Source organism: Vipera berus (genome assembly GCF_964194415.1).
Source record: "Vipera berus genome assembly, chromosome: 1".
Lineage (NCBI taxonomy): Eukaryota > Metazoa > Chordata > Lepidosauria > Squamata > Viperidae > Vipera > Vipera berus.
The window spans coordinates 285,387,865-285,676,222 of record NC_138202.1 but is presented as its reverse complement, the minus strand read 5'-3'; the positions used below and the strand labels follow the sequence as shown (position 1 = coordinate 285,676,222).

The 288,358-nt window shown below is 39.8% G+C and overlaps 7 protein-coding genes across 10 annotated transcripts; 2 read left to right on the top strand and 5 right to left on the bottom strand.

Annotated features, from left to right (window-relative positions):
- Positions 1 to 72,851: 72,851 nt before the first annotated feature.
- RAB4A (RAB4A, member RAS oncogene family) lies at positions 72,852 to 86,720 on the top strand. Its single transcript, XM_081312686.1, has 8 exons — positions 72,852 to 73,125; positions 77,299 to 77,379; positions 78,623 to 78,737; positions 79,250 to 79,312; positions 80,331 to 80,485; positions 82,386 to 82,481; positions 83,507 to 83,663; positions 86,071 to 86,720. Exons 1-7 carry the CDS (start codon positions 73,095 to 73,097, stop codon positions 83,620 to 83,622), a joined length of 657 nt encoding a protein of 218 aa, XP_081168812.1. The 5' UTR covers positions 72,852 to 73,094; the 3' UTR covers positions 83,623 to 83,663; positions 86,071 to 86,720.
- Positions 86,721 to 92,987: 6,267 nt separating this feature from the next.
- CCSAP (centriole, cilia and spindle associated protein) lies at positions 92,988 to 107,545 on the bottom strand. 2 transcript variants are annotated; one of them, XM_081312685.1, is made up of 4 exons: positions 107,088 to 107,545; positions 103,248 to 103,537; positions 95,741 to 95,910; positions 92,988 to 95,497 (listed from the first exon to the last, which is right to left on the bottom strand). In XM_081312685.1, exons 1-4 carry the CDS (start codon positions 107,461 to 107,463, stop codon positions 95,434 to 95,436), a joined length of 900 nt encoding a protein of 299 aa, XP_081168811.1. In that variant the 5' UTR covers positions 107,464 to 107,545; the 3' UTR covers positions 92,988 to 95,433. The 2 variants fall into 2 exon arrangements, 1 of the variants encoding a protein (XP_081168811.1); XR_014024488.1 differs by lacking the exons at positions 92,988 to 95,497; positions 103,248 to 103,537; positions 107,088 to 107,545 and adding exons at positions 98,687 to 98,749; positions 100,953 to 101,340 and having other exon boundaries at positions 95,783 to 95,910.
- Positions 107,546 to 126,446: 18,901 nt separating this feature from the next.
- Positions 126,447 to 133,218, bottom strand: ACTA1 (actin alpha 1, skeletal muscle). The gene is made up of 7 exons (XM_081323125.1): positions 133,012 to 133,218; positions 130,745 to 130,885; positions 129,767 to 130,091; positions 128,955 to 129,116; positions 127,913 to 128,104; positions 127,618 to 127,799; positions 126,447 to 126,887 (listed from the first exon to the last, which is right to left on the bottom strand). The coding sequence occupies exons 2-7, from the start codon at positions 130,871 to 130,873 to the stop codon at positions 126,744 to 126,746; spliced, it is 1,134 nt and encodes a 377-aa protein (XP_081179251.1). The 5' UTR covers positions 130,874 to 130,885; positions 133,012 to 133,218; the 3' UTR covers positions 126,447 to 126,743.
- Positions 133,219 to 138,779: 5,561 nt separating this feature from the next.
- On the bottom strand, positions 138,780 to 172,222 carry NUP133 (nucleoporin 133). The gene is made up of 26 exons (XM_081313808.1): positions 171,971 to 172,222; positions 169,236 to 169,354; positions 167,121 to 167,224; positions 165,989 to 166,096; positions 164,651 to 164,782; positions 164,317 to 164,487; positions 162,493 to 162,648; positions 162,342 to 162,412; positions 161,426 to 161,573; positions 160,638 to 160,782; positions 159,421 to 159,578; positions 159,174 to 159,265; positions 156,573 to 156,736; positions 153,622 to 153,716; positions 153,315 to 153,539; positions 152,941 to 153,063; positions 151,937 to 152,036; positions 150,793 to 151,035; positions 149,608 to 149,741; positions 148,130 to 148,288; positions 146,780 to 146,915; positions 146,531 to 146,649; positions 143,679 to 143,759; positions 142,260 to 142,324; positions 140,413 to 140,501; positions 138,780 to 140,107 (listed from the first exon to the last, which is right to left on the bottom strand). The coding sequence occupies exons 1-26, from the start codon at positions 172,150 to 172,152 to the stop codon at positions 139,971 to 139,973; spliced, it is 3,456 nt and encodes a 1,151-aa protein (XP_081169934.1). The 5' UTR covers positions 172,153 to 172,222; the 3' UTR covers positions 138,780 to 139,970.
- Positions 172,223 to 177,003: 4,781 nt separating this feature from the next.
- Positions 177,004 to 200,681, bottom strand: ABCB10 (ATP binding cassette subfamily B member 10). 2 transcript variants are annotated; one of them, XR_014024540.1, is made up of 14 exons: positions 200,177 to 200,681; positions 192,729 to 192,929; positions 190,913 to 191,115; positions 190,539 to 190,673; positions 189,778 to 189,924; positions 186,658 to 186,793; positions 185,869 to 185,964; positions 184,159 to 184,368; positions 183,574 to 183,653; positions 183,138 to 183,318; positions 181,724 to 181,767; positions 181,009 to 181,043; positions 180,346 to 180,486; positions 179,291 to 179,418 (listed from the first exon to the last, which is right to left on the bottom strand). XR_014024540.1 is itself a non-coding variant. In XM_081313065.1 (13 exons), exons 1-13 carry the CDS (start codon positions 200,526 to 200,528, stop codon positions 179,166 to 179,168), a joined length of 2,073 nt encoding a protein of 690 aa, XP_081169191.1. In that variant the 5' UTR covers positions 200,529 to 200,681; the 3' UTR covers positions 177,004 to 179,165. The 2 variants fall into 2 exon arrangements, 1 of the variants encoding a protein (XP_081169191.1); XM_081313065.1 differs by lacking the exon at positions 180,346 to 180,486 and having other exon boundaries at positions 177,004 to 179,418.
- A 7,825-nt stretch (positions 200,682 to 208,506) lies between these two features.
- Positions 208,507 to 218,392, bottom strand: TAF5L (TATA-box binding protein associated factor 5 like). Its single transcript, XM_081314458.1, has 5 exons — positions 218,016 to 218,392; positions 216,663 to 216,807; positions 213,924 to 214,028; positions 212,338 to 213,062; positions 208,507 to 210,956 (listed from the first exon to the last, which is right to left on the bottom strand). Exons 2-5 carry the CDS (start codon positions 216,802 to 216,804, stop codon positions 210,156 to 210,158), a joined length of 1,773 nt encoding a protein of 590 aa, XP_081170584.1. The 5' UTR covers positions 216,805 to 216,807; positions 218,016 to 218,392; the 3' UTR covers positions 208,507 to 210,155.
- A 152-nt stretch (positions 218,393 to 218,544) lies between these two features.
- On the top strand, positions 218,545 to 246,906 carry URB2 (URB2 ribosome biogenesis homolog). 2 transcript variants are annotated; one of them, XM_081326260.1, is made up of 10 exons: positions 218,545 to 218,634; positions 222,498 to 222,634; positions 224,806 to 224,982; positions 226,758 to 230,139; positions 232,607 to 232,767; positions 234,081 to 234,191; positions 238,013 to 238,246; positions 240,005 to 240,095; positions 240,798 to 240,937; positions 246,311 to 246,906. In XM_081326260.1, the coding sequence occupies exons 2-10, from the start codon at positions 222,509 to 222,511 to the stop codon at positions 246,506 to 246,508; spliced, it is 4,620 nt and encodes a 1,539-aa protein (XP_081182386.1). In that variant the 5' UTR covers positions 218,545 to 218,634; positions 222,498 to 222,508; the 3' UTR covers positions 246,509 to 246,906. The 2 variants fall into 2 exon arrangements, with proteins under 2 accessions (XP_081182386.1, XP_081182385.1); XM_081326259.1 differs by having other exon boundaries at positions 218,631 to 218,848.
- Positions 246,907 to 288,358: the final 41,452 nt, after the last annotated feature.

Here is a 288,358-nt window from a genome sequence, read left to right as displayed (position 1 = left end):
CTGAGTCCTCGTCTGTCAGAACTAAACAGAAGCCATGGCCTTTGCCTCCTCTTCCGTTTCTTTTGGAGGATTCTTTTTGGTTCCAAATATCTTCCTGAAATTTACAAGCTCTCTTTCACCTAATCCATTCCATTCTTAAATTCACTTCTAGTTCTATAAAATGCAGTGGGAAAGATAAATATGACCAGAATTGAGGAAAATAACTTCTATTCAGGCATTATTATCAATAAAAATGTAATAATACTAAAAGTATGTAAGCATCATACAATATTATGCTAATATTTCCATGGATGTTATTTAATCTGTTGTTTTACTCACATTTACACAGGTGGGAGTAAGGCCCATTGGATTCATGGGGATGTTCTTTGGAGAAGAAATGTAAAAGGGCTGCTCTGTCAGAAAGCCTTTGAAATCATAATAGATACATGAATCTAAATGCTAACTCATGCATAATTTTCTTTTTATAGCTGTAAGAAATTTAGAGAATCTATTAACCTTAGCAATCGGTCAAAACCTGATTGCCCTGGAGGACTGAACAGAAAGGAGGGATTAATTCCTCCTTTGGGGGTGGGGGAAGCCCTCTTCTGTAGAACACTGGTTTGTAATCCAACTTGCAAAATTTTCTCTGATTTTGGCAGTAGAGCTCACTGATCATTACCAACAAAATATGTGTAACCATGTCATTTAATAAAAGGGAAATTGAGGAAAGATCAGATCGTTTGAAGTAATTTCACCCCACCCTTTCCCTATTTGATTTTATCTATACAGTACAAAGGAATCGTGAGCAGATGTTTACGCAGGATACACCATTGGATAAGAGGTGTTGAGATGTATGCACCGCTTACTAATCATGGATTTTTCTTTTAAACCTTTTCTTTGAAAAGCTCTAATCATAACTTTTTTCGGGTTTTTTATGTGTGTGTATGTGTGTGTGCACTTTCTTTATAAGTGAAGAAGTAACAATCCACCCTGGTAACAATCATAAGATGAGTTTGGCTAAGGAAGAGTGAAGTGGTCCAAAGTCACCCAGAACATTTCTTGGGTTAGAACCACAGGAAGTCTTCCATATGTATTGGATATGCTTAGAATCCCGCTTCAGTTCTTGGAAATGAATGCATGAAAGTTGGAAGAGGGGAGTCCTTTATCCACTCTGTCCCTTACATCTTTGACTAAGGCCACCTCCATACAGTACCATTTCTACCCCTCAACCCCTTCAAAATGTTTTGAAGATGGCTGCCAATGGCTTCACTTTTGTAGTGTCTACAGAGCCAGTTTGGTCTAGTAGTTAAGGCAGCAGGCTAAAAAGCAGGAAACTATGAGTTCTAGTCTCAGCTTAGCCATGAAAGCCACCTGGGTGACCTTGGGCTCTCTCAGCCCAATTCACCTCACAAGGTTACTGTTGTGGAGAAAATTGGAGGAGGAAGGTGAATTGAATATGTTTGTTGCCTTAAATTAGTTGTAAAAATAATAAAGGTGGAATATAAATAAATAAATCTGAAAAGCAAAAACAAGAGAGGAAAACCACGACCCATTCAGTGTTCTCCCTCCATCCGGCCAAAAGTTGTCCTGCCAATTATTGCAGGTCCTGGAGGAACAAAAATCCCCTTATCTCCCTGCAATCAGAGCAAATAAATTATAAAAAAATCTGCTAACACCTTCAGTACATTTACATTTCAGTACAATAATTAATGGGGTGAGTTCACCTGGTCACAAACCCATCATTTCTCCCGTACTGGAAATCCTATGGACAGTTATGAAAAGGTATGGAGAGAGAGAGAGAGAAAGAGGCTTTCTTGAAGAGTTGTATTTCAAATGGCTATTTGAAAGCATAAGAAGAATGGTTTGGATATCTATTCCATGAGAGTAGATGGGGAAGTGGGGAGGGGACAATCATTGAGAAATAAGAAGATCCAAATTTCTCAAAAGGCCATTTGATTAGGCTTCTAACATAGAGACAATACTGGGTAGAGCAGGCCTTTTTTCTCTGAAGCAGTAGCTATCTCTGAATTGAAAATATATCCTAGAACAAATCCCCAAATCTTTTGCAACAATTTTACAGCAGATGGTTTGCCATAACAAAGATTCTCTAAGGGGAGCCAATTTAGATTCTATTGTTCTAGCTGCCTGTTCCTCAGCTTCAGTGTGGGCTGCTTTTAATTCAGCAAGAGCTTCTTTCCCTGGCCACAAAACTTGCACAGCTCCATCCTGACCAGCTGCTCCCCTGGCTTACGTAAAATGGGAAGCCCTGGAACAAAATGACTTATAGATACCTAACACCTACAGATAGAAACATATTCTGTCTTATGTGATACATAAAAATTATACCAAGCTATTCCTCAATCACTTATTTGACTTTCTCAACTGAATAGTTTATTATAATCTATCTATCAATTTTGATTTCATTTTTCATCCATTTATGTTTATACAATTACAAACACTACTTCTATCATGACATGGTCAAAATCACTGGGAATCTACCTTCTTCATCTTACTTTAGGGGGACTAACTTACAAAATAAATGATTCTCCTTAAGGTAAAACTGGTTAAATTTGATTTGTATAAGAACATAGATAATCTCAGATACTGAAGCTGAAGCTCAAATACTTTGGCCACCTAATGAGAAAATAAAACTCGTTGGAAAAGGCCCTGATGTTGGGAAAGATTGAAGGCAAAAAGAGAAGGGAATGGCAGAGGATGAGATAGTTAGATAGTGGCATCGACGTAATGAACATTATTTTGGCAAACTCTGGGAGACAATGGAGGATGGGGGGGCTGGCATGCTACGGTCCATGGGGTCACAAAGAGTGGAGCATGACTTAGTGACTGAACAACAACAATAGATAATGTAATTCTTTTGAACTAAAATGGTTCATTGTTCTGCTGGATTAATTTATGTGCTGAATCCCTTCACATTCCAAGCTTCCTCTGAATACTCTTAATTTGAGAATATATGTCTTTCTTTCCCATCAAAGAAATCTCCAGTCTAATCTATATATGGATGAGAGATGTATGTCCTTGCCATTTACATTATACTATACCTCTATTTTAGAAAAAAATTATATATAATGAACAAGGCAATGACCCAACAGACTGCATCTTTGGAAATAAGTAGGTAATGATCTTAAATGCATTTCCCCCCCCCCCCCGCTTCAGGCTCCAGAGATAAATGGACTTTTAATTATATTGTAAGTTTTATGGAAGAGGCAATAATTGTTTTGGATATTACACAATAAAATAACACAGGAATCCACTTGGGAAGTGTCAGGATTTCATTGTAGAGCAGCTGGTTTCTGCCAATTGTCACGAGAAGGAAGTGAAGAAGATGAAAGAAACGTCCTTCCCAATTTGCTATTGCCATTCTCTTTTATTTCCATATCTCTGCATATGAAACAAATCACATATAATTTGTTATACTCTTAGTATTACTTTTCTTACAAAATGCCTGTCAAAAATGAAAATACAAAGTACAGAAGCATGTCTACATTTTTATGGCTAACATGTGTTGAAAGGATTCAAGAAAAGCAGGAGCTCATCAAACTTTACTCCTCTATAGTCTGATTTAAGAAGTAGGTTCCTGGTTATTTCCCATTCAGTAGTAATCTATGACATGAAATAAGGTATAGCAACAGCAATAGCACTTAGATTTATATACCACTCCACAATGCTTTACAGCACATTCTAAGCAGTTTACAAATGTCAGCATATTGCCCCCAACAATCTGGGTCCTCATTTTACCAACCTACAAAGGATGGAAGGCTGAGTCAACCTTGAGGTGGTCAGAATCGAACTCCTGGCAGTGGGCAAAGTCAGCCTGCAATACTGCACTCTAACCACTGCGCCACCACAGCTCCTGTATCCCAGGAAAGTTTAAAGATTTCTTCATGCAGGGAAACAAAAGAAGTTTGTGGGGGGGGGGAAAGGTCAATCTATTCTAACTTTGCAAAATCTCTTTTTTTCTGCAAGAAGTTGGAATTGATTGATTGACCTTTCCACACACACACACACACACACAAATTTCTTTTGTTTCCCTGCACATGGCGGCGGCAGATCGTGAAGGACAAACGGCACGGGGCTGGGAGTCAGGTAAGCAAAGAAGTGCAATTCCTGGGGGACCCGAGGGCATCTAGGCGGTGGTGTGGTAAGCTCTCCAGCTCCATGGGGAAGGAGCAGCCAGCATGGGTGCTGACAGCAGGATGCCCGCCCACTTCACCACCCTCCCTCCCCAAGCCTCTGGCACTCCACCTGCCGCTTTGTTTGGCCTGGCGGCCCCCACCTCACCACCCTTCCTACTGCCACCCAGCATGGCTACCCCGGAGCTACAGAGGCTGGCCTGGCATGAGAAGGGGATGCACCCTGTGCACCCGCATCGGTAATGTACCTGGTCCGCCACCATGCTCTCACTGCCGGGTTGCTTCTCCATCCCATGCACAGGTCTTGCCCCACCCCTGTGCACTCACGGCCTACTGGTACCAGCAAAAAGTAAGCCCTCCATGACAGTAAATCCTAGAGCTTTACTTTAGAGCCCAAAAGAAAGTAAGACTGGATCTTACTTTCGGGGAAACACAGTAGCAACAAATATGTCCAAAGAAAACTGAAAGAATTCCTTAGGTGAAAAAAAAAAGATTTTGGCATAATACCCAAAAAAATCAGTGGACCCAATGAATAAACTCTGCTTGCTTTAAATTATATCACTTCTTGAGATTGTCCACAAAAGTGTTCTAATACAGAATGTTTCTATTCAGAGTTCTAACGTACTAGTCATAATTTTTCAGTGATATTCTTGCATCACCAATTTTTCATTCTCTCCCCCCTCTCAAAAAAATGGGGAAAAAAGCCATGCTAGTATTTTGTGCCCGATATTATATTTTGATAAACCTTGAAGTCTCCCAAGCCTTCTGACATGTACAGGCAGTCCTCAATTTATGTTTAGCAATCATTTGAAGTTATGGCGGTGCTAAAAAAAAGTGACTTACAACAGGTCCTTAACTTATGATTGTTGCAACATCCCCATACTCACATGATGATAATTTGGGCATATGGCAACTGGCATATATTTACCATGGTTGCAGGATCCTGGGATCCCATGATTGCTGCTTGCAACTTTCTCAGCTAGCTTCCGGCAAGCGAAGGCAATGGGGGAAAATGGATCCACTTAATGACCACAGGGGAAAAAAAGATGGCAAAATTGTATGTGGTCATCTGATGACTTTCTTAAGAACTATATCGTTTAGCAACAAAGCTTTGGGTCCCAGCTGTGGTCATAAGTTGAGAATTATCTGAATATGCAATTGTGGACTAGGATGATTCCATTCCATGCATGCTGGTTAATACATAGAGTGGCTACACACACAGGACAAAGGAAACACAAATGTTGATGGTTTTGAATGTGTTTTTATGTATAAATGCAATTTTGAAAGAATGATAATTTAAATAGGTTTACAACACACCTCATGATAAAGGACAAGTCCAAATGCTTTATGTGCCTACCCAATGTGTTGTCCAGCTGTTAATGATATATAGGTATTTGAGCAACCTGCTCTCCATTTCAGAAGACCAAGTCACCCACCCACCCCATACTGTATAAGAGATTGTTCCTCTCAAATATTTCTTTAAAAAATTCATCATCATGAAAATGTTAACATTACAGTAAAGGATTTTCTTCCAAATGAATGCAAAGTCTGAAATGTGAGGGAAAGTCTTTCACAAAGAACTCGGAAGGAGCTCGTTGCTGGATTTCTCTCTCATTCTCTCTCAGGTCTTCCCATCACTATGACAAGATCTTTAAGCTAGCCCCATCCAACCAAAAGAGTCTGACAACAATAATACTGACTTTATAATACATGTTTTGAATGGTCAGATTATTTTACATGCATTTGATAGCTTCCAGATGTCAGTAGAAGACACTGCTGTTTGCACTGGTTTTTAATAGATTTGATATTCCTTGATCAAAAGTTTGGCTTCCTTTTCAAAAACCATTTTGAAGCTTTTTTTTTTAAAAAAAATGCTCTTTATCCTAAACAATTGTAAACCTTTTTCAGATTGTTTCAGATCCCTTTGATGCTTGATTTGGTTGTTTAATGTGGATTTTTGCTATGTTTTAACCCGACCTTATAAATTACAGCCGATAGGCCAACATAAACACTTTAAATAAATTATACTGACAACTTTTATTGCCACCTGGAAAGATAGTTCCCATCTTATAAGTAGCTATCAAGAAGATAACTGAGTAAGAACATTCTGAATTCTGATAATGGTAAGATCTCCCCAGCCTTTGAACAAATTTGTTGAGAATTCTGGAAATGAAGTCCAACACATGTGAAGGCTTTTGGTAAAAATAATGTGTTTCAACACACACTAATTTTCCATCCTTGCTATTATGCATTATTACAAGGATATAAAAAGCAGAGACCCCAGAGAGAAATTCATCCCTGAAATTAAAGGGAAATGCACAGATGCACCTTCATGAACTTGATTTCAATGAAGCTTGCCTTGTAGTGTAAAATTCTCTTAATGCATTGTGCCCCAAAACTTTTATTTGCTTACACCAAAGAGGAAAACATTTTAAAGCTTTTGATTTTTCCCCCTTTCACTAATACTGCATAGTGATGAATCATGCATTTCTTTTTTTTTAATTGAAAAGTTTTACAGTACATTTTATTTTCAACAAAACAAAACAAAACCCCTCCCAACCCCCTCCCCTCTTCCCAACCCTCCCCAACACCTCCCTCCCTCCCCCTCCCCCCTCCCCGACTTCCCAGAGCTAAATACAAGGTATAACAGTAAAAACAATCATAATCTACCATATGCAATCATGCATTTCTTTGTAACTGGAAAGAATATAAACACTTCAGATTTATTAGACAGACAGAGAAAGATGCAGCGGTTAAGTATTTTTTCTTGCAGTTAATCTCTTTGTGTGTGTGTGTGTGTGTGTGTGTATACATATACACATATATACATATATACATACATACATACATACATACACACATATATATATATATATATATATATATATATATATATATATATATATATATATATATATATATATATATATATATGGATCCTTGGTTTTTCGGGTTTTTCCCCGCGTAGAACTAAAGATGTAGGCGCAACGTTTCGACGGAATCCCATCCGTCATCATCAGGCTTTAGCTTCCTTCTTCTGGGAGAAGCATGTGGCTGTTTGTTCCTCTTTTTTAAACTGCCAGAGGGGGTGTGTTCTGTGGTGTGCTCTGATTGGGTAGGGGACCAAGTGTGTTCTGATTGGGTGGGAGTGTGTTTTGAATGGTGGGTGTGTTCTGATTGGGTGGGGGGGTGTTCTGAGTGGATGGGCTGGTTTCAGCTGCCAGCTCCAGACCTGAGCTGGTGAGTTGTGCTGCTTTTGTTCGGCTTCGTGTTTGTGGTGGTGCCCTGTTTTTATAGTGGGTGTCAGTTTGCTTATTGTGTGGTTTGGAGGGGTTTAAAGTGGCTGATGTTGCAGCTGTAGTTAGGTTTCTGTTTTGTGGTTGTGTGTCTTTATCGTTGTGGGTTCGGATTTGCTTTTTGAATGGTTGTGTGGTGGTGATGTCATGTGATGTTATCATGAGTTTGGGTCTGGTATCATTCTTGGTGGTTGGGCCTCGTCTGTCAATCAAGGCAGGTTTCCAAATGGCTGGTAGACGAGAGGTATCATCTCGTTTATTCATGCTGTGGGGGCGTTTTTCTATCTCAATGATCTCATATGATCTCTATGAATTGGAATGAGTTTTGTACGTGTGAGGTGATGGAATTTGCATAAGGCTGTAGTTGTTTGGCAAGAAATTTGGCTAGATTTTGTAGAGGTGAGCCTATGGAGCTGACTATGGGTCTGAGTGGGGTTCCTTCTTTGTGTATCTTGGGCAGACCATAGAGCTTAGGACATCTGGATGATTTTTCTCTGGGAATGATTGTTTTCTGGATCTCTTCACTGATGGGGGTGGCTTTTATTTTTGATTTTGTGGTTTTTTCCAGGTAGGTGGAAAAAACCACAGGTAGTTGCCAAACAACTACAGCCTTATGCAAATTCCATCACCTCACACGTACAAAACTCATTCCAATTCATAGAGATCATAAGTAAACTAAACTTACAGCCCTGTGACCTACTTGTGAGCTTCGATGTTGTATCCCTCTTCACCCAAGTGCCAATCAAAGAAGCCTTGACAGCTATCCTAAATAAATACAACCCCCCAAAACACATCCTAGATCTGACCAACCACTGCCTATCTAACACATACTTCATCTACAATGGACAAAGATACAAACAAATGGAAGGAGCACCCATGGGATCACCCCTCTCACCTGTCATCGCAAACCTCTACATGGAACACTTTGAAACCCTCGCTCTAGAAAAATCCAACCACAAACCCAAACTCTGGCTCAGATACGTAGATGACACCTTCGTAATCTGGCCACACGGCAAAGAAAAACTGGATGACTTCCTCATACACCTCAATAGCCTACACCCCAAAATACAATTCACCATGGAAACAGAAGCTAACAATCAACTTCCCTTCCTTGATGTCTTAGTCTACAAGAAATCCAACGGCTCCCTAGGACACACTATCTACCATAAAAAAACACACACAAACCGCTATCTGAACGCACTCTCACACCACCACCCAGCACAGATCAACTCCGTAGCCAAGACACTCATCTCCAGAACAAAACACCTAGCTGACGAACAACACCTAAAAACTGAACTACACACTCTCACTAATGTACTAACAGCCAATGGATTCCAAAGAAACACGATTACCAACTTAATCCGAAGAGAGACACCCACAAAAACCCAAGACAGAGAACAAGAAAATGGCAAAGCCCTCCTCCCATACTTAAAAGGGACCACAGACAGAATCAGCAAGGTCCTCCAAAAACACAACATCAAAACAGCATTCTACACAGACAGAAAAATATCCACCATCCTAAGAAACCCCAAGGACATAATTGGCTTAGAAAACCAAGGAGTATACGAAATCCCATGCACCACCTGCCCCACCACATACATCGGACAGACCAACAGAAGAATAAGTGCACGCATTGAAGAGCACAAAAACTCACTCAGAAAGGGAGAACAAACTTCATCCCTGGTCCAACACTTTGAAGCCACGGGACATGAAATTGATTTTAAAAAAACCAAAACTATCGCCAAAATTGAACATTTTAACAACAGAATAATCAGAGAAGCCATTGAGATAGAAAAACGCCCCCACAGCATGAATAAACGAGATGATACCTCTCGTCTACCAGCCATTTGGAAACCTGCCTTGATTGACAGACGAGGCCCAACCACCAAGAATGATACCAGACCCAAACTCATGATAACATCACATGACATCACCACCACACAACCATTCAAAAAGCAAATCCGAACCCACAACGATAAAGACACACAACCACAAAACAGAAACCTAACTACAGCTGCAACATCAGCCACTTTAAACCCCTCCAAACCACACAATAAGCAAACTGACACCCACTATAAAAACAGGGCACCATCACAAACACGAAGCCGAACAAAAGCAGCACAACTCACCAGCTCAGGTCTGGAGCTGGCAGCTGAGACCAGCCCATCCACTCAGAACACCCCCCCACCCAATCAGAACACACCCACCATTCAAAACACACTCCCACCCAATCAGAACACACTTGGTCCCCTACCCAATCAGAGCACACCTCCACAGAACACACCCCCTCTGGCAGTTTAAAAAAGAGGAACAAACAGCCACATGCTTCTCCCAGAAGAAGGAAGCTAAAGCCTGATGATGACGGATGGGATTCCGTCGAAACGTTGCGCCTACATCTTTAGTTCTACGCGGGGAAAAACCCGAAAAACCAAGGATCCACATACAGGCACCCGCGAAAACCTCAGAAAATATATATATATATATATATATATATATATATATATATATATATATATATATATATATATATATATATATATATATATATATATATATATATATATATATATATATATATATATATATATATATATATATATATATATATATATATATATATATATATATATATATATATATATATATATATATATATATATATATTTGTGTAAATTACTAACAAAGAATTAAAGGGAAACTGAGATGCATTTCTGACTCCTTAGTCGTCCTCAGTCAGCTCAGGAGTCATTAAATATGACATGTGGAAAACATTCTATTTCTCACATATTTTGTTCATTTGCATATTATTTATTTCATAGACAATCTGCTGCAAAATGAACAAGGTTCACATTTCATTAGAAAAATAATAATAATCATGATCCTGTCAAAGTCCTATTAAGTACTACATTTATTGACTATAAGTGCTGTGTGTAGACAGCCTTAACACAGTCTTATATTGTCATGTATACAACCTCAGCTTTTGAATTAAATCAGTTTTCTTCAGTTTGATGCCTTATAGATATGCCCTATTATTTGAGGTTCCTGTGGCCAAAAGTAGGGATGATGGGAATTGTGATCCATTCCATCTGATGGACTTCAAGTTGAGGAAGACTGGATTAGTCTTTTCATTCTCACTAAAAAGAACTTAAGACTGAAAAACTATTACTATTTAGCTAACAATAATTTCAAGGAATTAACAGAGGTTCATAATTGTTCAAAATTGCCTGTAGGTTTATTTGAAACATATTCTTCCTCCTTGCCTCTTTATTTTCATCTTTCCTGTCTCATCCACTACTGCCTTGTCCACTCTCTGTAGTTACATTATACTCTAGACTCTCTGTAGTTACATTATACTCTACTGGGGGGAGAGAAATTTGTTTTGAATAAATTATCTTTATGCTCTAAAGCAGGGGTGTCAAACTGCCGGCCCGCGGGCTGGAGCGTCATGGAGAAACCGCGCCCATCCCATTTTTGGCAATGGGAAAAAGTTCTGATACGTCGCGCGACATCATGTGACGTCGCGAGTTTGACATGCCTGCTAAAGTAATATTACAAATATTAGCAACCATTTTTGTTAATATTGGAGCAGTATATCAAAATCCCTAAACTGAAGCTGGCACAGACTGAAAAAATCCTGGTTAGTTTTGGTTAACGAGATTAGATAGATTAGATAGATAGATAGATTAGATAGATAGATAGATAGATAGATAGATAGATAGATAGATAGATAGATAGATAGATAGACAGACAGACAGACAGACAGACAGACAGACAGACAGACAGACAGACAGACAGACACAGACAGACAGATGATAGGGAGAGAGGGAGAGATAATGACACCTTATTATCAGCCAGCTTCTTGTTCTGAGTGCTGGTATGTGACTACACTCTTTCTTAAAAAAAACAACCCACTCATACATTGCTTCAGTTCATCATCCTATACTCACCCAAGCAATACCCCTTCTCATTTAACCCTCCTATGGTTTATTTAGTCAACTTGCCATTCATCTCTTTCTCCACTCTAACCTGTCTTACTTACAGACACAAACATATACAACACACACACACACACACACACACACACAAAAGCAAAAAAACATCTTCCAATCTTTTGTCCCCATAAGCAGTATTCTTCCGTCTTTTCTGTTTCTCCATTCCTACTTGGGTTGTATTGAAAAGGGTGCGCCTGTCTGCCCCTGATTATATTAGGCGGTATTACTAAACAAACCAAGAGTTTAAAATAAGGAATCGCTCAATGCTTTTGCAGAGGATTCCTTAGAGTTTTGACAGCACAGAGGAAATTGTGTGAGCAAGCAGAGGCTCTGCTCAGAAGAGCCTGTAAAATGACACCTCCTGTGCCAGTTCCTATGGAAATTGGACCACTTCACTCTGTTTTGACGTTCTGCATTTCCTGCACATTTCCCCCATTTTGGGACCATTAAGTGCTTACAGTTTTCCCATGCTGGGTAATGAACGACATTGCTTCATTTTTCCTGATTTACTCAAAAGTAGGTTGGATGACCTACTACCAAGAGCAACTTACCGGTAAGATGAATTACGCTTTTTCTGCAGACCAGATCCAGCTGCAGAGTTGATTTGGGGTCCCTGCACAGCCCTATCATTGTTCAAAAGAACTCCTCCTCCTCCTCCTCCTCCACAAGGAACTTAAAATAAGCTATTTATTGCCTTATTTATACTTGTTTTAATGTGATCAGCTGTTAAGAGGAGGACTAAAGCAGTAACAAACTCCTTGAAAACAATGGGTGTTTTAAGTTCCATGTTCTCCTGACATTGACTCTAATTGCATTAATAGCAGGAGGGCTGCCGGACCTGTCACGATGCACTAATTGCAAGCTTTGTTTCTTCTGCTTCCTCAAACGATCTGAGTTTCTCAGAAGCTGTCCGTTCAATTTACCATCTGCCGGTTTTCCCACTGCACTCAGTGGCAACAGGTGGGAGCTGATTAATGCCCCACTTTGTCTTTGCATGACTAGAAACTGGATTTGCCTTGAGCAGGGATGTTATTTTAAAAGCACAAAGCATGTGAGAAGACATTAGCTGCTTCTCTCCCACTCGCAGATCCCGGGTCAGAGGGTTTTTTTTTTAAATTACATTTATATCCCGCCCTTCTCCAAAGACTCAGGGCGGCTTACAAGCTTAGCAGTAGCCTTCATTCTATGTATATGCCTGCTTATTAGGGCTTTCACACACACCCCAAGCGGCATTATTACAAAGTCAGCTTATTGCCCCCAACAATCTGGGTCCTCATTTTACCTACCTTGGAAGGATGGAAGGCTGAGTCAACCTTGAGCCTGGTGGGATGCGAACCTGCACTAATTGCAGGCAGCTGGTGTTACTTAAGGAGGCATCAGCCCACTGCTCCACCAAGGCTCAAGCTGAAAATGAAAGCGTTCAAGTTTGTCTCAAGCTGAAAATGAAAGCGTCTTCCCCGGCAGTTGAGCTGAGATCCACACTTTCAAGCAGGGCAAAAATGTTGAGGTAATTTGGGTTGGATTCCTTCAGTCCATTCGTTGCATTTAACGGAGCTCAGCTCTGCAACCAGAAGCAAGTCCCGCCCCCCAACATATTATGTATAGAAAATTGCTTAAAATCAAAAACAGCATACAGTGTATAGTTAGCGTAAGCAAGTTACAAGCTCCCAAAGAATTTTAATTTAATTTAATTTAATAATATTTATATACCGCCCTTCTCCCTGAGGACTCAGGGCGGTTCACAGGGCAGAATAAAATACCAAATACAAACATTAAAAAGAGATTAAATGATTGCCCAAGTTAAAACAATAGGAATACAATTCTAAAAACCCCAAGATAAAATTAAGACACCAAAAATAAAACAACCCCAACCAATCCCCATCAGGCTAGGCCGGCTTGTACAAACAAAAACGTCTTGAGATCGCGACGAAAGGAGCGAAGATCGGGCGCCATCCGGAGCTCTACCGGTAGCTGATTCCACAGCTCCGGAGCGCCCACAGAGAAGGATCTCCCCCTGGGGGCCACCAATCGACATTCTCTGATCGGTGGCACCCTGAGGAGGCCCTCTCTGTGGGAACGCACAGGGCGCAGGGAGCTTGATGCCGGCAGCAGATGTTCCCTAAGGTACTCCGGCCCCATGCCATGAAGGGCTTTGAACACCATTACCAGTACCTTGAATCTCACCCGGAAGACAACTGGCAACCAATGCAGCTCACGGAGCAGAGGTGTAACGTGGGAGTATCGGGAGACTCCCAACACAACTCTCGCGGCTGCATTCTGTACCAGTTGGAGCTTCCGGGTAGTCCTCAAGGGCAGCCCCATGTAGAGAGCGTTGCAGTAGTCCAGACGAGAGGACACGAGCGCATGAGTGACCGTGCACAAATCATCCCGGCTAAGATAGGGCTGCAACTGGCGCACCAGGCGAACCTGGGCGAAGGCCCCCCTAGTCACAGCTCCTATATGATCTTCCAAGGTGAGCCGTGAATCTAGGAGGACTCCCAAGTTGCGAGCCCTATCTACGGGGGGTAATAGTTCACCCCCCATAGCCAGAGGTAGAATGTCCGAATAAACCCGGGATGAAGGTATGCAAAGCCACTCAGTCTTGTCGGGGTTGAGTTGAAGTCTGTTCCTCCCCATCCAGACCCAAACCGCCTCCAGGCAACGGGACATCACGTTGAGGGCATCACTGGGGTGGTTTGGGGTCGAAAGGAAAAGTTGGGTATCATCAGCGTACTGATGATACCCAACTCCAAAGCCACGAATGATCTCACCCAGCGGTTTCATGTAGATGTTGAACAGGAGAGGCGAGAGGACCGACCCCTGAGGAACTCCACAAATGAGAGACCTCGCGGTCGACCTCTGCCCCCCTGCCAACACCGACTGCGAACGTCCCTGGAGATAGGAGGAGAACCACTGTAAGACTGTGCCTCCCACTCCCAGTCCCCTGAGACGCCGCAGCAAGATACCATGGTCGATGGTATCGAAAGCCGCCAAGAGGTCTAATAGGACTAGAACAGAGGAATATCCCCTGTCCCGAGCCCTCCAGAGATCATTCACCAGCGCGACCAATGCCGTCTCCGTGCTGTGCCCAGGCCTGAAACCCGATTGGTACGGGTCTAGATAATCCGCTTCATCCAGGACCAGAGGGAGCTGATGCGCCACCACACTCTCAACAACCTTCGCAAGAAAGCGAAGGTTGGAGACAGGACGAAAGTTGTTCAATACAGCTGGGTCCAAGGCAGGCTTCTTGAGGAGAGGCCTCACCACCGCCTCCTGCAAGACGGCGGGGAAGCTACCCTCACTCAGAGGAGCCGATATAACTGCCTGGAACCAGCTGCGTGTCCTCTCCCGGGCTGCATAGACCAGCCAGGAAGGGCACGGGTCCAATAAACATGTGGTGGTGCTCAGCCTCCCCATGATCCTGTCCACTTCCTCCGGAGTCACAGAATCAAACTCCTCCCAGATGATATCGACAAGACCGCCCGTGTCCTGATCGTCAGACTCTGCCCAGTCAGAGTCCAGACCGGTCCGAATCCGAGCGATTTTGTCCGACAGATGTTGGTTAAACTCCTCGGCACGACCCTGCAAGGGATCCTCCCTCACCTCCTGATTTAGGAGGGAGCGAGTCACCCTAAACAGGGCGGCCGGGCGATTATCTGCGGACGCGATAAGGGTGGCGAAGTGGTTAGACCTCGCCTCCCTTATCGCAGCGAGATAAGACCTAATGTAGGCTCTTAGTCGCAATCGGTCGGATTCGGATCGGCTGGATCTCCAACCGCTCTCTAGGCCCCGTCTCCGACGCTTCATCTCCCAGAGCTCCGCAGAGAACCATGGAGCTCGACGGGATCTGCACCGGGTCAGGGGCCGCAGGGGTACAACTCGGTCAAGAGCCTCAGTGGCCATCCTTTCCCAGGCTTCCACTAAGGCATCTGCCGAGCTGTGAGCAAGGGAGGCAGGTGGGGACCCCAGCGCCGCCTGGAACCTCTGGGGATCCATTAAGCGTCTGGGGCGGTACCATTTAATTGGTTCCAAACACCCACGGCGGGGGGGTGGCAAAACGGAAGACCAGCCGTAGGAGATGATGATCGGTCCATGACAGGGGCATAATAATTGGAGAGCCCCCACCAAGATCATCTAACCACCGTCCAGACAAGAAAACTAGGTCAAGGGTGTGGCCTCCCTCATGAGTCGGTCCCGAAATTACTTGCGTCAGGTCCATGGCCGTCATGGAAGCCATGAACTCCCGAGCCAACTCAGATGATCCTCCCAGCGATGGTAGGTTGAAGTCCCCCAAAACTATAAGTTTCGGGAACTCAACCACCAGCCCAGAGAGGACATCGAGCAGCTCAGGCAGGGCTGCTGCTGCGTGACTGGGCGAAAGGTACACCAGCAGCAAGCCCAACTGCGCACCAGGGCCGCATCTCAAAAAGAGAGACTCACACCCGACTATCTGGGGAACGGTGGCCTCCCGTGGACACAAGGTCTCCCTCATAACAACAGCCACTCCCCCACCCCTACCCTGAGCCCGAGGCCGGTGCAGCACCCGGAAACCTGGTGGGCAAAGATCAACCAGAGGAATACCGCCCTCTGGGCCCAGCCAAGTTTCCGTGATGCAAGCCAGGTCCGCCTGCTCACCCTCGACCAAGTCACGGACGAGAGGAGCCTTGTTAACGACCGACCTGGCATTCAAGTACACCAGCTGGAGCTCAGGAGGCTGCACGTCCTCACTCCCGGGACCTCGGGGCGGAACCAGAGGGTCGGAGTGCCTCACCGCTTGTAAGCAGCGGAGAGGCCTTCCCTGAGATCGATACGGCCCTCTGTTCCTACACCTGCTGCCATTCCCTATCGTCGTGGGGATGGATAGTCCCACGACTGGCCCTGGAGCCCCAGAAGCGACCGACCCCCGCTCCTCCCCCCCGGGATCCGCCTCAGCACTAGCCTGAACAGAGGTTGTTGGACTGCCCCCCTCGTCCGAACAACCAAGAAAAGAACCCTCCCTCCTCCCTAACCCCCAAAAAAGAAAGTCTGTATCTGGGGAAGTCCGCATGAAAGGGAAGGGACAAGTATAATGTTTTTAACTCATTTGTTTAACTGGATTCTCTTTATCTGGTTTTGTGATCTGTAGGGAGAACAGATCACATTTTGGGTTATGTTTATGCTGAAATATTGAACATTTAAAAGCTTTCACAAACTGTACTCTTGTAGGAGAGATAAGAGAGATAACAGAGTGGTTTGCTTGCTATCTCTACTTCTAGTACCTCTCTCCCATTCCCCTGCCCCAACTGTGATCCAGGGATCAGAAGGATAAAAGTGCAAGTACTTTTGGAAGTACTTCTGGAGCTTGGCAAAAGAGGGAATCGTTGGAAGACCTGAAGGAACAGGCTGGAGACAGATTGTCCTGGACAAACTTATCTGGTTGCTAAGAGCTCACCCTGACTTGATGGCACATGTCCAGTCAATCACTTCTGGAGCTACATTTATTTCTTCAAGTGTTCCAGAACACCAAAATGGAAATGTCAATATTGTATTCACAATAAACTTAGGCGAATTAAGGGAATATTGATGTAAAATGATTGCTCACGAGTCAAGGGTCTTTCAGTCAGGTTGTGCTCTGATTATTAGCTTCTCTCTGTGTTTCTCTATGACTTGTCCTTCCCAATTATCTGAGGTGACCTTTTGACATGTGCGGTGTGCTATTTTATATAATCTACATATTGCCAATAACCTAGATTATATATAAGTATGTAATTGCAGGTGACCTTTGCAGGGCACCTTTTCAAGAATTCAGATATCTGCATGGTAATTTTACAATGTTCCAAGAGTTTCTTTATTCACCTTCTGAATCTCCCGAAATGAAGAATATAATAGAAAACATGAGGCTTCTAGCACAGAACACAGCATGCCAAAGCAGTCTGCAATATTCTCCTATGATAGCCAACCTTACAGCTGAGCAAACAATCTGGATATTATAGCTGTGAAGCAATGGAATTAGTCATAATACTGACACAGATAGTAAATGTTTTTAAATCACAGTTTCAGATAAGCAGTTGCTTCATTGGGCATATGGCCAAAACTGTACTAGAAAATGTTTGGGTTGTTCTCTTTTCAAGTCAGTGCTAGAGATTACTAAAATGTCATTTAGAAATCTGAATGTTTTGACCCAAGCTGATAACTTGATGACAGTTAAAATCCAAATAACCTGGAGGACAATCCACTATTTGAAATAAGTTGTCCCACCCTTGTATTTAAATATGTGCTGCACTTTGGTTCTCATCACACTCAACCCCCATGTATAACTTTCTGTATAGACAATGGGAAGTATTATTTCCAAAAATTAAACTGACATGTGATTTATAGCAAGGGTTCCCAATCTTGGCAACTTTAAGATGTGTGGACTTTAACTCCCAGAATTTCCTATCCAGCATGCATAGAGTTGATGTCCATGTGTTACCAAGTTTGGGTACCCCTGGTTTATGGGACAACACATTATATTTAAAATGATTTCTCACAAGTGAGCTTTAAACTAGATGTTTTATTTTCTATGTTGGTAATACATATTTAAATGCATCAGTAGTGAAAATATATGTTCTATTTTATTGTGGCTTATTTCCATTTTCTGTTCTACACTTATCAGATCCACATAAATAATTCAAAGTTAGCCTCCATAACTTTTAGCACATGTGTAAAAAAAACAGCCTGAGTTCAAAATCTATATTAGCTATGCATTTACTGGCATAATACTAGAGTACCAATTTATAGTATAAAACGTGAACATTTACTGTATGCATGTATTAAAAACAGTTACTTAGTGTTGGCCATAAGATTCAGTGTGATGTAATAGTTAAAATCTTGAACTGGGAATAAGTCAGGGGGGTCTTCAAACTTGGCCCTTTTATGACTTGTGGACTTCAACTCTCAGAATTCCTCAGCCAGGCCTGCTGGCTGAGGAATTCTGGGAGCTGAAGTCCACAAGTCATAAAAGGGCCAAGTCTGAAGACCCCTGGAATAGGTGGACCCATGTTCTATTCCCCCTTCCTGGGATGACTTTGAGCCAGTCACTCTCTCTTAGTCCAACCTGCCCCACAGGATTTTTATGGGAATCAAGTGAGAGGAGAGAGGGCTACATACACTGATGTAAGGTTTCGAATGAAAGACATAAATCAACTATAAATGAACAATAAGGTGAAGATATCGGTTTATGGTAAACATTATGGAGGGATCAGTTTGAATAATAAAGGAAACTGGGGGAGTTTTAAATAATAGTGGGATAATGTGAATTTTTCTGTATAATGAGCCAGCTAAAACTAATATGATCAAATCACATAAAAAAGTAGTATAAGGAGGGATAGATAGAGAGCTGCCATATACCAACACAAATCTTTGTTTCATCTAATTTACAATTTTGTTTCTTTAGATACAAGTTTGCCAGTGTATTCCAAGTTCTCCAAGATATCAGACCCCCCCAAAAAAGCATGGATAAAGACATATGAAAATTTTGTTTGTTCTTTCTGTGTCAACTTCCTTCTAAAGAGGTTGACATGGATGTAGGAGAAAACAAATGAATGCTGAAGAAGACAAAACTAAGCATATTCCTCTACCTGAAGCCAGGAAGAAACCAGGACCCTTCTGTATTTGCATGTGCTTTATCCTAGATTATGGCTTTTCCACATTTGTTTCATTTTTTTTAATAGGATGAGAGAAGAAAAATATACGTAAATTAAGATGGGTTAGAACCCCTGACTGCAAGCCAATATTTCACGTAGCATGTTTAAGCCAACTGAAATTAAGCCAACAATAATTTTATCAAAGGATAAGATTGTTGCTTCTAAGTTTACTCATGCTTGTTTCATTATTCTTGAAATCCAACCTTCCACACTCATCTGCCAACACAGAGGTTAACTGTACTTATTCATGTTGTGTTCTTCCCTGCACATATGTCAGTACTTTCAAGCAATGGTCCCATTAGGAAAAGTTAAGTTTGTTGTGGCAAAGTCGTTGGCTTTAAAATCACTTTGTTCTTTTATCTGCCAAAACACCAATACCGCCCCCCACTTGGCACATTAGGGTGGACAGGCTTGATTTATAACAACTTAATTGGTTCACTCAACACATGTGGGCTCTACATGGGTCACATAAGTTTACAAGAGCCCATTGGTGGTTTATGTGTACCTCATGCTAACCCAAGACTGGCTAAATAATGTCTTGTTTCCTACCTAATGACATCTGTTTATTATTTCTAAGCTGTATCTCGGCTCCTTTTGATTATTCCCAAATGGGTTCCTGCTTCCCAACTGGTAATAAATGACATTGCTATTTATTAGGCTGAACATTTCTTTCTTCCCGTCTCCCTTGTACACTTCAATGCGTTTTGGGGTGTTCTTGTTTAGCTAGCTTGTGTCTGGGGATTTATAATACACAGCCAAGAATGCTATTTACTCAAGGACTACTTTATTCAGAAACATGGAATCATGACCAGAAAACGGGAATATAGAAAGAACCAATTACACCCTTGCGCTCACTTGCAATAGCCATTCGTGGCTGAAATAGGCAACAATCAAAGAAAATATTAAAAAGATGGGCCTCTCGACATGTTTTCCTGGTGTAACATCTCCTGAGGATCCTAGAGAAGAAAGAGGAATCAATCATTAACCACCACCACCACCCCAAAAAAACACCTTTGAGACAACCATGACCTGGATGCCTGAGAATCTCCATAGACCAGACATGTCAAACACAAGGCCCGGGGGCCAGATGTGGCCCGCGAAGTGGTTTCATGTGGCCCGTGAAGCCATCCTGGAAACAGTGAGGGAACGGCCCCCACTGCCTTGGCCCCGGCCCAGAGACCCTCCTTCTGCCAGAGACCCTCAGATCTGTCCCACTCCTGCCCAGGCCCCCATAGGCACCCTTGATGTGAACGATGTAGAGCTGGCCATGCTGACCCAGTAGGCAATACGCACTCTAGTCACGCCCACCCAGTAGGCCACGCCCACCCTGGCCATACCCACCCGGCCCCCTGAGGGCAACCGCAACGCTGATGCGGCCCTCAATGAAATTGAGTTTGACACCCCTGCCATAGACAATCAGCCATTGAATGTTCCTATTGAAAGACAACGTGCAAAACTGAACTTTTGTTTCAGTTCCCAACACATATACGGCACACAAAATACAGGTGATAATTTAACACAGGACTTAGAAGGTCTTCTAGAGATTCGGCTTTCTTAAAAGCTTTTAAATATGTAGGTTTACAAACAGATCTACACACACGAATCCCCACCCTGCAAAGGCACCCCTGAAACAGTATCAGTATTCCTGAAAGGAATCATAGTCATAGAATTGCCTCTCCACCCACTTTATACCAAAGAATTAAATAAATAAATAAAAACCACATATCATTGGAATATAACATTGTCTTTTTTTGGAAAAAAATTTATTGGTTTTATAGGGTTAACAAAGAAGGTAGGGAAAGGGGGACTTGGAATAGGGTAGAGGAGAGGTTGAGGGTAGGGGCTGGGGTATATACATGTATTTGTGAAGCAAAATGGTGGTTAGGTAGTCCAAACTAGCAGATAACAAGTTGTTCAGGTTGCATCAATAAAAATTCCCTCTCTGATTCCCTTAGTTTTCACATAGTCAAAGTAATTAAGTTAACACAGTTCTAGTTATTAGCTAGTGAATTAACAAAGTTTTCAATATAGTTAGACTAATACATATCAAAATCCTGTTTTTAAGTTTTACCTAATTGCAATAAAAATACTCTAAAGTAGCCTATAATATGTAGGAAGAAAGCTTACTTTTGGGGTAACCTACAATTCCCTATTTCAGTAAAGAATAATTCTCTTGTCTACAAAATTTACGTTGTTCATTACATATCATTCTTATGATTTAACAGTAAAATCTAATTTTCATCTTAACACATCACCAATTTATTAAAAAAATTGTCTTAACCATTCAATACTTAATAAAATACTATCTTCTATTATAAAATTCTAAATTCTATTGTATAATTCAAAGTTTTATTCTAAAAGCTTAATTTTGTTTTCCTTTAAAAATCTAAAACCTAAATATAGAATCAGTTTATATATTTTTTAAGATTCCCCTTAGTCCATCAAAAGACATTTTTTAAGTTCTGTCTTTACAAATCCCCCAAAAAAGGGACAAATCTAGGGCTTTAAATCTAACTCTCACCTTCTTTTTGTGCCAATCAGGTGGTTTTTTTAAATTTTAATCCCATTTATATCCCGCCCTTCTTCGAAGACTCAGGGCGGCTTACACTCTAAGCACAAATCAATGTTTTCTCAAAAAAAGGGGGGAGAGAATTTTCAAAAAAAGTCCCAGAGCAGGCAGTTAGGGGGATAAAAAAGGAAAGGTCTCACCCAGGTCCTCCAGATTGCTTCATTGTGCTAGTTGGTGCTTTTGGCTTTCAGCAGGGAGCAGCTTAGTGATTGGCCATGTTGATGGCCGGTCTCTTCTTCTTTGGGACAAAAGGAGCTGCTCTGGATTCAAGTGGAGGGCTGCTGCCCTTCCAGGAGGGTCTCCTTGCGATGGTTGCCCCTCCAGGGTGACTTTCGACCCTTTTCAGGGTCCTCCAATGAAGAAGGATAGGACTGCAGGGAGGGAGCTCTCCCCTGAGCGTCCGAAAGCGCCGCACGCGCAAACCAGAAGCCTGAATATAACATTGTCTTATGGCTCATAAACAGCTGCAGCAGGTTGCTCCCTATTTATATTTAATGACTATTTATATTGCTAAACCTCCACATTGCCAGCTTCTAATCCTTATGGGAGGAGAAGTCATATCAGACAATAACAACCTCCCTATATTCCTATCTGGCAATCCCATGCTTACTCAGAGCATGAAACATGCAAATCCCACTCTCAGCATATATTTAAGATGTTCTGGAAAGAGACACTCATTTTGATGCAAACCTAAATAGTTTTGTGATAATAGCAGACTGTATGAATATGCTGCAAAATTCTGTATTTTCAAAAAGGAGTTATCAACATGCAACATATTTAAAAGGTATGAGTTATCTCATATTAATTTTGTTTTGGAAGATCACTGGCTTTTGCAGATATTTATGTTACTTTTGAACCACATACCAACAGAATGGTAACTAACCAGAACAAGAGAATTTTTTTTAAAAAATGCACTTAATGAATATATATGCAAAGCTAATTAACTATGATCTGAAAGTAGAAGCACTGACTTTTGCTCCTTGTTGTGGATAGATCAATGTTCCATTTCTCTGGATCATCCCCTTCTGCAGTGGAGAGGAATCTATTAGATCAGTCCATGGAGAGTCAAGATGGGTGAATCTTGCATTTCTTCCTCACCCTTCCCAGTCTCTATAGCCTAAAGTGATATTTTTGTAATGGTTGCCACATCTTTTTCAAAACTATCTTCCTACTCCTCTACCAGATAAAGAGATTCACCAAGAATACCTGAAGGGCCTTTGTGAAGAATTCCCATGGCATTTGACAAAACTGTTTGGATCTGAACAAGTAGAACTTTAGCCAAACTGCGTTAATGGAAATGACTGAGGTTTCATCTTGTGAAGTTATTTGTAATCAGCTTGAGTCCATGAGTCATGAACAACAACATTGGGAATTTCTGCAGTGTTAGCTCCACCATTCTCAACTGTATCCCTGCCCATTGTTGGTTATAGCATCCTATGAGGTGACAGGGGAAGGACCTGATCAGCAGTTAATACTTTTTTGTGTAAGGAGGTATCTCCATCTCCTGTGAACACAGTCATGGAGTACCCTCTGCTCAATGAGCCATTGGTTGTGTTAGGACGACATTCCTCCCTTTTGTCCCCAGAGGCACACTCACCACAGAAGGCAACTGTATACTATAAAACAATAGCATAGGTTTATTGAGTCAAAATTGAATATAGTTGTCATTTTAATACGTATAAAATGTTGGTTATCACCTCTAAGAGAGAGAAAGAGAGAGTGGGGGGGGGGTAAGTCAGCTCCTTCCAGGCCCTGTATATCCAGAATGCCATTTGATGGAGCCCTGGAACTGAGCATTTTCAATCCAATCCACTCTATCGCTTCCCTCCAGGATTTCGAGAAACCAATGAAGACCTGGATTTTCCATCTAGCTCAGGAGAAAGACATGTTTTGAATGCTGGGATACTCTGGCAAATAAATGGCCTGGGAAGTGGTAGAACCTCATTCTTTAGTTTCAACAAAATGTTTTAAACTCTATAGAATCAGGGGTGAGAAACTTTTCAATTTTCCTTGCAGAAAAATGTATCTGTGAAACATGTTTGTTCTGAGTCAGGAAAAGTACAAGGCCAGTTATTTCCCCTGAAGAGCACATGGTCAAATGTGTTTGATGACACACTGTTCTAAATTGTGTATGTGTTTGCTTATTCCACATGGATCACCACAAGGTTGTAAGCCAGGAGAGAAACAGTTGCGAAATGGTTAGCACAGGGAGAAAAGTAAACAAGGAGAGTTTGAAGACCAGTTCTAAAATGAATCATTCCTCTTTTCCATCCTTAAGGATGAACACTTGGCACAGCCCTTTTATGCTTAGCTGTCTTTCAAACATCCCTAGCTCTGTGGATTAAATTATAGCTCTCCTTTAATGGTCATTCCATTTTCTGAACCGATGGACTGCTTATCCCAAGAAACTGCAGATCAATTTCCATAACAAGCGAGGTAACATTATGTGTGCAATTCATTCTCACGTTCTTCCTCTTTTCTTCCCATATCTGGGTCTCCAGAAAAAGTCTGAGCAGCTTGGAATTGGGATGCATAACGCATTAACCCGGTAGCTCATATTGGGACCATTTAAATGATTTAATAAACGGAATGCCATACCGCTTGTTATTTCTTCAAACAGGAATACAAATTAATTCCCCCTGAGGAGATCAAAACCGGGAAACATTTAAATGAGACTTCCTACCCAGTGTGAAATATAAATCTTTTTATGTATTGCAGAGTGAGTGAACCAGACAAGAGGGTATTGAAATAGCTTATACAATAGAGTTGCATTTGATCAAAGCTGGTTTTCCCTTTTAATTAAGATAACAAGGTAGTGGAACTTAAGACAACTAGTACCCCACTGACTTGCTGCTCAAAGATACATCAACATTTCTCCATTAACAGAATAAAAACAAAAAGTGTAGCAAACAGCTGAAGCTCATAAATATTCTTTTCCTCGAAAATGACTGGAAGTTCGTGAAAGTAGCCACTAGTATATTCATTGGTGTCATTACTTCTCTTGAAATTATTCATTACCAGGTGCTTGGCAGTTTCACTATAGTTTATAGATTTTATCATGATCATACACCAAAGCAAGAGAAGATCACCTAGTAAAACATTGGGTATTCACTAAGAGTTATAGCTCATAGCAAGGCAGACTTTACAGACAGTATACCAAAACTGAACAATATTTAAGGACATGGAAATGTCTTTGTTGTCCAATAGGTAATATAAATAAAATAAGTATAGAATGCCTAGCAATGTAAAGAGGGAGTAGCATCCCTGTAGAATTGGCAGTATAACAAACAGGAGCTGTGCTTTCTTTTGGTTCAGCATTAAATCAAGCCAAGGACAAAGCTCTTCTGAATTTTGAAAGAGTGATCTTATCTGGATAACTGACCGATCTGTAGTATTTTAAACTGGTAGCTAACAAATACATCACAGGGACAAACTGCCAAATCCAACTGATCTTCTTTGAAACCCTTTGTTTCAATTTGCATTCCCTTGTTGATACCCATTAGAAAAGAGGACCCCACTTACACTGCACATAGCATGTATGTATGCCATGAGCTCATGGTTATTTAGAAAAAGGATCCTCCCAAGAAGAAAAATGCAGTGTTATTTAGTTCCTCGCAGATACAGAAGATGAAAGATTCTTACTTTAGAAAGAAGGTGAGAATATCCCACACACATTTCTATCAGGAACTGCTTGTATTGCCAATTGGTAGCAGAATTTTATAATGCCATACCAATCATTTGTTTCCAGTTTTTCCCAACGGGTTCTCATTCAATTTGATCAGATTTTGAAACGTAATGCAAAGAAGAGAGTTTAGGTGAAATTCCCTCTGTTGTACTTTTTATTGTGAGGTGCCCAAAGGGTGTGTGCTCTTGTCCTCTTCTCCATTTATAATAATCTCTGCATATTTCCTGGCTTTCTATGGTTTAATTACATCTCAATGTTTAATTGTATTTTATTGTTGAGTTGGGACAGTCAGGAAGACTTCAGAATGACAAAAGTTGTGCAACAAAACTGCAACATGAGTAGTGGCACCTTCTGCCCTCTCCAAGTCAACTCAAAAACCCTCCCAAGAGAATTTCTAAAAAGATCATCGCACATCTTAAGCATAAGATTTTTTTTAAAGGGATTATTTCCCAATAGGTGGAAGCAAAATATAGGCAGTTGATATAGTTCTAAAGGGACGTGGTGGCTCAGTGGGTTAGGACGCTGAGCTTGTCGATCAGAAGGTCGGCAGTTTGGTGGGTCAAATCCCGAGTGCCGCGTAACAGAGTGAGCACCTGTTACTCGTCCCAGCTTCTGCCAACCTAGCAGTTCAAAAGCACGTAAAAATGCAAGTAGAAAAATAGGGACCACTACGGTGGGAAGGTAACAGCGTTCTGTGCACCTTTGGCATCTAGTCATGCCGGCCACATGACCATGGAGACGTCCTCGGACAAGTGCTGGCTCTTCGGCTTTGAAACGGAGATGAGCGCCGGCCCCTAGAGTCGGAAACGACTAGCACGCATGTGTGGGGGAACCTTTACCTTTGCCTTTATAGTTCTAATAGTTCTTTACCACATTGTCCAGATCTAAAAGATTAATCAAGTTATACAAATATAGACCTAACCATTGCAGAACAGGTACGTTTGCTCAAACATTTTAAAAGGTTTTGGATACTTTCCTATATCAAAACCTTCCTGTGGTTTACAGCTCACAGAATGGGTTGTAGTAAATATTTTTGCCTAAAATACAGGTTTGTGCAGCACAAAGTTTTGTTTTAGGTCTGTTTAGATTTTCTTCCTAAGAGGGAACATTCAAAAGCATGATACCAGATCCAAAGTTTTATTTCCTTTTACAGTTCAGTTGCCCTGGAACTGGCATGTTTATTAGCCTTCCCATTGAAATCAATGTAAGGCAAAAGAAAAGTTTCATACACATACAAAAAAAAGGAGTGCTGCAAATTAAACGTAGCAAATCCAGTAGTGCTCAGCAGGTCATATATTTTTCATCATGAATTCCCCTCTATTCTCTCTGTGGGATTGTTCTATCCGTAACATTTCCCTCCATCCTGACCTAAGGGATAAAACAAGATTCAAAGAAATTACTGTAAAGAGTCAAAAGCTTAGACAGCCTGCATTAAAGGAGTGGGATGGGAATAATCAGTGTGAGGCGTTCAACCAGATGAGCGACAGATCTTTTCCTGACCTACAAATCTAGGCGTCTTTGTGATGCTTTTAATCCCTGCTCAAACATGCTTCATCATCTGGTAGGTTTAACACTGAATTTCTGATCTGCAAGCCTGCTTATCTTTTTATCAAGTTCCTCGGCTTTCTTAAACACCCTGCACCAATTAATGGTGCTCTTCATTGTGGTTGAAAACATACAGCCAGGAAATAAATTTTAGAAGAACCGACAAGCAAGAAAAAGTGTCTTCCAGAGACAAAGGCCCTGTGCAATTTTATGCCAAGAGACAATGTGACTTGTGTGATTTGATGCAGATTTTGTGTACTGACTGGTAAAAGCCTGAAATAATTTAAGGATCTGAACCTCCAGTGTTCTGTTACTTATTACCATTCTAGGAGCAAAACGTTCCAAGACGATATCAAACACCAGCCCTCTATTCTACTACAGAAAGCATACTGATAGGACAGAAGTTGCCAACAGTGAGTCATTCATTGCTGAATCCAGATTTCACAACAACATAATTCAGTGTTTGCAAGGGCCGGGCTGATTGCAAGCCGTTCCCTGTCACCATCATGATTCTTGGAACACATTTCATCTCTTTGGCTTTGCATACTGTACACCAAAACTACCATATGAGTGGTTCCCAATAATCACCTTACAATACTGTCTCCTAGGTATAAAGAATAAAGATATTATTTGCTACAAAGTGATTGTGTAAACTATATGAAAGAAGAAAAGTGGAAGGTTTCAGGGGCTACCACAAAGAAGAGGGAGTCAAGCAAGTCTCCAAAGAAGGCAGGACAAGGAGCAACGGATGGAAACTAACCAAAGAGAGAAGCAACCTAGAACTAAGGAGAAACTTCCTGACAGAACAATTAATCAGCAGAACAACCTGCCTCCAGAAGCTGTGAATGCTCCAACACTGGAAGTTTTTAAGAAGAGACTGGACAGCCATTTGTCTGAAATGGTATAGGTTTCCTGCTTGAGAGGGGGGTTGGACTAGAAGACCTCCAAGGTCCCTTCCAACTTTATTATCGTTGTTGTTGTTGTTGTTGTTGTTGCTGCTGCTGCTGCTGCTGCTAAGGTTATACTGCCCTCAAAAATCCAGCTGGAGAATTTCTCAGTTAAATCCGATACTTCTTTATATAGATCTTATTGATGTTTCCTACCTACCTGTCCATTCTGATTTTGTGGTTTCTCATTTTACCATTCATAAGCCAGTTGATCTCATTTTCACATCTGTTTAAGAGTCTCTTAACAAAAAAAAATCAGGAACAGTCATACATGTATACATTTATCTTAATATATGTATATAGTAATATATAGCTGATATAGATAAAGATACAGCTAATATAGATATAGATGGAGATGGAGATATATAGATATAGCTGATATAGATATATAGATGTGGAAATGGAGATGGAAATGTGAAATAGAAATAGAGACGATAGATAGACAGACAGACAGACAGACAGACAGATAGCAGACAGACAGCTAACATCTATGAAGGACAGTTCCACATTGTTATTATTTCCAATCCCACAAAACCAGGTTGGAAATGATTGCCTATCATCTTAATTTCTACCAAAATGCTGAAGACCAAGTGTGAAAAGTGTCGCTCTTTCCTTGTAGCAGGTTCTGTCACATTAAACCTCTTAATCCTGCTCTATAAAATAAAAGGTGGGAAAAGGTCCAGAATATTGAATGGGAGATGGATAACTATCTTATAAGACCTGCTAAAGCAGAAAATGTTTAGGAGAAGAAGAGGCAGCCATGTGGGCATGCAAGAGTTTCCCTCCAAGGAGAAAAAGACCCCAGAGATCCTGTCTTCAGGATCCAGCTTCAACATGACTTCTCTTACCCTGCATTTGAGCCAAAAGAATTGCTCAATAATATGGCAGTGTGGGATCACTGGGGTGTGGAGACAAACCTAGTGTGGTGCAAATACTTCATGCAAAAGTCTCTGCAGTGCAGATTGTACTGTAGCGCAGCAGCATTCACGGGGGAAATTCTCTACTTTCTCCTCCATTCACACTCCCTTTCCAATGAGGTTTGTTTGTTTGTTTGTTTTATTGTGATATGGGTATCAGCAGAAGCTTTGTTGCCATGGTAAAGAGGGGCTTCAGGCTAGGATGGGGATTTTGGAGGAAGGAAACAATTTCTGCCCCCCTGCATCTTCCTGTGCTTAGATCAAGTCCAGTTGGATTCACAGATCAGTATGTAGAGAAAGGACATGTTGAATGGTTAAAAGAGAAACTGCAGACCTTTGAATGGACCCAGAAAGTTGAAGCCAATCAATGTTTGACGGCATTCAAAAAAAAAAAGTCAGGCGGATTTTCATGAGTCAGAAGATAGATGCTTCTACTTAAGGAGGCAGTAAAAAATAAACCACGAGATGTTTGCCATTTCCCCAACAAACTAAGTAAGATCTGTGTCTACACATTCAAGAATTAAGGAGATGAGGGGACCTGAGATGCTCACTTAAAGGTTTTCTTATGTTTATTTTCCCTCTCTTCTGCAAGAACTCAAAGAATATAAATCCCAGTCCAAACAAACAACAGAATGAGAGGGGGGGAAAACATGCAATCATGTCCATTCAGAGGGCGGGGCTAAATGACAAAACACGTCTTGCACCATTGCAAAGCAGACTTCACTTCTTCTGCACAGACGTCAGTTGCATGCAAATACATGAGGAAGAGAACTTTCATTGCGTCATCACTATGACAACCTGTTGAAATCTCAATTTGCGGCAGATGTCCCAGCTTGCAATGGTCAAGAAGATTGTAGAAGCAGGTGTCATTTTCAATGTTCTCTTACATACGTACAAAAAAAAATCAAGAAGATGCAACATATTTTCACATATGGTGGACTTGTAAAAAGGTCAAGGCTTTTTGGATAAAAATTTGGTGGAATATGCAGAAGATCTTCAAGCAAAAGATAAAGTTTTGTCCGCAATTCTTTTTGTTGGGTATAATTACAGATGCTACTGTTGTGGACACTAAGTTGATGTTAAATTTAGTTACAGCAGCAAGACTTTTAATAGGTCAGTATTGGAAGAAGGAGGAACTGCCGACTATAGAAGAATGGACTTTAAAGGTTTCTGACCTGGCAGAAATGGCAAAGATTTCGGCTTATTTGAAAGATCATTCGCAAGAACGTTATATTATGGAGTGGGAAAAATGGATTGAATATATCCAGAAGAAATACGGGACTAAAAAGTTTCACTTAGCATTTGAATAAGTCTTCCTTTCTTTTTTCTTTTTTCTTTTTATATGTAATATTAATATTGCTTGTAGTTATTTTATATGAGCTAGAGAGTAATAGATTTAAGAATTTATTGTTGGTAGCATATGGATGTTTATGATTGTTCTTTGTTTTTATACCCTGTACTTAGCTCTGGGAAGTCGGGGGGGGGGAGGGGGAAAAGGGGGGGGAGGGGTAGGGAGGGATAGGTAGGGGAGGGGGAGGGGGGGATTGTTAAAGATAAAATGTATTTTAAAACTTTTCAATAAAAAAAAATCAAGTCTATACATCCTGTCTAAAAATTAGCACAACTAAGAGGATGCAAAGTTTTAGTTTGGTCTTCTCTTTATTACTGTGCTAATTATCCACTTACAGAAAGTTTATGTTTGACTGAACATAACAAGTTAGGGAAAGCAGGCAGTACTTGCTTTCTAGAATTCTCTCCAACCCCTTGTCAGCAGTGGCCATAGAAGGCATCTGTAGTCTTCTTTGGGGAAGAAAAAAAAAAGTAGACGGTTAGGTCTGAATTTCTGATTTCCCCTCATGTTGCAATGGTATGTGTTTGCGTGCATGAGGAAAACAGACTGTGTGCACTGGAAAACAGAGGGCATGCAGCAGATGCTCTGTTTGGTGTCGTATAACAAGGAGAGAAGCTGAGAGTAAAGCAATGAACAGCATTCTGAGAAAGTGCCCAACTACTATACCCATCCAGAAGGACATTTTTTTGGTGTGTGTGTGTGGGGGGAAAGGAATGAAATATTTTCTGCCCCAGATGAAATCCAACCCATTTTCAAACTTGCTCTTTCAGCTCCTCTGGTATTATCAAATTTGGTACATTCTGTTCAATTTCCAAAGAGCGGTCAGAGAGATGGGATACCGAGCCCTTTGATATAATGCCTTACCAATATTCTATTGTGTTTGAAGGATTAATGCACAAAGGTTTCCTATGAATCAAGCTCAGCTGCTAGTGGCTTCATGGACTCTTCTTTGCAATCTGGGGTGGGCGGAGGAGTATGGAATAGTATGTCTTCTTCTAGAATGTTTTTCAGCTCCTCAATCTAAGTTGCAGCTGGGAATTCCCCAAATGTCTTCCAAACAAGTAATAACCAGGCTCAGTCATGTTCAGCTTCCAAGCCCAGACAAAGTCAGCCAGCTAAAATATATTTTGCATTTGATTTTGCAACACTATTGGGAATATTACAAAAACACACACGTGTGTGTGTATGTGTGTGTGTATGTATATGTACCTATGGATGTGTGCGCGTGCATATGGGGTTTTTTTGTGTGTGTGTCTGTGTGTGTATACAACATTTGCTGCTTGAAAGATTATGATATAGCTGCTATGTATAGGGAGTAATTCATCTGAATGTTTTAACTTCTCCTTCCCTGAGTCTAGATTGTCATTATGAACTTGTATACCCATCAATGATTTAATTAGCACTGCAACACTCTTTCATTTAAGTGTTACTGTACAATATTTGAATACTTCATCAGTTTAGTTGGAAAACAATTACATAGGGCAAATTATACATAGAATGAAGGCTACTGCTAAGCTTGTAAGCCGCCCTGAGTCTTCGGAGAAGGGCGGGATATAAATGGAAATAAAATAAATAAATAAATAAATAAATAAAATAAAACTGATTTTTAAAAACAAAGAGGGTGATAAAATGGCACCAATGTGGAATTTGATTAACGTATGGCCTGAGTGGTGATAAGGTCATCCTGCTGATACATTACCGCATGCATAAAACATTCCTCTCAAAAAGACAGAAGGATATTTAGATATCCAGCAATCTGACAGTTATAAGCGAGGGCTTCCGTTCTGCCACTCACATGAGGAATTGGATTCCTGTAACGTGACAAAAGACAGAAGAACCACCTGAACATAAGAGAACCATTTGACAGTTTCATGTTTCATATCAAAGCACAAAACGTGTCCAAGTTTGAAGAAAAAATTCTAAGCCAATTTGAACAATGATTAAATTAGAAAGTGTTTTCTATTTAATCTTCCATGAATATAGAGGAGTGAGGGTGGGGGTGGGGGTTTTCCCAGAAGGAAAAAAATAGAGAAAGACAAAATGATACTGCCTGATAGATATCAACTGTGTCTACTGCATATGCCTAGAAGCTGGAGATAATTCTAAATGCCTACTTGAAGACCAAGTATGAATGATCAAGGTGTTCTTGACAGCATATGAAATAAATAAGCTGTTATTTGCAATTTTATCCTTCCGGCTAAGACGTAGTTATGGTATTATCTTTCTTACTTAATATACTCTGAGTGCTCTAAAAGCTGTGATTATTGGTGCATTTTGATGTCAGATTAAGGCCGGAGAACATATGGGAAAATTAGACTATCAATATACTAAACTCAGTTACCTCAACCAGAATGAAGAATTTAGAGCACAATTCTCCTTGTATTAAACATTTGCTATTAAAATTATCAATGGAAGTATCTTAGTGTGGATAGGATTAAATTCAAAACTTTATTCCTAAATAACCTGGTTATAGAGCTCAGCATTTCAATGAAATTACGCTTGGATTTATAGGTAACAGTTGCAGCCTATTGTATTGTAACAAGAAGCTTTTCTTAATTATATAGACAAATGCCTTGGAGTTGCATTAACAAAGTCATAAAAATCTACAAATTATTTCTATATAGAAAGGTAAAGGGAATCCTTTCTTCCAGATAAACATTCTGTGTTTATTGAAAATGAACAGAGTTTTTTCTAAATCATTTAAACTTAAAACGGGAGAATTGTCATAGATTTGTTGTAGAGCCAATAAAGGAGACACAGAGGTTTTGTTTTGCAAAACTGTCTAATCTTGAAGGTGCCAGATAAGGTCTTCTTGAATTCAAAATAGTCTTTCATTCACGTAAACATGTACAAATATAGACATACGCTCACATATGCCAATGATCACTACAGGTAGTTCTGGACTTAAAACCACAATCAGGACCAGAACGTCTGTTGCTAAGCAAGCAGTTGTCACACCCAATTTTATAACCTTTTTGCCCAGGTTGATAAGCAAATTGCTGGTTTGATAAGTGAATCATGCAGTCGTAAGTGAATCTAGCTTCCCTGGTTGACTTTGCTTGTCAGAAGCTGTCTGGGAAGTTCACAAATGGTGATCGTGTGACCATGGGATGCTGCCACCATCATAAATATACACCAGTTGCCAAAACTTTGATCACGTGACCATGGGCATGCTGCGATGGTTATAAGTACGAGGACCAGTCGTAAGTCAGTTTTTTCACTGCTATTACAACTTCAAAGGGTTGCTAAATAAATGGCTGTAAGTCAAGGACTATCTATATATCCATTAGGAAAGTTCTTTGTCCTCAATTTTCTCTCTTTCTCCAACAGAGCAAAAGAACCATCTAAATGAACAACTGTTGGGCAGAAAGAAGACATGAGCAGCTGGAAAGCTGTACAGAAGTTTTCACCTGCCTTTGTCCTTCCAGATGTGTTGGAGTGTGTGCATCTTCAAAAACTTTTTTGTTTTGTGTTGCATCTTCAAAAACTTTTTTGTTTGGTGTGCATCTTCAAAAACTTTTTTGTTTTGTTTTGTGTGCATCTTCAGAAACTTTTTTATTTTGTGAAAAGGTCAAGAAATGAACCCGTTAGGAGGAAATCCATGAAATGAGTGTTATCTCTAAACACCCACATTTTTGCTTTCTGGACATGCTTTACACAGTCTAAAAAAACCTGAGCATCACATTGAAGCAAATCCCTATCAATCTGCAGAGTTTTAATAACAATTTCCAGAATTCCCAGCTTCAAATTCTGGAACTTGTAGCCCAACACATATAAAGAAAACTGGGTTAGGAAACTTGCTGTACAGAAACAAATTAGCTAAATCTGAAGATGGCACTTGGGAAACCACCAAGTTTTTAAACATCATCTTATTATTATTATCTGAATATACGCAAGGTGGGTACCATGCAAACATCTGGTGGGATGCTGTTCTACAAGGCAGGAGAAGCAACAGAAAAGGCCTGCCTCCTGGCTCCTAGTAGATGGTATTGTTTATTTGGTGGAGTGGAGAGCAGGGCAACGCTGTAGGAATAAATAAGACAGGCAGACACTACAGATGGAACCTCAAATCCTAGGCTCAAAGAATGACATTTGCTTAGAGAACTGCCATCATGGCCTTGGAATAAAATCCAAACACCATGATGAACAAGGGTGAAAGTCACATTTGGTGAGGACAAACGAAAAGAATCCCTGATTAGTTTCACTCTGCTTTGGTACTTTGCCAATAGCAATAGCACTCAGAATACACCACTTCACAGTGCTTTATAGCCCTTAGAGGTTTACAGAGTCAGCATATTGCCCGCCCCAAAAAAATCTGGGTCCTCATTTTACCAGCCTTGGAAGGATGGAAGACTGAGTCAGGATCAAACTCCTGGCAGTCGGCAGAATGAGCCTGCAATACTGCATTCTAACCACTGTGCCACCACAGCTCAAATCCTATGGATGGTGGTGTGGCAGAATGTAATATCTGCTGGACACAGAGTTAAGCGGGGTAACCCCAACATATTGACAAACTTATGTCTTCTTAGGTGCTACATTTCCTACTGTGTACAGTATTGATAGGCATAACGTTGTAAGCATAAAGAGAACCTGGGGCACATTATCCCATTGCCTGGACCTGAGTTGTGCAATAAGAGAGTTCAATCCATCACACTCAAGATAAGGAAGACAGAGAGAAGGTTGAAGGGAATTGGCTTATCTGAAATCTTGAAAGTTAAAATCATGGGGAGTTTGAAAATGCAACACTTTCCTTAGGGGAGGGGAAGATAAAATGCAAAGATAGCACGCTAAAGTTTTGAAATCATCCAGATATGCAGGTTTGCTTCTAAATAAGAAATATAGAGAAGAAATAATTTCATGGAAGTAAATATTAATGAGAGCTGGAATGATGAGCAATCTTCTCACTATATTTTACATTTTAAACAGACAAATCTTATTGCATTCTTTGACCAACTGACAAAATTAGTGGACCAGAGGAATGCTGTAGATATAATTTACTTGGACTTCAGTAAGGCATTTGATAAAGTAGATCACAACCTACTACTTGATAAGATAGAAAAATGTGGGTTAGATAGTATCACCACCAGATGGATTCGTAGCTGGCTGACAGGCCCTGCTCAGCGTGTGGTCCTCAATGGAACCGCATCTACATGGAAGGAAGTGTGTAGTGGGGTGCCCCAGGGCTCTGTTCTGGGCCCAGTGCTCTTCAACATCTTCATCAACGATTTGGATGAGGGGATAGATGGGGAATTCATCAAATTTGCAGACAACACCTGGAATACTGCATCCTGTTTTGATCACCACAATATAAAAAAGAGGTTGAGATTGTGGAAAGAGTGCAGAGAAGAGCAATAAAGATGATTAGGGGCCTGGAGGTTGCTGAAGAACGGTTGCTGGAATTGGGTATGTCTAGTCTAGTGGAAAGTAGAAGTAGGAGAGACATGATAGCAGTGTTAAAATATTTGAGGGGCTGCCCCAAAGGAGAGGGAGTTTGACCTATTTTCCAAAGCACCAGAAGGCAAGGCAAGAAACAATGGATGAAACCTAAACAAGGAGAACTAACCTAGAACTAAGAACCTAGAACTTAGAACTAAGTTCTAACTGACAGAACTATTTTTTTTTTTATTGAAAAGTTTTAAAAATACAGTTTTCCTTTAAAAAACCCCCTTCCCCCTCCCTACCTCCCCTCCCTACCTCCCCCCTTCCCCCCCCTCCCCCCCTCCCTCCTCCCCCCCCACCTCCCCCTAACCCCCCTCCCCCCCCCGACTTCCCAGAGCTAAATACAAGGTATATATATATAAAAAGGCAATCATAAACAACCATATACTAACAACTATAAATTCTAAAATCCATCACTCTCTAACTACTGACAGAACTATTAATGAGGGGAAGAGCTTGCTTTCAGAGGTTGTGGGTGTTCCATCAATGGAGACTTTTAAGAAGAGTCTGGACAGCCATTTGTCTGAAAGGGTATAAGGTCTCCTGCTCAAGCAGGGGGTTGGACTAGATGACCTCCAAAGTCCCTTCCAACTCTGTTATTCTATGTTCCTCTATGTTCCTCTATCGTGATTGGCTGTCTGGTTTGTAAAATATATACCATAGTATAGGTATTTTTGGTACAGGAAAAATTGTTTTACAGTAAACTCTTTTCACATTTTAGTGGGTAATTCCCAAACCGTTTTGTTTCTAGCCTGAAGTTAGAAAACATTACCGTTATAATAATACAGTTGTTCTGTCCCTGCAGTTGTTCTGTCTTATTGCTTTGTCTGCTTTTAATGTTCCTTTTCTTCCCTTTGTTTTACAAAGGTCATCAATCCAGTACCTTATGAAAGAGAAGACATATGCGGGTTCACAAAACGTACAATTAGTTTGTCAAATTGCCAAAATTTCTTTATGGGAAATGCCAAGGTAGGACTACCTCTTCCGCCTATTAACAGCTCTTCATCTCTCATTTCTTCCTCTCCTTTTAAAGCAGAACTGGAGGCTATCATTTTGATTCTGCCTGTTAGCAAAGGCATTTGTTATCACCTGTCTCAAATAATTGCATGTTTTAAATGGGTTTCTACCATAAATTACAAGCCACACAGATTCGCCTGAATGGAGAGAACATTGTACTGCACATCTCGATTTACATAGCATATCATATATCATATCATATCATAGCATAGCATATCATGAACTGCAAGGCAAACTCTGTTACCATTAACACTTAGCCTTTGAGATTATAGGACCAACTATGGCCATTAAGGACCTGGAATGTCCTTTGACACAAGTAACAATTGGTTGCATTTAAATTTTGGTGGTTCTTGACTGAATAAACATTATTGCCTCTTTTTTTTTTACTACAACTTGGTTGCATGGTTTCTCACCATTATGAGTTACAGAAAGCGCACAAAAAAATCTAGGATAAGCCACAAAATAGGCTAAACATATTTTTTTAAGGAGTGAGGGAGAGGGAAATCTATATATCCCCAGTATCACACATTATGTTATTTCTTTTTAGAGTGAGCATCGCTGTGCAGAATGCAAAAAGGGAGTAAGAAACAGTACAGAGAAAAAATCAGAAGTCTTAGGCAGGAAAAAGAATGGAAATTCGAATTCAGTCTGGTTTACACCATCCATAAGAGCTCTTTACACATTTCCATTCCTACAAACAGTTTTTATTTCCACCACTTCTGTATAACCCTTCATAGTATAGATTGCCATTTGCTCTTTAAAATTCCCATCTTCTTTTTAGGTTCTCGTGAATTCCGTCAACTACGACTTTCACTGCCTTCCTTTCCTTTCAGCCCGTGCAATTCTGTATATGTTTATTATATGATTTGATTCACTTTCTGACTGTCTATAAATTCAAACATGCATGCTTCTTCTGTATGCAGTCATCCACTTTGCACTGAATTAAATTTCACTGGTCACAAATTTATTTTTACTCCATCTCTTCTTGTTATGTTACACACATTTTGTAAATAATTATTTTGCCTGCCGTCCATTGTCTTCCATGTTCCTTTAACATTCCTTCTCTATAACAAAAGAGATAGAAGTATGCTCTTATACACATCCATTTGGCTTCTTGAAACAAATATGCCTTTCTGGCCATAAACCACATACTACCTATAATCTTTCCTCCAGCATCTTCATGTCCAAGATTTTTTTTTCATCCATTTTCATCATTCTAACAAAATATGCTAATTCATTTCCTTGGTGTAATTTATACATAACTTCTCTTGTGTACACAGTTGCCTTAGTCTTTAATACAGTTATTCTCAGATCCATGCATCACATAATCTAACATCCATTACAAATAACTTGAATTCTGAGAGAACATTGTGGTATAATCTACCTACAAAAGTACATGTAGATGTACATGTACTCTAACCAACACATCTCCAACAATACCACAAGGATTTTACATAGCATATCATGAACCGCAAACCAAAGTCTTTTCCCATTAACATTTAAATTAGTGGTGAGTATTTGAAGACATGGGACCACCTCTTTTGCCCGTATATCCATAAATACAAAGAGTGCACTGGAGTTGGGTGGCTGACACATTTAAATAAATACATAAATAATAAAGATAAATAAATAAATCTGTTAAACAATGGAATCTATCACTTTCCGTCGATACATTCATACTTGTGTGCACATTATACTTTGCACACAAGTACAAAAGAGATGAAGCTTATGGTACTGCAACACTGCTTTATCGTTTTGATGAACACAGCAACATAAAGATAGGAAGGTATAGAGATGTTTACTGAATGGTTCTTGTTATGTACTGGGCTTTTGGAATATCACCACGTGCGTTGCTGGAGAACTAACTCCAGCAACTCAGACAGGACGTCTCCGGTCCTGCAATTGGTCAACTTTGGGCGGCAAACATGGGTTCAATCTGATTGGTCGCTACCAGAAGGTCTGACTATATATTGAGGCAGGGTGACTCCAATTCCTCAGTACAGTTTCTGCTTAAATAAAGAATGAGTTTCTTTGTACTCATCTGCGTGTCTTCGTTCCTGCTCATCAGAGCCCACGACATAATAGTTTTGTTTAAACTAGATTTACCTATTTTATTTTTCTTATCTTTTGGCTGTAATTTCCTTGACTTCCTAGTTCTCATGCCCCTTCTGCACACTGCATAGTGTTCCTCCATTTAACTAGACTTGCCTGTTTTATTTTCCTTTCCTCCATTTGCAAATTAACAATAACACGGGAGGGGGAAAATGTCTCAGTTCTGTTAGCAATGATTCCAGCTTTGAGCTCTGAACTTGGATTGCTCTTGCCAGGCCGTAGAGCATACAGATTGTTTTGGGAACCACTGTTTGCTTTCAGAAAACAACAACAACAACAGGAAGCTAAATTCAGTTGGCCCAAATGATCTCCTCCCACATTAAAATTCCAAAGGCCCACAGTGAGGATGCCTTATCTCCTACATCTTTCAGTACTGAACAGCTGTTTATTTCATCACATACCTTACCCCGATAGAGAAACAGATACTGATGAGTTTTCCCTGTGCTCTGGCTAGAAAAATAGCTGATTGCAATGTATAAACAGAGGCATAGAATCAGGATCATGTGAGGTATTAGTACCACTTTATAAAACCCTAGTCAGACCACACCTGGAATACTGCAGCCAATTTTGGTCACCATATCACAAAAAAGATGTTGAGAGTTTGGAAAAAATTCAGAGAAGAGCAACTAAGATGATCAAAGGCCTGGAGACTAAAACATACGAAGAACGGCTGCAGGACTTGGTTTTGGCTAATCTAAAGAAAAGAAAAATAGGGGAGACATGATAGCAGTATTCCAGTATTTGAGGAGCTGCCACAAAGAAGAGGGGGTCACGTTATTCACCAAAGCACCAGAGGGCAGGACAAGAAACAATGGTTGGAAACTGATCAAAGAGAGAAGAAATCTTGAATTAAGGAGAAACTTCCTGACAGTGAGGACAATTAACCAGTGAAACAGCTTCCCTCCAGAAATTGTGGGCTCTCCATCACTGGAGATTTTTAAGAAGAGGCTAGAGAGTCACTTTTCTGAGATGGTATAGGTTCTTCTGCTTGAGTAGGTGGCTGGACTAGAAGACCTCCAAGGTCCCTTCCAGTTCTATTCTATTCTATCTGAAAACCCACACTGCTGAATTCACAAAAGAAGGGTAAGTGGATTTTTTAAAAAAGGTGTCTGGTATTAGGATTCATTATTAGGTGAATTCAGTTTATGACCACAATTAAGCGCAAATTGAGTCGCTTTTCCAGTTCTGTTGTAACTTTGAATAGTCATTAAGCAAACTGTCAATAGTTTTAACATTCTGTAAAAACTAGGAAACCAACCAAGACATTAAGTACGATATTATACTACCATACTAAATTAAAGTGCCTCTAAACAAAAGGGAAACAAGCCAGATAGGCTAATGTTTCAGTCAGCTAGTCTAAGCCAGGAAGAAATCTTAAGGAATATTCCCTAGATATTTCCAGCAAAATAATATATTTTTCTATTAATTTTTCTCTCAACATTATTAACATGATTAAGTTAAAATAGCATTCAAAAGCAAAACAACTTATTATAGTATTATGCTGAAACAAGCTGATTGCTTTTACCTGTAGTGGGTGAGAGAAGAAATAAGTCCCTTCCTCTCACAGGAATAACCCATTTTGATCGGCAAGGAATATTTTAAATTTAGAGCTAGGACAGGGGTCGGCAACCTGAAAAAGCAAAAGAGCCACTGGGAACCGGTTCCATCACACATAAAAAAGTGGGAGCCGCGCGCATACATCCACGCACGCGCATGCGCATAAAACAAAATGTTCTGCGCATGCGCAAAACATTTTGTTTTTTGCGCATGCGGGTGCGTGGATACACGTGCGCGGTTCCACTTTTTTTATGTGGACGCACCTGCATGCCAGCAGCGACAAGTCTCCGTGGTGACGGGCGCTGGGTTGCGGTGCCGCCTTCAGCCCGGCGCCGCCGGAGCCACCCCAGGGACCTCCAAACTGCCGCCCGAACACCCGTTTGGAGACCTGCTGGTGCCGGTTTAGAAAGCTGCCGCAAGCCGCGGCAGCTTTCTAAACCGGCACCAGCAGGTCTCCAAACCGCACCTCGGCCCGAACACCAGCAGGTCTCCAAACGGGTGTTCGGGCGGAGAACACCCGTTTGGAGACCTGCTGGTGTTCGGGCTGAGGTGCAGTTTGGAGACCTGCTGGTGCCGGTTTAGAAAGCTGCCGCGGCAGCTTTCCAAACTGGCACCAGCAGGTCTCCAAATGGGTACCGCTGCTGCCCGTTCCGAGAGGTGCGCGCGCAGCTCTCCAAACCTTTGGAGTGGTGCGCATGCACCTCCTCCCGTTCAGAGTGGTGCGCGCGCACCTCCGCCCGTTTGGAGAGGTGCGCGCGCACCGGGCAACTGGGAGCCGCATGAGACGGCTCAAAGAGCCACATGCAGCTCCGGAGCCGCGGGTTGCTGACCCGTGGGCTAGGATAACTCTGTATTTTAAAAAACGGGATGCTTAACTATGCAGCAAACTTATAAGGTTACTCAGCTTCTCCCTTTTGCCATTTTATTGTTGGAATTGTATAATATCGGGTATTTCATGATATATGAAATACACTTACTAAGCCTTTTTTGAACAACTGAGTGGTCTACCCAATTAGCAATATAAGTTGTATTAGCACTCTGCATATTAGAGATCATTAGTGCAGCTGCTGCTGCTAAGAGGAGTCGGGTGAGAACAATTTGGCAAGAAAGTGGTGGTTAACCATTATTTTATTCTTACACACATGGATTTTCTGCCCCAGAGATTCATTATCTATCCCAGTAATAGCAATAGCAATAGCACTTAGATTTATATACCACTTCACAGTGCTTTACTGCCCTCTCTGAGCAGTTTACAGATGTTAAAGATGTATGTTGTTGCCCCCCAACAATCTGGGTCCTCATTTTACCGACCTCAGAAGGATGGAAGGCTGAGTCAACTTTGAGCCAGTGAGGATCGACCCGCTAAACTGCAGGCAGCCAGCAGAAGTAGCCTGCAGTACTGCATTCTAACCACTGCGCCACCACAGCTCATAAGTGAAACTGTTACATACTTCCGGGATCACCTTACTTTTTTACATTCTGTCACATTCCTGTTCAAAGCCTTATCACGGTGACAGAAGACCATAAAAGAAAAAAGAGACATATCTGTCATCTTCCTTGGAGGGGGGGCAGTGGAGAAAATAATCCAGAAACCACAACAATATTCTCTCTCTCTAGTCTGCAATAAACAATGGAAGAAGCTCGCTCTCCCTCGTATAACCCATGGGATGAAAGGATTTGCATAATATTTATTATTATTTACTGCCATTATAAGCCACTCATTTCCCCTTAAAAACTTTCCAGGCCATGCCAATTTAGGTCAAATAGCAGAATTGTTGTGTCCTGCCATTTCCTGAGGCCTTGGTCACCTACTATAAGAAACTTGCACATGTCTATTCTAAGCTACGGGTTGTTTAAATGAAGTTTATGGCATAATTCTAATTTTCTGGGTTGACATAAAGCATCATCTAGAAATCCTGGGTTCCATTTCCAAAGTTTAGTTAACACACTGAACCAGAGTGAAACAAATTAGACTATAGCTAAGCAAGATAACTAAACCCTTTGTTGTGTATATAGCTTCAGTCTGACCTTTTAGAATTATTTGGTTTAAACTGAACAGTGGGAATGTTAAGGCTTCAGGAAATATCATGCTGGGGTGTCAAACTTCTCGGATTCCAATCAATCTCCCACCTAGGAGAAAGTCCTAAGGCAAAAGACCACTCCTAATTATAACAACAGATCTGAAGTCCTTCCCAATCATATCAATTCTCTAGCAAAGAGAAAAACTTACTGGACCAGATTACACACTCCCTGAATGTTTCATTTTATATTATGTCAAAATAAGGTTAAGATTAAAGATCTGCTTCATTTAAAAAAAATGACAAGAGTTATCTCATAGGTCCTCATTTGATTTTCACTTCAGATCACATCCAAATGTTTTGTTTCTTTTTTGGTGGGGGAGGAGTTGTGCTGTGTGACTGATTATAAAACTGGATAGATCTATAATTTGCCCAAAATTATCATTGTTAGCCTACTGTTGAAAAATAAACAAGGCCTCCTGTTGTGTCTTTAAGAATTTGTTGCTGCAAGTTACATAGGTAAATCTGCTTCATGAAAAGCTTGATGCCAATAAGGAAAAGAAAGCTGTGTGGTATAAACAAATTTTGTTGAAAAAGATATGTATATATCTTTCACTCCAACTTCAGACAAGAAACAGGAGATATTCTTGATCACTTTTGGAAGTAGAAATGTTAAACAATTGCTGATGAAATCTAATGAACAACCACTTCTTAGAGTGAGCAATACCAGTAGTATTCATATTTAAATGAAAGATGTAGAGATGTATATATAAATATTCTTGGATTGCTACTTGTTTGGCTTCTTAAATTTCTTTAAATTGCTTGAACTATTTTCAATTTTTTAATTTTAAGCGATTTGAGATCTGCAAATATAGAACTCAAAAGCTACTCAACATTATTGCATGGAGGATCAGGACATTTTCATAAATAAAAGATGTGTTGCAACAACAACACTACAATTCCACAATTATATTGGCACCAAAAGCCTTGGTGGAGCAGTGGGCTAATGCCTCCTTAAGTAACACCAGCTGCCTGCAATTAGTGCAGGTTCGCATCCCACCAGGCTCAAGGTTGACTCAGCCTTCCATCCTTCCAAGGTAGGTAAAATGAGGACCCAGATTGTTGGGGGCAATTAAGCTGACTTTGTAATAATGCCGCTTGGGGTGTGTGTGAAAGCCCTAATAAGCAGGCATATACATAGAATGAAGGCTACTGCTAAGCTTGTAAGCCGCTCTGAGTCTTCGGAGAAGAGCGGGATATACCGTAAATGGAATTAAAAGAAAAAGAAAATAAATAAAAAGAAAAAGTTAAACCTGAGAGTAGTGAAGATATGGTCTGATGGTCTACAAAGGAGTGCTTGAGAGAAATGGAATAATATGAAACATTTTGCTATTCCTTGTTCAGTCCTCCAGGAAAATCCTGATTTTTTTTGTTTGAAGGCTCTTCAGACTGATTAATGATACAAAATCATCAGAAGGAACAGTAGATTGTTTAACATGCCCATCAACACGAAAATAAGACAGCAATCTAAGCTCATACACCCTCCTCATGCAAATTTTCCTCTTTGGTGAAAAGTATTATGTTGTATTTAAATTACACTTCTCATTTCTCAATGTGTCTCCAGTCATGTACATTAGCATATGTAAATTTGTCCTCTTTCTTAGTGACACATTTTCTATGTGTTGGTGATACAAAAACAGCCCCTTTCCTACTTTGTCCTACAAGAACAAGAATTTACTTGAATGTTGAGGTCAGAATTCAATTCAGAAAGGAAGCTAAGCATAACAGTGATTTTCATACACTGACTAGTGAAAACTTCACTAGGAATCCTTTAAAAAAGAGTTTTCCATTCATCAAACTATTTGGTACAAAAGTCCCTGAAGATGATGCAAAAATGGATGTGTCAAATGCTCTGATCTGTGACAGGTAACAGCTCAAACTACTAGATCATTATACTTTCCCCTTTATGACACACCATCTTCTGGATCTAGCTAACAAAGAAAGAACCTCAGTGTTAATGACATACCTGAAGGCCCTTTACAAACCTTGATGACAGGTCCTAGTTCTTCATTCACCTGTATGGTGCTCAGAGTTAAATCACAGAACATCTCATTGTCCTCCTGCAAAAACTATATACAGTTGAGGAAACTACAGTATGGACAGAGCCTGAATGAATACTATATCTCGGCTGTAAACTTCAGAGAAACATTATTTGGCAGCAAGTGGATACAGAAAACGTCTTGCTCTTATTTAACCACTATCCAGAAGTTTGCAACCCAGAAAGGGTAACCCAGAAATTGTTGCGTTCTGTGTCCAGGAATCTTGAATGCCTTCAGTTTCGTTTGCTTTAGAATTCATCAGATCTGAAAGTAAATTTCCTACACATTATTCATTTAGTGCAATTTTCTCTGCTCTGTTTTATCCTTTCAATATTTGATTTTTTTAAAAAAAAAAACACTTATGAGCACGGCTGCTTACCAGTCCAGCATCTCTAAATGCATATATATATATTATCTTGTTTGACTTTTAAAAGGACCACAAATCATGTTTGTTATTCTTGCACAAAAACTTCTAGGAAGGGTTCCCAAAACAAATACCCTCCAAATGTATCGTCTCATCACATTTAGATACTGTGACATTCGTGAATAATAGAAGTTATAGTCCAGCAGCAAATGGGCAATTGCTGAACAGAAGGATTCGCCTAAGTTTAGATATATTTCTTACCTATCAATACAGCCTAACCTCTAGCTTACTCATCAATTCTTATTTTTTATTTCTTTCTGTTGGCTGACCATGGGCCATCTTCCCTCCCCAATATGACTCAATGTTGCCTAAGATCATACAGCAGGAGGTAAGGTCATGACACATCCAACCCAACCAGTGGGAGTCCTTTGATTAAAAAACTTGTTTTCAAGTTCATGGGCTGTGTAAGCCAAGTCTGACTTAGGAAAATGCTTTTTCTGGACACTTTTCCAGAGTTTCATCTAACAGAAGATGTATAGGTTTGATTTGAGAGAAGACATAATTACATTGTTCCTGAACTTGCAAGAAAAATATATTCTGGTACAAAGGAGGTTAAGGTGTATTTGATTACCTTAAAGCTGAGATCAGAGAACAAGTGTCCACCTACTAGTTGTCCAGACAGTCTCTGCAATCACTATCTCAGTTGTTGTTGTTGTTGTTATTGTTTCTACTCCTAGAATCAACATCGGAAGGAGCCATATAATGATTTATTGATGTATTCCCTTTTGTGACCTTGTTTTATATTTATATTTGTATTAATTGGTTCTTGTACACTGTTGGTTTTACTGTAACTGCTGGTTTTATTGTATGCCACCCAGAATGTGTGAGATAGGCAGCCATTTAAATTTGATAATAAATAAATACATGATATGCTTTGAATTTTTATCAGAAAAGTACTTAAAATGGTGAATACTTAAAAAAAACCCCTACCCAGCATCTAAATTATTAAAATCATAGGATGAAATTGAATTAACCACTAATTGCCTTGAGGGTTTTTATACAATTTTGTACACATTTTCTAAATGCCAAGAGTGCTAAATGCAACTCCCAAAGAAAAGACCTACCCAACTTGGGAGCATGCCACAAGGATGAGCCCCTGACACTGGGGGCATCATCCAAAGGGCTTCCCTTTCAGATTTTATTAACCAAAATTTATAATGTGAAAGGCATCCTCAACTAATCTGGCCCCGAGATTTTTGGGAATTTAAAGGTAAATAACATTATAGATAGAACCTGCTTAATGTGAGAGGGTTAATTACTGTCCTGTTAAATGGCTGCTTGAAGTTGCAATGGTGCTGAAGCTTAACTTTATGACTGGTCCTCATACTTACAACCATTGCAATGTCCCTCTGGTCACATGATTGAGATTTGGGCCCTTGGCAACCAATAGGTGCTTTTTGATCGTCACGGCAACCCATGGTCTCATTATCACCATTTGCAGACTTTACTGCCAGCTTCCAACAAGCAATGAAATCACAGATCATCATCTTGCTTAATGACTATGAGTGACTCCCTTAATGTCCATGCAGAAAAGTCCATCATAGTCTTCACTTAATCTCATTGCACTTATGTCAGAAGCACTGAGGTGTTTTTGGGTTGAAAGGATCAGCCAGTGACATCACCATTGCCCAGGGGACACCCACTTGGGGGCTCCTTTCATGTCCCCAATAGGAGCTGGAGCCAAGGACCAAAGCTTATCCTCAGATCTCGAACACGGGCATGCTAACCTCCAACCCAATGTTCCTTGCTTCACTTAATGATAGCAGGTGATAGCATGGTGAAAATGAGATACGTCTGCCACAGTCATATGATGTCTCATTGCTTAGCAACAGAGTTACAACTTGCAATTATGATCATTGAGCAAGGATTAACTATACGTCTACACTAGTACCTAGTGCAGAACTGGTTAACTAATAAATTTGTTTTGGAACAGGCATCAAGTGATCTCTGTATTTGCATTAGCCATATTGTGTTTCCAAAGTTTTCAGAGTGCCCCACATAAAATATATTACAATAGCCAAAAGCAGGAAGCAACCAGTTCAACTGAACTGGCTCAAAAAAGAGTCACAGCTGGCACACTAGCTGTAATTGTGCAAATATGGCCCTTGCCACAGCTGCCGCTTGCATACAATGACAGCTGAGGTTCAATGAACATATTCAGATCACATATCAGATCCTTCAGGGGAAGTGCAGTTCTCCCCAAACAAGCTACATCACAGTCTCCAGATCTATGTAGGCCACTGAGTGCAATGCTCAGCATACTCCTGCAATCCAGATTAAAGAATGCCTCATGAATAACTGTCCAAGATCTGCTTGGATTCATTCAACAAAAGAAGCTGTCCACATCTTTAAAGCTTTCTTTTGGTGTTGCGTGCAAGCATAAGTGAGCCTGCATGTCAATGAGTCCTTCCCTGGGAGACACTGACAAAAGTATTATATAACAGTTTTGTCAATAATATGGCAAAATAAACTTGTAATCCCCAGATCACTCTCTAGGGGAGAGCACAGATGCCAAAAAGATTAAAGTAGGTCATCTTTGGCTTGCCTCATCATGGCAAACACACAAACAATTAAAACCCTCCAAAACATCTTAAATAAACCAAAAGACCCAAACACCAAAGAAGAAAAATGAGAGTCATCTACAACATACAATGTAAGGAGTATAATAGCCACTATGTACAACAGACAGAATACATCCTCTGCAGCAGCCTGCACCCAGCTAATAGGGATTAACACCAGAAAAATAATCAAGCAGAAAGCAATACTCTAATCAAGAAACTACCAAGGAGAAAATCACCCTCCCACCAACACTGGCAGGACAGGCTACAGTACATAAACAGGAAGCAAACCCCACAGTTGAATCACACTGATGCTACCTAGTCAAGTAATAAAACATCTGCAAACAATTATTCAACTTCACAGAGAACCAAGGACTCCACAATTCAATCCTGAGCTACATATATTGTATTCTCTTCTATTAGTAATATATTTAATCTCTTATAAGAAAGAGTAAAGGCTTTCTTATAAGCATCAACTTGGTGTCCACAACAGTAGTATCTGTAATTATGCCCAATAAGAACAATTGCGGACAAAACTTTATCCTTTGCTTGTATATCTTCTGCATATTCCACCAGATTTTAATCCAAAAAGCTTTAACCTTTTTACAGGTCCACCATATATGAAAATACGTTGCATCTTCGCCACCACATCTCCAACATTTAGGTTGATAGTTCGGATACATACTTGCAAGCTTTTTAGGATCTAAATGCCACCTATAGAACATTTTATAAAAGTTCTCTCTTAAATTTTGAGCTTGCGTAAATTTTACGTTCCTCACCCAGATCTTTTCCCAAGTGTCCATTGTGATAACTTCTTGAATATTCTGAGCCCACTTTATCATACAATCTTTAACAAGTTCTGTTTCTGAGTCAATTTCTATCAATTATTCAATTTCACAGAGAACCAAGGTCTCCACAATTCAATCCTGAGCTACATATATTGTATTCTCTTCTATTAGTAATATATTTAATCTCTTATAAGAAAGAGTAAAGGCTTTCCAAAATGCCTCCATTCATGTCAGGCACAAAATCGGTCATGGTAAACAAAGACTGTAATTTAATCGAGAAGTAAACTTGGGAAATCAGAGTTCTCAGAAAATTACAAATGGTTTTCCAGGAAAACATTCTATTTCAGGATTGAGAGAGAGAAAAAAACTACGTGTAATTAAGGGATTAAAATGTACAAAATATTTTAAATTCCACCAGGACAGATCTTAAATAGGAAAACCAATAGGTAAAATACAAAAGTTCCTGCCATTTTTAGCATTAAACAAATTACTGGCAATATTGGCAGAATAAATTAAAGGTAGTTGAAAACACGAGACTATCTGACAACTTATGATTTACAAGTCTGTCTTTTATTAATTGATTTATTTCCTTAACTGTTTCAATTTTGAAAGATTATGCTTCAATCTTTGAAATTTGCAACCAGCAGAAAAATACTTTGCTGGATCCAATAGGTTTTATTCCTTATCAAGTAAATATGCTAATAAACATACTTCCAAAGAAGTAAATCCATCTGAAATTGGTGTGATTAATACCTGAATAAACCTCCTGGAGGGATAGCGATTAGATAGTGATTTTAAAAAAAAAAAATCAGTAGATTTTTGTGATCCTGTAAAAGGCTAATACATTTATTAACACATAGTCATAAATCACATGATTTGACTGTAAAGTTAGCTCATTACCCAGGATGACAATGCAGTTCTTCAGTTGAAGGTAAAAAGTACTTTGGAACAAATATGCCCCAAATGCATGTTCCTCTATGATTGCATCACAGATGCCAAACAATTCCAGAAAAAGGCAATTTTTTAGGGAAAAAAAACCTCACTGAATTGCAGACAGTGCTTTACCACATGCACTTTACCTTCAAATCCAAAGCACTGCATAGCCCTATTATTCCAAAAGACCATATCATTTACCTAAGGGCATCTAGCACTGGTCCTTTCAGTTACTGGCAAAGGTTCCTAAGAAGGAAAAAAACAACAAATGCCAGCCTGAGAGCTTTGAAACATTCTGAGTGAATATTGTCAGTTCTTGGAGCCAGCTGCCTCTTTTCACCACCAAGGCCATCTGTCCAAGTGGCAATATGAAGCCCAATTGAGCATCCAAATCCCGCCTATAAAATAAGATCAGATGTTTTGCCTCACATCTTTCAGTGAGCGTTCTAATAGATGCTGGCATTGTTTATCCATGCAGACATCATATAATTGGAAGGGAGCAAAATATCACTCCAGAATGATGCTAAACAGGGACATGCAGATCAGTACAAATCTGGTCTCTTTTATTCCGTGTTGGAAAGGAACCTTTCCAGTCTATGGAAGTTTTAAAATTATTTCTGTTTTAAATGAGATTCTTTTAAAGCCAACATCTGTTTAGGATTATGCGTAGTCCCTAATAAAATTGAGCTTTATTAAAAAAAAAAAGAGAGAGAGAGAGAGAAAAGAGAAGCACTGAATAAGCAATATACCGTAAATGTGGGAGAAGCCAGACAAATTTCCTGGCAGTTAGAACAATTAATCAGTGGATTGATTGATTGATTGATTGATTAATTAATTAATATTAATTCATTAATATACAAGACTTTGTTGTTTGGACCTTAAGACTGGTTGGTTGAATAAGATTGATATATGGGGATAATGGTACCTGCAAAAGATTATTTAGAGGGGGGAGATAAAATGGATTTTGCCTACCTAACTAAAAGTGGTAGGAAACCATACCCGAGGTTCTTTTCTGAAGCTCCCAACCTGGAACAACAGAGACCTACAGGAGTAATACTTCAAGATAAGGCAAATATCTTCCAGAAGGAAATGCTTACTTTGTTGCAATTAATTCAAATGACAATTGTTTCAAACCATGATGAGATAAAAATAATTTAGATGACATAAATGACATAAAGTTTTTTAACCTAAGCTCACAAGTAAAAAAAAGCTCTCAGAAAACGATGACAAAGAATGAGCAAATAAATCAGTCACTGGAACACAAATTAGAGGAAAGTGACCTAAAGATGGAGACTACAAACAAAGGGAATTACAGCTCAGCACAAGCAAAGAAAAATCTGCAAGATTCTGTTATAAAAATGGAAATGGAAAAGGCATTTTATCTTTCAAGACTTCAAAATAAACCACAGGATAAGAAAGAAAATCTGATAAAATGGATTATAGAGACGACAGGAGAACTACTAGAGTTTTGGAAACAAAAAATGAAAAGAGAAACTGAGAGAGAAGGAAAGTGTAAGCTTTTTTACAAATATAAATGGGTGAAACTCCTCCTCAAAAGTACCTCACCTATTCTGTCTCCCTCATTCCTAATAACATTCATAAAAACACAGGAAGAACTCCCTGGAAAGCTGAACACACAGATTCAGAAAGTTATTTGGCAAAAGAAGAAGGCTAGAGTTAGATTTAAGAGATTAGATGACTTGACTTACCAGACAGAATACTATATGACTAAACACTTGTATGAATATGGCTGAAAGAATAGATAAATTTTGAATAGAAATGGGTTCTGTGGTAAGAGGGAAGTGATTTATAAGTAGTATAGTATTTTTTTATGATATGAGAAATATAAAAATACTGGAATGGCTTATGTGGGTGAAATGTCTGAACATTTAAATGTAATTAATTTTGAGAAAAATATAATTGACAAGAATGTTTTTAATATTAAGGGGAAACTAAGCTTAAATAAGAACTTCAAAAACAGGACCTATAGTGATTTAATTAAATGACTTTTCGCAAATACAACTGAAACATAAGCTGATTAGAAAAGATGTTACATACTGATGTTAATGTTATTTGTATAAACACTAGAAAAAGTTTATATTCAACTTTGTATGTATTGAAAGTACTAAAAATTGTATTCAATTAATGTTGGCAAAAGGAAAATACTATTGGAAGAAGAGAAGATCAAAGATCATTAACTAGTCTGTTAATTATGGAATCATAGAAATTAACTATTATTGATTGTTGTGAAATATATGAACCCAGACAACACATTGTTTACCAAGCACTAAATATTGTTACTGTTATATATATACAATTAATCAGTGGAACCACTTGCCTCCAGAAGTTGTGAATGCTCCAACACTGGAGGTTTTTAAGAAAAGATTGGACAGCCATTTATCTGAAATGGTAGGGTTTCCTACCTAAGCAAGGGATTGGACTACATGACCTCGAAGGTCCCTTCCAACTCTGTTATTCTATTTTATTCTATTCTATTCTATTCTATTCTATTCTATTCTATTCTATTCTATTCTATTCTATTCTATTCTATTATTCTATTCTATTCTATTCTATTATTCTATTCTATTCTATTCTATTCTATTCTATTATTCTATTCTATTCTATTCTATTCTATTCTATTCTATTATTCTATTCTATTATTCTATTCTATTCTATTCTATTCTATTCTATTCTATTCTATTCTATTCTATTCTATTATTCTATTCTATTCTATTCTATTCTATTCTATTCTATTATTCTATTCTATTCTATTCTATTCTATTCTATTCTATTCTATTCTATTCTATTATTCTATTCTATTCTATTCTATTCTTCTATTCTATTCTATTCTATTCTATTCTATTCTATTATTCTATTCTATTCTATTCTATTCTATTCTATTCTATTCTATTCTATTCTATTCTACTCTATTCTATATGGGGAGAGCATCCGATGGAAGAACAAAAAGAGCAGGGGGCTTTTCCTCATATCTAAATTAAAAATAATACATATATGGTTAGAGAAAATGACAAAAAACACATAGATTTTAATCCAGAATTATTTTTGTTAGGTATAATTGCAGGAAATTAAGAGAAAGAATGTGTATATACATGTATTAATGGCAGCAAGAATTGTATTTGCTCAACTTTGGAAAGATGAAGAATTACCAGCGGAGGAAGAGATAATCAGGAAAAGTTTGGACTGCAGAAATGGACAGACTTACATTGAAAATGAGAAAGAAAATGAGAAAGAAGATTCAGAATACTTTAGAACATGGGATACATTTTATCAATGGCTAGAAAAATGAGGTAGAGAGAAAGGAGTTTAACATGTATTAGTAAGCTAAATATTGCAGTGGCGTAGCGTGGGTTGTCAGCACCCGGGGCAAGGCAAGTAATTTGCGCCCCCTAACCCGTGGATTTTAGCACTCGAGTCTGCCGCAAGGAGCCCCGCATCCTGGGCGTCCGCCGCACCCCCCACCCACGCCTCCCCCGGGAAAAGGGGGAAGGTCCGGAATCCCCTCCCTCACGTGCGGCAGAAGCGCCGGGACCCAAGGCCGTGCCAGGAGGCGGGCGGCGCAGCGGAGGATATACAGAACATTCAAATAGAAGGAAAATATGTGCATCAATAAGACAAAACCAGATTTACATATATTATTCCCCTCCACTTGAATATTCATAAATATATTGGAGCAATATTACTTTCCTTCCCTTACGAAGTAGGCCCAAAATTTATGAAGTTCTACTTCTATTTACAACCAATTTGACCTTAATCTACTTGGTAGATAGAGAGGCAAAGTAGTTAACAGGTGAACCAACAGCAAAGTTAAAATGTCAAAGCACTTTGTTAATAATCTATATTCTATTTTACTTCTATAAAGCCTCAAACAGCTTCTTATTTATAGTAAGTTACACAGTGCCTGCTCATTTCTGTATCTGTCAACTGCCCCACTCTGATAGTCAACAAGAGAAACTCCTGGGTTTATTTTTTCCTCCAAGAGAATACGGTACTGAAAAGCCATGTGGGTACAGAAGTGGGAAATCCAGTTCTAACATTTTGCTTGTAAAAGTCATAAAACAAATTCCTCCTTTCTTCCCTGGATCTCCCACTGTCCTTTCAACATCAATCAGTTGCATTTGAGTTGTTTTGAGAACGATCTCAGAGAAGTGGAGGCAATTAGAGCTCCCAGACCTGTCACTTGACCTAAAATTATTTTATTTCCTCCGAACATGGGAACGGGGGTGCCCAACCTTCCGGGAAACACCAGGATCTCCCAGGCGGGGAGCCGGGCTGCGCCAAGAGGTGGGGCTGTGGGGCAGGAGGGGGTCTTGGGGGAAGGATCTGAAGGGGATCGGAGAGCCGTTCGTGGAAGCCGCAACCCAGGAGGAGGAGAAGCGAAGGCGCAGCGCTTCCCACGGAGCAGAAAAACTCGCAAGGAAAGGCGGAGACTCGGAAGGGGAGGGGGCGCAACTGGGGGAAACCCACCTGGCTCTCCCAGGAATTCCTCCTCCCCTTCCCGCCCCTCCTATTCCCTCCCCCTCTCGCGGCGTCCTTGCCCACCTGGTGCCCCTCCCCCGCCACAGGAATCCCTCCTCCCCTTCCCCCACCGGGGATTCCCCCCTCCTGATTGCCCTCCCCCTCTCGGAGCCTCCTTGCCCACCTGGCGCCCCTCCCCCGCCAGGGGAACCTCCGCAGCCCTGGCGTAAGAGGCGTCGAGAGACCAGGAAGGGGAGATGGAGGGGCAGGAAGCTGGATTCCCAGTCCCCCTTTCTCCTCTCTAGGCGCAAAAACTCTGCGCTTAACTCCTCCGCTGAAGCGCTGCGGGGAGGGGGCGACTGGGGCGCCGCCGAGCAATGCTAAAGTGCTCCAAGCGGGAACAGCAAAGGACCGTCACCCTTCATGCAAAGCCCCAAGACCAAAAACTAGGATCCAGATTGAAAAGGAAAGTTGCGTGTGCCAATCTGCACCTCTAAATGCAAATTAGGAATTCGTCGCCGAGCGCGCCCCCCCCAGATGTTGCGCCCGGTGCGGCCGGCCCCCCCTGCACCCCCCACGCTACGCCACTGAAATATTGGAACCACTGGTGGGATTCAAATATGTGAACAACCAGTTCTCTGTGTGGATGCTGCTTCTGGAAGTCCATTCTGGGCCTGGGCAACAAAAAATTAGCTACTTGTTCTGCCGAAGTGGTGCGAACCAGCTGAATCCCACCTCTGATTGGAACCCTGACAACATGTTGCTGATAAAATATTAAGATTTGTGATTATAAAAAATTAATAAAATATGGTTGTTAAAAAAAGAGTTTTTGAACCGACAAAAATTGATACCAATATAAAATTTGCTGTCCCATCTGGTGATTTCTACCTGCAACACCAGCAAACAATACACAGGCAAACGAAGAAATAGTCAATGAAAATCTGACTATCAATAGACAATTGGACTTCTTTTAGACATTGGTTTAGCACTGTTCCAGAAGAGTGGAACTCCTGCTTAAATGGAACCAAACACAGGTTTTGTGTTATTTCAGAAAAGTTTTAAGCTTCCATTCAGACTGACAAGTGTAGGGCAAGTTTCTCCATAGAGCAGCAGAGACCCAGCTTTCTTCTGCTTCATCACGTTGGTCAAGTACTATTCAAGACTCAGGCTGCTTGGAGTACATATTGGAACAAGGGGAGTATCCAGTAAGAAAGAAGCATAATTTCCTACTGCCCAGAGCAGAAAGATTTTGGAAGATGGTACCCAAGGACTGGAAAGCTGGGATATGCCCATACCAACCTAAAGAGGCAAATGGATGCCAAGCTGATTGTGCATCATGTTAAGCCATAATATGTTTGTATGTTTTTGGTTTAGCATGAGGTAAACCCAGTCCAAGAAAAAACATAGCTTACAAACTGATTTTGTAAATTGAGCTGATTTTGTAGGTCTGATGTGGGACTCCAGATGGAATGTTTTTATGCATCTGCTATACCAGTCCAGTATAGGGAACACTGGCAAATCTTAGGGACACTGTTCTTAATCTCCTTTATTTATATTATACTAAAGTCAAATGGTAGCATATGTATAGGCGAGCAGTATATGGATATGGACGGGTTCCTCAGAAAAGAACCTGAATTAGTCTGCAGAAGATCTTAGATTTAGTTTTCCTTTTCTTTAGAAAAACAGAAACCTGATGATGGGGAAGGATGTTGCTTGCCTGACACCCTGCAGAGCAAGGAGCAATTAGCTGGGTTGGTATGAGATAGCTTCGTATATGAATAAACTAATTTCCCTTAAGCAGAAAAATCTATAGACTCTAAAAAAATTCCAGACATCTGTGAAGATCATTCCCCCTCACCCCTTTTAGAATACAGTTCAAACCTAAAGAACAATATCTGTGTGGTCACTGTTTTTATTTAACGTTCAGTGATTTCCCCTACTGGTTTCCTCCCTTCCTCGTCCCCTCTCTCCCCCACACACAGCCTTGTGTGATGAAGTCATCGCAAACCAGAGCTTTCCACTGCCTGATACCGGCTAAAACAGGATGATGTATCTGAGAACAGTCCTATTGAAAGAGAAACATCTAAATGCAGCAAATGTGGATAAAAAGTGCAAGCTGGCTACAGATAGATTATACCATCACCATTCCACTGTATTAACATTAATTATATAAGTTTCACTTGAATTTGGGTTATTCTTGCGTTGCTTGAGCACAACAAGGAAAATATTACACAGCTGTTGCTTGTAACTATGCTGAGGAATAGCAGGGTATTAAGCTTACACCCATTCCCACCACTAACCTCATCCTCCTTCCCAACTCTGGAGACTTTGTCCTCCACTCCAAAGTGAAGGCAGCATGGCACTTGGCCAACATATCCCACTCCCCTACCTGCCCACCCTCATTGCTTTCTGGGTGCTGCAGAAGTAACTTAGTCACATTTCCATCTAGCGGCTGGCTGGTTTGCTGTTTAAGAATTTTCCTTTTCCGTCATTAGAAAAAAATAATTAGATGATGAGAAAATAACAAAGAATGGATCGGGCTAACTACTACTTCTAGTGCTCTCTCAAGCTGGATGGAGAACAGGGGAGCTCAGGGGCCTAAACATGAAAACATTCAAAAAGAAAGGCTAGTGGCCTGAAAAGACTTGTAGGTTTGGATGGCAAAGCCACGTGGAAAGAGTTGTTGTTAAGTTCAGGGTTAAGTTTTTGAAAGCTGAGCCTGAAGTTTAATTTAGTTGAGAAGAAATTCCTATGGATACTTCCAGGTTCTGAGATGTCACAGGCAGCAAGTAGAGCAGACATGTCAAACACAAGGCCCGGGGGCCAGATCCGGCCCGCGAAGTGCTTTCATGTGGCCCCCGAAGCCATCCTGGAAACAGTGAGGGAACGGTCCCCACTGCCTTGGCCCTGGCCCAGAGACCCTCCTTCTGCCAGAGACCCTCAGATCTGTCCCACTCCTGTCCAGGCCCCCATAGGCACCCTTGATGCAAACGATGTAGAGCTGGCCATGCCCACCCAGTAGGCCATATGCACTCTAGCCACGTCCACCCAGTAGGCCATGCCCACTCTGGCCATACCTACCCGGCCCCCTGAGGGCAAACACAATGCTGATGTGGCCCTCAATGAAATTGAGTTTGACACCCCTGAAGTAGAGGAACAACACTTGACGTGGATGTACCAGAACTAGTTTCAGGTAGTGGTTAAAGCATCAAACGAAAAAAACCCAAGAGGCTAGGACTTCTAGTCCTGCCTTAAGCACAAAATCAGTTGGGTGATCTTGACCCAGACCCTCTCTCAGCTCTAGGAAGAAGGAATTGATAAGCCATTTTCAAAATAAGCCAGCAAGAAAAATGCAGGGAGCCGTCATCAGGAGTTAAAACTGTTTGAAGACCACACATTTTTTATGGGACTTTATTCCAGATACATCACTCACTTTCAAAGAAACTTCATTCCCCCACTCTCAAAGAGCAGTAAGCTCATTATCTGCAGTTAGAATAATATTTTTAAAAATGTACAAATATGTTACATCACTATTAGGGCAAAAATAAACTGCAGAAATTACCATAGAAACATTTTTTTTAAAAAAACCCACAAATAAAAAAATCTAATCCCAGCAAAGTTCATAGCAGAAAACAGAGAAAGTTTTGCCAGATATCTTAAGTTATTCTTTAAGCCATTTTTTAAAAAATCTCATCCTTCCTTTTGAAAAACAATCCAGAGCCACACCCCAATTTATCTTTCATTTCAAGTTTCAGATCAATCTATAAGATGTAGTAAACCATTCAGCCTATTCCCATTTTTGTCTTTGCCGAATGTAATTCATCTATCTTATCTTTAACATTTCCAGGAAGGTAATTCATTATTTATTAAATTTATATCCCATCTTTCTTTAAAGGCAGTCAAAGAGGGAGGAAAGGACGAGATTTTCTACATGCAATCATCCCCTGTTAGATTTTGCCACTTAGTGGCAAGATAGAGAACTTCCTTCCAACTTCCTCTATGTATGCTCATCTTTATATTTGTACAATTACTTTAGCAGCTTGAGGAGAAACTAAGCACATCTGTTTTACAATCCTTCAGTGGTTGTGACTGTTACAGAGGATCTAAGATGGTTAAGCTAAAATGCTAGGCTGTGTCAGACAACGCTTCTCTTCCCCTTAAGGAAACCAAAGACCTCAGCTGTCAACAACATTTAAAGTCTAATATATATAGGAGGCAGATCCAGGCACTATCCTGAAAGCAGAGGTATATATACCTATATCTACCTATATCTATATCTATATCTATATCTATATCTATATCTATCTATCTATCTATCTATCTATCTATCATCTATATCTATGTATCTATCTATATCCATCTATCTATATCTATCTATCTATCTATCTAATGGAAGAGGAGGAGGAGGAGGAGAAAAATATTAATGTAAGAGATACATTTTTACAAAACGATGCTTGCTGGGTTCTTATAACATTAAAACCATATTCATGTTGACAAGAAATTGTGACTGGATTCATAGAGTTCACTAAACTAAAGCCAAATAAGCCACATTAAGGTTAAGTGCAATGTATGAATCAGTGAATGTCATACGTTAAATATATATAGCTCTACTCTTCGGCTTTCAGTGTAGGAAATAGAAAAAGCAAGCTCTTTCCTCAAATCCATGGTAATATTTCCATCAAGAGCATAATGGTCTATATCACTAAAGCAGAATGATGTTAATCAGATGTGTGGTATTTTGATTGTAAAACATTTGAAATTTTGGAGAACAGAAACCATGTAAGTTTCAACTATAGAAAAAGGCTGTGCTGGAAGCAAACTGCTGAGTAATGTAAAGGATATATACTGTACATAATTGTCAAGAGCCTTGGGGTTCAATACTCAGTCCCCACAACATGTTTCCAAAACAACAAGCTAAATAGATTTTTGTTCCCTTAAAACTGTTTTCATGACACCTTATATTGAGCCAGCTTAGTTTAGAAGCTAGACTAGGAGTGCAGAAACCTGGGTTCTAGTCCTACCTTAAGCCCAGACATCACTCAGTGACCCAAGGCCAGTCACTCTCTCAACCGTACAAAATGGCAACAAACCACTTCCAAAAGCATTCCTAAGAAAGCTGCATGGACTTGTCCAAGCACTTACAAGGAGCTATCTTGAAGACAAAAACCAAGTTTGCTTGGATTTCCATCTGTGCTAAGGCAAAGCAAATGAAACTGTCTTCCTTTAAACTAGCTGAAAGCCGGAATGATAGACATTCATAAATGAGTTAATATTTTAACTAACTTGATTACAGGTAGTTTTCATTTAGCAACAGTTGGGCCTGGCTACTTAGTCATTAAATGAAATGTCACTAAGTGAAACCATGACTGTATTTACGATCTTCACCCTTCCTTTGCTTTACAGATCTGCAAAGGTCCTAAATGTAAAGATTGGTTATAAAATTACTTTTTCATCATTGTCATAATTGTGAATGATCGCTAAGTGAGACAGTGACTAAACAAGTACTATCTGTATTTAAATACAGGACCGCTTGATTTATTTACTGAGATTTTGATTAGCAGCTTTAAGAAAGCATAGAGGAAATTAAAAGCTGTCTAATTAAGGGATGTAGACATATTAGGATATTTTATATCACATTTTGAAACTTATTTTAAAACAATCAGAATATTATTTCTTGAACCAAAAGCAATTTGTACAAGTAGCAATACTTCTGGAAATTGAGCTGATACTTGTTCAACATTCTCAAAAGCCTCTGGTTACATCAGCATACAACTACAATAAAATGAGCATATAAATAACTTTTAATTGGGTAGTTACATGCAAAGATTCAGAGCATTCTTTTATGGCTAGGTTTTAAGCAAAGATTTAAACAGAAAGCCATATGCTTCACCTCAATGATAAAGCACCCAAAGCTGTACACATGCTTTCTGAAGAACTGTAGGGAATCTTGATAAATGATTACCCCCCCCCCAATTATTAAATGAAGAAAAACAATGTCTGACATTATCTTGGAATTGTTATTAATTGGGATTGCCATCCTAAATCAGTCTTCTCAAACATCCTATTCTACTTTCAAATCAATAGGCACATTTACCCTCCGAATAAAAATCATGCTCATTTTCCTGGTTTCTCAAACAGGAACAGGTTTATCATCCTGGCTTGTTCTGTTTTTGTTTTTTCTTTAAAATAATTCATTCATGCTCCTTTTCCTCCCATCCTGACCATTACTTCAAAGCTTTGCCACAAATCAATCCACCTTGTTCATTATGTTCCTGCTTGAACACTTGAGCATGGTCTTCATACTGAACCACACTGAATTTAAGTCTTCACGCATGCTCATCCCAAATGTTTGTCTGAGGGTTGATCCACACGATCAGTTTAGTTCCGCATAGGTACGGGCTTCTGATCATTTCTCAAAGGTAGGAATGCATATCTTGGACCTCAGCTCACTGGGAAGGCAACCCACTTTTTCTGCTACCGTATGCTGTTGGGGTTATCTGATGCATTTCAGTTTGCTTTACCCAAACATCTCCTTTCTGTTTGATGATGGAACGCCCCAACTGCAGGAATGCCATCTTCTCATTGGTCATTACCCTTCTAGCACTTCTAAATCTTTCTCTCTTTTTTTTTTTACAAATTCACCCAATGAATGCCAAAAAAAACTTTTTAAAAAAATTTCACTGAGGAAACAATAGTGTGATGGGCTTGTATCTTGTGTTTTACGTTCTCTAATGAAGCCATGGCAGCAAAACCCTATTTTTCATTTTTGTTCTTCTTTACCCGGGTTAAAGAAACTAGTGTTCTGTTACTTTCCTCTTAACCTGTTACATAAAAATCATTAAAACTGTGATGTCTTCTCCTCTTTCCCCTCCCCCTCCTTCTCCTCCTCCTTCTCCTCCTACCCCTTCCCTTCCTCCGCCCCATTTCCCTCCCTCCTCCTTCTCTTCCTTCTCAGGGTCCATGAATGCACTTGGGCAGAACATCAGGCCACTATGACCAAAGCAGAAGAAAGAGCTACACTGGCCAAGCTATTTCTCCAACTAGCTTCACTTCCAGCCAAATTATTCATTGAAATCCAGCAGTTTAAGGCTGCTGTGCAGAACATCTAAAGACCTCTGCAATGTATATATGTGTATATATATATACACATACACACACACACACACACACACACACACACACACACACATCCTTTCCTCCTCCCATTGGGTATTAAATTTGCCTAAACTTTTCCATTACTAAACTTGAAAAAAAGGAAGCACTTAATGATTGCAATGAGCTCTACTTCTTCCAGCGTCCTAGCTTTTAGTCTGGCAGTTCCAGTGATTAGTTCCTATGGGTATTATTTGGCATGGATTTTCAAGCAGAATCAGGAAGACTATTAAAAGTAATCCTATGAATACACAGTCAGTTATTAATCCCTTTGGATCAATGTCACTTATTGTTCTGCATGAGTATATAGTTTTCATTCTAAATAACTATCTGCTGACAACCAGTTCTTTCCAGACCATTTTTGTTTTTAAATATACATCGTAAGAAACACACATTAAAAATGCATGCTTTCTAGGCTCCATTAAGTCCAGAATATGCTACACTACAACATACTACTAAACTATTAACCCCAGTTTAAATAAGCCTTATTCTTAAGAAGCATGCTTAGATTAGGGAGCTGACTAAAATGCTAATTTTGGATAATAACACACAGCTTAGCCAATTACCACCAGAGATCATGTAAAAATATTATACTGTGTATAGCAATAGCAATAGCACTTAAGACTTATATACTGTCCCATAGTTATATACTGTCCCATAGTGCTTTACCTGGCAAGGATGGAAGGCTGAGTCAACCTCGAGCCCCATCAGGATTGAACTCCTGGCTGTGGGCAGAGTTAGTCTGCAATACTGTATCCTAATCATTACACCATCACGGCTCCTCAATTATACTACCCAAGTTTGGTGGGGGATGAGGGAATTGTGCTAAAATTCAGCTGAGACTCCTTTATTCATTTTTCAACCTTCCTGTAAATAACAAATTAGCAGCTTTGCTTATGGTGTTTGATACAGAAAAGATTTTTACAATGTCCCATTTATTTTACAGTACAAAGTCTAAAATAGCGCAGTTGCTGAAGTGGATCATTTCCCATATTTTTTCTTAGGCAGTCACGTGTGTTGGCAAAACCTGAAATGGTTGTCTTTCCTTCTGTTTCCAATTCTTTTGGCTTCACTAGAGGGAGGAAAAATAGCTGTGTATAGGAGGGTCATGGGATGCGGTGGCTCAGTGGGTTAGGACGCTGAGCTTGTCGATCAGAAGGTCGGCAGTTTGGTGGGTCGAATCCAGAGTGCCGCATAACAGAGTGAGCGCCTGTTACTCGTCCCAGCTTCTGCCAACCTAGCAGTTCAAAAGCACATAAAAATGCAAGTAGAAAAATAGGGACCACTACGGTGGGAAGGTAACAGCATTCCGTGCGCCTTTGGCATCTAGTCATGCCGGCCACATGACCATGGAGACGTCCTCGGACAAGCGCTGGCACTTCGGCTTTGAAACGGAGATGAGCACCGGCCCCTAGAGTTGGAAATGACTAGCACGCATGTGCGGGGGAACCTTTACCTTTACCTTTATAGGAGGGGAGTTGAACCTTTGCCATAGATGCCCCATTTCTTTCTAATGCAATTTCTATTCAGGGATTATCTCATATTTGGTTTTTGAAATGCACCTAAAGTGGCACTTTTAACAGAGCTGGTGATAACATGTCATTCCTCTGCCTACTACTACAAAGGAAAGAAAAGTCAGGAAAGTGTCTCTTGGTGCCACTGAACTTCCTTTGGCTGTCTACTTGTGTTTGGATGTTGTATGTTGTTAAAATTTTGTGATATCTTACAATACTAGCTTGTATTGTTCGTATTATATTAGTTCATTAGTAAACCACTGACTATTGATAAATGTAAAATATAAGGTTTTTTTTTCTTTTTTCCACTTCTTAGTGTGTATTTTGTTTGTATATTTATTTTATTTTTTGTTTTTTTCTATAAGATTAATGGTTGATTTGTTAATTGTGCATGTATAAACTAAACGTACACACACACACACACACTCATACATACAGTGCAGGTGTATCAGACATCCACTCTCATAAATTCCCTGTGTATCTATATTAAGAGGCTTTTCCTATACAATTGGAAGCTTGCAAAAAAATATTTATATCCTGTTTGCTTGATTATAAAACCACTCAGTTACTCAAGCTGTTCAAATACATTTGAACATTCATTTGTTGGATTCTCCTTTTCAGAACTGACTGCCGACATTACAATTATTATTATTTTTTTTGGAAAAAAAAGAATCTAAATGCTTTACATAAAATAATGAAAGGGAAAAAAGAGTTGCACCTAAGCTGTTTGGCAGTAATAACAGTTATTCAGCCTTAGTTTGAGCTATTAATTTTTGTTGTCTTGTTTTGTTTTGCGCCAAAGACACATAAAGTCTTTTAGTTACTTGAAACACCTTCAATTTTCTAAAACCTTATTTGGATATCTAATTATAAAGCCATTTGCAGATTGATCCATATCAAAACAGGATTTAAAACTGTATGCACATTTATTCATACACACACACACACACACACACACACACACACACACACACACACAAGAAAGAGACAAATCAAAACCAGACAAGCTATATTTTTTATTGGGCCAATGAGCACAGAAATGAAAGGCAATAGCTCCATCTGTATTTCAGCAACTACAGAAAATCTAGGAATGGAGATTTACAAAGTGATAATCTTCCTTTAACTGGGACTCTTGGCAACCATTTATCACAGTACTGATGATGGAAACATTACCCAGCTGTCCATTGTCATGTTCCTCCCCTCTCCTGCATGCAAAAGCCATGTGTCCCTTGTTCTAGATTCAATTCTTAAAGCTGAGATGTGCAAGCATAAACCCCAGAGGTATATTCAAAATTGCATTTGCCATCTCAAGAGGTACAACAATTATGAAACAGACTGTGAAGATCAAATACTGCAGGCCACTTTGCTCCAGAAATTCTACAAGCCATCTGTTATGGGCACTGCATATCAAAACATACTCAATTTGCAATTCTACACAGTCTATTTCACCAAAACAGATACATAATCACAAATGTAAGAGTAATGGCACAACTGCAGCATTTTTCAAAAAAAAAAAAGGCCCATTTCCAAAAGAGAAGACATTGACACTATTATGCCCAGAAGGGAGGGTGACCACCTCTGACCTGGATGTTGTTCTTAAAACATTTATTTCATTTGGTTCTCATTCCAGAAGTGATCAGCTACTATCTTTCTCTAGCTTATTCATTATCCTACCACAATTATATGACTTATTTTATCATAACTAATTTCCTTCATTATCAAAGTTTCTTTGTCTCTCACTGCTACACTAGACAAGATACATGTAAAAGATAAGAATTTAAAAAGTACTTAGAATAAATAAAAAAATTGTTTCATAATAACTCCTTTTCAAAGAGTTAATTAAGAATCATACAGTATTTAAAACAATTGCTTATTAAAACTTCAGAATAATACCTAGTGGATTTATTGAAGGAGATATATAACTTAATAATTTTAACAATAAAAATAAATATTACTTTCTATACTTTCATATAAGCCCATCTGCGAATAGGTTGACCGTTGAACTATCATGAAAAATGTGCCATCCATAGATAAGACAATCAGCATTTTTCTAGGTATTTTGGTTAAAAATTTGAATCTATCTGCAGATGGGTTTATAGAAAAAATATAGATCCTTTTTAAAAGTATTACCATATATATATATTCATGCATAAGCCCATCTGCAGATAAGCCAAACCTGATTTTTGAAGTGCAATTTGTCATCTAAAATTCTCAGGTTATCTGTATACGGTAACAGCCAAGGTTTTGAACACCCACCTATACTCTCCCATCCCTTGCCCCAAAACACATTAAGGAGACCAAATGGTAGCCATTTTTCTGGTTAGGAATAGGAAATAAAATCCACCAGTTGAATCCACAAGTTGCTTTAATGTTTAGCCAAAAAAGTCATCCTTCACTGACTTTACAGGTGAGACAAAGCAGGGAATAGCAGTAATGGCAGCAGAACCTATTGCAGCATAGCTTCCGGCTACTCTATGATCTGAAGGAAAGGACTTTAGTGCAGCCACCTGTCTCTGACCTACATCTATTTACTTGAAAAAGTTTTCTGGACTGAAAGCTGTTCCAAAGTTATGGCAGGGCCAAATACTTTTCGAAAGAGTGAGATCAGTATCTTGGATTCCACACAAGACAAGCAGCTTATGGGGAGCCTTATATAAAAGCAATATATTTCATGTTCAGTCAGGACTCAAATATTACATAGAGCATGGCCTTTATCTGAAGAAAACAGCACCAATGAGAACTGCATGTGTGGATCTAATTGGGTTAAGCCAAGAATTCTGGGAGTTGAAGTCCACAAGTCATAAAGGGCCAAGTTTGAAGACCCCTGGGTTAAACTGTAGGAGTGTAATGCTTTGGGGGAATGACCTTGGAAGACAGGGGACAGAGATGCTAACTAGGGAACAATCAGATAAGAGAGAGTGTAGCCCCCAGCTGCATAATGGGTGGAGAAAGACACTCAAAAAGAAACCACCCTAACTTTTCTGGCTGTAAAAGAGACAGTGATTGTACTATCAGTCCTGGAAGATTGGATATCAGCCTTTTCAAGTAGACCAGACAGGAGACATAACCAGATGAGCTAATTCTACCTTATTGTAAAGTTACATTAACAGAATATTTTAATAAAATGTATTGACCTAATTGCTATATGAGTCCTTTGGGAGCTGCATCTGGCTCACCAGAAATAATTTCATCATCTGTGCCATAATTTGTATCACTGCCTCTCCCAGAAAGTCACTCCCTGTCACTGCCAGTTTGGGCAGGTTTTATAATAGAACCACTTTTATTTATTGCCCTAGCTGTCCTCTCTTTGTTCTATAGGGTAGATAATGATCTGGCCATTCATTCATACTTTAGGTTTAGAATATGTTATCAGTGCTCAGCTGTCAAACACACTCCTTAATGTAAATAAACCATTAAGACAGAATTTGGCTCAAACTGAGGAAGATATGTACATACAATATGTATGAGGAAAAGAAAATAGATCATCCGGCCAGAGCATCCCCAAAGCCGAGACCTTCTCCGTCCTTCCCATAAAACAAAGCAGCGCTTGATGTTTACAAAACTGATAATAGCCTGAAGTCTGTCAAGGTTGAAATTTAGCCAACAACTTGCACTCTGTTTCCCTAGCCTGGATAAACAAGTTGATGTCAGTGTAAAGGTCAGTAGAATGTTTTCTCTAAATCTACAAAAGAGTCTTGGGACACCTTAAAGACTATCACATTTATTACAGCAGAAGTTTAGATGGCTACAGTCCACTTCATTTGATGCATGGAGTGTTATCCTGAAACAGGCATGTTACTATATACAACCATAATTGCTAGGAAAGAAAGGAAAAGGGAGAACAGTAAAAAAATAAAGGTCGGGGGGGGGGATGACCATACCTTTTACATTTCATTTTAATCTTGCTTACTCTTTTACTATTTCTCTTTCCCCATCTACCTTCCAACCAGGGCATTTTTTCTTTTATTATTCCCTTACAATATCCAAGGCCTCTGCAGATTTTTCTAAAACCACATCATCCAACATTGCAGATATTACTTAATAAAAGCCATATCTGTTAGGGTTGGTGATGGGTTCTCTTTACAAGAATCTGGGTTGTCTCTGAAGGATTGTCCAGTCCATATTTAGTTTACAGGTGAAACTCGAAAAATTAGAATATCGTGCAAAAGTTCATTTATTTCAGTAAAGCAACTTAGAAGGGGAAACTAATATATGAGATAGACTCATTACATGCAAAGCAAGATAGTTCAAGCCATGATTTGTCATAATTGTGATGATTGTGGCGTACAGCATCATTGACACCCTCCATAAGGAGGGAAAGCCTCAAAAGGTAATTGCAAAAGAAGTTGGATGTTCCCAAAGTGCTGTATCAAAGCACATTAATAGAAAGTTATGTGGAAGGGAAAAGTGTGGAAGAAAAAGGTGCACAAGCAGCAGGGATGACTGCAGCCTGGAGAGGATTGTCAGGAAAAGGCCATTCAAAAGTGTTGGGGACTTTCACAAGGAGTGGACTGAGGCTGGAGTCAGTGCATCAAGAGCCACCACACACAGATGGATCCTGGACATGGGCTTCAAATGTCGTATTCCTCTTGTCAAGCCGCTCCTGAACAACAAACGTCAGAAGCGTCTTACCTGGGCTAAAGAAAAACAGACCTGGTCTGTTGCTCAGTGGTCCAAAGTCCTCTTTTCTGATGAGAGCAACTTTTGCATCTCATTTGGAAACCAAGGACCCAGAGTCTGGAGGAAGAATGGAGAGGCACACATTGCAAGATGCTTGAAGTCCAGTGTGAAGTTTCCACAGTCTGTGTTGATTTGGGGAGCCATGTCATCTGCTGGTGTTGGTCCACTGTGCTTCATTAAGTCCAGGGTCAACGCAGCCGTCTACCAGGAGATTTTGGAACACTTCATGCTTCCTTCCGCAGATGAGCTTTATGGGGACGCTGACTTCATTTTCCAGCAGGACTTGGCACCTGCCCACACTGCCAAAAGCACCAAAACCTGGTTCAATGCCTGTGGGATTATTGTGCTTGACTGGCCAGCAAACTCGCCTGACCTGAACCCCATAGAGAATCTATGGGGCATTGCCAAGAGAAAGATGAGAGACATGAGACCGAACAATGCAGAAGAGCTGAAGGCTGCTATTGAAGCATCCTGGTCTTCCATAACACCTCAGTGGTGCCACAGGCTGATAGCTTCCATGCCACACCGCATTGAGGCAGTAATTGCTGCAAAAGGGGCCCAAACCAAGTACTGAGAACATATGCATGCTTATACTTTTCAGAGGTCCGATATTGTTCTATGTACACTCCTTGTTTTATTGATTGCATGTAATATTCTAATTTTCTGAGATTGTGGATTTGGGGTTTTCATGAGCCATAATCATCAGAATTATGACAAATCACGGCTTGAACTATCTTGCTTTGCATGTAATGAGTCTATCTCATATATTAGTTTCCTCTTTTAAGTTGCATTACTGAAATAAATGAACTTTTGTATGATATTCTAATTTTTCGAGTTTCACCTGTAGATAAAGAATCATTCATAGGAGAGGGACATTTTAAACATGCTCCTCAGTAATTAAGATTTGAAAAACATTCTTTCTTTCTTTCATTAATTAGTTAGTGTGTGGCAACAGACTGATGAGTAGGCACATCAATTACCTGATCACAATCTGCTAGTTACAAAAAAATATAGTTTCTTTCTACTAAGATATTACAATATTATTATTGTTGTTGTTGTTGTTAATTATTATTATCTCATTCTATGCAAATTTCGTACAAATCTGTTTCCATTTAATCTTTTTTTTCTCCTCAGCAATTCATTTATACCGTATTTTCCGGCGTATAAGACGACTTTTTAACCCATGAAAATCACCTCAAAAGTTGGGGGGTCGTCTTATACGCCCAGTCGTCTTATACGCCGGAAAATACGGTACTTTTTTGGTCATATAAAAGTGGTCAGTCCAATCCCTGCTATGCACACTAGAGCTATGTAGTTCTAGTTGCACAAACCATTACTTTATGAATAGGGGAAACATAGGCTGTGGCAAACTGTATGAAAAACAGCCACATTCTGTCAAAGTGTCATATCAGATATAGGTCTACAACAGACATGTCAAACACAAGGCCCGGGGGCCAGATGTGGCCCGTGAAGTGGTTTCATGCGGCCCGCGAAGCCATCCTGGAAACAGTGAGGGAACAGCCCCCACTGCCTTGGCCCTGGCCCAGAGACCCTCCTTTTGCCAGAGACCCTCAGATCTGTCCCACTCCTGCCCAGGCCCCCATAGGCACCCTTGATGTGAATGATGTAGAGCTGGCCACGCCCACCCAGTAGGCCATACGCACTCTAGCCACACCCACCTGGCCCCTTGAGGGCAACCGCAATGCTGATGCGGCCCTCAATGAAATTGAGTTTGACACCCCTGGTCTACAAGCAGAACAGCTTACCTATCAATAATTTCTATACTATAAAAGATTTCCTGTGTATCTTCCTGTCCTCATATTTTCCAAATGATGAGAAACTAGATTTTTCTTTGAAATTTATTTGGAAGTAGCCTTTGTATTACAATAGGGATTTTTCACCAATTCTTCTTCTCGCCCTCTATCTCAGATTAAGGTGAAGAAGTACAGGTATAGAATAGATGATACCTGGCTTAACAGTAGCAAATATGAGAGGGATCTATAGTAGGTGTCCTAGTGGACCACCACTTAAGCATGAGCCAGCAGTGTGCTGCAGCTGTCAAAAAAGCCAATGCAATCCTGGGCTGCATCAACCAGAGGGATAGCATCAAAATCTTGACAAGTGGTAGTACTGCTTTATACTGCATTAGCAAGGCCACACTTGGAATACTGCATCCAATTCTGATCACCATGATACAAGTAAGATGCTGAAACCCTAGAAAGAGTGCAGAGAAAAGCAACAAAGATGATAAAGAGTCTGCAAGATAAATCATAAGAAGAATGGTTAAGCGGACTAGTGATGTCTAGCCTAACAAACAGAAGAATTGGGGGGGGGGGACATGATAGCTGACTTCCAGCACCTACCACAGAGAGGTGGGGGTCCCTTTGAGCCCTATAAGCATCTGTAGTCAATCTCCTCTTTCACCTTTCCCTTCAAGAAGTTTAGCATCTCTTTCATTCAAGAAGTGCTAGCTGAATGGCATATACAATCCATCTCAGAACAGAGAAAGACACATGTTATATATTATGTCATGGCCACATATATGGGGTTTTATATGACTTCCACCCTTTATTTTCACACAATGTGAAATTTATTTCCTATCTTTTTTCAGTTACAGTAACAGTTTCATCTTTACTGGCAATTGTCAGCCAGATGTTATTCTTTGGAGTTCAAATTCTCTAGTGAGAATTGAATTCATGGAATCTCACTTTTTAGGTAAATACATATATATAGTACATTAGCTATGGGAGCTATTCAGCTTCTGCTGCTCAGAAATTGTACTTCTCTTTGAAGGTTTCAACCTCAAAGAATAACATCTGGCTACCAAATTGACAATTACTAATAAAACCCCATATATATGATAGCATAAATTGGTAGCATAAATGCAGCTAAAAATAATCATAATCTCAATCTTAAAAGCAATGTCAGCCATATGCAATGAGAGGAGAAAATTAATTTTTGACATCAAAAACACATTACATGTATAGAATAATTTTAGAGCATTTATAATCATCACCAAAATACTACACTATGCAAAACAGATCATTGTAAATTTTAAGAAGAGGAATTATGATCAAATGGTAGCAGAGGATAGTCAAAGGCTCAGCTTTGAAACAGGAATTTTCCAGATCATGCACTTAATTTAAATCTATACCATTATTCTGTGTACTTAGAGAACACTTCATGAAGAATAACAAGTAATAAGATTACAAGTTTAACAAGTCAACGAATAAACTATCTCGACAATAAAGCGTGGCTAAAGGAAAAATCAGTGAAAAATGAGATGGGATTGTTACTTTTGATTTCAAGGATTCTTCTCAGCAAATGCAGAAAACAGCTCCTATTTAACAGATCTTTTCCCTTGCAAATAATGCCTCAGTTTCAAGGTAAATTAAAAAATAGTATTCATAATCTTCATTTACTTTTGTAAACTTCTAGTTTACCCTGATACCTTATACAAATTTCATTTGAGCAACTTTCAGCAGAAGCCCTGTGGCGCCACCTGCAGTATAGTTCAAAATAGGGTTCTATAAAGCAGAAATTTGTGCATTACAGCAGGGCTTTTCAACCTTTTCACCCATTGTACCACTTTTAGGATAAGGCACTCTCCGAGTACCACCAGTCACCCAGCAAGGTGTCAAAAATGATGTGACCAAAAGAAAAAAGAAAAAAAAAGAAAAAGTACAGGTAGTCCTCGACTTTTAACAATTTGCTTAGTGACTGTTCGAAGTTACGACAGCACTGAAAAAAGTGACTTATGACCATTTTTCACACTTATGACTGTTGCAGCATCCCCAGGGTCATGTGATTTACATTCGGATGCTTGGCAACTGATTCATACTTATGACGATCACAGTGTCCCAGAGTCATGTGATCACCTTTTGCAACTTTTTGACAAGCGAAGTCAATGGCGGGGGGGGGGGGGCAGCTCATCTCTCAGGTTGCAGGGTGCCTGTGTGGGGGGAATCCATAGGTCTCTGATGGAGGGGGGTGGGACTGGGGTGGGTGCCCTCCTTCCCTCCCTCTCTCCCATTGCCCTTCTTTCCTTCCTTTCTTACCTCCTTCTTTGTCCTTTCCTTCCTCCCTTCCCTCCCCTCCTCCCTCCCTTCCCTCCCTTCCTTCTCTGGGAGCTTGAGGTTGCTTCTTAAGTGAGGCCAGTAAATACTTACTGAAACCGAGCAAGGGGGATTGCAGGAGCGCGAGATCGGCGCCTGCTGAGAAATGCCAAACTCACTCTCCTGCACATCCAATTGCTTGCTTTGCAGCAAGGCAAGCAATTGGGATGCACAGGAGAGTGAGATTGGCGTTTCTCAGCAGGCGCCGATCTCGCGCTTCTGCAATCCCCCTTGCTCAGTTTCAGCTTGAAAGCTTGAATTGGCCTTGAATTGTCACTATAGGACAGCGGTCGGTGATGAAGACTCGCCTCTTCTCAACCTCCGTCATTGTTCAGTGAGATCTCCACCAAAAGCACACTGGTAGAGGCTATCTTAGACGTTAGTCACCCAATTACTTCATGTGCAAAAGCTCTCGCTCTCTGTCCCCACTTTGCTGGCTGCTGCTCCTGAGACCCAGTCTCCCCTAGCCCAGCCTCTTAGGAATAATCCAAATCGGGGTGAAATTGCTAAAACAAGGCAGCTGCAGTCCAAAAAGAGGAGAATCACGCCATGTGCGGGGACACTGATGAGGTGGGGGGAAGGTGAAAGAAAAGGGATGGGGAGGAAGGCAACACCGTGTACCACCAGCCAGGTGGTCGCGTATCACCAGTGGTTGCGTACCACCGGTTGAAAAGCCCTGCATTACAGCAGAGGTCCCCAACCTTTTGGGCACCAGGGACCGGTTCCGTAGAGAAAGGTTTTTCCACGGACCGGAGAGTGCATGGTTTTATGTGCTACCTGCATCTCACGGATGGGGCTTTGCTTGTTTGTGCAGACTAAACTTCAGGCTCAATAGAAAAAACCAAGAGAATGCTAAAAGATGCCAACAGAGCCATCAGAGTAATTTCTACTACCTTGATATTTCAAACCAATAAACTGATATATGCTACAGCTGTTGTAATCAGATGCGGTATACAGGTAATCCTTCGCTTACAACCATAATTGAGCCCAAAATTTCCACTGCTTACAACCTTTCTTGACAGTTATTAAGTGAAACACTGCAGTTGTTAAGTTACTAACACTGCTGTTAAGTGAATTGGTCTTCCCCACTGGCTTTGTCGAAAGGTCGCAAAAGGTGATCATATGATCCCAGGACCTTGCAACTGTCATAAATACATTCTAGTTGACAGGAGTCCAAATTTTGATCATGTGACCATGGGAATGTTGCAACAGTTGTAAACCCGAAAAGTCATAAGTCACTTTTTTCAGTGCCATTGTAACTTTGAACCGTCACTAAACTACACTTAGTATCTAACGTAGGTATATACATATGTATGTTGTATATAGCATGTTTACATGTGTGTTATGTATGTGTACACTTTTGAGAACAAGCAACAGAATTTCATTTTTAATGTGTGCCAGTGTGCCCACAGTAAAAGAAAGACAATAAAGATTATCTTATCTTACCTACTCTCCATCCTACAAGAAATTTGCCTGTCAGATTACATGGACGGGGAAAAGTCCATCAGTCAAATACCCCAGTGGTCTTATTTAAGCAGTGTCTTTGTCTAACCTTGGCAATGCTGGGGGAATTGAGGGAGCTGAAAACCACACATCTTAAAAGTGCCAAGGTTGACACCCGCCGTTCTAACTTATCAAAGCTTTTCCAAAGACAAACGGAGCTTCAGCCGTTCCAGCCTTTCCCCTCCAACCCCATTCCCGCCGCCAAAGCCGCAGCCGACATCTGCCGCTCGCGTAACTGCTCCTCCTTTCCACCAGGGGCGCTCTCCGATTTCAACATCTCCGTGCACGTGCGCTTTGTTTTGATGACCGCAAGAGACCGAGAGACGGAGACAGAGACAGAGACCAAAAAAACAACAACAAAAAAGAGCCGTCCGTGAGGCAGCGCGACTGCGCATACGGGGAGGCCGCTTCCCCCCCCCCCGATGAGTCGAGCGAAAAGGGGAGGAGCTACGTGCGCAGGCGTACTCCGTGCGGGAGTTGGAAGTCCTTGCCCCCGTCCTCTCTCCTAGCTAGTTAGAGGGGAGGGGAGGGCCAGAGGTGGAGCCTCGGGCTGGGAGCAGACTGAGACGCGGGCGGCCTCTGTTTCCTGGGCGGCGGCGGCGGCGCTCCCGAAATGTCGCAGACGGCCATGTCCGAGACCTACGGTAGGGAGCGGTGGCCTGGGGTTGAGCTGGGAGGGAGGGAGGGAAGGAGGGTCTTGCCTTCTTTGCTACCGAGAGAGCTGCGGCAAGAAAGCAGCCTGAGAAAAACGGGGCTCCAAGCGCTACGTCCAGCGGAAGAAGCTTTCCATTGGCTTTGCCGGGGATGTGCTTTGCGTAATAATAAAGCCGCCCTTCTGTTTTCCTAACGAGCGTCAGGCGCGATTCCTCCCCGCCATAGGATCGCGCCTGGAGACATGAAAGCCTCGCGCATCTCTTCCCGGGCTTCTCCCCTTTGGAGCAGGATGGGGAAGGGTGTCAGCCTTTCGCTGGTCAGCAAGCAAGGTGTGTGTGTGGGGTGGGGTGGGGGTGTTGTTTGCTGGTGGAGACCTTGACCGCTTACTTGAAGCTGAGGTTTTACAAATACGGGTAGTAGTCCTTGACTTAACGACCCAGAGTTGAGCCCCAAATTTCCTCTTGTGAAGTGAGACATTTGTTAAGTGAGTTTTGCCCCGCTTTACGACCTTTCTTGTCACAGTGTTTAAGTGAATCGCTGTGGGTGATAAGTGAATAACACGGTTGTTAAGTGAATCTAGCCTCCCCATTGATTTTGCTTTGTCAAAAGGTTGCAAAAAGGTGATTGCAGGACCCCCGAGACACAGCAATGGTCATAAGTATCAACCAGTTGCCAAACATCTGAATTTTGATCACACGATCATCAGGATGTACATGTGAAAAATGGTCATAAGTCACTTTTTTCAGTGTCGTAACTTTGAACGGTCACTAAATGAATTGCTGTAAGTTGAGAACTACCTGTGTGCTTCCTTACATTTTGACCTGTCAGATTTATTCTATCCCCATAGTAGGTTAGTTGCTTTCCACCTTTTCTAATAACCCATGATCCAGTTTCAACCAAGCATGCATTTCGAAATGAAATTTACCCATTGTGGTGGTGTTTTGCTTGCAATCTGTCTTGACCCAATAGTATATCTCACCCAGTAGTTGAAATTGCTGCTATCGCTACTACTTTAAATGAAAATTGCCACAGTATTTGTAGTGGTTTGGGCTTTTCAAAAAATAAGGTTGTGAAATATATTTTGTATTTCTGGATGAAGTTAAAAGTTTCCAGCTAATATAACTTAGACTTCCTTTTGCATGTGGCTCCTTAAAAATGCTTAATCCTGTGTGTACAGTAACTGTAGCAATGTAATAAGCTCTGTATTTGTAAAGGAATTTAGAGCTGACCTTGTGGAAGATGAGAGAAAGCTATTAAGGGGGAAAGGAAGAAGCTGGCCATTAATGCAGCTTGAAGAAGAAATCAAGCAGTGCTGAGGTCAAGGGAGGCCTGCAAAAGCAAAATTTAAAATAGTTTAGTATAAGATGGAGCACAACAAAATTGGGCAGGCTTTCAAAGTATTGTTATGCTGTCTTGCTACAATAAAGAACATTCCTTGAAGCCCTGCCATCTTTGTTTGTTGACTCAAAGAACTGTCTCAAAGAACTGATAATATTGTAAACTTTTACTCAGTGTCAGTTTATCTATTCAAGAAAGACAAAGTACCCCATCCCATAACTTTACTTAGCAAAGATTTAAAATTGTTTTGTGTTGTGTGATAAGATACAGATCTGATCATTGTATAAGCCCAAATTGTTATATTTGTAAAGGAGTAATTTCTATACCTTATACAAATGAAAAAAATGGTTAAATAATATAACAATAGTTGTTTTAAATGCAGTGTATGAGATGTTCTCACAGTATAACAAGCTCAAAATGAAAGAATACTATGTATAATGAAGAGAATAAGAAAACAAGAATAGGAATTGAATATTGCTCAACTTTATCAGGATACAAAAGCCCAACTGTCTGCATAAAATAAATGCCACGTGTTTCAAGCTTACTTCGTTCACTTTCCTGAACAAAGCAGTACTATAGATTCATTGCTAAGTGCCAGATATCGCCATAGCTCAATCCTCTTGGCAGTTAAAATAAATTGCTGCTTTTTCAATATTCCAAATTTTATCATTCCAAATATTATGTAAAAGTTTGATGGCCATATTTTACAGACTTCATGTTTCTAAATATATATTTATCATGAACATTTGAGCTCTTGGGAAGTGAAAATACATTCAGCACACAAAATCCTTCTTGTGGATTTTCCCCCAAGTCAACAATGTCTTGAAACTCAAAGCGCTTTTGTCATTGAGGGGAAAAAATGCCTTTTAGAGCTTTCTTCCCCATCTGGTTGAACCATTTAAGCAACTGAGGCAATACGTTCTGTGAATTGTTTTCTTTGTCAAGAAACCTTATCTATTTTGAAAGGGTATTAGTGAATCCAGTAATTTGTGGAAAATACTGGATTTTGCATGTAGGCCAAATGACATGCAAGAAAGGCTTCTGGCAAGAGTGGCAACAAACATGACAGAAAGAAAGCACACATTCCTTTGCTTGATGTCTGGTGGTTCCATGGCAGTGAAGCCAAGAAAGATCATAAATTATGGTGCCAAAGTAACTAACTCTCTGTATGTTTTTAAGATAACCGACTAAAGTCATAAACGAATATAAAATAAAGCTTCAAAATTTAGGGCTGTGAGTTTACCTATATTAATTTGCCCTTTTAAAAAAAATGTGATACAGTCCTTCAGGTTGATTCTGCATTAATGAATAAAGCTAAATTAAGAATTCTTTTAAAAAATAATGCACAGATGCATTCCACATTAAATAGTCCTATAATAATTCATCTGAAATGTTCATACATTCTGAAGGATGTTTCTTTTAGCAAACACATTTAATGCTGCCAATTCTGATTAAAAATGATGATTTCTTTTTTATTTTTTGAGCAAATTTTGTCAGAGAATTTTTCAAGCAGTTCTAGTGATCAAATCTTACTAAATAGGTTTTCTAGTAAAAAATTATCCGAGTATTTCCATTGGTGAACATTAATTTCATTAAAAGCAGGAAAACAATAGTTTTGTGTTTCATAACTTTATTCCTTCCATTTTGATGACAACCTTCCAGTACCTTGCAGACTAAGTAATATTTGTGAAATTCTTGTAGGGGCTAAATGCCAATGATCTAAAATATATCTAAATTGATCTAGATTTCTTGTATTGATGCGCATAAGAATTCTCCAGATTTCCAAAGGGAAATAGCATCATTCAACTGCCTGCTTTTATTCAGGCTTTCAGACTTCTTTCATTCCTAGCGTTGGATTAATTGTAACTATATCTAACAAAACTGAATAAATTTTTAAGACTGTTCATTTATGCATGAAATAGTTGATAATTTTTATAAAAATTAGCGGGCAGTTAAGAATTTTCAGCCCCTTCTCAATTCACAAAAATGAATTTGCTTGAAGACCAGAATAACTATGGGAAGTCTTGACTATAAACCAAAAATGTAATAAATACAACAAATGAAAAACATCTTTCTCCATCTTTAAACCAATTCATATGAACCAATGACGTGTTTCATCATTTCAGTGGTTTTAATAGAGGAAGTTCACAGTAGACAGGACTGTTTCTAAATAAGGCAACAACTAGTTTTTACAATAACTAAATATATTAGCTCTTTAAAATGAGAAATAGCAAAGTAAGTTTATAATCAGGATGGGAGAATGTATATTTTTTTAAAAGCAACCCTCTACCTCCATTAATTTTTAGACCCGTATAAGTATAATTTTATACCAAGCTTTTGATTGATTATATGCCATCAACTGACAACTCTTAGTGACTAGGTAGATTTTGTTCATGAGAATCTTTTCCTAACCTAGTTCTTAGGTCAGGTATGTCAAACTGCCGGCCCACAGGCCAGATGCGTCATGCCGAAACCGCGCCCACCCCATTGCCAGCAATGAGGAAAAAGTCCCAATAAGTCATATGACGTCATGTGACGTCACAAGTTTGGCATGCCTGCTTTAGGTCTTCCAACAATCCACTGAACACCTCTGTAATTGAGTCCATTTTGCTGCTGTTTGTCCTTTTGTTGAAATATTTACTTGAGTGGTGTACTGTTGAATATAAATATTGATTATTTCTGTTACAACGTCTTATGAATGAGCTACTGAATTACAGCTCAGCAGTTTTTCTATTCTTGTGATATGCTTTTAAGACAAAAGAAAGTAACAGTTATAGTGTGTCTCTATATTTAAAGATACTAATATGGATACTTCTTGTTTTCAGATTTCCTGTTTAAGTTTTTGGTCATTGGAAATGCTGGAACTGGCAAATCCTGTTTGCTTCATCAGTTTATTGAGAAGAAATGTAAGTAAAATCGTATTTTTGCAGCCAAATCGTATCCACTTAGGAATGTGTAGGCGGAACCATTTTATTAATCATCACATGATGATATTTCTTAAAAGTATTAATAAAGTATGCCAGAAATCTATGAGCATGGTTGTAGAAGGGTATGATTTATTCCAGTTAGTTTCTTTTTGATTATATGAGGTCATCCAGAGCTGCTCTCCTGTCTTCATTATGAGAGCAGGATGAATGACCTTACAAGTTAACACAGTCTATGGATGAATATCCAGAGGAATGTAGGATACTGTACACATGTCATTTGTATATCATTGTGACTTGAGTGAAAGCATGATAGAAGTGGTTTTTAGGTTGATTAAATTCAGAAACTTTAAAAACATCTAAGACAGGAAAGTCTTAGGCAAGGAAAAGCAAGTGGCAGAAACATTTGAAGAAGATAGTTGTGTTTTGCTGGAGTTTGTGGTGATAAGAGAAACTAAAACAGTACGTAATGCTCATGACTTGGACTTGAAGAAAGCAAGCAGGTCAGGCAGAGAGAGAAAAGAGATCAACTACTAATATGGACCTTTATGGCTAATGGCAAACTTGAATTTGGTCTGTTGGGTCACATCTTAATACTACAACATATCAGCTTATTTCTGTTTTCACAACTTGTTAATAATCTAAGTAAGTTTTAAAAATTCAGCATCATTAAAAAAAGATAATAAATATTAGACGCTATTGTTAGCAAATGTGACAGCTCAGAAAACTCCTCAGTGTTTCTTTCTTGTAATAAAAACATTTTTCATTTAATAGCCCAAAATTAAAAACACTATTCTATTATGATTTATTACTCAGTTTTATACTCTGTCCAGAATGCTTACAAATTTAATGTCTTTTACTATTCATGTTTTCTTCTGATTTTTAGTTTTTAATATACTAGCAAAAGAAAGATATTCTATTTTTTTTACAAATTAATAAGGGCTTCTGGTTTACGTTTAATTCAGTTTCCAAGCATCTAATTACTATATAAATCAACAATTTATAATAGTGACTTTATTAGCATTCCAACCTTTATGTAGTTTATATTCTGATAATAGCACAATTTTCATTTGTATAGGTTTTTTTCAGTTTTCCATTTATTTCTTTTTCCTGGCTTCGAAAGTTCCATAATGTTTGCATCTGTACACTGACAATGACATAATTTGTTGTAACCCTTGCTTTTTGACCAGAGTTGAGTACTAATTAAGATTTTTTTCTGTTGTAGTCAAAGATGACTCAAATCACACTATAGGAGTGGAGTTTGGTTCAAAGATAATAAATGTTGGAGGCAAATATGTAAAACTGCAGATATGGGATACAGCTGGACAAGAACGGTTCAGGTATAATTTCCTCTTAAATAAAGAAAAGCAATTCCAAGATATAGGTGTTTTCAGTATTTCTATTAAAGTGAACACCATTTTCTTCTTGTAACTTTATTATATTTTTATAGCCAACCTTGCATAGTTGTATTGATAGAACAGTAATGAGAGTAGCTTTATGTCACCTCAGCATGGCTGAATAACACTACAGGATGCTATAACTAGCAGATGGGGTTCATAATTGTGTTGCTATTATCTGAGAAATTCTGATGCAGTCCAGCTAAAAGGAAACACATCTTGGAAGTTAATAATGCTCTCATTAGCCAGAGTTCATTATAAGATGGGTGTCCCTCTTGATTGTTTTAAATAAATACATAAATTTAAATGGTGGAGTCCATAAATGTTTAACTCTAGTTTTGCCTTGCAAGTGCAAACCTAAACAGGCACTGTAGTTTGTGTTTCCAATTTTAGCATTGCACAGAACACAAATTTCTCTCCTTTTAAATACTGTCAGGGTTTTTTTTTCTTTACAGATCAGTAACACGAAGCTATTACAGAGGTGCTGCAGGTGCCTTGCTTGTTTATGACATCACCAGGTAAAAGCAAAATAATAGAGAAATCTTTTTCCTTCTGTTCAATTGTGTCGATTCTCGGAGACTGCCTGGACAAGTCCTTGCAGGTTTTTTTCACAAGGGTTTTCAGAAGTGGCTTGTCATTGCCTCCTTCCTAGGGCTGAAAGTGACTATCCCAAGGTCACCCAAGAAGGGACTAGAATTCCCAGTTTCCCAGTTTCTAGGCTGATGCCTTAACCATTACACCAAACTGGCTGTTCTCAAAGAAATCTTAATCACAGCTAAAATCTGGGTAATCCTTTCATATTCTTCAGGGGATATGGAATTTTCTTATAGCTAATATGTATTCAGCACATAAACTGAACTTTCAAGGGACCAGACACTGCCTCCCTATCTTCTAAGTTATTTTCACAAATTTCCATAAAATAACTTCACTCAAATCTTCTCCCTGCTCCAATGCTTTATAACAATTAGTGATGGAGGTCCTGGTCTATAATAAGGAAGACTATTTAAAACCTCCTGTGTATGTAACTGCATACAATGTACGCATCAATTTGGACAGTTTAGTGAAATAGATAAAACTTCTATAGATTATGTTTTATTTGTTTCTGAGAAATTTTATTTGACATGACTTCTCATCAGAAACCTCTTCAGCTGTGTGGTCCTAGTTTTACTACAGATGCATCTCAGGATGTGGACTTCCTCCTGAGAACTGAATAGAAAATAAACAATCAGGAATCATAGCTGAAAGAATTGGATTGACATTCAGTTACTTGCTTTCTGATCTAGCTCTTCTGGCTATTTTGCTGTTGTCCCAGTTTCAGTTCCCATAATGCATTAGACCAGGCCTCAGTATGAGAATGAATATTTTTGTGACACTGCAGTCTGTCCTCAGTCATAACTGGAAATACTTTTCAGATACAGTATATTGTTATTGTACAATAGCTTCTTTGCAGACTTCTAATCAAGTACAGCAGAATACTTCCGTAAGGGTGTTGTGGATTATAAATATTAATACAAAGTACTTTATGGTTTGATTTAGTCGAGAAACCTACAACGCGCTTACCAACTGGCTGACAGATGCAAGGATGTTAGCAAGTCAGAATATTGTAATAATATTATGTGGGAACAAGAAAGATCTTGATGGAGATAGGGAAGTCACTTTCCTAGAAGCATCCAGATTTGCTCAAGAAAATGGTAAGTAGTTTTCATGACATGTTTTCCGGATAACTTGTAGTGAAAATTTCATCCCACAAAAATGTGCAGTGTGAAATGGAGGCTTTAGGAAAGAAATTTCACAAGCCTTTCTTGTTTACTTCTTCCACACGTTGCCTGTTTTCAATACTGTTTTCCAGTCTGCTTGAATGTCTTTTGTGTTTAAAACAACACAACCAGTCTAGGAACATGTTGTTATATGAATAATTTGATTTGATTACATTATGACATTGTAAGAATAGTCATTTTTGTCCTATTGTTGGATTCCCTTAATGATCAAAGTCAGGGAGGAGGGGGTAAGAGAAAGATCTTAATAAACCACCCTGGATTTTGTCTGCATTGCTATACTAACCGATTAGTCATATCCTGATTATATTATATGCTAGTTACCCTATAATTGGACTCTTGATTCAAAGCTATAGCTGAAAGTCTTCAGGATTAAGAATAGAAATTAAATCCAGTTAGCAGGAGGGTTCTACAGAGAGAACCACATAACTTGAGAACATTTGTATTCATTGTGCTGTTGCTCCCCAATTCCTCACATTGGAAATTTGGAATCAAAGTTGTTCCTGCTGTGATCCAGCTGGTGTTTAGCAAATTCAGTTCTAGTTTGACTAGTCATGCCTTCCCAGGTACTAAAAAGAGCCATATTAAGCCAAAGCCACCCTTGAAAGGACTGTAGCTGCTTTATGCAATTTCTTCTCAGTGAGGAAGGAGGAAGAATAGCGTAGCATAATCTGACATTCTTAGAATTTTCATAACAATATTCATTTTAGTACAGTTAATCCTAAAACTTGTGATCATAATTGGGCCTGGAATTATAGTTATAGTTATCGCAGTCATTAAGCTAGTCATCACAGGATGGCACCCGATATTCTGACCTTTTTTTGTGGTGGTCGTTAAGCAAGCACAGCGGTCATTAAGCAAAGCTGTATTATTCAATGAACATTTTTTTTGCCAGAAACTGGAAGCAGTGTTAAAACCAGCAAAAAACATCGAAAAACCTCAAAACACAGGGTCACATGACCATGGAACACTGCAGACAGCCCTAAAGATGAGCTGGTTGCCAAGCACCCAACATGTAATCATGTGACTAGGGGTGGGTACAGCCAGCAGAACTTTAAAAATCAGGTCACTCAGTTGTTTTTGGGGAGGGTCCTACACGGTCATTAAGTGAGGACTACCTTTTTATCAATCTATCAGTCAATTTGTTGTGTAGCACAAAGTCACATCACATAAGATGGGTAGTCATACATAGCAAAGCAGAGCTGCATTTGAATGTTCTCCAGATAGAATGCAAACCAATGCAGCTATTGGCAATGTTGTTATATTTTCTCTGGGGAAAATGTTGTGCTTGCAAGCAGTCCATGCTGGGTATGTGTAAACCAGGTTGTCTGTCCTCATGGCTGTATACTGTCTTCCTCATTTTGGTACACAGTATTGTTTCACTTGAAGATATATTATGTAGTTTAAAACATTGGAACTTCCAGTACATGTGAATCTTGCTGGAAGCAATAAAGAGACAATTTTGGATGGGAGGAGAGCTTTAGAGAGAGAGGTTCTTGCTCAAGGTCTAGCAAGTAGATTTTCCCAATCTGTGTTCTAGGAACCTCTTATTTGAGAGATGGGAGATATTTTACTGGTTAGAATTTTCTCCTAATTGTTTTCTCCCATATAGGCGGCAGTATTGGATGCTCAGTGGGGTTTACTGATAAGTAGATGTAGACAGAATTGACTTAGGAATGTATAATAAGAGTAATTGGTAAATCTTCTATGGGAAGAATATGATGACATATATATATTGCACTTAAAGCTGAAAGACCTTTATTGGGTCATTTTGAACACTGATCAAACACTGATTATTTCATTTTTACTGTTACAGAGCTGATGTTTTTGGAGACAAGTGCATTGACGGGGGAGAATGTTGAAGAAGCCTTTGTACAATGTGCAAGAAAGATACTTAATAAGATTGAGTCAGGTAATTGTAATCCAAGTTTCAGTTATTAAAATATTTTTACCTAGGATTAAATGACATTTCTGAAATGATAAAGTACTCCTGGATTAAATTGTGTTTTTTCTTTGTCGTAAAATTCTGTGTCTCATCAAAGAAGTTAAAGAAGATAAGTTTATCCAGCTAATACCTAAATGGTCAAATTTAATGTTTTCTGACCAAGCCATGTTATATTTATTTTCCAGTGCAAAAAGTACAGTATACTTTTATTTATTTATTAGCTTTATTATTTTTACAAATAATTCAAGACAGCAAACATATTCAACACACCTCCCTTCTCCTATTTTCTCCACAACAACCTTGTGAGATTGGTCTGGGAGAGGGTGTGACTTGCCCAAAGTCACTCAGCTAGCTATCACGGCTAAGGCGGGACTTGAACTCACAGTCTCTAGCTTTCTAGCCTGGTGCCTTAACCACTAGACCAAATTAACTCTCCTTATATATAGATTCATTATGTAATTGTGTATAAACGGATTTGTCATAAGAAAGAAAAATCCTTTAGTCATGATAAATCTACTTATATTTTTTTATATATTGCTGGCACGTTTTCTATGTTACATTTGAAAACATTTCAAACAAGTATTTCTGAACTAACTATTGTAGGAAACATTAAGATCTAGCGCTAAGGCAAACAATCTCAGATTGTGATCTCCAGCTTTCATTATCACGGGCTATCTCTTTTGATATATATCTGAACTAAGAGGAAGGAAATCGCTTTTAGTTTGTGTGACAGATCAGGCCAGTGAATATTATTAAACAGTAGTTAACCAAAAAAAATACCCAATCTCACTAACATAAACTACAATTATAGAGAAAAATGTATAAGTTTTTATTTTTAAAGTATAAGATTTGTGTGTCATTGCTATGGACATTCTCAACCCTCAAGTGTGATGGATGTCTTCTTATAATTTAAATTACATTCAAAATGTTTTCTAATCTTGTGTGCAGTTTATAATCATATAAGAAAAAGAAATTGTATTTTGTTTTATCAGGTGAACTGGATCCTGAAAGGATGGGCTCAGGAATTCAATATGGAGATGCTGCTTTGAGACAGCTAAGATCTCCACGGAGAGCACAAGCTCAGAGTGTTCAAGAATGTGGCTGTTAAATGCAAGCAACAAAGACGCTTCTTGTTTTATGAAACAAAAGGTATGTATTACAAAGTTAGTATCACCTTTGTTTCAGTTTAGTACAATAAAAATAGCTTTTCCAAGGTTTTTACTATAAATTAAAAGCATTCACATACATTTGCTTGCAATGCAGAAATTAATTTCAGGGACACTTTTGTAGTTAATACTTCATTGGCACTTTCATATTTCTCTGTATAATTAACTAAAAACAGAAAAACCATCTTTAGCTTAAAAGAGTTGAGATTGAAGTTTCCAACTCTTTTATTTAGTGTGAGTGTGAGTTCCAAAGTTGAGAATAGTCAATTCATAAAAGCTTTGCGCTTACCATTTTAATCTGATTGAGATATAAAGTTGGTGATATTTCATTTTTCATATATTCATACACACACACACAGAGACAGACACACACACACACTATTTCCCCTAAAGTAAGCCCTAGCTTGATTTTGGGGTGGGTGGGCCTAATATAAGCCGTACCCTGAAAATAAGCCCTAGTTATGGGGCGAGGCACACGTAAAAATAAACTTAGGGTGGGGATGTGGATTTTCCCTATGCACCCCACCCTCACTTACTACGCAGCCAGGCCAGGCCATGCATATATGTATGTATTCAATTTCTATGACAGCTTATCTGGTGACTGGGTGGCAATCATAAATCCATTAAACCCCCCCCTACACACACACACAGATAGAGAGAGAGAGAGAGAGTATACATGTAGTGTGTCTTTATACAAACATATAACTACAAAATCTGTTATACTATTAATTAAAAATCCTGTAATTTTATTCAATTTACCTGATTGGTGGCCTACTCTCTTTGGACATTCTTAATATAGTCTTAATATGAAAAGAGAATGTAGTAAAAGTGCTTTGTTTTTGTGTTAAAAATAACTTCAGCATTGCAGTTATGATCTGCATTGAAGTATTACTATAGGCTTCTTAACTGAGCAGCTTTGTAAAATGTTTATTACCATTTCTCAAAGAATATATCCAAATGGTTGGAAACAGTATAACAAATATTTACATAAAATACACTATAATTTAAAAACAATGATTAATCAACATAAGAGATTTAGTAAGACCACAGTACACATTGTTTCACACAGGAAAGGATGCTTTGTCCCTTGTAGTATTCATTAGATTTCGGTGTCACGTTTTCCTTATCATAATTATCTTCCTGAAAATCTATTTTGATGGGTTGGGTATTAAGTGAAGAAATAATGACCAAAATCATTCAGGGAAATTCATTCACTGCCCTTTGAATTTTTCTTTATTGATTAATGAGCTACATGGCTTATATAATTCAAACATATTTTCAGTAATGCTAAAGGATTATTACCTTGATTTAAAATGCGCTGCTCTTGAAATAATTATTCCCAGAATATTTACATAATCACCTACAGTGATTTTAGGTACACCTACACATAATATATACATACACATATAAACATTTGACAGTGACTCACATGGAGAATGGCATATTGTCAAAACAAAGCACATAGCGCCACCTCCATTTTTTCTAATTTTAAAGCTAAATCATTAAAATGTTCCCTTTTTGCAACAATAAGAGAGCGTCACACTTCTTAATATATTTTCAACTGCTGGAAGTGTGGGATAAGGAGAGGCAAGGCTCACATTTTTCAGGGTTTAAGTATAAGTATTTGGTTTTATGGCCTCCATTCCTTCTAGCCTCCTTCCACAGCTGACCATTATCTTCACTGGCCTCCCCTCTGCTGAGCTCATCATCGCAGCCATGCAAAGGGAAGGGCTGCAACTCAGGGGCTTGTCGCACCTTTTTGAATCCTCCCCACCTTGCAGCAGCCACCCCCAGAGCCACTGTACCTTGCCAGCCCACTCACACACCCTCCCCCACTCAGCAGCAACTACTTTTCTGACTGCCAGCCTGCTTGCAAGGTGTCTCGGACTTGCATCTTCCTGTTAGCTTCCCCACCGGCTGGTTATTGGAAGCTGGCAGGAAGTAGTGACCTGACCAGCAATCTTCCCCCTATCTTGACATCATAAAGCAATGTGGTCATGTGATATTCAGCTTTACAATAACATTGCTTAGCAATGGAAATTCTGGTCCCAATTTCATTGTTAACTGGACTATCTGTACTCGGATTTGTCCATGTGGTTACCAAGAGTTAAAGGGGGGGGGGGAAGAAAAAGACTCCCCTAAAATGCAATTTACTGCTTAATTTTAGTAGTATAATTAATAGAATCTTTGGGCATTGCAAAAATATGGATTGGAGAATCACATGAGGCTCCAGCTTGTCTGCTTAATTTTAGACGGCAAATGCATACGTTAATTTTAGATGGCAAATGCATACAGATATCTTAACCCTGATTGCATCTGTCAGCATTTCCCTTTTTTTAAGTATATCTAAATTTAAATCTATTAACATTGAGATGCTATTTATTTTTCAGCTCTCCTTTCAAATAATTCATGGGAAAACTGCCGTTGGTGCAAGAATTTGCATTTTTAGAACTCCTTTTTGATTCAACAAAATGGAACATATGGCTTCTTCTTTTTTTAAAAGAAAGAGTACAGTGGAATGGCAGAGCAACACCACAAAAAAGAACATTTGGTAATACAGTGGACAATATTGAGATATAAAATACTTGTACGTAAATACTTTCTGTTACATATTTGTGTTTCTTATTGTTACTTAAAACACTGGTGTATCACATGTATATACAACATTGTCATTAAATTTCCAAAGCATGATATACTGACATGATATTGCACTAACACTGTTTTTTTAATTAACTAAAATTTCAACTCTGGTAGGCATTATCATGTGTCAGGGTTATTTTTGTTTTTGTTTTTTTACAAAGGTTTTTATTTATGAGTTGACATCGAAAGCTACTGGCATTGACTGCCAGTTTTTTATTTGCCACTTTCTACAGGGGCGTACATAAACTATTTTTTGAAAACTGTTAGGTCATATGTTTACTAATCTGCAGACTGAAAAGAACTTTTTTTTTACTGAAGTGTGATTGTTCTTGTTTCTTGAAATGCTTAAATGTATTCCAGTTTGTCAAATGTAAGCTATAAATACATTTGTGAATTCAGAGTTTGCTGCTGTCTGAAGTTGACCGGGGATTTTTTTATTTTACTTTTTACATTTTAGACTGCAACTAAGAATTGTAGTTTCAGGTAAAAAGATAATGCCGTCTTTTTTTCCCTCCAGAAAAGTGTTTGAAATTGTCAATCACCATTATCTGATTTTTTTTAAAAAAAAATTAAAATAATTTCTACATATAGGTTTGTTCAGATTATACTCAGTTAAAAATAATTTTAATGAAAAGTAGGATAGTTCCATCTAAAAGAGAATTCCTTTAATACCTATTCCTTTTATAAACTGTAAGTTTGTGGAAGCTTAATCTAGAAATGCAACTGGACTAGACAAAGTTATATATTTCTATGGTAAACCTGTGCAAAGCTCCATCTTCTCATGAAAATCTGTGCCGCTGAAAGAAAACCATTTTGCTTTCATAATAGACTAATGGATATCCCTTGGGAATATGAAATTTTGACTTTGCTGAAGAGGCTGTGGCCTCTTTGAATATTCCTAATATATTTGAAGAGCACCATTTCTGGTTTTGGAAACTGAGGCAGCATATGAGAATTCTGGATAATTGAAAGTTTTTATGTGGACGAGCAAGGGGAAAAAATTATTGCTTCCATATCCATTTAAAAAGCAGCTTTTCAGCTGCCTTTTACCTGAAATGTAAATATTAGTATTAATGTCAGTTAAACTTACTGCCTTAGAGCCAAAATAGATGAATCGACATGAACATTCTTTGTATATTTGAAGTGCAGCCACAGTGAGGTGATGAGTGTAATTAAACCTGCAGGTCATTTTCAGTGGTCACTGGTTAGCCAACAAGGAAAGACGTAAGCACTTTTCTCTTATCAGCTGTTTTGTTTTAAATTTGTTTAATTGAAATATGGGCATCCCTCATCCTAATATCATCCAGGGCATTTTTGTAACAAAAAATAACTTTGGAGGAAAAAACAGTGAAAGTCTTAACAGCCCATGCAATACGAAATATTTCAGGAGTTGCAAACAAAGTCTAGTAGCCAGACATTAAGACTAAAGTTCATAATACTTTACTAATCATTATTGTTATTGTTACAAAACAGTACAGGAAAATTAAACTGAGTACCAAAAGAAGGAATATGTAGTCAGATTTTGCCTGGTATCTAAAATAAAAGAAAGATAGCATAAATTGATCATTGTTAGGGATGCGTTCCATCATTCATATGCATAGATTCCCACTTGTAAAGAAATTTCTACCTGTCCACCAAATTTATAATCCCTCTGTGATAAAACATGGGTCATGTTTTTTTAATGGACATCTGGATGAAATTGGTTTTGGTCTTTGTGGTCATGGTGAATTGATTATACGGGTTATACAAGTTAATGTTAAGAATATAAAATGATTTGAGATAAATGGGAATCTTCACTTGTAGCAATTTGTTTTTAAAAAGCTAAAGTCAACAAGAATAAAGTGTACTGATGTTGGCAAATAAATCACATCGCAAGAGTATGTTGCTCTAGAACAAAATCTGAATTCTGGTACTTAACAATTGAAAGAAATGGAAAAAATCTTTTACTAGCATGAGTATCTATATTGATGTGTATTGAGTTTATAGCATGAGTATAAACAGCATGGATGTTTTGAATGGCTTTCAAGAAACACTTTTGCCTCTTTTATTGTGGATTTGCTAATGCTTTCTTAAGATGAAAAAGAATCCAAAGAAGCTTGGAGATACTTTCCACCTAAGTGGATCTCCTGGATCCATCTATTATGTATCATTGGCCGTCCTTTCTCCCCACCACCACCCCTTTTAGAACTATTGTAAAGTAACCTTGTGTTTTAAATTTCAGGGAAGACCAATACCAGGTCTTGGCCATTGGCATTCTTGTAGTCTTCCTACACATTGCTATTACAGTTTTTCCTCTGAACTTTCATGTACAGTAATATTTGCTTTAAAACATGTGGAATAAAATGCAATAAATGTTTTGCTTTGGTCTTAACACTGAGTAGCCTAGGAAATGAAGAGTAGAGGAAGATAGTGGGGGAAAAGGACAAAAAAACATTGAGGATTCCTATCATTACTATGCAGAAATGAATGTCTTTCCTATTGCTAGCAGTGTTTGTGATGGAGACCTCGCAGCATCACAATTTGTGCTTATATGTAAGTATGCTGTGGGAGGATTTCTCTTTCCTTTTGTTTCTCCCCTCACCCACTTGTGAATCTAAAAGGAGTCATAATTTATGATGGCATTTCCCAAACTCTACTTTGCTTGCTTAGATAAGAACTGTTCCTTTGGAGCTAAAGTTAGCGTTGTTCCATTAACTATAGCTGCAGTTCTTAAAACATTGGCTTTTTTAGTATTGATATGCTACAGACCTGCTTATATCAAAATCAGCTGTGCACGTGTATTAATCTAAATGTAGAATTGAAAGGAATCTCTAGGGCAAGATAAGATGTGATCCATTCTTTTTCACATCCACAAATTTTCCCTAAATCTTTCTCACTTTTTTCTTATAAGTTGAATTTTTAGAGAAAAATACTAGCTGGATAAATATTAAAACTCTCAGGCACTGGCTTTCCATTGCATATGCTTTTGTTTCTTCATTTACAAAGTTTATATAGCTGCTTATCTTGAACCAAACTGAACAACTCCCAACCCCAAAATAAAACTCTATCTACAATTAAATTAAAATGTTAACAGCTAAACTTTGTAATGCAGCCCACAGCAAATTCATTCCAACAATCTCACCCGATCCCAGTTCTTGAGGGAAAACTCACCTCTTCAAGTGCTTTTCAGAAGGTTAAAAGGGTGGTGGCCTGCTGGACCTCTGGGGGAAGAGTATTCCATTGAGCAAGAGCTGACATGAAAAGGGTGCACTTCCTAGATCCTATGGCAATATTTAAAGGAAGGGACCAGGAGCATGCCTACCCTCTGATCTAGTAGGACAGGAAGAGGTGGTCCTGGAAATAACCCTGGTTTCCTGCCATATAGGGCTTTAAAGGGAATAATCAGCACCTTGAATTGAACCCAGAAGGAAACAGAGCCAACCAATAATATAAGGCATTGAAAATCCTGTGCTTTCCTTTTAATATGAAATTTGCTAGCACCAACTTTCACATACAGGTAGCCCTTGACTTAAGACTGTCTATTCAGTCATCATTCAAAAATACAACAGCACTAAACAAAGGGAATTATGTCCTGTGTTCAATATTACAGTCAGCGCAGCGCCTCTGTGGTCACTGAACAAAATGTGGGTGCTTGGCAATCTGCCCACCCTTATGATTGACCGCAGGGACGCTGCAGCAGCCCCACACCAACAATCACCCTTGGGCCTACCCCCTATCACTCTTCACTTTACTTATCTTTTCTTAAGATGGCCTTCAGGAAGGAGAGCAGCCAAACCACCGCACAGCCTTTCTACGTAGAGGCCACAAGGTGCCATCCTGGAAGCCGGGGCCATTTTGGATGCCAGAATTTTGGCCTCTTCCAAATGGCACCTGCTTCTGGAACGGGAATACTGCAAGTTTTTATTGCGATTCAAGGGTGCTGAATTGCTACCTCTGTTAGCTTAATTCTGGAAGTAAGAACTCCAGGAGTTTCAGCATTATAAAAGCACATTTTATAGTATACATAAAAATGCATGGTTTCTAAACTATGAAGATTTTACTGTTCTGCTTAATTTTACAGAAATGTAACATCTCCCTTGTGCGACATATGCATTCACTTCCTATAACTGTACACCCAACTCAATTTTTCTACATTTAATTCCTGTGAAGAGGAATACATAATACATAAGACTTTACTATGTTTACTGAACAACCCCCTGCTGCAAATGCAGATTTCAAACCACAACTTAAGTCCAAGAGCTTTGGGAAACCTGACAGTTATGAAGACAAGTGCAATATTGTACATAATGTCTGTGTGTCATTTGCTATAATTACAGGCAGTCCTTGACTTAAAACTTGCATTTATTTAATGACCATTTAAAGTTACAACAGCACTGGAAAAAGTGGTTTAACAACTGGTCCTCACGTTTACAACTGTTGCAGCATCCCACAGTCACATAATCAAAATTCAGGCATTGGCAACCAACATGGATTTATAGTGATTGTAGCATCCAGGAATCAAGTGATCACCATTTATAATTTTCCCAGATAGCTTCTGCAAGCAAAGTTAATCGGAGAAGCCAGATTTGCTTAACAACTGCATCATTCACTTAACAGTGATTCAGTTAACAACCATATCAAAAAAGGTGATAAAATTGGGCAGAACTCACTGAATAAGCCCCTTGCTTAACTACAGAAATTGTGGCGCCAATTGTTAAATTGAGTACTACCTGTACACAGAATGGATCTGTTTTACCAAAGGTTGTCCTTACTAATTAATTTCTATACTAATTGCAGCTTCTTTTTTGTTAATTCAGAATCCAATCTTGAAGAGTTTTTGTTTTCTTGGTAGAGTCACATCATTTCCCTTGGGCAATACAAGAAAAAATAGTCTTTGGCACCATTGCATGTTCCTGAAAACTAAACAGGCCAGTTTTGTTTTAAAACTTTCATATGACTGTATGACTTGTGATCAACCCTACCACGAAAATCAGGTGAATTGATGAATAAACAGCTTTAAAGGACTTTTTTCTGTCATTTAAGAAAAACAGTGCTAAATAAAAATAGTACATTCCTGGTTTATTTTAGAAGTCAAAAAAGATGAGAAGAATGTGGTACAAATACTGAATTCTAACCAATATTTTCTCTTGGCGATTCCGCTGGCAATTTTGATAAACTGCGTATATTAAGCATAAACTTTCTGAATATTAGATAACTATTAAACTCAGCATATGGTGAAAACTCAATTCAATGGGCTTTGCATGCAATGAATCTCATTTCCTTGGCAATTTGTATAATGTCTTCATGAAAATGATGCAATATTCATCATTTGCATGTTATGCAAATGGTGTCATTTGCATTGTGACAGTTGATGCAATATAACAAACACTGCAGTGATATGCTTTGTGGAACAAGCTAACATCTTGAATCATGCATGCAGCCTATTGTCATTTGGATGCGGATCATTGTTCCTAGTCTGGAAATAAACATGGAACCATTTGATGAAGGTTTATCTGGTCTATTTTACCTATTAATAGTAGAATAACTTTTCTAATTAAAGTGAAATGAGCCTACTAGTTAAGGGAGAAGTGGTGAAGAAAGAGAGGTGTCTAATCTCTAAAATTTCTGAAACCTTTCACATTTTTTTCTCAAACATAGTTGACTTCTTATATATAATTTAAATACAGCCATGTGATTTGTCTGAATTTTTCAAATCATTTTTATTCTCATAATCATGTGAGTAGTTACATTTAAGACCACAAAAATATGAAAAACACATACCATTTAGAAACATTCTAACTCACATACTGCTCCAAGCTTAATTTTTTCAGGCTTTAAAGTGATTTCAGTGCTCCCAATAATTGAGAAAATATATATGGTACCTCTGATTTCTAACCTTTTTACCCCTTCATTCTTTTTTTAAATTAATTGTATATATAGGAACAGTGACACTCAAATTTATGGCTTTCGGTGAAAATGCCTTCCCTTTGATCAGCAAGTCCTAGGGCTCATTAATCCGGCCCAGCTACAAACTGTAGTTTGACTTTGAGCTACCGTATGCTTCTTGAAGAACTATGTTATTATCCCGGTCCAGTTAACCCTAAACTGATAGAGCCCCATATAAGATTCCTCCCAAAGTTGATGGGAAAGAAATAATGCCAGTAGAATGTATGCTTTACTTCCATGAGCCAATACAGAACATTTTATCTCTGGCATGGTCACTCTAGATGCACTTAAGAGAAAAAATGTACAGCTCATCTTTAATGCCATTCTGGAATAAAGATTTCAGTAGATGTCTATAGTTCACTTTAAATGCATTTACTGTTTATTTTTATTTATTTATTTATTTTAATTCCATTTATATCCCGCCCTTCTCCGAAGACTCAGGGCGGCTTACAAGCTTAGCAGTAGCCTTCATTCTATGTATATGCCTGCTTATTAGGGCTTTCACACACACCCCAAGCGGCATTATTACAAAGTCAGCTTAATTGCCCCCAACAATCTGGGTCCTCATTTTACCTACCTCGGAAGGATGGAAGGCTGAGTCAACCTTGAGCCTGGAGGGATGCGAACCTGCACTAATTGCAGGCAGCTGGTGTTACTTAAGGAGGCATTAGCCCACTGCTCCACCACTGTTTAAGATTAGTGATTTCCATCTGAAACAGGCACCACTGCTAGGGTTGGGGAGAATGCACCTAGCAAGGATTTTGTAGCAGTTTTTAGGGAAATGGCTGTATTTCAAGCAGCAGGGATATTGTGATACATCCCATTATTTTTCTGCTGGTATTAAGGTTGACATGAGGAAACTTCTTGACACCTAAAATCTACTTAATTTACTACTGTGTTTTAACCAACACTAGTGTTCATATTTATATATTATGGCTTACCAGAGCATAAGTGGTAAATATAGATTTCACGTGAGAAGCTTGAGGGGAAAAAGCAACTTTAATTTATTAAAGACACTCACTTGTTACTATGGTAAAGAGAGAGAAAGAAAAAGGCATTCATTAGTGGTCATTTGCTCCAGTTAGGAAGACCGTTCTTCAAAAGTGAGTAAGAAATGCATTAAATAAAAGAATAATTGTTCAATTGAGATATGGAAAAATATTTGAACACAGGTACATACAGAGGCAAATATCTACAGTGCACACTATGTTAAAGTACACATCAGTTGGAATAGTTGATATACATAAAGTGCCATTTGCAAGTTCATGCATTTGCCAACTGAAAGCTGCACAGACCCACTGTTTGGAAGAACCACAATTGCATAAATCAGCATTTAGATAGAGACGCTTTATTTTATGACTGTGTTCCCATACTGAAACTTATTAAACAAAAATAATCATCTAATCAGCAGATTGAAACAGTGTTCAGCCAAGCGCTTGTTCTATTTCTCCAGATATTTTTTTTTCCCTTCTGTTCCAACTTCTCCCTAATCAGGAGTGTATAGTTACAGTACATGTTCTATTCTCAAAAAGCTGGTACTGAAGATGCCCTTTGGGGTGTGGGTTTTGTACTTTTTCAAGCCCTAGGATTTTCTTGACATTTTCTAGCCTTCCTCTGGTGCATACGATAGTCATTTTATGCTGAAGCCACGTATTGTTCAAATTCATTAATTAGATACACTGAAGATTGAAGAAACAAATTACCGTTCAAAAAAAAAGTTCAATTACATATATCTGTAGATGGAAATAAAGCCACTACATGCAACTATAGAAGAGGTCAAATAACACTTGTAATACAGTAGTTGAATTGTTGGAATGGAAATCAGTTTCACTTTCCACAACACTGGAAGCTCACTAGATAACTTTGGATCTGTTGGGGGCGGGGGTCCCAGGCCCTCATCCATAGGGTAATTTGCAGGAAAAATGGAAAGTCAATGCAATGAATGCAGGCTTTTTCTTGGCTCCTGGAAAGACAGGATCTAAATGTAATGAATATATCCTATTCTTCAGAATGAACAGTTTGTTCTGCACAAAAATGAGTTGAAAAATGAGTTAGTTAAGATCTTACTGTTGCTGATTAATGACAGGTTTTACAAAGATCTGTATTTGCTGTATCTTTAAATCCAATTTTTTTCAAGATCTGAAAAAACAATTACTGAGACTGAAAAATCTTTTATTTCAAAGTTAAAAATCACAAGTACCGGTAGTTTCATTCTGCGGTACAATCTTTCAAGTATGTTGCACTTTCATGATTGCCAATGGCTTCTTCCTGTATAGAAAAATCACTTTAAAAAAACCCAGAAATATGTGATACATTGGAGTACAGCAAAATTTGCAATGTCACCTGAGTCTTGACACAGAATATACCCCAGCTTGATTAAACAGGCAAATGAAACAAATCCAGAATTTTAACATTATACAGGTCACTGTGCAGAAGCCTTATCTAATAAAACTGTTCACTGAATGTATTTAAGACCACTCAAAATGAAATATTTTACTACAAAAAAAGTTTAAAACCATTTACTTTCTACAAACTACTCATTAGTCCATCACAATTATTGATTGTCTTTGTCATTTGGTACAATGGGTTCGTGATAGCAAATGTTCAAAACCACAGTCACAGGATATTACTAATCTATTGCAGCAAAATGTTCAATTTTGTATTGTCACAACATCTACAGCAGGAATGCAAATCTCAAAAGTCACTATACATCTAAAAGGAGAAACTTTTCTGTGTTCTAAAAGCGCACCTAACATTTCCAGGTATAGATTTTTCACAGATACTCTGCAAAAACTCATGTCTTTTAGTGCTCTTTGTGATTTTATTAAGCTGTATAAATGACAACCTCATTTTGGCAGCTCCAGAGAAGAAACCAATGATTTGTCTAAGGAATCCAATGGTCAGCTTCCACAAAACATTTTTTACCTGCTAGTTTGTAAAGTATGCAGTCCTTTTATAAATTATTGCCAATCAGCTCATATCATAATTTAATGAGACCTTCATTTGTTCAGAAAGAATCTTTACAAATCAGTTGCTGTCAAGTTTTCATGATTATTTTTACAATAAATTGCACTGAAAGCTGGATGCTTTCAATGTAACTCTAGTGCAACCAGTTTTCTATTGGCACAGGATTGGTATATTCAGTAACTATAGAGAAGAAAGCCATTTCAAGAAAATATTGAGTTGCTTTATTTAAAAAAATTATTACTCACTGTTAAGTTTTTTAGATGAAGGTCAATTCTTGACATTTTCCTTTTAAAATAAATAAATAAATCTAGTAAGGGACCTATATTGGTAAACAGTTCTCATCAATATGGATCCTCTTCTGCTGCAAAGGCTAAGTAGTCAAAATATAAATAAATGTAACAAACTGCTGGAAAAAAACCCATCTGTAAAAAATAGAAAACCCTTGCATAATAGTCTGGAGTTTTCTACTGATGTCCTGGTCATTTTCAAAGCACTCTGAATTTTTTAAAAAAGTAGAAGTCCAATCACCGAGCTCGTGCTGAGTAACACCTCATGTATTCTGTCATCCATGGATTGTCTGGACCTGAAGGCTTGGTTCTCCATGTTCTTTCTACTTCTGCTGTGTGTATCCGTCTTTGTGGTACTTTCCTTTTTTCCACTTGTCTTCTGTTCTTTGCTCTTAATGCAGACTCGTGTATCTGCAGAGACAATTTAAAAGTTGGGGGGGGGTGTTTGTAGAAAATACAACTTTGAAATCACTTGATGAAAGTCACCCTAAAACAGCCTTCTAAATACTAATTTGGAATTTCAATATATCTGTGTTTTTCAAACTTGACAACTTTTAAGATGTGTGGAGTTCAGCTCCCAGAATTCCCAAACCAGCAATTTCACACATCTTAAAGTTTCCATGTCTGAAAAGTACTGCATTATATAGATTCCTTTTATGAACATTTCACTCATAAGAGGTGGCTTAAATTCAATTGTTAGTCCTACCTCATATCATTTGCACAAAATACGGAAAGTACGATGTATTCTACTTTTGGATTTTGTGAACGATTATCCCTGGAGCTACCAACCAATAGATATTGTATGCTAGGATTTCTTTTCATATTTACTAGCACTGCCTGGTTGCTTTATTTTTTATTTGTTTTAAACATTTATATAGCCATCTATCTTTCAACCAACTCTGAATAGTTCCCAATCAAAATAACTGCAATATAATTAAGACTATCGGTATCATAATTAATAATTTTAGCTACATTATGAGAGGACCTAAAGGGAAAATTAAAAGAACTATTTATTCCAAAAGTCCAGAAATCATAGAAATAAACATGCTGAATAGATATGTTCCTAAGATAAAAATAAAATTAAAAACCAGAATATTAATAGATGAACTGTGCCTATAAATTAGCATTGGACGTACAGACATCTGGATAAAAACACATAAAATTTAAATACATATGATATTATGAAATAATAGTACTATTCCATTAAAAAAATACTGTAGGCTAGGGAACTTGTTTTAGTGCCCTTTTCCTTAAGAAAAACAATGTTCCTTTACTTTTAAAAAAAAAGTCTAGGAGATAGATGCGGTTTAAAGTGCAATATCTTTGCTGCTAAATCCAATATTAACTCTCTATTTTTTAAAACTCTGCAGAAAATAATGCTGTATTCCAAAGTACTCAAAACTTCATCTCATTACTTTGTGCATGTTTCATACACTAGATTCTACTTGTATTATAGAGTAAATTTTACTAGTTACAGTGAGGGAAAAATTTATTTGATCCCTTGCTGATCCCCCCCGATTTTGTATGTTTGCCTACTGACGAAGAAATTATCAGTCTATAATTTTAATGGTAGGTTTATTTTAACAGTGAGAGACAGAATAACAATAAAAATATCCAAAATAAACACATTTCAAAAAAGTTATAAATTGATTTGCATTTTAATGAGTGAAATAAGTATCAATCAGCAAGATTTCTGGCTCCCAGGTGTCTTTTATACAGGTAATGAGCTGAGATTAGGAGCACTCTATTAAAGGGAGTGCTCCTAATCTCAGCTTGTTACCTGTATAAAAGACACCTGTCCACAGAAGCTATCAATCAATCAGATCCCAAACTCTTCACCATGGCCAAGATCAAAGAGCTGTCCAAGGATGTCAGGGACAAGATTGTAGACCTACATAAGACTGGAATGGGCTACAAGACTATTTCCAAGCAGCTTGGTGAGAAGGCGACAACAGTTGGTGTGATTATTCGCAAATGGAAAAAACACAAAATGACTGTCAATCTCCCCATCTGAAGTTTGCCAATGAACAGTTGAATGATTCAGAGGAGAACTGGGTGAAAGTGTTGTGGTCAGATAAGACCAAAATCGAACTCTGTCATAAACTCAACTCGCCGTGTTTGGAGGAGGAGGAGGAAGGTTGCCTATGACCTCAAGAACACCATCCCCACTGTCAAACATGGAGGTGGAAACATTATGCTTTGGGAGTGTTTTTCTGCTAAGGAGACAGGACAACTTCACCACATCAAAGCGACAATGGACTTAGTACTTGGTGGCAAAACCCTTGTTCACAATCACAGAGGTCAGACGTTTCTTGTAGTTGGCCACCATCAAATCTTGGGTGAGGACCTCCTTCCCTCAGCCAGGGCATTGAAAATGGGTCGTGGACTGATATTTCAGCAGGACGACGACCCAAAACACACGGCCAAGGCAACAAAGGAGTGGCTCAAGAAAACGCACATTAAAGTCCTGGAGTGGCCTAGCCAGTCTCCAGACCTTAATAGAAAGGTCCATAGAAAATCTGTGGAAGGAGCTGAAGTCTCGAGCTGCCAAATGTCAGCTTCAAAACCTTAATGACTTGGAGTGGATCTGCAAAGAGGAATGGGACAAAATCTCTCCTAAAGTGTGTGTAAATCTGGTGGCCAACTACAAGAAACGTCTGACCTCTGTGATTGACAACAAGGGTTTTGCCACCAAGTACTAAGTCATGTTTTGCAAAGGGGTCAAATACTTATTTCACTCATTAAAATGCAAATCAATTTATAACTTTTTTGAAATGTGTGTTTCTGCATTTTTTTGGTTGTTATTCTGTCTCTCGCTGTTAAAATAACCTACCATTAAAATTATAGACTGATCATTTCTTTGCCAGTGGGCAAATGTATAAAATCAGCAGGGGATCAAATAATTTATTCCCTCATTGTAGTCCCAAAGGTGCTTTTTCAAAAGGCAACTGGACTGTCCAGTTGCCTTTTGAAAAAGCACCTTTGGGACAACTATGACTTGGATGACTGAGAATCTCCATAAACATATAATTAGTATCTTAACACGGAAGATGCTGAAGTACTTTAAGAATACCAGGGCTAATTCTGGGTCTACGTAAAAGCAAAAGCAATATAATTTTCACAGTGATCAATACTTTAATATGGCCCAAACTGATTCCTAAATTCCCAATATATCTAAAACTAGTACCAAATTTGCTGGATTCCTTTTATCCATATGAACTGACTTTTCACCAGTGTGGATTTCAGTCACCTGTTGATAAACCAAGAGTTGCAACATTCATAACTACAGAAAGCATGTATGTCATCTAGGTGTAAAAAAAAATTAGGGGGGGAGCAGTGATCAACTGGGATCCATGTTCACAAATTGTCTATACATTTTAATCCTTAAAGTTGCAGAATTCTGCAGCAGAACAGTTTGCTGTCTGAATCCACCCTAAAGTTCAGATTTTATTATCTGGGTACTTGACTCTCACAGATTAGGAATTGAAGAAGGGGCTTTCCTGCCTTGTATTCAAGTTACAACTTCCTTGATAGATTATTTCCCTTGTATAGTATTTACTCTTATTTAAGATTGTGCCTGAATCAAAAACACATACAATGCTTGTTTGTTAAGCTTTTCACATAGTTATGAACATACGGCATGGACATTACTTAAATAAGATCAACTGATATTTTAAAGGTGGGCAAAAGATCTTAGTCATGGATAGCTCTGCTTTTATTCAGTCAGTAAAATATTTTAGGGAATATTGTGCATGCTTGGATAATCATATTTCAGCTTAATAAGTCAAAATACGAATTTCTTCACCCATGTATCTGCTTCTTGGTCTAAGCCAACTACAACCAAGAAGCTCTTCTGTTAAGAGCACTTTTTGGCCTATTGTTTTCCAAACCAGAAAGCTGTGGTTAATAGCTAAAGAACAAGATAATATAATCAACTTACTTCAATTTCATTTTACATTCCCCTTTGTTTCTAAGCTATTAAATTTCCTAATTTGGATGAACGTAAAAAATATCATTATTAGAAGATGTCCTAGCTGGCAGGCTAACTCACAGGAAAGAGCAGAAACAATAAACTACAGCAGGGGTCCTTAACCTTGGCAACTTTAAGACTTGTGGACTTCAACTCTCAGAATTCCTCAGCCAGCTTTGAAATCCACAAGTCTTAAAGTTGCCAAGGTTGAGGATCCCTGACCTACAATATTTAATAATTGAACCTATGAAGTTGAAATACAGTTGGCTGAATTCCCACTGTCTTGTACAAATACCTTATCTGTTGAAAAATACTATATGAGAGTACTCCTCTGTCAAACTCCAGTCTCTCACATTTTCAGAGCAAAAATGGATACCTTTTGATCAGTCCTTACTGTAGTACCACTAATTTTACTTAAGTAGAAATCGCCATTACATCACATGGATTTTGGGAAATTTGTTCAAGTTATACCTAATCTTTACCTAACATGCTATTATTAATTTTTATTTATTTATTTATTTAATCCCATTTATATCCCGCCCTTCTCTGAAGATTCAGGGCGGCTTACAATCTAAAGCACAAATCAAGTGTGCTTAGCAGTAGCCTTCATTCTATGTATATGCCTGCTTATTAGGGCTTTCGCCCCCCCCAAGCGGCATTATTACAAAGTCAGCTTATTGCCCCCAACAATCTGGGTCCTCATTTTAATTTAATTTAATTTAATTTAATTTAATTTAATTTAATAATATTTCTATACCGCCCTTCTCCCGAAGGACTCAGGGAGGTGAACAGGGCAAGAATAAAAATACAGAATTACAAAAATTAAAAAATGATTAAATACATGCCCACTAAAAACAATCAATACATATTAAAACCCCAATAAAATGACAGTAAAAAACCCCACCAATCCCCCATCAGGCCAGGCCGGCTTGTTCGAACAAGTATGTTTTTAGATTGCGGCGAAAGGAGCGAAGATCGGGCGCCATCCGGAGCTCAACCGGTAACTGATTCCATAGCTCCGGGGCGCCCACAGAGAAGGATCTCCCCCTGGGGGCCACCAATCAACATTCTCTGACCGGTGGCACCCTGAGGAGGCCCTCTCTGTGTGAACGCACAGGGCGAAGGGAAGTTGATGCCGGCAGCAGGTGTTCCCTAAGGTACTCCGGACCCCTGCCATGTAGGGCTTTAAACACCATTACTAGTACCTTGAATTTTACCTACCTCTGAAGGATGGAAGGCTGAGTCAACCTTGAGCCTGGTGGGACTCGAACCTGCACTAATTGCAGGCAGCTGGTGTTACTTAAGGAGGCATTAGCCCACTGCTCCACCAAGGCTTTTAGTTGATTATCCTAGCATAGAGGTTTAATTGATATATAGTTGTTACATGTATTTTCTTTCTGTTTTCTTTTCTCCACAATGCTGTCAGAAGTACAGTAACAAACTTAACATTTCCACAGAGGAGCATTATTTTGCAAGAACTTACAGCTTCTCAACGGTACTCAAGTTCCTATCATGGAGGTGTCATCAGTACTTCAATGTTTTGTGCCATTCCTAAACTTGCGCTCATCCTGTCTCATCCTCATCCTGACTGCTGTTTTACATATATATCTTATGCTGATTTTGATAGGGGCTAAGTCATAATTCTAGCACCGAGAGTTCCTTCCACAGCAGAACTGAAATTGCAGCCAAAAAATAAAAACAAAACAAAAAAAGTTTGCATTAAACCAGAATCAACAAGAATTTAGACCTACTTTGTAACCACAGTGTTATGATTAAGCCAGAAATGTTAACAGCCCAAGGAAACAGTCACATCTACAGTGTGACACACACCCACACCCACCACACACACACACACACACACACACACACACACACACACACACACACACACACGGGAAAGACAATGCCTCCCTTATCAAGCACATTAACAGGCTTGCAGATACTGCTTGCAGGTTTCCCATGGGGACGGGCTTGCCAGCAGGGGAAGTGGAATTAGATAAGCTTGGATATGACCCAGAAAGGCTGTTATTTCCAAACTGACCTGGGGAAGCTCTTTTAAAAGGCATCATAATGTAAAAATAAATACAGATTTAGATGAAGAAAACCTTTTAGCTCCAAAAGCATCGGAGGTACACCGATCCTATCCCTTTGAAGGCAAGCAAGCCTGGCACAGGAAATTCTTGCCCCATAACCAAGGCAACAGTTTCTCCATCCTCTATACCCAATTCAATACATTGCTATGGGCCGGGGAAGCGAAGGACTTAATTTTAAGTTGTGGACACTTCAAAAATGGCAGCATTCTTAACAATAAAAAAAAATCCAGGCAATCTGATGTTAAAAAAGAATTTCCGGGTCCCTTTTCTGAGCCTGGATATGGCAAGCCAACAGGACACACGGCGCGTTGCTGGTAGAAAGGTGGTGATACATTTATTCCAAAAGGCAAGAGAAAGTAGGATACAGAGTGTTTGTTTTATAGGGGGACTGGCCTCTTTAAGGAAAAGGTGAAAGAGACAGGATCAGAAAAAGAAAAGGAGGCGAGGTTGTCCTGCAGGAATACAAACTCATTTGAGGGCTAATCCACAGGGAGCTCCGTTTCCATCTGTCCTGTTTGCCATCGTTCGCTCCCTAGAGACTAAAATGGACTGATCTGAAACTTGAGCTGGCCGCAAACAAGGAGTGTATATCGGAGTTGGTGACCCTCTGAGAGCTGTATGCAACGAAATTTCATTTTGATGTATGCCAATTGGTGTACATTCAAAGTGACAAAAAAGTTGTTGTTGTTGGTGGTGGTGTGACCTTGGGGGGGGAGGGAGGTGCGTGCAGGTGCTGCTTCTAATGTGTGACTCTGTCAAAAGGTCAATTTTAATTGTCCTTCCTGGTGTCTGTTGGCTTGCCTTGTGTTGTGTAAACAGTGTCTGGATCGCCTGTTTGTGGGTGTGAGGAAGTGTGACTGAATACGTTCTTTGGTTAATTACTCTTGTCCAAGTACCATATTTGATTTTGGTATTTGATTTTGGTATTTGGTTTTGCTATTGTCGGTTGATAGCTTAGCAGAGTTGCCATCTAGCAATCTACTGGTACCATGTATTTCCCATAGTTTCACTTACAGTGGATCATAGATTTGTGTTCATGAATGAGGGATAGCAGAGACAGTGAAAAATAAATTTGGAACAAAGAATCTTCTAGGATTATTATTATTATTATTAAAATAAAATTATTTTCACCCTGGAATAATGGGCCAGCAGAAAGGCAACATAGGCCTTGTGGCTCTAGACAAGCGCATAGGCAGCAAACAAGCAACTGCATCTAGGTCAAAAGGGCAGGCAAAACCACATCCCAAAGAGTTTTCCATCTCCCAGTATGAATATATTTGAGAAAGGTGGCCTTGCCCTTATAAAGCAGGTGTACAAAAGTAGCTTCAGACACAGGGACTTCAATATGAGGGGCACAATCCTAAATCGAGAGCACAGCATCCTAGATATCTTATCCAATAAGTAACACAACAAATAAAATTTCAAAAAATAAAAGCCAAGTTTACTTCTGACTTCAGCATCCCATGACACAAAGGCAGGGAAGCAGCAAAATACTAGTTCATCTGGGACCGCAAATACTCTACCTAACACAGGGCTTGCGTAAGGCCAAATACCTAGACCAGTGTTTTTCAAACTTGACACTTTTAGGATGTGTGGACTTCAATTCCCAGAATCCCATAGCCAGTGTCTTAAAGTTTTAGATTTAGGCAAAACACTTCCTAAAAAGACATACTTCTTTCGCTTACTTCATTTACTGAAGCAGATGCCCGGACGTTGTGTGTCTTCTGACTGCCTGTATCAGTCTGCTTTTCACCCCAGCCATATAAAGCAAATGGGTGTTTTATTCCCAATGTCGTTTCTGTCCTTTGTGGGCTTTTTGCTCGTCTTCGGTCACTTTGCCTGCCAGAGGCATTCTTCTGACTCAAAGGCTGCTTTTGAGGACAACTTGTTGAACTGCCGATTGCTTTTCCTGCAGTTTTCCTTTCATCTTTCTTGACAACAGCCTTCCCTTCGGATTGTTCCTGACCATCAATCTCTGGGGGGAAAATGAGAAGTGAGTTTTTAGCCTGTTCAAATTGCACTCAAGAAATCCCATCTACTTTTGTAGCATAGCTCTTTTGATTGATTTGGAATCGAAGGAAACGGCTCCCTCTTTATAACCATTGCAGACTTAAAATACAAGGTGGACCATTTTAACTCTCTCTTTTGCCACATTTGGACCTTGGGAGAACTAGCTGTTTGTATCCTATTCATTCATTTAATTTCCCTTTCCCAAGGAGACAACAACTTGGTCATCCCTCCCATTTTCTTTAAGTCCCAACAACCCTGTGAGATAGGTTAGTCTGAGAGATATTACTGCCCCAAACCTCATGGGTTAATGGAGACGTGAACCAGAGGTAGATCTGATTCTAAATCAAACAGTAAGGCTGTAGCAGCAAAGAAAGGACATCCAGAAATGGCTATACAATATTCCAGTACTTTCCCCAAGCAGGCAGAAGATCAGGAGGGGTCACAGATTGTCCTGTGTGAGAAAAAAAAAGTGTCTTCCATCTTGACTGCTGTCACTCGGGGCTGTGTTACAATTCCTACAAAAAAGTCTGCAAATCCTACTTATTTTTGGCTGGCATCTAAAAGCTTATGCAATTTTTAGAATGCATGCTACCATGGCAATGGCTTACATAAGCAGCAAGCTGTTTTTCAGTTCGAAAATCACCAATCTTATCTGAGAACCCACTGCACTTGTTGAGTATATGTTGTATAAATGTGATTCTTATTGTTGAAAGACTATGAGGAAGGATACTTTCTAAGCTAGTATCATATAACATCATCCTTAAATAATTAGCACAACTATATTGAAATTTGCCCACTGATTAAGTTATTCTGTCTACTATCATTTATAACCCTATATGTTGTGCAGATCTCATAAAAAGAGAACTGTACTTCAGATCATTAGCATTTTAGTGCCTATTTGTAAAATTGATTTCTATCTGCCAGCAAAAATTGTGTTAGTCTCTCCAATATATTTCCCAAATGGACTGAAGCTAAACTTTATGTGGACCTATTCCAATAGCTAATATACTGTAAGTCCAAGTGACCCCAAAAATATACCAAATCAATGGGGTGGGTTTATAAGGCCAATGAAAGATATGTTTGAGAACATTGTGAACAATATTAAAGTAGCAGGAAGGCACATTGAATTATTTTAGGGAAAAGAGCTAAGCATGCATGACACAAAATTGGGATTTCTTAGGGTTTCTTTCCCCTAGGTTTTGAGAGGTTGGTTGAGGGATGTTTATGTATTCAATTATGTTAAACAAATTTAACAGCTACATACAGTTCACTATGCTTCCCATCTAGGAAGTAGGAAGTTGTGCTGCCAATTTTGCAAACCAAGAAAATGGTTTCAAAAGCAATGAATTCCCTAGTCAAAGGCAGGCTGGCATAGTCTGGCATTCTGAGATGCATGAGGTACATAAATTAATGAATACTCAAATTTTCTGATGACTTCCTTGAAGTTGTCTATTTCTGTATATGAAGTAGATCCTTGGACAGTCATTTGGCCAAGTTTGAAAATAAGATACTTTATTACTGTTACTATTTATTACTATTATTTTCATGATACTAGTATGCTGTATCAGTTTCATATAGCTGTTAGATGTTCTGATGAAGCATCTTAGGTTAAAATATATTTCAAATTAAGTGCAGGTGATTATTTATGAACTATGTGGTTTCACATTATGAGGTATAATTCCAACTATGGGTGTATTAAATGCATTTGTTTTAAGCTGCCCTGAGAAAATTTGTCCTGAAATGGCATTGTCAAACATATAAATGGCAGTTCCATCTTCTTTTAAGATTGTCAAACTCTGGAGACTGGAAGTGAACCAAGCTAAGAGTTAGGCACAAGTAAGCCTATTGATTCTAGCACCGATTGCTCTCAAAACCTAATCTGCACCCAGCTTGGATTCAGAGCAGTCAGTCAGTTGTGTTAGTATGGTTAGTTTTGTGGCTTAGAGAAAGCAAGGGGGCTTACCTTTTATTTTCCTTTAAAGGAAGCTTGTTTTACCACTCATATAAGGCCATTTGACAGTGTTTAATCTACAAAGCACAGAGTAGTTATGCTGAAGAAAGATCTTTTAAGTTCAGGGAGATGCTGAAATACATAGCAACAAATACAAGGCCAGAACTGTATACCCACATATTCTCCTTCCACCCAGAGAGAGAGAAAAATGGATCCTAATTAGGGTTGAAGCTCAAAAAATGAAAGGAGGGGGAAGGAAATAAAGTTTAGCAGTTCATCCTTTGGGTGGTCAGATCTTTAAACTAGCCGGCCTCCACCTTGCAATAAGATCATCCAAGCCATATGGATTAACCCAGGGGTCTTCAAACCTGGCCCTTTTATGACTTGTGGACTTCAACTCCCATAATTCCTCAACCAGGCACACAGGCTGAGGAATTCTGGGAGTTGAAGTCCACAAATCATAAAAGGCCCAAGTTTGAAGACCCCTGGATTAACCTTTCCCACACAGCCTGGCAGGCAGGCAAGCAAGCAAAACCTTCTCTTTCTGCTCCTCCCACCAGTCGGGTTTCTGCAAGTGGGACGTTGAAGCAACGTCCTGTGAAAAGAAAGGCAGATCCGCCTTCGCCTGTTCCCCGACAGATGGGTTCATTAGGGAGACCGGGCCATAATCCGTGCTCAGCGACAACGTCAAGCTCGCCAGGAGCGCCCGCTGGGTCCTTACGCCTACCGGTTTCCTATCCACAGCCGTGCACCAAAGGGTTAAAGCGGTAAATCGAGGCCAAACCTCCGCGCTCCTCGCAATTCGGTTGATTTAAAAACCCAGCTCCCCGCTTCAGAAACAGACGTTCAGCTCCGCTGCACGAAGGAGACCCCCTAAAAGGGAGTCCTCGGGCCATCTGGCTCCCAGCCCACCCACCCACCCACCTTCCCTTCCTCCCGTTCACAGCCAAACCGATTGCCGCCGCCTGTCTTCCCGAAGCAAACGGCCTAGCGATCCGCTCAAGGTCATTGCGTAGTCCTAAGGAAGGCGCTTTCTCTCCCCCCCCCCATCCCCACCCGTTACATCTGAGGAAGCGGAGCTGCTGTGGTGCCCGGTCTATGCATACACAAGCTGCTCCTCAGGGAGCAGGGGTAGCGGCCACGAATCGGATACTCTTCAGGGGCGCAGGAGATGGCAATCAGAGCTACCACATATCCGGACAAATTGGGGCTTTTTCGTATCCCTTTGCCTATCGCACTTGTTTCCTATGTCAGCTGGCGCCCAGCCTGTCTGCAGCTCGCTTTCCACCTGCCGTTGCGCTCGGATCCACCGCGTTGGTCGCCCTAGGCAACTGCCGAGTTCCTCCAGGGACACCGATCGATTCTGCCGCGGATCGCGGCTTTGTTTTGTTGTTGTTCTGAAAGCCTGGCAGAGAGCCCTGAGCTGCGGAGCCCAAGGCTCAGAGCCCCACCGCCTCGACTGTATTAACGCCACTGAGTCACACCAAGAGACTGTTATTCTACCACCACAACAACAACAACATCCCGGCCCCGTCCTTCATTCCCCAGGCATTGGAGCACATACCGGGTCCGCCGGGGGGCTCCGCCGGCGCCCGACTGGAAGCCTCATCCTCTCCAGGCGCGCCGATCCTGCCGAGACCCAGATCTCCTCCGGGGACTTCGGTTTCTCCTGCAGGACGCGCCGCTTCCTCCTCTGGCAGGCGGACAACTGGAGGGCTGGAAGTGCCCTGGGACGATGGGGAACTGCCGCTGTCGCCGCTTCCGTTCAGGCTGCCGTCCTGTTCCCAATCGTCCCAAAACCAAGGCCGATGCGCCTGTTCTAAGAGGCGTCGACTCAGGCGGTAGCGCAGTAACTCCTGGTAGCAGGGGCCGCACGCCTCCCATTTCGGTTCTTTAAAGCACTTCATGTACTCGCTTTTCACGCACCGCGACGGCCCCATCGCGAACCGCCTTTCCAATCCAAGCTGCTCCGCGGGGTCGCCCTCCAGTCGAGGAATGGATCACCGGCGGGAGGAGGGGAAAAAAACACTCTTTATTTCACGCTCTTCACCCCACCCTCCCGCTGGAACGTTTAAACACAAACAGCAACGTCCTGTATCCGCCTCCGCTCCCTTCGGCCAATCGACGTACGAGTTGGAGGTTCTCTGCTACGTCACAATCAGGCTTTGGGGGCTCTTCGAAAACATCCAAGGTGGTGTAGCGTGCTGCTTCTTGGCAGTTTGATGGAGTGGGGGGGGGGGGGCAGAGACGGTCTAATTAAAGAGGAAGGTAGCAACAGCAGTTCTCTTCGACTTCGTTCCGGAAACAGAACATCCTCTCTTCGTAAATCCCCAGATCTGAGCCACTTAACCAGTGCAGCTGCTACTATAAAAAGTGTTTCTGGTATCTATCGCACGTGATCCAGGCTATAATGCAGTTTAGTTGTTAGGGGCATTTTCACACTAGGTACAGTAGTGGCTTAAAGCGTCACCGTCGTAGAGTTAGCTCCAAAATATTGTAGTGGTCTAAGGTGTTTGATCGCATCCTAGTATTATAGCGGGTTTGTGCTTAATTCTGAAGGTTTTAATCTGAGATGCTAATATATCTGCCTCTAATAGAGTATTTCCCTCCCTCCCACACTGTAAACAGGCACCCGCTGAGCAGAAACAGTAACAAATCAGGGTGTTACAATAAGCAAGAGTAGGGCTGCTATTTACCTGGGCACCATTTCACCTTTATACCAGGTTTAGTTTGTGCAAATACATTTTCTGTTCATAAGGTAAGGTAAAGGTAAAGGTTCCCCCGCACATGCGTGCTAGTCGTGCTAGTCGTTTCCGACTCTAGGGGCTGGTGCTCATCTCCGTTTCAAAGCCGAAGAGCCAGCGCTTGTCCGAGGACGTCTCCGTGGTCATGTGGCTGGCATGTCTAGACGCCAAAGGCGCACGGAATGCTGTTACCTTCCCACCGCAGTGGTCCCTATTTTTCTACTTGCATTTTTACGTGCTTTCGAACTGCTAGGTTGGCAGAAGCTGGGACGAGTAACAGGCGCTCACTCTGCTACGCGGCACTCGGGATTCGACCCGCCAAACTGCCGACCTTCTGATCGCTCTTCCTCATTATTGTTATTTTGCAAAACAGGTGGGGGGGATATCAGGAGATTTTAAGTTGGGCCAGAAAATGAACAATCAGCTGGAAAGATAACTAAATCACATTAAGGAAGGCTTTTGATACTGGCAAAGCATTTTTAGAGATTTGGAAATACAAAAGCTTCTGGGTGATTTCCCATTTCTAATAGAAGGAAGTGGACACCAGGAATTGGGAGAAGTGAAATCCTTTAACCCAGAATGAAAATCCTTAGTTGAAAGCCCTCCCTGAAAAAGGAGGGTTTAACCCAAAGAACTTTGCTGGAAAGACATTCTTCATAAAATAGGAATTATCCAACCTTGGCTAATCTTGAGAAAGTTAAGCAATGTGAGCCCTGTTTGGTACTTTGCACTAGACTAGGCTAAACTGGGAAGTCAGAAAATGTCCTGGAGGTGAGGAGCAACAAATCCATTTCCATAATGCTTCTGAGGAAATTGCAAAACTGCCTTCACCAGGCATCCTACTGAGAGCATCCCTTGTTTGTTTGTTTTTAGCTGACAACTTTTGCTTTGCAACAGAAGCATAATATATATATATACTGCTCAAAAAAAATAAAGGGAACAGAAAATAAGACATCCTACTATTAAATACAGTACATTGTGTTGTTTAAGTGTTCCCTTTATTTTTTTGAGCAGTATATATATATATATCTGCTTTAGTGACCTTACATTTGAGATACCTCCATACATACCTCCATCCATTTAGGATGTCTTCTTAACTTATTCATGCAATGCTATGTCCTGTTATGTTTTCTTTGTCATCTTATTTCCTATGGATCTTCTTTTTCTGAGGATGCTGGATAGACATTCCAACTGAGTTCAGCACAAAAGTGTAACACAAAACTGCCAGGTATCTAGCATTATTATGTTGTCTTTGAGGACCATGATTGGGTACTCAGTCCAATGAATATTGAATTTATAGAGTTGCTTTGATGTAGTGGTTAAGCGGTATCAGGCTACAACCCAGCAGACTATGAGCTTTAGTCCTTCCATGGACACAAACACAGCTGTGTGACCTCGGGTAAGTCACACTTTCTTTCAGCCTTAGGAAGGAGGCAATGGTAAACCACTTCTGAAAAATCTTGCCAAAAAAACTTGAGTGTCTTATCCAGGAAGTCTCCAAGAATGAGACACAGTTAAACAGAAGAAAAAAAATCACATTTTAATTATACTATTAATTTTTGCAAAAAAAAGGCAAAGGAGTCCCTGCAGATTTTACTATGCTAGTCGTTGCCAACTATAGGGGGTGGTTCTCATCTCCGTTTCAAAGCCACTGAGCTAGTGCTGTCTGAAGACATTTCCACGGTCATGTGGCCAGCATGACATCATGGAGTACTGATTTACCTTCTCACTGAAGTGGTACCTATTTATCTACTTGCATTTGTATGCTTTCAAACTGCTAGTTTAGCAGGAGCTGGGAGAAGGATTGGAGCTCACCCTGTCGTGTGGTGCTCAGATTTTGAACCTGGGCTGCTGGCTTTCCAGCCAATAAGCCCAGCGTCTTAACTGCTGAGTCACCACACCTGCCTCTAATTTTTGGAAGCCCATTAAACATGTTCAGTCATCACAAAATAACACCAATTGAACTTGCTGGATTATATCTAAATAGTGTGCCCAAAGTTTCCCCTTCGGCAGTGTTTCTCAACACAGGGGTGTCAAACTCGCAACATCACATGACATGTCGCGATGTATCGTGACTTTTTCCCCATTGCTGGCAATGGGGTGGGTGCGGTTTTGCCATGACGCATCCGGCCCGTGGGCCGACAGTTTAACACCCCTGCTTTAAGATGTATGGACTTAAAATGTATAGCATGCTAGCTGGAGAATTCAAGGAGTTACTCCATCCATCTTTAAATTGCTGAAGTTGAGAGACACTGCCCTAAAGGATCCTTAACTCTGTGGAGATAATTTGAAAAGTGTGGAAGAGAGGGAGGGGAAATTCAGACCACACAATATTGGATATAGCCCATTTTACTTTAAGATGAGTTGTATTCTTTTTATTTCAGTCTTTGGAATTAACACATTCAGTAAGCAAACCCTGACAGATTTTTGTTATAGCATAAAATTATTAATGCATAGACAATAAACAAATTACAATTTATACTGACATTTCATTTGTTATGGGGTTAACTTTTTTCATCAAGTGTTCACCTGCCCGGAGATTATGACAATTTTCTTCAATGCAGTTATAATTTGTTACTTTCTATAGAAAAAAAGATCCTGGGACTTATTCAAAAACAACATATTTTCATCTCACCTAAGTTTTTTTTTCAAGTAGACAACAATATCCAAAGATTCGTCTAACTCACAGGTCTGCAACCTGTGGCTCTGGAGCCGCATGCGGCTCTTTCAGCCATCTCCTGCGGCTCCCAGTCCTCTGCCATGTGCAGTCCAAAAAAAAAGTGGGACTAAAAAAGTTCAACCAATCAATTCAAATATGCAGGGTAGGTGCATATCTCGCCTTGGCTCCACTCTTCAGTCAAACCCTGTTCTGTGCATGCACGCATGTACGTGCATGTACACACATTTTTTGCGGCTCCCAGTTTTTCCTTTTGTGAGGGAACTGGTTCCGAGTGGCTCTTTCACTGTTTCAGGTTGCTGACCCCTGGTCTAACTGGTATTTAATGACTTTTCTGTAGTAAGAAAAAGGATCTAGGCTTCAAGTGTAATTTTATTTAGATTTAGAATCTTTGTAAGAGTCTCTGGATGAAGCAGCACAATTGTGCAATTCCAGACTGATCCATAAGCTTTTGAAATCTCCTAGAATTGAATCAGATGGACTCAAGGTTGGCTACATGCCAAGATCATTCCTAAATTTGCCCACTGGAGGTCCTCTTGAGACTTCAGTTTTAATTTTCTTCCCCAAAGGATTTTTGCCTTAAAGACTGAGTAATGTTTCATCAACAGCAGTCAACAGCATATGAAGAACATGCAATGACATGTATCTTTTCTTCTGCTGGTTTATAAAATGACGAATTTAGCCTGAATCAGCTGTTCTTTATTTATTATAAAGCTTTAAGGCAATTTATCAGCTTTGGCCCGGTAAATGACAGCACTAGTGTTTATTTCTGTTATCATTACTTTTAAGATTTTCAAATTGCTTTATGTGAATTTTTATATTCATGTAGAACTCGGCCCTCAGAAAGTTTTCTGGTTGAGGATGGGCAGATCATCTCTCTGCCTCAAGTAATGATCAAGATTACTAGATATGGGCTGCAGAGATCCAGGTGACCAATAGATGGTGAAAAAGAGATAGAGAAATTCTGAATATTTTGCAGTCACCCAATTGTTATCTGATAATGCCTGAGCGCTCAGAAAGATCTTATGGCACCAATATCGACCTGTTTATTTGTTAGATTAGTAGTCATATTTAGTGTTTTGGGTGCCACAATATCTTTCTTGTCTTCGCTTGTATCATATTAATATCTATGGAAATACTGCAACCTCAGTTACCTCTAAGCTGTCAAAAGGATTAAAAAGATTTTTATGAAAAAAGAAAATTTTTACTTGATAATTATAAGGAAGATTTAAGTATGTTTAACACAACATACATTTTACAAAACCCAAATAGCTTAATAAATCTGGCAGATGTTTAACTATTTGATCCTATATATTGAGACATCTGTCTTTTTAAACTCAGTAAAACAGATAGACAGTCAGACAGACAGATAGAATCTGTATAGAATTTTACTTTAGATTGCTACTTCATTTATGCTTATTTTATGTACATCCATTTAAATTCTTCTGAAAAGATACGCATAACACTGGACAATTATCTGCAATAGTTTCATTAATTTCACAAATTAATAAGACAAATAGTTGATAGATTTTCCTTGGAATCACACATTTCCTGATCATGTGCAACCACAGCTACATGCTAACTTTGGTCATGCTAGCGGGATATTTTAGTTGATATTTTCAGAAGGCGTCAGGTTTGGACAATCTATGCTAAATAAATGCCTGGAAAATTACAGTGCAAACTAGTGTTTTAAACCAAGTACAAAAAGGGGAAAGTAAGGGAATCATAAGAGCACCAAGAAAGAAAAGTTTCTTTCCATTCCTTATTATGATAGCCAGTGAGACAGTATGAAAGCCAAACTTAACACCTCTTAAAACAAAATCACATGGTAAGAGAAAAGCATAGAGATCGTTTTTCTCCAAGTCGTAAATTTCTAGGAAGGCTTACTGTCACCATGGAAAGATTATATTTCTGTCCATGATAATTTACTGTTGTGATCCAGTTGCAATGCAGTGTGATAAAGAGATGACAACAGCTGGACACTGTGTACACTAGTGAGGGAGGGGGAGTACAAAATTCTGTGTCCATGCGGTTTCGCAAGCTGTAGGTTGCCTCTGTGTCAACATCGGAAAGGAATTTGTGCATGGCCTAAAATAGGGGAGAGGGGCTGCTGAATAGCTATCTTGAAGTAAGTTCAAATGAGAGATGAAAGTGCTCAGGTTCCACTAAGATCAGGGTGATTTGAGAGTCTTCAGTACACTCCAGACTATATCCAGTATGGTGTTATGGTATTAGAAAAAGTAGATAAAACATCATGAAGACTTGTGAGCCATTGACTAGATGCAGACGGTAGTGTTGTTGTTTTTTTAGAACTGATGTGAAAGAGTCACAATAAGGATCTTCTATGAATATTTGCAGTGGGAAGCATAATGAAGAGCAGGTCTAGGATCCCTGGTTTCTCGCCATGGATTTCTAGTCTCCATATGTACAAATAGTGGATTTGATCAGATTAGGTCATATTTTAATTTTTGTATATTATGTGTTGTATATAGTGTTTTAATTGCCCTGTACACCGCCCTGAGTCCTTCAGGAGAGGGGCGGTATATAAATCCAAATAATAAATAAATAAATAAATAAATAAATAAATAAATAAATAAATAAATAAATATTTTCAAATAAAACTTACTGTATGTAAATCAGTAGATAGTCTTCTAGAGTTCTACATCTGCATCCAATTTGCTTCCAACCACATGCAAATGGATGAATTTTCCCAGTGAGGAAAAGCATGTGTAAAGTTTCTCTACAGTAGGAGCGTGGTGGTGATAAGGAGTTCTGATTTTCATTGAGAAAATAATACGAAGAGACCAGTAAAACCCTTCCTACTTTAGTTTCATGATTACAATTGAAGATGCTCCTAGTATTTACTACCACTTCAGAAAAAGCTACATACTTGAGATTAAGATAACTTTCAGTGTCATTTTTTTTCCATATACACAATGGCACACATTAAAATGAAACTCTGATGCACTGCTCTCGGAAGAAGGAACAGCACTAATCAAAAGAACTTCCTCTTTTATACTACCAAATTTTTCCCTGAGACAATGAGAAGTAGTACAGGTAGTCTTCAACTTACAACAGTTTGCTTAGTGATTATTCAGAGTTACAACGCCACTGAAAAAAGTGAACTATGACCATTTTTCACACTTATGACTATTGCAGCATTCCCATTTTCATTTGGATGCTTGACACCTGACTCACATTTGTGACGCTTGTAGCGTCCCAGGGTCATGTGATCCCCTTTTGCAACCTTCTGACAAGCAAACGTCAAAGGGGGAAGCCAGATTCATGTAACAACCGTGTCACTAATTTAACACCTGCAGTGATTCACTTAATAAATGTGGCAAGAAAAGTCGTACAATAGGGCAAAACTCATTTAACAAATTTATCACTTAGAAACATAAATTTTGGGCTCCATTGTGGTCATAAGTTGAGGACTATATGATGTGGCCATGAATTCCCAGACATAGATTTTTGTGCCTTCACAATCAAAGCTGCAGATTCTTGTAGCATTCCGCATTATGTCTCTTGACATAGCTGTGTGTGAAAAGAGCATGTGTACAAGACAGCAGCAATGATTCCATCATATTCGACTCTTAAAAAGTGTTTGTCTCAGACTTCACGGAGTGCAGTTTACATCAACCAACACTGTTTCTAATTCTGTCACTGGAGAAGCATCTGCTCTTTCCCTTGAGTGGAGTGCCAGCAATCCATTTTAACTCCAGCTTGCCACCTTTCTCCTGCTTTGGTAGCATGATCTGCAGCAAATAAGTAGGTAAAATGTTTCCTAAGATGGTGATGTGCTAATGGGAATAACCTCTTCTATAAAGATCCAGGAATGAGGCAAGAAAGATTTGGCAGTCCTACTTTCATTCCCAAATGCTGAGTTTTTACTGAAAGGCTGGAGAGATCATTCTAAAATAGTTCCTGCCAATGAAAAGAAGATTAGGGGGGAAAATGCACAAGGAATTTTCTAGGAAACAATCTAGAACTAAGGATAAATGTCCTAACAGATTAACCAGTCGAACGGATTACTTTTAGAAGTTGTGGTGGTCCAATACTGGAAGCTTTTAAGAAGAGACTGGACAGCCACTTGTCTGGAATACTATAGGTCTCCTGTTTGTGCAGGGGATTGGACTAGAAGACCTCCAAGGTCCCTTTCAACTCTGTTATTCTGTGAATCATCACTTTAATTCAAAGCCATCCCTAAAGAAACTCTGGCAGATCTTCTATATTAGCTAATCATTCCGGAGTGGGTATGGCGGGGGGGAGAGAAAATTTCAATCTAGCTGTCTCATATACTGAACAAATGGTTCCTTTAATGAATCATCCTCCAGTAGTTTTCAAATGTTATGTTTGGCAAATGAAAGAATGCTACCTATATTCTTCAACACATAAAAACATTGCAGTGTCCACTAGCTATCTGCACATGCAATACAACCCACAATCTGTCACCCAGGTGTAAAACTGAGTCTATGCTTCAGATTCTTTTGATGTAACTGAGCATATTGTTTGGCTCACTGTTGGCAGACAGAAATGTGCCATTAGCTAAACTCAGCCTGGTGAATTCTAAGAACAGCTATGCACCCCTGCTTTCTCTTTGGTTCTGTTGAAGGCCGTGAGGTACTGGGCTGCAGAATTATGTTCAAACTCTTGAACTTCTCTCTAATCTTCTATATGTGGACAAACTGGATGATACTGTTTTACACTTTATTTTCAATGTGTTGTCCATAATAACTGCTGATAGAAGAGAAGGGAAAATAGAACAGTTCCTAGATTATAAAAAATGAAAGCAAGGTAAGACACTAGATAACTATAGGAAATCAGAAAATATTTCAGAGACCATTTGGTTTTACCAGTTTAGAGGTTATTCCTAAATACTATTGGTTTTGGTCTGTGTGCTAAACAGCATCAGGTGCTCTGTTCAAAGTCTCTTCTATATCATGGAGAAAGGCATTAGGATTGCCAGGAGAAATATCAACAACCTAAGATATGCAGATGATACCACTCTAATGGGAGAAAGTGAAGAGGAACTAAAGAGCCTCTTGTTGCAGGTGAAAAAGGAGAGTGCAAAAGTTGGCTTGAATCTTAACATTGAGAAAACCAAGATCATGGCATCCGGCCCTCTCAATTCCTGGCAAATAGATGGGGAAGAAATGGACAGATTTTATTTTCCTGGGCTCCAAGATCACCGCAGATGGGGACTGCAGCCAAGAAATTAAAAGACGCTTGCTCCTGGGTGTGGTGGTCTCTCATGGAAAAAAGACAGAGTCTTTCCTGCCTCGGGATGAGAGCCCAGAGCAATGTCCAAAGCTCTCTTTTATTCACAAGGACAAACACTCATTGGATTGAGCTCATGTATAACAAAGAATCCCACTTCCCATTGGCTCTGAACCTCCAAGATACTCCCCTGGCTTGGTTATGACAGCTGTATCTTAATAGCCAACAATTAGCTGATTCACCTTGTGCTGAACAGGTGGTTTATCATGGCTTGTTTCAGGAGACTGAAAAACAATTGTTTCAGCTGCGCTTCTGCAGCCTGCAATAATTTCCCTACATCTCCTCCTTTTTTGTTTAACTGCCATACAGATCTTAAAGTAGGCGTATAACACCTCTTTCCAGGGTGGTCATAAATCATAAGTTTGGTAAGCATTGTATACAACAGCACAAACCAATCAGCAAACATATAACTCCAATTATGATGGGGACAATTTGTCGCACCCATCCAAAATCAGGTAGCCAAGACCATAACCAATCCCATGGATTTGTCACTGCAGAGCCAGTATAAACTAAAGAATTTTTCTTTAACCATCTTTTCCATAACATCAATTGTATGAGCAATATTAACATGAAAATCAAAAATATAAACACAACAGTGACTATGAATTAAAGCACACACCCCTCTTTTTGTGGCTAACATAATATCTAAAGCCATGTGATTCCACAATACATCTCTAATGTCTGAAACTTTTTGTTCTAACAATTTAAAGTCTTGATAGTTTGGTTAAACATAGCTACAATCCAATGATTCAAACAAATGCAAATCTCTATAATTCATGGCAACTTCTGATGGTGGTATAAGTCCTCTTGCCATTTGCATTCCAATCCTTCAGCTTATTGGACTTTGATCAAAGTTCACGTTTCTTCTATTTCTTAAACGACCAAATGGGAACTCATTCATTATGTAGATTGAAGGTGCAACACATATATATTATTTCTCCAGGCTCCTTGCTCCGGTTCTTTTCTTTTTTTTTCCAATTGAACTGAATAAACATTGACTTCATTACACAATATACCCAAACAAATCCCAAATATTATACATATAAAATTAACAAACATTTCAATTTTAATTTCCTTCTCCACATCATTTCCAAGAGTTTTCTCCTTATGCGATACAGATTGTTCATTCTGAGGTGGAATTTCCTTTGGCATTTTGATTGTTATCCTTTGATTCTTTCGGAAATCCGGAATAGGATCGAATATCCCTTGATACCATGGGTTCATGATATGGTCTTACACACCTGGCTGGAATCCAGACTGGACCTGTTGGAGCAAGCACAGCAGCATATCCTCGCCCCCATGTTAACAAAGGCACAGGACCATGCCAAATGGGATCAGGTGGAGTTCTATACCAAACTTTAGCCTTTTGCACCTCTAACTGTTGACCAAAATGTCGGTCCACAGCTGTGGAGTCCAAAACTGAATCTAATTTTGAAATATTTAAATGATTTAAAGTAAATAAAGTTAAAGATAACCATTCCTGCAACACTGGTAAATTAGTCACATTTCCTCCTTTTTTGTTTTTATGTTTGTCAAGAGCCTCCTTTAATGTCCTATTTGCTCTTTCTACTATTGTTTGACCCTGAGAATTGTAAGGAATACCAAATTTATGCAAAATATCCCATTTATCACAAAATTCTGCAAAAGCCACACTGCAATATGCAGGTCCATTGTCTGTTTTAATTTGTACAGGTTTTCCCATTATTGAAAAACTTCTAATACAATGATTGATCACATGTTTTACTTTTTCTCCTCTTTGAGGAGAAACAAAAATATACCCAGAACACGTATCAATAGAAACATGTAAATATTTCCAAGGAGCAAAAGGAGGATATTGAGTAACGTCCATTTGCCTGATTTCTTTTTTATAACGAAGATAGGAGTGTTAAATGGACTTGTTGTGGGTTCAATATGACCTGCTGATAATTGCTCTGCTACTAAGTGATGAAGAGCTTCCAATTTTTCTCTTGGAAGAGGCCATTGTTCAACCCATACTGTTTGTGTTTTGTCCCATTCTAGTGGTAAAGCTGTTTTTGTGATGTTCATTTTAATCTTGTAATTTTATAACTGCATCAAACTGTTCTAACAAATCTCTTCCCCACAAATTAACATGAATTGGCAAAATCACTGGTCTTAATTTGGCTGTTCTGTTTCCTCTTTCCGTTGTCACTTGCAACTAACGCTGACTTTGGCGAGCAGCTTGAGAGCCACCCACACCCCACACAGACGGTGCAGAAATGGCTGGCCACTCCGGGGGCCAGTCAGATGAAGCTATGACTGACACATCAGCTCCAGAATCTAAAATTCCAGAAAAAGGCCTCCCATTAATAAAACAAATTTGCCTAGGTTTCTCCTTTTGTAAATTTTTTATAATAGCTAAGATTTGAGGATCCACAGTATCTGTAGAGCCAAACCCTCCAGTTCCTCGAATCCGCTCAGAATTTCCCCCAGGTGTTACATAAGGAAGTAGTATTAATTGAGCCACGGAGTCCCCTTTACTTGCTAATTGAGGAACTTTCACCATTATTTGAATCATAATTTGTCCTAAATAGTCCGAATCAATTACTCCAGGAATTATGTGAAACCCTTTTTTCGCTGCTGAGGAACGAGGAAGGACTAAACCTACTGTTCCTTTAGGCAATGGTCCCCAAAGTTGAGTTGGCATACAAGTCACAACATCAGGAAAATCCAAATTAATATCTTGCTGATTAATCAAATCTATACCTGCACTACCCTTGGTGGCTGTGGGAACGTTCTGAACAGACAATTTTTCACAAATAATGTTGCCCTTATAACTTTGTTCATTTTGGCAACAAGCAGCTTTACTTCCTGGGCTAGCTGCTAGCCCGCATCCCAGTTTCCCGAAGTCTTAACATTTCTACATTGGTTTGCCCAATGAAATCCCTTCTTGCATCTAGGACAAGGTTGTTTCGGGCGAACTCCAGATTTATTATTTCCCTGTCTGCTTCCAACACTATTCCCTCCTCCCGGAGCTCGACATTGTGCCTTAAAATGACCAGGTTTCCCACAGTTGAAACAATTACCCGTTTGTTGACCAAATTTTCCTTTTTGCAAAGCGTTAGCTAAAGCACTCATATTCCACACCCCTGTTCCCACAGAGGAACATGCTCTTAACATATCTGCTATTCCATAAGTTGGTTGACTCACTATATTAGTTAGAGCTTTTTTACAGTCTGCATTTGCAGCTTCATAAGCCAATTTCAACAAAAGTTCTTGAACTGCTTCTGCATTATCAATTTGTTTCTCAATAGCCTCTTTCAATTTATCAATGAATTCTGGATAAGGCTCAGTTGGCCCCTGTCGGACATTAGTAAAAGACTTAGTGGGTTTGCCTGACTGAGGTACTTTTTTATACGCGCTTATCACACAACGGCCAATTACAGGATAAGCAGCATCAGGAATTCCTCCTACTTGTTGTAAAACAGTGGTAAATCGACCAGAACCATAAAGTTGATCTGGAGTGTAAGCCCCTCCAGAGTTGTTTCCAGCTACAATAGCGTTACGCTGATATTCAGAATCCCAAACTACATACTGTGCCGGTGTTAAAAGCATTCTCCACAAATCCTTCCAATCTTGTGGAACCATATTATATCCTGTAGATATCCCTTCTATGGTTCCTTGCACAAAGGAGGAATGCAATCCTGTCTCAGTTATACTTTTCCTAATTTCTCTCAAAATAGAAAAAGGCAATGGCTGCCAACGATATTGCCTATTTTCTTGACCATCTATATCCACTGTTACAGGAAAGGCCTCCAAACCTTCTACTAATTCCTCCGGTGACAATAACCCTTTCCCTTGGGCTTCATCAAATCCTGCTCTAACTACCCCAACTGCCCCTTGACTCTTTAAACTTTTTGTACTTGCTTCATCAACTTTTTTGGAACCCTCCAAATTGTTAATTTCAGGTAATGATGTATATGACTTGGATATTAACTTAATGTCCTCCGCAGCCTTTGGGGTTACTAAACGAGGCATTGGAGTTAACACATGAGGTAGTGGGGCAGAAGGTTCTGGTGAAAGGAACAAAGGATTAGAATGTGCTATTAAAGCTTCCAAAATTTTCTCCCAAAGAAGTAAATGATTAATTGAGGCTCTTGGTTCCTCATGTAAAATTTTCCCTATCCTTTTCCAATCCTGAACTTCTAAAGAACCTTGTTCAGGATACCAGGGACATTGAGCTGAAATAACCCTGAGTAAGTTTTCTATGTCTTCTAAACCTACTTGAGAAAAAGCAGGAAACGTATTCTTTAAGATCTGGCGTAACTCCTTCGCATGGAGTGTTTGTGACGCTGAAAAATCATTCCCCATACTTACTGAATATTCGGTCCCGTCCTGCAAGATCCGATGAAGTGCACTATGCCTATGCCAGGCGTAAGTCTGAGGGTCTCAAAGAATCACGTCGGGGTCACCACATGTGGTGGTCTCTCATGGAAAAAAGACAGAGTCTTTCCTGCCTCGGGATGAGAGCCCAGAGCAATGTCCAAAGCTCTCTTTTATTCACAAGGACAAACACTCATTGGATTGAGCTCATGTATAACAAAGAATCCCACTTCCCATTGGCTCTGAACCTCCAAGATACTCCCCTGGCTTGGTTATGACAGCTGTATCTTAATAGCCAACAATTAGCTGATTCACCTTGTGCTGAACAGGTGGTTTATCATGGCTTGTTTCAGGAGACTGAAAAACAATTGTTTCAGCTGCGCTTCTGCAGCCTGCAATAATTTCCCTACACTGGGGAGGAAAACCATGGCAAATCTAGACAGCACACTAAAAAGCAGACACATCACCCTGTCAACAAAAGTGCGTATAGTCAAGGCTATGGTTTTCCCAGTTGCAATGTATGGATGTGAAAATTGAACCATAAGAAAGGCTGAGCGCCAAAGAATTTAGGCCTTTGAACTATGGTGCTGGAGAAGACTCCTGCGAGTCCCTTGGACTGCAAGGCGATCAAACCGGTCAGTCCTAGAGGAGATCAACCCTGACTGCTCTTTAGAAGGCCAGATCCTGAAGTTGAAACTCAAATACTTTGGCCACCTAATGAGAAGGAAGGACTCACTGGAGAAGAGCCTAATGCTGGGAAAGATTGAGGGCAATAGAAGAAGGGGACGACAGAGAATGAGGTGGCTGGATGGAGTCACTGAAGCAGTAGGCGTGAGCTTAAATGGACTCCAGAAGATGGTAGAGGACAGCAAGGCCTGGAGGAACGTTGTCCATAGGGTCGCGATGGGTCGGACATGACTTGGCAGCTAACAACAGCAAAACTAAAAGGAGATAATCTCTCATCACTGTGCAGTACAGACTTGTATTATTTACTTTGGAAGACTGGTTTTGGATTCTACAAATGCAGTTTTACGATGCTATCTTTTTCCAACAGAGAATTGATCTTTACCAGAAAATTGAACATCTGCTCCAAGGAGCAGCAGAAATAAAGAGGAACTCACTGATAAAGGATGACTGATTTGTTATAGCTTGTCAATGATTTTTTATTCCCAATTGTCTACTTTCAGCAACAATATCTTTTTTTAGTTCTCAATTTTGTTGTTGCAAAAGATCACACAGAAGAAAAACTAGGATTGGGTTTTTATGTGAAAAGACTTAAAAACTTTGAACTAGTGCTGCCCATACATTTAGGAGCTAAACATGTACAGCTTTATGTTTTTTAAAAATTCTTAGCGGATATCTGCCCATATGAGTTACAAAATACATACATCTGAGGTCTGCCTATGTCTGATGTTGCTGTCTCTTTAAGAAAAAATGTAGAGATATCACCACCTTGGCATGACATACAGTATAAAGTAATAATTTTGTCTCCTGAGCAAGACGTATAGTAAAACAGGTCCTGGGAATTGCCTAGGAACATTGGAGAGATAGTTATACATAAGCCATTTGTACAACATAACATTTGAGGGTTACAATTTTAAAAAATGGTGCAATGACTAATGGCTTACAAATCGAGATTTGACAGTTCTCTATTTACATTAATGTATCAGTTCTAAAAAGTAGAGTTGTCTACTGTCATAACAGGCATTCATGGAGAGGGGGAGAAGAGAATGAGTAATATTAGGTATGTTATGATACCATCATGGCTTCTTCTGAAGGCTGATGGCTATCGTACTGGAACTGGTACTTTGAAATGAAATGGATTTGATAATCATGTTGATTTGAATAAAATCATGTTCATTTGTATTAAAAAAAATGTAACCTTGTGGTAATCCAGCATAAACTGCCACAGTGCTTGAGAAAGACATATAACAGAGAACATCTAATAATCCTCATATGTCCATGTCTGTGTTTTTGTGTATTCAGAAGCCTGGTAAATACCAGATGGTCTGGATCACAGTTATTGTTCGGCAGTATCCTTGGGGAGAATGTTTTGCACCTATATAATGTCATATCAATTTTAGATCTCCCATTACAGGGAATTCAGCACCAAGTTCAAAAGCTTTGAGCCTGGGTATCTAGTAAATCCCCATTATCCATGCAAATATTTCGGCACATCCTTTCGTTTCTCTAATCAGTAGGTGGAGAGTGGGTGCTGATTTGGTTTCAAATGCATTCATGTGTTAACTAACTGGAGTCTCCCATCTCAGCTATTAAGCCTGCTTGGATGGAACTCAGGACTTTCTGATGACACTGTATGTGCTCTGCTGCATGGATTGTGAGCTTCTTATCAATGTGGGATGGCAACAGAATTCAGAGCATCTTCCCTCAGTCAATAATTACAGGTAGTCCTCGACTTATGGCCACAACTGAGCTCGAAATTTCTGTTGCTGAGACATTTGTCAAGTGAATTTTTATCCCATTTTATTTATTTATTTATTTATTTTAATTCCATTTATATCCCGCCCTTCTCCGAAGACTCAGGGCGGCTTACAAGCTTAGCAGTAGCCTTCATTCTATGTATATGCCTGCTTATTAGGGCTTTCACACACACACCCCAAGCGACATTATTACAAAGTCAGCTTATTGCCCCCAACAATCTGGGTCCTCATTTTACCTACCTCAGAAGGATGGAAGGCTGAGTCAACCTTGAGCCTGGTGGCTCAAGGTTGAACCTTGAACCTTGAGCCTCCCTTGCCACAGTTGCTAAGTGAAATACTGCACTTGTTAAATTAGTAACACAGTTGTTGTGAATCTGGCTTCCCCATTGACTTTGCTTGTCAGAAGGTCACAAAAGGTGATCACGTGGGACACTGCAACCATCATAAATACATATCTGGATTTTGATCACATAACCATGGGAATGCTGTAATGCTTGTAAGGGATAACCATTAAGTATGTGCAATGGTTGCAACATCCTGAAGTCGTTGCAACCTTCCCAGTTGACTTCCAACAAGCAAAATTGTCAAGGTATTGATTTAACAGCTAATGTAATGTAAGATGTGATGTAATGGTGGGAATGACTCAGCAGGGTCTGTGTCTCTTTAAGAGCATTTGTATAAAGAGAAGGCTCTGCTGATGTGTTCTCTCTCTTCCGTTTCCTGCTGTAATTGTGGTTTGTTGGATTCTGCTGTATTAGCATGTGTATGTATATTGTTCCTGGTGTATGATATTGTAGATAGTGTAAGATAAACCACCATTTAATACAAACCAGTGTTTACTGTGTTTACTCCTGGGTTATCTCAGTGCAATAAGACTGTGCACGCTCTGAAGGGGGAAATCAGATTTGCTTAATGACCATGTGCTTCACTTAAGAATTGCAAGTATTGGCTTGCAACTATGGCAAGAAAGGACATGATATCAGGCATGATTTAACAACCACCTTGCTTAGCAAGAGAAATTCTGGTCCCCACTGTGTTCCCATTTTGAGGACTATCTATATAATACCTTCTTAAATAATGCTTTTTGCTTCCAACCTATGGAATGGTTACGGGGTGAACCAAATACAGTTGGATAGCAGCAGGGTTTTAAAAATAGAGAAGCTAGGCTTGGAGATCATGAAATGTGACTCACAAGGAAAGATGCCAGGGGATATTCAACTGTTCTACCACTATGGTTGTCGTCACATTTTTAGACAAAATCATTGAAGAAACAGATCTACCAATTAAAATAAAGATGTTGCTACTGTGGCAATCCAGATACCAAGGGAACAAGGTATTAAGTCAAGGTACAGAAGGACATTTGTATGGCTGCCCATCTAAGCATCATGCCTTTGAGTGGCTAACAACTAACAACTAAAAAAACCCTAACATCAGAATAAAACCACAATACCAATAGTAAGAGTGGTGAACTGTCTTGTTGCTCTCTGAGCTTGGTTGTTTGCTTGCAGATATTACATTACCTGACTAGGTAAGGTCTTCACTGCTAGAAGGGAGTAGAGTTTGCTCTGTTTATATACAGTAGCTTGCCCGCTCAGTTCTGAGGAAAAAAAATCAGAAATGTAGCTCATGTTTTCTTTCCCCTGTTAGGCAGATAGGTGGGTAGATGGATTCTGAAAGCTTGTGACACATTAGTCTTTATTCATGCAGAAATCATTCTCAAGCTTTCTTTGCTCGAAACCATACAGTGCACAAAAACATTGTAATAGGAAAAACAACCACCTGAAGGAATAGTAAGTATCCCAGAAAACTGTTCTGTTCCTTGGTTAATATATATGTTCCTTAATGAATTAAGACCATTACCTGTTGCTGATTAAAATTGAAAGCTGTTGTTTTGCTGTCTGTTGAATGAACAAAAGTTACCACTTGTGGGAAGTATCTCCTGCATAAATCCCTTTGTGTTGTCTCTGAGTATTTCCTGCACAAGTGCCAGTAAATGCCACTTATTTCCATGCCATTGCTGTCGGTGGGGTTTACTTTGGAGGAGCCTCAGCTGAATTAACTTATAGCTAATATAGCAGTTTTAACTGCTCCTCTAGTGCTGAAAAGCAGGTCACAGACACGAAGTGTTTCCAAAGTATCACATTTCCCACTGGACATCTGTTGTGTGCAGCATTTGCAAGATGGCATTCCAGAGAGTGGGTTTGATTCATTATTATACATCATGACCTGGGCTTGTTTGAGTGAATGTGGTGGCACAGGCTGTTTGCACCTGTTGTCTGATGTTGACATACCATAGCTATGCAAGGAATAGTCTGCCCTGGAAGGAAAACAAATATGCAGACTCAACCAGCCCCAGCTTTCAAAGGAGAGAAATGAGGGGATGTGTTCTGAGGGTGGAAATGATTGGGGGAGAAGGGACACAGGAAAAGGGTGACCAAGGGGTTAGTGTCCATTACCAAAAAAAAGCATATTGGAGATGAAGCCTTGGAGGGCTAGGTTGTAAGAAGGTCAAAAAGCAAATCTCTCTTTCCTGGAGGTTCTGAAGTGATCAGTGAGTCCTTGGCATATGGAAAAGCCAAATGACCTTCAGGTGCTACCCACTGGATGGACTATAGTAATTTGAAGAAGCTGATGCAATTCCTTCTGTGGGGGAAAAGCTAAAATGAAAAGTGAAAGACGGCAACAGCTGATAGCCGAGAGTCTCTTTGCAGCACAAGACTGGCGCTAATCTCAGTTGACCTCTGTGGTATTTTAGATCCTTGGCTCAGCTAAGGTTGACAGTCAGTAATTGAAGAAGAGGCTGGAGCTGAGTGGCAGAGCACCTGTTTTTGATCTGTAATAATGCTGGTTAAGCACTAGCTAAACTAAAGGCTCTTACATAGCAGGGGTTGAGAGACCTTGGGCTCAACCCTGGCACAACTCTGGACAATTGGGGGAATCAGGAGACGGGAATATTGAACTGAATCCAAATCCTCCTCAGAACAGCATTATCAAGGAAATTTCACTGGTGAGGAAAATATTGGGTCACTTGAGAATATCTATATATCATGCATGTTTGGTGATGATAAGTGCAAGGATTTTATAAAATAATGATTGTAGCCATATAAATCTTCTTGACATTTGTCTTCAGATCTCACACTCTTGAGGATTTTCTTAACTCAAATCCCTGCTTAGTTATGAACTCACTTGGTGACCGGGGACAAATAACTTCACCATCTCTCCCATCTGTCATAGGAATGATAAATGTATGATATACCCACTGCTTTTATGGAAGTGTGTATGTACTAAGGATTACCATCAAGGCCTATAGATGGTGCGCCATTGCCATGCACTGCCTCCCCTTTTATTTCCTAATCCTTTCAGGTGTCGTGACCTAATAACTTGAGTGGGGAATATTACAACCAAAAACATTCCAGAGTAATAAATCACACCAAAGCCAGCTGTGTTGGGGCATGACAGAATGACTGATGATTTAATGCTTCTTGAAAGTTTTTTTTTTGTTTCCTTCCGCAGGGCATAGTTTGAGAAATAACAAAATGAGGTAAAATAAGTTAATTTTATGTACACTTTACAAACACTCAGTGTCACATGGCGTCTGCAGCAACCGTCACATAGGCAGTGGTATAAAATTGAACCTTAATGTGGCTTGAGCAGGTGTTCAACAGCCTGCACTTCACAATGTCGTCATCCTGAGAGTAGTTACCAAGTAATAATAATAGTGATCTTTTCTGTAAACATGTTTAGAAGCATTTACGGTGGACAATGGATGGGCCAGCTTCATCGTATTCCTGTTTTGTGATCCACATCTGCTGGAAGGTGGACAGGGAAGCCAAGATGGACCCTCCGATCCAGACAGAGTACTTACGCTCTGGGGGGGCAATGATCTGAAAGAGGCAAATGGAATGATTTAGCCAACACAGGAAAACTGACAACAAAACAAGAGATGCTTAATTCACAAGAGCAGAACCCCCCCCCCCCCAAGAAGGATTCAAAATAGACAATGGAGCAGCATTATATCCCATCACTGGGGCATGACATAAGTGTAAACAAATCTAAGCTTGGATTTAAAACTATTAATGCAATCCTTTGCAAAAAAAACCCCACCCCCACCCCCCAGCTTTCTGAATCTTGTATCATGAATTCCTATCAGTTATTGTCCCTCTGTATCTGGTATCATGAATTTCTGCCAGTCATAGTAATTTGAATTTTTTTTCCAAATGGAGAAATAGGTGAAAAGCAAGATAAGGCATTCAGCAGAACTTGTAGGTGACTTCATCAATTACAAGAGTCAGTTACCTATTCTCTCTGAATCCTAGAAGATTTCAGAAAGTGTCAGAAGGGAAATGTAAGGATAGAGTCCAAAAAAGTTCATTCAAATGAAATTCCACTGAAAACAGTGATGTGGAACATATCGAAAGCTAATTCAGATCCAAAATTATTGGTAATAATTCTGCATGATTACGCCCATTTGTAAACTTTGGGCTGATTCCAGATTTATTTCATGTTTCAGAGTGGACTCACTGCAATTGGAGGAATAAAAATAACTAATTCATGGTGCTATTATCCTCTGCCGTATTCCATTACATAGTTGTGATTTGTGTAATTAAAACCCACCTTGATCTTCATTGTGCTGGGAGCCAGAGCAGTGATTTCCTTCTGCATGCGGTCAGCAATACCGGGGTACATGGTGGTGCCACCAGACATGACATTGTTGGCATACAGGTCCTTCCTGATGTCAATATCACACTTCATGATGCTGTTGTAGGTTGTCTCATGAATACCAGCAGATTCCATACCTGGTGGCATTGACAAAATAAAGGAATGGGAAGAGGAATATAGCAATTCCAAGCACATGAACTCTCCATAGGTAAAGGATCACAAGATGGGAAAGGCTAAGTAGGAAACATACCAATGAAGGAAGGCTGGAAAAGGGTCTCTGGGCAACGGAAACGTTCATTGCCGATGGTGATGACCTGCCCATCAGGCAATTCATAGCTCTTCTCCAGAGAGGAAGAAGAGGCAGCAGTTGCCATCTCGTTCTCGAAGTCCAGAGCCACATAACACAACTTTTCCTTGATGTCACGGACAATCTCACGTTCAGCTGTGGGGAGAGGAGAAGAATTTAGCAGTTAGCCAAACAAAAAGTCCTCCCAAAATGGCAGAAAGCAGTGGAGGGAGGGGGAACAGATGAGCATAGTAAAGAGGGAAGAATGCAGGCAGCTGGTGGATAACCCTGAAACTCAATTCTAAAAAGCACACACACATCTGGCAGTAGCAAGAAACCAACATTCACACCCTGGTTTAATGGTTGTGATGGAAAAATATGAAACTCACAACCTTCTGGGTCTGATGAACTTTGCAGTGCAGAAGAGCTTGGAAGCATCAGCTACTTTCTCCTGCATTTCTGTCCATGTCATACTCGCTCTGTGTTTTACTAAGTGCCACCCTATGCCCATGGAACCTTTCCCCATCTCCACATAACTAAGCCAGAAATGTGCACTGAACAATTTTTCCCCCTGTCTTGATGTTATTACCTTAATCCCATTCCCATGACTGAGACAAGCTTAAGTGACATCCACCTTATCAATATTACATTTTTTTAAAATTTATTTGTAACCTGAAGCTTGGGGTGTCATATCTTGTACTCCTTCCTCCATTCCCCCCCCCCCATAACAACTATCTTGTGATAACCCCATGGATGGAAAGAGGAAACTAACTGGTCCAAAGTTATCCAGAGAGCTTCCATTGTTAGGGGTGGTCTAGAAACCTGGATGGTATTTTCCTTTGTTCTGACAAAAAAAAACTTCTCCAAGGTTGCGTCCCAAAGAACTAAGGGGTAATTAGTGGGCAGAGCTGCTGGTGAGGTCTTTCCAATTCTAAATATGGTCAAGCTATTTAGGATTAGCCAAGAACTAGAGCAACAGCAGGGGGTTGGGAAGTCCGATCATTACCAGTGGTGACAAAAGAGTAGCCTCTCTCAGTCAGGATCTTCATCAGATAGTCAGTGAGATCCCGACCAGCCAAGTCCAAACGCATGATGGCATGGGGCAGGGCATAACCCTCATAGATGGGCACATTGTGGGTGACACCATCGCCAGAGTCCAGCACAATACCTGCGGGGGGAAAAGGAAGAGATACAATTTTTAACAATGAAGGCTACTTGTTTCACCAACGTGCAGATCTATGTTGATATAGGACACATACCGGTAGCAACAGGGAGGAAAGAAGGGACAACACAACTACATGAGTCATGAGGGATTTCCAATATTCTCACCGCCAATGTTAGCCACTTAACAATTCCTTTTAATTAAGGAGCATTCTAAAGTAGGCTAGGCATGTACATTTTGCTGGATTTTAGTTATGTCCATAGTCGGAAATTTCATTCTTTTACTGGACTGACAAAGTGCTACTGCCTAGAATGTAGAGAGCCAGTGAAGGCATGAAGGGAACATGCTATGCAAGAGTTAAATAATCCATTCTACAAAGAAGTAAACTACTGGAATCCAGTCTCCCCATGTCTAGTCAGACAATACTGTATAATCCAAAGTATCAGGAGTAAATGAGGCTGAGAAGCATCACTTAACTAGACGGACAATGTAAGACAATTCAGTTTGTCTGTGTTTCTAAATCCATGTCACTGACTGAATTATCTCCTAGACTAGTTGGATTATAACTAGCTTGTTCTTAGAAAAAAAAAAGAAGTTGGTGGGGCTCCCTTGGAACGCAAACTTCTGCTTCTCTATTTCTAGCAACCAGCACTCACCAGTAGTACGGCCAGAGGCATAGAGGGACAGCACAGCCTGGATGGCCACATACATGGCAGGGACGTTGAAGGTCTCAAACATGATCTGGGTCATCTTTTCACGATTGGCCTTAGGGTTAAGAGGGGCTTCAGTGAGCAGGGTGGGGTGCTCCTCAGGGGCAACACGGAGCTCATTGTAGAAAGTATGATGCCAGATCTTCTCCATGTCATCCCAGTTGGTGATGATGCCATGTTCAATGGGGTACTTCAGGGTCAGGATACCTCTTTTGCTCTGGGCTTCATCCCCTACGTAGGAGTCTTTTTGACCCATACCCACCATGACACCCTAGAAAGAAAGAGGAAAAAAAACACTTAGCAATCTCTAATGGCTCTTTTCTACCCTACAGACTACAAATTAATCGGACACAATTGGGCTCTTCTTATTAAGGTTTTGAGTCCTTCACAAAACAGAGACCAAATTTTAAGACAAACAAAGGAAGTGCCAAGCAGCAGTTGCAATGGGAAGATCGGTTAACTCAGAGATTATATAGACAACATTACAATGGTCTCTACAGAGTGGCCAATTCATTTATCTTATATTCTTTATCTGAAACCGTGTTGACCGTTGGGCTATGATGGGCATTCCCTTTTTCAAAAATAATGGTGGTCCAGGAAGTAGCAGAAAATGGACCTCACAACTATCTCAGAATGTAACTCACTTCAGTGCATGATCCCCAAATAGTAGGTCTTACAAAGTTAGGGGGACTTATATTGTCGTGCTAATTTTAGTAGCTTCAGCTGGAGCCACTTGAATCATAGGAAGATGAACAAGAGTAAGAAAAAGAAAGAAATACAATGGGTCATCAGACCTACTAATTTCTCACCCTTAGTCACAGTCCAGGCCTTCCCAATAAAGTAAGATTTAAACCAATGTATGCTGCATCTTTTAGTCTGCCTATGGTTGAAGAGGAGCACAGCTGATGAAAAGGGAAAACATACCTGATGACGGGGGCGGCCAACAATGGAGGGGAACACAGCCCTAGGGGCATCATCCCCGGCAAAGCCAGCCTTTACCAAGCCGGAGCCGTTGTCGCACACAAGTGCGGTGGTCTCATCCTCATCACACATGGTATTGGCTTTCTAAGAATGGAAGAAAAAACAAGAGAGGTCACAGGAGGCCCCAGGAAGCTATGCAAGACAGAAACTGCAGAAAGATTTTCAACTTCAATAAATTCAATAGTTTTCTCCACTGGGGGAAAGGACAGGGTGAAATAGTTCACCCTTACAACTCACTAATAAGTGAGAAAACTCAGGAGAAATAATCCATATTAAAAGCACATACGCTCCTTCTCTGTTCATCTAGTGATTCTATTGATTGTTAAAAGCTGCTGTCAGGTTTCCGACAGCAAGTGACTCTGAGGCATTGTTTACCTTAAAAGTCCTTATTTAGCCTAATACACTGGCAAATGCTTGCTCGAAGGAAGCTGGAATCTGAAATCTCTGCCCCCTTGCACAATATATTAAACACAATTCTCCACCTTTCTAATTTTGTCATTAATCATATTCTCCAATTAATTAAAGAATCAGTTTCCCTTCCGTTAGACAACCCGCCAAGTTCTTTAATTTCATATGGCCTTGAGGTACAATCTTCTTCCTCCCTCCTCCCAGCCTTAACCCCATCTCTTCAAGCAATACACAAGTTTAACATATGAAATAGCTGCTTCTTCATCTCTTGTCAAGCAAGAACATTCAATGTTAGCAGTGTTGACAGCTGCAAACTAAAAAAATCAAGTAACAAGGAAGGGACATTAAAAGTGCTACTAAACAAACTTGGTTAAGGTGAGCTTAACCAAGTTTATTTAGTATTAAGACCTGTTTGTTTCAACAGGACTTACTTCTGAAAGTGAATAGGGGTACAAAAAAGGATATCTATTTAAAATAATCAATATATGTTTAGGGTTGTAATTTTAGCCTTTCTATAAAAACTAATTAAATCTAAAATCAGTTGTCTCCTAAAGGAATTACACACTGACCCATAATAATTAGTTTACCATATTACATTGTTCATGTGTAAATATCACACATGTACACTGTAATGAAACCACTTCAGTGGTGCTATTGACAAGTATGTTTGTTTGAGAAGAATACTGAATTTTGATGTACAACTGAAGCGATCAGGATGTCAGAAGTTGGCAAAAAGAGACTGAAGTTGGTCCTTTTTGTTCTTCAGATATTAATTCACTAGGGATGATTTTCTTTTTTCATCCTCCAAGTGTGATGGACTAAAACTTTCATAACACCAAACAAATGGTTGAGGAATATAGGAAACACATCCAAGGGCACCAATTTGAGCAAGAGTCAAAACATGGACTATTTCTTCTTAAAATGCCGAGAAAGGTCAGTTTTGAAGGGTGGCCCATGAATTTTGAAACAAAATAATTAAACATGAAAATGAAGCCACATTTCCCTGCACACTAGACACATTGATTTGCAGAGGTGAAACAAGTAGCTTGTACTGAGGCTACCTTTTCTTTCTTCAAACTGTCAGGAACCCAGTCCAACTCTGAATGACAACGTCTGACAGCTAGTTAAGACTGTTCTTTAGGAACTAAAGAGATATGACCCATGAATAACCCCCATCAGGTCTCATCTCACAAATACTTAATAAATTTGGATGTTTCCAGCAACAAATCGATCAGTTCATTCTGGCACTCATACTTTTCCCCCGGTAATTAGTTTTAGCCCATTTGGTTGCTTTCCATTTCCAATTCCTCCTAAACCGCTAATGGTGATTTGACTAAAACTACCTTGTTTCCAGAGCTGATCTGAGCCTACATTTCTTGGACCATCGTTTGGTGTCTCCACTGACTCCAGCTTTGGGTGATTCCATGTCACCATATTATTACTTGCTTCACTTGAAAAGCTTGCTCCCGATTGTTGCAGCAAAAGGCAAGATCTTCCCTCTTGCCATTAAAACAGTAGTAAAATCAGGAGAAGAGGCTTGGAGGCATCCGTTTCCACCCATCCAGGAAAAGCAGCAAAGCTGCTTCAGGATTTTGGCCGTTTGTTGAGCTTAAAGCTGAAGAGGTTGAGCTTCTTCCCCACCCGCCACCCCACCCCACCCCACCCCACCCCACTACTCCCCAGTCTCCTCCTCCAGTCCCAAGAGCTGCTGCGCCGAGAAGCTGGTCCACCTTCTCCAAGCCCTGCCTGCCGAAGCAGCCAACCGGCCAGGCACCCGCCCTCTGGCTGCCGATCTCACTCACTTTGGGGTTGGTTCCTGGCTCTCAGCTCCGGTTGCCGCTTCTTCCTAGCTCTGCTGGTCGGTGGGCTTGCGAAAGCCCAGCGGGTTTTATATAGGCCCTTGCTGGCTTCTCCCCTCCCCTGTCGCCGACCCACAGGAATGTCTCCATATTTGGGTGCTGGGCATCGAGACTGGCCAGGCGGCCGGACCGGAGCCCCCGAAGGCCCCTTGCTCGGCCGCGGGGCTGCCCAAAGAAGGAGCGCCTGGCCCAGACCCAGGTAGCACGGGCCGGGCCGTATAAGGACTGTCTGCCGGCGCCCCCCGCCCGGCTAGGAGGGCTCCCTTCCCAAATAATCTTCCCAGCCATCATGCCCGGAAAGGAGACAGAAGCCCCGGGGACGACCGCGGAAGGAAGGAAGGAGGAAGCTGGGAGGCAGAGGGCGGGCAGAAGGGCGCAGCCGGAGCTGGCCAGGCCGCGGCCCGCCCTCCCAATCGGCGCTCAGAGCGCGGCGCGGTTGCGCTCGCCGCGGCTTTCTGCTCCTCCTCGCCTTGCGCCGCGGCGTAGAAAAGGCAAGCGGGTCGCCGCGGCTGAGCGACCACTTTTGAGGGGCTTACAGCAGACTTAGCCTCGGTTGCAAAGCGAGCGCGCTCGATTGCTTTGAACTTTTTTTTTACCCTATATATTCTTTTAAAGTTCCTAAAAGGATGGATGCCTGTGAGGTGCTTTTACGTCTCTGCTCTGATGTGCCGCCATGGACTCTCATCTCCTTGCCTTAATTTAGATAAGATCAGATAAAATAACCTTTATTGTCATTTATTTATTTTTTTTACTGTGGGCACAACGGCACACATCAAAAATGAAATTTAGTTGCCCGCTCTCAAATTGAAACACATACCCATGCAATTTAAGGGAAAACCATACACAATTTTTTTTTCTAGGATGCAACCCGAAGTGGCAACGTGTGTGGGTTGGATTTCCGCACATAACAGGTGCTCTTTTTATCTCTTCAAGCAACCGCAAAATAATTGTGATGCTTATAAAAATATTTTCAGAAAAACATATTCTTGTAAAGCAATGCAATTTGCTATGGAGCATTAAGGATCAGGTTGACAACACTGGTCAACCTTTTACAAGATTCATAACCCAGGTGATTCAAACGGGCCAAAAACGGATTGTTACAATTAAATCGGACTGTTACAATTAGATTACCCTCACAGTTCTGAACATTCTATTGTGCCCTATTTGCAAAGTGGGTTTTTTAAAAAAAAAACCCGTTACTTTTAAAGTGTTGTACAATATTTTTATAACGTGAACGTTCTTGCCCTGGACAAACATGGCTGAGGAGGAATATTCATCGAGGTCTATGGCTTCTGGCCAAAAACACCAGTTCTCAGAACAGTTGTCTGTTAAAGGAGCGGTCAAGATCAGAGTACATGGAGGAGCATTTGTGAAGTATTATTTGTATGAGTAGAAGTGTAGGATTTTGGCTGGGCTGCCAACCACTATAAAGGAACATGTTAAAATGTGCTTTAAAATGCTGTGCAAAATCAGTTTTATATATAGATGATGATAAATACCGAAGGCCCTGGCTGGCTGCCAACCACATTGAAGAGTTACCATACACCATGAGTTCGCCGTACTTCATGCTATTTATACCACATGGGTAAGCTGACTTTAAAAGAAAAAAAAATCTAAAGCAATTCACATCTAGTTATGGTCATGGAGGAGGTTAATGGCAGTTTTGGGATTGGAGGAAGGGTGGAAGTAAAAGTCCCCTTTTGGATGGGCAATGACAACAGCCAATTATGGAGAAGATGAGATGAAAATGAAATCCTTGGAAAACCTTCTCTACCTTTAGTACTTGCCGGATATATTCGGACTGCAATTCCCAGGATTCCCAATTGTGCTGACTGGGAATTCTGGGAGCTGTAGTCTTGGCATTCTCGGCAACATGCACTATCTGTGTACTGGGCAGGAGATTGGGCACTAGATGATCTCTGAGAGAGACCTAAGACAGCTAAGTTGGTGTAGTGGTTAAGGCACCAAGCTAGAAAGTAAACATAAATGCAAGTCCTGTCTTACCATGAAAGCCAGCTAGGTGACTTTGAGTCAGTTATTCTCTCAGCCCAATTCACCTCACAGGGTTGTGTGGAAAATAGGAGGAGGAAAGTATGTTGGATATGTTCATCACCTTGAGTTATTTATAAAAATAATAAAGGCAGGATAATAAATAAATATTCCTTTTAATCCTTTATCCTATGACTAGTTGGAAAAATACAATAGATGCATTTCTAAAAGAAAATTAACATATTTGCAGCAAATGTAACAAACATTTTCAGCAATCTTATAGGCTGATCTAAACAAAAAACTGTATTAATTATGCAGGCACATATGCATACCCAGCATTAGCCTCTCTCCCCTGCCCCACCCCATCGAAATGAACAAGCTGTTAATTTGTAATTTAGCTCTTATTCAACACTTCTGCTTTGAGGTGTCATGAAATGTTGTCCCAGCACGTTCATGCTATTTTCAAAAACACGGAATACTGTACTGGTTATGTACTCCATGCTATTGAAGAGGCTGCAACATAATAGCAGTATTACAGTCTGTCTTTGAGTAACACAATCTCAGACTAAAAACAGTTCTTTCTTCAAGTATGATGCAGTAGAACTAGAAGTCTGTGTTTATTGATTGAATAGTATATTGATACTAGCAAAGGTGTAATAAACTTCTCTGTTTGCATTATGTAACATGGATTCTATTGGAAAAGATTCTATTGCTTTAGTATGTCAAAGGGCACAAACATAGCCCCAGTCTACAATTCCTTAAAGCAGCTGCATACAATCCCAGGAAATGATTCAATTGCCCTAAGATACTGTAGTAGACAGTCCTGTGTTTGTGTGTTCTGGGGCATCTTTTGGAGAGCAAATCACCCTGAAGCCCTTTTTGTTTTAATGGATGAATTCTCACTGTGGATAAAATTCTTTTATACAGGACTTTGAAGTAACCCAAACTAAAATGTACATAAAGGACTAGTGATGTAATGGATTGTCTGATTAAATATATATTATCTATTTAATTGCTCTAAGCTCAGCAAACCAAAGGACCTCCATTCCAACATTTTTAGAATGGGAACAAGCATCTAGATACGAACAGGAAGTGCTAAAGTGAAAGGAAAGCTGGTTCTCAACAATAGGCTATCACATTCATATTAAAATAAGTTTAAGTGGATGGAAAACCAATTGTTGACTATATAATGTCATATTTCTCTTGAAAGTCATCCTGTGAAACCTAGCATTTTAAGCATATCGAATTATTACTACTGCAAAACTAAAAAGTAAATGTACATCAAATTAATCTGTAAAATTAAACTTCTTATTGCTAATGATAGACAAATTACACCTTATAATTTACATTCTCATTAAGGACTATGTGGATGGTAAATTGTATAAAATAAATAAATAACATCTATAATTTCCTGAATTTAAGCAGACATGTATTGTATTGTGCTTATTGCAGATTATTTTATAACCCTCCATGTCATTGGTATAAACTTTTACATTAACTTTTTTCCTGATTACTGTAAGCAACAGTTATTTGCTCTATAAACATAATTGGGAATTATGGCTGAAGGACTTAATGACTGCAAAACAGATTTAGCCAGTATTAACAGAGACAAATCCAATGAGGTTCAAGCAATTAGAGAAGGGTAAGTGCAAAGCTCATCCCCGTAGGAGAAATTGCTGTAATTTCTCAAGTCTCTGCCAGCAGAAGTAACAACTTTACACCTTTGTCTATTCAAAACCATACTATGGCTTTGTAAGTGTCACTTAGATACTGAAACACTCCCTAACAAAATTAATGAATGTACTTATTAAATTAGGAGTGAAATTAGTCTTGCCACCCAGTTTTCATTAATTGAAAGTACAGTAGAAATTCTACTTTCCCATTGCAGTGGAGTTGAATAGTGACAGAAGTGTTAACAACACACTGTGATTTGTTACAAATGCTGCCTCTCTTGTAAGTTTAAATAACTGCTGAGGAATTAATATGCATACATTTTATTTATTTATATGCCGCCTTTCATTTGGGAATTTAATGTGTTTTTCCTAACAATCATGTGAGGCAACAGCTTTCCGATGAAAGGAATTGACAGCAATTATTGCAAGATATTCCATGAATGTATTCAATTGATCCATTTTCCCCCATTAAACCAATCCTGTGCTTCCAGCAAAACAAATACCTCTACTGAAATCAAAACACATTTGTATTTTTTATATATAAGATCATCTGATTCAGATGATTTTCAGCCATTTTTCAGGAAAAAAATTGGCTACTCATTTTTGTACTTTGTACTTCTATTAGTAGACAGAGAGGCTTAACTTGAACTGAGAAATATGGTGTGTGGCTGAAAGCGCTGAATTCCAGTGCATACAGTTACACCAACACAAAATAGAACCAAGAGTGTCAGCCATATATGTAGAGGAATGTATAAATTAAAACTTCATTATTCAGAGTGACTCAACGGTGAAATGGGTGACATATAAATTTAATAGATGAATAATTCCATTTATATTGTGATCAATTTAATGTCTAATACTAATCCCCAGCTCAATATATTCCATTGTTTTAATATTAGAAATACGTGACAGCTATGCAATTTAATATATAATTTTTAAGTATAAAAATAAGTATTTTGGAATGAAATTGCCAGTTGTAGACATCTGTACATATACCTGTATCTCAATCATTCTAGACTAGAGGCTACTCATTAAGTGAAATAATTTCCCAGAGTTCAGGTTTTGCATTAATAACAATGTTGGAAGGGACCTTGGAGGTCATCTAGTCCAACCCCCTGCTCAGGCAGGAAACCCTATACCATTTCAGACTAATTACTGACCAGTCTCTTCTTAAAAACTTCCAGTGTTGGAACATTCACAGCTTTGGGAGGCAAGTTATTCCACTGATTAATTGTTCTGTCAGGAAATTTCTCCTTTGTTCTAGGTTGCTTCTCTCTTTGATAAGTTTCCATCCATTGCTTCTTGTCCTGCCTTCAGGTGCTCTGGAGAATAGCTTGACTCCCTCTTCTTTGTGGTAACCCCTGAGATATTGGAACACTGCTATCATGTCCCCCCTCGTCCTTCTCTTTATTAAACTAGACATACCCAATTCCAGGAACCGTTCCTTATATGTTTTAGCCTCCAATCCCCTAATCATCTTTGTTGCTCTTCTCTGTACTTTTTCTAGAGTCTCAACATCTTTTTTACATCATGGTGACCAAAACTGGATGTAGTATTCCAAGTGTGGTCTTACCAAGGCATTTTAAAGTGGTATTAATACATCTTGATTCTATCCCTGTTAATGCAGCCTAGCATTGTGTTGGCTTTTTTGGCAGGTGTAGCACACAGCTGGCTCATATTTAAGTGATTGTCCACTAGAACTCTTAGATCCCTCTACATCAGACATGTCAAACCCGCGATGTCACGTGATGTCGCACGACATATCGGAGCTTTTTCCCCATTGCCGGCAATGGGGTGGGTGTGGTTTTGTTGTGATGCATCCGGCCCATGGGCCGGCAGTTTGACACTCCTGCTCTACATTAATACCACTACATGCTTCCATGGGAATACTTTCTACTGAACTTGGTGAGACGAGCTTCTTGGTAAACTGCCAAAAACAGGACTTTATTTTTCTCATAAAAATTCTAACAAATATATGGATAACACATTTTCATGTACTCAGAACCTGCAGTTTATTCTGAATAATTAGAGAAAAGCTGTTTTATCTTTTGGGGAAACATTAATGTGGACAGAATTTCTAGAAAATTCAGATTACGTAGCACTTTATATATCAAAACAGATGATAGTTTGGACTTAAATGAAAAAGCTGCAGGTGGACTTTAATCAGACTAGAGAACTTTCCACTGCTTTTTAATCAAGAAAGCAGAATAAAAATTTGGTCTTTTGTCAGCTTTATTTCATTACTAGGTTTCAATGATTTTAACTTTGTATTAATAACTTGAGGTTGCATGTTCCTTTTGCAATCGCATATTCTGAAAATCCCAACATACTTTGGATATTCTGTTTAATCTTCCAGTAGGGGTAATATAAATAAATATTGTATATTAACTACATTCGTTTGAACATTTCGAGGTAAGCATATTCTTCCATATGTATTCAGCATTTCCATTCTTAGAGCTCTGTTAGGACAGCAAGAAAGGAAGCCATGGAATGATAGTTGTACTTTTAAAACTGGACATAGGATTCTCCTCAACTGATTTAACTTATGACCTTCTCAGCTGTTGGATCAAATTCTAGAGGCATTTAACTAAGACAAAAAAAAGTAAGTCGATGCAAATTGGTTTTGCAGTTACTCTGTACATGTTGAGCAGGCTGTAGGGACAATTCCATGATATTTGTCAGATTAAGGAACTAAGTTAATTTATATTACTCCCTCTTTTCTTTATGCACTACCATGGTAAAATGTTGTGGATTGTAAGCTACCAAAACCAAGCTAATTATCAAGTAGAGAAGAGACATTTCCAGGAGAAGCACCTGCAGAACTACTTTCTAGCCTGTGTGTCATTACTTAGATTGTAATAGAACTTCATTACACGGTGAGCACTTGAATTCAGTCGTTTATATATTTAAGAATTTAAGTGTATATTACAAGATGAAAAGTCAACATTTCTCACACTGCATGAACAATTATATTCACTACAAAACAGCAGCACAAGTAAGAAGTTGGATTATTGTTTAGAAACATACTGTTTATAGAATTCGTTATAAACTTACTGCTTGCAGATTTTTTTAATGTTTTGTTCAACTTTCTTTTTTGTATAATGAGAACATAACCTTTTTGATTGGGCTTCAGTTTTTAATCGTTGTGAATCAGACATGTTATTGGTTAGAACTGAGACTTTATTGCAAAAACAATGCACAATATAAAAAAGAAGCTGGCTTACTAATATTTAAAATTTCTCATGCCTGATCTCTAACATACAATTCATAATTTGCTTTCAGAACAAATTCAAAGTAAGGATTGTACTTTAAATGTCCAAGTTCATCTGACTGCATCAAATCTTTCACATAGGGCAGATATTCGCCAAGTTGAACTCCTACAATAAAAATAGCTGTTAGATATTATAGATGTTTGGGCAACATGCAACTCTATACTTAATTTTAGTATAACTTATTTAAACAGGAATAATAATGATTTTTCCCTCTTAACATTATAGTTACATTGCATATTAAAGCTATACATAGCATTTCTGTTGCCTTTAATTTGGCCAGCGATATACTGTACTAAATTCATGGCTGTCATATTATATTCTATAACTTTGATATATAACTAATATTTGCATGACAATGTTTAAGCAGGAGACTGAAATTATGTTTCTGAATATATTTCAATAAAATATACCTTCTTTTATCAGCTTTTGTAGTATTTTCACAAATATACTGTCTTTAGATGTTTCAATTGGATCATCTTTGCCTTCTGAACTGGACCAGCTATAATGTCAAAATGTAAAAGAACCCAAACAAATATATTTTAAAGACTAATAACATGCAATGTATTAATCTAAATTTCCACTGAACTGTTTTTTCCTACGTTTATATTTCTCATTTTCATTTGCATCCTTTATTATTTTATTATGCTCTGTACACCGACCTGAATCCTTTGGGAGAAGGGCGGTATAGAAATTAAATAATAATAATAATAATAATAATAATAATAATAATAATAATAATAATAATAATAATAATAATAATTTTCTTCAAATTTCAGCAAGCATTGCATTTCTGTTTTTCAATGCAGTATTAAAATATAAAAAGATTAAATTTAATAATTTAAGGGAAAAAGTTACGGATAGCTTTTTAATCAGATTTGGAATTATGTAACTAGATTCTTCTACCAGAAGACAAGGATTAATCAGGAAACAGAGTTTTCTTAGCCTTAGTGAAGCCTCCCCCCAATTTGTACAGAAGGCTGGAGTAGACTAGAGAGGGAAAGGCAGGTGGAAAACTGCTTAGGCAATATGAATTCACCATTCATATATTTCATTAGAATTAATGACTTAGCAAAACATATGGATGGAAAAGTTAGAACAGGACTGACTTCTCTAATATAGAATTGGCAAGAAAAAAAGCTGTACTCTTTTCTTCTTCATCATCATCATCATTGATCTACAATTGAAATAATCAGCTTTTTAATGCCAAATTATTTAATACGTCTGTGTTGCTGCATTATACTATTGTGACTAGGAAGTTTAGTCCATGCTCCAAGTGTACATTCTGTCAAATTGTTCCTGAACCACATCCATGGAATTCTGTCAATATATTTCTTTGGAATAAATATTTTACACAACCCCTCAAAATTTTGAGGGGAGTCACTGTTATTGCTTTTTATCCAGTCTGAAGCACAGTACTGAGTCTTTTTTATCATCCATTCATCTACTCCTTCAAAACTTGGAAACTAAACATGAGTAGTTCAGAAAGGTGAGTAGCTTTTCAGAAGAGGAAGGGAGCAGATTTTGTTATCTGCAATGATGGATCTTCAAACAGAAAGGCAAATTTTAAGTAAACATTTAGCTGTATGAATGTACAAAGATTGTATAAAAAGGGCACAATGGTATAATGGTTTAAGAGCTAGGTTGAGAAGCTAGGCACACCTTCACTGAAACTGCTACACTTTTAGTGAATCCCCAGTTTGTAATGAGATAATTCTAGCCCTTCCAATAGTTTAATTAATTATAACTTTGCACAGCCTTTTACTTGCCCAAAGAACACCTACTATTCTATCAACTTCCCCTTTCCATAAAGGAAATGTCTTCTTGACAGTGGTGCCCTGATTTTGGAATGTTCTACCTAAGTATTCAGTTTGATATTAGAAACTGGAAGAGATTGGAAGGCTACTCCAAAAAAGTATTAACTGAAATCAACGATGCCCTCAAAAATGGAAGGAGAGATGGAAAGCAGAGTCAATTCATGAATTCTTCTGGAAGACTTAACCTAATTTGTCTCCATCCTTTCAGGAACTGCTTGCATTCAGCCTTTTGTATTATACTTGTAAGAACTGGTGTCCAAATCTATCTGTTTTCCATTGCTTCTCATCCCTTGTCAAATCTTTTGAAGATGAAGACCAGAAAACAGAGATTATTGCATTTGCTACTGATTTTGTGGAAGCTACTCTAGGAACTGTTTTGCCTGTATCATGGATACAAATGTTGTAAATGAATACATTAAACACATTAAACTGCTTTCACTTACCCATCTCTGAGGAGAGCTTTACAAAGTATTTTAAGTTTAAGATAATTTATGTCCACGTCCTCGGCCTTCATTTAAAAAAAAAAAGAAATAACGTTAAATTGCATTTTTAATTTCAGGAAATAAATTACGTATTATAACCATATTTGGTTGAATACTTATGCTAGCAAAACAAAGTAACAAAATAATGATGTGTTTTAAAGAATGTATTTCAGAAAATTGTAGGCTTAAGAAACTATGAAGCATTATAAGAAAAGCAAGGGGTAGGCTACACAACACCATTATGGGTGTCACCCAGGGTAGGGGCAATGCTATCTGATAAATCTGAATAATATGGCAGGTAGACAGTGAAATGGCAGGTTAGCCAGAGACTGGGAGCACAGAAGCTTGTGCAATATGTAACTACTATTAGTGTTCTACAGGAACCAGAATGGTAAAGAAAAGTTGGATTTTAAGAAAAGACTTTTTTTCTCAGAGATGAACAGACTTGATTAAATTCTTGACTTTAGGTTGTGGGTGAAATGCAATACTATCCGAATGTTCCCTTGCCATGCTTCATACAGTTAATTCAGCAATGGCCATTTACAATGCATCCTCTCACATACAGGCAGGATACGGCATCCCAGTTCTTTCTGGTACATCAGTGGGAGAGCATGATGTGCTGATTAAGTGTCAGATTAGGACACAACACACTCAGATTCTAGTCTACCTTAGCCCCAGTAGCAAAACTGGTGATTTGAGGTCATTCTTGGGTTAATCCAATCTACCTCAAAGGAAGCTGTTGTAAAGAACATGTGAAGAAAAGGTGGAAGATAAGTCTAACACATGAAAAAACATGTGTTTTTTCCTGAATTGAGCAGTGAAAAAGAGTTCCTTATGCAGAGGAAAAATTGCATTCTATTTTTTTCTCCATGGACAATGCACTACATTTTTTTATCAGTGTTTGTGAATGAAATATGCATATGTATTGAGGCAAACAGAGACAATATGTTTAGAGCCAGTACAGTCATCAATATATCTTTAACGAGATGGCAGCTATCCTGTGAAATAATTTACCCTCCAGAATAAGTCATATCCTAAACTGGTATGTTCAGTATCTTTTATGTTAACCTTTCTTAATCTTTTATTATCATTATTTTACAAAAGTTTATTTTGTATTTTTAAAAATATCTCTGTGAACCATTGTGGAAATTTTACAAAGAAGAACTGTCTCAAATACTTTAAATAAATAAAATTGCTGGAACAGAAATTCATAAAGTTGTGGATAATACTAATACTACTAATAACAATACCTTCCCAAGCTGGGTCCTTAGAATAACACTTAATGGTATTCTATCAGCTGTCATAAAGAATTTGTATAATTGTGTATACACATTCACTGAAAATCAGCATCACACAACAAACTCTCATTAAATTTCATACCTGATCAATATATTCCAGCAGATCCAGTGCCTTCTTGAAGTCATACTCATTAGCTTTCCTGTTCTCATCACATATGTATAGCTGTTGTTTTGAAAGAATGAGCACAAAAATTAGAAGTTGCTGTGGGAGGGTGTGTGTGTGTCTCCCTGTATTTTAACTACTTTTCACTGAAATATGCCTCAATTCCACTGAGAATAAGGGAGCGGGATAAACCTTTAGATATGCTTTCCACGTTATAGCCATTGTGTGTAAGATTGATAAATGATAACTTATTCAATTCATGTGGATGCTGCCGGCATCAACCTCCCTGCGCCCTGTGCGTTCCCACAGAGAGGGACTCCTCAGGGTGCCACCGGTCAGAGAATGTCGATTGGTGGCCCCCAGGGGGAGATCCTTCTCTGTGGGCGCTCCGGAACTATGGAATCAGTTGCCGGTAGAGCTCCGGATGGCGCCCGATCTTCGCTCCTTTCGCCGCGATCTAAAAACATTTTTATTCGAACAAGCCAGCCTGGCCTGATGGGGGATTGGTGGGGTTTTTATTGCTGTACTTTTGGGGTTTTTATAAATGTATTGTATTAATTGTTTTTTAATGGGCAACTATTTAATCTTCTTTTAATATTTGTAACTTCGCATTTTATTCTTGCCCTGTTCACCGCCCTGAGTCCTTCGGGAGAAGGGCGGTATAGAAATATTAATAAACTAAACTAAACTATTTCACCATGGTAAATCTGGGCACCTGGTTATGAGTCCTATAACATATTAACATGACACTCAAGTTCAATTAAATCATTAATTGGTTGCATGTAAGTGAATGGAACAAACACAGAAAAGCACAACTATCTATCTCAGAAAAATTGCCAGTACAGATAGTCCTTGACTTACAACAGTTCATTTAGTGACTGCTTGAAGTTACTGCAATACTGAAAAAAGTGATTTGTGATTGTTTTCACATTTACAACCTTTGCAGCAACTCCATGGTCATGTGGTCAAAATTCAGACACTTGGCTACTGACTCATATTTCTGACAGTTGTAGTGTCCTGTGGTCATGTGGTCAACTTTTGTGACCTTCTGACAAGCAAAGTCAATGGAGAAGCCAGATTCCCTTAACAACCCTGTTACTACCTAAACAACTGCAATGTTTCACTTATCAACTGTGGCAAGAAAGCTCGTAAAATTCACTCAATAAATGTCTCACTTAGCAATAGAAATTTTGGGCTCAATTGTGGCTGTAAGTTGAGGACTATCTGTACTTGAATCTTCAAATGATCATTTACGGTAAACGATACTGATAAAGTTGACAGTTTTCTTCTGTTGTAACTTGCAATTATAAAATTACTTGCAAGTTTGGATAACTTGAAGACATCATGTATAATACTGTGGAAGTAGTAGCGACACAGAATTATTTGTGATAAACCTGGAGAGTAACAAATTAAGATTTATCCACCCACAAGATGTTTTATATTTTGAATCACATGATATAGACAGCACCACGTTTTTGTGTGCATATGCATGTGATGGGGAAAGAAACATTCAAATGTTCATACAGTCTTGGGCTATTACTTTAAATACATTGATGATTTTATGAATGTGCTGTTAAAAAGTACTGCAGCTACACAACTTATGGGTCATTCTGACTAATGAAAATTTGAGGTTTTCATATTTGAGAGACAGTGGAACCTTACTAAGCTGAACTGCTTTGATACAAGGCAAGCAGACACAACTGCAAGTAAGTAAGTAACAACCTGGTATGGCCAATTTCCAAACAAGTGCACAATATTCAAGTCAATGATACTGTTCATCATGTACTATACATAAGACACTGATACATTACTGTTTGGGCTTTGAAGTCAAAATTTCAGAGCAAGTTTCATACTAGCTTCAACACAAATTCTTTTTAAATGGATTTCAGTTCTCAGCATTTTAGAATAATATATAATTCTTTAGGAAAAATATATTACAATGTTAACACAGGTTAATGTTGGTGCTTTCTTTCAAAAAATGGAATTCCCTTTGGATAGATGCAATTTTGAAGACCATATAGGAGCCGTGACCAGGGGGGCTTTTGCCCAGGTTCGCCTGGTGCGCCAGTTGCGACCCTATCTGGACCGAGATGCCCTACGCACAGTCACTCATGCGCTCGTGACCTCCCGTTTAGACTACTGCAACGCTCTCTACATGGGGCTGCCCTTGAGGACCACTCGGAGGCTTCAGCTGGTGCAGAATGCGGCCGCACGAGTTGTGATGGGGGTTTCCCGATACTCCCATGTAACACCTCTACTCCGCGAGCTGCATTGGCTCCCGGTTGCCCTCCGGGTGAGATTCAAGGTGCTGGTGATGACCTATAAAGCCCTAAATGGCTTGGGTTCGGGATATCTGAGGGAACACCTGCTGCCGGCATCAAGTGCCCTTTGTCCAGTGCGCTCCCACAGGGAGGGTCTTCTCAGGGTGCCACCGGTAAGAGATTGCTGGCGGACGACACCCAGGGATAGGGCCTTCTCAGTGGGGGCGCCTGCCCTTTGGAACCAGCTGCCAGTGGAGCTGAGGACTGCCCCCGACCTCCGTTCATTCCGCCGGGACCTGAAGACCTGGCTCTTCGAGCTCTCTGGCCCAGGCTGAGAGTTAATCTTAATTTTAACTGGGGTTTTATTTATGCAGGGATAAATATAATTTTTTTTAAATTTGTTTTTAACTTTTGTATCTTGGTTTTTTAATCACCCTGTAAACTGCCCTGAGTCCTTTGGGAAAGGGTGGTATATAAATGTAATAAAATAAATAAATAAATAAATAAATAAATAAATAAATAAATAAATAAATAAAAAAAAATCCCATTAATTAAAAATACAGTAAATACCTCAATGAGCTGTGGGGCACTTAAAACCGGCATTTCATTGAGTGTCATCTTTTTCTCTGCCAACAACTGTTCAGGAAGGGTTTCTTGATGTAGTAAAAAGCATTCTTGTTCAACAATTTCTTGCATATATGGAAGAAGAAAGAATCATTACTGATGATAGTGGCAACAGAACCATTTCAATGAGGACCAGCATAAAGGGTTTCTCTGTGTAAGTGTGGCATAGTTTTAAAGTTTAGCTTAAAAAAATACCTTCAATTTTCTCATTAAGCATCACAGCTGAGATATCGGAAGCTAGCACAGATAGTTTACTTAATCCAAGAAGAGTTTTCTTCTTTGCAAAGTATCTTGTTTCTGTATTTGCTAAATTCTGGAGTGTTCTGTAAGCCTAAAAGTGACCAAAATAGTTCCAATTAGATAAAGCTTTGAAAAAGTAAAGCCGTGGAAGAACAACAACAAAAAAAAAGGTAAAGAGAAAGGTTTCCACTGTCCAGTTGTGTCCAACTTTAGGGGCCAGTGCTCATCTCCGTTTCAAGAATGATTATAGGTACAGAGGCCTAAATTGCAAAGTTATTTAAAAATATTGATACAGATTTCCCAAACCAGTTGTACTTGAAATTACTAGTACATAACTATATATTCAAATTCTGAGATGATGAGGAAAATCCTCTTTTTAGCTGAGCAGCGTCCTGTAATTATTTGGGAACAACATAAAAAAAAGTAAGGATAAGACAGGGGTAGGCAACCTCGGCTCTTTTATGACTCATGGACTTGACTCAGGAATTCTGGGAATTGAAGTCCATGAGTCATAAAAGAGCCGAGGTTGCCTACCCCTAGGATAAGAACATAAGGGTTTTTTTAAGATTAAAATAGTCACTGAAAATGGAAAAACCATCAAGACAAGAACTACTATAAAATATATTTCTGACATACTAAGCTTCTGCACAAAATGAGAAGAGACGTCATAATATTTAAAATACCAGTTTCATAATAAGAACGAAGAACACACTAAAAGAGAGCCAGTTTGATCTAGTAGTTAAAACAAGTTAACCAAGTAAATTCAAGGGAAAACTAGTTGTACAAAAGTGCTCTATTAAGTACTTTTGTTTGGAATACTTATTTATTACTTTTGGGGCAGAGTCTGAAATAATGAAATTATGTCATAGATCCTTCTTGTTCTAAATTTGCATTATATAATTCAACCCAAAATTTCTTCTACACCATGGTAGTATTACTGAAGAAAAAAATTTGGACTGAATTTTGGTGATGTGATTTATAATAAATTTTGGCAACAAAGAATACTGTAAAAATCGAATTTAAGCTCTACGTAAAGATCCAGTGAATCTACACAAGCAGAGCTCTGGACTTTTTTTTTTCTCATGAAAGAAACTTGCTCCTCCTAAATGCAACCTTCCCTCCCCCCAATTTACAGAAATAACCAAAAGGTTTGCAACAATTACGCAAAGATTATTACTTGTTCCTTATATTACCAATTTCTGTATGTTTCACAAGTGGATCAAGACAGAGGGAAGAAGGATGTACATTGTACGCATTCCCTTGACTAAGGGAAAAGCAAGAAGCTTGTATTATTTTAAAGCATACCTTATCCATGTCATTACTATTGATGTCATGTAGCCAACTGAGATGTTCATGAGCTTGTAAGAAGCTAGCCAACTGGCCATGCTGAGCGATTGGCTGTGACAAGAGTTTTCCTCTTTTCCCTTTTTCCAAATACCAACGAAACAGAAAATCTGAAAAATTCTAAAAAATAAAATTACATATGCAAAAGGATTGGCTTTGCAAAGTATGGTCTCCTTATGAAACAGAAGTATAGCTCTTTGAAAGTGTAAAATACTCATTTCTTTTTTTAAAAAAGCTTGGCTCCTAACAAGCATCTTGTCAAGTTTCCGACCTATGGGCTTTTCAAGTGACTCTGAGGCATTGTTTACCTTAAAAGTCCTTTATTAGCCTAATACACTGTCTGAAAACTGAAATTTTAAATCCCTCGTGTCAATGCTCAATATATCTTCAAACATGCAAACAGCAAACTGTTGTCCTGCTTTAACCTTATTTTCTAGCTTCTCTGCCAATTCCTTCTCTGCTTCTCTGCTTCCGTGCTAGTCCTTCGGGAGATAGGGTGGCATATAAGTCCCAATAATAAATAAATAAATAAATAAATAAATAAATAAATAAATAAATAAATAAATAAATAAATAAATAAATAAATAGTTATCTAGTGGTTATTTCTAAAGCAGGAATAGGCAATGCAACCTTGAAGCAGCTGAACACATGTTGGTCCTCTGCCTTCTTAAGTTATACTAAAAGTTCCCATGAGATTTGATTTGCTTAATTAGCATATCTGCAGAATGCACATCTGTACCCTGACTTATAATGCATATTTCTTCAGTTCAAGTACTGGAACAATAGCTTTTTGAATAAAAGTAAAACTGACAATTCTCTCTATAATGCTCTATAACTTGAAATATAGGACATTTTAGGCAGATAATCCTCTTGATCAGGGTTCCCCAATCCCCGGGCCGCGGCCCATTACCGGACCGTGGCCTGTTCAGAACCAGGCCACACAGGCAGTGGGCAAGTGCATGCGAAGCTCTCCTCACACAAGCGGCTGCTTGCCCTCACGCACAAAACTCCCTTCCCACAAGCGGCGCCCACTTGCCTTCGCACACAAAGCTCCCCTCGCGTGAGTAGTGTCATCTTGAACTTTCGCGTAAAAGTTCTTTTGTGCAACCGGTAATTATGTGCACCCGCTGCTCACACAAATGGAGTGCCTACCCTGCCCCCCCCTCCTGGCTGGGCGGCCAAGCCAGAAAGGTTGGGGACTGCTGCTCTAGAGAAACTATTGGAAAAAAGTATCTTTTGAAATTAAAATTATGTAAGTGTTGACCTTAAATCAGGGGTCCCCAACCCACAGGCCATGGCCCATTATCAGAAGCAGGCCATGCGAGCAGCTGGCTGGTGCACATTTCCTGTGTCTGTCCCTGGGTTGTCAAGCCATAAAGTTTGGGCACCACTGACTTAAATGACAAAACTTCACTATGGTAAAAATTTTAATACCTCACCTGATCAGCAAACTGGGTCATGTAGCGTTGTAATCTGCTTTGGTTATCAGTCTGTTCACATAGTTGTACCAAAATATCAAAGTCACAATATTTTTCTGCAAGAGCAGCAGCTTGCTGATATTGTTTGAGAACAACTGTGCAAAAATCAACAAAAACACAAAACACAAACAGATCATACATGTCTATCCTGTAATCACGTGTAGATAAGACAGTATTGTCAAATTAAAATAAAAGATTTTCTTCATAATACAGTTTATGCATGAAGCATCTATCAGATATGTGGACATTACCTTGCATCGAAGTAGACAGATAGTATCTTTTCTTTCTATAGCTAGTTTTGGCTTTTATCTCTCTTTACTTATTTAACAAATTTATATGGTTGATCTTAGTATCTTTTCTTTCTATAGCTAGTTTTGGCTTTTATCTCTCTTTACTTATTTAACAAATTTATATGGTTGATCTTTTAATATAATATGATTCTGGCAGTTGTATAAGCATAGCAACAATTAAAACACCGTAACCAGTCTCAAAATACTGAATCTGAATCAAAATAAAACATGAAAAAGCCAAGATTGCTATTATTATTTTATTCTATCCATATACAACAGATTGACAGTAAGCAAAGTGGGTAATTAATAAATATTCAAATTTAAATGATAAGCAGATCTTAGGCTGCATAGCTTTTTCAGATAGGCCAAAGTCAAATACATGCTGCCATCTGCTGGGCTTCATAAAGTTACATCTGATTAAATTTAAATCAAATTAAATGCAGTTTTTGCCTATTTTGCATAAAGCAGTTCCTGATATATCACTGTAAGTGACCATCTATCTGAAAAAAGTTATGCTCCTCTGCCCTAACTAAAAAATTAGCACTTGATAATTGTGACTGAATGCAAAATTATAATAGATAATAATTCTTGTAAATAATTTTGATCATTATCTCTTTTTTAAAGAAAAAAACAACTTCAAGTTTAGAATAAACATACAATAACTGAAAAGAGAGTAACACCTTGGGAGTATTTGCTTTAGTTTCACATGCCAGATTTTCATATGGCCTCATAAACCTAAAGAGATTCTGCTCTTCTTATCGCTCTGTCTTTTATGCCTTACCATTTTTTTTATTTCATATTGCAAATTATTATTAGGAATTTAAACATCAGCTTGTACAAAAACATCAGCACTTACGTAATGGTAACAATAATTCCATTCTTTTCTGTTCGTATTCTACAAGCAGACTGTTATAACGTTCCTGATGCTCAGGCCGATCCACGGATTTAAGCTGCGAAACATAGCCATCCAGAAAGCAATCCAGCAGTGCCACCAGCTGTTCTGTCACTGTGCTACGAAGCTTACTATTAGCTTGTGGATAAACCTTCTTCAGAATGATTTCATGTTGCTGCATTATGGTTGTTCGCACACCAACAGATGCTTGAGAAGACCATAAAAACATTTGAATGACATTTCTACTAGTTGACTTTACCACTGACATACATAGATAAGTTACAAGTAAAAGGGAAATACATACGTGAGTGAATTCATTCATTTGTAAAGCAAAGCAGCATTTTTTAGTAGAACAACAGACTGACTTTCCAGCAACAAAAATGGGCATAAAACAACCAGAAAAGGCTGTACTCATAAAAGAAAAATTTCTAGAGCTCAAAATGATCCACTTATGCTCCCGTACACATTCAAACAAGGTTTGTTTATTTAGATTTTTATCCCGCCTTTATTACTTTGTAAGTAACTCAAGGCAGTAAACATAATATTCCTTCCTCTTCTCCTTTTCCCCACAGCAACTATTCTGTGAGGTGGGTTAGGCTGAGAGGGAGAGTTACCCATCTGGTTCTCAGGCCTAAGGTAGGACTAGAATTCACAACCCTCTGATTTCTATCCTGACCACTAGGACCAAATTGGCTCTTCTAGGTTTCTTCCCTTAGGTTCCTTGTACAAATATCAGCATCACAGTACAAATATCAGCATCATAGTATACTTTTGCTCCACCAAATAAGTGCTTAAGTTAGGGTATATGAATAACTGCATTACTCCCAACTCATGAATCAGACTGCTGCTAAGTAAATTAATATGTCAACAGGAGGTGGAATTAAGAAATGAAGGCAGTTCACATTTTTTTTACAAACTTTTAGTTTTATCCATAAGAAAACTGTCATAGGTATCAGAAACACAGGTCCCTCTATCAGATTAAATACACAAAATGGTGGGAATTGTTAAAAGGTTAACATAACAGTAGGTATATGTAGGACTCATAAAACTAATACCACATTATAAACTAGCAAGAAAACATCACAAATGCCATTTTAATTTTTCTCACCTGTCCAAGGTACATTCTCAGGTTCAACTTTAGTAGGATCTCTTATTTTATATAAAGCAATTTTTGACTGGCGATCTTGGATAGCAGCTTTTAGCATATCCTTCACAGAAAACCCAAAAGAAAATAAATCTTGTCAAAATTATTTTATGGAATATTCCAGTTTTTTAAAATGAATATAATTCTTATTATGAACTCACATGGTCATTTTTATAAGGATTATAGACCACTGACAGATAAAAGGGAAGTATGCATATGGAAAAATGAATGCCTCTAGACAAAAGCCAAGTAATATTTAATATAATTGAGTTAGAAGTTTTTACGTTTAATTACCCACAAATTAAACAATTTGGAAACTTGACATAGGAGATTCTTGGTGACAGTTTCCAACTATGAAATTATCTCCAGGCACATTATGTGATTGCAAGGTTTCTGGTAGAAACTATCTATGTCTCTTCATCAAGATGCTTGGTGTGTAAAATACATTGCACTTTGAACTAATATTTACTATGGCTTTTATGATATATAACAAAACAAAACAAAGCAATTCACACTTCAATTGACTTTTGATGGACTAATCAAATTCCTGCTTTTAATTATTTAGCCACCTCATTTAAACTCAATAGTGGATTAAGCAGTTTAAAACTCCTCCAACGTCAGTTCAAGAAATTTCATCATGCAGTTACTTGTCCTACTCAAATCACAAGATCTAAGATATTTTCTCTGACTTTAGTAAATCTATAATGTGCTTGATTTCTGGGTAATATAAAGAAGTGGACACCAGGATGCTACTGATGAGAGTCCCCCCAACTTCACTCCACTATCCTGCACATTCCATAAATGTGCTCCATAGAAACATACGAGTCCTTCAGAACATATGTACAGAAATACAGAGAGATGTAAAAAAAAATGCTAAGTCACACTGATGGATAGAAATCTGCTTGTGTAACATTAGTTATAATCAACTTTGCAGGTTTCTGTCACAATTGTTAACACAGATATCATACCTTTATGATATTGTTTACATCAACAACTACTTCACCCCATTCCTCAGACTGAACCGACGTATCCTTCAAGACTTGTTTTTCCTTCTCCAGTAAGCATTCAAAAATAGTATCTACTTGAGAAACCTGAAAAACAAAAGAAAGTCACACTGGTACTCCATTTATTGAAGACACTGGGTTGTAAGGCCGTCTTGCAGATATAGCATATTTTATCTCTCCATTCAATTTTCATTATCAAGGCGTGACTGCCTTCTATTAACTTTTTGTCTTTGTTCCAAGCCATTTGGATTATAACTAGGATGCTTTTAGACTCCTCATATATTTAAGGTCTATTCATACAGAAAATCATGTATTTCTAGATATCAAATAATTCTTACCTCTCTGAAGAAAACATCAGCAGGTGTTAGACCTGAAGGAATGTCATCTTCCCTTTTGTTTAAAGCAATCTGTATTGCAGAATTCACGAGATCTGGCAACCTGTAATGGTAATTCTTGAGAGCAATAGCTGCTGCTAATTTTTCTGCATGTTCACGAAGTAGTAATCGAGTTGCCATTGGCATGCCTCTGACTTGAACACAATCCAGTTGTCCAAAGAGATCAACCTTAGATAGAGATAATTGTAAATAAAAATAATGTATGCCACATTGTTAGCCATATTTTTCTCCAGTAGCATTAGGAACTTACTTGGCGAAGAAAATCAATGTACATAGAATGTGCTTGTGATTTATTATCCAGCTGGTGAAGAATAATGATGGATGAGTTGGTAAAATTTGCTGCATCTGGACAAAAACATGATCAAGAGCAGTTGAACTTTGAAAATGTAATTTTACTTTTCAGTTAGCATAAATATTTGATATAACACATTTTCCCCCAAAAAAACTATTTATCCCCTATTGCAGGCATGTCAAACCGCTGGCCGGTGGGCCGGATGCGTCATGCCAAAACTGCACCCACCCCATTGCCGGCAATGGGGAAAAAGTTGCGCGACATCACAAGTTTGACATGCCTGCCCTGTTGGATTTTTGCATATTTTTACTAGTATTATATAAAGGGAATCTAACAACACCACATTTCTTTCCTTTGGATTAAGCTCAGCTACAGTTTCATATCAAGATCCTGTCTACTCTAGGAAGTTGAAAAAAAATCTGTCATTTTGAATATACTGTATTCGTGTTCAAACTATATTGGATGATATAACAATTTTTTTTAAATAGAGGAATTCACAGCATGCAGGTTTTCTGAGTTTAGCTCTGTTTTAGAGGTCTTTGCCTATTTCTTCCCATCATGTATTATTGTTCTGTACCAGCCTGCTACCAGCCCTACAACAAAAGCAGGGACAACCCCTTTACAAACGGCAAGAGGCTGGAATAAAGCCTGCCAAATTTATTCACATAAAACAGAGCAAGACAAGACACCAACCATAAAACACGAGCTAAGAAGCAGGAACAATCCAAGTGGTTGCCTTCAGCAAACCAGCCCTCCCACACATTCCCCTTAAATACAGTTCAGGGTGTGGCCTCTCTGTGCCTCCTTCCGAGGTGCCCCATTGCCTTCCTCTGTTTACTCCTGACTGACTGCCTCCTGCGTCGGGCGTCCTTGAACAGGGCCAGCTGTGGGTCATCTTCATCCACGCTGTCAGGCTCACACAGCTGGGTCTCCGTGGTGACCAAGTGGGAGGGGCCTTGCTGGGGGCTCTCATCAAGCTGTCCAATCCCCTCAGCAAGCTCTTCAACACCCCCCTCCTCCTCCTCTGAGTCGTCCGACCCAACTGCCGAACCCACAGGCTGACCCTGAATCACAACAATTATTTCTGAAAAAATGCATGTTTGGTCAGGGTGGGTACGCAACTGAACAACTACAGTTTTGAACGCGGAACAAACTGTCAGGATTCAGAAGTTTCATTAGAGTCATTGGATCAGTCAATGCTTGGCTGAAAATGAAGTAGGTACATTTGGGTGATTTAGAAGATACAAAAATATGTATAGGGTGAGTAAGCAACCCAGATATGTGCCATCATCTTCTTTCCTCACTAGCTCTCAGTATGGCATATCTATAGGCCTGTTCGCTCCCAATTTCCCCAACACCTTCCTTACTTCGCTAGCCATCAGCATTCCCCCATAACATATCCTGCCAGCAATCTTCTCAATGCTTTCCCTCCTTTTCCCCTACAAGGCTCGTCCTTGTACCTTCCCAATGTCCTTTCCTTCATCCCTCCCTCTTGAACAGGTCCAAGAGAATGTTGGTCATGCTTCACAATGCACTCTACATTCATTTCAGACCAAAATAATAATAATAATAATAATAATAATAATAATAATAATAATAATAATAATAATAATAATAATAATAAAATAATAATAATAATAATAATAATAATAATAATAATAATAATAATAATAATAATAATAAACAGGATTGGCTATACTTTTGGATTTATATTTAAATACATCAAGACGGTCCCCGTGGGAGGATAGTGTTGTAGAAGAATTCCTTGGCAACTTCTGCAAAGCAACGGGAATTCCCAATCATCCAAGGCAAAAATAAAAGAGGCTGCCTAAAATTCTAGGACTCAGTATTCTCTGCTGTAGATTCAAAATGGGAAAAAGAAATATAAAACCTTCCACAGATTGTGACCGTATGTACATAACTGACGTAGGAAGAAAACATTTCTTTTTCTTCCCAATACTCTTTATTTTTTGCCTGTGAAGTTTCCATTCTGGTCCCCAACATAAAGAAAGGAACACTTCAAAGCTTTTGGATGCATACAGACAACACTAGGCTATGGATGGCAGCTCAGGGATAAGCTGCTTAGTTTATGTGGGATGCAGGGCAAGCCTGCTGCATTTTCCTGTGGCCTGAAGTGAATTCCAGAATGTGGCCAACACTCTCCAGCACCGATCCCAGAGGGAGGAGAAAGAAGGGACAGGAAAGATATGAAGTGGGAGAGACGAAGACCTGCCAATGGCATATACCATGGTGGGACAACAAGAGTGGAAGCTGAAGAAAGGAGGAGGAAGAAAGAAAAGATGCAAGCAAGATCAGAAAGTGGGCAGGCTGGTGGGATATCCTGCGCTGGAACATTGGCCTAGCTCGGGGATAGGCAACCTTGGCTCTTTTATGACTCGTGGACTTCAACTCCCAGAATTCCTGAGCCATTGTGGCTCAGCATGGAAACCTCACCCTTTCCCCTCAGCATGGCTGGCTCAGGAATTCTGGGAGTTGAAGTCCATGAGTCATAAAAGAGCCAAGGTTGCCTACCCATGACCTAGCTGGAGTTAAAGAAGCTGGGAAAATTGGGGATAGCTGGGCTGCCATCGTAGGACATACTGCATGGAGAAGGGGATTGCTAGTTGCGCACTCCACCCCTCCCTGGTATTAATTTCAATGGCTGCCCTAGTCATTTCTTTCCATCCCAAATGACTTCTGCCTGCAACATCCCTATTCTAGTTCATGCACAGACCAAAATATTTACCACCTGGGCTTCAATTCAGGCGCAGACTATCAGCAAAGAGCTGTTCCACGCATATCCGCAATAACATTGCAATGCATCTTGTGAAGGGCTACCGTGGAAGTAGACTTAATCCAATATAAACAAAAACATGGATCGTTCCGCTTTTTACATGCAAGAACCATACCTTCAGGTACAGATTCAGCCCACCGTGGATCAGATGTAGGATAATCATCTATTAATTCTTCACTGACTTGTGTTACGGCTCTATCAAGATCAGTATCAGGACCTAGATCTGCTTGCTGGGGAAAAAGCTCAGCAATTGTGGCATTTGCACCCTTCACATCCTTCCTGCAGTGAAGAAAAAGGCACTGTAAGCCAAGCATTAAAATGAAATATTAACTAGGGTTAACTTAATGGCGATAATACTCCTTTTCTAGTTGAGCTTCCCATTTTATATACTCCATTAATGAAAAGCAATGGGATATTTTGAAGCCCTCAGTTGAAATTGTTGGTAATGTCATCTAAAGGACTATCACATTTGCTGCACAAGAAAATTCTACATCCCAAATGTCATACTGCTATCAAACTACAAGGAATTGTTGTGCAAACTATCTTTGTTGTTTATGAATTCTTTCACATGTAGAACACTTGCGGAGGGCTTTATGAAGACCACATTCAAAATGTAATTCAGAATGACAAATACAATAAACATTTTTGCATGAATGGAAAACTTCTAGGTGATGTGATCTTCCCCATTTTATTCATCAAGATCAGAATGGGTGCCTATTCCTATTAGAACATGTCCATGTTCAGTTTAAAACGGGTAGAAGGCAAACTCCAAATTGATGACTAAGCCAAAATGTATAGTAATAGTTTAAAAATAAACTTTTAAAGTCTACAGAAAGGACAAATTAGTGGCTACACTGAAAGCAAGGGGCTGCTACAAAAATGTAAATGTCTTTTGTCCACTCTGCAAGTGGGAGTGCCTGGGATTGGAATAGCTATATGTCCTCACCTGCCTCTCAGCAGTTTAACCCTGACTATGGAACATATCTTGTAAATATATGGAATAACATTATTCTGTAAAATAAAGCTCTAAAGTGTCATCCTCAATGCTCAGACATATCTTGTTTATATGAGGCTAAGCTTGGGCTAGGAGGGAAGAATGTGATAATTGACTCATGGAGTTGCCAATAAAAGCCTAACAAGGCAGAATATCTCCCTGAATAGTCAAGAAAAAAAAAGAAATTGAAGACAGAATTTGGATGGTGTGGGTGGAAGGAGGAATCTGAGGGATGCTCAGAGTCCTATCTTAGGAAAATCTCTACCTGTGAAGAACGAGGGTTATGAATATAGCTAGTAACAGGAAAGGAAAATATTGACAGACTACAGATAGATTGTAATGTCCAAGGAAACCTAGTTACCATCCATTTTAAATTATTTAATAAAAAGTTCATTTGTTTCTTTGAATGTTATGAAAGTGATTGGGTCATCCTATACTGTTCTACTTAGTCATGTTCATTCAAAGGCATGAAGAAATAAGAAAAGGGTTTGGTGGTGGTAGCAAGACTAAGAAATCCTATATAGATGCAGGCTATCTCCCCAAAATGGATTTTGCCTTTATTACTTTATATGTAATACATAAAGGTTTTGAGAATGAAATCAATCTATGTACTACTAAAACTCTTGCGTCTGTAACCTTTAACTGGGTGAAACAATGTATCATAGAGCAACAAGTTTTCAATCAAGGTAGTACAAATGGGCTAATTTACAGAATGCGTCCAAAATCCAGGAATAGTCCCATGGGATTGAAATTTGACAAACTTGTACTTGTTTTAGTGCTGCTTGAAACTCAAATACTTTGGCCATCTAATGAGAAAGAAGGACTCACTGTAGAAGAGCCTAATACTGGGAAAGGTTGAGGGCAAGAGAAGAAGGGGACGACAGAGCAGTGGCGTAGCGTGGGTTGTCAGCACCCGGGGCAAGGCAAGTAATTTGCACCCCCCCCCCTCCACAGTGGGCGGCGACCCGGCGGCTCGGATCGGATTCGCACAGCCAGCACTGCAGTGAGAGAGAGTGAGTGAGCCAGGCAGGGGCAGAGAGCTGCGAGTGCGAGCGCGCCCCCCCAGATGTTGCACCCAGTGCGGCTGGCCCCCCCTGCACCCCCCACGCTACGCCACTGCGACAGAGAATGAGTTGGCTGGATGGAGTCACTGAAGCAGTAGGCGTTAGCCTAAATGGACTCCAGAAGATGGTAGAGGACAGGAAGGCCTGGAGGAACGTTGTCCATGGGGTTGCAATGGGTCGGGACACGACTTCGCAGCTAACAACAACAATAATAGTGCTACCATCCAAAGGTTCAATAAAGTAGCCCCAGTCTAGCCCTCTAGAGATTGGGTAGCCTGGCCCTCCTTTGGCTGATGGAGATCTGGCAGACTGATCCTGCCCTAGCCCTCCAGAGGCTGGGTAGATAGATCCCACCATGGGCTGCTGGAGATTGGTCAGCTCTGATCCAGCTGGAAGTCAGAAGCTGCTCCTGCTTCCACTGATATTTGGCCTTGATTGTGCTGTTTCTCTATTTAGTAAAGAAATATTTTTGAAACTATAACTCAGTGGGTCACGGGTTTTCTAGTTAGAACGTAAGTCTTGTTTTTTCCATTCACCACTCCTAAACAAATTTCCTGATTAACTTTTTAAGTTTACAGAAAACTCAATAAAAGGCAATATTAAAACTCTTCTTATACCGCTGATGATTTAATTATTTAATATAGTGTTTGTTCAGTACCTGCAAAACTGTAAGAAAGAAGATTTTAGCATTTTAGTTTTATCTTCTTGAGCTACAACATCCATCCTAGAAGAGCCGTCAAAACCAATGCCCTAGAAGAGAAAAGTAGGAAAAAAGTAAGTTGAAGGATTGTTCAACTACAAAAAAAAGTCAATAAAAACAATAAAGATACTAATAGGAAGTAAATGCCAGGCAATGCTTTTCCTTCTTTCCCATCTTCTCTTTCAGGATTCCAACTGGTTATTACCTCATCATTGGGTTCAGCTACAGAACAGGCTAAAGAATCCTCAATGTCTTCAGGAAGTAAAGAAGTGGTTTCCTTGGAACATATAGTTACAAGTCCGCTTTTCTGAACAAAAAAAATGGGAAGCTGAGCAGAACAACCTGCTCCTAAAATTTTATCTCCTAAGATAGAAAAACAAAAAGGACAGACATCATCAACGCTGTTTTGACCGAGGTTCAATATGTTTTGCATGGCAATTTATTCTACTTGAATGAAAGTAGAAAGTAGTACTTGAGAGAGCAGGGCCTCAGCATTGGAGGGCTCCTTGATCTTCAACTGTCACTGGATTTTCAAACAATGATCGTGACAAGGAACAAGTCTCCAGAATTATAGTTAGTATGGGAGTTGCCGCCCTTGCTAAACTAGTCAGAGTTTATCCATGCCTTATCTATGTCCCAAATTGATACTGTAAAGTACAGGTAGTCCTCATTTAACAACCTCTTGAAGGTATGGCAACACTGAACAAATGGCAGTTATGAGTAGTCCTTTGAAAGGCAGGGCTGGCGAAATGTGAGGACCTCACTTAATGACCATAACGAGGCTACCACATTTCGTGCAGCCATGTCATGTTTTACCTAATGACTGCTCCCCTTAGCAATGGAAATCAGGGTTATTAAATGAGGACTACTTGTACTATTCATATGGCCATCTTTGAAAACTGCCTGCAAGTTGCAATTGGTGCAAAATGCAGCAGCTAAGCTGCTAACTGGTGCAAATACAGGAACCACATGATGGTTGTATTGAAAAGCTTGCATTGTAATTCATATCTGAAGGTTCTGGTACTAACCTTTAAAGGCCTAGATGGCTTAAGAGTGACTGAAGAACTGATTCTTCTACAATAATCCCTAAAATATCAACATCTGCAGCTGAAAGTTTCTGAAGATGCCCCCACAAGACAAAGCTTCTCTCGTTTGTTCATAGCCTAGAAGCAGTAAATGGCTGTCTCCCTCTCCACTGTTTTTGACTTTGAATCGTGGAAGTTACGTATTTAGGAAAAGAAAAATCTACACCCATAAGAATCACTCAGTAATACAACAAGTTTTATTTTTAAATTTCATATTTACCCCCCAAATTTAATCACTAGTCAGTGGTAAGTGGAACAAGAATCTTTCCTGCAGTTTTGGGGAAAGACTAGTTTCATTAGCTTGTATTAAACAGTTTACATTTATTAAGATTCTCACCCTGAGCACTGAAAATAATCTTCTCCTGCGGCAAAGAGGTTCTTCCTGTTCCAGTTGAACAAGCAAATACCTCATTTTCAGTATAAAGACAGGCAAAATGGCTGTTAAAATCTGGGACTATTAAATGACACATCGGTTCTTCAGGCTGAAAAATACAGCGTTAAATATTACAAAAAATAACTATGATATTTAGGAACGAAGCATTACTAAGAGCATCAATACTATCTTCTAGATAGGCCTAACATGTATATACAAAATATTAATTGACAAACTTGATGCAGGGAAAGGAAGAGGTTATAAATTACAATCCTATAGTTTCTCGTAATGATACACCATTCTTATATTCTTTATTGTTCTACAATCTTATTGTTACACACACATATTTTTGCTAATGTTTATAGAATACAGACTAGTGATAAATCCTTTTCTAGATCATGTGTAATCCAAACTGGTACATGAGTCATTTTATAGTATATGTCAGTACATATCTAATCAGGATTTTCAATTTCCAAAATTGAACTATCCAGAATTCAGTTTCCAAAGAATTGTAGCATCAATTTCTTTTTTTTTGCAGAGTAAATTAAAATATTTACTAATCGTATGTTATTTTTTAAAAAATCAGGTATTATTGAAATAACATCACAAGACAGGAAGAGAAATAGCTTGTTTTTATGGATATAGTTCAATCAGTTTTTTTCACCCTCACAACCAATCGCTTCAGATGATATTCTATAAGCATGCTTAACATCAGAAGCATCAAAAAAGCATTTAAACCTAATGCTAATTACCTGAAAAGGTGGGTTATATTGAGTGACTTCTACGATCACGTTATCAGATGTGGGATAACCATTATCTTCTACAGTTATCAAAGTATAATAAACAAGGCAGGGACTGTCACCAAGATGCCAGGCTGCAGCCAAAATAACTAGTCCATCACTACTCATTGGAAAAGACAATTATCATAATTACAAATTGTTCAGAAATATCAGGTAATGAAAAATTATTTCAAATATACACATTAAGATCTTTGCTTGACTTTAAAAACATTATCTTACGATTTTTACATGGTGTATAAGCCCAGTTTACTATATTTAAAATTGCATTTTATTTATTTAAGTGTGATAGAATCTGCATCTTGGCTTTGCTGGTGGTTATTTTACGAAGCTCAGATATGTCTTTTTATGTTACATATTTTTTTGGGGGGGTTGTAAGCCTCCTAGAGTCACATGTGAGATGGACAACTATATAAATAAAATATTTTGAAAGATAAAATGTATTGTAAAACTTTTCAATAAAAAAAATATTTTATTTAGATTTTTCTTTTATGCTGATTGTATTACTTTATAAATAACTCAAGGCCGTGAACATACATAACATTTCTTACTCCTATTTTTCCTATAACAACCCTGTGAGATGGATGGGCTGAGAAAGAACGACTGGCCCAAAGACCCCCAGCAACTGAAATAAATTTAAATAAATAAACATCACATGAACACTGACGGATTTTTTTCACTCTTGCTTAACGAATTAAACTGTCTTTATTCCTATGTGTTTTAATTACTTTTTTGATTATCTTTTCCTGACTGTGCGCATAAGGGGATATTTTCATTAGAACAGTCTGAATTAGTAATACTACTAGTAAAAGACCCCAAACTATTTGCAAAATATATACATGAATTTGTAACTTTCTAGATAGGAACTTACCAATTTTGCTGCAAATCCAAATATTGCACATTAATATCTTCTTTAATGTCCCCATAATTGCTTTCTGATCCCTGTACAAATAATAAATTGTTAAAAGTGCCAGAAATAAGGCAAATATATAATTTTATATATTACACATATTGCTTCTTACCCATATTGATTCCATGATATTTTCTTTAAGTACTTTGTTTATATCCCAGTTGAGAACATGACGTTCTGCATTGTCTTCTATTTCCCATTTATAAAGATTTGAGTTGGTTACAGCATAAAATCTTGAACCATCTTCATCCCAAAGAACACTAGAAAGCTGAATTAAATATAAGTTAGGGATAAAATGTCAGTGTTTAATATATTGCAGTTCTCTGATGAAAATTCAAGTTAAGGAAACAGAAAAGCTTTAACTCCAGTTCAGAAAAAATGACAAATGCAGCACAGAATTATAAAAGAATAAAATTAAAAAATAGTGCAAATATGAGAGTACCACAAAATTATTCTATCAATCATGCAATATAGTCTAGACCACAGGTCTGCAACCCGCGGCTCCGGAGCCGCATGCGGCTCTTTCAGCCGACTCCTGCGGCTCCCAGTCCTCTGCCATGTGCAGTCCAATAATAAAAAAAAAGTGGGACTAAAAAAGTTCAACCAATCAATTCAAATATGCAGGGTAGGTGCATAGTTCGCCTTGGCTCCACTCTTCAGTCAAACCCTGTTCTGTGCATGCGTGCATGTACGCACATGCGCACACATTTTTTGCGGCTCCCAGTTTTTCCTTTTGTGAGGGAACCGGTTCTGAGTGGCTCTTTCACTGTTTCAGGTTGCTGACCCCTGGTCTAGACAACAGTCAAAATTGTATTAAAATACTCTGCAAATATTGGGAAAATATAGTATCAAAAATCAGAAGTATTCTCTCTGCAATAAACTTTCTTGCATCAAATATTGATATTGCTACCACTGAAGAAATCTGCAAGTATATGTGATTCTATTAAATAGAGCTCACTATGAGAAAATCCAAAATTTAATTCATGACATTCATATACATTAATATTATCAGCATATTGTTGGGATGCTTTTAAAGCTAGTATTTAAATAAAACTATAAAACCACTGAACTTAAGAGACTGATTTCAAAAACACCAACAAGTGATTAGTTCAGATTCTGACAGCTGTCCACCTCCCAATATCTCATAGAAGAGAGAAGAAAGGCAGCTGAAGGTGGGGGTGGGCTGTTGAACCTGGAATTTTGGTAAGTCATTGCAGTCACTAAGGAAGACACCCATGTGACTGCCTTGCTCAATGATCGCAATCTGAATCTCCTAAATACTATACTCTCTAGAGCAGAAATAGGGGACACGCAAATTCGTGAAGCATTCCATATTTCTGTCAGAGCTGTGGTAGGGCAGGGGTTAGAATACAGTATTGTAGGCTAACTCTGCTGCCAGAAGTTCGATCTTGATCGGCTCAAGGTTGACTCAACCTTCCATCCTTCTGAAGTCAGCAAGATGAGGACCCAGATTGTTGGGGGCAATATGCTGATTCTGTAAGGGCTGTAAAGCATTTATGAAGTAGTACATAAGTCTAAGTGCTATTGCTATATCATTTGAAAAACTATGCTCACAACTCAGCTTCTGAACCGATAATACTGTGACATCACCAGAATTAGTAGAAGTGGACATCTTTGTACCCTTTTTCTGATTCTAGCCTTAGCTCCTGGACTTTATAAATTGGAATTAGAAGTGAGAGGTCTTTCAGAGAAAAATTGTTACATTCCCATCCTTAAGCTTCCTAATCTGAAAAACTACCCCTTATTATTGCCCTGGTGCCTTCAAGGAGTGAGAGAAGGGATGAGGATTGTTCATGAAAGGTTTGCTTCCCAAGATTTCCCACTCCCCCCCACCCATCTTTAAACAACCCCATAAAACTTGAATTAGTCCAAAAAAGCAACCTTTAGGTTAATTTTACTTATTTTTAAAACTTACCTCTTCATCATTACTAGGTGACAGAATCCCAAACAGTGAAGAAACTTTTCTACCTATTCCAGAAAACATGCCTTGTCCTTGAGATAAACCATGTTGATAAATCTTGCCATTATTATCAGGTGTAAGTCGGATAAACTGACTCCTTGCTGAAGATAAAATAAAGCTTCCACCCTAAAAGAAAGTTCAGTTCAGCTTTTTGGGAAAACTGTATTAACACTTTATTTTTTAAAAATAAACTTGCTAAAACCAACTTCAAGATTATAATTGTATTTCATTTTATATATAGTGGAAAAAATAACTTCAACCAAGTTGCCACGAAGCATCTTCAATGTACCTTTACAGCTGTAAGATAATTATAAAGAGCACCACCGAAATCCATATTCGTCTCAGTATAGGAACTTTCGTGCGCAAGGCTGGGCCAGTAACGTATTGTTCCTTCACGAGTGGCAGCCATTACCACAAGGGACTTGCAAATATAAAAATATATACATACATACATGTTAATTCTATTAATTATTTACTGTTCACATTAGTCTAGAGTCTAAAGATCTAGGTCTGTTGTAGCAAAATGTAAGAAGAAATAAATTTCTGTCGGCTGAGAATTATAAACTTGTCAGTATAAATTTATATCTGTGTTGTGGTGTCTCCTAAGAGAGATTTTACAATATATTATCCTCCATTGAGCCTAAATGTTTTTTTAATGTAGAAATACAGATTTTAGATGCATTACAAACTGCAACTACTTTACAGAGACAATAAATCAATTGAGTTTTTCTCTCTGAAAAAAGTCAATGAAAATGAGCAAAACTAAATGATGCCAGTAATTAGCTATAATGCCCCCTGCCTTCCTAGGAGACCAGATACAAAAATGCATCTTTTTTATTTAGTAATTTAACCAGCCAAAGTGGAATATTTTTTAGCTTTTATTAAATATCTTTATAGAATAAAAACAAGACAAATTTGAAGCAGAGGATTAGTATGGATTGAAGTTTTTCTTAAGCTTTTTAATTTAACCTTAATATCTCATTTGCATCTTAGAATAAGAATGTTTTAATACTCATCCTAGGACCTAGGACATAGTTTTTAGAGCACCAGAAATAACATAACAGAATGACTATTTTAATTCCCCAAAATAGTGCTCTGAATCGCTGACATTTTTTATTTATATATAGCAAGATAGACAGCATCTAAGTTTAATAAATGCATTTAATTGATTTCCATAGCTATCATCTCAACCAAGTGACAATGCCTAGTTAACACTTCTAAAACAATTAAAATTACATGGAAGTGACTTCAGCACTTATAATTAGCAAATTGCCTTAATTCAGTGAATATATATTAGACAAGCATTCCTGCCCTACAAACAATTGCCTCAGATTTCAGTAAATGTGTATTGATACAATTATCTGTTTTCAATTACATCATTACCATATGAGGAAGAATTTTGAACAGTACTTAATGCAATAAATCAACAGTCATTAAAGCTTATTTTTTATATTTATGTGGTTATATTGAACACAGAAATTCCCCAGCCTTTTATTTAAAATCATGTTTAAAAATCAATTGTGTGGTATACTGACTGTACAGTAAGTATAATTTCCAAATGGATCATGAAAATGTCATAAATTGAATGTATAATGATGTCCTCAAAAGGTATTTAAATGTTCCTAACCTGTAAAGAAGATGCTTCACCAGAAACATTAAGACAGCATACTGCTACTAGATATGCAGTCCAAATATAGTCACTGGGTGGCAACTGAAGTTCTTTGCATATAGAACACTGTAACACAAAAAGTATTTATACACTTTAATTTAGTATTCTGCATTTATATTAGTCACCTACAATGTTTTATGCTGTGAATAAAAGAAAAGTTTGGATTTGGATTTCTATGGTCAACCCTTAAGTTATTTTTTCCTTAAAAAACTGACAAACATGTTCTCATGCATCTTAAAAAAAGATAATGTATTCTAAACTGAGCTCAATATTTAAAAAAACATGTATTCAGGGTCAAAAGAACTGCAACATTAAAACTTAATTTTTTAAATCATGTGAACCGTATGCAACCCCCCCCCAACAATGGTAGAGAATAATTTGATGTATTATCTGCCTAGCACTACAAATAAATCTATAAATACATAAATGGAGTACGAGAAATTTCTTGGGTATGTTTATTGGTTGTCAGTGGATGCTAACAACTAAATATGGATCTTTCTTTGACTTTTTCAAGACTTTTTTTAAAATTATTTCAATTTTTTAAAAATATTACAAGCAGAATGTTTTCCCCAACTCACTGATGCTGGTTGCAATCTAAGCATGCTTATTTGGAAGCCTACTAGAATCAAAAAAGCCTTCTTTCAACTAAAAATAGTTAAACTTGTATAATTTCTTTTATAATGCACAAGTTAATGAAAATTTACTGAGACTACCTCAAATATCAACTTATTGGAAGAGTTAAGATCAAATATCCAATATGAAATTCTTATTTGTAGAATGATGTACCGGTAGTTTGTTTCCATTCCATCCCTAAATGTGCCAATTGTATGATAAACTCTTAAAATTTTCAGATTGCCTCATTCTAGGAGGGAAAAACGGAACATTGAGGAACAAAGGAACCTGAAGAACTTTCCTTATTAATATAAAGGCTAAATGTTACAGAAAGCATGTAATATAAATGTATTCCAAGTTCAGAAGAGTCCAGAAAAATACTGCTGATTTGAGGCAGTTCATTTGCCTACATTTTTATTTTGAACATATACGTCATTATAAACCTGCTTAAATACATTTAATTTTGCTATTACTTTACCTTAGCAATTGATGATTGACCAATCTTCCAAATAATTAGTCTATCTTTATAGACTAGCCAAGCCCATCCACTTTCATCTAGCAGCATGCTCAAATTGTCCTCGGCTATAATAAATAATAGTTTCCAAAATAAATTATAAGTATAAATTTTTTAAAAAATCCAGGCTTGCTTTCCTTCTCTGAGGAAGGCCCAAGTTAGTAAGCAGATTCATAGAGAAAAAAGAATTTAATTTATGATAAAAAAAAGTTGACAAGGCTTTTAAATCTCATATTTTAAGAAGCGCTTTATTGCGTGTTTGGAAAAAGTATTATTATAAGTTAAATTATAAAATACCAATCTGGGGGATTCCTGGACACGCGATAGAGGGTGTATCTATGGGTGTGAATTTGGATATGATTTCTTATAAAGACTTAGATTGGTAGGGAATGATTGGCAATTAAAGTCGTTAGCTGAGTTAAAACAAGAAAATATTGTACAGTCCTGGTTTCAGTATGCTCAACTGCAAGCTAGGTGGAAGTTAGATCAAAAGGTTGGTATTACATTAATGGATGAAAATTTGGTAAAACAGATTAAAGATCAAAATTGAGCGCATATAAAGAGAATTTATAATGCTTTAATAGAATTGGATTCAGAAACGGAATTAGAGCCTCGGTGGAGCAGTGGGCTAATGCCTCCTTAAGTAACACCAGCTGCCTGCAATTAGTGCAGGTTCGCATCCCACCAGGCTCAAGGTTGACTCAGCCTTCCATCCTTCCGAGGTAGGTAAAATGAGGACCCAGATTGTTGGGGGCAATAAGCTGACTTTGTAATAATGCCGCTTGGGGGTGTGTGTGAAAGCCCTAATAAGCAGGCATATACATAGAATGAAGGCTACTGCTAAGCTTGTAAGCCGCCCTGAGTCTTCGGAGAAGGGCGGGATATAAATGGAATTAAAAAAAATAGTTAAAGATTGCATGGTAAAGTGGGCCCAAAATATTCAAGAACCGATCCCATTGGATATATGGGAGGTAATTTGGGTTAGAAATGTAAAATTTACTCAGGCCCAAAATTTAAGAGAAAATTTTTATAAAATGTTTTATAGATGGCATCTGGATCCTAAAAAGTTGTCTTGCATGTATCCTAATTTACAGCCTAAATGCTGGAGATGTGGCAGTTTGGACGCTACTTATTTTCATATTTGGTGGACTTGTAGAAATATAAAAGCTTTTTGGATTAAAATTTGGTGGAACATTCAAAAGATTTTTAAGAGAAAGATAAAGTTTACTCCACAATTATTTTTATTGGGTGTTATTACAGATTGTGATACTAAAGAAACTAACTTGATGTTGAATTTGATAACAGCTGCAAGGTTATTGGTAGGGCAATATTGGAAGAAGGATTGCTTGCCTACTATAGAAGAATGGACGCTTAAAGTGTCAAATTTAGCAGAAATGGCTAAGATTTCTGCTTATTTGAAGGATCATTCACAAGAAAGATATATTTCGGTCTGGAGAAGATGGATAGATTATATTCAGAATAAATATGGGACTAAAAAGTTCCATTTAGCTTATGAGTAAATTTTAAATTGTTATTATTATTAATAGTTTATTATAGTGGAATTTTTATTAGTTTTAAGTATATGGTATTATTACTATTTTTAGTATTAGTATGGTTTAATAATTTGGATATTGTATTAATAATTTGGATTTTAATTTGTTTATGTTTTTTATTATTATTATGTATACTTTTATTTTGCTTGTATTTATGTTAAGGGGAGTTAAAGCGCATTATGAACTTGGTTATTTATATAGTTGGTTAATGTTAGTTAGATTATGATTATTATATTTGTAAACCTGTACTCAGCTCTGGGAAGTGGGGGAGGGAGAGGGGGGGTTTGGGGTGGGTTGGTTTGGGGGATTCTTTGTAACTTTTATAAAACTTTTCAATAAAAAAAGAGGAAATGCAAACCACGCAGGACAGTTTGAATCATTTTGATTTATAAGTCCTTAAACAGCAACATTGCTGTTGTGCTAATTTACAGATACTAGCAAAATCATGCTATTTAATATTTTAAATTCTATTTTTCCATTACAGAATTATCATTTATTTGTATGATCAAATTTAAAAAAAACTTACCATCAGCCATTCTCAAAGCCTCTACAACTTTTACTGGCAAAGGTGAACCAAACTTTTTTACATCATAATTGATGGTTTCACTTCCTGTTGGATGATGTACAACCTTTGTAGGTGTACACCTAAGCAGAAAAAAAAAGAATGATTTAATAATGAAATTAAGCATTGATTTAAGTTTTGTTACTTTCATCACTGCATGAATTCTTCAGCTATCCAGCAGTTGAAGTCAAAACAAACTGAATACAGTGTGGGAAGTCAGGACACACACACACACACACACACACACACACAAACACCGAGAAATATTTTTGGAAATATTTAAAAGGCAAATATATTTAAAATATATTTCCCTAAAGGATTTTAAAAGCAGAAACCAACCCTGCCCCCAAGTCTCTCGGTCCCAAACAGAAACTAAGTCTGCAGAACTAAGTCCATCAGAATACCAGAAAGGCCCACTCAGACTCAGGTCAAAGTTCATGCCACAGGAACAACTCCAAACAAAAGGCTCAAAAAGGTATAAAACCCCACTCCCTACATGTGCTCACTCCCTTTTCTTTCAGAGCCATTTTCTGTCTGGCTCTCCTCTTCAATAAAGTGCAGCCTTCTTTCTAAAGCAGTTGCCACGTTGTATATTCCTGGCTTGGACTGAACCATGATGAAGACTGGTGCTGATCCTGGCGCTTCCACTGAGCCCTGTCAGCCCCGAAGAAGCGCCGATCCTGGTGCTTCCACTGAGCCCTGACAGCCCTGCAGCTCCAGCCATCTCTCGCTTAGGCTTGTGCGGTGCTGCCACCGGTTCAGCTCATTCCCCTCCCCCGCTACCACTTTTCTAGGGTGGTCACGTACCACCTGCCACGGGCCAATATACCACAGGTGGTTCCCATACCACTGGTTGAAAAGCCCTGCACTTAACATACTGCAAGATCGCTTACAACTGCCACCAGAAGTGCTGGGATTGCAGTCATTGAGCAAACCAGCCTTAAGGTGTCTTGCTTAATGACCCCTTTGCTTAGTAACTAAGATACCGGTCCCCATCGTAGTCATAAATTGAGTGCTGCCTATAAATTGTGCTTTTATCAAGTCTTACAAAGACACTTGTTTTTAATATTTTATTTCATTTCTATTAATTTTCCTTCACCTTTCTTATAGTTAACAAAAACATTTCTCTTCGGTGCTTTTTCAAAAGCAACTGGACTTTGTTTTTCCTTGTTTTTCTCTTAGAAACTGAGTACTACTCTTGTCTATTCACATTCCCAAACTGTTGATAAAACACTGAAATATTTATAATCAAGCTGAGAAGAAAGATCAGGCAAAGCTTAAAGTCAGGGAGTGTTGATAATCACAAATAAAGCAAGTCACATATACAGTACTTGAAAATGTAACTGGCTTGATCACTGCCAAAACATACTTCCCCACTTCACTGTTGAAATATCAGCATGGTTAATAAGGCTAATATGAGTGCAATGTTGGAAAATTTGCAAGTGATTATATAGGAAGAAAGGAAGTTAAGTCAGAAAGCATCATTATAACTTTTTCTTTACTTCCATGTACTCTGTTTTTCACTATAGAATTTTCTATCTATATTCTATTAAATAAAATAACCTAAATGCAAAATTAAGCATAATAACAAACACTGCTAACAAACACTACTATATTTTGCACTATGCAAAACAGATTTCATTTCTGAATCCTTTCCAATGTCATTGAGCATAAGCTCAACACCAATTCAAATTAAACAATTTTTAAATTGTTTTACATCAAGTCAAACCATGGGCTTATCTAGTCCTGATCTAACTGGGAATACTAATTCAAAGCTTTATTATGTTTTTTAACCAATGCAGTAGAACAGGAAATGGGAAGGCACAAACACACAATATCTATTAGCTTTTCAACACATTTATTGCATTCAGCTCATACAATAAACTAAAAATGAAAATAAATAGAATCATAGGTACACTCAATATAGATAAAATCTGAAAGAAGGTTCAGCCAGACCAAAAGTATTCTGAAATAAAAAGTATTTTGGTTTTAGCACATAAAAATAATGATCTTTATACTGAATGCTTTATTTAATGATATTAAATAATTGGTTAAAGTATCAATTGTATAGGCTTGAAAATCAGAACTTGGCAGAAGTTAAGTTTCACTATGGACTAGAAATACAAATAGGAGAATCGTTCACCTGATCAAAACTGATCAACAGAATAACTTAAACTCTTATCCCCTCTCTTGGGTACGTTTTCTTTACAGTGCTTTTTAAATACAAGAAATAAAAGGTATATTTTTATTAACCATTTGACAAGGAATAGCCTGCATTGGAGAAATAAAAATGCGACTATTTATTTATTTAGTTATATGAGTGGCAGCTTAAAGAGTGCCACCCAACCCATGAATGACAGATTAGCAGCATAGAAGAAAATATTCAATCCTTCATTTCCTTCTGAAAGCAGCAGTGCATTTGAAGGGGCCATACATAATTTCCAAGGGAGGGAACTTCCTTGAAAACGCCTTCGTATTCCCGCCTCAACTGGGACGACCCCAGTAATTGCGATTACCCCCCCCCCCCCCAGCGCAATACATATTATTTGCTCTTTTGCTATTAAAACAGCACTTGTTGTGCCCGAAAACAAGCACCCCAGCCTTCCACTCCGGACGCCCTTTGCAAATCTTTGCACCAATCGCATCGAGGGAGGGCCCAGTTAGTCTCCACCCACCGATGGGCGGGGCAGGGTACTCACCGCGCAGAGTGGGTACCGAGGTGTCTCCTCGTTGCTGGCGAGAAGAAGGCTGGGGAAGAGACGGACGGCGTCACCAGCATTTGGCTCTTCTTACCGCCTGGGCGGAGGCTTCTTCGGCCCGAGCCGCCGCCGCCGCCGCCGCCGCCTGGAGTGTGAGGCGAGCTGGGAGTGGAAAGAAACATTGTTGCCTCTGTACAAAACCGAGGAGGCCGTTATATATTAAAAAAAATAGTCCCAAGCCTTTCAAGTCTCGTTGCTCTTTTCTCGTCAAAGCAAAACTGGCGCATTTAAATGACGTCATATTTCCTCCAAGAACGGGATTGGCTGAAGATTTTCCGCCCTCCTTGGCTTAGTCCAGGGGTAGGCAACCTCGGCTCTTTTATGACTCATGGACTTCAACTCCCAGAATGCCTGAGTCAGCATAGCTGACTCAGGCATTCTGGGAGTTGAAGTCCATGAGTCATAAAAGAGCCGAGGTTGCCTACCCCTGGCTTAGTCCAATCGATCCAGAAAAGCAGGAAGTTCTTTCCCCCCCCCATGTGTGTAGTTTCCAGATGACGAGCTCTCCCTGGCGTTCTTACCAGTTCTTAGCCACATACTTCCCCCGCACTTACAAGATGCTCTCATTCGGGAGTATAGTAAGATCCTGCTAAACTCCTCTCTACCCATTCATGCCTATACCTCTGATCTCTTAAGATGTTGATTAAAGTCAAGAAGTCCACCACTCCTCACAGCGCTTAAGCTGCTGGCCGAACATCAGAGCACTATACAAAAGTGGATGGAAGCATGGAGTAGCTATACCTCCCAAGATATTTCTGAGCATATTAATCCTAATAGTGTATCTCCAGGATTTAATCTACCCGGACACACATGGGTGACATACAATAGAATTAGAACGACTCATGGGGTGTGTGCCGATTCTCTGTATAAATGGGGAAAGACATCTTCAGCACAATGTGATTGCGGGGCTCCCCGACAGACTATCCAACATATAGTGAGGGAATGCACTAATAGAAGATACCCAGGAGATTTTAAGGACTTCCTCTGTGTAACAACGGCAGCTACTGACTGGATCTTCAAACTCGACATTAAACTTTGAAATGTTATTTCTGTTTTCCTCTTAGGTTTTATAATTGCTTCTTTTTTTAAAAAAAAAATTGTTTTAACTGTTCTAACTTGTAAATATGAAGTGCTTTTAATTCTGTGTGTGACCAGCCATACGCTAAATAAATAAATCCCTGGCGTTATGGTAATGTTGTATCTATCTGTATTTTCTCAGCTCTAAATTGGACCCACAGACGATTGCGAGAAGCCCAACTCGAACCTCCCAATAAGATAGTCCTCGGCTTACCAACAGTTCATTTAGTGACCGTTCAAACTTACAATAGCACTAAAAAAAGTGATGTGACCTTTTTTCGCACTTAACAACATTGCAGCATCCCCATGGTCACAGGATGAAAATCCAGATGCTTGGCAACTGACTCGTATGAGGGTTGCAGGGTTTCCCAGGGTCACGCGATCACCTTTTGTGAACTTCTGACAAGCAAAGTCAATGGAGGAAGCCAGATTCACTTAACCGTGCTAGTAACAACTGCGGTGATTCACTTAACAACTGTAGCAAGAAAGGTCATAAAGTGGGGCAAAATTCACTTAACAAATGTCACACTTAGCAACAGGAATTTTGGGCTCCATTGTGGTCATAAATTGAGGACAACCTGTATTTATTCTTTTATTTGATCCATTTCTACAGTCACAAGGATAGTTGTCTGGGAAAGCCAAATGTGTGTTGCTGCTGATGTAGATAATGGCATAAAGTCTTATGTCCTGGCTGGATCCTTATTACTTTATTTCCCAGCCATTCCCTGTCTTCTGATTGCCAGCTAGACAAAAGTTCAGAGAGACATTAAATACTTCAGCAGCAGTCTGCAGCAAATAGATCTTATGTCAAAATGATGAAATCTATTATATTCCTGATGTAAATTCCACCCCTTAAGTATCTGCATGCAAGCATCATGACATAAATTTGAAGGGAGATGAGGTTTGTGTCATCAAAAATATTTTGTCATTCATCCTTCAGTTGCCCAAGACTTTGATTCCTGCTTTTAAATAAATGCTGGAATAAGTAAGCTACTTTACTACATAGTTAACAATAGTAATGGGGACCAGAATTAAGCAATGCAGTTGTAAAGCATGATGTGACAGTGAGCAATGGCAATTCCAGCAATCCCTGCATAATTACAACTTCTGAGTTCCTGGCAGCTTCCCCATTGACTCTGTTTGTGGGAAATTGGCAGGAAAAGTTGCAAATAACAATTCTGTGCTTGTGGGATGCTGCTCTAGTTGGAAATGTAGGCTGGTTGCCAGACACCTGGATTACAATCACATGACTGTGGGAATGCTATGTTGGTGAGAAGGATGACCAGTTGTAACTACTACTTATTCGATGCTGTCACAAGTTCAAGTGAACAAGTGGCAGTTAACTGAAAACAACTTAAATCTTGCCCATGACCTGAGTACAAGATGAAGGCAAAGTTATTGATTGGTTTGACTTGTATCCCACTGTGATTGACTCTTGGCAGCTTACAAAGAATACTACAATGATGGTTAAAGCATTCAAATAAATTACATAAATGACAATGAAGTTAAAAGAAAATTGTAATAACTTAAAATGTGCAATAAATAAAATTAAGAAAATGCTGTCACTTTTCAGTAACTTCCTAAAGGACTATAAGGAGGGGGTGTGTCTGAGCTCCAAAAAAGGCTATTCCAGAATAAGGTTATGGGATTATGATAGGAAAAGGATGTTTCTACAACATGTGCCTGTGGAGATAAATGGCAAGAACAGCATCATGCTGCAAGCTCTAGCTCTTTTCACTGTGTTGTGTCCACATATAGAGAGGGTGGAGCTTATGGTTTGATGCATCTAAATCACGCAGATACTTTTGCACAGCATGTTTACACTGGGTAGATGCAAGAAACTGACTTGTAAATCAAAATTATAATTTAAAAATGTGTGGGCTGAGATTATGAGTCAAACTCTTTAAAAAATCTGGAGATGTTTTCAACATTTCCAAAATTATGTTATGGCCTACAATGGGGGTTTTCAACCATGTTACATTGTTTAATGTAACATTTAGTTGAGTGCTGTGTTGTGATTCAGTGTCAGCCTGTGATACCGGCAGCTGAGTCTGATGATTCTGACGAGGAGGAGGAGGAGGGTTTGGATAGCCTTTGGTGTCAGAGGAAGGCTCTGAAGCACTGCAGGACTCTCAGCCTGGCCCCTCCCGTCATATTCCTCATCAGACTCAGCCGTGTGAGCACGAGGTATTGGACGTAGATGATTCACAGCTGGATCTATTCAGGAACGCTAGGAGCAGGAGGCAATCCAGCAGAGTAGAACAGAGAAAGGCAATGAGGCAACTCGGTGAGAGGAGGAGAAGGCAATGAGAAGCCAAGCCTTGGGCCTGCAGATAAAAGGGGAAGGTGTGGGAGGTGCTGGTTGCTGAAGGCAACCGTTTGAAGATCTTCTGCTTGAGTCCTGGTCTGTTATTCCTGTTTAACTCGTTTGAACTTTTGGTTTAACTCTTTTGATTTCTTTGTAAATAAATTTGGTTGGTTTTTCCAGCCTGTTGACTATAAAAAGGGGTTGTCCCTGACATTCAAACAGGGCCGGCCATAGGCTGGAACAGAACACTCTGAAACCTGTTGACTGCCTTATTAATTTGGCTGGAAGATAACTGCTCTGTAAATTATTTTTTTAATAGACCAAATAACCTCACTACATCAGAAGTGGGCACTGCAGGGTTCCTCAAGCCCCGGTCTGTGGCCCGGCACCAGTCTGCAGCATGCCAGCAATCGGTCCGCACAAACAAGCAAAGCCCTATCCGCAAGATGCATGCAGTACGCAAAACCACACCCCCTCTGGTTCGTGGAAAAACCTTTCTCCATGGCACCGGTCCCTGGTGCCCAAAAGATTGGGGATCTCTGTTGTAACACACACACTTTTTTTTTGGTGGGGGGGGGCTATGTCCACATGCTTCACAGAATTAGAAAATGAAGAATAGCAATATATTATGACCAAGTATATTGTACAAATCCAGCTCACATGGCTAGTTTGGCTCAGGGGGGAATGTGAGTCTAATTGTGCGAATGCTTAATTAACAATTAGAATGTTTTGTACATGCACTCTGAAACCTCAGTTTTCTTGATCATCATTCAACAGTCTTTGGATGTGAAGGGCAAAACTGAACTTTGGATTTCATTCCCAAACAGTGGACAACACTCACCATTTCTGAAACATTGGAAAATCAATATAATTCATATTATCTGTCTCAATTAATAACAGTTGTATAATAACATGATATAACCTGACATATACCATGATAAAATATCAATTACATCAATGGAATATGTGTATTTAAGAGAGATGTTTTTGCTCCAAATGATTTTTTTTTATTTTTGCACATCTGCTTGGCGTCTGCTTCAATAGAAAGACAGGTTATTGGAAAGTTTGAGGAGAAAAATTGATATTCCCAGGAAAATGGGAAGATAGACCAGAGAATAAGTGCCAAGGGAACACTGTCTTTCTTGAAAAATGTTAAGGCTACATATGCCACAACAGGGGGAGGGCCTTCTCTGTGGGAGCGCTGGCCCTGTGGAATCAACTTCCCCTTGAGCTCTGGATGGCCCCGGATCTCCGGTCCTTTCGTCGCGGCCTTAAAACATTTCTTTTCCATCAGGCTGACCTGGACTGACGATAGGGATTTTTAAATAGAATATTTTTAATATTTTATCATTTTATCATTGGGGCTTGTTAGTTTAATCTTTTTTAACATTTGTATTATTGTGTTTTATTGTTGTTAGCCGCCCTGAATCTTTCGGGAGATAGGGCGGCATATAAGTCCCAAAAATAAAATAAATAAATAAATAAATGTACTGCACTTTTCATATCACAATGCGTTACTGGTGCCCCGTATACTATTACTCATTTTAATAATGAGAAAACGTAAGGATAAACAGGATAAAAATAAGAATGGAAAAATGTCATATATAGTTTATTAATACATTTTACTGTTATACAAAATATTACTGACAAGAACTAGGGAACAAAGAATACAAAAATGTTCTTTATATCAAAATTAGTTAAGCTTGCTTTAGACTTCATTACTAAATACTTCATTATCCCACTGTGTATCCCCTCGGAATTAAGAATTAAGAATGGTAAGAACTGATTCTTTGCAGGACTAAAAAACTATTTTTGTTCTGGTCAGTTGCAAAATATCCCCTATATTAAATAACATTAAGACAATTGAGATTTTAAAAAACTACAGAGCCATAAGCATGGTGCCAATTATAGCCCTCATGGCCACTTGAATGGAACATAAATCATTACAGTTTCAACTTTATGTGTCACTAAATTGGAGGGACCAATGATAATGAAGTATGTTAGTGAAGAAAAAATCCAGACGTTTTTCTACAATATTTGAAATTAATGTGAAAATAACTGAACTTCTTCAAAATAATTGATCATTACAATCAGTATCATAATTTGTGAAAATTGGGGAAAGTTTCATTTATATACCAACATTCCAACAATGGAAATCTCATGGAAAGAAAGCTCCATGAAATTTCCATTTTGTTCTAATCAATAGTATTATATTTATGGGGTCCTTGGTGCTATCTGAGCTTGGTTGTTTGCTTGCTGACAACAATTTAGAAAAGCTTGGGGACAGCTTTGGGGCATTCAATAGATAAGTGTCCTAATTTCTAATCTAATCTGACTTCAACCCATAGTATATGTGCATTTAGGGCCACATTATTTTTTCCCCTTCTCTCAGTATGATTCATGACTTCAACTTAGTTAAAATGTAACTATAACATTTTGGAATCAACCTTTGATAAGTCAATTTAGAGAAGTCATTATATAAAGACAGTACTGTGTGCCATCATATCAACTGAATATAATGTGAAATTATGGGAATATGTTTCTTGCAGTTAATATTCTTTGAACACTTATATCTTTGGTTTATCTACAATACCTCCATTTTAAATATTTACTACATCATTCAGGGAATTCTAAGTTCAACTCATTGTGTGTTACTGGTGGCACGTTAAGTAATACTATCGTTTCCCACTTTCTTACCTATGTTTAGCTGAATACTATTGAAAATATAATATTGACGATCCTTTCCCTCCATCTGTGCATATGGTGGGAAGCAGTATGGGTTTCTGTATGAGTAAACTAACTACATTTATCAGTAGATTGGCTAGATAGTAACAGACTGACCAGGTTTGTCAGTAATTAAAATGAATTTTTAAAGCATTATTGTTGTTTTCCCTTAAAGGGGAGAATCCTCAAAGAGAACAGGTCTTATGTTTTCTATGCTACAAAATGCTGATCATTTTTAAAAGGACATGGTTAAAGGGAAAATGGAATAGAGTGGTTTGACAGACAAAAGACAAACATACATCAACATATCATCAGCAAAACATAATTTGCTGGATAAGCTATTTCTTGATACGCAATCAGGAACCTAAAGAAATCAAATATTTTAACATCAGGTATGTGGTAGAATTTACTTTGACTAATAATATTCTTCTTTGCCTTAACGTTGACCGCAACATGAGGGTTTTTGTTTTTGTGAATCCAATTTGTCTTCATAGTAATGATATAATTATTAAAATCATAATGATTTAATAGGAAGACAAAGTATGAAAAGATATTTGGGGTGAAAATAAACTAGTTGAAAATTCAAAGTAGGCTTCCAAATCATAAAATTAAATTCTGCAAGCACTCGTGATATATCCATTAATCTAGGGATCAGCAGTATGGTACTTACTGTACCCCATGTAGATCCTTTACAAAAACTTGGCAAACTTCTTAAATTTCTTGGATTTGGGAAGGAGGTAACCAGGTTATACAATGGCACCTGGGTCTGGAAAGTATATCTATCCCTGCATTAATCACATAGCAACTGTAGAATCTTAAAAACAATTCACTCTTGGATTGCACCACAATATAATTTCTTAAATGCTTTGAATAAAAAGCTTAAGATAATAAATTTTTGCAAATATCTGAAGTACACTGAAAAATATATACAACACATTTATTGAAGCATAATTTAAATTCTTGGAAATATTACATTTTTCTTCCCTAGTTATACCTTTTCATTCCTTTTTTAAAAAAGGATATTTTTCAATTAGATGCAAAATGTTCAATATTTTGGATAAAAGACTGTTTTTTCATTAATTTGCTGAAAAGTCCATTTGGGTTTGCAAGCAGTGTTTCATGCTTTCCACACTCAACTATTCTGCCTTGGTCCAGAACTGCAACAGAATTAGCATTCTGAATAGTGGAGAGTCGATGTGCAATAATAAGAACAGTTCTGCCTTCCATCAGCCGGTCTAATGCTTCTTGGACAAGATACTCATTTTCAGCATCCAAAGCACTAATTAATGAATCGAATGGAAAAAAAAGGTTATTCTTCCCATTATGAATCTGAATGTAGAGACTTTACTAGAGCATAATGGCCTGCATAATTTTTTTTCATTTCATTTTCATTTAAAATTGGGATTTTTAAAAAAATATTCAATGGTGTCGGGATTTTTTAAACAAAAGCAATTATTTTAATTTTTGAGAGATTTAATTTCAACAAAGAGAGCCCAATATTTCACAGATGATGCCCCCCAAACTGAGTTAAGACATTCTCTTTTTTTAATCTGCAATTTAAATACATTAGAGTGTGAAGAAGTATTATAGATTCATGAAATAGAAATGACTTAGGGAAGCATGACTGTGCTAGCACAGGGGTCCCCAACCCCCGATCCATGGACCAGCACCGGGCCATGGCATGCCAACAACCGGTCCACACAAAAAAGCAAAGCGCCATCTGTGGGATGCAGGCAGGACACAAAACCACGCTCTCTCTGGTCCATGGAAAAACCTTTCTCCACAGAATTGGCCCCTGGTGCCCAAAAGGTTGGGGACCTCTATGCTAGCATACTGCGCTGTACAGACACTACTCGTCTTACAATCATTTATTTAGTGAGTGCTCAAAGTTACATTGGCACTGAAAAAAGTGACTTATGAGTCTCACCATTAGAGTATCTCAATGGTCACATGACCAAAATTCGGACGCTTGGCAACTGGCTTGTATTAATCGTAGCTGCAGTGTTTCAGGACAATGTTTTGCCACTTCTGATAAAGTCAGTGGGGAAGCCAGATTCACTTAACAACCATATTAATAACTTAATAACTGCAGTGATTCACTTAAGAGATGTGGCAAGAAAGTTCGTAAAATGGGGCAAAACTTAAAACTGCCTTGCTTAGCAAATGGAAATTTTGGGCTCAATTGTGGTTGTAAGTGGAGCACTACCTGTAGTACATATGCAGTCTTCCAGAAAGCAGGGAAACCTGTATACTTGTACAAATCCAGCTATAAAGTCTGTTCAATTTACATCTATCCTGAGAATTGTATCCTTTGGTCTGGGTCAGATGAAAAGTAGTTTATACTGGCCTGCAAGTATCCAAACATATTAGAGCACACTCTTACAAATCCCTTCTATGGAGTTGGCTAGAAGCATTATATGTATGCACAACTTCAAATTCATGAAAAGACATCTGGAATAGCATTGTGTGTGCTTAGGCAGGCACATTTGGAATTCTGGCAGGATGTTCTGACATGGAAAAACATACAGTAGCTGCTGTGGGACAGATTCCTATTAATAAAATGGTTGCCCCAGGAGGCATGGCTGGTCACAAAACACTAATTACTGCACAACAACTTTATGAAGTTGTTCACTTTTCTTTTGGTATCTAGGATGCTGAAAAGAAGAGTTATCTGAATAACGGGAGAAAAAAATGGAAGCTATAAAAGAATATTCCACAATGAGGAAAATATGAGCAATGTTTTGTCACAAAATCAATAGTAAAGATACCAGAAAGCCTCGGGGGGGGGGGGAGTTGGATATTAATTTAATAAGGAACAATTTCAACATTGTCCAAGCTACCCATAATTTTCCTAATTTTTATTATTTACCTTGTTGCTTCATCAAGAAGAAGAATTTTGGGATTCTAAAAACAGGATGAGTACAAAAATGTTGAGATTAGAATTTACTTCATGTAGATTTTTTTTAAAGGAACACCACTTTTATTAGAGGTTTTAATAGGCATCAAGAGATGTTTTCTCTAAAGCAATACTAATACATTACTGAACTATTTTGTCACAAAATACAAGAAAAGGAGGAGGGAGGGAAGGAGAGAAAGAAAGAAAAAGAAAAAAGAAGAAAAAGAAAAAGAAAGAAAATCAAGCTAGAAAAGACTTATCTTTTCAAAGCCTTTTTCTTTTATGTAAAAGCTTGGTCAAACTTTAGTATCTATAAGACATTCAAGACATTGCATCTTTAAAATAACCTGCAAACTCTAGTACTATTATATAGCCAACCATCCCACTTAAAGAACAAGAATCTTTTTAAAACCATAATTAAAATTATTGCTTTCTTAGGTTAATGAGTGGGGGTTTCCACACCTGGTTGTCCTAGAAAAAAAACTAGAATAAGATCCAATAATTATAAGATTTAATGACAGAAAAGTAACAGTCTCTTAAAATATACATAATAAACTGTATACTGAAAGAATAATGTATGAGAACTATCCTAAAATGCAATGAATGTGTGAGAGTTCTTATTTCTCTTAATTCAGCTAATTAAATCGTTTTTGTCACATTTTTTCCTTTTATCTTTTTAAAGGCTTACCTTCAGAAGAGCTCGAGCAATTGCAATTCGCTGCTTCTGCCCACCTATAATAAAAATACATTGTATCCATTTTATGTATAACTATTTATGGTGTTGTTTTTTTTAAAAGTACTTTGCCATTCAAAACAAATGACTTACAGGTTACTTTTTTATTTTCCCTCACCTATGGAAAATCGGACTTTAATGGAGAAAATAATGACTGCACTGCAGTTTGACAACAAGATTATTTTAAGTATTTTAATAAAATTCAAGAGATGACATTGAAAACAGTACAATAAAGCACATGCAGTTCTAAGAAAAGGTGCCTAGACCAAAGTTTCTCAACCTTGTCAACTTTAAGATGTGTAAACGCTTAGAATACTGGCTAGGGGATTTTGGGGAGCTGAAGTCCACACATCTTAAACTTGCTGAGATTAAGAAACATTGCTCTAGATGTTGACAGAATAGTATTTGTCAGCAGAACAGAATTTTATCTTTCCCCTTCTGCATCTCCCATAACTAGCCTGACCACATTTTCTTAGGGGGGGGGAAGTAAGACAAACTTGAAAAGGGGGCAAATCTGAAATAGATTGATAAGGATAAAAAAATAGTTTATGTTTATAACTATGCTTTACAAAGGAAAATTCAGGAGTAAAATCAAGGAAAAACTTTGCCAGAAAGCCTACTGTAATAAAAATATCTAAAATCAAAGAGGATCTTATTTTAAAAAGACAACTCAATTTCCACATTTTTCAATTAAATGCGAAAAACTTCAATTTGCACAGTAAAAATTAAATGAGCAAAATAAAAAAGTTTTTGAAAAATAAATAAATCTAAAGGACACTTCTGAAATACAGGTAATCCTTGACTTGTGAGCATAAGTAAGCCCAAAATTTCTATTGCTAAGTGAATTTTGCCCCATTTTAGGACCTTTATTGCTACTTTTGTTAAGTGAATCACTGCAGTTAAGTTAGTAACAAGGTTGTTAAGTGAATCTGGCTTCCTCATTGATTTTACTTGTCAGAAGGTTGCAAAAGATGATCATGTGACCTCAGGACATTGCAACCATGAGTCAGTTGCCAAGTATCCGAATTTTGATCATATGACCATAGAGATGCTGCAATGGTCATAAGTGTGAAAAATAGTCATGTCACTTTTTTTCAGTGCCACTGTAACTTAGTACAGTCACTAAATGAACTGTTGTAAATTGAGGACTACTTGTAAAGGACTGCCCTTTATAATAAAGGACGTATGGTCACTATATCCCTATCCCTGAAATCCCTTGGGAAGGTCAGAAGAAGGTCAAAAGGTCTGTTTAGAGCAGATTTGTGTTATAGCAAAATGAAATGCGCAGCAGAATGAGACAGGAAAATGTAATTCCTTCTATAACAGCCATGAATTACAAAAATTAGATGTCTAAATGATGTAGTCTTACCAGAGAGAAGAACACCTTTTTCTCCAACTAAGGTATGGAATCCTTGTGGAAAATTTTGGATAAAATTAGAAGCGTTTGCAATCTTGGCAACTCTCTCAATTTCTGCAGGAGTTACGGTGGATGGATCCTCTGCACCATAGGCTATGTTTTCAGCAATAGAGCATGAGAACAGAGTGGGTTCCTAAGGTATGAAAAAGCATAAGGAATATGGCAACACAGGTACATATATGCCCAGATGAGATCATAAATTAAATAAGTAACATGTGACCATAGAAATTAAAGGGAACACTTTTTGTCATAAACTGTGATGAGTACGATTGCTTTAAAGGGGCATGAGGCAAATTCAAACGTGAAGGGGCAAAAAAATAAGAATCCTGACATCTCTAAAGAAATTAGGATCAGCAAATACTGTAAGAAAACTTTGCTTCTCTTTTACCTGACTTACTGTTCCGATATTAGTCCTGAACCATAGTGGGTTAAGCTGACAGATATCAACCCCATCAACAGTAATACTTCCTTCAATAAATTAAGAGAATGTTAGATAATATATTAGACAACGAGGAAGAAGAGAGAAAAAGTATACATAATGACACTCTTATCAAATTAGATTTTTTTTTAAAAAAAATATTCTAGGCAAGAACTGATTTCACCTTGCATAGAATAAGTGATTTCTAGAGACATTTCTCTTTCTAATATAAGAAATTATGATTCCAGCACATTCATGTCAAATCCTATTAATTTAGAAAAGTGTAGGAATGAGCAGTTTATATATACATTGCCTGAAATATTGCCTTAACTGTAAAAATACAAGATGAGTGAAACATAAATATGAATTTGTTGTTTATTATTGCTCCCTTTTCAGGAAGTTATAAAATGACAATGATGCATTTTGTCTCAACACCCTTGTAAATAGTCTTCCAACTGATTCTACAAAGGTCATACTTCTCCAAGAGCAAATTGTGTTTTGATCTCTAATCAGAAGTATACCCAGCAACACATACATACAACGACATATAAATACCTGAGAGGGGATCATAAAGCCTCAGGAGAAGAGATACAACTGTTGATTTGCCAGATCCACTGGGGCCTACTAGGGCCATGACAGAGCCTGCAGGCATGCTGAGAGAAAAGTCTTGAAAAACCAACGTTTCTGGACGTGTTGGATATGCAAACGTGACATTTTTAAACTCAAGGGCACCTCTGAAAGCATCCTGGCTTAATACTGTTCCCTCTAAATAGACAAAAAATCCAAAAATGAAAGTAACATCAATAGTATATCATTCAAACACATATTAGTAAACACAAATACAATTATTTACACTAAAAAAATTACTAAAAGAAAACAATTATGGTCAACATGACATTTGACTAAGATTCTGTAAACTAGAGGTACATGAATCTGGGCATTCTTAAAGATGAGTCATCCAGCAATTTGGGCTTCTCTGCTTATAGAACAAAACATGAATCCCAACTATTGGTACATTCAGGAAATGAAACAGCTCCTTTCCTGGTGCCCCATAGCATAACATTTTTAAGACCTGCCAGTTATGGTCAAGTTGGATCCAAAGGCATTTATTCTTACTTCACCCCAGAATTAATATACAGGTAGTCCTTGATTTATGACAATTGGGCCCAAAGGTTCTGTTGCTAAGCAAGACATTTAAGTGAGTTTCGCCCCATTTTATGATCTTTCCTGCCACAGTTTTTAAGTGAATCACTGCAGTTGTTAAGTTAGTGACCTCGTTTTAAGTGAATTTGGCTTCCCCATTGACTTTGCCTGTCAGAAGGTCGCAAAAAGTGATCACATGACTCCAGGACACTGCACCTGTCATAAATATGAGTCAGTTGCCAAGCGTTTGCGTTTTGATCGCGTGACAATGGGGATGCTGTGACAATGTTAAGTGTGAAAAAGAGTCATAAATTACTTTTTCAGTGCTGTTGTAACTTCGGTCACTAAATAAACCGTTGAAAGTCGAGGACTACCTGTAACTAGATGAGGTTTTCAATAATAGCAACAAAGTGATCATGATGGAGAATAGGAAACAAAAGGTCCATGATTTATGAAAGAAAAGGTAGAATGGCACAGCCTACATGTCACAGCTAGAATAGAAATCACTCCTATTCCTGACAAGGGATTGTCAAGTCTTGAATCATCTCTTTATGGTACGTATGATGTTACTGATCAGAGTGCTAACTTCGCTTCAATTTCTATTCAAATTGTCGTAAGTGTGGTACTTTTATTGTGCTTTATTGCATTCTGTATTCTGCTTTATTGCAGCCAGACTACTTACTGGAGGGTGGTGTTTGTGTGTGTGGGCATGTGTATGGTGTTTGTGTGTGTGTATGTATGTTCCCAATAACAATAAAATAGCCTTAGAGGGCTGCTGAGACTATAGCCAGTAACATAATGACACTACAGTTATTTTCATCTCTGGAAATTTAGTTTGGACTTTAAACTGTCATAAGATGTGAAAAGTAATTTGTGGAAGTTACAGAAATGTTAACTGTTTAAAAGATACTCACAAAGCCTGCACCATAACCAATATATGTATTCTGTTGTATCGAATGAATATTCTTTGGAATCATTTATGATATTAAATGTGCAATTTGCTTACATTCTTTATTAGAATTACTTCTAATTTATGAGAATGTTAGTTTTTGTTTTACAGTATACTGCATGATGGATGGATATTTTACCCTCTTAAACAACTGCAAAATATAAGGACATTACCATTAAAAGGTAGCTGTGGCTTTCGATCAATAAGTTCCCACAGACGCCCTCCTGCTCCCAAACCTTTCATTAAGTCAGTATAAAAAGAGCTTAATCCTAGGAAAGAAAGAAAAAAGTATCCCCTATTGTTATACATGTTCAAAAACAGGTATTGCATGTTTGTTAAATCAGCTGTGCCGATCAGTGTTCAAACAGCCAGCCAGTACAGCTAAATAAAGCATAACCTAAGATTAGGTAGTTTAAGACAGGAACAAAAATTGGGCGGGGGCTCTGCTTTTCTCCCTTCATTTTCACCCCCTAGCAGCAGAGAAAGTAAGCACATAGCCTGGAACTATTTATTGCTTCCTTTTCCTTTTAATAAAGAAGATCCATAAAACGGCTGGCAGGACCAGCTCTGAGTAGGTTATCTCTCACATTCATCAGGGTTGGAATTTGTTCACCACTCTCAACTGTGATAACTTTTAAGATTCCCCTGCATCTAGCTGGGGAATTGTGGGGATTGAAGTCCACACATCTTAAAATCGCCAAGGTTGAGAAACATTGGGTTGGATGAATGCTCTTGCTGATCCCTGAGCCCTTTAGCATCTGAAGAACTGTTCAGTCAGTTTGGTGCAACAAGAGCTGTTCTGTAAGGAGAAGTTAACATAGGACAAGACAAGCTAGCAATTTTGGGAAATGTACTTGACATATCTACAGAAAGGGAAATTGGAGTAGGCTGGTCTTTTGGCCTTCTGATCCGGCATCTTGTCTATCTATTTTTCCCCCAATTTATTTTTAAGAATATATTACCTCTAATGCTTATGCCAACCCAGAAAGCGTACATTAAGAAAGAAGACAGTTCACCAACAGTCAAATGGGCACCACCCATCAGTAATCCTCCTTTGTAGAGAACCAAAAGCACAATCAAATTGCCTGATAACCCCGTCTGTAAAGAAAGAAAAGGGAAAAGTGCTGATTTCAGGATTTAATGTAATTCTTTAGATTTATGGATGAACATTGCGAGAGAGGGAAGAACAGGCAATCCTTGATCTTTGCCTAAAAGAAGATCAAGAAACCTATTATAATAGTACTCTTAGTATTTAGAATTCCATAATTTAGAATTATGGAATTATTATGGAATTATTATATAATTTAGAATTATTCAAATTATTAAAATTTAAAATTATGGAATTATTATATAATTTAGAATTATATAATTTAGTATTTAGAATTCCTGTACACTGCCCCGAGTCCCTTGGGAGAGGGGCAGTATATAAATCCAAATAAAATAAATAAATAAATAAATAAATAAATTAAAAAGACCAAACCTTTAATACCGATTATTTTAGGAGATTTTTGGACACTTTTATATGACTAGCATTTTCAACATCTGATCCAGAATCCAGTTTCAAATGCACCTAGGAAGGCTTTGATGATTTTTTTTTAGTTCTACTCAGATTTTAAAGGCTGCCATCATAGGTGTATTTTTACATGGTTGTAAGCTTATAGAAATCTAGAAGCGCCAGCCAGCTATTTCTGGCCAATAGCTGAGCCCAGAGAATACCAGCCAATTAATGATCACTAGCTAGCTAGTAATGAAGTGTTTCATCCCACCACCACCTTCAGATTTATAGCTAAACACATGCAATATCTCATTTGTCTTTTCACAATAAAACAGGACGAACTACTTGTGTGTGCCTGTGCTCACCTGGGTAGTAAATTTCACTGCCTTTCAAACTTAATGAAGGGTACAAGGGCGATAAGAACATTGAATGTGAGAAAGACCATTTCTTGGTAACATCAGAAATAGATCTTGGGGGAAAATAAGGAACATGGAAGGAATGAGGTGGGAAAAAAACCCAGCACAGTAGTTCAAGTAGACTGATTGCAGGAAGAACAAATGGAAATACTATATGAAAAAGAATCTGAATAAAACAGGAGAATAAATGGACGGTGCATATAAGAACTGAGTGTGTAGAAGCTGTTTAAAACAATCTGGAAATAATTTTATTTTTATTTTAATTCCATTTATATCCCGCCCTTCTCCGAAGACTCAGGGCGGCTTACAAGCTTAGCAGTAGCCTTCATTCTATGTATATGCCTGCTTATTAGGGCTTTCGCCCCCCCCCCAGCGGCATTATTACAAAGTCAGCTTAATTGCCCCCAACAATCTGGGTCCTCATTTTACCTACCTCGGAAGGATGGAAGGCTGAGTCAACCTTGAGCCTGGTGGGACTCGAACCTGCACTAATTGCAGGCAGCTGGTGTTACTTAAGGAGGCATTAGCCCACTGCTCCACCAAGGCAAGTATAGTAGAAATATATGGAGTATATTAATGTGGCATATGACAAACGATGCTTAGCACGATGGCAAAAGAAACTGGATGAGGAAAAATGCAAATGGGAAAATTCCTGCAAAAAATGATGAGAGAAACGCATTTTGTAATGTGCATAGAGAGGAAAAAAAGATAGTTGCAAAGAGAGCAAGGAATGATTAACATTAAATAAGACAAATAAAATGCACAGCAATTTTAATGGATATCTCAGAAGTGGATGAAAGAGGGCTAAACAAAGAATCTTCACCAGAGCGAATGGTAAATAAAATTATCTGGGACGTTACTGAAACGAGGAAATGCTGGAAGGAATATAGTATTTGAGAGATCTCTTATGAGAATGACAATGGTATAATGATGGGTGGAACTGAAATTTCCAGTATTATTGTCCAAGAAAAAAAAATGATGAAAAATGCAATGAGAAAGTTGAAAATGGCTAAAATTGCAGGAATATACAGTGTAATTGAATAAATGTTAAAATATGTGGTTTGCTCACAGAGTGGCTGGGTAACATTTTAATTTTCCGTGAAGACTAAATCAGTACCCGATGTTTGGAAAAAGTGTTCCTTTATACAAAGGGAAAAACCCACAAGGCAATTAATTTGGTGGGAAAGTGGCAGGATTCTGACTCAAACGTGTCAACAGATGACAATGACAATTTGGGGGAGTACTGTGAGGCTTTATGCAAGGCAGGGGGTATACAGATGAAACTTTTTGCTGCTTTCCAGGCCATGTAAAAAAAAGAATATTTGTTTTGCATCTGTTGATTTAGAGAAAATATATGAGCAACTCAATAGGCTTAAGTTCTGGAATGCTATGTAAATATGGAGATGAAGGTTGGAATGCGGTAAAAGTGATGGTTAAGGCTCCAGACAAGACTCTGGGAGACGGTGAGTTCTAGTCCTACTTTAGGCATGAATCCAGCTGTGATGTCTCTTTGCTTGTTCAATGCATCAGCAGCTCAAAACATGAATGCCTGTGGTGATGGAAAAAGTATGTTTGTCAAGAGCATTAACATATGTATATTTTTGTCCACAGACAATGCTGGTTGATTCAAAAAAATAAAAAATAACATGAGGAATAATAAATAGGTTAGGAGAAAGGGGAAGACTAAAAAAGTTATGTTTAAAAAGAGAGAGGTTAGAACTTTAGAGGACAAAAGGCAACATCTGAAGCGGTATACAGATGTGGTAGAAGGCAGATGTTTTGCAAAGGTAGAAAGTTATGGAGAGGTACAGTGAAAAATGGTAAATTGTAAATTAATTTCAGTTCTATTTACTTTCCCGCGTAATTTTTTTCTTAACATTTGTGATTCTTTTGCCTGCTCTCTGCATAACTGAGGGAGATGGGTGCTTCACAAATGTGGTAAATAAAACAATAAAATAAATAATGCTGTTATCTAAAAATGGAGTAGCTTCACAAAAATGTATTTATAAGCTGTTACTTATAAATATTTCTGTAAACCTATTTAGTACGTTAATTGATGGTCATGATAAAAGAATATGCAACTACAGATATATCAAAATAACAATTTAATTGTTCAAGGAAACATTCATCAGAAAAACACAGATGATTCCTCACCTTCTTCATATACTTACTGCTCCAAAGAATCCTGCTCGAGCCATTGCTTCCTTTTGGGCCAATTGTAGCACATACTGAATCTTGTTCTCATATTTTTCCATTTCAGTTAACTCATGCCCAAAAGCTCGAACTGTTCTTAAATTTCCAATCCGTTCTTCTGCTAACTGCAGTCAACAAAACGTAAAAATTAAGGTATTTCCCATAAGCCTTCCTGGATTGCCCTCCCTGCATATTTTATTATACTAACAGTGGATCTTTTCTGCTACACTATTTATATAGCCTAGAATAAATGCACTTATCATCCTGTAATACCCTAGAAAGCTAGGGAATAATGTCAATTTTTTAATGTCCATTCACAAACCTATATTAAAACTGCGTCCGTAATGAGCTATTTCTTTTTAAACCAGCCACAATTAAAACATACTTTCAAAGCGTCTTTTATCTAAGAGTGTGCATTTCTAAATACATTTGGCAGCACATTATAAGCGAAGACAAAGGCAAAATCCTTTTAAGAGGGCAGCTTAATTTGTATTATCATGTTAATCAGATTAGGTCAATTCACCTTGGAATGCCCAAAGAACAAATTCTTCAAGCATCTTGAGCTATAAGATACTTTTGAGATCTGATTGTATGAAAAAGAGTACTTCAAATTGGAGAATTACAAGGATGGTTATGCAGAACCTAGTGGGAATTTGTGGGAGATGTGCCTGAAAGAGAAACGCTCAGAGCATTTCAGTACCATCTTTCAGCATTCTCACTGGAACAACCAAGAACCTACCTGTGTGGCTTCTGCAAGGGAATCCTGTGTCATTCTAGCCAGTTTTCGTAAATATGTTCCATAAATCACAGCTATGACAGCCAGAGATGGTACTACAGTCAGGACGAATGTAGCAAGTTTGGGAGACACAAAAAACTAGAAGTAAAAAAAGAAAAAAAAAGCAGTGATTAATTTTTAAATGCAGTTTACAGAGGCTTTGCTAGATTTATAAATCAAATGTTTCAAATTCTGGGAGTTGAAGTCCACAAATCATAAAAGGGCTAAGTTTCAAGACCCCTTGCAGTAAAGGTATGAAGATGGGACGATGGGGGTGGGGAAACAGCGTTATACCAAAGGATCTGCGGAAATGGAAGGAGAAGAATGCAAACACATACCATCATCCCGATAGCAGCTGAGGCCTGTCCTACAGCTCTTAACCCATCCGAAAGGTTTTCAGTGACTGAACGGCCCAAGAGAGCTGTGTCTGAAGACAAGCGATTAATCAGCTCTCCAGTGCTGGCTTTGTCAAAAAAAGCTACTTCTTGTTTCAAAAGAGAACAAAATATTGTTGCTCTTAGACGGTTCACAATTCTTTGCCCTAAAACAGTCAAGGAGTATGGCAATTAATAGACAGGATTTTAATATGTTTTTAAAAAAAACTTAGCATGAGCATTCACCAAAGTTATTTGCAATAATTCAAGCTTATACCCTGATGTCCTTCAGATCTATTCCCCTGTCCCAACTGTGGCTGATACTATGGGAGCATCTTTTTCCAACTGCCTAAGCAGGATTTCACATTGGATGTGCTTCAACTGTCTGAAACCAAATGTGGATAAGATTATTGCATTCTTCCCTGGTCATCACATTCCTCCACCCTTCCTGTTGCTTATTTTGAATGTCAGGACTACAGTACTAGCTGCAGATCTCTCCAGCTTTGAGGAACCTAGGAATCACAATTCAATGAGGGTGCATACGGGCAGGGCCAATTATTTCAAGGATCTGCTGAGATCCCGTCCATTTGTGTTTAACCAATTCTCCAGCTAGGGTTATTTGACTCTACTACTATTAGAATAGCCACATCTTGGTGAAGAGATTTTCTTCATCCGTTTCAGTTCTGTGGAATAGATTGTCACCAGAGTTATGTTTGGAATCAGATCCATCAAAGTTTAAAAAGCAATAAAAATGTTTCTTTTTCGTGGGCTCCTGTGAAGCAGATTTAAAATTAAATGAATTCTAACCTATTACCTATATTGAAGTGGTTTTTACATACCATGTACGACTAGTATGAAAGCTCCTTACTTTATATTATGATGTATTGTATTGTATTGTGTTCCAACTGTAATTTTATTTTATATCCATATTACGCTCAGTTATAAGCTCACAATCAATAAAACTAGCTACATTATAGGTAGTCCTGACTTATGACAATTGAGCCCAAAATATAAGTTAAGTGAGAATTTGTGATTTTGCCCCATTTTACATTTTTTGTTAAGTGAATCACTGCAGTTGATAACAGTAATGAGTCACTTTTTCCAGTGCCGTTGTAACTTTGAATGGTCTCTAAATGAACTGTTGTAAGTCAAGGACTACCTGTATACTGTTACTAGATCCTATTTATCAGCATCAAGAAAGAAATGAGGGTCCTTACCAAACTAGGTAACGTCATCAGTGCTAGTTTGGTAACGAAACATCTGCAAGAAAACAACCAAGCTCAGAGAGCATCAAGGATGCCACAGTTCAATCCTGAGCTATAAATATTCTCTTCTATTGGTAAGAAATGTATTGTACAGAAAGGCAGGAAGAGAGAAAGAGCTGTATGCATATATGAAATACTGGATCAAAAAGAAATATTGGTTAAAAAAAACCCAAAAATTGTTTTGTGCATCTTGCTAACAATTTATGGGACATGATTTTGTGGCAGAAAAGGGCATTTCAAAGCCCTTTCAGTTTCTTCTTGTTTTTTTCTCATTGTTCCATAGAAATTATTCTGTAATTTCTTTTGGTTTCAATAGCACAATTTCTATGGTTGGAAAAAAATTCAGGTCATGTGTGGATGGCAGGCTACAAATGGCTCACCCTTGTTCTGATAAAAAAGCAGCCTGTCCATTCAATGGCAGGAAGCTCGCTCTGTATCTGGCTCTGTATTTTGAATATCTTATTTATCACTGGCTTATATAACTCACTAAACTATGCATTTTTACACCCAATTACCTGAAATCTGCATGAGGTAGACACGTATTCCATTGGCAGCGGCACCAAGCATAAATATTCCAGTTAATAAGGCACAGAGTGTGGATAGGTTCTCTGCAAGTTCACCGGTTTGATTTGTGTAAACGACATCAATAACTTTTCCCAAGAAAAAAGGGGCAGACATAGTGATGACACTGGAAACAGCCAAAAATCCAATAGCAGCTGTGTACAGTTAAGGGGAACAAACATACCGTCTTTTTAGTTATTAATGTAAGTTTTAGATTAGCATTTTATAAAATACTTGAGCTCTTTATAGAAACAATTCAAAGAAATATTTAGAATGTTAACATTACTCTGGTGGATTACCATATATACTTGAATATAAGCCGACTCGAATATAAGCCGAGACCCCTAATTTTACCCCCCAAAAATGGAAAAAGTTGGTGACTCGAGTATAAGCCGAGGCTGGGAAATGCAGCAGCTCACCTTATGCTCCTCTCCAGAGATCTTCCCTCAGCAGCGGCCGGCAAAGTAGCTCGCACGCGAAACAAGCCCGGCAGAGGAGCCGGAGCGGCGAGCAGAGGCGCCCGGCCCAGATCCTGCAAGGCCCGGCCGAGACGCGCCCCCAGCAGCGGAGCTGCTCCGGCTCCTCTGCCGGGCTTGTTTTGCATGTGAGCTACTTTGCCTGATGCTGAGAAGACCCGCTTGGGCACTCGGGTTGGTGTCAGTCTCCGCAGGCCCTTCTCGTTTCCAGGAACGTCAAGCGCGCTTGGCTCTCCACCCCCACGGCAGGGCAGGGCAGGGCAGAGACTTGCTCGCCGTTCTGACGGCCCTGAAGAGAAACGAAGGGCTTGCAAACTCCCCGCGAGAAGCTGGGCGAAGCGCGCGGCTGGGCGAGTGTGTGCCTGCGCGCGTATTTACGAAAGAAACGCTCCGAGAGTTCTTCTTTCTCCGCCCCCTTGGGGGGAACTCTAGCGACTGCTGTAGCCGTGCTTCTCTTCTCGGCTCCGAAAATAGGGATTTCTACTCTCTCTCTCTCTCTCTCTCCCCTCCCCACCCCGCATCCTCCTGCCTCTTCGATTGCGACAATAAAAGGGCGAAGGGTGCGCTGGTTTCTTCCTCCTTCCTCCCCCCCTCCCCTCCCCTCCCCGATTGTCAGGTGAGGCAGCTGGAGGTCTGGCCGGGAGATTGTAGCCGTTTTGAAACGCCGCGTCTTGAAACGCCCGATCAGCTGATTTTCGGGTGGAAGAGCCGCGGCTTGAATCTGTTTGCATCTGCCTGAATTAGACCGAAACGGCCTGAATTTGACCAGAGTTGCTTTGTAATGGCTGGAGGAACTGCAGAGGAGGTCTTGCCGGGAGATTGTGGCCGTTTTGAAACGCCGCGGCTTGAAATGCCCGATCAGCTGATTTTCGGGGCGGAAAGAGCCACGGCTTGAATCTGCTTGTATTTGTTTGAACTTAACCAGAAACGGCTCGTAATGGCTGGAGGAACTGTGGAGGGAGTGAATGCTCCAGCCTGGAATATTTGGAAAGGCTGGGGGAACCGGATGAACTGCAGCTTAAGCGACTGTTGCCGGAGGAGCCATGGCTTGAAACGCCCCAGTTTTGGGGCAGCGTTTGCTTGTTCCCTCCCTCCCTCCCTCCCTCCCTCCCTCCCCTTTCCCTCCTCTCTAAATCCTTCCTTCCTTCCTTCCTTCCTTCCTTCCTTCCTTCCTTCCTTCCTTCCTTCCTTCCCCAGCCCTAATCCGGAAAGTGGAAGGAAAGAAGAGTAAAGGCTGGGCGGAGGAGGAGGGGAAGTTTAAAAAGGGGGCGGCGTTCCCTTTAAAAAGCCGCCCGCCACGCCGCGCTCCCTCGCAGCACTCGCGGCGGCTGGCTTCTTGGCTCCCGGTCTCCCCCAGGCTTCCCGGCTGTGATTGGCGAGCGAGCCTCCCGAGCTCCGGCGGCCGTGACATCAGCAGAAGCGGAGCAAGCAAAAGCGAAGGGGGAAGGAAGTTCACCAGCAGCACCTCGAGCCCGCTCCGAGCGCTGGCGGACGCGGAGCCAAAAGAGAAGCAGCATCTCTGCGCGCCCGGGCTGCTGGGGTGAAGTTGCAGCCGCCGCACCAACCAGCCGAGGAGAAGCAAGAGAAGGAAGTCGCCGCCGCTGCCCAGGCTGGGTTTCCTCGAAGGCTGCTGTTTGCACCCGGGAAGGAAAGTGCAGGAAAAAGGGCAAAGTGGCGAGCTAGCCCGGCATTCAACGTTTCTTCGCCGCTGCCATCCCCGAGAAGGCGAAGGGCTCCTATTTACAGCCACCCATCCGAGAGAAAAGCGGCTGTCGGTGCTTCGTCGGCCTTGATCCGGGACGCAGCCTGACCTCCCCTCGTCCCGGGAGACTCTCGCTTCCCCCCACCCCCCACCCCCCACCCTCCCTACATCCCGAGCCTTCCAGATCTTCGCCTGCCTACTCGCGAGCAGGCATGTTTTCCAGCCAATCCGGGCCTGGGAGCAGGGCGCCGGCGGCACGTCCACTTTCCCCGCACTCTCCGTTCAGACGGCGCCCTTTGAGCCTGGAGTGATGCGGACGTCGGAAAAGGGCGCCGGGCGAAAGCAGCGAAGCGGGATCGCCGCGTGCCCCCCACTCCTCCTCCTCCTCCTCCTCTTCTTCTTCTTCCTCCTCCTGGTCGGCTTGACACCCCCATTTCGGCTGCTTCGCAAACTGCTTCCTCCACCCCACCCCACCCCACCTCACCCCTCCCCGCAAAAGATGCCGGGGTCGACAGCGTTTTTTCTACCCGGAACAAGCAAACACGCAGGCAACCCTGCACTATTCAGGAGGGAGGGAGGGAGGGAGGGAACAAGCAAACGCTGCCCCAAAACTGGGGCGTTTCAAGCCATGGCTCCTCCGGCAACAGTCGCTTAAGCTGCAGTTCATCCGGTTCCCCCAGCCTTTCCAAATATTCCAGGCTGGAGCATTCACTCCCTCCACAGTTCCTCCAGCCATTACGAGCCGTTTCTGGTTAAGTTCAAACAAATACAAGCAGATTCAAGCCGTGGCTCTTTCCGCCCCGAAAATCAGCTGATCGGGCGTTTCAAGCCGCGGCGTTTCAAAACGGCCACAATCTCCCGGCAAGACCTCCTCTGCAGTTCCTCCAGCCATTACAAAGCAACTCTGGTCAAATTCAGGCCGTTTCGGTCTAATTCAGGCAGATGCAAACAGATTCAAGCCGCGGCTCTTCCACCCGAAAATCAGCTGATCGGGCGTTTCAAGACGCGGCGTTTCAAAACGGCTACAATCTCCCGGCCAGACCTCCAGCTGCCTCACCTGACAATCGGGGAGGGGAGGGGAGGGGGGGAGGAAGGAGGAAGAAACCAGCGCACCCTTCGCCCTTTTATTGTCGCAATCGAAGAGGCAGGAGAATGCGGGGTGGGGAGGGGAGAGAGAGAGAGAGAGAGAGTAGAAATCCCTATTTTCGGAGCCGAGAAGAGAAGCGCGGCTACAGCAGTCGCTAGAGTTCCCCCCAAGGGGGCGGAGAAAGAAGAACTCTCGGAGCGTTTCTTTCGTAAATACGCGCGCAGGCACACACTCGCCCAGCCGCGCGCTTCGCCCAGCTTCTCGCGGGGAGTTTGCAAGCCCTTCGTTTCTCTTCAGGGCCGTCAGAAGGGCGAGCAAGTCTCTGCCCTGCCCTGCCCTGCCGTGGGGGTGGAGAGCCAAGCGCGCTTGACGTTCCTGGAAACGAGAAGGGCCTGCGGAGACTGACACCAACCCGAGTGCCCAAGCGGGTCTTCTCAGCATCAGGCAAAGTAGCTCACATGCAAAACAAGCCCGGCAGAGGAGCCGGAGCAGCTCCGCTGCTGGGGGCGCGTCTCGGCCGGGCCTTGCAGGATCTGGGCCGGGCGCCTCTGCTCGCCGCTCCGGCTCCTCTGCCGGGCTTGTTTCGCATGTGATTCCGGGCCAGGTGCTGCTGAGGGCGAGCAGAGGCGCCCGGGCGACCCCAGCAGCGTCAGGCAAAGTAGCTCGGCCGCGCGCAAGTCCTCGGTAAGTTCTTTTTTTTTTGTTGACTGGAGTATAAGCCGAAGTGGATTTTTTCAGCCCAAAAAGTGGGCTGAAAAATTCGGCTTATACTCAAGTATATACGGTAAATTGAAAATTGTGAATGGTAGCCTTACTGTTTTTTTGCATTAAATGCAAGGTATTTTATAATCTCCTGCTTGTCAATTTAGCATAATCCCAGGTAAGTGTGGTTGTGTGATGGACTGCATCTTAAAAATTAATAAATATTGCATAATATTACCAAAATCCAATGCATCAGATACATAGAACAAAACTCCAATTTAGTGATCTATTTCACAGTAACCTAGTTTACACAATAAGCTACACTGATTTACACTGATGAAAGGTAGAAACCACAATTTACAAAGCTTAATGACTCAGCTGACACTATGCTAAATAAAAATCAAACAAGCCACTATTTGTAACCCAGGTCAGTATTTTAAGGAACCTAGCGTAACAACTTGAAAGGACCTCAAACCAAACCCCACTTTTGTAAAACCTCCAGTATCTTTACCTGTAAATTATATAAGGGATCATTTTACAATCCCATATATGTAAACTACATTATGAATGCTACTTACTTTCTATTTACATTTAAATAATTCATTCACATTAAACTTTGATTATTTTCAATTTACCCTGCCCTAGTACTGCTGCAAAAATGAAATACTCCATGAGCTAAATCCCTATTCATTCTTTTTTATGCAGCTCTTGAACTATATATGGATTCAAGTTTCATCGCATTCTTAATGCAGCAATTTAATAGAACAGTTTCACCACAACCTGAAAAGAATTTTTTTTGCAGTGGGTGCAGCTGTGGATATTATGTAATTTGATTTTGCAATATGGCATAGTATCTAGCACAAAGTATCTTTAGTAATACACCTAAAAAAACCAAATGGTATTACTGTAATGATTGATCTACAGGCACTATATCAAATCAGCAACAGATTTTGTCAGAAGTCCCAAGAAATACAAGCCAAGACTGGCAATTTGGACATGTAATGGCTTGTGACAATGGTACTAATGTGTGCCAACATAGAGCACAGTGGGAAAATGATTTGAGCTTTAGTTTACTTCAAAACTCCCAACTCTCTGGATTTGCAAAAATGAGAATCAAAACCTATTTTTCTGGTGCACCATGTGAACATAGCCTGAGTGAGGAGGAGAGTTAGCAATTCAGATGGATATTGCTTATTGTTATTAATAGTACTATTAAGGTAGTATTTATTAAATCATTTTCATATAAATGTTTGGGGGGGTCAATAAACAATCTGAAATTTCATGTGTTGAAAAGCTGAAGAGTTTGGGGATCCTTAGCTTAGACCAGGCCCCCTCATATCTAGGATTGCCAAGAGTTAGCAGCTAACAATGTTTCCTTTATTCACAGCATTTGCTGTCATCTAGAGACTGTCCAGATTTTTTCACCCTATATTTGATTGTCCTAGCACCCCTCAAATGGCTCCCCAAAATCTTCCTATTATTCAGAGGTATAGAAGAAAAATAAGAAGCAGCAGAGCTCCCTCTAGAAAGTAAACGGTGAGAAATGCTGACGTTGTAACTTATGACTTTCAGAAGATACTACAGGTAGTCCTCAACTCACGACCACAATTGAACCCAAAATTTTTGTTGCTAAGCAAGACAGTTGTTAAGTGAATTTGTACAACTTTTATTGCCACAGCTGTTGAGTCAATCACTGAAATTAAGTTAGTAACACAGTTGTTAAGTGAATCTGGCTTCCCCATTGACTTTGCTTATCACAAGGTTGCAAAAGGCGATCACATGACTCTGGGGCACTGTAACTGCCATAAATACATGCCAGTTGCTAAGTGTTTGAACTTTGATCACGTGACCATGGGGATGCTGCAATGGTCGTAAATCTGAAAAATGCTCATGTGTCCTTTTTCAGTGCCGTTGTAACTTCAAACAGTCAGTAAACGAATGGTTGTAAGTAGAAGACTACCTGTAAATTGGAGTACTGAATACTATATACACAGTGCTGCAGTGTGCAAATGAAAGGGAATTGCAAATCTGATCCAGATACGGTGGGAGCAGGAATAACAGAATAATAGAGATGGAAGTTTGGAGGTTTTCTAGTCCAATAGCCCAGGATTATGTGAGGAGGTGAAAGAAATGGGCTTGAAATCCGTGTAGATGCTGAGTAACCAAAAAAGCTAACACAATCCTTGGTTGTACAAACAGAGGCATAGAATCAAAATCACGTGAACTATTATAGTACCACTTTATAAAGCCTTAGTGAGGCAACATCTGGAATACTGCATCCAGTTTTGGTCACATCACAAAAAAGATGTTGAGACTTTGGAAAAAGTGCAAAGAAAAGCAACTAAGATGGTTAAAGGCCTGGAGACTAAAACATATGAAGAATGGTTGCAGGATTTGGGAACGTCCTGTCTAGAGAAAAGAAGGACTAGGGGGGACATGACAGCGGTATTCCAGTATTTGAGAGGTTGCCACAAGGCGTTGGGGGTCAATTTATTTTCCAAAGCACCAGAAGGCAAGACAAGAAACAAAGGAAAGAAACTAACGAAGGAGAGAAGCAACCTGGAATTAAGGAGAAACTTCCTAACAGCGGGAAAAACAAAACAACCAGTGGAACAGCTTGCTGTCAGACATTGAGGGGTGCTTCATCACGGGAGGTTTTGAAGAAGAGATTGGACAGTCACTTGTCTGAAATGGAACAGGGTCTCCTGCTCGAGCGGGGGGGGGGGGGGTAGGACCTTCAAGGTCCCTTCCAGCTCTTTTCTGATTTGACTGATTTACTGAGTAGAACCCCATTAGGATCCAAGAACTTTGGGGATGAGATGAACCAGCGTTGGGTTGGAAAAGGCGACAGCGAGCAAAGGAGACCAAGAGCAGCGCGAGGGCATCCCCCACGGTGGGGATTTGCTTGAGCCGATGCTGGGGTGGAGCGAAGGGCAGGGAGATGGCCGGAAGGGAACAGGAACAGCAGGTTCGCATCCCACCAGGCTCAAGGTTGACTCAGCCTTCCATCCTTCCGAGGTAGGTAAAATGAGGACCCAGATTGTTGGGGGCAATTAAGCTGACTTTGTAATAATGCCGCTTTGGGGGGGGGGGCGAAAGCCCTAATAAGCAGGCATATACATAGAATGAAGGCTATTGCTAAGCACATTGGTTTGTGCTTAAATTGTAAGCCGCCCTGAGTCTTCGGAGAAGGGCGGGATATAAATGGGATTAAAATAAAAATAAAAATAAAAACAGCAGCTACCTGCGGGAACAGCAGCGTTTCCTTGCCACCTGCGGGAACCGGTTACGAATTCTCGGGGAGGGGAGAGGTACATTGCAGGTGTAAAATCAATTCACCAACCGGCCCGCGCGAGGAGGAGGAGGAGGGGGGGGGCAGCGCACGTTGCAACCCGAGAGCTGCGGCCGAGGAGACGAGAGCCGGGGAAGAGATACCTGACAGTTTCCAGCGCTCCGGATACGCCAGCGCCAAAAGCCTCTTAGCGTCCGAAACTTCGCGCTCGTCCGGCCTTGCCGCCGGGGGCCGCTCGGTTCCTTGAGGGTCGCCCGGCTCCTTCCGCGAGGATTCGGCCGCGGATGCCCAGGAGGAGGAGGCGGAGCGGGCAAGGAGCGGCACGTGGCGGAGAGCGCCGGGGGGCAAAGCAGCGACCCCGCGCCTCTCCGCGGTCCATGCCGCGCTGCCGGGGCCCGCTGGGGGAAAGAGAAGCCGAGGCCAGGAACAGCTCTGCAGGCTCTGCCGTCGCCACAGCCGCACCACCAAGGGAAGGCGGAGAGCCAAGCCCGCCATTAAGCCCGCGGCGGATTCCTTCTCTCTGGCCGAGCGGGCGGAGGGCGGCCCCTCACGGGCTGGGTCGGCGCGGCCCCATGAAGCGCGGCCCAGCCCTCGCTGCTGTCCGCTGATAAGGCGCCCGCCGAGGCTTCCTCCTCCTTTCCCAGTCGACCGCCAGCCACCCCGGGCCGGGCTCGGAAGCCGGCGGCGCCCTCTACTGTTCCGGGTCTCGCCCGGCGTTCAGCCAAGACAGCAAGCCGTAAACCGCGCTTTCTACACCACGGCGGCCGAGTTGGCGCGGCGTGTTGAGTGCAAGCCGGCCGACCTTATGTAACCAGTTTTATTCCATAGTAAGAATCGAAGCAAGCTCGGATTCTCGAGGCCTCTCCGCTCACAACTGGCTTAGAACACGAGCATATAGAACTGGTGTTCGCTTTCTTTTAGGATGTTTGATTTCACAGGCTAAGCCGCGTGCCTGTCCCTCCCAAGATCCTGCTTAGCTTTTTGGCCTCAACCTCTTCCGATAAAAATAATATTCGGGCATAATATTTGTTTTTTAACTTTTGTACTTCGTTTTTATATTTATTGCCCTGTACACCGCCCTGAGTCCTTCGGGAGAAGGCCGGTATAAAAATTTAATTAATTAATAAATAAATAAATAAATAAATAAATAAATAAATAAATAATAATAAATAATAAATAAAAATGAAATACCGCTTTCGTATTTTGAAAGTCTTTCTTCCTAGCCTGCAAAGTGCTAAATTGAATATTGTACAGCGCCATCTTCCAACGAGTAAGAGAATGGCAGTCCCATCTTCCGGCAGTTCCTTTGACTCTCCCCAAAAGTGTTCCTATAATAACAGTGTCACCCACACAAGGGAGGGGGCGTCCAAATGAAGCAGATTCTTATTCTTTTTTTTTTTACTTGTGAATGAAATACAAATCATCAAGGGCAAGGCTTTCAATCGGAAATCAGTTGGGTGACTTTGGGCCACTTACCCACAAACCTGTCGGTCAGTTCCTGTCGCAACCGATGGATCAACACTCGGTTGATCGGGGAGGGGGGGAAGGAAAAAAAAAACCCGAACCTGCGCTTGCGGGAAAACGCTAGAAAGAAAGTAAGGTTTGTATGCAAAACTCGTAGAACAAATTTTGCATCTCAAAAACCACATTCCCTCACATACTGAAATAATTGCATTAGTAATAAAATGTGCTCAAATTTATAGACTCTGTCTTGAGCTGGTACAAACCAATATAGAGAATTCAACTATCTCAACAGCCTTTGAAGTAATAGTTCTACAATTCAGATATGCCAGGCTTACAAGTATCCATAACTGAGCTAGGTTTTTTGCCCGTGGTCCTGCAAGATGTAGCAATTACACCAACCAACATTTGTGAAGTAAAGCGTACAATGGTATTAAGATAGAGGATTTGCAAGTTACTGTATAAATGTAAAAAAATATAAATGTTAGGATAGGAAATGTACTGTATCATTCATTTACAAAGATAATGGAGAGACTGCTTATTGGAGGCTGAATGTCTTTCCCAGTGAGAAATGCTGACCACAGGAAATTCTTTCTTATTCTCTAAATATCTTTATATATATACTGTATATTACCTATTAAACTTTAAAAAGTATTGTTGCATTTTACCTGGCTTCTTGTGGCTATCTCTTGCTTATATTCTGTATAAATGCTTATATTTTGTATAAATGCATGCTTATATTTATATAGACTATAAACAAATGATTTTCTTTTTACTTTCCAAAAAATATTTATATTGTGATGCTAAGGAGGTATAAGCTACTTGGGAAACTCTTGTCTTTAAAGTTGGCAGTTGAAAAATAAATATATATTATGGTAGAGAATAGCAGAAACACTGGTACTGCCTTTGTTGGAGTGAGAAATTCCGGAACTCAGAATTATTTGTGAGCAGAAAATAAAATGCCTTTGGGAATAATACAAATCTTTGTTTGTTTAATGGTGGTTTTTAAGCATAGTTGTTTTGAGTTTAAAAAACAAGTTATGACTAGGCAGGTAAACAGGATCAGAGTCTGAATACACACTCCAGCACTAGTAAGCATGTTACAGGTAGTCTTTGACTTACAACCACAATTGTGGTTGTTTCTAAGTGACATATGTTAAGTGAGTTTTGCCCCATTTTATGACCTTGTCACACTTGTTTAGTGAATCACTGCAGTTATTAAATTAGTAACATGATTGTTAAGTAAATCTGGTTTCCCCATTGACCTTGCTTGTCAGGAGGTCGCAAAAGGAGATTACATGATCCCAGGACACTGCAACCATCATAAATATGAGTCAGTTATGAAGCATCTAAATTTTGCTCACCAAAAGAATGATTTAAGTTGAGGACTATCTGTGTTTTGGCACTGAGAAATCCCAGTAACCTGCCCAGAAAGGAAAATTTGTACTTTTTTTTTAGAACTAGAGCAGAATGAGAGAAAACAGAGAAGTTGCTGGACTGAAGAACAAGTTGGATTGAAAATCTTCACACGCTCTCAGAATTAATTTATTGGAATTTCCAGAAGAAATATCTATAGTATTTCAAGAGCCTTCTGCTCTTATGTAGAAATATGCAGGATCCTGCAGCAAATATTTGAATGTGGTGCTACTTAAACTTTTATGATTACTTGTTATTATTTCTCTGTATAACCTCATGATTGCAGTCTAACTTTTAGTGCATATTCTCAAATTGTACATACAATAAGGATATTTCCTTTTGTTCAAATATTTTGTGATCTCTAATAAAATTTCTATCCCATCTCTTTTTTATAAAGATCTTGAGACAGTAACTAAGCAATTCCAATTGGAAAATTGTGTTTCCCTGTAGGTTTTTTTGTAAGCATAACATTAAATCACAGCTTGTAGAAAGTGACCATTTTTGGATAGAAATGGGTTAGAAATAACCAATATAGACTCAAAGAAAGACCACTGCATTTATATGTATTTAAAAAGCTGTTGACATAGAAAAGATGGTCAGCACGTTGCATATGAAAACTGCTGCAATCAATGCCTTTTACATTTGTTTATAGGCCAACCAGAAGCAAACACTAGGGCCGTGGTGGCTCAGTGGCGAACCTATGGCACGCAGGCCATGGGTGGTACGCAGAGCTCTCTCTGTGCCTGTGCGTGCCGTTACCTCAGTCCTAGGCCTTCAGCTGGGTTTTATAAAACCTTTTCACTTTAGGCCTCCGCCGCCATGTGCAAAAAGAAAAAAAGAAAAAAGGTTCAATCAATCAATTTCAACTTCTCGCGGGGAAAAAAAGATCTTGCAAAGTTGGAATTGATTGATTGAACTTTTTAGTCCCACCCAGTCTGCTGTTACCACTGCAGCCACGCCCACCAAAATGGTCACACCCACCCAATGGGCCACACCCACCCAGCACCCGACGATACATGAGTGGGTTTTGGGTTGCAGTTTGGGCACTCAGTCTCTAAAAGGTTCGCCATCACTGCACTAGGGAGACAATTTTAATTCTGAAGTGGAAAGATAATGCAATTTAGACCCTTATTATCGTATGGTATTGTGGTTTGGTATGCTGGTCTGACAGCCGCAGACAGGAAAGTATTACAGAGGGTAGTGAGCACAGCACAAGACATTGTGGGCTGTTCCCTGACACCACTGGATGACATCGCCAGGGCTCATTGCCTTGGAAGAGTGAGGAAGATTCTCAGGGATGACTCACACCCTGGACGGTATCTCTTTACTTTCCTACCATCCGGTAGGAGATATAGGAATATAGCCAGCCGTACCAACAGGCTGAAAAATAGCTTTTATCCGTGGGCTGTTAGGCTTTTAAATGGGACATAATCTTATGCAGAATTGACTTGGGAGGCTGGTGTGTGGTGTAGTTGGTTCACATAGTGTGGTGGGATGGAGGGTTTGTTGTCACTGTGTGTTGGGGGGAGAGAGCACGGGGGGAGGCTCAGCTAATCTCAATGTACACATGTTGTACTTTGACAATAAAGGTTTGTTTGTTTGTTTGTTTATTTATTTATTTATTTATTTTTATTATTATTACATGTGATATGGTTTCGCAGAATAATAATATAGAACTGTAAGAGTCCATGTAAGCCACTCAGTCCAATGCATTGTTTAGGACATATATCCAAAGAAAGCATCCACAATGATGGCTTTATACTATTTGAACATATCCAACCAAAGAGAGTTGTCCACTTATCCTGGTAATTAGTTTCACTGTCAAATTGCTCTTAGTAGTTGTATACTATTTTAAATAACATTCAATCAGAATCTACCTTCATGTAAGTTAAATCCATTAGTGTCAATTGTGGTGGGATTATAGTTAACATTCTTGACTTTGCACTTCAACATGCTATCTATCATGTCCTCTCCCAGTCATCTTTTTTCATGGCTAAACTTACTTATCTCACTCAATCTCTTTTATAGCTTTTAGCTAGGAACATCTAGCTAAACATCTAGCTAGGAACATGTAGGCCAGTGATGGCAAACCTTTTAGAGACTGAGTGCCCAAACTGCAACCCAAAACCCACTTATGTATCATCGGGTGCCGGGTGGGTGTGGCCATTTGGGTGGGTGTGGCCTATTGGGTGGGTGTGGCTGCGGTGGTAACACCAGACTGGGTGGGACTAAAAAGTTCAATCAATCAATTCCAACTTTGTGAGAACTTTTTTTTCCCCGCGAGAAGTTGAAATTGATTGATTGAACCTTTTTTTTTTGCACACGGTGGTGGAGGCCTAAAGCGAAGGCCTAGGATTGGGGCAATGGCGTGCGTGCCCACAGACAGGGCTCTGCGTGCCACCTGTGGAACCCATGCCATAGGTTCGCCACCACAGATCTAGGCAGTGTGCTGCAGCTGCCAAAAAAGCCAACACGGTGCTAGGCTGCATTAAAGAGGGATAGAATCAAGATCACGTGAAGTGTTAATACTAATTTACAATGCCTTGGTAAGGCCACACTTGGAATACTGCATCCAGTTTTGGTCACCACGATGTAAAAAAGATGTTGAGACTCTAGAACAGACATTTCAAACTCGTGATGTCACATGACATCATGCAACATATCGGGATAGTTATGTCATTGCCGGCAATGGGGTGGGCGTGGTTTCCGTGTGACATGTTCAGCCCACAGGCCAGCAGTTTGACACCCCTGCTCTAGAAAGAGTACAGAGAAGAGCAACAAAGATGATTAGGGGACTGGAGGCTAAAACATATAAGGGAACGGTTGTTGGCATTGGGTATGTCTAGTTTAATGAAGAGAAGGAGGAGGGGTGACATGATAGCAGTGTTCCAGTATCTCAGGGGCTGCCACAAAGAAGAGGGAGTCAAACTATTCTCCAAAGCACTTGAAGGCAAGACAAGAAGCAACAGATGGAAACTAACCAAAGAGAGAAGCAACCTAGAACTAAGGAGAAATTTCCTGACATTTAGAACAATTAATCGGTGGAACAACCTACCTCCAATGTGAATGCTCCAATACTGGAAGTTTTTAAGAAGAGACTGAACAGCCATTTGTCTGAAATGGTATATGGTTTCTTGCCTGAGCAGGGGTTGGACTAGAAGACCTCCAAGGTCCCTTCCAACATCATCATGATCATCTTTATTATTATTATTATTGATCATCGCACAGTCGGCCAGATATTCAGACTGGATTTTGCATTTTTGTCTACCTATCGAGTCCTTACCAAGGACTGGGATAGGCAGATGTGGATGTTTGATGGTATTACAGATATCGTCGCAGGATGGAAGCAGCTCCTAGTAAGGCTGCCTTTTGCAATTGACTAATGGCGAATTTGTCAATGCCAATGGTGTTCAAGTGGTGCTCCAGCTGTTTTGGGATTGCACCTAAGGTGCCTATTACTATTGGTACTACCCTTGCTTGTCTTTGCCACAGTCTTTCTATTTCTATTTGTAGGTCTTTGTATTTTGTTATCTTCTCCATTTCTTTCTCGTCTATTTTGCTGTCCCCAGCCATGTCCACTATCCAGACTTTTTTGTCTTTCTTATCGACAATTGTTAAATCCGGGGTATGTTGCAGGTGCTTGTCTGTTTGAATTCTGAAGTCCCAGAGCAGTTTAACTTTACCATTTTCTATTACTTTCTCTATTTTATGATCCTACCAGTTCTTGCTTACAGGCAAATGATATTTCTTGCAGATCCTCCAATGTACCATTGTTGCTACTTTGTCATGCCGCTGCTTGTAGTCAGTCTGTGCGATCTTCTTGCAGCAGCTTACCAGGTGGTCCACTGTTTCTTCAGCTTCTTTGCATAGGCAGCACTTACTGTCTGTTGCTGTCTTCTCAATTTTGACTTTGTATGCGTTTGTCCTTAAGGCTTGGTCTTGTGTAGCCAGAATTAGTCCCTCGGTCTCTTTCTTCAACTTTCCTGGTCTTAGCTATTTTGCCAGGTCTTGTTATTATCTGCTTTCCCAGTACATTTTTATAATGTACTGGCCATGTAGTGCTTGTCTTCCCATGCCTCTATTCTGTTCATTTGGTCTTTATTATTATTACTATTACTATTATTTTTATTACTATTATTACTACTACTATTATCATCTTCTTCTTTGCTCTTCTTTGAACCTGTTCTATTTTTTAAAAAAGTTTGTGTAGTATAGTTTTTGAGATAGGATCTGATCAATGTAGAATATGTTAATTAATTAAACTGATATGCCACCCATCTCCCCAGTATGGCAACTCTTAATACTTCCTGAGATTTATAAATGAATGAAGGACGTCTTCTTGGATGCCAGCTGTGACCTTATTGTGTTAGATAATACCTGTATTAGGCAGCTCCAAAACACAAAATGTACAAGGCTTTCTGTTTGTAGAGTATTTATTATGATTCAGCTCAGCCTCTTTAACAATATGAGCCTATGCATTTAAACAATTGTGCTATTTTAGATCAATGCAGCTTAATTCTTGCTGTCTGTGGCATATTCTTCCTGTTGTGGGTGTCTGTAGGTTTTTGTTGTATTTTTGAGCCTAATCTCAATAATCAATAATAAGGAGATCTCTAAGAATTTTGCTGCCATTCTGATTTGGAAATTCTTTTGTTTTTTCCCTTCTATTTGTGTGTGCCCATCCTGTACGGACAGTTAGAAGCAATCAGCTCAGAGTCTCACCCCTGCAAGAGCTAAGAGGGGCATGCTAATCAGAATGGAGGCTTTTTATAATAGTAGCTCCCACACTATGGAACATACTTCCACAAGAAAAGGTCCTCGCACCATCATATCTGGCATTTAGAAGACGTTTTTTCAACAGGCACATAACAAGATCTGTTGTGTTTTTGTTTTGATCTGTATTTCCTTAATGTTGAGATAATTTACTGTGCATGTTGTGGTGACAATTTTTAGATGTGTTATTCATGCTTCTTCAAAAATTGCTACTCAACTGAATTTTAAAGTGATGGAAGTAGAAAATAATTAAACGCACGAGTACTTGTCTTTAATTTAAATGTAATGAAATTTTATGTCCTTTGTCACAGCTCCCTTTCTCTTTCAAACTGGAGTCTCTATTATAATACTTTTCTTCTCAAAAGTTGAGCATTCAATCCTAAAGAAATATAAAAACATCCAACATTGTGCAAGTCTACTTTCACATGTGTAACGGAATTCCTCTACTTTTCTCTGCAGTTCTGTGAGTAGTCCAAAATCTACTCCGCAATATTTCACAATTGTACAAAGTTTCAGAGGGTTTTGAGGACTGAATAAACTTTAATATATTCCTGAAAGAAAACCTGAATTAGATTTGCTTCCTAGATATAGCTACGGTATTTATATTGCATTGGTTTTTTAAAGCACTAGAAACTTTTGTATACTTTTATTAAAGTTGATAAGAAATGGTTGCTCATTTTACTGTATTTTTTAAAATAGTAACCAGTAATTTAAAACATGTTACTTTTAGCTTTGTTTAAAATCTGCTTCCTTCAGCCTCCACCTCTTTGCAAAATATACAAATTTAAGTGCATAAAAATATGAATAGCGCTTGCAGCATGTATACGGGTAAGAGAAACCTGTCATGGATTTATTTTCAAGCAAAGTTATGCAATCCATCAACATAGAGTCCACAATGTTAACAGATATAAAATTCAGAGCCTGCTTAAAGTATTTTTGGCTGAAAAAGACATATACAAAAATTAATATATTGGGGGAAATGAGGCATACAAGATGTGTAAAAAATATGTTAGGGAAAGTTGCATACAAAAATGTTTTTAGTTTTAAAAAAAACAATTTTCAAAATGGTACCGAACTCTGAAGAGATTATTTTTGTATATTTGTTAGACTGACATGGACAAGATACAAAAAGATCCTTACCCATGTGACAAAGTTAGATTTTATCTACTTCATAAAATCTGAATTCCATACAGAGATGCCAAACTTTTCTCTTTAAACTAAACATTTTAATTAAAAAAATACAAAATCTTTTCCCCCCAAAAGCAGAAATATTTGATCTTCTCTTAGAATGAAGAAATTAAAGTTGCTGTTCCCACCTTCCCGTTCCATTTTGCATGCTGACATTTGTATATGAAAATTTACTGAAATGTTTATTTCAGTAGAAAACATCACATATTGACAAAGCTGCATCTTCTAATACTTAATGATTTAGTGATACTAATTTCCATTCCCTGGATATCTTTGTTCATATTGTCTGCAAATAATGTTTCTGAAGAGAGGAATTGTCTTTCTAAATGGAGTTGAAATGTGCTACAATACATTTGGCCATGTTTTGCTGGTTCCTTCCACAGCTAATGTATTATTTCATCTATTAATCTTCTAGTATTTTATGTCATCATCACAGTGCAAATAGATGAGAGAAAACCCCAAATTTCTGATCTAGGAATAGCTACAAATGTGGTCCATATAAAGAATTAAAACCATTTTATATATTTGGTAGTGACAACAACTGCCATATATATTTTTAAAAATAATACAATGGCAACACTTTCTTTCCCCTTTAATCCCCTTCTACTCTCTCAAAAGTCCACTGCAGAAGGTTGGGAAACTTTCTGGGACATCACAGGAGATTGCAGTGGAAAACAGCCTTTTTTCTCTTCACCCATCAGGTTCTCTTATGTTGGATGAAAACATCCACGGACGGGAAGTTTTTAAAAAATTTTTATTTAGATCTAATCAAACATATTTTATGCTGAGTTGGGAAACTGTCCTTCAGTGTTACTTTAAACATTACTGAAATGTTATATATTTGGAAACATCCTCAGAACAGAATGTATTTTTCTACCCAAGGTGATGTCACATGTACTACATAATTGTTATTTTGACCCGTCACTAGTAGAAATAGGTAGGATGTTCCCATCAATGCGGGATTTTTAAGTGCAAATGCTCCAGTGATGATTTTACTTGTTTGGACCAGGTTTTGGACTACCCCTATGCCAAAATATTCTGGGCTGTTCATTTTATTACATTGCTTCCTAACTTTGCACTAATATAGAACTACGGTGAAATTCTTCTATTGCTCTCCCTTCCTATCATTTTTACAAAAATAAAAGATACTTTCAAATACAGTACTTCCATCATTCTGGATGTCTAACAAAGGGAAAGGGAAAAATTCACAGTCAATTATATATAATCTCAGTTTATAATAGACTCTAGTTTTCAATAACATCTTCTGTCCAATTTTCAAAAAGGCTAATGTTCCTGATTCTCTTGTGCAATTCCAGTCACTAAAAGAAGGTTACAGGCCATAAACTGTACACTCAGTACATTATTGATCTGTCCAGTATATACTCCAACTAGCTCGCTGGAAGAGCCGTCTACAGGAGCATTGCAGTAAGTGTTTCGAATATCCCAAACCCGAACAGAGTTGTCCATTGATGCAGAAGCAATCAAACTACTATCTGGGCTAAAAGTAAGGCTGGTGATACTATCTGTATGCCCCCGCAGTTCTTTGTAAAGAGTTCCAGATGCCAAGTCCCACAATTTTAAGCGCTGGTCTTCACCTGCTGAGGCCAAGTACTTACCATTGGGAGAAAAGGCAAGGGACAGGACAGGACCCCGGTGACCTGTAAACAGACGTACTGTGTTTCCTTGCTGGGTACTCCAGAGGCGTACTGTTTTGTCTGTAGATCCTGTTGCCAAGTAGTTAGAATTTGGATGAAATTTGATGCAGTCGACATCTGCTAAATGGCCCGCGTATATCCGTAGGGGATACGTCCGATCAAATGACCAGAGTCTTGCTGTACGGTCATGAGAACCACTAGCAAAGTACAAACTGCAAGGGCTGATGTCCAGGTCCCACACCGGATAAGCATGTCCTTGGTACAAGACAGTGTTTGTAAAACATCCAAGATCCCAGTATCTAATAGTTGTATCTTCAGAGCATGACAGCAATCCTGAACTGTCTGACAAAAAACTTGTGCTATACACTGGCCCAGAGTGCCCTCTTAATAACTTCATTTCAGTTCCTACATCATCATCATCATCTTCAGCCTGTAAAGAGAATAAAGAAGTTTCTTCAGATGATTTTTCTCTAGACTTTGCTTTTTTAATGTCTTTATCAAAACAATAACAGGACATTTTGTTGTCAAAATGTTCCAGAATTTTTACCAGTTACAACTAACAGAAATAAATAGGCTCAGTAAAATGCGGTCTTCTTGAGTCCTTCTCAAAGACCAACTTGGTTGCCAAATCCTACACTAACTAAGGTTTGTGGCTCATACAAAAGCAACCTTATGTAGAGAAATCAACCTTAGAAATTTTCAGCTTGTGTACCATTAATATCACTTTATCCAAGAAATGGCATAGAGAGTGCATCTACTGCTGATTCTCTTTCTGGGAGAATGTAGGCCTATTGAAATTTAAAACTATAACTTACATGGAATTAGTACCTCATTCAGTGAATAATCAATCCAATATTGTTGCCCTCAACTACCAGTATTAATAACAAGCAGACATTTACATGAATTATTTCATTACCCAATGTTTTCATAGAAAAATAGATCTGGGTGTCAACAATATACTGTAACACTCAAGTTTCAAATCTCTTGATGAGCTCTCTCCCGTTTCATGCAGATGTTGAGAAGCACTGAAAATGATATGGAGTCCCAAGGGACACCATATAATAACTGCTGTTTCAAAGAGCAGCTGTGTCTAAGAAGGACCATCTGAAATGTACCTGAGAGACGGAAACAGGCATTGCTATTTCTATTATATTCCATGTTTCTATATCTGATCCATGGCTAGAATATTAAAACTGCTTACAGGTCAAAAAAGAATTCTGTACATATGTTACTGAATCATAATAACTTGCCATAGAGATGTACACAAAGAGCTGGAGGAATTAAGATGTTTTGCATCTTTTGCAATTATATTATTTGGATTATGTTAACAGCTGGATACATGTAACTGGGTCTTCCTTATATTATTCATTTTTTTGCAGACAGATAGTTGGACTCAAATATTATAATTCACCTTGATTTGTGCCTTTGAAAAGTTGAGGTGTATTACTGTAAATGCAAATGAAGAATGAAACTGCCATCATTAGGAGTTATAATTGGCTAATGAAGTGTGCAATTAAATAAGGCCAAGTATTTGATCAGTTTTACTATTATCAGAGGTGGGTATATGGATAGTTTTAACATAAGTCTTTACCCACACAAAATAATGCTAGCTCACTATCATTTCGCACTGCCCAGCCTACCCATATGACTAACAGGTAGAAGGAAAGCACCAGTGTGAGGCAGATTTTGCTTTTGCTTTGGTTGTGAGAACATGACCATTTTTAAAATTTCTCACATAAAACATTTCAACATAAAAATAATACATTCTACCCATGATTCCAAAAATTTTCAGGATAACAAGATTCTCTGACCTCTTCATCCAAGATATCACAGGCCAAGTGGATTCGGGAAATATCTACTAAATGAGGCTCAGATTTCAGCTTCTTGGGCCGCAAGCTCCACAGCTTTACACAGGAATTGTCAAAACCAGCAGCCAGCAGCTTGCTATTTGGCGAGATCTCTGCCGTATTCAGCAACTGTTCAGTATTATAGAATGCATAGAAACATATGGTTGTAAGGGAGGGTGGCCCATCTTTGACTCTTTTAATGCTATCTTGCAAAAGGTCCAAGGCTGCCTCATTCTGCAGGATGGAAGCAGGCATGTCAGTAGGTTCTAGGCCATTGCTCTCACTGCGTGAAGAGCCACCACTAGCATACAGCTGGTAGTCCACTCTCTTGGCAGGCTGCACATCTAGGTGAATATGCAAGGATAGGACTTTGCAGAGAGCACTGTTGTTATCGCTCTGGAGGTAGCGGAGGAGGAAGTTGTAGCTGTCTTCCTGGAGGCGGATCACATACTTATTGTCCAGAAATGTCCGAAGCTTGAAGTTGGACAGGATGTCTTGAATTGTTAATGTAGTTTGTAGCTGTTCAATGATGTCTTTCTGGCTGGCATTCTGTAAGAACATCCCATGGAAGCGGCTGTAGAAACTGTCCACTGTGCTCTTTAGGCCATTTTGGACCATGTTGAGATGGAGGTAGACAAAGAGAGGGTACAGGAGTGGCATCACTTCCTGGCTATGCTGGGAATCTGAATCTAAACATCGAAGATAAAGAAAGATCACTTTTTACTCACTGAGGACTCAAGCAAATATTCGAGTGAAAATTAAGCAAGCCATCTCCCACCCCTATTACAGATAGCCTTTTGATTATATTTTTTAAAACAAATCATGGAATATTCAACATTACTTTTTGTTCATTACGAAATACAGGATAATTTTAAAACTCACATAGGAACCCTGTCTACGGCAGAATTAAGGGTGGGCAAATAAGTAGCCAGTTACACTCTGGCCCTTTAAAAGATTTGCTCTGGTAACAAAATGCCATTCCGTCTATGGAACTCCAGCCAAGGAAGGTACTCAGTTTCTTTACTTTGTTTTGGCATTTGTGGTAGAGAATAACATGCCGTCAGAGTAGAGATAAGAGTTAGAAATGGAAGATACAGGGACTAACATTCCAACGGCATTTGCAAAAAATCACATTCTTGGCCCAATGACTAAAGGTTGGTTTAGAGTTGCCCGCAACTGCCTGTAGTCGTTACCGCATATCTACATGGCAAAAGAGGTTGATGGGTATCTACATGGCAAAAGAGGTTGATGGGTAAAGTGTAGGTTGCAAATGGCTGCAGATGGGTCAATGCAAACACTTCCCATGTCATGCAGGTGTGTGCGTCCTGCATGCTGATTGGTTGATCTGACTTGTTCTGTGCATTGCTGTTTTGAGTGTTCTCTAGCCAGAACATTAACATTTGCAAATGTATGAATACAACAGTTATGCAACTGTCTACAAAAGCATACATGCAGTGCTGGAGAAATCTGCTTGACCTTTAAATCTGGCATACAATGTCAAGGAACTTTTCACTTAACAAATCTATAGCTCCAACCTGGATTTTACCCACCTGTCAGAAAGTTCCGCAACCGCCCAAACTGTACTTCATATTGTTGGGGCTCTGCTAAGCAGGGGGCAGCAGAAATCACATTTGTACAACCCGATTCAGATTGTACTAAAAAAATAAACAAAAATGAAGACAATTGGCTTTCAAAGGCATTGAATGCTGCAATGTAACTTGCTGCTTTTTTCATTCAAATACATAACTTTTGCATTTTTAAAACAATCTAGCAAACACCAGTTTCCATTATTTTTATAGGACAAATGGAACGGGTAGTAATCAGGTTGAAAATAATCCCCCATTCTTGGTATACTTCTTCTCTGTATGTAGAGTTTACAAACAAGTTAAGATTGTTAAGGTAATGTCTTATATTTCTATCAATCAAGTTTACCTTTTTCTTGATATAGAATGAATTCACATATGTAACTAAACTAACCACACACAAACACAAAAATCAGTATTTAGCATACCATGTTATCAGAGATTACTATCACAAAAAATTGATGGCACATGAAATGTCAGAATACGTTATTTCCTTTGAGCTAGGCCCATTCCTAACTTAAGTGGGGATTATTCAATAACCATATAATCCATTATCATTTTTAGAAATCCATCTAAATGTCCACCATAAAATCTGAAGAACTGTACTCATACTAATTTTACCTTGAGTATAGCTATCTATGCAATCTAGAATCCTAATTAAGCCAAAAAGGGCTTCACTAACTGTATGAACTGATCTTACACAATTTTAAAAGAAACATGGGTGAGAGGAATGAAGGAAAGAGTCCTTCCCCATCCTCTGAAATTCCACTTGAGGCATTCTATATGCAGTACTGTGGCATGAGAGATGCAAAATGAGTTATTTCAGGCAATCAAAGACAGAGACTCTGATCACAGAGCTCCTGCTAGCAAAATATACCTTTGTCTGATTTTTTCGGAAGCCTATCCCTTTCAGCAAATCCTCTCCGCCTTTGGGGCAAGCAAAGAACTGAGAGGGCCAGAGGGGCATAAATTCTTTTTTCCTTCCTGAGCACTGGTTTGATTCATCTCATTGTGAGACTGAAATAATTTTCTAGATTATGTCTATAAATAAGCCCTCAGGATGGCTAGATCTGTGGCTCAGCATCACTATAGATTCTGCTTATAGTGGAACCTCTACAATTAATTACTTTCCTATTAAGCTGGAAACCTAAATTTCACTGTTAGCATCCCATAAAAATCCTACAAGAAATCTAGAAGCAACTTTTGCAGTTACGTTGGCCAACAGTTCTCAAGACTGGAAAAAAGACACTTTAGGAACTAGGAATATATCTTAATCAGCTTGTGCCATGCAAATCCTACATAATTTAAATTCTATTAATTTAATTAGAGTCTTGCATTCATTGTCTGTGGGTTTACACAAGATATACAAAAATAATGAGCTCTGAAGATTTGGCTAAGGTAATTTAACATGTATTCCAGCATCACTGCAAACAAGAATGAGCAGTCCATATATCCTTTTTCCTATGAAGCTGTTTTTACTGTTTTAGACACACACGCTCAAATACACTAATAATGCCTCCAACATATTCATGGAAAAAACACATACGATGTTTGCATAGAGATGCTCTCCTCTCATATAACCTGAAACGGTAGATCAACATAGATTTCAAGCAAAAAACTAATGTAGTTGCTTATATAAGTATGGTCCCTGGTATTTGCCCCCAATCATAACTTCAAATTGTATGCTTTATTGCTGTTTTAAAATGCAATTATTTCCTATAGAACTGTCCAAAAATGACATAACATCCTTAAGTTATTTAGATTAATTTAATATAGCCATAGAACCCAGAATCAACACACCAAGATTTTAAATATGTATAAGCTCATAGGTTTAGAACATATATACTTCTTAACCATACAACCTCCCATAATTTTAATTTCGCTTATGAAATAAATGTTCCAACTCAATGATTAATTTAACTAATTAACTAAATCAATAAAAGTGCAGTTTCTCAACATTTCAAGATATACAGTAATAATTTAAAGATGCAGTTCTCAAATGAGTCACTTTCAAACATTCAGCTTTTGCAGATGTTTCATTATATCTTCTTATTTCAAAATCTCTAGCAAGTTTTCCTTGCAAATATTAACTGATAGTTAAAGAACCAGTTTAGTCAAAAGATTAAGGCACAGGCCTAGAAAGCAGAACACTCTGGGTTCAAGTCCCACCTTAGCCATAAAAAAGGCTTAGCAGGTTTGGGTTAGTCATTCTGTCTCATTCTGACCCAGCCCACCTCACAGGATTGTTTTTGGAGGGAAAATAAGAGGAAGATCTGTTGGATATATTCGCCACCTTGAATTATTTGTAAAAATAATGAAGATGGAATACAATAAGTAAAAAATATTTTTATAGTTATGAAATTATTTTTAATTACTATAATTATGAAAATAGTTATAAATAAATCATTTCGATTACAATCCTGCTTACACAGATGTCTGCAGAGGATATCAAATAAGTCAAGATGGTAGTTGCAACTATGTAATAAAAATCCTACTCCTTAAGTTCATGCAATGCGTGGAAAAAAGGATAGGACTTTGATCGAGCATTCCTAGCTATCATGTTGACTTTTCTGAGTCCCCCACCCCCCACCTGAATGCTGCTGAATTGGAGTCACTATGTTCAGTCTCTTCCCAAGTATATTCAAAGTAAATGCTTAGACATTTTGTAGTACTATAAAAATAATTTCATTGTTCCTTTCTGCATACCTGTTAGATTAGCTGCCATTTCTTCGGCTGTGTGGCATAAGCGCAATCCTTGTTTCAGAGGACCCTCTGAGTCTACGTACTGCCTGCGTTTGACATAGCAGGAAACAGCCATCTGAATCTGTTCGGTGCGTACACGTTTCATGACCTTCAAAGAGCGAGCAGAATTTTAATTGCAAGGAAACAGTATAATCATGAGTTTTATGTAGAATTTTCTTAAGACATAGTTACTGTGAGCTGCAAGTCTCTGCCATATTTCAGTCCGGAGAGAACTCCTCATACAATATTAGAAGGTAGTGTTTAGATTTCAGCACTTTGAGATGGATGGGATTTATGACAACGAAATACTTTCAGGCTTATGGGTTTTTTAAAATTAAAACCTTAACAAAATGTTGGGCAAGGATTTTGTCAAAGAAAACTTCAAATTGTCACTGGCCTCATTTATAAATCACATAGAACAATGTTTTTAACCAGTCTATTGATCAAATAAACCATAATCGCTGTGTTCACTGAGAATCTAACTTTTTAGATTTCATGGCACCCATCAAATTTAAATTACTTGGAAATCTTTATTTGCAAACAATTTTCAACATTATACAGCATTATTATGAATACTCCAAGTGATAACATAGGTGGGGAATTTGTGGCTTTCCATAACTTTCATAACTTACCATGCTGGCTGAATTGTTGCCTCCCCTCCTAACTGTTCAGCCTGCAAATGATATTTTTTTCTCTCCATCAATCAGAGACATGTCCCCCTAAATACTACTCCTGACATACCAACAGTCTTGGGTCATCAACTGTTTCTGTACAATAAGCAATGATATTTAGAACAGTACAATAGAATTAAAATTACTGCTAACCCCTACTGTGGCTATTTTATTTAAACTCCCAAGGGGATTTCTATTTGCTCAGTATCCAGAAAGCAAAAGATGAAACATAACCTAATACACGGCGGCTAAATATAAAGCCCACTTATTCAAAAGTTTCACGGACTGTGGCTTCATACTCCAAACCTTAACGAGGCAAGATGTACAAACGACCTCCCGTTTCTATGCCTCTTCCGCCACATCCGTCCCCAGGGAAAAGCACTTGCAAAAACACAAGGGAGGAAGGCAAGAAAAGCGGGATAAAAAGATGATCGGGAAGCATGCACAGCGAGAAGACACCCAGCTCTTCCTGCCGCTCCGGCAGCTGCACCGGCGGGGGGAAGAGGGGAAAAACCGAAGCCAAGAGCCCGACTTTAGCCAGGGAGGGCCCGAGAGCGCTTCCGCGCGCCACGCGCAGCTCGGCTGGTCTCGACTCTCCAACCCGCCCGAGCAAAGGAGCTGCTCCGCGGGGAAGAAATATACTCACTGGAGCATTGCAGGCATGGAAGAAGGGAGAGAGACAGAGAAAGGGAGCGCGCTAGCCGCGGCGAACGTGGGTGATTCCTAATGCAGGCACGCGGCAGAATTCCTGGGTTCGCGCCGTCAGTCACTGCGCCCAGCCGCGCGAGACGACTCCGCCGCGGTTGCTGCTGCTGGTGGTGGCGGCGAAGACCGCGGACTCCGGTGGTGGCGCGAGCGGTTTTTCCTCCCGGGTGAGTCTTCTGCAAACTAAGCTGGCTCGGACGTCCCGCGTTGCAAGGGCTGGTGGCGTGAGCTCGACGACTGTCGCGGCTGAAAACCGCCGCTCCATGACTGACGGAACTGACTCGCAGAAACCGGGGTGGGGAGGGCGGGAGGGGGGGGGAAGGAAAGGCAAGGCAGGGAGAAAGGCGAGTGCGCAGGCGTGGCCTTCAAGCCAATGGGAAGGCGCTGCTCTTTCTTTTCGACGCTCAGCTAGGAAGGCCTGCCCGGTTCCTTTCATCCGGATAATTAGGTGACCGAGAAGAGCACGAGGAGGTTCCGGAAGGAGGAACACGTGCGTGGGGCATCTGGGAAGCTCGTGGGAAGAGGAGGTGTCCTCCCCTCGCAGCCGTCCCGGGTCGGAGGTAGCCTGCCGCAGTCTCCGCGGTTGGATTACAGTCCTCCGCATCCTCTCGCAAACGTAACTTGTGCCTAAGCAATAGGTGGACTGTGGAAGTGAAGCCAGTTCCTCTTTATTTTAGTGATCCTCCCGGCAAGGGACTCTGGAAGCTGTTATCTGGCGGAGCGGCAAGTTTTGGGAAGGCAGCTTGAAGAGACGGGTCTTTTGCAGACTGATTTGTAAGCAACTCTCATTCGGTTTGCAAACTTGACATTTCAGATAAGCGACTCTGAGGAGGAAACCACGGGGAAGCCCTTTTATTTCTTGTGTTAAAAGGCAAACTTTCCTGGAAGTTATATAGTCTGCTCTGAATTTACTGCTTCTTAATTTGGTTGGGGGTCAGTTGATGGCCAGGCATGGACCCTTAGCAGGGCATATGCTAGATACAACAGAATAAAGAGTTGGAAGGTCTTCTAGTCCAATCCCTTGCTCAAGCAGAAAGCCATATACCAGGGGTCGGCAACCTCGGCTCTTTTATGACTCGAGGACTTCAACTCCCAGAATTCCTGAGCCAGCTATGCTGGCTCAGGAATTCTGGGAGTTGAAGTCCACAAGTCATAAAAGAGCCGAGGTTGCCGACCCCTGCCATATACCATTGCAGACAAATGATTGTTCACTCTTTTCTTTAACTGTAAGTCATGCAAAGTTAGGTTGGATTGAAATTATAGTTTAAAACATAGAAGGCACAAGTATGCCTGCTGATTGTATGTTTTCATGGGGCATTGTGTTGAAATCCTGATGTTAGCATTGGAACTGAATGATACTGAGGTGGGATTGTGGTTGCTGTATGAGAACTATTGGCAGGGTGTTTGAAGTGTTTCTTACATGAATTTGGAAATGAGAGACCATTTTGGTAGGTTGTTTCTACGGGGGTAGACACTATAGTAAATTATAATAAAAGTGTATAATAAGTAAGCAGTCAACAAATCAGCATTAAGAATCTGATTAGTTAATGTGCATATTCAAACTTAATAGTAAACAAAGGTTTGGCAATGATAGAGACTGAGATAGTGAGACTGAGACACTTTATTGATTTGAACAGTTTTTATTGAAACAGTCATAACCCCATAATTGCATGGTGTGTGCAGGAAAATGAATGTAGCGCTTATCTTTACCTTAAAGAATCAGTACCTTTTTCTGGGTGCTGCAGACCCTTTTTGGACGGTGCACTTGAAGTGCTGCTCAGCTTTGATATATATCTAATCTCTGTGCACAGTCTCATTGAGGACACACCTTGCTGCTATAAGAACAGGAAAAGGTAGGAGAAGGCTGTCATAGAATGAAGTGGTAATCTTAACATGACTTGCTAGGCTTAGGTGCACTTGGTTAGCTAGTTCCAGTTTGCCCTTTTCACTCTCTGATACTCAGTGCTTTTTTTGTAAAAGAAAAAGGTGCCGGAACTCACACATGTCATACAACCTGCCTTGCCTACCCTACAAGGTTCCATCCAAAAAAGGTGCCGGAACTTCGTTCTGAGCGTTCTATGAGAAAAAAAGCCCTGCTGATACTATTCTCTGAACCTATTTTCCAAAGTACCAGAAGGCAGATCAAGAAACAATAGATGGAAACCAAACTAGGAGAGAAGCAACCTAGAACTAAGGAGAAATTTCCTAACAGTGAAAACAATTAACCAGTGGAACAACTTGCCTTCAGAAGTTGAGAGTGCTTTATCACTGGAGGCTTTTAAGAAGAGTCTGGACAGCTACTTGTACCACTTTTAGAATATGGCAATATTCGAGGACCATCAGTCACCTAGGAAGGTGTCAAAAACCTGATGACCAAAAAAAAAAAGGAAAAAAGTGATAAAGTACAGGTAGTCCTCAATTTACAGCAGTTGGCTTAGTGACTGTTACTGAAAAAAATGACTTATGACCATTTTTCACACTTATGACCGTTGCAGCACCCCCCAGGGTCGTGTGATGCTTGGCAACTGCTTTATATTTATGATGGTTTCAGTGTTTCAAGGTCATGTGATCCCCTTTTGCAAACTTCTGACAAGCAAAGTCAATCGGGGAAACCGGACTCACTTCACAACTGTTACTAATTTAACAACTGCTTAACAAATGTGGCAAGAAAAGTCATAAAATGGGGCAAAACCCATTTAACAAATTTCTCACTTAGCAACATAAATTTTGGGCTCAATTGTGGTCATAAGTTGAGGACTATTTGTAGACCCACTTACCACACACTTCACAAGAAACTTGTGCCTGTTCCTCTGTCATTAATCTTTGCACTGTTCTCTCGCCTTCTCTCCCTCTGCTCGTCTCTAAGAAGCTTCTCTTCTTTGTATCTCTTTCTCTTCCTTTCCCACCAAAACCACCTCCTTTTATATCCTCTTCTTTCTTCCCCGCCTCCTCATTTTCTCTTCAGTGCATCTCCAGCTGACTCCTCTTCCCCCAGGCTGCATTTTGCTCCTGGAAGCGTCAGTGAGCCAGAGCCCGCACAGATCCTGGGCGCTCAGCAGAGCCCCGGCAACAGAGCAGCTACAGCTGATTCTCCCACAGGCCTGTACAGCGCTCCTCCTCCTTTAGCTCATCCCCCCCACTGTACCCTGGACATGTATACATAACCCGAACTACACTGTTGCTTCTCTGTCATATAATATTTGGGTATGCATAATTTGGTATTTATTTTTGTCATTTTTATGTAGTGTATATTGGAGGTGGTGACCCTTTGACAGCTGTATGCAACGAAATTTCATTTTAATGTATGCCGATTAGTGTACATTCTAAGTGACAATAAAGTTATTCTGTTCTGTTCTATTCTATTCTGTTCTGTTCTATTCCACTTTTTTTTGTTACACTGCTTTTCAACCTGTTGTACGTGTACCACCTGCCAGGTGCCGAAATACCACCAGTGGTACGTGTACCACGGGTTGAAAAGCACTGGACTGGAAGACCTCCAAAGTCCCTTGCAACTCTATTAACCGTTGGGGATACAGCTTACTGCAGGGGTGGTGCCTTTACGATCTGTGAACTTCAGCTCCCAGAATGGCTGTCTCATGTGTCATAAAGGGGCCATAGTTGCCTACCCTTGGCTTACAGCTTGATTCTAATCAGGAAAGAGCAGATCCTTCAAAACATTGTTTATTCTGCTGAAATGCTTATGAAAGGAAATCTAGGCATCTCTTAACATTAGATAATTTTTTCCTTCAGCAGATATTCTCTTTATTTCTTAAGCACCGGAAAAGGAATTTAAGGTCCCCCAGTGGTGTTAGAGTAACCCTTCAAAGTTGATTCGCATTTGTTTTTTATTTTATCCCAATATTACAATGGTGGATAGGCAGTATAAATGCAAACTTGTGAATGACTACAGATAGTCTTTGACTTACAACCATTCATTTAGTGATTGTTTAAAGTTACAACAGCTTCAAAAAAAAGGAACTTATGACTGTTTCTTGCACTTATGACTTGTTGCAGCATTCTTGTGGTCACATGATCAAAATTTCCGTAATTGCCAACAGGATGTATTTACAAAGGATTGCAGCATCCCAGGGTCACGTGATTGCCATTTGCAACCTTGCCATCTGGCTTCTGACAATAAAGTCAATGGGGAAACCTGTGGCTAAAAGATTGTAAAATTGGGTGTGGCTCACTTAACAACCACCTTGCTTAGGAATGGAAGTTCTGGTTCCAATTGTCATAAGTTGAGGACTGCTTGTACCATCAATGAATTCTTAGGAGGTATGAGAATTGAATTATAGAACTTGCTTTTTTCAACTGGTACCAACTATATTGCAGACCGGAACAGATATGCAGCAGTTTTAAGGAGCTGTCATGAAAATTTGGCTAGAAACATAATTAATATTCAGCTTTAAATAATTTTCAGGTGCTCCTTCCATGGCTGCAATTTACTCTGGCATTCATCTGAAGCTGAAAAGCTCAAAGACATCTTGGGAGGACAAACTCAAGTTGGCCCGGTTTGCGTGGATTTCTCATCAATGTTTCCTTCCAAACAAAGAACAAGTAATGTATTTCATTATATGTTTTCCCTTAAAACAGGGGTCTTCAAACTTGGCCCTTTTATGACTTGTGGACTTCAACTCCCAGAATTCCTCAGCCAGCGCATCATAAAAGGGCCAAGTTTCTGCCTTAAAAGATGTTCCATGCTGTTTTTATATTAGGAAGTCTTGAACCTGCTTGGCACTCTTTCTTCAACCAAAAGAAAGCTTAGTTATTTAAAACTTTTTAATCACTTATTTTATCCAAGTTTAAGTGACAGTGGATGAGAATTAATTTGATACTCGAAGAAGCATTTGAATAGCTCAAATGTCAAATTGTTTTGTTTTTCACGAGAGGGTGTTTTTATCATAACACACCATTCTTACTATATTTCTGTAATGTTAGAAATTGTGTTTGAAGGAAATGTAAATATACAGTACTGGATATTTTTGTAAACATCTCGTGCCATTCTTTCACCATTTTTAAAATTTACCTACCTTTAAGCCTACATTGTCTTTCTTAAAAAATATTTCTTTCCCTACACAAGAGTATATTTGGAGGACAACAATTTTGACTACATTTTAGGTGGATTTTTTAAAGGAGAAAAGGGAGATTTCCTTGCCTTTTTGCAGCTGCTTCATGAAAAGACTTTGAGGACATGCAGAAGGTTGGAGAAAGAAAAGATCTGTAACTCAAGCAGAAACATACTCCTTACATTGGATTTCATCCATGAAATACCAACATACCATGCAGATATAGATCTTATTGCTTTATTTTAAAAATTTGTACATTGCCCTTTGAAACCAAACTAAAAAGTTATTAATTCTCCCATCTAGTCACAATTAAGGATTCCTAATATGGTAGCACCTCTGATATTACTGGGAACATGGGACATATCCCTGGGCACCCAAGACCAACATTGACTGAAACCAAAGACATGGATGCTATATAAGGACTGAATTTTGTTAAGTCTGTACATAGTAACTTACCTACAATGAAGGGTCTGTTAGTAGCAGAAAACCTTCTGTAATTTATGAGAATAATTCATTATTTTCCAGATTGAGGGCTGACGGAGGGAGGCGGCGGGGGAGGCTTGTGCCGCCCAGTCCCGGTGCAAGCCATGGGAGAATTGGTGGTGGAGGAGGAGGCAGCAGCTGCCGCCGGGCAGGTGATCTGTGGGGTGAAGCACGAAGAAAGCCCCTGCGGTGCACAGTAGCAGCAGAGCCTTTCGCCATCACTCCCCGCTGGCTCTGAAATGGCAGAGGGGGACCAGGCCTAAACCACCCATCCTCCAGCATGGCAGTCCGGTTTGGGAGGGGAGAGAAAGGGAAGGTCGCCGAGCAAGGAATGGCCTGACAGCGGGGGTGGGGCTGAAGGAAGCGGGTGCGGGGTGCGTGGGGCAGCTCCACCCCCTCCCCTGCCTGCCTGCCTGGCCTCGTGGCGGCAGTGGCGCAACACATGCTTTCCTGTCCCATTGCAGCAGCGAGGTGGGACAGTGGGCGGGGTCCTAACGAGGGCTTATTTTGGGGGTAGGGCTTATATTAGGCCCGCCCACCCACCCCCAAAATCAGGGTAGGTCTTATTTATGGGGTGGGGCTTATTTTTGGGGAAACACGGTAGTTATATACTAGTAGGTCTTATCTATGTTTCTCTTTGTCATGTAAAATTAAATGTGTTGTTCTATTCCACTGAAGTTCCTAGTATTTCCATGCGTGTGAAAATGTAGCTTTAGTGAATTTTTGGAAGGGTCACATCACCCACATCCAATACATATAGAATCCAAATTTTAAGCGTAAATAATCTTTGATGGGAGTTTTGGAAATTGGGAGATCTCTCTGATTGTGAGGAAAAGAAAAGAACAAGAAAAGAAAAAGATCATGTGTGCCCAGATATAGTCCTACAGGTACAGGCAGCTTTAGTTGCAAGCTATATAACAGATGTACAAGGTGGTGAGGACTGTTAATAAGGAAGTAGAATGAATCTCTATGTTTTGATATAGTCGTCTCTTTAATCACAATACTGGAAGCCTGACATTTATACATAAGTATTGAGTTGCCCTTCCATGTCCTGCATTAGTGAAACAGATTTGTTTATTTTTAGGAATCACATTATTTGCCTCAAACTGCTTTGTGTCCCCTATCCTATCTAAAACAATCATTGTTAATATGTATGTATGGGTATTTTGGTGGATACAGGTCTTACTTGATTGGGTGAGTCATAGCTTGGTTTCCTGCTACAATAAGAAACTTGAATTGCCAGATGAAATAATTGAGAAGCTTTGGATTTACCTGGATGGCATCATTCACAGCAAAAAGCTGCAGAATCTTTTCAACGATGGAAAAACGGTAACTCTGCGTTTTACAATTGCACAGGTATGTTTATAAAGAAATAAACTTTTACATAGATCCATCTTCCTTTGGAAATAATGCCCAGATTGCTTTGAGATCTTGCTGACTATCTGCTGAACCTTTTCTCTTTAAATCACAATTTCAGTTGCAAATTTTTTTGCAACTCTCCCATAATAATCTGATACTTTCTGGAAGCTATATTTCTTTATGAACAGCTTTTCTTAGTTTAGCTGTCTCCAATTGTGTCTTGGTTGCAACTCAAAGAATTCCAGCCAGGGAATTGTTTGCTGTTACAACACATCTGGAAGATGCCAGCTTGGGCAGTACTATTGCAATCCAGCAGTCATTTATAAATATCTATAAGCAGGTATGTATGTTGAGCACATAAAAATATATTGGTACTTGCAGGAATATTGTGTGATACCAGTATATTCACTAGTTAGACATTTTAACTTAGTATCACTGTTGTACATTGTAGCTATAAATAGGGGTGTTTTTTTAAAGAATTAATACGTATCTTCTTGAGATAGAATTGTGAATGAGAATTTAGAACAATACATTATACTTTTAAATGTACATACTAGATGCCATATCTTCCCAGCCAAAGAATATTGATTGTTACACTTGACTATTTACATGTTATTCAAGAACAAAATCCCACTAATTGTTGTAAAGCTTTAACAGAGCATAATATTTTTTAGCTTCCGGAGATAGATAAAAGATGTTTTGTTTTTTAGTGAGAAAATATGAGAGACTATGAGAAGCAAATGGAGGATTCAGCTGATGTGAAACAAGGCAACACAACTTTGATATCGTGTGTGTGTGTGTGTGTGTGTGTGTGTGTGTGTGTGTGTGTGTGTGTTAGAAAGGAAATGCTCCCAGACTGCCTAGGGCCAGGGTAGGCAACCTCGGCTCTTTTATGACTCGTGGACTTCAACTCCCAGAATTCCTGAGCCAGCATGGCTGGCTCAGGAATTCTGGGAGTTGAAGTCCACGAGTCATAAAAGAGCCGAGGTTGCCTACCCCTGGCCTAGGGACTTTTAAGTTTTCAAGCGTATATTTTTACCTGAATGTCTGTGGAGATTTTCAGTCATCCAAGTCATGGTTGTCCCAAAGGTGGTTTTTCAAAAGGCAACAAAACTTCCTTTGTTTTTGCTTGAAGATGTTTTGCTTTTCATCCAAGAAGTTTCTTCAGTTTTCACTGAATGGTGGAGAATGAAAGGATTTATATTTGTTGCAGTCATCTTAGCCCTCTTTCTGGCAGTCATTGAGGCCACTTGGAGGTTTTTCTGTGTCCTCAGGGTCACCTATATTTTTACCTCTGAGTTGTATTAAATATGCCTTCCTGGATTCTGGAGTGGTTCTTTGTTCGTAGGTGCCAACTATGTGGGGCTTGACAACAAGAAATGCTTCTTTTGAGTGAAATAAAACACACATTGCTTTAAAAATCAGATTGTGCTAGTATGATAAAAAAATTTTTTTTTTACAAAGTCATTGCCTGATTTAACATTCACCTTTATAGAATCTTCCTTATCTATAATCCATTTGTAAATGATGTTTTGTCTGTCTGCTTTTGGATCCTCAGGATAAGGGTGAATTTCCATAATTACTGTCATTACAAAGAGCCAGAACAGACGATAGTCCAATTTTTAAATGAGTAAAATGTAAAAGGAGGGAAATAAAATGGTTTATATCATGTGATTTATCAGATAATAATAAATATACAAGAAGAAACTGAGTTTAATTTAGATACAGATCCTTGAACATAACTTCTGTTTTGTACCTTGTCTCATCTTTAGGTCATAAATGAAAATCTTTCTCTTGCTTACAATCAAAAAACACTGAAGAATGTCAAGGCAGTGCTAAGCTGTTGTAGCGGCATCCTTTCCAAACCTCCTCTTTCAATAGTTTATACTGCAAAATTTGAACTTCTGGTACATCTTCTGAGTAAGTTGACCTGGCTAACCTGTTGGCAGCTATCATCAGAAAATCCTGTATCCCTCCAGTTGTTTGATGTCCTTCAACTGAGCCTCAGGCAATATCTTCTAATCCAGCGGCAGCAAACCAATGCAAATCGCGTATTTGGACAAGTGATCCAACACCTGCTGCAGCCATGCCTGTTGCTTAGATACTTGCTAACAGTGAAAGTACGGGCTGATGCAGCTGATGATTGCATTCATCCACATCTCAGCAAGGAAGTCCGAAATCATGTAGACACTTTGCTCAAGGCTGGTATTTTCCAACAGGAGCTCTTGTCATCCTACAGAGGAGAGCTGTTGCCAGAGAAGGAATCTGTTGGCACGAAGAAAGGAGGCTTGAAAAATCTGCTTCTCCCAGCCAATTCGATCCAGACTTCTTTAAGAGACGCCGCCTTTTGCGAACCAGCTCTTCATGGAAAAGTGGTAGCGCATTCAGTGCCTTTGCTTTTCAAGCTCTTTTTAGATACTTATAATAAGCCGGAAGACCATCTGGTTTGCTTTCACATGCTTACCAAGCTTTACGGCTGCTTACGGATTTCTTGCCTGCGAGGGAGTCTTTGGGAGAACCAGCTTCCAGCGTCAGAATGGAGCTGGGAGCTGCTTGCAGTGGAGCAGCTTCTCAATTTGGTGCTGAGCAATAATATTTATAATGTGGCTGCTGATCGGATTCGGCACAAGGCAGTCCAGTTTGATTTTTACCGTCAGTTAGCGCAGTTGCTGATGAATCATTCACAGGCCACCATACCTGCCTGGTTTAGATGTCTCAAGGCCTTGATTTCATTAAATCACTTGATTGTGGATCCTGATTTGGATGACTTAGTGGCCTTGGCTTGGATTGATGCCGAGGTCTTTGAACCACGTGCAAAGAAAGCTCAGACAGCCCTTGTCAGCACGGTCTTCTCCACTTACACCAAATTGCGCCAGTTCCAAAATCTCTTCCAAGAAATTTTATCGGTCATCTTACGTCCTGCTGCAGAAGAGTCAAGACTCCCACTGTTGCCAGCCGGTATCAGGGCCAAGCTATGTGAGTGTCTTTTGGATCTGCCATCCAATCAGGTACTGGATATAGTAGCTCTCACGATGGAGAAATGTCAGACTTTGGTCATTCCTCACGTCAAGGGGGATTCCGACATGGCCTCAAAGCTTCTGTCCATAAGCACATTGCTCTTTTCTGTTCTCTTCCACATGAAGAGTTTAGATGATTCCACTCCATTGACTGTTGTGCATCGCACCCAGAACCTCCTGGAGGCAATGCGGAAGAATCTCATCCAAGTTTTATTTGACCTGCTGAGAAGTTCTGAGGCAGAAAAAACAGAACTTGAGCTTTGGACAGAGAAGATCAGTAATTCAGCTCTTCTTCTTGCTTGTGTCTGGGTAGAAAGTGATACTCTTTTTGTCTTAAACTGCAAGCAGTATAGCTCCCCCTTGGCCCCCTTGCTTGATGATTCTTCTGAAGAAAACTGGGACTTCTCAACCGTATTTCCCGGTTTAGATGCAGAGTGTTGGGAGAAGATAGATAAGCTGGCAAAGTGTTCCTCCCCAACGAGCAGCTACTGCACTGAATGGCTGGTGCTTCAAAAAATAAAGAGGATGCTAATGCACACCACCAGTTGGACAGAGGCATTGCATCGGACATTGCAAAGTGCTGCGGCTTTCATTCTTCAGTCTGGAAGAGCTTCCCTGAACAGAGAAGAATTGGAACCCTGGGATGGTAGTGCAAGTAGTATAACTACTCTTACTTATCCAGTGGCACATTGGCACCTGGTAGTCTCAAATCTTCCTGTCCTGTTTCCCTACCTTTCTGAGGATGATACAGAGTATATTGCGCAGGTGCTGCTGAAAACACTCTTGGTTAAGCAAACCCAGGTAACCTTTGCTGATGAGGACGATTTCTTACTCACAATGGAGAACCTGTCTAAGGATTTATTGCACAGCTCTCTTCTTCCAGAACTGCAGATGCTGCAGTGTTTTTTCCTAAGCCAAATCATTCAGCGCTGTGCTAGTGTTCTCTCGTCTACATTTCCAAACATTCCCAATCAGCCTCTTCTGTTGCTGTGTGGAGGAGATACTCCGTGGTGTGAAGCTGCCCCTTCTGGTCATGCGGCCAGCGTAAGGTCTAGCAATGACTTTTCAGTCTCATGGGCAGCTATGGAGAAAGCTGCTCTCAGTATACTGTCGTTAGCGAAAGACGGATCTTACGCTACCTTGGAAGAAGAACATATCGAAGAGCTCTTGAGCATACTAGAGGTCATTTCAGCACTGCACGTAGACAGCTTCTTTCCTTTGGATTTCACACGATGCTTTCTTCTGTTGATTTCTTTGACAGTTAATACCAGAGCAAGCGTTTCTTGCAGCGAAGCCTTATCTTTAAAGTTTTTGGCAGCCTGCTTCCACCGTCTAGCATGCTTGCAGGCCGGAAGACATGCAAACTCATCCTTCAAGGTTTTGTACGCTAGCGATGTTCTCGAAGTTCTCCTCACCTCTGCGTTTGCGGTCTGCAAGACCTCTGGCAGAGCCTTGAAGACTGATGCTTGGGATGGGTTTCTTCATGAGCTCCAAGTCTTTTTGGAACACTATCTTCAGGTCATCCTAGAAAGGAGGCAGAGTGTGAAACTGAACCTGGAAAAGTTCCTGTCGTTCATCACAAGTTGCCAACCATGTGATACAAGTTCTGGACAGTCTGACCATTGGAGCCCTAAAGCTGACCAGGTTCTTTTAGTGGCATTAATTTCATTGTGTCACGTTCTGGCTACGTACCTGCAAGAACAACCGGATGGAAAACTACAGATTTCAGGAATGCTACCTGTTTTTCTTAAACAGGCCATGTTGCAAACAGGAACAACTGTCGAGTTCTGCCTTAGAAACCACAGAAAAGGCCAGCCTTTACCTTTGGCTTTTATACCGCACATTACTATTCTTCTCAAAGCGGATTCATCTTGTTTTCAATCTGTGGCTCCTGCAGCTGGTGAGAACGAACTACAAGACCCCATGAAGTCAAGCAAAAACCGGCAGCTTTTTCACAGGGAACTATATCAAAGCTTTTGTGTGCAAATATTGAGAGAACTTGAGTTGGCAGATGATAACCCCCAGTTCCTTCACTCTGCTTTGCAGTTTTTGTCTGCTTTCTGTTCCATGCCGGAACTGTATCCACCAGACGTAACTTCTATTGCAGTATTTAATTCGGTCAGAAAACTACTTGCAGGTAAGGAAGTACAATTCTTATTTCTTCACTCCTCTCCTAAATATTGAAGGGAGATGGTAGATTAGAAACAGTTCCAGAGAGCCAGTGTTGAGCAAGTTTCAAAAATCAGCACCCAGGAATAATAAAGATTATGAAAGAGGTGACAGGTCAGAATTATTGTGGATGGCCAGCAATGGCAGATTAATGGCATCTCTAAACATGATTTGTCTATCATGGCTGTGACGTGACTCTAAAATGAGGGTGAAGGTTTGTTCTCCGAGCTTGTGGGTTGGTTTCCAGATGTTTCGTTACCAGGCTAGGTAACATCTTCAGTAGAGATTAGGGGATGTCAGTGTCGGTCTTCTTCTATTTATAATCCTATCCTTTTTACCTTTATGTACTTCCTGGCCTGTTGGAAACACATTCAGTGGTACAAATTTACCATGGTGCACCATAGTGTATTTTTGGTGGGCTTTGGACAATCTGCCTGATTTTCTTGTGGTTCCTAGAATTTTTACAGCAGGGGTCCCTAACCTGTGGGCCACGGCAGGCCATGTGAAGGGATGGCACTCACCCCCACACACTCGCACTACCGCCACCCCGAGTGTCCCACCGCACTAGTGCTGCTTCGCCCCAGAGCGTCCCACCGGCGCTAGTGCCGCCTATAGCATCCCGCCGGCATTAGTGCCACCCTGCCCCCGAGCTTCCCATCCCACCGGTGCTAGTACCGTCCCGCCCATTTGCATGTGTGCACGTAGCAGTTCCTGCCTCCCTTTCCAGGCCACCAAATCAAAAAGGTTGGAGACCTCTGTTTTAGGGGCTAATGTTTGGTTCCTTAAAGACATCCTAATCCCCTCTCTTTAGTACAAAAACTGGTTCTAAAAGGTTGAGCCCTGTCTGTTTTGTTGTTAACTGCGAAGTCGTGTCTGACCCATCGCGACCCCATGGACAATGTTCCTCCAGGCCTTTCTGTCCTCTACCATCTTCTAGAGTCCATTTAAGCTCATGCCTCCTGTTTCAGTGACTCCATCCAGCCACCTCATTCTCTGTCGTCCCCTTCTTCTATTGCCCTCAATCTTTCCCAGCATTAGGCTCTTCTCCAGTGAGTCCTTCCTTCTCATTAGGTGGCCAAAGTATTTGAGTTTCAAGTTCAGGATCTGGCCTTCTAAAGAGCAGTCAGGGTTGATCTCCTCTAGGACTGACCGGTTTGATCGCCCGTCTGTTTAGGAACCATAATTGAGCTGTTGGGGATTTTTCTTGAAGCACAAACTGAAGTCACCAAAAAGCGCCTACTTATAATCATGCATTTTAGGTTTTAATTTCTTTGAAAAAATAGTTGATCATTGCCAGTTGGATGTCTACAATAAGATTTTATTGGCTTCTCCATTGTTGCCTGATAGCAAACTGGGTTGGAGATGTTATTTAGTTAGCTCTCTTTGCTGGGCATGAAGAATATTGCTTCTCATTTCCTCTTCTGTCCTCCTATATCCCAAAACAGGCCATATTGGCTGGGAGAGAAGCAGAGAGTTGTGTGGAATACAGTATAATTACCTGATAATGGTAGCAGCTTGCCTAACTTAGAAGTTGGGGGGAACCAAGGGCTGTCTAGATGCAGCTTTTGGTAGTTCTACTATCATGGCCTATGATAAAGAATATTTAGCATGGTAGTTCTAGAGCAGGGGTGTCAAACTCAATTTCATTGAGGGCCGCATCAGCATTGCGGTTGCCCTCAGGGGGCCGGGTGGGTATGGCCAGGGTGGGCGTGGCCTACTGGGTGGGCATGGCTAGAGTGCGTATGGCCTACTGGGTAGGCATGGCCAGCTCTACATCGTTCGCATCAAGGGTGCCTATGGGGGCCTGGGCAGGAGTGGGACAGATCTGAGGGTCTCTGGCAGAAGGAGGGTCTCTGGGCCAGGGCCAAGGCAGTGGGGGCCATTCCCTCACTGTTTCCAGGATGGCTTTGCGGGCCACATGAAACCACTTTGCGGGCCGGATCCGGCCCCCGGGCCTTGTGTTTGACATGTCTGTTCTAGAGTATCTGCAGAATTACATTTTTTAAAAATTAATCTTGGAAAAGGAGCTTTAGTGGCATTGTGCTGTCTCCTGCCTTTTGTGACTATTCCACTGTGTGAAATTCTGCTAATACATTTTATAATTTACAAGAAGTTCTATTGATAGAAATAATTTGAGATTTTGGCAAGACGTACACATGACAGGAGAGGCTAGATTTTCCATCCTTCTCCTGCCTTCTGGATGCAGAAAAGGAGATATTGTTGTTGGTGTGTGAGGAATGCTGTTAAGTCTGTTGCACTATAAAGAAAAAGAATGGGTTGGTTTGTCATTTCAATAATTGACAAATAAATGGGGGAAGTAAAGGGAAGTAAAGGGTAAAAAGTAAGGGAAAGTTTTGCGCTATAATGGTTTGGCCTCTGTCAGCGGTTTGTGGGCCTTAAGAGTTTGGATGATGGTTTCTCTTGAACTATTGCAGGTCCTGAAGTCAAAGGCCAGTTAATTCAAGATCTAGATGTTCCCTTGACTGAACTGATTGCCCAGCTGGTGGAGAATGCTACCACTGATGACTTTTCTACCATGTTGAGGCTGCTGATTGAGGGACTCAATGTTTGTAATCTTTGGAAACAAAATCCTGAAGTAGGGACAATGTTATTCTTTTTAAAAAAAATGTATTTGAATCCTTGGTGCTTAGCATTTGCCTTCATCCAGTTCCATGCTTTTGAATTACTTTGTTTCTGAACAGGTTTTCTGTTTTGTATTTTTTACATACAGTAATTTTTACACAAAGAAGGTAAAAGTTAAAGGTTTCCCTGTCTAGTCATGTCCCACTCCAGTGGGTGGTGCTCATCTTTGTTTCTTGGCTGAGGAAGCCAGCATTGTCCGAAGACAATTTCCATGGTCACGTGACCAGCATGGCTATATGCCAGTGACGACAAACCTTTTAGAGACCAAGTGCCCCAAACCTGCCCCCCCACCTGCCCCACCCCCTGCTCTGCCCAGCCCTCGCCTGCCCACAGGGCCACCCAACAGCGCCATGGCAGCCACACCCTCTGCCCACGCCCCACAGCATCAACTGTGTGTGACAGGGCGTGAGGGTGGAGTCTTGTCCTGGCTGCCATGTCCTTGGCTTCACAACTCTATGCGGGCCACACTCGGGGATGACTCTCCGGGGGGGAGTTGCTGGTGAGGAGGGGGCCATGGTGGGAGGCGGGGCTGGGATGATGGCGCGCATGCCCACAAAGAGGGCTCTGAGTGCTGCCTCTGGCACGTGTGCCATAGGTTCACCACCACTACTATATGCCAAAGGTGCACGGAATGCTGTTACCTTTCCACTGAAGTGGTACCTATTTATCTACTCGCATTTGCATGCTTTGAAACTGCTATTTGGGCAGGAACTGGGCAGAAATGGGATTTCACCCTGTTGCTAGGCACTCAGATCTTGAACAGCTCCAGCTCACAAGCTGAGCCTCTGTAAGTGCTGAGCCATTGTGCCCTCTGCATGAGGAAGTTGAGATTAAACCCACAAACTTTCTGAGTACAAAATGGGTACTCTGCCTCTAAATCTTATACTATAGGTAGTTCCTGAGTTACATGAGGGTTATTTTTTTTAGGAATTTTTGTGTAAGCTAATTATCACGAATGACCAAAAATAATTGCACCATTCGGAAAAATATAATGTTACAGTCTTAATCAGTTGATTCAATGCTTAAGTAGTTGCTTATCTATCCAGTTGTCTATGCATTGGCAAGCTTCAGAATTTTTTAAAAAAATATGATTAGCATACAGATATTTTAAGGGACTCACTTCTACACGTTTTTTGTATATTTAAATTTCATTTACTTTTATACAATCCTGGTTAACCTAATATTTTCTACATTGCAATTTGCTTGTATCTTTTATCTTTTTCTTGTTTGCTTATTACCCTTATTTTCTTGGTATGTTTCGTACAGATAGTATTATCAGCTGTTACCTTACTGAAAGTACTACTCAACTGTCTTCTAAGTGGAGAGAAAGAGAAAGTTTTCTGGTTTTGTACTCCCCAGATAATGACTGCTTTAGCTGTAAGTACCTCTGCTGCTGGATTAGGCATATGCTACTGAATTTAGGTCACTGTTTATGTTTATGCATTGACACCCCCCCCCGCCCCCCAAAGACAGAGATATGAAAAAGAAGCATAGACCTTTCATATTGTAGTCTTAGTCTGAGGATCAAAAACTAAATACCGTATATACTTGAGTATAAGCCGACTCGAGTATAAGCCGAGACCCCCAATTTCACCCCCAAAAACTGGAAAAAGTTGGTGACTTGAGTATAAGCCGATCCGCCGTTCTGCAAGCCTCCGCCGCCGGCTGCTTCGTTCCGCAGTGGAAAGAAGCAGGCAGGCTGCTTCGTTCCGCAGTGGAAAGAAGCAGCCTGCTTCGTTCAGGCTGCTTCGTTCCACAGCGGAAAGAAGCAGGCAGGCAGGGGGCGGAGGAACGGAGACCCGGCGACGTTTGGGGAGGTTTGGGCGCCTCTCCAAATATCCCCAAACGTCGCCGGGTCTCCGTTCCTCTGTGCCCTGCCTGCCTGCTTCTTTCCACAGCGGAAAGAAGCAGGCAGGCAGGGGGCGGAGGAACGGAGACCCGGCGACGTTTGGGGAGGTTTGGGCGCCTCTCCAAATATCCCCAAACGTCGCCGGGTCTCCGTTCCTCCGCCCCCTGCCTGCCTGCTTCTTTCCGCTGTGGAAAGAAGCAGGCAGGCAGGGCACAGAGGAACGGAGACCCGGCGACGTTTGGGGATATTTGGAGAGGCGCCCAAACCTCCCCAAACGTCGCCGGGTCTCCGTTCCTCCGCCCCCTGCCTGCCTGCTTCTTTCCGCTGTGGAAAGAAGCAGGCAGGCAGGGCACAGAGGAACGGAGACCCGGTGACGTTTGGGGATATTTGGAGAGGCGCCTCTCCAAATATCCCCAAACGTCACCGGGTCTCCGTTCCTCTGTGCCCTGCCTGCCTGCTTCTTTCCACAGCGGAAAGAAGCAGGCAGGCAGGGGGCGGAGGAACGGAGACCCGGCGACGTTTGGGGAGGTTTGGGCGCCTCTCCAAATATCCCCAAACGTCGCCGGGTCTCCGTTCCTCTGTGCCCTGCCTGCCTGCTTCTTTCCACAGCGGAAAGAAGCAGGCAGGCAGGGGGCGGAGGAACGGAGACCCGGCGACGTTTGGGGATATTTGGAGAGGCGCCCAAACCTCCCCAAACGTCGCCGGGTCTCCGTTCCTCCGCCCCCTGCCTGCCTGCTTCTTTCCGCTGTGGAAAGAAGCAGGCAGGCAGGGCACAGAGGAACGGAGACCCGGCGACGTTTGGGGATATTTGGAGAGGCGCCCAAACCTCCCCAAACGTCGCCGGGTCTCCGTTCCTCCGCCCCCTGCCTGCCTGCTTCTTTCCGCTGTGGAAAGAAGCAGGCAGGCAGGGCACAGAGGAACGGAGACCCGGCGACGTTTGGGGATATTTGGAGAGGCGCCCAAACCTCCCCAAACGTCGCCGGGTCTCCGTTCCTCCGCCCCCTGCCTGCCTGCTTCTTTCCGCTGTGGAAAGAAGCAGGCAGGCAGGGCGCAGAGGAACGGAGACCCGGCTTCGTTTGGGGAGGTTTGGGGAGGTGCGTGCGCACCTCCCCAAACCTCCCCAAACTTCGGCAGGTCTCCGGACGGCGGTGGCTTGGGAGAGGTGAGCGCGATCCCGGAAGCTCCAAAGCCTCGGCCGCGCACAAGTCCTCGGTAAGTTTTTTTGTTGACTGGAGTATAAGCCGAAGTGGAATTTTTCAGCCCAAAAAGTGGGCTGAAAAATTCGGCTTATACTCAAGTATATACGGTAGTTCATATCAACACTATCTCAATGTTCCATGCTTTCTAAGTCTAGTTATTCCAAGAGCTTCCTGTATGCCCGAACTTCCTGGCTTCCTTGGCGCTGGAATAAAAGCCTGTGCTTCATTGCATGTAGGTCACTGACAATTTTCAAAATATACAGGTTAATGGCAAGCAGGCACTTCATGATATTTATTTATTTCTTTGTGCTGCCTTTATTATTTTTACAAATAACTCAAGGCACCGAACATATCCAACACACATCCTTCCTGCTATTTTGTGCACAACAACCCTGTGAGGTGGATTGGGCTAAGAGAGTTTGCCTGGCTCAAAGTCACCCAGCTGTCTTTCATGGCTAAGGCAAGACTAGAACTCATAGACTTCTGCTTTCGAATCTGATGTTTTAACTACTAGACCAGGGGTCTTCAGACTTGGCCCTTTTATGACTTGTGGACTTCAACTCCCAGAATTCCTCAGACATTCCCATAGTAGGGTTAGTTAAAAGAAAAGGACATCATAAAATAAAACAACTAATGAAAAAAATAGAAGCCTTCGTTTCTTGTCTTAACATTTTATTTTTAAAGTGAGATTGGGTTATTTGGGTTGTAGAGGACTATGCTATATTTATGTGTACAATTATATTTATTTCTCTGCTTTTTCTGCAAAATAACACAAAGGAGAATTAAATTACATAATTAAATGGCATCATTAAGTGATATGATAACATTTGGGTCGCTTCGTTTGAAGCCCATTCAACTAGTCAACCAAAAAAAAATTGGGGGAGGGAGGGAAACCTGATGCTTGTCCAGGTTTAAACAACAAAACAAAACCCTCATCCAGTAACTCTATACTCAATGTGCAGTTTTGAAGCAGCTGAACTGTACTCAAGAATAAATTGTATGCGGGTAAAAATTGATTTGGTTGAAGGTGAATGAGATGGTTAGATAGTATCATCGATGCAATGAACATGAATTTGGGCAAACTCTGGGAGACGATGGACAACAAGGGAGCCTGACATGCTATGGTCTATGACAGGGGTCTTCAAACTTGGCATCTTTAAGACTTAAACTCTTAAAGTTGCCAAGTTTGAAGACCCCTGGTCTATGAGGTTACGAAGAGTCAGATACAAGTTAGTGACTGAACGAATAACAGCAGAAAACCCAATTGTATAGAAGAGTTCTAAATTTCATTCCAATACATAGTCTTATGTCTTTGGCATAGGCCACAGCCAGAGACATCAAAAATACAACAACAACAACAACAACAACAACAACAACAACAAATAATAATAATAATAATAATAATAATAATAATAATAATAATAATAATAATAATAATAATAATTAATAATAATAATAATAATAATAATAATAATAATAATAATAATTAATAATAATAATAATAATAATAATAATAATAATAATAATAATAATAATAATAATAATAATAATAATAATAATAATAATAATAAAAGTTGGAAGGGACCTTGGAGGTCATCTAGCCAGGCAGGAAACCCTATACCATTTCAGGCAAATGGCTGTCCAGTCTCTTCTTAAAAACTTCCAGTTTTGGAGCATTCACCACTTCTGGAGGTTTGTTTAGTGACCGTTCAAAGTTACAATTGAAAAATGTGACTTATGACAGTTTTTCACAATTATGACCTTTGCAGCATCTCCATGATCAGGTGACAGCTGATTCACATTTATGACGGTTGCTGTGTCCCAAGGTCACGTGGTCACCTTTTGCAACCGTGGCAAGAAAGGTCGTAAAATGGGGCAATACTCACTTAACAGATGTCTCACTTGACAACAGAAGTTTTGGGCTCCATTGTGGTCGTACGTTGAGGACTACCTGAGTAGCAAATTTTTGGCAGCAGGGAAGGATGGTGGGTAGGCAGGGATTTATTGGCATTACTGCCTTTGTGGAAAACCATACTGGAAATGACATAGCAGTTGTGTGATTTGCAGAGGGGAGTTGTGAGGCTGGAAAAGCATGCCTCAACACATATAGTGTGTGTCCTACTGTTTGTTTTTCCTTCCTCCTAATGTAGATGCAAATCAAAGAGGCTTCTCAAGCTCCAGTCTTGCTTCCTGTTCTTTCTGCGCCCATCCTGGAGGCAGCAGCTCTTCTTCTTAGACGGGGAGAAAGGATTCTCTCCAATCCACATCATGTCACTCTTGTTTTTAATATTCTTTTGACTGTCCCTCTTGACCAGAGGGCGTATAGCAGCATCTTTCTGGGAATCCACGAAGTGCTCTTCTCCATATTGCAGTGTCATCCTAAGGTAAGGAGCGGGCTTAAAAATATGAAACACGATCTAGTGCCTGGGGGATAAAGCCGTATACCTCCCCATTAGGCTTTTTCTGTTATTGTTCACCTCCTGTTAAAGTGACCTCAAGTTTAGAAAAGTAATTTGAAAATGAAAGTTGGTGGCTTTTAGGATGGATAAAGTGGTGGTGAGTGGGGGAAAATCAGTTTAATGGAAACTGTTGGATGGAGATTAAGACAAAAGCTGTTTTTATTCTGAACAGAGCCACTTTCTCTTTTAAATCCTGCTTTTCACATGCCCTGGGTTCCTGGCACATTTCCAAAGATCCAAAAGCAATCCTGGATCTGGAAAAAAAAAGATGATGTAGCCATGATCACCTAGCTCCCAAGGCATTTCCCTTCATCCTAAATACAATTGGTGTAAAAAAAACACTGCATTTGTTTGGTAATTTGACTTAGAAGGCCTTCCGTCTTCTTATTAATTAAGGAATTAGCTTAGAGTGAGTCGGAGCTATCTAACTGGTGCGCCAGTTGTGGCCCTATCTAAGCCGGGATGACTTATGCACGGACACTCACGCGCTAGTGACCTCTCGTCTAGACTACTGCAACGCTCTCTACATGGGGCTGCCCTTGAGGACCACCCGGAGGCTCCAACTGGTACAGAATGCAGCCGCGAGAGTTGTGTTGGGAGTCTCCCGATACTCCCATGTCACACCTCTGCTCTGTGACCTGCATTGGTTGCCAGTTGTCTTCCGGGTGAGATTCAAGGTACTAGTAATGGTGTTTAAGGCCCTACATGGCAGGGGTCCGGAGTACCTTAGGGAACACCTGCTGCCGGCATCAACTTCCCTCCGCCCTGTGCGTTCCCACAGAGAGGGCCTCCTCAGGGTGCCACCGGTCAGAGAATGTCGATTGGTGGCCCCCAGGGGGAGATCCTTCTCTGTGGGCGCCCCGGAGCTATGGAATCAGTTACCGGTTGAGCTCCGGACGGCGCCCGATCTTCGCTCCTTTCGCCGCGATCTAAAAACATACTTGTTCGAACAAGCCGGCCTGGCCCGATGGGGGATTGGTGGGGTTTTTATTGTATTTTATTGGGGTTTTACTATGTATTAATTGTTTTTAGTGGGCATGTATTTAATCATTTTTTAACTTTTGTAATTCTGTGTTTTTTATTCTTGCCCTGTTCACCGCCCTGAGTCCTTCGGGAGAAGGGCGGTATAGAAATATTAATAAATTAAATTAAATTAAATTAAAGATATTGTATGCTTTTCATCCATTTCTGTCAGCATCTCTTGTTTCCATCCTTTGGATGTTTCAAAATAGTTTGCCTTACCCAGAAGCTGACATAGCCCAACAAGAGAAGGCTCTTTGCATATCCTTTTCATATTTTCTACCATTCCATTTCTGCCTCCATCTTCTACCTGTCTCCTCTGCCTCCCAGTTCCTTGTCCCTGCTGCTTCACTCTTTAGAGTATTCTGGATTATCTCCCTTGCAATATTTTTTAAAAATGTCTTGGGATTTTATTCAATCTGACTACATCTTTCTCATGTATGTGGATGCTGCCATTGTGGCTGCAGGGTGGTAGGATCCCGCCCTGATGTTTGATATAGATGACAGATGATTATGGATTATTGTTACATAAGTAAAAGACTATTCCATCTGCATTCTCAAAAGCCAGACGTAGCTTTGAACCCTGCCTTCAGTCTCTCTTATTTACTTGGAGTGTGGATTTTTGAATCTCTGCATTTTAATGTCAATGTACTTATTATGCAGGTGATGCTGAAAGCAGCTCCATCTTTTTTGAACAGTTTTCATCGATTGGTTATTTCCGTAATGCATGAAGGGAGGCAAAAAGGAGACAAAGGTTTGACATATATTATCCTATATTCCATTTTCATCTTGTTCTGCACTCATGTCCTTTCCTGACTGTAAAATTATGTTGCATGTCTGGAAGAGTCTTACCTAGCCACATTTGAGGTATATAGTTGTTCTGCGTGTAAGTTTTCCTGGGTTTGAATTGAGTTCATCAGTTATTAACCATGTATGATTGGAACCTATGGCTGTGATCCTAACTCCCACCCTTAGAAATAAAGCCCATTCAATTATTCTGAGTGAAAATCCAAATGACTGTATCAAAACCTATCTACCGGTAGATCATATGTTGCTTTCCTGCATTGCTAAACATTAGGGAAAAATAAAAGCTGTAGGCACTATTTGGATGCCAATTACTGCACAAGTCATTTTCCCCGAACAGAATAAGCATATACATAACAGTAAAAGTGATTTTTTTCCTAAGTATTTCCTATGAGTACTGAATGAACTGTTGTAAGTCGAGGACTACCTGTATTCACTCCTATGATTTGCTGAGGGATGGGTGAAACATAATTACCTCTCATCCGTCTGTATAATGCAAGGGTAGGCAACCTCGGCTCTTTTATGACTCATGGACTTCAACTCCCAGAATTCCTGAGTCAGCTATGCTGAGTTGAAGTCCATGAGTCATAAAAGAGCCGAGGTTGCCTGGTATAATGCAATAAGTAAATCTCAATACATTTTGTTTTCCAAGGGTCTGTGGATGAACTTGAAGCTATATTGAAATGTGCTCAGTTGGTGGAGCGGATGTATAGTTATATTGCGGCAAAAACAGAAGACTTCACTTTGCTGTCAGCCTTCATTGTGGCCCAATATGTGACAGATCTGCAGAAGGTAATGACCCCTCTATTCAGCCAAAAGACAAAACAGTTCTTAGTTTTAAGAAATGAGAAGTGACACTGAATATTGACACTGATGCATGGGAAAAAACATGTGACACGGTTCTTTGCCTTGGTGGAGCAGTGGGCTAATGCCTCCTTAAGTAACACCAGCTGCCTGCAATTAGTGCAGGTTCGCATCCCACCAGGCTCAAGGTCGACTCAGCCTTCCATCCTTCCGAGGTAGGTAAAATGAGGACCCAGATTGTTGGGGGCAATTATGCTGACTTTGTAATAATGACGCTTGGGTGTGTGTGTGTGAAAGCCCTAATAAGCAGGCATATACATAGAATGAAGGCTACTGCTAAGCTTGTAAGCCGCCCTGAGTCTTCGGAGAAGGGCGGGATATAAATGGAATTAAAATAAAAAAAAATATTGAGTCTCATGTCACAAGATGGCCTGTCCAAATCCAAGTCTTCTAGCAGTGTTGGACTATAGCTTCCATCATCCTCAACTGGTAAGTCTGTTGGAGGGGTCATGATCTGGGTCAGGGGCCTTCAAACCTGGCCCTTTTATGACTTGTGGACTTGTGGCTGAGGAATTCTGGAAGTTGAAGTCCACAAGTCATAAAGGCCAAGTTTGAAGACCCCTGATGTGGGTGGTTATATTAGTGATGATAATGTATCTGTAGTGTATTAGGTTTAGAGAAGTTGTGTTTTAGAATATCGAAAGACAGTTTTAAAAATGATTAGGATATCTGAGTCTATGGTACTTCCAAGATACTTATAGTGGAGCAGAGCAGCTTAAATACACTCATCCCCACTTCTTTACTAAAATCAGTAGGATTTGTTTTTCATAAAGTGCACCTAAAGTCAAAATGCAGGATATGTGCAATAGGCACTTGTCTTGGACACCTTCATAATTCTAAAATCTATTTATTTGAGAAAGGAAATTCTGTCTTTGCAAAGCTTCTGATTGCTCCACCCTATTTATTTTTATATTGGGCAATAATTTCCTTATCCTTCTCACCTGGTGAGAAGCAAAATAGCTTTCATTTGCTCACTGGATTCCTCCTGATTGGCCCTATGGTAATCAAAATTCTCAGTCGTTCTTTTCAATGAGTGGCAAATGCTTCTTTCGATGAGAAATTAACCACTGCAAGTGACTCTGGTTTTTAACATAGTTCGTACTGCATTGTTCAGGCTTTTTTCTTCAGCTGGCATTTCGGAAAATGACTCAGTTGAGCTAACCTAGGCAAAGCATTAGTTTGGCCAGAGGGAATGTGCTTCAGATCAGCATGCTTCCTTTTGTCGTGTACTCTGACTCATTCCTATATTTTCTCACTCTGCAGTTGCCCCAGTTTTTCACGATGTCTTTATTGGAAAACCACGTTGAAGAAGGGGATTCAGTATAATGTCTCCTTGATTAGGGGCAAACGTCTAACACTCATGCACTGAGGCAAATTATTTATTTTTTTCTCGAATTTATTTGCCTAGATGGCTTACAACAAAATTAAATTGTTCTCAAAATTAGTTTGTTCTCATATTGTTGTATACTGCAGCATGATAGAGCAATATGAGAATGAAAGCTGGATGGGTGGGGATCCCCAGACCAATTGGCAGAGCCAGGTCTTCCAAGTTTTTACGGAAGAATAGGAGGGTGAAGGTAGATCTCATGTTGGAGGATAGGATGTTCCAAGGTGCAAGTGCTACAGTAGAGAAGGCTCTTCTGGATCCCGCTAGTTGGAGTTCTTTGACTGATGGGATCCGTAATAGGTCCTCTCTGCTGGCTTGAGTGGGGTGGGCTTGTCCTAGAGGGATGAATTGGTTCATCAGGCAGCCTGGAGCAAATATAAAAGAAATATATGAAATACGTTTTATAAAAGATCTAAAACATATGTAAGATATAAAATATTAATATTAATATAATTATATAAATTATAAAAGAACTGGAAAATAGGTGAGATTTTTCTGCATAAACACTAGTTGAAGAATCAAGCGTGCAAGAGTTGGCTCTTTGCACTTCTTTTAAATCTGTCTTTTTCTAGTTTCTCAGCATTACTTCTACTTCCCTTTTATTGTTGTAATGCTTATATAAAGCAGGCAAACCAATGCACTCAGACCATTCTAGATCCCATCCCTAACCCCCCCCCCCCAGTCTGTGGACCAGGACCAGTCCATGGCATGCCAGAGATTGGGCCAGGCAAACAAGAAAAGCTCTATCCGTGGGATGCAGGCAGCACGCAAAGCCATCTCCCCCCCTCCCCCCAGTCCATGGAAAAACCTCTCTGCATAGAACCAGTTCCTGGTGCCCAAAAGGTTGGGGGGGTCGCTATTCTAGATAAAGAAATTAAATGCTTTCTACCTTACCTGCATTATCAATGAGACTTTAGTAGTAAAACAGTAGTTCATGCAAAATTTTAGTTTACTTTTTTAAAAGCTTTTAAAAAAACTCTAGGTAAACCCATTTGAGTTTTCCTGCAGGCAGCTTGAAGACTCTTAACAGCAGGATTCTTTCACAACAATATGCTGGCTTTAAAGCTGGTTTTATCTTAACATGGATGATACCACTTTGTTAAAAATTGGGAGAAAAATGGACCATTTTCACAGTATGAATGGGTTCGAACCCAGCTACCTCGGATGATATACTGACATTCTTCTTTTTCTCCACTGTGCTGTCATAGCAATTAGAAATTTAATTCATCAGAAAAACATTTTATTACTTGCCTGAAGAAGAGAAGAAAAAGCATTAATGCAAATGACAACCACTTAGTATGGCATGTCTGGCAGCATGAGACTAATCTGGGGTTTGGGCACATGGAGGGAGGGAATACTTTTGGTGGTAAAAATAGCGAGATTGCCTCTTGAGAAAGCCACAGCAGGAAAATGTTGCCAGAGCTGGCATTTTACTCAGATGGCGCCTCCGGTCCTGAAATTCAAAAGGAATAGCCAGGAGTCACGTAGAGCAGGTTTGATTCCCAGAGTTGTCTTTAGCTTTGGTGATGTTACCGTTAGAAATTTTTGGACTGCATCAGAAAATTTTGGATTACAAAGAAATATATATTTCTCAGTTGAGCAGATAAAGATAAAAGGGGGTGAGTATTACTTATACTGGAAAGAGTGTTTTAAAAAAAAGCCTGATTGAATTTGGTAGACTTAGATAAGTCCTTAGTAGGATTTTTTCCCAGATAATTGCTAACCATGAGTGCAACTACAGTTTTGGGAATATTTTTTCCCAATCCAAAATTAATCCAACAAAATGTAATAGACCCAATATAACCATCTGGAAGGAGTCCTTCGGTAGACAAATGAGGAGCCAACTGAATAGCTTGATTTCAAGCTAGACATCTGGGAATGGATAACGAGATTTTGCTCATAAATGATACATTGCAGATTCCTCCTCTTCTCCCTAAATTTTCAGGAATCCCCTAACTCTCTAGAGAGGAGAATTAACAGCTGAGGGGGCAGAGTGCTTGGTAAATTCTTGATGATTTGAGTAGAGTGATGAGGGCTTTTGTCTTTCCTGTGTGAGAAATGGTTGCTTTCAAAGTTACATTTATATAAACATCCCCCCAATATATATATATATATATATATATATATATATATATATATATATATATATATATATATATATATATATATATATATATGTATATATATGTATATATATGTATGTATGTATGTATGTATATAAATTAAATTAATAATAATAAAATAAATATATATCTATATATATCTATATATCTATATATCTATATATCTATATCTATCTATATCTATATCTATATCTATATATCTATATCTATATATATCTATATATCTATATATCTATATATCTATATATCTATATCTATCTATATCTATATCTATCTATCTATCTATCTATCTATATAAATATATATATATATATATATATATATATATATATATATATATATATATATATATATATATATATATATATATATATATATATATATATATATATATATATATATATATATATATATATATATATATATATTTTGAGGTCGGTTCTGGAAGTAATCAATTCCTGGACTGAGTGTATACTTGGGTGCATCATTGCTCAATAGTCTGCAAATCTTTGTAAACCAATCCTGAATGGTGCAAAACTACGCTTTTGAAAGAGCATGGCAGTGTTCTTATTTAATGTATGTTATTCAGTGTTACATTAAGTAATCCATATAACATTAACCCATGCCCGCATATGAAACAAATGGTAGGTTTTAATATCCTGATTGTTGTCTTTTTTAATAAAAAATTTGCTTAACTTAAAACTTGTTTGAGTTTTGAATGTAGTATTGTAATTGACTCAATGCAGACTGACTTGCTCATGAGAGTCCATGGTAGTAGGAATGTGTCCACCTTTGCCAAAATTTCTCAGTTGTGGGATCTGACATCATACAGAGGTCAACTACTAGATCCTGATCTACTTCCTGTCTATCTGTAATATATCTAGGGTACATTTTATCCTCAATCACTGAACCATTTGATTATTGTACAGGTAGTCCTCTAATTATGATCACAACTGAGCCAACATTTATTTTGCTAAGAGACATTTGTTAAGTGAATTTTGCCCGATTTTATGATCTTTCTTGCTACAGTTGTTAAGTGAATCACTGCAGTTGTTAAGTTAGTAACAAAGTTGTTAAATGAATTTGGCTTCCCCATTTGCTTATGAGAAGTCACAAATGACCTCGGCGCACCGAAACTGTCATAAATATGAGTCAGTTGTCAAGCATCTGAAATTTGATCATGAGGCCATGGGCATCTGCAACAGTCACAAGTGTAAAAAATGGTCATAAGTCACTTTTTTCAGTGCCATTGTAACTTAACTGTTGTTCAGTCGAGAACTACCTTTGTATGCCTGTAGATGTTTTACTGTTGCTTTATCTCTTCTATTACATTTTTTTTACTGTTTGTACTTTTGATGTGGACATTTCTGTCATTCTCTCTGGTATAAACTGATAAAATTGGAAGAAAAAGTGCTGTCATATCTTGAGTGTGTCAGTCTTCTCAAAGGAGAACAAATACATCCAGGCATTCCTATGGCGATATTTATTTTTGTTATGCATTTTTGGCTGCTAAATAATGAAGTTGTTCATTATATACACAGAGGAATAAAAATACATTTTTAAAAAACTGACAATAAAAATAGGCTACCGTTTGGTAAAGGAACCACACAGATCTTTTCCTCTTCTAATTATGTTTTAAGGTTGGAGTCTTTATACCTCCACAGTCTTTGTCTTAATGCAAGTGGGATAATAAATGAATGATTCTCTTCCAGTGCTTTCCCTAATGAGAGTGTATGTGTGCCATTAATCACTGGTAACAAGCATTAATAAACCCATTTATATTCCCTCTAGGTGACTTTGCATCCAGCTGTAAAGAAACATCTAACAGAAGGGATCTATCATATCATAGATCGCTGCAAGGAACGGGACATCAAATTCTTAACTATCTCTCTACCAGCAGGTGTGAGAGAAGTTTTCAAGGAACTCTATCGTGATTATACTCATTATTACAAAGCTTTAAAGCAAGGGGATGAAAAGTACAAAGCATGAACTAATTAGTCTTTTGAGATCTGGACGGGATAAAACCTGCTTTTCTTCGGTGTTTAAAGTCATTTGATTTGGAATGAGAAAACCATGTGCCTGGAAGCAAGGCTGTACGGCACATTTCCTCCGCATTGGTGATTTGAGTAAACCTCTGCCTTTCCAGGGTTACAAGCAGACATTTCTGAAAGAAATTGTATTAAATACTTGTACACAGCAAGGACTGTAGAGAAAAAAATACGTATTAATGGCCCAGAATTTTGAGCTATGAACGAACTTCATTTTTCCCCCTTTTTGCAGTAAGGGATAATGGGTTCCAAACTTCTCTTTTGTCAGGATAGTTTGGCTGAACACGTTTGTCTTATACCTGTAAAATATTGATAACCATTAAATTTAACTAGCCTTTTTTTTTTAAAAAAAAGATGGAGCTCTCTCTCTTCTATATCCTTAAACTAGATTTTACCTAAACTGATCCTTCCAGATGCGATTAGGCTATAAATCACATCATTTCTTACCTGCACAACAAAGAGGTAACTGGAAAGGAGGAGGCTTTTGAAGGAAACTAGTACATATTTAAAAGGGATGCGGTGGCTCAGTGGGTTAGGACGCTGAGCTTCTCGATCTGGGTGAAGAGTCTCCATCTGGACGGGATAAAACTAGTATTACTATAACGGTACTAGTGTTACTATAGTAGTAGAATTACTATAGCTAGTAATGGAACCTTGTAAGTCAGAATGTGCTATATCATCTTCCCTCTTTTATCTTCAGGAGAATTATAGGTAGTTCTCAGCTTATGACCATCACTGGGACCTGAATCAGTCATTTAGTGAAATAGTTGTTAAGTGAGATACGACATGGCTGCTTCACTCAATGATCACAATCCTGGCACTCTTGGTTGTGGTTGTTAAGCCATCTTATGGGTCATTAAGTGGACAGAGTCCTACGGAAGTAGTGTTGGGGTCCTCAGAGGTTTGGGGGTGGCCCTGAGAGGCCCAGTGCAGGCCACTTTCAAGTTGGGCTTGGTGGTGTGGATAAGTCTCTCCACATGGGCTGAAAATCCTGCCAAAATCCAAGCAAGATTTTAAGGTAGGTAGCAATAAGATAAGGAATGCAGAGTGCCTGGGAACGGGGTGGGGGGTAGGGCACAAGCTGCAAACATGGGCAACAAATCCACCCTGACAAAATCCAAGCATTGACTTCCTGACACACAAGATAGAAAATGGTGATCATATGTTTGCTGCACACTTGGCAACTGGTTGTGAGTGCTAATCGCCAAGTGCCCAGATCACATGACATGACGATGAGGGGAATGTGTGTGACATTTTATGATGGAATATGTTTTACAGGTTGTAAAGCACCCTTTCCAAGGCCATTGTTAATTCAAACTGTCATTAGATGAAGAGTCATAAGCCTAAGGGAGGCTTGTCTGAACTGTTTTCACAAATTTCTTTCTTGGCCTGGATTGAAGTTTTATCTGTTGCCTTGGTAGTGGATCTTCCTTGTCCTTCAAGACCATTGTCTTTTTTCAGTATGTTTGCTGCTTCATTCTTTCAGGGCAGGAAACTTAAGATTTCCTCACTTTTAACCTTTATATTGTTTATTAAGGAATGCTTATTTATAGAACTAGAACTAAGGAGAAACTTCCTGACAGAACAATTAATCAGTGGAACCACCTGCCTCCAGAAGCTGTGAATGCTCCAACATTGGAAGTCTTTAAGAAGAAATTGCACAGCCAGTTGTCTGAAATGGTATAGGGTTTCCTGCCTGGGTAGAAGGTTGGACTTGATGACCTCCAAGGTCCCTTCCAACTTTATTATTATTATTATTATTATTATTATTATTATTATTATTATTATTATTATTATTATTATTGTTGTTGTTGTTGTTGTTATTGTTATTGTTGTTGTTGTTGTTGTTATTATTATTATTATTATTATTATTATTATTATTATTATTATTATTATTATTATTATTATTATTTTTCTGATGAAGAGAGTCCACTATGCCATCCTGGAATTTTCCAATCGCTAACTTGGCCTGACATTACTAGTTAAGTCTCCCTCTTCTAAAATGTCTACATGGGTATCTCAATTTGAAACTATATTTTGTGATGATAAAGCTCAGAAAAACCCTTCCTTCCTTCCTTCCTTCCTTCCTTCCTTCCTTCCTTCCTTCCTTCCTTCCTTCCTTCCTTCCTTCCTTCCTTCCTTCTTTCCCTTCCTCCCTCCTGGACTCCGATATTGAATAGTATAGAATAGAGCTGGAAGGGAACTTGAGCAGGAGAACCTATACAATCTCAGACAGGTGATTGTCCAGCCTCTTCTTAAAAACCTCCAGTGATGGAGCACCTACAACTTCTGACGGCAAGCTGTTCCACTGGTTAATTGTCCTCACTGTCAGGAAGTTTCTCCTTAATTCCAGGTTGCTTCTCTCTTTGATCAGTTTCCAACCATTGTTTTTCATCCTTCCCTCTGGTGCTTTGGAGAATAACATGACCCCCTCTTCTTTGTGGCATCCCCTCAAATACTGGAATACTGCTATCATGTCTCCCCTATTTCTTCTTTCCTTTAGACTAGCCAAACCCAAGTCCTACAGCCGTTCTTTGTATGTTTTAGTCTCCAGGCCTTGGATCATCTTAGTTGCTCTTGGACTATTCAAGATAACTCCTCCTATCTAACCATTGAAAAAACCTGAGAATGAGGTCATAAGACCATAAAATCCAGCATGCTCTTACTTGAGGCATATAATTCAGCAAATTTGTGTTGAGCTTTTAGTAGAATTAATAACTAGCTTTAGAGCTTCAAACATAAACCCTAATTCAACAAGGTTTGGTGTTTTGCACTGAAAAGCCTAGCACAAGTTGGCCCCTTTCACATAGTGCATAGGCGCACAGATGGGAAGTCTGGCTTTTGTGCACATCAGTGGAATATGGAGCTCGGCAAAAAAAAAATCAAAAAATCAAATGCTGTTTCTTATACTATGTATGTTTCTATATGCATGTATGATATAAGGTGGCTAGATTTGATTGCAGTGTTGATGGGTAGCCATTTGGATAATCCAAAGGTCTAGGCTGAAGGCAAATCATTATGGAGGATATCTAGTGTGATCACTAAGAATCAATACCAACTTGATGGCATATAATCAGTGCATGATAAATTTCATTCTTATTATAATATACAGGAAGAGCCACATCTTAGCAGCATAGCATAAGCAGAATGTCCATCTTTAATTCTCCTCCATTTTCAGTTATGCCTCAGAGAAACTCTTGAAGAACTTTTGCAAATAAAGCTGAAACCTGGGTAGGCAATCTGGTGCCTTCTGCTATTTTAGCTGGTGATTTATATTAGCATCATCAGCATGACAAAGGGACTTATAAGCAATATTGAATTTTTTAGGATTAAGTTCTCAAATCTTGTCAGTTTCATCCTGAAGGGCAAAAATGCTAATTTTAAATTTGCCTTTGGATGAGTAACTCCAAAATAGGAAGCAGTAAGAAGCACACAAGCCATTTTCCCTCCCTTTGTAGAACAGACACACATGTTTATTATCCCCTGAAGCCCGTTGCAGTGTAACCTTTTTGTCACAAGAGGGGGCTGTTGTCAAAAATCCACCTTCTAGCCATAAAACTCAATTTCATTACAAGCAGAAATGCAGCAAAGGATTGGATATATGTACTCAGGGCAGGATCAGGCTCTGCTTTCTCTTGGCATTTTAGCCACTGGTGAATGGCAGCAGGGAAGTTATCCCCCCAGAAAAGGACCATGGTGGAATACCCAAAGAAAGTAGGATGTAAAATATCCCAAACATGCTTTTTTATGAGGCAACTGGACTTTGTTTTTGTATGAAGACGTTTCACTTCTCATCCAAGAAGCTTCTTCAGCTCTGACTGGATGTTGGAGATTTTTGTTGTTGTTAGCTGCGAAGTTGTGTCCGACCCATCGCGACCCCATGGACAACGTTCCTCCAGGCCTTCCTGTCCTCTACCATCTTCTGGAGTCCATTTAATTTCATGCCTACTGCTTCAGTGACTCCATCCAGCCACCTCATTCTCTGTCGTCCCATTCTTCTCTTGCCCTCAACCTTTCCCAGCATTAGGCTCTTCTCCAGTGAGTCCTTCCTTCTCATTAGGTGGCCAAAGTATTTGAGTTTCAACTTCAGGATCTGGCCTTCTAAAGAGCAGTCAGGATTGATCTCTTCTAGGACTGACCAGTTTGATGGCCTTGCAGTCCAAGGGACTTGCAGACGTTTTCTCCAGCACCATAGTTCAAAGGCCTCAATTCTTTGGCACTCAGCCTTTCTTATGGTCCAACTTTCACAGCCATATGTTGGAGATATACATCATCTATCTTCAGTCTACAACACAGTCCTTTCAACAGTTCCAAGAAGGCTCCACGCCCATTTGTACTACTGAGGTGACCCTGAAAGCACAGATAAGCCTCCAGGTAGCTTTAACGACTCTCGCTAAAAGAATGCAGAAGAACAGCTGTCTGCAAGGAGTATAAATCTTTCCATTCTTCACCATCCAGCACTTTTCAGGTAACAGAATAGGCTAACTCAGGGGTCCGCAACCCCCAGTCTGTGGACCAGCAGCGGGCTTCAACATGCCAGCAAGCGGGTGTTCTATACCAGCCTGCTACCGGCCCTGCAGAAAAGGCAGGGACAACCCCTTTTACAAGAAGGCAAGAGGCTGGAATTAAGCCTGCCAAATTTATGAATACAAAAACAAACAGAACAAGACACGAACCAAGAAACAGGAGCTTTTCAAGCGGTTGCCTTCAGCAAACCAGCCCTCCCACACATTCCCCTTTTATACAGTTCAGGGCGTAGCTTCTCTCTGCCTCCTTCCGAGGTGCCCCATTGCCTTCCTCTGTTTACTCCTGATTGACTGCCTCCTGCGTCGGGCGTCCTTGAACAGGGCCAGCTGTGGGTCATCTTCATCCACGCTGTCAGGCTCACACAGCTGGGTCTCCGTTGTGACCAGGTGGGAGGGGCCTGGCTGAGGGCTCTGCGGAGCCTCAAGGCCATCATCAGCAAGCTCTTCAACACCCCCCTCCTCCTCTGAGTCGTCCGACCCAACTGCCGAACCCACAGGCTGACCCTGAATCACAACAGCGGGCTGCACAAAAAAGGAAAGCTCCATCCTCGGGATGCAAGCAGTATTCAAAATCACATCCCTTCTGGTCCGCAGAAAAACCTTTCCATGGCACCAGTCCCTGGTGTCCAAAAGGTTGGGGACCTCTGGGCTAACTTGTCTTGCCTTGGAAACTAAGCAATTTTCTGCCTGGCTAATACTTGGATGGGAGACTACAAAGGAATAGTAGAATTCACATTCAATTGGCAAGTTGCCATTTTGCAGACCACACTGAACCACAGATTAGCCACTTGTATTTTAATTTGCCCACTGGCCTGCTTGCAAGCCATCCAGGTCCCACATTGACATTGTTGGAAGCTGTCAGGAAGTTGCAAAGAGGGCTTCCCTTAACAACAACAATGGAAGACTGCTGGGACTGCTGCTGCTAAACAATGCAGTCCCATGCTGTCATAGTGAACGACTGAAATTGTTAGTGACTGAAATTCCAGTCTCAATCACTGTCATTAAGCAAGAATTGCCTGTAGTGTATAATGGAGGCAAGTAATCTATTTAGACTAATACACCATTGACTATGCTAGTTCGATGTGATAGGATTTGTAGTCCAAAATAACTGGAAATCAAGTTCAGCTTATCTTGTGGGACCCTAATAATTCAACCCCAAAAGTATCTGTATGCAGGTGGTCCTCAACTTACAACTATTTGTTTAGTGACAGTTCAAAATTACAAGGACCCTGAAAAAAGTGACATGACTGTTTTTCACACAACCGTTGCAGCATCCCAATGGTCAAGTGATCAAAATTTGGATGCTTGGCAACTGCTTCATATTTATGACGGTTGCAGTGTCCCAGAGTCATGTGATCACCTTTTGTGGCTTACTGACGAGCACAATCAATGGGGAAGCCAGATTCACTTAACAACTGTGTTAATACGGTAAGTTAACAACTGCAGTTATTCACTTTACAGCTGCGGCAAGGAAGATCGTAAAATGGGGCAAAACTCACTTAAAGACTGTCTAGCTTAGCACATAAACTTTTGGGCTCAGTTGTAGTCATAAGTCGAGGACTACCTTTTATTTGTCTAGTCCTGAGGAAAAGAGCTCGGTATTGTTTTTCTTTCCAGATTGCTGCCTTTCTCAGCCTTCATTGTTTCCAGCAGAGTCTTTATTTTTTTATAGAAAGCAATTAGAGGGGGGGAGGGGGGGCAGAGAGAAAAATTCATGAGAAGGAGAACTCTTATCTTATTAAAAGGCTTTCAGGCTGGGACAACAGGCATCTTGAACAATTAATCCTGGAGCAGGAATGGAGTTTTGAGAGAGCAAACATGTAACTGCTTTTCTATTTGGGAAACCAGGAAGGCCCATACTTTGATTTATTGCCGATGTTTTCTGTTTTCCAGCAAGGAAGTGAGGAAGAAAATGGGTGTTTAACTAGGAAAGATATAAAAGCTGAAAAAAAGCCAACATGGCATAACTAAAAGCTCAAATGACATACACCGATTGAAACAATCTGCGTCATGGTTTTATATGAATGCCATTTACAGATGCTTAGTGTTATGTAGGATCTCATAGGCTACTCGCCCTGAGTCCTTCGGGAGAAGGGCGGTATATAAATAAAATTATTAAATTATTATTATTACTCAGTAGCAATCTGAAAAATCACATTCCTTAAAACAAACCTGTTTGTTTGTGAACTGTATGTTTCAAGTAGACGGATTCAACTGGGAAGTGGGAGAAAAGGGGTAAGATTTGATACAATGCTTTCCCCCAAAATACAGCGGTAAGTAACTAACAAGTTATAAAGTTACTTTTGGGCAGAGTAAGGAAGCTGCTTAGAAGTTAGGTCCTGCAGGGAAGGACCAAAGAGTGTAGATCATATAGCTTGTCTTCTGCTTGCTCAACCTGCCATAAATTATGACTGAATCCTACAACTGTCAGACCATTTCTCTTATGAGTCTACCTTACTGGAAAGAAATTGCCGCCTGTTCTGGGATCTGCTTAGTTTGGATTCAGCCACTCAAACCTAAACCTTGCTTAGCTGAATGGGGATTATCACAAAACACACCAAGCATACGTATACATACACACTGCCACTCTAGTCCTGTCCTACATGATTTGGTGGCTTTTCAACAGGTAAGTATGTCATCAGAATGTGGAGTGGGTGCCAGTTAGTTGACTGACCCTTTTCATGGCAGACCTCTCAGAGTCTGTTAAAACAACCCTCATCTGGAGGGATCTGAACTTCAGCGAAATGTCATCGTTGCCTTTTTGTTTTGCTTTTATTGGTTTTGCTTTTATATGGCTCCTCAGATCCTTAGTTCTCATCTTTATATTTGTATCGTGGACATTTTAATCTTACTGTTATGGTTTATTATATTGCTAAAGAGACCTTTAGAAGTTATGGGGGTATACCATGTTACCAAGTAAATAAATACATTTGAAACCAATAATTGACTTTGGTTTCAAATTCTGGTTAAAATTGCTCCATCTTCACTTAGCTGTGGTAAAAGAGAACCATGGGAGAAGATTAAATGCTGCTGAACGCGTTCACATTAGCTACTTTAAGTGGAAGTCTGTCTGTAATGTACAAGTCTGGGATGAAAATATGATCTGCATACAATGCAAATCCAGTCTAATCCTATGGTTATGGACATCCACAAAGGGGTTGTCATAATCTGCAAGCTAGCAAGCACAGCATTGTGATCAAGTCCCTGTCCATTTTGTAAATATGTGTGAAGTTGCCAGCAAGCAAGCACAGCATTGTGATCAAGTCCCTGTCCATTTTGTAAATATGTGTGAAGTTGCCACACAAAGGAGTGGGCTTTGATTTACAATTCCATGCCCACTATCTTGCAAATTTTTATTTATTTGATATTTCTGGTTGCGGCCCCTGATAGAAGTATACAGATTAAGGAAACCTTCTTCTCTTCTGATGCCCCTCCAGATTGATTGGGCATAATGAAATGTTATATCTCCATTTCCTAGACCTAACCCACATCTCTTATTTTCTATGTTCAAAGACACTGCCATTAACCTAATGTTCTTCCAAGACAATGGGTACGTAAACCTACCAGATATTACACATCTCCTTTAATATCGGTACAGCTAAGAATGATTTGACTTTGCCTCATTCACGGGAAGGGGACAAGTGAAAGAAAATGTGGTGGAACAAGGCAGCGATGCTGCTGCTATTAGTATATAGTATGTTTGTGCTGAGACTAGGACAAGTTGGGGACATGACCTTTATGAAACATGGGCAGATAGTCATGACTGCGCTGTTGTTCAGCTTTATCCAGAAAGCTCTGAGATCTCTTCCAGTCCTGCCACCAGGTATTTTTTTTTCTTCTGTTCAATTGTGTCCATTTCTTGGAAATTGCCTGGAAAAGTCCCTACAATTTTTCTTGGCAAGGTTTTTCAGAAGTGGTTTGCCTCTGCCTTCTTCCTAGGGCACAGGTCGGCAACCCGCGGCTCCGGAGCCGCATGCGGCTCTTTGAGCCGTCTCTTGCGGCTCCCAGCCGCCCTGTGCGCGCGCACCTCTTCCAACGGGCAGTGGTGTGCGCGCACCTCCCCAAACCTTTGGAGAGGTGCGCGCGTACCTCCGCGCGAACGGGCAGTGGTGCCGCTCTTTGAGGAAGCTGCCGCGGCCCGTCTGCAGCTTCCTCAAAGAGCGGCGCCGCTGCCCCTTCGCACGGAGGTACGCGCGCACCTCCCCAAAGGTTTGGGGAGGTGCGCGCGCAACTCCGGTCGTTCGGAGAAGTGCGCGCGCACCTCTCGGAATGGGCAGGGGCGCCGCTCTTTGAGGAAGCTGCCACAGCCCGTCTGCAAAGCTGCCGAAAGCGGCAGCTTCGCAGACGGGCCGCGGCAGCTTCCTCAAAGAGCGGCACCGCTGCCCGTTCGCGCGGAGGTACGCGCGCATCTCCCGGAATGGGCAGGGGCGCCGCTCTTTGAGGAGGCTGCCGCGGCCCGTCTGCAAAGCTGCCGAAAGCAGCAGCTTTGCAGACGGGCCGTCGCCGTCGGGCAACCGGGAACCGGTTCCATCTCATTTTTTAAAAAATGGCAGCCGCGTGTGTCCGCGCATGCGCAAAAAACCTTTTTGCGCATGCACGTGCATGGACACACGCATGCAGCTCCCACTTTTTTTAATTTGTGATGGAACCGGTTCCCAGTGGCTCTTTCCCTTTTTTAGGTTGCCGACCCCTGTCCTAGGGGCTGGGAGAGAGTGACTGACTCAAGGTCACCCAACTGGCTTTGTGTTTACGATGGAACTAGAACTCACTGTCTCCCGGTTTCTAGCATGATGCCTTAATTACTACAACAAACTGACTCTCATACTGGGCAAAAGCAGCTGATTTGGGGTATTTTAAATGATGGCTACTACTCCATTTTAATCTGTAATTTAATCTGTAATGCCTCTGGGAGGCTTTTCTGCCTTAGCTACCAAAAATATTTGATCAGTATCAAATAAGAGAGATCTTCTATTTTTATGTATGCTGAGGTGGCACCTAACTAGAGTATCTGAGATCAGCCTTGTTGAGCACCCCCACCCTCCAAAAGCTTTGAAATGGCCCCACTTCTGTATTCCCCCCCTTAAAATACAGTCAGAATCTACATCCTTTTCCTTGTGCACACATTAATCCTCCCATTTACTATTTCAGCTACCTAAACCTTCTCTGAGGTCTTTTAAGGATGTGTAAGTATTTTCCTGGGACGCGGTGGCTCAGTGGGTTAGGACACTGAGCTTGTCAATCAGAAGGTCGGCAGTTTGGTGGGTTTGAATCCCGAGTGCCACGTAACAGAGTGAGCGCCTGTTACTCGTCCCAGCTTCTGCCAACCTAGCAGTTTGAAAGCACGTAAACATGCAAGTAGAAAAATAGGGACCACTCCGGTGGGAAGGTAACAGCGTTCCGTGCACCTTTGGCATCTAGTCATGCCGGCCACATGACCACGGAGACATCCTCGGACAAGCGCTGGCTCTTCGGCTTTGAAACGGAGATGAGTGCCGGCCCCTAGAGTTGGAAACGACTAGCACGCATGTGCAGGGGAACCTTTACCTTTACCTTTAAGTATTTTCCAAAGAGATGTATTCAGATGAGAACAGCTATTAGCTCATTTCCATAGTCTGACATTCTCAACTTTGATAATTTGTTATTTAATAGCCTAGCACAATGATGAGAAGACTTCATATGTATCCCACGGGAATGCATCCAAGAAAAGAAACAAAAATAACCCACCGCCTTATCATTGGCTAATTGTATTCTGGTCAGCAACACAATAATGCAATATTTTGTGGTCTGGGTTAAAGTAAAACTAGGAGCTTTTTAAATCTGAAAAGGAGACAAAAACACTGGAAAGAAACAAAGGCAAACCTGAAACCTGAAGAAATTCATCAAACAAAAACCTGATTGATTGGATAACATAGTAAGTATTAAAGGTTTCTTCAAGAGAAAGAAATTCATATTTCTATATTATGGTATATTTATCTCCAAACCAGTTGATTTGAAAACTGGTTGCATAGCAATCAGCAGGAATGTTATTGAGAGCAAACTGGAGAGAAGTTACAGAAATTTGCTGCTGTCTTGATCAGCTGGCTGCATATCTGTACTATTCTGAATTGGAGACAAATCACACTCCATTCCTGCTAATATATACGCCCGTTTGCCAGAACGATAACAGAGAATCCAGAAACCTAGCTCCATTACTCACTATCCTAAACACTAAAAATTGAATAGCATTTTTGAGTTACTTCTTGGACATGTGGGCATTACCAACAAAGACAAAAAAAGTAATTTCATTCCCATTCGTATTATGTATCTTGCAGCACACATTTGTGCAAATGGAAATGTTCAAAATATGGAGCCGTTAAAAACAGGCAATCATAATCATAATCATAAGTTGGAAGGGACCTTGGAGGTCATCTAGTCCAACCCCCTGCTCAGACAGGAAACCCTATACCATTTCAGGCAAATGGCTGGCCAGTCTCTTCTTAAAAACTTCCAGTGTTGGAGCATTCACCACTTCTGGAGGCAGGTTGTTCCACTCGTTAATTGTTCTAACTGTCAGGAAGTTTCTCCTTAGTTCTAGGTTGCTTCTCTCCTTGACCAGTTTCCATCCATTGCTTCTTGTCCTGCTTTCAGGTGCTTTGGAGAATAGCTTGACTCCCTCTTTAAGGCAGCCCCTGAGATATTGGAACATTGTTATCGTGTCACCCCTCACCCTTCTCTTCGTTAAACTACACATACCCAATTCCAGCAACCGTTCCCTATATGTTTTAGCCTCCAGTCCCCCAATCTTCTTTGTTGCTCTTCTCTGTACCCTTTTTAGAGTCTTAACATCTTTTTTACATCGTGGTGACCAAAACTGGATGCAGTATTCCAGGTGTGGCCTTACCAAGGCATTGTAAAGTGGTATTAGTACTTCACGTGATCTTGATTCTATCCCTCTGTTAATGCAGCCTAGCACTGTGTTGGCTTTTTTGGCAGCTGCAGCACACTGCTGGCTCATATTTAAGTGATTGTCCACTAGGACTCTGAGATCCCTCTCACAGTTACTACTATCGAGCAAGGTACCACCTATACTATACCTGTGCATTTGATTTTTCCTGCCTAAATGCAGAACCTTACTTTTTTCACAATTGAATTTCATTTTGTTAGATAGTGCCCAGTGTTCGAGTCTGTCCAGATCCTCCTGTATCTTAAGCCTATCTTCTGGAGTATTGGCTATTCCTGCCAGCTTGGTGTCATCTGCAAATTTGATGAGTTCCCCATCTATCCCCTCATCCAAATCATTGATGAAGATGTTGAAGAGCACTGGGCCCAGAACAGAGCCCTGGGGCACCCCACTACACACTTCCTTCCATGTAGATGCAGTTCCATTGAGGACCACACGCTGAGTACGGTCTGTCAGCCAGCTACGAATCCATCTGGTGGTGATGCTATCTAACCCACATTTTTCTATCTTATCAAGTAGAAGGTTGTGATCTACTTTATCAAATGCCTTACTGAAGTCCAAGTAAATTATATCTACAGCATTCCTCTGATCCACTAATTTTGTCACTTGGTCAAGAATGCAATAAGATTTGTCTGGCACGATCTGTTTTTGACAAACCCATGTTGGCTTTTAGTGATAACTTTGTTTGTATCAAGGTGTTTGCTGATTTGTTGTTTGATTATCTTTACCAGAATCTTCCCAGGTATTGAGGTCAGGCTGATAGGTCTGTAGTTTCCTGGATCTATTTATTCCCTTTTTTGAAGATGGGAATTACATCAGCTCTCTTACAGTCCTCTGGTAGTTCCCCAGTTCTCCAGGATCTTTGAAAAATATAGTTCAGTGGTTCTGAGATCACGTCTGCCAGTTCCTTAAGGAGCTTGGGGTGTAATCCATCTGGTCGTGGTGATTTGAACTCGTCTAGGCTGGACTAGTGCTCACTTACCATTTTCTTGCCTATCTTAACTTGCATTTCTGTTTTTTATGGCACTGTTTTTGGTAGGTTGGACTGTTTTTCCCCTTTGTGTAAAGACAGATGCAAAAAATGAGTTAAATAGTTCTGCTTTCTCCCTTTTGTGTGTCACTTTCTTGCCACTTTCCCCCACTAATGGTCCAATCATTTCCTTAACTTTTTTCTTGTTTTTTATATGTTGAAAGAAGCTTTTTTGTTATTTTTGACTTTGGTCGCAAGCCTTAGTTCATTTTGAACCTTAGCTTCCCTCACTTCATCTTTGCAGGCACGGGCTATTTGCTGATATTCTGCCTTAGTTATGTGCCCCTCTTTTCACTTCTTATATTTGTCCTTTTTATCTTTCAATTTATCAGAGAGTTCTTTATGCAGCCATGCTGGTTTCTTTTGAGAGCTGTTATTTTTCTTCTTTGTTGGTGTTGTGCTAGACTGGGCCTTTATTATCTCACTTTTCAAAATTTCCCAAGCTTCCTGAGTTGTTTTCCCCTTTAGGATTCTCATCCATGGAATTCTTCCCATGATCTCTCTAAGTTTATTGAAATTAGCTCTTTTAAAGTCCAAGACTCTAGTTTGACTGTGTTCTATTGCTTGTGCTTCTAGAATGTTGAACTCCAATATTGCATGATCACTTCCCCCCAAGGTTCCTGTGGCTTCGACACCTTCTATCATTTTATCTCTCTTAGTGAGAATTAAATCCAACATGACAAATCCCCTAGTTTCCTTCTCTACTTTTGGGGAGAGAAAGTTGTCTGCTAGGTTTGTCAGGAATCTGTTTGATCTTCCACTTGGTACAGAGTTTGTCTCCCAGTTGATGTCAGGGTAATTAAAGTCCACCATTACTATTGTGATGCGCTCCCTACATACCTTAGTTAGCTGACTAGCAAAAAGTTCATCTATTTCCTCTGCTTGGTTGGGCGGCCTATAGTACACACCTATGGCAATGTCATTTTTCCCCCTTTTATATTGACCCAAATGCATTCAGGTTTACAGTTTTCATCATTGTTGTGCTCTATTTCTGTAGAGATAAAGTTATTTCTTATATAGAGAGCAACTCCACCTCCTCTTTAGAAATGGAAGGGTTTTTTTTCCCCTGGAAAATAATTGGCTTATAAATCTTATAGAAAAATATCAACTTGGAGGATTGCTAAGAAAAATAAGGAAGATTCTCAAAAAACTAAGTCTCAGAAGAACATGAATTTGATGAGGGATGGGCATCGGGGTTGAAAAAGAGCAAGAGATGAGAGAAAAGTTCCTAGCTGTGACTAGCCAGACTTTGTACGAGATGATACAAGTGGATGGGAACTATAGAATTTCAAAATCAGCCTTCACATTGAACAAGAAACTATTTGTAGAGTGTTTCGTGCTAATTTTTTTCCTTGAACTTGAACCTAACTTGGCATACTAGACCTTGAGTAGGATAGATATGGATGGGGTACATATTTAAAAGACTGAAGCTTTTTGTACAGAAAGCAAAAGATAAAAGCTGTAAACCTAGATAACCTAAGCTTCTGGACAGAAAAGAATAATAACACTGGGATAAAAGCCTCTTGTGACACAGAGGTATATGCTTGCTTAGCTTTTAGGATGAAAATAATATGTTGCCCAAATGATTCACCCTTTTTTTAATTGCTGGTTTCTCTCAATTTCTAAGGCCAGGATTTTATTCTTGACTCTTGTGGCTTGTTTAATTCTCAGAATGCCTATAAATGGCCATTTAAAATTCTCTCCCTCCTTCCTGACAAAATGTTTTATTAGTCTAAACACCTGGGCCTTTACAAATTGCAATCAAGTGGCTATATTTCTTGCAACATTTCATAGGTGAGGTAGCTGGGATGTGAACAGAATCAGAAGCTGACAGCACTTAACCTAAGACAGACTGTCTTCAGGAGCTAACAGAGAGGTGATTGGTGATCTTTATTCTCTCATCATGCAATTCCACCGTAAGGCTTGCAATCCAATCCAATAGCAATCCAATACTTTATACATACAGTAAAGGGATCTGTAGTACATTTTCACATACACAGAGAAAATGGGGGGGGGAATGGTTCCTTTAAACACAAAACCCGAAGGTCCTCAACCAAGGCTGAAAAGTAATGGCCTGTCCATCTCCCCAACACTTTCTGATGAATAGAAAGAGAAGCTAAGGAAATTCGGGTAACTGAAGTGAAGATTTTCTCCTTCAAGAGAATTCCTTTCTTGTAGAAATGGGCAACATATCCAAGGAGGATTTTTTGTTAGAATTTCTTTCTTTATGATGTGCTGGGTGTGATCTCGTTAATCATTCAGTCTTTATTTCGCTATTCGGGGTGAAAAGTGTGTATAATTTCATTCTTTGTTCTTCAGATGGGTATAAAGATAAAATGTGGTATTTAGACCAACCTTGAGTTTGGTGACATAAGTTGGAAACTTGGAAGTCTCTCTTCCGAGACAATGTTGGACAAGCTTCATTTATAGTGGACTGGTGCTATAGTCAGTACTCAGAAAAATGGGAATCCCAAAACATCCCATTGTCCTCATGATAAATTTATATACAGGTCAGGAAATCACAGTACAGATAGAAGAATGTGGTAAAGTAGACTGGTTCCAGGTTGGCAAAGGCATAGGACAAGGCTGTGTGCTCTCCCCTTATTTTTTCAACCTATATGTGGAATGAACTAGGCAGAAAGATTGGATTGGAAGAAGATAAGCATGGTTTCAAAACTGGAGGAATAAATATCAATAACCCATGGTTTGCTGATAACATTACTCTGATAGCTGAATATGCAAAGGATCTGCAAACCCTAGTGCTAAAAGTCAAAGAGTACAATGAAGAAATGGAACTAAAATGAAATATAATGAATGCCAAACTAACGACAACAAGGTAGAACAGCCAGCCTTAGAACTGATGAAGAAGATGTCAAAATGGTGGATAGTTTCTGCATTTTAGGATAACCACCAAACCATCAAGGAACAAACAGTCATGAAATGCCACAGTAGCTGTGAAGACTTTGGAAATATTTAAATGCCATGATGTGTCTATCAGAAAGATCAGAACTGTGCAAGCCATGCTATTCCCAGTGGCACTCTATAGAAGTGAAAATTGGACTTTAAAGAAGTGGAAATAGGAAGAGTATTGATGCCTTTGAACTTCGGTGTCAGAGAAGACTCCTGAGAACACCAAGGACAACCAAGAAAACAAACCAAATCCAGACTGTGACTTTTCACTCAAGGCAAAAATGACCAGGCTTAAATTACCCTTCCTTGGACACATAATGCGAAGAGTTACTTCCCTGGAAAAGGTGGAAAGAAAGAGAAGAAAAGGATGACCAGTAGCAAAGTGAATGAATTTAGTTACAGTGGCGATGGACTTGAAAGAAGAGATTAGGGATAGATCATCATGGAGACAATCTGTATATGTCAGGGGTGTCAAACTCAGTTTCATTGAGGGCCGCATCAGCATTGCGGTTGCCCTCAGGGGGCCAGGTGGGTGTGGCCTGGGTGGGCGTGGCCTACTGGGTGGGCGTGGCTAAAGTGCCTATGGCCTACTGGGTGGGCGTGGCCAGCTCTACATTGTTGGCATCAAGGGTGCCTATGGGGGCCTGGGCAGGAGTGGGACAGATCTGAGGGTCTCTGGCAGAAGGAGGGTCTCTGGGCCAGGGCCAAGGCAGTGGGGGCCGTTCCCTCAATGTTTCCAGGATGGCTTTGCGGGCCGCATGAAACCACTTCGCGGGCCGGATCCGGCCCCCGGGCCTTGTGTTTGACATGTCTGGTATATGTGATCCCTCCCACTGGTTCATCTGTAGACTGGTAAAAAAACTCAGTGTGAACAGAGTGTTGAACCAAGTTTTTTTCATCTTTCTCATGCTACAATTCTATAATATTGGATGTTCCTGGCTCACTCAAATGGAAACCACATGTCCTCATAGACCTACCCACAAAAAGGAAAGTGATTGGATAACACTTCCTTGGTATAGGGAGTAGGACTAAAAAACCAGGAGACATCTCCCACTCCCCTCTAGTTGTGGGCTGTGGTAATTCTCGTCTGAACAGAACACATGACCAAAACTTGAAATCTAGACAGCAATTTCTTGCGCTAGCTTCATTTTGAGCCACCATCAGCACAGGAGACAAGTAGTTTAATCACCCTTAGTCTTGGTAGCATATTTTTACAAGCCTTTGCATACTCCAGAATAAGAATCATTCTTTGCTACTCAGTGATGTAATGGCATCTTATAGACAACGTGTTATGGACAATTGAGTTGATTAATGTAACCCAAACTAGGAAGAAAAAAAATCTATTTTTTCTATTCCCAATGCTGAAGTTCTACAGTGAGAGTCTAGGCCAGGGGTCTTCAAACTTGGCAACTTTAAGACTTGTGGACTTCAGCTTCCAGAATTCCTCAGCCAGGACTGGCTGAGGAATTCTGGGAGCTGAAGTCCACAAGTCTTAAAGTTGCCAAGTTTGAAGACCCCTAGTCTAGGCAATCTGAGTTTCTCCTTTGACAAAACTGCTGTTCAACCCACCTTGTGGCTCCTGGGTTTCAGCTGGCCATATCTCTTCTACTCACAGGTTCTTCAAGGGAAAATTGACATGACAACTTGATATGTCTCCCTTTTAGCAACTCTATGGAATTTTTTTGAATATGGCTAAGCAAAGTCATACTGTTATGCAAAATATAAAAAGCAGTCCAAATTCAACTTCTCTGCCATGACTCTTTGCAAGCATTCTTTTAAATTCTGCAACCCACCCAAAGGCAGTTGGCCTGAAATGGACAAGAATCTCCAGAAAGGAATCCACCTGGAAAAAGCATCTGCTTGTTTGTTGTATGGTGTGGAAGGTTAGTGGTTTATAGTTTGTTTTCATGTCCTTTATTTTTAGGTAGAAAAGAGGCAAGGGATTTTTGTTGCTCCAAGACCATCTCTTTCTCAGTTCTTCTCCTCCACACACTCTGCTAAAGAGAAGTTCCCTGAAGATGGGTTCCAACATGAGTCCCAAAGCCTGGAAGACTAAACCATTGGTCCCAGTGACTGACCCAGATTGAATCCTGTGACATTATCCTGGGACATATATATTCGCCTTCATTTGTGACATTTGTAGAAGGCAGAGCTTGCAGCGCAACACTCCAATGCTCTTTTCATCATTTTAATGAAAGTCTTAGGTCCCACAACCACCTCTAGCATTGGTGATGTACATACAGACTTCTACCCATGCTGTTCATCTTCCTGGCATACCTACAAATTCTGTAATCATAACTGATCTGTCCCAAAGATTAATATATTAATACATTAGTGCATACATTAATACATGGTATGGATACCTTCCAGAAAGCCAAACCACATGGGAAGAAGTCTTGCATGTATCCAGACTGATACATGAACAAGATAACTCTACAATGGAAAGTAAGGTAAAGGTAAAGGTAAAGGTTCCCCCGCACATGCGTGCTAGTCGTTTCCGACTCTAGGGGCCGGTGCTCATCTCCGTTTCATAGCCGAAGAGCCAGCGTTTGTCCGAGGACGTCTCCGTGGTCATGTGGCCGGCATGACTAGACGCCAAAGGCGCACGGAACGCTGTTACCTTCCCACCACAGTGGTCCCTATTTTTCTACTTGCATTTTTACGTGCTTTCGAACTGCTAGGTGGGCAGAAGCTGGGACGAGTAACAGGCGCTCACTCTGTTACGCGGCACTCGGGATTCGACCCGCCAAACTGCCGACCTTCTGATCGACAAACTCAGCGTCCTAACCCACTGAGCCACCGCGTCCCTTACAATGGAAAGTACATCTGTGCAAATAACTGAAGCTGTTTTCAGAGTAATCTCTAGTGAACAGCAATAAGTTAACGGTCTAAAACTATGCCCTGCCTCACTTGGCCCAGCAGACAAATCTACATTTGTGTCTCTTTACAAGGCTATTCATTTGGGAGTTATGCAGGCAAAGTTGAGATAAATTGCAGCTACATAGCATCACATTTGCTTTGGTTTTGCATTTCAATCTAAGGCAGCGCTTTTCAAACTCAGCAACTTGAGGAAGTGTGGATTTCAGTTCCCAGAATTCCCCAGCCAGGAGACATCTCTTATTTTTCCATCTTGCCTTTTTCATCATGACTACACATCTTAACAGCTTTTTCTCTTCTTTACATAGCTAATTTACATACTTTAATTTTCTGCTCAGATTATTTACACTGGATGTCAAAGCAGACGGCATACCCTTGACAGATTTGCCATGCTTGCAAATTTCTGAATTTGTTGGTGCTAAATGAATGGAAGAGGCCCTGTAGTAGGATCCCTTCCTCACTTTGAGCATTGTTGTTTGGTCCATGCCTTGTCATCAGACAAAGGTGAAGGCAGTTGTTTATTTAATGGTGGATGAAGTGATTGCTGTTTATACAGTATAATTTCAGGCACTTGTGGGGTGGAAGATGCAAGGTTTTATTATCCAGGTTCTTAATTACAAGCCAAATCTGAAAAATAAATGTTTACTGTCTAGTGTCCCACTCTGTAATGAACTGGTGGTGGAACATAATTTTTGTTCATGAGTTGGCAAATCTGGCTAGGGTTAGCTTGATAACCCTGGAGATCAGGCAAAAATGTCTCAATCACTGGGCCAGGAACTGCAGGAGGAAACCCCAGAGTTCTAACAAGAATATTGATGCTACAATCAGGGATGTCTCTAATCTATAAAATTGAAGGCCAATTCTAGATCATCGCCTTCTGCAAAACAGTCATTTACCATCTGCAAGACATCTGCAAGGAACCTGCCAGTCACACATTGCGATTTGCCAGACATCAACACACAGATACACACGGCTGTTTTTGACAATCTTCAGAGAGACAGCATGAGACGGATCAAAACTAGTGAGGGCCACTGCCACACTGTGTAGTGTACTGTGTATACTGTGGGGGAAAAGGCACCAGAAGAGTATTTTATTTTTATTGTAGCTGCTACTAAGGATAGAATATTCTTTGTTATTCTCAGTATCTCGGTAAGTCTGTTCAATCAGTAAATCTTGCTGGAAAATGCAGCAAGATTTTACACTTACACAAAGGACAGAAATTAACCTTTATTTTTATACATCATTCTCCCTAGCTTAAGAACAACTTAGTGTTGGTTTTGTATATTTTTGTATGGACTTTTCTCTAATGTTCTCTAGGATATATGTGTGATTCTGTGTGCATATATAGTTAAAAGATATAGCTATTGAGGGCAGGCTATGCAAAGCATTTAAAAGAGGCCCAAGACAAGCAGTGTTTCTCAAAGCATTAAAGCAATAAAGCAGATGTACCCTGAGTTTTTTTTTAATCCAGGTATGTGTGCAAGCAGAGCCACTTTGCTTCGGCAGAGAACTGCTGTCTCTCTTCCTAGGACTGCCATGTTCCATTTTCTCCCTCTTTTTGCCTCTCTTTCTCTTTTCTTTCCAAAAGTTGGTTGTTGTACTCATTGCTTGAAAACTAACATGGAGGCTTCTGGGTTAGACGCATGGCATTATGGATGTAGGAAAACAGGCTCCGTTTTCCATGTCCAATTTCGCTCTTCTGGGGACCCTAAAAAGGGTCTAAAGTCATCCCAGAGAGGCGATGAAGAAGGAGCAGACCCTCAGTGATGCAGAGGGGTGGTGGCCCTTCCATTTGATCTGAAGAAGCCCTTCAAACTAGCAGGAGAAAGACTGTTTGCATTTATGCAGCCAGCTAGAAGCCACCAACAACCCAAGATAAGCACTGATTAGCAACCTCTGAACAAGGAGGATGGAACTGGGTGGGAATGTAATCCTCTCTTTATAATTTTAAAACTTCTTCCTGGAAAAAGGAATTTCCAAAGCAAAGAATACCCCCAGATGATAGAGAGAAGGGGAATTTCCACCCCGTTCTCTCAGGAAAAGAGAAGCAGCGAATAACTTTCCTTTGGGGGGAAATTAGAGAAAACTACAAGATTAATTTGGACTTAATATAGAGACATAGCTTCGACAAATTTGGGGACTAAAAGTATTTTTAAGACTTTCTTTTTGAAAAGTTATTTAGAAAGTTGGTGAAATAAATTTGGACTTAAAAGCTGAAAGATGGATGTTAATGATATCTAGTGGTGAACCTTGGCATTACAATTTATTATGCTTAAAGAAAATTTGGCACGAAGCCCGGACATAGATAAGGCTCTTTGTTGTTCCTGGAAACTTTCAATTTTGCAGATTGCAGCTGGGAAAAGGGAGAAAAAAAAATCTTTGGGTTGTTTTATCTATATGAAGGAGACAATTAACCATTCTGAATTGGCTGGCCTGGTTTACAAATATTGACTGACTTAGTTTCAAGAATTATCAAGAAATATTAAGATCAGTGGGAAAGTTGCTTCTGGACTATTTGTTGTTGGAAGAAACATGGATAATCAACAAAAAAATTGACTTCAGAAAGAAATTCCATGTTGAAATCAATTCAAGAGACAATTGTTTTAAATTATGAGGAGACTAAAAATAATTTAAATAACATAAATGAGCAACTCTCCAACTTAAACTTACAAGCAAAAAACTTTCAGAAAATGACCATAAAGAATGAACTAGCAACTCGGAAACCAGAAGAAAAAAAAAGATGATACTGATCTAAGGATGGAGGATTTGAAAGAAGAAATTAACAGACAGCTACAGATAAATAAAAATTTGGAAGACCCAGATATAACACCGGAAATGGGAAAGACATTTTACTTATCAAGACATCAGAACATATTTGAGGACAAGGAAGAAGAATTGATAGAATGGATGACAGAGCTGTTAGGAGAAATGCTGAAAACTAGGGAACAGAAACTAAAAAAAGAGAAACTGAAGGAGAAAGAAAATGGAGGCTGTTTAATGAATATAAATGTTTACAAAAACACTTTAATTAAACTGTCTTTTTTATTCCAAATGATATATACAGGAACAGAGGAAGAAATACTTGGTGATCTAAATGCACTGACTTGCAAAGTTATTTGGCAAAGGAAGAAAACTAGTGTAAGACTGAAGGAAATAGAGGTCCTGACTAATTAGATGAGGTATTATACCATCTAATGCAGGGGTCTTCAAACTCGGCCCTTTTATGACTCATGGACTTCAACTCCCAGAATTCCTCAGCCAGGCACACTGGCTGAGGAATTCTGGGAGTTGAAGTCCATGAGTCATAAAAGGGCCGAGTTTGAAGACCTCTGATCTAATGGATGTCTGAATATGATTAAAAGAATAGACAATTGTTAGAAATAAAAGGACTATTATAAATTAGAAGGATGTGATTTGTAACTCGGATAACATAATTTTCTATAAAATGGGAAATATGAAAATACTAAGAGGGTTGGTATAAGGGAAGCTTTTAGTTACCCAAATGTAATTAATTATGAGAAAAATGATAATTGATAAAGTTATTTTGAATATTGATGAAAAATTAAAATTGAGGAAAAAACAGGAGAAGGATTGAATAAGGGAACTTTGCAAATACATTGGAGATATGTTTTAACTAGAGAAGATATTATAAACTGATATTATTGACATTATGTATAACATTAGAAATGTGAAGATGTTTATATTTAATTGTATAGATATTAATAGCAGTAAGAATTATATTTGCATAGTGTGGAAAAACTATTATTATTGGAAGAAGAGAGAACCAGGGGAACACTAGATGGTGTAGTATTGGATATTTTGAGTGAAAGTTAATATGTACCACTGAATGATAAAGGAACCCAGACACCGAGTTCTTCATTAAGTACTTATGATTGTAAAACTTGAAATTAATAAAATATTTTATAAAAAAAGAAAACTAACATGATACCCTAGGACAAGAGTGATACCTGGTTTTCTTTCTACTAGAATACTAACTACTCTAGCAATCATTATCAGTTGATCAGAGAAAATTACAGGACATAGGCAGAACCATACGATTGCATAGAAATCAGTATATACCTTATGGCAGGGGTCCCCAACCTCTGGTCCATGGACCAGTACCGGGTCACAGCATGCCAGCAACCAGGCCACACAAACAAACAAAGACCCATCCACGAGATGCAGGCAGCACACAAAACCATGCACTCTCCGGAAAATGGAAAAACCTCTTTCCACGGAGCCGGTCCCTGGTGCCCCAAAGGTTGGGGACCTCTGCCTTATGGCAATGGTAAGGGGGCTGGTGGAAACCTACTCTAACTTGGCCAAGAAAGCAAAATAAAAACCCAGTCAAAAGCAGTCAGTTGGCATTGGTCTTCTTCCTTTTGAGGAGTAAAACTGAGGCTGAGAGATGAACAAATAATTCCAAGTCATCCTTGTACTTTTATTAGTTCTTGTGAATACATTGCAAGTTAGTAACCCTCGGAGGCAACAGCTGGATTCACTCAAAACCATATGTCTCTCTATCTCTCTACCTTTCTGTCTCTCTCATCTATTGTGCATGATTTTATGCTGCTTCAGTTACCTGACTCTAAGCAACTTCCAAGCAACAACAAATATATAATGATACAATAGTCCACTAATTATTAAAATCTATCTCTCTGTCTGTCTACAGTCAACAACAACAACAACAACAACAACAACAACAACAACAATAATAATAATAATAATAATAATAATAATAATAATAATAATAATAATAATAGAGAAGTTTGGTGTAGTCATTAAGGCACGAAGCTAGAAACTGGGAGACCATGAGTTCTAGTACCACCTTAGTCCCAAAACCAGCTAGGTGCCTTTGGGCCATCAATCTCAGCTCTTGGAAGGAGGCAAAGGGAAGCCACTTCCAAAATCTTGCAGTTCCCAGGAGTCAACACTGACTTGAAGGAACAGATAATACTAATAACAGTCCTCAGGAAGGACCCAAGAAGCGGGTAAAAATGCCAAATCCAGCCTAAATATCTGGCTGCTTATGCAACAAACTAGAGTAACACTAACAGTACTTGAAACAGCTTACATGCCGCAGCAATACCTTTAACACCATCAAGCAACGTCTATCTCAGGTCCTTGAGAAGGACTCTATAAGTAGATTTAAAAAATGACAAATCCAGTCTAAACATCTGGCTGACTAACCAGGATAGTAATAATAACAATAATGACAATAGTAATATAGAATAATGAGTATAACACCATACAGTATATTACCAAATTACAATAATCATCCTATATTCAGGTGTCTCTCAGTCCCCAATTCATGGTTTTTAAAAGCTTCCTGAATGTTGAAAATAAGAGCGCAGTTCTTAGATCTGTTGGGAGAGGTTCCACAGGACGAGATTTCTTGCTGAGAATGCTCATCTCCAGCTCCCCTCTTGTTGCACTCCAGCAAGACCGAAAATACTCAAAAGGTCCCCCCTACAGACCCACATTGGATGGGCAGGTTCTATTTGGAGCAAGCAGTCTTGGAAATAGCCAGATCTCAAGCTAGCTAGCTGAACATGTATGGAGGTTCTCAGTCATTCATGTCATGGTTGTCCCAAAGGTGCTTTTCCAAAGGAAACTGGACCTTTTTTTGTTTTTCCTTGAAGATGTTTCGCTTTCCATCCAAGAAGCTTCCTCAGTTCTTCAGTTCTGTAGAGAGCTGATCACAGCATCTTAAATTGCACTGAGAAACAAATCAGAAGCCGATACAGTCCTCAAGATTGAAGTTACATGACAAGATCAAGCTGTCCCATTTAGCATGCAGGCCGCTACAATTTCCTCTAGCTGAAGTTTTAAGGTTGCTATCAAGGTCTGTCCCATGCAGAGCACATTACAGCAGTAACCACTGTGTGGACTGCCTTGCCATTGAAGACTGCCTTCTGAAATTCAGCCCCACACCCTCAATATAATTATATAAATAATGTTTTGGGTTCATTATATTGAATTCTGAAGTTGCAGGTTGCTAAGAAATTGTCCTGGGGGGGGGGTGGAAAATCTATCCAAGTCATAAAAGTGTAATAAAATCCATACAGCATAACTAACAGCATATTTATAGGTGTGATGTTGAAATACATGGCAATATATTTTTACTCTCTTCCTTGAGATTCCTATCTTGTTATGTTACATATAATCAGTAAGAGTTTAGCATTAACATTCTCCTTCCTTCTTTTTCTTTTTTTCCAGAGAAGAAAAACAATGCAGCACTGAAATATTGAAATATTTTGCTCCCGAATATAAATCTTCCACATAACAAAATAGATGCATGCAGTTAAAAATAAAAATCTCCATAAGGCATCATTCATTCCATGTTCAATTCTCTTTAATTTCTGCTTATTTAGGCAACTTTGGGGATTCTAAACATCCTTGTGTTGGATTGTGCTAAGTAGGGATTATGGGAGCTGTAGTCCAACCAATTCAGATGGCATCAATTTGGGGAAAAAACAACAGTGGCATTCCAAAGCTCATTTTAGCCATATGATAAAACTACTTACTGAGTGCTAAAAAAAGGAAAGACATTTAGATGCACAAAAACCTTTTTTTTCAAGTTTACATTTGGATTATCTCTGGAAGATCAGTAATAGCAGACAGCCCAAATTTAAAACTTGTCTGTTAAAAGCTATTCTACAGGCAGAGGCTGAAGCATAGCTTTCAAGTGGTTGGGGAGTGGCCAAAACCATAAGAAGGCAAGCAGAAATATCATTTGCAGTAAAAACTAGCCATATTTTCAATCAGTAATTTATGAAGTTTTTTTCAGATTGACAACGATAAACCATACCAAAAGAAAAAAAAGCATTAAAATGATAGCAAAAACATGAAACAGATGATTTCTTGGGGCTTGGATTGAGTTAGCATACAGTATCTGGGCTGCAAATCATGAACATTAACTAAACAGCAGCAAAATGAAATGGAAAACTCTGTTTCCTTCTAATGGTCATCTGGAAGACTTCTAGGGCAGGTCTGGCAACTTTAGCTTTCCTGGAAAGAAAGGTTTTGAATAGTAGGGCAATCCTGATTTACTCTTAAGTAAACATGTCTAAGAACAAAGATTAAATGCAGTTCTGAATCATCCATTTGGGGGTCCCGTCCTTCTTTCACTAAAGTGGCAGACCTCATGTTCTGTGAACATAAGATTTGCATTCAGTACTTTTCATTTGCTGCCCAGAGTCTGAATTTTTTTTAAAAAAAACTTTCAGTTTGGACAATTTTAAATTCAAATAGGCACAATCAGGGCTTTTTTTCTCATAGAACGCTCAGAACGGAGTTCCGGCACTTTTTTTTGGATGGAACCTTGTAGGGTAGGCAAGGCGGGTTGTATGACATGTGTGAGTTCCGGCACCTTTTTCTTTTACAAAAAAAGCACTGGGCACAATTGTGTCAAATGTTGCCTATGACCAATATCTAGCAGCCCTGTTGACATTTCCAATTTTAAGGGAAAATACAAACTCTTCCATTTAACTGATCACCAGTGTTTTTATTAGCGTGTGGTTAGCCTCACAATGAAATGATCTCTGAAAGAGATATCTTCAACTAGTTTATCCAGTACCAATCTCTCATTAAATATGTCAGTTTCCCTTCCATTTTTTCCTCAGACTTCCTCAACTTTTCACAGTGGGAAAAGAAAAGCACTAACATCTGAGGTGAAATTTAACTCATTAAGCAATATCCATAAGAATACAATGTTTAGGTTATCGTGGGCCATTTTTCTCATTATAATCTTCCACAGGAACATTATGGAGGGAACTAGTGTGATATCATTTAAAATCCTGCCTGTATAAACAATCACTCCAGATATTCCTAGATTACCAGTACTATGATTCTTAATCATCGTGTTGTCTGGGGCTGGCGATAAGTCCAAACCACCTGACAGTTCTGATAAGATTTTAAGATACACTATGGAAGTCTTCATGGAAATCTCGCCAACTGAGACTGTGCAAATATCTGTTATAAATCTAATCAATGGCATAATTCAAAAGAGAGAGGGCAGTTGTACATTGGCAGAAATTCAAGGCCATCAAACAGTTAGAGCATACCGTATACAAAAGATGTTGCTTTGTAGGATCCCAAAAGAAAAAAAAAGATAACATTTTGGGGATATATTTCATCTTTTATTAGAGAACCCAGGAAACACCCAAAGGAAAGGAAAAAAAAATCAGTAAAGCAAGTTTTGCTATTCAGAATTGGCTTCTACATAATGCCTAGACCTATTTATCATTAGGAGACTTTACCAAACCCCACAATCCTTTTTCCCACTGTGCCTCGGGAGTGATTATGCCAAAATCACTGATAATGCATGCAGAAAGAAGCCTTCACATTTTTTTGTAATATTCATTAAACACAAGCCTAGTCAGCACAAATGTTGTATCGGTGCAAGAAACGATTTCTTGGACTCTGGGTTTCTAAAAATATTTATTTAATGCATTTGTTATAATAAGGATGTCTCTCCCTCAAACATGCAAGTACAGACATCGTAATCTAATCCCAAGCAAATGTTTATTCAGGCACTTGTATAAATGTAATCCTCAGAAATCCTTGTCAATCTCACTCTGACCTCCACACACCTCTGTAAATACTGTATTGTCGCTGCCGTGTAAGAAGAGTTATGATGTGACATGAGGCACAAAGCACCGGCAACATATCTTCATCTGGAGGCATTGCTTATTTTTATTCTTTTTATTTAAAAATAGTCAAGCTATGGCCAGGCATCCTGCAGCTACAGAAGCTACAAATATCAAGGGAAGAGGGGAAAAAATCAGAGTTCAGGCACAGCAAAGGTTGTTCATGCAAAGGACCCACATGCAATTTGTTTGTTCAGAAATTGCATGAGCGGTTTCTCTTTCTCCTTGAGCAGGGTTCCCACCAGCCCAGCCATCTTTGTACTAATGAAAGTTGCTCTCTTCTAATGTCTTCCCCATGATATTTAACTTAAGTGCGAAGAACCCTGGAGGATGCAGCTCATAGGAGGGGTTTTTTTTGTACAGCATGAGATCTTCACACACACCTAGAAGCAACCTTGTAACTAAATAAGTGCAAGGGTAGATGCACTTCATCCATCTGAATTTCTCTTTCTTCATTCTCATAGTGATGTGTTTTAAGCCAGGAGATCACAAGGATTGCCTGGCTGCCATTGTGGAAGAATTAACCAACTATCAGACCTGCCCCAGCTAGGTCCCTAGGAAAGAAAGACCCTCAACTCCATTTGATTGAAATGATGGGTTCTTTTACTAAGGATCAGTGGTTGCAGCAAAAGCAAGGCTAGAACTGAGTATTCCCATGCAAAAGTTGCAAGTTTCCCCCTTCTATGGCCCTCCCGCCTTGGTCATAGTGCTTTTCATTCTTTCCCAGGCCAGACATCCTTGGGAAGCTGGAACAATCCACTTTAACATGTCTGGTTCCTGTCAGCGTCATTCCCTCCTCCCATACATCTTCTTTCTTCCCTCCTGCACAACTTCTCCAGATTGCTTTGACCCCTTCCCACCGTTTATGACAGGATGCCAGTAAGGTTAGCGAAGCGTAGCCAAGATGGCAGAACTGACACTGACTGTGTCATTGCCAAGGGGACACCCAAGTTTAGGATTCATACACTCCTCGCTGAGGCTTCTTCATGGTCTCTCTTCTCCAAATGTGTCCAGTGCAACATATTGTGGAGCAGGGCCCTCAGAGTGCATACCAGGGAAACCCCAGAGACTTTCTGTATACAACTCCATCGTGGATTGACTATATAAATAGTCTACCTGTGGATTTGTAAATAGAGTAAATGGTTTCTTCTTTTTTTTGTAATATATTTTATTGATTTTTTAAAAAACATAAATCACTTAATAATTGGTGAACAGTGTGTTGTCTGGGTTACATTTGTAAAACAATCATTAACAGTTAATTTCTATAATTGATTAATTTCTATAATTTCATATTTGCTAATTGAGAATGTAATTGTGAAGTGCTTTTTAACATTTGTGCCATACTCTAAATAAATAATAAATCCATTTCTTCAAATTGAATGCAGGGAAAAGGCAGGCAAAAATTCTCTCTGCAAACCAGGGGTGTCAAACTCGCAACGTCACGTGATGTGTCGCGACGTATCACAACTTTTTCTCCATTGCCAGCAATGGGGTGGGTATGGTTTTGGCATGATGCATCCGGTCTGTGGGCTGGCAGTCTGACACCCCTGAGAGTCTAAACTGTCAGCAGGTTTGTAGCTTTACTTATAATTAAACCTCCACCTGGAGAGCTATGAAATGTTGCAGATCAGTAGATATGCTTCTCCATTTTGCCTGTCATGGGCCATCCTCAAACAAAAATCTCTTTGCAAACGATGCCTGCTTCTGTCTGCTCTGTACTTTTCTGTTTGTATGGCTCTTTTAGCACAAGTGGGGTAGATGGATGGATGGTGGCATCATTTACTGAATCTGACATGGCTCCTTCATACATTCACAATGCAAGAAACCAGAAGGGCTTCCAATCATATTTCCAATGATGAGCACAGTTTTAACAGAGAAGAAGCCAAGCCAAGCCTATTGCTATGCACATCAAGATCAATGAAGCAGGAAAGGGAATGGATTTTTGCTTTCGATTGCTTTTTTTGTAGAATGCAAAGAAGGTCCATTAGGATTTTGTCTGCTTTTTTTCTTCATCTGCTTGGTTCTTCTCACTAGAAATTAAGAAATGAATCCTTTCCCCATTTTTAAGATGCTTATGGCATCTTGTATGCTAATCTACCTCAGTCTGGGTGATGCCCTGCATTTTATTAATGAAATGTACAATCGCTCTTTCATTTTTAAACACACACATGTGGGAAATCAAGACTTGACTATACAGAATCATATAGAATCTACACAGATTATGGAAGGTGTTAAGTAAGGGATCTAAAACATCATATATTTTAGCTCTGATGCAAGAAAACTACTTCTATGGTTCCCCTAACAGTAATCTAACAGCAATTGCACAGCTGTGAAGTAGAAATGTGTTGATGCAAAAGAGCTATGTCGTATTTGGAAATTTGTTCTTGGTAATAAAGTACAGATAGCTCTCACTGATTGCCTTGTTTAGTGACTGTTCAAAGTTACAACAGTGTAAAAAAAAAAGCTTTGCGACTAGTCCTCACATTTATGACCACCACAGTGTCCCGCATTCACTGTTTGCATTCTTTCAAACCAGTTTGCAACCAATGGAGAACACAGAAGTAAAATCATAAGTTGCAATCACATGGTGCTTTGCTTAATGACCACAGTGACTTGCTTAATGACTGAATGGAAAGTGATGCCCTAAGTCCGATGTGGTCACATGATTTCCACCTTGGTGATCCCAGGGCTTAAGCAACAGAATACTGCGGTTGCTAAATGAAGACTACTTGCAGTGGTGGGATTCAATTATGTGAACAACCGGTTCTCTGTGTGGATGCTGCTTCCGGAAGTCCATTCTGGGCTTGGGCAACAAAAAATTAGCTACCGGTTCTGCTGAAGTGGTGCGAACTGGCTGAATCCCACCACTGACTACTTGTAGAAAAATGTATTGGCTCACCAAAAGATGGATAGCCATCACATAGTAAACACAAAAGTCCTCTTTGCTGTTATCTAATGGTGCCTGAACTTTTGCAACCCAGAAGTGGTAGGCTCCATATCCCAGCTGCCTTTTTCATATCTCCTCTCTAGGTGGGTTGAACTGTATCTTTGATCCTTCTCAAACAACACTACTTCCATCTTAGCTGAGAATGGTAGGAATCCATGTCCAATGCATTCGGAAAGTGCCAGGCTAGCGAACAGCAAAATGTAAGGGGGAAAAAAGACCATATAATGTGTCACTTGAGTATGTTTTGTTTATGAAAGGCCAATTCGTTTCAATATAGCATTCCTATATGAGTTTTTCCTTCGTTCTATTGTTCTTACTGAAGAAAGCAATAGCCTGTCAGTTTTTATTTTATCAACTTCAATTTCAGAAAGGTGTATGTATGTATGTGTTATGTATGTATGTATGATTATCCTGCCCTTATTATTTTTATACAAGGTGGCAAATATATGTATAATACTTCTTCCTCTTCCTGTTTTCCCCACAACAACCCTGTGAGGTGGGTCAGCTTGAGAAAGAGTGACTGGCCCAAAGTCACCCAATTGGCTTTCATGCCAAAGGTGGGACTGCAACTCATAGTCTCCTGATTTTTAGCCTGGTGCCTTAGGGACAAGTTTTTGGGCTTCTACATTTCAGAATGCATATATACTGTATATGTGGTGACTGTTGACCAGATATGCTACTATTTCAGCTCCTTTTGTATTACTTTAGAAAGTTTTTTCATTGCAGGATCCCAGTCTATCAGGGATGACATCACAAATATGATTATCTCACCCTCTAACATTGCCGATGCATTGCTGAGGACAAATGAAGCTGTCTGATCATTAGACCTGGAAGGGGTAGTAAAGGGAAATAAAACTCTGGTGCCCAAATGAGCATGCCAGTTTTAGATTTGCCAAGCTACACTTGCATCTTCACTCCCTGCCAACATGCTATTGAACAAGTTGTTCAACTTCCACAGTTTTCGTCAGGCATAATTCTATGTTAGTTCTGAGCAGGCTGTGCATTTAAATAACATCGAAGTAAAATTTATGCAGTGGAGGAATACCACACAGTCGCGCCTCTCCTTTAATCAAGGAGAGAAGCAACCTGGAATTAAGGAGAAACTTCCTAACAGTGAGAACAGTTAACCAGTAGAAACTTCAGTGCCTTCGGACGTCATGGGTGCTTCATCACTGAAGTTTTTTTAAGAAGAGACTGGACAGTCACTTTTTTCAAATTGTACCATAGGGTGTCCTGCTTGAGCAGGGGGTTGGACTAGAAGACCTCCAAGATCCCTTCCAGCTCTATTCTGATTGATTGATTGATTGATTTACAATGGTATTGAATAAGTATTACTTGTTCTGTACCAGCCTACTACCGGCCCTGCAGATATGGCAGGGACAACCCCTTTTACAAGAAGGCAAGAGGCTGGAAGTTAGCCTGCCAAATTTATGGACACAAAAGCAAACAGAGCAAAAACAAGACACGAACCATGAAACAGCAGCTATTCAAATGGTTGCCTTCAGCAAACCAGCCCTCCCACACATTCCCCTTTTAAACAGTTCAGGGCGTGGCTTCTCTCTGCCTCCTTCTGAGGTGCCCCATTGCCTTCCTCTGTTTACTCCTGATTGACTGCCTCCTGCGTCGGGCGTCCTTGAACAGGGCCAGCTGTGGGTCATCTTCATCCACGCTGTCAGGCTCACACAGCTGGGTCTGCGTCATAACCAGGTGGGAGGGGCCTGGCTGAGGGCTCTCATCAGCAAGCTCTCCAACACCCTCAGCAACCTCTCCAACACCCCCCTCCTCCTCCCCTGAATCGTCCGACCCAACTGCCGAACCCACAGGCTGACCCTGAATCACAATATTACTTACGACTGGTCCTCATAATTATAAATGCTGTAGTGTCTCGCAGTCACGCAATTGCCATTTGTAACCTTCACTTCCAACAAGCAGAGTCAATGGAGAAGCTAGGGAGGAGGTTGCAAATGGCAACCATGTGAATATCATGTGTAATGATGACATGGGATTTGTTTAACCGTGGCAATGGAAATGCCAGAACTGCGATCACTAAGCATGGTGACAGTGATTTTTCAATTTACGAACCACGTCAACCGAAATTCCAGTCCTAATTACCATTGTCAAATGAGAAATACTGGCATTAACTTGCATATTTTTATTCTAGTCAATCAGTCAACTATTTGACTGGAGTTCTCCCTTTTAGACCTTTCAACATTTCTTTTTGCAAAAAAGAAACAAAAGAAACAAAAGAGAAACATTTCCAAATCACCCCCCCCCCAACTTTCTTTCTCTTTCATCTTTCGGCCCAAGGCTATAAGAAAATTTGCCAAGGGATGTTGACAGTTGCAAAGATAAAGGCACTCAGTGGGAGAGGATTATGGAAGAAACATTTTGCCTCTATTCCGGTGTAAAAAAAATGGGGAATTGGAACAGCATAATGAGGCACAAGGTAGGTCGTAAATGAACTGATGGAGAGCATAAGCTAGGCAGAAGGGCTTGCAGAACAGAAGAGCAGATAATGGTTTCTATGGCAATACAAAACCGAGGTTAAGATTTTTTTATATATATATCAGCTGCAGGCAAATGTATTTCAAGTGGTTAATGGGATAAGAGAGGAGAAGATGGTGTCAATTGTTGGAAGACATGACGCAAGACACCCGCACTCAACCTGATGCCCCTGACTGCAACTGCTATCTATATGTCTAGCCAGCCCTCTGGATATAACAGCTGGAGGGCACCAGTTAAGAGAAAAATGATGCAGTTTTTATACGTACCTTTGGCACAGATCCATATATCACCAGTTACATTAATTAAGCCTGATGCTACAATGGGGCTTAACTTGCAGTTTTGAAAACGAGAGCCCAGGATATTTACAGTTGAAATTCCTTTTTTTAAAAAAAATAACTGCCAGCTTTTGTTTCCTTTTTAAAGAATGGCGACATTCATAACCTTGCAGAGTTATCAAGACAATGCGTAGGGTAATCATTATACGTAGTAAGCATTCTTGGCCGGCAAAGAAGATGCAAACAGATGCCTTCCAGATGTTTGGGATTACAATTTCCATCACCCTGTATTATTGGAGGAGATTGCTGCAGTGATTCGTAAACAACGTATGCCCAAACCATGAAGTTGGACACTTGATTTGGCATGATTCTAGTTCTTTCTTGAAGTAGAAGCTTCAAGAAAAAATGGCGGGTCATAAGTGGCAAATGCTTTCCTACTGCGCCATGTCCCATATGGAAAATGTTAAATAGTGGGTTCAGGAACGCAGGAAGGATGCAGGCAGCAGAGTTTGGCATAGCAGCTCTTTATTGGTGTGAGAACTGAGTTGGGGAATAGGGGTTACCTGTACCCTTTATATACCTGGCCAGGTACCCACCCTACCAATCAGTTTAAACCTCTGTTTCCCGCCAAAAGCTTATCCCGGCCACAGCAGTTTCGGTACAGCGCCACCTGGTGGTATCGGCTAAGGCGCTGCTTAGGGTGCTTCTTTAAACCCATACATAACAGAAAACAATCCTCATAAATGAAGACAAGGTTGAATAATGCCTTTCCTCTAAAACTCACCAAGAGCCAGTCCCAGAATTTGAAAAAGAAAAACTTACTGTGAGGGAGACTCAAAAAAAAAAAAGAAGTACTGTATATTATGGGGAGAGGGGAGGGGAAGCTAACCCCTATAATCTCATGATTTCCTGCCTTATACTAGACAAAGGATTGTCTCTGATGGTCAATATATCAGTGGAGTTGATTGCTGTTATATGGTGATGCATACTGAATTCCTGTTTAGTCTCTGGGCTTAACAGCAGCTTTACTACCATGTTCCATTCTACTGTATTCTCTCTCTGTTCTTCCTATTTTTTCCCCTCTACCAACAACTGGCCAGCATGCTGGGCCTTGGGCCTCAATAGGCTTTGGATAGGTCTCAAAGTGTTTTTCCCTGTTAAAGTTCCTTAACAATTTTATGAACTTTGTAAAGTATAAGGCTTCCGGGAATGTGCTAATACCTCCCTTTGCTGCAAGGATGGTTTAATTTTTGGCAATCAAGTACCAGAATTGTCTTGAGCAGTATTCTCAAACTATTCATTCTCATTTTCAGAGAGAGTGTATCCTGCTCCCAAGTTGTTAAATAGCAAATTCAAGTGTACCTTTGCCTTATCTAAATTTCATTTCAATTTTACAACTCCTGTGCAGAACATCACTGGTTCCAGAAGCCAGTTCAGAACACCCACAGTCACAGATACAGGAATAGGAGGAAATTATACAGTAATATTAGAACACAGAGCAGGGGACCTAGACAAACTAAAACAGTGGTTTGTAATCTTAAAAGACAATTCTTGACTAGAGATCCCCAATGATCCTGCCCATTTTGCAAAATTTCTTGGGATATAATGTTCAGGACTGTATGTTTTACACACTGATTCCAGTATTGCACTGTGCCGGAGTTGTTAATTCAAAGCACCCATAATCATTTTAATCGACCAACTTCATCATTGTAAAATATTGGTGATAGATTCTTCCGCTTTGAGATTTGGACATGAGTTAATTTCTCAAGAGCCTGTAGGAATGACCCTGGAAGAATAATGTTCAATAATAATTTCCAGAGAAGAAGCCATCCTAGTGTTTGGCAACAAAGCTATTGAAGAGTCTTGCAGCTCATTAAAGACTTTTAGGGCACACAATGGATCATGAAGTGTTATTCAGAAATTGGATTGTGCACCGATTGTTAGAAGAAAAGTTTGGAATGAATAGATTCAAAGACAAACACAACCTAAAGAGTAGAAGGTGGAAGCACACTGCTGAACCTGTCAGGGATAAGAAGCTTAAGTAAGGTTGGGCCTGATTAATACCTTTTATTTAGGAAAAGCAAGTCTGTAGATTAGACAGGAGAGGTAAAAAAGCAAGGAGAAACTGTTTCCTTAGACCTGCAAAGGAAAAAAAAACATAGCTGCATCCCTCAAGTCATTTGGAGTCAAACATCACATAAGGAATAGTGACAGTGACCTTCTTGACTATGACATGTGAATACGATAACTTGCTTAACTTGTGAAATGATTAAATAGCAAATCGCAGCAAGAACCTGTCATCTTTCTTTAATCCACAGGAAATAATGGGAGGTTCTTAATGAATGCTAGTTAGCTGGTAAGATTTTGTAAATCCTTTGCTCAAGGATGCAATTGAAGGGGCATTCTGGAAAGCTGGAATTTTCCCCTTGCTGTCTCTGATATCAGATTTGTAATAGATTATTAGTTTCAAAAGTGGGGATAGGGAATGTGGTGTCATACAAATGTTTTGAGCTTCAACTTCTATTAGCTCAAGATAGTTTGGGTATGCAAGGGACGTGGTGGCTCAGTGGGTTAGGACGCTGAGCTTGTCGATCAGAAGGTCAGCAGTTTGGCGGGTCGAATCCCGAGTGCCGCGTAACAGAGTGAGCACCTGTTACTCGTCCCAGCTTCTGCCAACCTAGCAGTTTGAAAGCACGTAAAAATGCAAGTAGAAAAATAGGGACCACTACGGTGGGAAGGTAACAGCGTTCTGTGCGCCTTTGGCATCTAGTCATGCTAGCCACATGACCATGGAGACGTCCTCGGACAAGCGTTGGCTCTTCGGCTTTGAAATGGAGATGAGCACCGGCCCCTAGAGTTGGAAACGACTAGCATGCATGTGCGGGGGAACCTTTACCTTTACCTTTAGTTTGGGTATGGCAAAGAACAATGGAAGCTGTAGTCTACATCTCCTATTCCTGAAATAAAAATTGCATGTCCTTTACAGAGTACAGTCACTATTCTGAAATTCAGTCATCTAATTTTGCTTTAAAGTGAAGATGTAGGTCATTTCTGAGTAACTAATTTAGGTTGAAGTTATAGCTTGCAACCCCACAAATTAGTACACATTCTCATTGTGTATTGCGGCTCACATATTGAGCTAAATCATATGTACAGTAGAAGACTTATGCTTGAAAGCTAGCTGGAAGACTTTTAAACATTCTCAAAACAGAGCCACCGTCTTCTGCAATGAGAGGCAAAAAGTGTGTTTTGGGGAAAAAGAAATGAAAAATGTCTTTGTTCTTTGGGTCTTGGCTGAAGATCACTGCAAGAAGCACATTCTTGAAAAAAATGGATTTTGTGCAAGTGAGCCAGAGAATTTAGGTCCAAAGATATTTTTTTTAAATCACTGGGAAAACTTGAACCATTAAGGTAGAGTTGGCAAGGAACACTCAGTTTTGTGAGGAATTCTTTATTCTTTTAAGTGATACATGCTCAGTTTGGAGTAGTTTATATCTGATTTCATTCTTTGTCTCTCAATTGCTTTACTCAGGCTTAGGGTTACCAGACATCTGGCAAAAAAAGGATATGTCTCTTTTTTATCCCCAAGTCCTACTTCCACCAGGCATACATTTAAAATCAAAGATTGTCTAGCTTTTTGAGTACCTTGTTTTTTCCCCTTAATAGTCACTGAAACTTTTGTATATTGTGAACTTCTAAATTGCCTGCTTCTCTCTTTTCCTTGTTGGCAGACACAACAGCCTAATTTTACATGATTTATTTCCTGAGTCAAGCAATCGGCTTCAGTCCACCACTTCAAATCTATAATCACATTAGTCTGTGGATCACATGAACATCATTATGTTTCCCCTGGTGAGAAATGCATCAGTTCTGTACTGTTTTTAGCATATGTTCTTTAAAAAAAAGGGGGGGGGTTGGGGAAAAATATTGCAATTGAAAAAGAATCTTTCTGAAGTTGAAAAAGTAATTTCACATACAAATACAGCCTAGATACATTTTTCCAGTTTCTAACTGTAATTTTTGTCATGGACGCTAAGACGGTTGAACAATTAGTGTGTCCTCCTCCCCCCCATCCCTATTTGCTGTCCTTTTCCATACAGGCAGTCCTCGACTTATGACTACAATTGACGCCAAAATTTACATTGTTAAATGAGACATTTGTCAAGTGAGTTTTGCCCCATTTCACAACCTTTCACGCCACAGTTTATGTTGTTAAATGAGACATTTGTTAAGTGAGTTTTGCCCCATTTTATAACTTTTCATGCCATGCAGTTGTTAAATTAGCAACACAGCTGTGCAGGAAATGTGGCTTCCCCCATTGACTTTGCTTTTCAGAAGGTCACAAAAGATGAGTCAGTTGCCAAGCATCTGAATTTTGATCAAGTGACCATGGGGATGCTGCAATGGTCCTAACTATAAAAAAATGGTCATAAATCACTGTTTTCAGTGCCATTGTAACTTCGAATGATCACTAAATGAACAGTTGTAAGTCAAGGACTATCTCTAATCTGTATCCTCCTTTGCCTCTTCTGATTTCTCCTAACTCAGATTACTGATAGCCAATCCCGGCCTTATGTAACCTGAAGTAATGGACATTCTTCCCATCAAAGGATCTCCTTGTTCCTTGGAATAATCTTGATTTGGTTTCATTCTCAGATTGCAAAAGATGGGAACTTGTGTTGCATCACTATGAAGCTGCTTTCATAATTTGCTTTGAATTAAACAAGATTAAAACAATAACCCCAAATACAGTAGATACAAAACCATAGTGAGGGAAAATTACACATAATACAGTCATTGCATGAGCTTCCTATTATCAGGGGATCCTGAGGTTTGCTGGGAAAAAAACATTTTAAAAGCTTACCAGACATCAGTGAGAGAGGGACTTAACCCCATCTTGAGAGGGACCCTGATAGGATCCAGAGCATGCCTCTTCTTCAGCACCTGATGGGCTGGGTGGATGTAATTGGGAAGAGGTGGTCCCTCAGATACCTTGGCTGCATGCCACGTAGGGTTTAGAGGTCCAAACAGCATGAATTGGGCTCAGATGGAAACAATGCAGCTCCATATCTATGGAGCAGAGATGTAACGTGTGTCCTTTTAGGGGTGCATAGTATTGCCATGGCTGCTTCATTTTCCACAGCTGAAGCTAAGTGATGCTCTTCAAGGACAGCCCCATTAGACCACATTACAATAGCCCATGCAGGAAGTGACCAGAGTATGAATAACTATGAGCAGAGCATCACAATCCAGGAATGGGCAAAACACAAAGTACACAAAAGCTCTCCTGGCCATGACTGCCGCCTGCTCCTCAAGAAGGAGTTCCAGATTGCCAATGAGGTCTGTTTGGGACAATGCCCCCCATCCAGTACCAAATTTGGTAAAGTTGCAGGCCTAGAAGACCTTAAAACCCAAAGCCACTCAGTCTTGCCAGGGCTCAGTTGAAGCCTGCTTAACCCATCCAGACCCCTACAGCTTCCAGGCCCTGGGAAGTGACATCCACAGCATTGCTTAATTTGTCAGGATGGAAAGATATAATTGAGTATCATCAGCATACTGATGATACCTCAACCCATGTTGGTGGATAATTTCCCCTAGTAATTTCATGTAGATGTTAAATAAAAGTGGGGAGAGCACCGAACCCTGCAGCCAAGGGTGGGATCTCTCACTGCCAATCACCACTGACTCCATTGGCTCCTGAAAAAGGAGAGAATCAGTAAAACACTGAGCCACATACTCCCCATCCCTGGAGCCAATCCAGAAGGATCCCATAGTTGATGGTATTGAAAGCTGCCAAGAAGTTAAGTAGACCAGCCAGAACAGTACCCCTATCCTGCTTCTGCCAGAAATGATCCCAAAGCCCAACCAAAGTCATTTCTATCCCATGTCCAGGCCTGGATTCTGACTGAAAGGGGTCAAGATAATCCACTGGGGTTAACTGAAGGCACTGTGTGACTACATTTTCCACAACCTTCCTTAAAAAGGGGGCTTAGACATTGAATGAAAATTGTTCAATATAATGGGGTCCCATGCCTCCTTAAGAGATAAAGGAACCACACCTTCTCACGAAGATGAATAAACCACAACGTGTCCCCTTCCAGGTGATCTTAGCCAACCAGGAGTGTATAGATCCATGGAGCAGGTGGATGAAGTGGACAGTCATAAGGACCCTGTCCACTTCCACAGGCCCAATAGATTCAAACCATTCTCAGATGAAAGACCAAGACTGTGCCCCAGGCATCTTCACTGGAACTACACCAGGACTAGGATTTAACTAAATAAATTTACTCAACAGAAAGTCTGAAAATTCTTCCACATGGCCTTGCAGATGGATCTCTGAGTTCCTCTTGTCCTGAAGAACTTAGGTTATGCAATTAGGGCCACCTTTATCATCTTTATTGCCACAAAGCAGGCCTTACCCGTGTTCGGTTGGGTTCATCCTTTGTTGATCTCCAGAAACATTCTAGATATTGGATAGCCATTAGTCTGAAATGGTATAGGTCCTAGGATCTCCTGCTTGAGATGGTTGGATAAAAAGACCTCCAAGGTCCCTTCCAACTCTATTATTCTGTTATTCTTCCATTTCATTTCCCTTAACTCTTCCCTAAACCACGGAGAACAGCAGGATCTACCAAAGGTTAAAGATTGCACAGGCACAATCTGATCCATGGCCTCAGCTGCCCTCTTCTGATGTTTTTTATCTTATCTTTTTATATGTAATTCAAAGTGAACATACCTAATATTTTTGTCTGCTATTTTCCCCACAACAGCAACCCTGTGAGGTGAATTGGACCAAGACAAAGTGACTGTCCCAAAATAACCCAGATGGCTTTCATGCTTGAGGGAGAATCAAAGTGAAACATTAACTGCTCATAGGATAGTCATATATACATTATCTGTAACCAAGGATTTTATTCTGGTTTCTACACTTCAGGAAAGCCTTGAGCCTTACGAGAATTTTCTTTGATCCATCACTCATTTGTATTCCTTCTGAGATGTAGCGCCTTTGATAAACCACCTATGATCCCAAAGCTGGGCTGTGCATTTCACAACAAGCTTTGAGCCACTCAATTTTTTTACAGAGGAAGGATCTGAGAAAGAAGAATCATGCATATGAAAGTTCTTGAAAAGAATTTTTATAATAAGCTGCTCCCCCAGGATACTGCTATGATTCAAATAACCCCCAAACCCCTGGAGACAATAGATACAGGATTTGAGGATTTTCAGTCATTGATCAGCTTCACTGCCACTGCTGTATACATTAGTAATTGCATAAATGAATTAAAAGAAAGCATTTGAGAAACATTGCCATGTCCTTAAGCTGCCTCATCTTTGATCAGTGAGATTTGTGTGGCATTGAATACTGAGAGATGGCGATGAATGGAATATATTATGTCTTCATCTTGGTAGGAAAACAACACAAGGAGAATGTTGATCAACAAAAAATCAGTAGAAAATATTTATCCTCGTGATTATGTAATACAGGACATGGGGAAACAAAGCAAGATGAGGGCTACAAGCACATACAGATCTCCTTATTGTGACTCCAGAAAGCCACTCTCAGCTACAATTACCAGTTATCAGTGGCCAGTCCCTCCCTCCTCCCAATCTGTTTTCAGAAAGTGTAAGCTCTAAAAGAGTTTTGACAAGGTTAAAAATAAATCCAAAATGCATCTCCCTGAAGCTGATCCCAGGAACACTTTTTAAGGAGGAAAGGTAATTAGGTTGGACAAAAAAATTAAAATAAATCCAAGCAAAGCAGCTACCCTGAACACATTTTGTTCAGAATTTAATAACATTTAATTTTTTGCAAATATATCACCTTTGGGGATAAAGCTTTTCCTTATTCATTGTATACCACATTGGAATGGCCTGGCAACTCTAATTTTACCATGTCACCCTTGATGTTAGTCTTTTTTTGGTCCCCAGTCCAGGATTTAGGTAACCTTATCCTGCTTTTCTTTGCAAAACACAGAGGAAAGAGAGAAGAAAGTCAGGATAATACTGTATATCATTTTGCTAGCAGTTCTTTCTCTTGACAGATCCTTCTTTTGAGGTAGCAAAAGCTGGATTCCACTAAGGATCACAGTTGTGGGAAGGCTGGCTTCACCTATTGACATTCAAACGACGTCTTTGTGGACCCTTGTTGTTGTTGTTAGCTGCGAAGTCGTGTCCGACCCATCGCGACCCTATGGACAACATTCCTCCAGGCCTTCCTGTCTTCTACCATCTTCTGGAGTCCATTTAAGCTCACGCCTACTGCTTCAGTGACTCCATCCAGCCACCTCATTCTCTGTCGTCCCCTTCTTCTATTGCCCTCGATCTTTCCCAGCATTAGGCTCTTCTCCAGTGAGTCCTTCCTTCTCATCAGGTGGCCAAAGTATTTGAGTTTTAGCTTCAGGATCTGGCCTTCTAAAGAGCAGTCAGGATTGATCTCCTCTAGGACTGACCGGTTTGATCGCCTTGCAGTCCAAGGGACTCGCAGGAGTCTTCTCCAGCACCATAGTTCAAAGGCCTCAATTCTTTGGCGCTCAGCCTTTCTTATGGTCCAACTTTCACTGCCATACATTGCAACTGGGAAGACCATAGCCTTGACTATACGCACTTTTGTTGACAGGGTGATGTCTCTGCTTTTTAGTGTGCTGTCTAGATTTGCCATGGCTTTCCTCCCCAGGAGCAAGCGTCTTTTAATTTCTTGGCTACAGTCCCCATCTGCAGTGATCTTGGAGCCCAGGAAAACAAAATCTGTCACTACCTCCATTTCTTCCCCATCTATTTGCCAGGAATTGAGAGGGCCAGTTGCCATGATCTTGGTTTTCTTAATGTTAAGTTTCAACCCAACTTTTGCACTCTCCTTCTTCACCCGCAACAAGAGGCTCTTTAGTTCTTCTTCACTTTCTGCCATTAGAGTGGTATCATCTGCGTATCTTAGGTTGTTGATATTTCTTCCGGCAATCTTAATTCCAACTTTTGATTCATCTAGCCCTGCCTTTCTCATGATGTGCTCTGCATATAAGTTAAATAGGCAGGGCGACAGTATACAGCCTTGCCGGACTCCTTTCCCAATTTTGAACCAATCAGTGGTTCCGTGTCCAGTTCTCACTGTTGCTTCTTGACCCGCATATAGGTT

Bases quoted from the DNA above. Each gene is read 5' to 3' on its own strand.
- ACTA1 (XM_081323125.1), bottom strand. From the start codon at position 130,873: ATGTGTGATGAGGATGAGACCACCGCACTTGTGTGCGACAACGGCTCC. The intron at 128,105-128,954 runs GTAATGATCGGA...CTCTCCCCACAG, and splicing joins CTACTCTTTTGTCACCACTG to CTGAACGTGAGATTGTCCGT. The intron at 126,888-127,617 runs GTGGGTTTTAAT...TGCCTCTTTCAG, and splicing joins CCAGCACAATGAAGATCAAG to ATCATTGCCCCCCCAGAGCG.
- URB2 (XM_081326260.1), top strand. From the start codon at position 222,509: ATGGCTGCAATTTACTCTGGCATTCATCTGAAGCTGAAAAGCTCAAAG. The intron at 222,635-224,805 runs GTAATGTATTTC...TGGTGGATACAG, and splicing joins TCCTTCCAAACAAAGAACAA to GTCTTACTTGATTGGGTGAG. The intron at 230,140-232,606 runs GTAAGGAAGTAC...GAACTATTGCAG, and splicing joins GGTCAGAAAACTACTTGCAG to GTCCTGAAGTCAAAGGCCAG.
- ABCB10 (XM_081313065.1), bottom strand. From the start codon at position 200,528: ATGGCGGGCTTGGCTCTCCGCCTTCCCTTGGTGGTGCGGCTGTGGCGA. The intron at 181,768-183,137 runs GTAAGACTACAT...TTTTTATTATAG, and splicing joins AAAAGGTGTTCTTCTCTCTG to GTGGGCAGAAGCAGCGAATT. The intron at 181,044-181,723 runs GTAAGCCTTTAA...TCCTGTTTTTAG, and splicing joins TTGCTCGAGCTCTTCTGAAG to AATCCCAAAATTCTTCTTCT.
- CCSAP (XM_081312685.1), bottom strand. From the start codon at position 107,463: ATGGGGCCGTCGCGGTGCGTGAAAAGCGAGTACATGAAGTGCTTTAAA. The intron at 103,538-107,087 runs GTATGTGCTCCA...TTTTCCCCCCAG, and splicing joins GGAGCCCCCCGGCGGACCCG to AGATTGATGGTCAGGAACAA. The intron at 95,911-103,247 runs GTAAGCGAAAGA...TTGTCTCTGCAG, and splicing joins CATCTGCTTCAGTAAATGAA to ATACACGAGTCTGCATTAAG.
- TAF5L (XM_081314458.1), bottom strand. From the start codon at position 216,804: ATGAAACGTGTACGCACCGAACAGATTCAGATGGCTGTTTCCTGCTAT. The intron at 214,029-216,662 runs GTATGCAGAAAG...TTATTTTTTTAG, and splicing joins AATGGCAGCTAATCTAACAG to TACAATCTGAATCGGGTTGT. The intron at 213,063-213,923 runs GTGGGTAAAATC...TTCGATGTTTAG, and splicing joins GTTGCGGAACTTTCTGACAG to ATTCAGATTCCCAGCATAGC.
- NUP133 (XM_081313808.1), bottom strand. From the start codon at position 172,152: ATGTTTCTTTCCACTCCCAGCTCGCCTCACACTCCAGGCGGCGGCGGC. The intron at 166,097-167,120 runs GTAAAGTAATAG...TTTGTGTTACAG, and splicing joins GTCAATCATCAATTGCTAAG to TGTTCTATATGCAAAGAACT. The intron at 143,760-146,530 runs GTATTTACTGTA...TCAAAACAACAG, and splicing joins GTGCCCCACAGCTCATTGAG to CTATACATATGTGATGAGAA.
- RAB4A (XM_081312686.1), top strand. From the start codon at position 73,095: ATGTCGCAGACGGCCATGTCCGAGACCTACG. The intron at 77,380-78,622 runs GTAAGTAAAATC...TTTCTGTTGTAG, and splicing joins TCAGTTTATTGAGAAGAAAT to TCAAAGATGACTCAAATCAC. The intron at 78,738-79,249 runs GTATAATTTCCT...TTTTCTTTACAG, and splicing joins GCTGGACAAGAACGGTTCAG to ATCAGTAACACGAAGCTATT.